This window comes from Plectropomus leopardus, chromosome 15 (genome assembly GCF_026936395.1).
Source record: "Plectropomus leopardus strain MGB_pleo_1.0 chromosome 15, ASM2693639v1, whole genome shotgun sequence".
NCBI lineage: Eukaryota > Metazoa > Chordata > Actinopteri > Perciformes > Serranidae > Plectropomus > Plectropomus leopardus.
Genome location: NC_142190.1, coordinates 19,824,057 through 20,048,384, shown reverse-complemented (window position 1 = coordinate 20,048,384; position 224,328 = coordinate 19,824,057). Strand labels below are relative to the sequence as shown.

The following is a 224,328-nucleotide window of genomic DNA, read 5'->3' as shown; positions in this document are numbered from 1 at the left end:
TATATAAAGCTCACTATAACGACTTGGGGGACTTAAGGATTTTTCTAAAAGTCGAATTATTTGGACCACGTGGAGAGCAACACTGGACAGTCAAGGAGAGATGACTTAAAATCTAGTTAAAGGAACAATAATTTATTTAAAAATAAACACAATAAGAAGGCTAAAATGTCTTTAAATATAAGAAGGGAAGTTCAATTTTTTTTTTTAAAAAAAGGACAAAGTTTAAACAGTCATTTGAAAACAGTCCTAAACAGAAACAAAATGAAAATGTCTTAATTTTGGAAGTTGGTTCTGCTGTCGCTGGCCATCTGGCAGGGCCTCGCCCACCGCTGTGCGTCACTCTGCCACTGTCTCACAGAGGCTCTGTTGAAAAAAACAATGAGAAAATAGTGGCATTAATGCTTCCATCACAGAACCTATGCTACTTATTTTGTTACTAGAACTCCCATAGTGGCCGGTTTGGGTTCTTGCAAGGGCAGAGGTCTTAAGGTCTTAACTCTGCCCATCTTTGTGTTTTGCCTGAGAAGTGGGTGGTGTGATGATGCGTGATGTCCTCGACAACATCTTGTTCATTTAGCAACTTGTTATAAAACACCTTTTTACATGTACAAGGTTTTACATGTAACAGCTTCAAGATCCACAAGTGGAGTGTTTACTGATTTATGTTGTAGAACAAAAAAGTCAATATCCCTGAAGGTTGTGTGACCCTATTTTTTTTTACCAAAAACTAAGGCTGTACCCCATTCAGAATTATACCAGTCAAATTGGATTTGGCTGGTCAATATGAGTAGTCAACGATATGTTTTTTCCATACAAAGTTTTAAAGTCAGTGGGACAATCACTGTGACTGTGGCATTTCAACCATGTTGTAAAGAAGCTAATGGCACTAACATCAAATTGCAGATGCACAACAACTTTTTTGCCAACACTAGATGTCAACAAAAGCCAGAAATTGTATTCTATTAACTTGCTGTGAGATGTAAATTCATCACCTCTTCACCTTATGGTGTGGTCTTTCTCTCCCACCGTGCCGCTGCCTGCATGTCCACAGCAGCAAAGAGTAGCGTGAAAGAGAGCAGTTACTCTGCAGCAAAATCTGGGGACCAAAACGTCCCTAGAAATACACTGCACAGAAAAAAAGACTGCTCAACTTGAAACAAACTTGAGGGTCGCTGACTGATGATTAGAGTCTCAGATTCTCAAGGGTCAGCTCTACCACAAAACCATTCAAAAACCCCACTGAACTTGAGATGAGGGGACCAGATGGCAGCAATGCTAACTAATTTCCGTGTTTTAAGACCCACTCTGCAGCACTCTGACAACTTTTTGAAGGGGAATTGATGTAATATAGTAAGAGTATATTTTTTGCCTTGTATTTAAATATATCATTTTGATAGTGCTATTTTATTGTGTAGTATACGGCATATAGCAGACAGAAGAAGGAAAAATAACGAATGTATTAAATGTTAAAGACTCTACCCTTAATTACAGGTGTGTATCACTTGTATTGTCCACATTGTCTAAAGTTTTTGAATTTGTGAGATGCTGTATGGAACCAGGAGTTTGTTTACATGCATGCTTGCATTACCCTTCAGATTCTTGAGGTTTGGATTTGTTAAGCCCAGGGGAATCCAAACAACATCCTCGAACAAACACCAATGACCACCTGCAGAGCAGCTGAGAAATGAGCACAGCAGAAATAACTCTTCACGTGTTCATTGAATGAAATTAAATGAAGCAGATGAGAATCTTATCTGTTGTGTCACAAAGTAATGTGACCAAAAGACAACCATGGGAGACAAACAGCCACAGTCGGTGTTGCTCACAGACCCGTCTTTGTTTTGAGCCCTATGGGGAAGACCGCAGCTCATCTAATCACAGCTATTTTGTGCCGTAATAACTGCCTGACATCCACAGAGTAGCTATAATGCCAGTCGTGCAGTGCTGATAACTCTGCTTCACCCTCCACTTTATACCTGCATAGTCACTATGAGACAGAGAGGAGTGGATAAAGGAAGAACAAAAGATAGGTAGGTGAAGAAGGAAGTGGAAGCTGACTCAGGTACACAGAGGCTGGAGCTGCCTGCGGTTTAACTCTAAAATTGTGTGTGCCAATAATGTCTAACTATAACTACTGAAAAGGATTGAGACAGTATCACAACAACAGACACTGCAATTATGCCAAGAAGGCAGTCAGGGTGATGATAGTCATAGTCATTGCAAATGCATATAGGCTTGACAATGTCACAGTGACAACTGGATTTTTCTTTTACGATAACATTTTAAAGATTTACTGCCTTCCTGATGCCATATGACTCCCTTACAAATCAGTCTGTCTGAAGAAAGAAAGAAGATGGAAGAAAGAAAAAAAGAAAGACAGAAAGATGTTGTCCTTAAAGAAAACCAAAATCTACAGCCTTACAAGCAGCTCTGTGAGGCTGTATTGTTCATAGTATAAAAACAAAACAAAATTAAGCTGTGCTGAAATAAATTTAGAAATTGGCCAGAGGGTTGTTTCAGAGGGTTTTTGGTGTCCTAGTGTAAAGAGATGTGTGTGTGACAGTATAGTTTCTTATGTGAGGGTCCCTGGTGTAAGGTAGTTATGACATGTTATTATGATGATGCCTAAGATAGATGAATATTTAAAAAGTAAGCATAACTTCAGATTAATAGTAATTAACTAACCTTTTTCAAGGTACTTTCCTAGTTCGATCAACCTTTCAAATTTAACAGTTCATTTAACTGAATAGTATATAGTTTTATAGTTAGTTATAGTTATAGTTTTCTAGTTTATGTAGAATATGCAAATCATTTGGGTATGGATTCATATATATTTGAAATACCCTTTTTGAGGGCATGCATAGTTAATGGTACCACTTCTAATTAAATGCAAGTTCTTCTTTGATCACAGTTGTAGTTAAGAGGCAATAACTTGAATCGCCAATAACAGCCCATTCTTCAGTCAGCACATTGTTGGAGAGTACACTCACACACACCTGTAGCCTACATAGATAGGTTAAAGAGGCAAGATTTTGTAAAAAGCCAGTTAATGTTGACTGAATAGAGCCTCACTGAGACATATTGTACAAACACAAACAGAGAGACACATAAAATGCTAAATAAATCCCACTCACGGGTAAACACAAACAGATAGAGAAGCATCTATACTCAGAGGCAGGTGCACAGAGACAAAATACAAGCACTGAGCATGGATGTTATTCTCCTTCTGTGGCAGACAGATGGCAAAAACGTGAGATGATGACAAATTGTTTTCACAGCAGAGAGGAGGAGGCTTTTAACTATGACGAGTGTGTAACTGTTGTTTCTCTCCTTGTGTATCACCCAACAAACCGCCAACTGCACTCCGCACGGATTCAAAACACAAACACTTGTATCTCAGATTTAGCCTCCAGCAAAAAGGTCTTTCAGAGGGATCTCAGGATAAATCCCTGTGTATATTTACCACTGAGTGTATTAGACAGGTGGGCAGATTAGTGGAGCGCCCGCCTCCTCCTGATCCCCTCGACAACAGTTCGTTGTAGATAAGCTCAGTCTCCTGCTAAGTCTGAGCCAAATCCAACTCAGGTTTAGACTGTTGTTTTTGAGAGGAACATGACCCCGAGTAATAAAGGCAGCTCTTTGAGGATTGGTGACAGTGTACCAGAGCTGTCAGTCACAGAAAAGACTGGGCTAATGAGAGCTGTTCATAACAATGGCAGAAGAAAGTATTTCAACTGTAAACTAGACAAATCCAGCGGTTTGTACAGATAAGTGAAAGTGAAAGTACTCTAGCCGATGATGGTAGATTAGCAATGTGAAAAAGGATATTATAACACTAAAATCTGACAAGTTGATCTCACTTGAAATAATACTGGAAACCAATTGCCTTGAAAAAAAGAGAGTAAATATAGCTATAAATCTTAATGTATGTTTGGAATTACCTTGTTCTTTCTCAGTGTTAAAAGCTTCAGTAAACCAAGTTAGTCTGACTTAACTTGATCATCTCAGAGGATTTTGCCATTTATGTAGTCAGAAGATCTGTGAGTTCTTTTTTCATAAACATATTTAAGAACGTACAAATATGATGGATTAGTATGTAACTGACAAAATACAGATATATAGCGCAGTAAACAATTCACATAGTGGCCAAATGTAGGATCGCAATTTTTAAGTCCATCATGTGATGCCACGTGGCCCAATAATGTTCTTTTCTCATTGACTTACTTTGTGAGAGAGGTGTCTGTAAATTGGTGTATAAATTTTTTTAGCCCTCGTTAAATGACGTTTCATCAGAATTTTTAACACAAGCTGCTTAATTACATATTTTTTTCCTCAAAATAAGGCCAAATAAGGAAAAACATTAAATTTGTACTGTTGATGTCACAGTCTGCTCTACCTCTCTCCTGCTGCTGTGGGATTTTTTCCACTTACTCCACCCAGCCACTCCCCCTCATCAGCCTCATCACCTCCACCTGGTGCTCCCAGCTGCTCTTCATCTCCAGTCAAACCAGTATTTAAGTGTAAACCACTATAGGAAGTGAGATTTTCTTACTTGGGTGACCTTATCCTTTCAGAATAAGACTGTCAGTGTTCTTATCATCGACCTCTCAGTCAAGGATTGATGTGACTGAGGGAGAGTGTAGACGAGCAGGAAGGGGGCATAAAACAGAGGCCTAATGTGGTTATAGTGGGGAAATAATTGCTCACACCTGTTCTGGGAGAGCTGAAGTGAATCGCCCTCTCAGTCAGGGGATGTGAATTGCACACTGGGTGTTGCGTTGCGTCGGTGGCTCCCAACACCAACCTTAGCACCGCAGTCTGAGCTCAAAGTCTGCTGCAGGATCTCTCAGAATAGCTGATGGCACACGGTGCATGTTAATAATCTGTGGGAAACATGGGGAGGTAGTGGAAGCAAAGCAGTGGGATGTTGGAGCGCTGCTATGCTAAGCGTCAGTGTTTATATATGGAGCAGTGGCAACCACCAAGTGTGCCGTGCACACTGCCCTTCAAAGCCAAAAAGCAGCAACTGTTTTGTAGTGACACTGCAAACAGAAATAGATCAAAGTCTATCTTCTTTTCTGACAGCATGCAAGTGGACACAATATACGGGTTAAACTCTAATCATGCCCTTTGACATTTCAAAAACGTATTCTTGCTGATTCCTTTCCGTTAGCGGTTTCTGTACATGTGTTTCATGTGTATTATATGTGCGTGTGTGTGGTCTGAGTAAGACCGCAGCTGCTCAGATGAATACCTGAACAGAACAGAGTCGAGAGGCTTAGAGGATTACAGAGTTGTATTGTCTTTACACAAAATGTAACATTTATGTTTGATCAGCAGACCTTAAAGAGAGGAACCGAGGGACTGTAAAGGTGACCTGGTGGTTCATATTACACAGACCTGCACTGTCGAACAAGTACAGGCAAGTGCTGAAGAGGGAAACACACACACACACACACACACACACACACACACACACACACATTTTACCCTTATGCACTTCTGTTTGATCTTGATACATGTTGGTTTGGGTTGGAATATATGACATGACCAGCAAGTCAAATATTGATACACAAGCACTTATGTTTTATATGACACCAAAGATATGTACTGTTATTATATATATATTTTCAACCTCTAAAGATTTGTGTACATTTTGAACATAGCTACAAAAATCTTAATCCTCTACTACAGTACAACTCAGATAGGCTAAATTTTAAAGCTTTGCATTAGACATTAAGTTTTCATTGAATTGTTGGGGTCTTGTACTTGGATTATTTGTCACACAGGCCATTCTTTACGAAAATGACCACAATGACTGAAAAAAGAGCGAGTCGAGTGCATCAGTAGGCTACATGGGTTTCATGTTCGGATTCATGTAACCTATTAAAGCACCAGCGGTCGGTGAAAGTTAAACACAGTTCTTGTGGGTGATAGAAAGTTCATTCACTATTTATAAGCACAGACAACTGAGTCTTGTCTTGTGTCACTTTAAGTTGTATTTTATACAATTTGTGTAGTTATACTGAAGTCAGTAAAATAACCAATCAATGGGTGTACAAGTATTTTTGTAATGTACACACAACATATACAAAATATTGGTAAAAACAACATAGCTACCTTGATGTTACCCATTGGTTTGTTGCCTATCTGGGTTTTTTGGAGCCATGAGTGGCCATATTTATATATTTATATTTACATTTTTCATTTTATACATTAAACAATTATGTCCTAATCATACACTGACCTTAATTTTGGAAACACAGTCAACAAAAAACACATTCACACCTCACTTTTGTTTTTGTGCAGGCGTGCTTATGCTGTTGTATGTGTGTGTGTGTGTGTGTGTGTGTGTGTGTGTGTGTGTGTGTGTGTGTGTGTGTGTCAGACTCACTACCCTCTCTCCACTCTCCCTTTATGGTGAGGAGATTAGGTAGTTAATCCTGTAGATCTCAGAGAAAAAGCCACTCCTGATGCCACAATGGATTTCACTCAGTCCACCAGAGAGGGGACAGACCTGCTGCCGATACACATCTCGACCTCTGACGGAAACAGGGCCCACACACACACACACACACACACACACACACACACACAGAGGCAGACGCATAAGACAGAGCACTTCACCAAGGACAGGATATTATATTACATATGTATTAGATGCATGCTATAAATAACCCCACAGCCATATTGAACTAATATTATTAAAGTGTCACATCTTTTTTAAACTCCTTATGATAATATTACTATATATATATATATATATATATATATACTGTATGGAATGTATGTAATACTTTATGTAATGTTACTTTTACCTCAAAAAGTCTCTCAGGCTGCTTAACAAAGGCCATTATGGAATTGCTTCCACTATGTCAGACATTCGTCACTCTCCATGACAGCCCATGCCATCCTGGACACTGATTGGATAATTTATTGATTACAGTAAGTCATTACAGAGAGATGAACAGCCTTGTATCCTCGTGATATCCTTTAAGTCAATGATCGCTTCTAGTGGACTAACTGTCATTATGCATAAATGCAAATTTAACTAACCGTTAGTAGCGGTATGTATTAGGGGTGGAAATCACCAAAGGCTCCATGATATTATATTATTACGATATTTAACCCTCTGAAATCTGGAGCAACATAATTTATCTCATGCTGCTTTCAAACACCTTTCACAAGTATTTAAACCTTTGAAACTTGAGCTAATTTGTTTTGAATCTTCTGAAAAATCAGAAAAAAAGACAATGAGTAACTTGGTAAGAAATGTCCAGGAACTGCAAGAAATGAGTGGATTTAAAAATATTTTTTAAAAGCAACGGAAAAATGTCTAGGGAAAAAAAGGTTGGAAAAAACTATATTCATAATCAGATTCATAATAACACACAAAATTATGTTACACAATTTCTTCCCTTCCTAATTGCTTTTTTCCTTTCTTCACAATTGTTGGATTTATTATTGTAATTGGCTACCCAGAAGTTCAATTAGTATTTTCAATAATAGCAATTTATGAAATAAAAATATCTATACTTGGCATCCATGTTACTGCCACACAAAATATCTTGTGATACTAAACTGTATCGATTTTCTTGCCCACCCCAAATAAATCTGACCTTTGACCTTTATTGACATGACAAGTTCTGATGTTAGAAAAGGCTTGATTAAAACTTTTCTACAGCCACAAAACAGACACTAAAGGCTTCATTCCTGTGTGTGGACGAGGTGTAGCATATAAACATGATCAGCAGTCTGTCATGAAATTCTTCTTTTCACAAAAAAATCCCATTGATAATCCACACCTGCTCTCCTTTCTGTCACTATTCAAAAGGAAACCCCCCCTCCATGCTTGTTTCTTAAGAGGTGTGTCCCTCCACCCAAGCTGTACTCTTCCCCCACTCAGGCACCCACTACTTCCAGTACTCTCCTCCCCGTTCAACTCCCCAATCCAGGGACTGCCGCCATGTTCTTAAAGGGGCTTCATAAAGCAGCCCGTTGAAAAACATTAAACCCGGATATACAGTAATGTCGATTTCAAAATAAAACATAAACTTAAAATGGAAAAAAAATAAAGAAACCTCTGAATAAACCTAAAAAAACCTCAATGACAGTCATGGTAATATATTGAGCATTTTGTAGAATACTGCATTTTCAGGTTTTAAATAAAGTATGTCTTTATGTTACGGATTTGTTGGTGCTATATTCAGTTTTGAAAATGTTTTATTATCTATTAATTTTATGCTAGATATCAATCAAAAAGGTTTTGATTACAGTGCCAAAATAATACTATATAAAACTAGAAATAACAATAAAATGCTACTTTTTTTCTTATCATACGTAACAAAGTGTAATCACACCTTCCTTCAAAACCTCTTTAACAAAGTTAACATTCTCATATGCATCCATTTTTGTGTTGTCTTTCGGGTGTTACTTTGTGTTGTTTTTTTTCGGCCTGAATAAAACAATCTAAAATTATTAACAATATTAGAAACTAAATATGGAACTGATCAAATTGTAGGCCTATTAGTTCTCACTTTGCTTGTTACAAACTTCTGCTATGTTAGGACTGAGACCTAAAGGCTATATGACAATAAAACATGTTGATTTGAGATAATGTAACTAATGAGTCTAAAGGCTGAATTGTACTTATTTAAATGTTTTAGGCTGATGAGTCAGATGAATACAACCCCATTTTTGCTAAAATTATTTTCTCTGCTGTATTTCTACCCATTCCTTTCCTCTGCTGTACACATACACATATAAAACTGCATTAAGTCTATGCGTAAAAAGAGATTTTGTCTTTTATGGTTGAGTGCATAAAAGGAAAAAAAATATGATATTTTAAATTTACAGTTAGCATTCCCCTAAAAATACATAGGTCAAAGGATCACCATGCTCTTTATAGCAAAGGTGAAAATGCCACATTATTTATCCTTAAATATCATGTCTATATTGAAGAAACTAAAAGGGATTATGGAGTAAAACTAATAAATACACAAAGAGTTTCTTTCTCTTTTGTACAGCTTTAGTATTATTGAGAGCAAGATAACCAAGGGTATTATTTGCTGTGTAAAAAAGTACACAGGTTAAATGCAAGAAAGTATACAGCGTCCTTTTTTTCCCCTTTGCGTTGGGAATACAGGCTAATCTATACTCATACAGGCTACCTCCTGCTATTTACTCCATATATAATGCCTTACTTTTGCCATTAACTGCTCTGTTTTTTTTTACTGTATATATGGTATCTTAGTGTATTCATTTCACATCAATCCTATGTATGAACTGTGCTACATTTGTATCCATATCCTCACTATTTAAGCAATTCTCTAGGCCAGTAATACTCAACTTACAGCCTGCGGGCCAAATCTGGCCCCTGTGGCTCACCAACCATTTTCTCTTCCACAATGAAAATAAACTGTTCGACACTGGGATTTCTTTAATGCACTTTTAATATAAATATGGTGTAAATATGGTGTCAGAATGCATAAAAAAAGGATAAAACTCTTTTTTCATCAAAAATGTGCCAAGGGAGGAACCTAAATGTCCTTAAATTCTAAAAATGCCCCTTAATACACCATACCTTTTTGGGGCTGTTGCAGCAGGGCTTATTATTAAAATTTTGCAAATGTGTGCAAAAGTGGCCCGTGGGCAGAGAAAGTTGAGTTTTCCTTCTGTAGGCTATATTCTATAAAGATGCTAAACAATATTTCATTGTCCAAGTAACTTTTCTTGTGTAGGTTATTCTGTGCAATGACATTAAATTTGAGGCTAAAATAAAAAAATAAAAAAACAGAAGTCGTGCATGCCAACAGTGACGATTTAAGCTGTTTTAATTAACCCTTCAAATGTCAAGTAAAATTATTTAGGAATTTTCTTGCACACTAAGTATGCATGATTGCTAGCTCTTAAATGAGTGGGGACAAAAAATAATTTGCACCCAGTTTATTAATATTATTTCAGTCCTTAGACCTTTACTCATTCAATAATTTAGCCTAACAGCAGCTTCACCATATGAGCTCTGGTTTAATATTATTGTTGGGAAATGCTGCTGGTGTCCTTTGATGGGAACATTGTTAATAAAGTTAAAGTACAATTAAACTTAGTTATAATAAACATTGGGAGTTTGTTGGTTGTTATTTAGGGCTGCAACTAATGCTTATGTATAGCTACTGTAGGCTATATTCTATAAAGATGCTAAACAATATTTCATTGTCCAAGTAACTTTTCTTGTGTAGGCTATTCTGTGCAATGACATTAAATTTGAGGCTAAAATAAAAAAAAAAATTAAAAAAAACAGAAGTCGTGCATGCCAACAGTGAAGATTTAAGCTGTTTTAATTAACCCTTCAAATGTCAAGTAAAATTATTTAGGAATTTTCTTGCACACTAAGTATGCATGATTGCTAGCTCTTAAATGAGTGGGGACAAAAAATAATTTGCACCCAGTATATTAATATTATTTCAGTCCTTAGACCTTTACTCATTCAATAATTTAGCCTAACAGCAGCTTCACCATATGAGCTCTGGTTTAATATTATTGTTGGGAAATGCTGCTGGTGTCCTTTGATGGGAACATTGTTAATAAAGTTAAAGTACAATTAAACTTAGTTATAATAAACATTGGGAGTTTGTTGGTTGTTATTTAGGGCTGCAACTAATGCTTATGTATAGCTACTGTAGGCTATATTCTATAAAGATGCTAAACAATATTTCATTGTCCAAGTAACTTTTCTTGTGTAGGCTATTCTGTGCAATGACATTAAATTTGAGGCTAAAATAAAAAAAAATAAAAAAACAGAAGTCGTGCATGCCAACAGTGAAGATTTAAGCTGTTTTATTTGGAAAAACTCAACCGGAAGTCCCGCGTCCGTTTCCGTTAGCAGCTTGGCGTCGTTCTCAGAGGTAGGGTGACAGCTGAACGGGTCGCAAAGGTAAAGCAGCGCAGTCTGCAACATTAACAACAATCCTCACAAATTCCCGCTGTAAAGCGAGGGACGGACAAATTTCACCGTTTTTGTACCAGCGCGCGGAAGTGTGTGAGTTTATCGCAGGACGGTAACCTTGCGGATATTTTTTGTTCTTTTTCAACAACAGAGAAAAAGGTCCGTGTCCGGATGTGCCAGCAGTATTGGGTTTTTCGCATGGCGTAGGCACCTTTTCTAAAGCAGGATATTCTTGATGTTTGGAGGGTCGGAGGAGGCCCTCGGGTCGACAGCTTATCCCGCTAACATTAACTACACCTCGAAATTTCCCAGTTTGTGTGGAAAATGATCAACGAAATGATTGTGCAATAGAGAGGAAGAAGCGTCGTAACACGTCTCGTCTACCTCAGTGTTGTGACTGTGGAGAGAGAAAAGTCACCGGGGAAATACATCGTTGTTTCCTGCTTTTAACCCCAAACTACGACGTGTGTTTGAGCCCTGACAGGGGGGACGAAAAGAGGGGATATTAGTGTCCTTGTGTTGTGTGAGTGAGTGTGAACCCCCTCCGAGGACCGGGAAAACCTTCACCATGACGGGCAGCACCCCAGCGGACATGGTGAGAGAATTTACAGCTTTTCACACTTAACCATTCACATCCATTCATTTCCGCAAGGTTTTCCGCACGAAAAGACCAAATGAGAGCAGCTTTTGAGCGTCAAAGAGTGCTGGTGTCATTAGTTTGATTTGAGGACATCACTGTGTAGTTCCTGTTTGGTATTTCAGTTATGAACTCCAGGCAACACTCTCCTACCAGAGTTGGGTTTGTGGATCTGCAGTACACCTTGGAGAGAAAACTGCATGTTTTACTTAATTCTCATCAGCAGTGGTGGATGAAGTATCTTAAAGCCATACTTGAGTAAAAGTGCAGATATCATGCCAGATGATGACTTTGGTAGAAGTTAAAGTCACCAATAACAATAAAGTATTTGATATTTACTTTAGGTAAGAATCAGAAGTAATTTTATGCTATTAAATGTACTCAAGTATTGAAAGTCACAGTCATCCAGACTGTGGAGCCACTGCTACTCCAATTTGTTTGTGGGAGCAGTTGCGTGAATTTGGTATTTGTCATATAAACTTGCGTAATGTAGTGTTGTGTATTTCCTGTTTTTTTCTTTAATTGTGTTTTGTACATAGACTATTGTCTGCTTTTATGTAGTACATTATGTACCTTTTTCTGTGTCCTTAATAAAGTTATTGCTATCATAATTATTAAGGGTCCACAGATTATCGGCCTGGACGATTATTTGGGCCGATATTTGACATTTTGCCGATTATCTGTATTGGCATTTTGTTTCTATGATCGCTGATAGCACTGAGACATTTTTACTTTGTAAAAACTCAGGGAGCTATTTTTATTTATTCATTTTTAATTTAAATTTTCACTTGACCTAACAAAAAAAGAAGTTGCTGGGAACTTGCTGTATATGATGTTGAGCATTTCAGTTTGATTTAACATTTTCTAAAGGCATTTAAATAAAGTTTTGTGTTGGAGTTTGTTATGTCCCAAATTCTAAGTATTGATGGATAGATTTTTGTTTTTATTATAAACAACATTAGCTGGTTCTGATTTTTGAAATGTAAGAATATGCCACTTCTCTCTGTTTTATATAGCGATTACATGGGATACGTTTGAGTTTTTGACAAAATGTATTTATGTATTTCAGATTCTTTATTGATTAAATCTAAGAAATTGGAAACACAACATACAGTTTGGTCAGTAATGAATACAGTTGCAGTCTTGATGCTCACTGTGACAGATCCCATGACTCAAGCAAGTTTGAAAAGCCCAGTTATTTATTTTCATATTGTATGGAAGTGAATGGAAGACAAGGAAAAGCAGACATCATACATCCGTATTTCTAAAGGAACGCATACGTTGAATTTTTATTTTAGTTAGGTGTGTTTGTATTGGAGTCAAACAGGGATTTCCAGTTTGGTCATATGGGCATGTCATCCAAAACTTCCTCTCAAATCAATCCGCCAAGCTCTTAATCATATCTGTTTTCTTTGTATATTTTATGTTAGACATTTTGCTGCATCTCAGATAGTATAGCTGTTTAATGGAAAGGTGGCTGCTTGTCTGGAGTGCACGACGACTGGTAATTGCATCGCTGCAACAACCCCATCATGTCACACCAACTGATGTAGTGGTGCTTTAGGAGGCTAAACTGTAACCTTAAGTCTGTGGCCATCATCAGGTGCCTTTATCAGCTTATCCCCACCCTCACAAGACACTATCCTCTTATGACTTATTTTACACTTGCTTACTGACTGTGTGTGTGTTACGAACTCTCATCAAAAAGATTTATGTCAGCATCTCGTGGGTAAGCCATCCCACATATTAAAAGGCGTATAAAATGCGTTTAGTTGGGCTCACCCAGTCTTAGACATGATATTTCCTCTCTGTCTGGCAGGTTTATGCCTATCATCTTTGCTGCTTGTGCGTAGTGGCTTTAAGAATACTTCCAGGTCTATGTATAGACAGGATAAACCACGTAATGTGTGCCTCCACGCAGAGATCAGCTAACCCAGCTGTGCCTCCTGCGTCCAAGTTCAGCTGATCCCCTGAACAGCAGGTCCATTATGTTGTTGGGATAATACTATGAGGAAGTAAGAGGTGAGCGGGCCTCTGTGTATATGTCCAGTCAAAGCTAAAGCATCTAAGTATAGCACATCGCAAGGAATTTCCATGGATTATGGACATAATCATGAGCCAAATCTGTCCACTGCTAACCCTTATTTATGGTAGCTAAATCTAAATAACGTTCATAGAAGGTCTTACGTTATGTCACCATCTGTGTGGATGTGTGAGGCTTCATATGAACTTCAATCACAGTGTTATGGGTCAGTTTACAGTCCTAATAGTGTTTTTCCAGCTAGAGAACTTTGGTTCAAGCCTCCAGCCTCCCTGCTGAAGTGTCCTTAAGCAACACACTGAATCCCCGCCAGCTGGTTTATGGCTCAGCCTGATTTGTACTGTGATAATTTCCCCGTGGGGGAAGTATCACATTATTATCGCATCATTTATCGCCAGTGCCGGGCATAAAGTTCAACGGTGAAATAATGATATTTTTCCAACTGCCAGCTCTCAAGCATTGTTTTAAAATGGATTTTATTCCTGTCAGAGATGCTGTCGTCACACTCACGTTATTAACATGCCTGCAGCAGAAACATAAAGGTCAAATTCTGCACATAAGCGAGACGTTTCAGTGAAAATCTTAAGAGCGATTGCTTCCTTTTGCTATTTAGCTCAATCTATACATCAAACTAGCTGCTTGTGTTCTCCAAGGAAATGTTTGCATTTATCGCATCCTGTGTGGCTGAAATCAGCAGCAGATGCCCTCTTCGTTCTCCTCCCAACTCTCTCTCCGTCTGGGGAAGGAGCAAGTGTATGCACACACTCTTATAAAGGCTGTGTAGAGTGGGAGGGAGAGTAGGAGGAGAGGAGATTGCCGGTGCCAAACATTGTGGGTGAATGAATCTGAGAGGAAGAATAGGAGAAGAAATAGTCATGCCTCTTGAGAATGAAGGATGGGATTTTTTTCCCCGTCTTGGAAAGGAGAAAGGGAGGAGGGGTGGAGGGATAGGAAGAGTGAAGGATGGGGAGGGGAGCAAATTACCGTCGCTCCAGGCAAAACCTCAGAAGTGCTGACAAGGCTGAAATGATCCCCATGGCAACAGCGGGACGCTTGAATCGGAGGTCTGCCCGTGTGAGAATGTGGAGGGATTGTGTCGGGGTGCACTGCAGGTATGTGTGTGTTTGTTACCACGAATAGACAACAGAGAGAGCAGTACAGAAGCAGGAGATGAATAAAGAACCTCAGCTCAGATAAGATACGCTGAATAAATACACTCCACAAAAAAATCTGACAATCCCACGGAGCAGAGTGAGTTTCAAACACAGCTTTTGATATGTCCCAGCACGGCAGACAAGATAGAGAGATACAGGTACACACACACACACACACACAAGGGAAAATACAAAACGGTAACACTTTACTGTGAGAGCAGTTCAGAAATTAGCCCGTTTCCAGACCTTTAAATCTATGTCCATGTATCGGAGTATTTAAAAACATTATTTAATTGAAAAGCAACTTTTTTTAAGCATAGAAATTAAATAAATAAAGAAATAAAATGGCTCCAGCATCTCAAATGTAAATAATTGCAGATAATAGTTTTTAATAGACTGACTATTTTGTGGTTACAGACTGTTGGTCAGATGAAACAAGTCATTTGTCTATATCCTGATTGACTTTGGGAACTTGTGATGGACTTTGTAAACCGTTCCATTAGTTTCAGGTATTTTCTAAAATCAAAATTCATTTTTAATAATTCTTACACAGCAATTTTCTTCATTGTTTTAAGTTTCAGTAACAAGAACTGTCTTTGTTCTTCAAACTGATGTATAAAACATTAATAAATCATTTGTTATCCATTAATGAAGCCAAAGGCGGAAGTGGTAACAAGATGACTGCGTGGTCACTCCTCGTGGTCGGATGTACTTGCTGAAGGCGTGCAGGCACACATCCCGATCCCGATATGAGATGAAGAAATAAACACTGCAAAAACACTTAAACATTCATACACACTCAGTGGGTAGTATTCAAACACCCTGTCATTTGTGCAGTGGTGAGTATGTGTTAATTTGTGTTGGAGGTGGCAGTAACAGCCCTTGTGCTCACCCAGACCAGGAGGTACGATAGAGCGTATTAACCCTTCAAATGTCAAGTAAAATTATTTAGGAATTTTCTTGCACACTAAGTATGCATGATTGCTAACTCTTAAATGAGTGGGGACAAAAAATCATTTGCACCCAGTTTATTAATATTATTTCAGTCCTTAGACCTTTACTCATTCAATAATTTAGCCTAACAGCAGCTTCACCATATGAGCTCTGGTTTAATATTTTTTGTTGGGAAATGCTGCTGGTGTCCTTTGATGGGAACATTGTTAATAAAGTTAGTACAATTAAACTTAGTTATAATAAACATTGGGAGTTTGTTGGTTGTTATTTAGGGCTGCAACTAATGCTTATGTTGATTATCGATGATTATGTTCTCGATTATTATTTAGTCTGTAAAATGTCAGAAAATGGTTTAAAAAATTGCCTGTCACAAATTCCTAAAGCCCAAGGAGGTGTGTTAAGGCCCAGACACACCAAACTGACATCAGAGAGCAAGCAGCGACAAAATCACCCTGCTGCGTTGCCTCATGTTGCCTGTGTGTTGGCCAAAAAGACTACAACTGATGGCCAACCAGCACGTACGTAGGTTCTGTGTCTGCGTGAAAGAAAATACCCCTCTATACCAGCTGAGGATGGACGTTTGTCATCGACTTTCAAAAAGGGAAACAGGAAGACTGTCTTTATGCTAAATAGCCAATTAGCACATTACCACAACAAAATCCAGTGTTGAAGAACAAATGATATTTACCGTGGGCTACTCAACAATAACACAAACCATCAGGAAACATTTCTACTAAAGAGCTCAATGGCTAAAGAAAAACAGTCTAGCCAAATATAATAAGTGTGTTTCATTCTCACTCCCTCTTAATTTTAGCTGTTTGTTGGCATTACTGCAGTCCGTTTCTCTTCTTGTGCGCTGAGCTGAACTGCCAATCTGAGTGATTTTATTCACTGATGGGCTTCGCAGTAGCCAACGCTGATTCAACGTGCTGAATCAGTGGAAATAAAGCCAAGGAGGGCCCATGATGGGGGACACTTGGTAGCAACTAAAGTGACGGACGCTCACGAACAGTCTAACTTTGATCATTAGCCGACCGTTGGCTTGGTGTGTCAGGGCCTTTGAATCACTTGTTTTGTCCAGCAAGTAGTCCAACCCTCGATATTCATTTTACTATTATAAAAGACCAAAACTCAGCAAGATTCATGTATACGAATCTATATCTAATGATGTTACTTTATTTATGTATTTATTTATCAGTCGCTGTATGAAGATACAAACAAAGTACACAAGAACACAAGTAAACATGTACCATGTATTAAAACACCAAAAATGGCTTCTTCAGACTGAAGTCAAAATTTATTGTGAAACATGGAATCATACAAACAATCAATATTGAGCTTTGGACATGTCGTGAATGCAGCCTGATGTAAATACACCAGAAGATTAGCATTGTAAAACTCATATTGTTTGCCAAAGAGAGTTTAAATGGAAAGGGAGGTCACACTAAATCCTTGGAACTTTAGCCTGTTGAAGTTGTTTTATTCTGAAATATTGCGGTTTTTAATACTGTATACATATTTTCTTTATTTTCTGGTTGTATTTTAGCAAAAAGACCACTGAGAAATATATCTGTATGATCATTATAACGTAGCTATCCAGAAGAGTGGATTTTGTACATTACTTTATCGGTATATGTCTAAAAGTTAGTAACTAGATAGTGTTACTTTCTGTGTGGCTAATTATAATGTTGATGCTTTGAAAGCTGTCTACAGTTTTTTCCGGGATTGTTAAAAAGTTCCCTTTTTGGCACACTCAGATACACACACACACACACACAAAGGAGTCAAAGGTTAGGGTCGGAGGTCAGTGGTGTGTCGGATGAAAGAACGATGGGGTGGGGAATCCTTGTTGCTGAAAACATCGCTCCCTGTCCCCTTCCCACTCGAGCTTGGCTCAGCACTGACACTGAGAAGCTAGAGACGGGGAAAGGTCCGCAGGCGGTTTTCAGCCTCGGGCAGAGAGAGCTGCTGACAGGGCTTTGATTGACACATTCAGAGGGAGAAATAACACTATTGAATCCTGGCAGTTGGATGAAGCATGTCGGTGAATATGTGTGTGCTTGCCGATGCCATGTGTTGCAAGCCTGAGTCACAGATCAGGATTACATCATCCCGCCTGGGTGCAGGCGCTGATATATCGACTCTGACATTGTCACATGCAGGCCTTGGAGCGCCACAGAAAGTTCTGACAGCAGCTCTGAAGGTGCAGGAGTTGTGCTCGATTCATATTCATTTCAAGGATTTCAGGAAATTGATGACACAGAGTTCAAACACTGACAGATGTGCATGCAGGAGCTTAGTATTTAGTTATTAATGGTTTTACTTTGCACTGAGTCGGTAAACAATAACAGAGGAATTAGTTGTTATATTTTGATTAGCTGTAAGACTGTGCTCTGTCTCCCTAAGAAGGATTGCAAAGCGTTTTGTTATTGTTTCGACAGTAGCTGGTATTAGCAAAGCTTTTGTCAGTGTGTATGTCCAGCAGTCCTCTGCAACTGTGTAGAATTAATTCAACTGTATTGATATATGTCTGCAACACCAACAGGAAGTCCTATTGAGAACCTCTCATCCATTGATTGCTTATGTAACTGTTGATTTGCTCATGTTTGTATGTGTATTTTTCAGTGTGGCATGTGTCTGTGCATGTGCTTCCTGTGCGATGTCCTCTATGAATAATGATTCCTACTGTACCTGTCAACACCCTGTCATGTCTTTTTCAGCTGATCAGTTATTCATAATATTCTCTATAACTGCATGTTTCCTCTATGGGAGTCATATTGCTCTTGGTGGTTAAAAATATCCGGAATATCAAATTTTTAGGCGGCAATAACTATTACCCTTTTTGTAGATTGACAGCTATGAGATTTTGGATTTTCATACTTGCAGGTGCTGTGTCTTTTACTGATCAGTTGGGTTCTTTTAGAACAATTTTTTCTTGATGTTTAAACAGATACCTAAATTTAGTCGACTAGTCTAAAAGAACGGAAAAACAATCGGAAAACAGTAAAAATGTAGCATAGTAATACATTTAAACATTATCTGAGAAGTACTGCCATTTGAAATGCTTGATCACATTTTTCAATAATAAATTGCAAGTCAAATGCCACTGAAATGTGTTGCACTTTACACATTATCCTGTAAAACATTAAACAAAAAATAACAAATAACATTTCTTGAAAACAATATTCTTTAAGAAAATCTTAAGAAAAGTGCAGGAATATTCAATGGCATTTTCAATGGGTGAACACAGTATAATATACAAATAATTATATTGTTAGTTTCTATTTTTATACATGTTGAAATACCTCAGGTACCTGCTGCAATGAACTGAGTCAGACAAAAATATACCCATTTACTACTCTTGCTCAGATTAAATGGTTACTAGTTTTGTATTAAACTAAAAAGATCTTGTTCATAGGGAGGAATAGTTAACTTTTTTCACCGTTTTTAACAAAACTCCATCTAGAAAAACCTAGTGGGGGAGTGCGTGCCCTCACCCGAGAAGGATAGATGGAGAGTAATCACAGCGGCTGTGGGATTTCTTCATCTGAATTTGGGCCTTCCATAGAAAGCATGAGGCCCCTGCCTCCAGCAGATCCCTTTAATGCAATTATAGAGGGCCACTCTCCACTGTGGCAGATGCCTGCTACCATTTCGTTGTGGTGGATGTTGCAACATATGGCAAAAGTATTGATGGTGGCATATTCGCTGCCTCTACATTTAGAAGAGCTCTTCACTGCAAAGGAGGTCTTGACTTCCCAGAGGACGCAGCTCTTCTTGGTGCCCAACATCGAGGGCCAATGCTTTGTCATGTCTTTGGCGCTAATGAGGCATTTCCCCTGCAATGCCTCATGACGTGACTGTACCCTAGGCAGAACCTAGACGGGGAAGCTGGTCTACTACTGGCTGTCAAGGGCAAGGGGAGTGTTGAAGAGCACTTTCGGGGTTCTGGCAACTCATTTCATAGCATTTATTTTGCTATTACAACAGTGCAACTGTAAACTGAGTTATTATCATTGAGAAAACACAGAAAAAGTAATAAGCAGCCAAGAGAACGAAAACAAAACAACCGCAATTAACATGAATGAGGTACAAAATATTAATACATGCAACAGTATTTTTTAATAAACTGAAATTCATTAACTGTGAATCAGATAACAGAGAAAGGTTCCAAAAATACTCAGTGTGTGGAACATTTAAGAGGGAATGAATAGCTGTGTGTGTGTGTGTGAGTGTGAGTGCACGCGTGCATTACTCTACTTCATATCTTCGTACCTCATGCAGAGACAACCTCCTATAAGTCCCCAAAAGGCTCAGAAAGTAAAGCTCATCATCATTTTGGGGCTTTTCCAAAGTAGACATAGCTTCTCTCTGGAACTGGACATCCAGTTAAGGCAAAGGTAGAGGGGACAGTAGGGACAGGGGTGAGAGGAGTCACAGATTGACTACTGCCTGCTCATTTGGTGCCTCGCTCCCACTCTTACCCCTTTGTAAGGATTATACAAGGTTTTACTAAGTTGCACACTAACATTACTTTAACCCTTTGAAACCTAAGCAGATCGGTTTGATTTCTCTCAACTTACTTATCAAGACATGGCTCAAAAAGTAGCAGGAAATAACTTAATAAATAAAAAGTAAAACAAACAAACAAGAAAATGACCTAAAAATTCATATTTATTTGATATATTTTATTAATTTTTTTTCTGTAACATAATTTAAAATATTACATTATTATAATTATAGTTTTGTGTTTTTTTTTTCTATTTTTTGGATAATTTTCTAATAACCCCCTTATTTTTAAAAACATTTTTTAGGTAATTGTCATGTCACATACAGTTTCTTGCAATTTGTGGGACATTTCTTGCCAAGTCGTGTTGTTTTCCCATATTTTAGAAAGAAATCTAACTCATCTGTTCAGGTTTTGAAGGGTTAAGCACTTACATCTTAACCAGGCCCAAACCGAGGTTAATAAGCAACCAGAGAGTTACAGGAAATAAAACCGAAATACAAATAAAACCACGCTAGCCCTAGCTGGGTAGAATACTGCTAATGGAGACAAGACGTTTTGAGACATGAGTTTTTACTTGGTTGGATTTAAGGTCTGGACCGACTTACTTGTTTGGGGCATGTTTGAAGTTGTTGGCTTTTCTTTCACAAAGCACTTCAAGAAACTAAGAGCAAGCCTGAAGCACCACTTCCTCTCACTGCCTACCTCTCAAATCAACTTTTTATATGAACTTGTCCTGCAAGTACTTCCACTTCTTTCTGCAGTCCACATCTGAGTAAAAACAAGACAGTAACAACCTATCATGCATGCAGGTGATAACAACATAAAACAGCATAGCCTACTAATGTTGTCCATGGGAAGGATTGTAAAGGTCTGGGTGGCCCTGCACTAAAAATAAACAATCAGCTTCTCCTCCACTGCCAACTGTCATGGCTACATAAGAGTCTGGACAGACATGGATGTGAACTGCATCTTGACTGGGTGGTAGAGGCCTACAACCACAAGTGGGAATTCTTCGTGTGTATATTGTCTGTGGGGCAAACGTAAAGCTCAGGGTAGCCTTGTGTGGTAACCTGGGTTATCGGATGCATGTCTGTTAATATGGATGTCTGCTTTTGATAACTCATTTAAAACTGGAGTTAAGAGGTTTTTGCTTGCTTTAATGCTCATGATAATTTAAGCTAGAGACACATTGCACAAAGCAAATTTAAATCACCACCAAGATGAAGTCTTCAGGATGAAGCCAGCTCTTAGATTTCACTCACCAGGCTTGAAAGCGAGACCCTATCTCCTTTGTTGTCAGTTTGTATTTCGGATCAGCCCAGCTAGAAGACTGAATAGTTCTGTGAGTAACCCAGAGGGTTTCTAAGAAAAAAAGTTGGTGTGTGCGTGTTGGGATAAGGGCTTATTCTGCTGGAAAATCCACCTCTTTTCAGCAGTCAGTGTTGGCAGGTATGGCTTTGCTCAGGCTGAGGAATGTGTTCAACTACTTCACCGTCTTGGGGGCTCCCGGGGTCTTGGTTCAAGAGGAAACTTTTGGTGTATTGATTCCGGTCCTGATCTCTCTTGACAGTGAATAGGCACTTGTATGCTGCATGTCTTCATGTCCTTGAATATGAACATCACAGAGGAAGTGATAGCAATGTAATTTACACCAAATTAGCAGTGCTAATTACTGATTCCTCAGCACTGAGCTCTTGCAAAAACAGCTCTGTACATGCTGGACACCTCAGGACAGAAGTAAAATAAGGACAGTCTTTAGTTTTATGCCAAGTGTTACAGAGTCAAAGCATGACATAAATCAGTGGGTGTAAGTATGAGTAATAAGCGAGCACTCAGATGGCGCCAAGACGACAAAGTCCTAACAAGAATCTGTGAGCCTGCAGCCACTTTCGAAGTATGTGTGTTTTTGTTTTGTTCATGCCTGCACACATTTGCATAGAGGAAAACAACTAAAGCACAACCTGTTCTTCCTGCTAAGTGTGACCTGTTTGCTGTTGGGTAACACCCACTCCAGTTCACTTTTGCAGCAGAGAACAGTACAAACTAGAGGTGCATCCAGAGGCAATTATTTGCACGTAATAGTGATGTTACTCTGTGCCACTGGTTCCTTATATCTCTCAGTTAAGTCTGACAAGCCACAAGAGACCCAGTGAAATTCTCCACCTTTTTATTTATTTGTTAAAATTGTATTTATTCAAATAATTGTTAATATAATTATTAAATCAAAATGCAAATTTCTTTTTGTTTGAAAAAAAAAAAAAAACTCAAAAAGTTCCATTGCCCCTTTTGGTGTTTTACTGAATCTTAAAGCAATACTTTGCTGATTTCTAACCAGTTTTCTATCACAACTGTAAGGATAGTATGTGGTAAACTTCCTTCCATCTAACCAGTACCTAGATCTCCCTTCTCCCCCTATGTGGAAATATCACTGAATGATGCAAAACGTGTCATCCGGCGATGTTTCGCTTGCTCTCGTGACTGTTGCTTGAGCAGGCTGTACTTCTGCATTTTTGTATTGCCCACCACCTCTTTAGACACAAAGATTATAGAAGTAGATCAAGAAATAAACCTGTCCCTCTCTCTTTCTTTCTCGAAACTCAGACCAAACTCTGTCCAGACTGTAAAATCACATAGAGCTGATCAAATATAATCCAAGATTCTGTTGCTGCACTGCGTACTTGCAGTACGAGTACGAGTTTGTGAACTGGATGTAGGCATCATACTGTTTCCTGCACAGGGTGAAAATGCTGAGATCAGGCGGTAAAATTAAGCAGCACTCATCAAAAATAAACCATGATTCTGTTTCTGTGTTGCCTATTTCCTCGCCTCAGATGTTTTCAGAAACATGTTTTAGCTTAACGTTTAACTGAAATATGTGATCCTCTGTTACCACCTGGCCGCCATTGTGTCAAAGGGGCGAGTTGGAGTACATCGCCGGCCAGTGGGAGTGTTTACTGGTCTGGTGCAGTGCATTCTGGTAGTTGTAGGTTTTCTACTCTGGAGCAAACGTGAATGCCATAGCCTTTTTCCTTTGTTTTCTTTTATGTAGCACCAATCTACATCTATTTACATCTTTCTACTACATTGACAGGGTAGTTTTATTAAAAGACCATCCTCCCAGCAGTGAAATACATCTTTAAGTTTAAAAAAACGAGAAAAACAACAATGTTTTGGTTAGAATTAATGAGGTAGTGCCTGCTGGTACTAAATGAGATTCATAGGATGCTGTAGGCTGGTTGAATTGCGAAACTAAAAGGAGGAAGAGAAACTGGTATTAAGGACTGGTCAAGAGTTACATGCAAAGCTGAAATGAGCAGCCATACATAAACTAATGTTGCTGAAATATATAAAGATCTTATTTTCCAAAGCAGTAAACAGTGGTGAAAAACATGTGGCTCATTTGTATAATTTCTAATATCAACTGATTTAGTTGTGTGAAGCGGCATGTTAGTCTCATTAAATATTCTACTCAGACAATTTTTGGCCAATCAGTAATGTGAACTAATGTGACTCATTAATGGAGACTGGGAGTTGGGTAGCTGTTAGATAATAAGTTACTTATGGATATTCTTCACAAATGACGTGCTCGATCAATGTTCTTAGTGCACATACTTTATTGATTTCAGTTTTAAAGCAGGCATTAATTGCACTGACAAACTGGGAGATCTTGATACAGTCTTTTGATTTAACGTCCTTGTCATTCCAGTAAAGTCAAAGTAGAGGGGACTCTCCATAAGCTGTAATTTTCCTACATATTATTTAAATAGATGTAAAACAAAAGCTCTCAGGTAAGAAAAAAAACTGCATTTCCCTGCAAGTCTAAATGTTGAGTAGAAAGAGAGTATGGTGTGTGTGTGTGTGTGTGTGTGTGTGTGTGTAGGAGAAATAAGGGATGGGAGGGGTAGTGTTTGACTGGCTCAATAAAAGGAGCCTTTCAGCTGCACTGGAAACAATTTCCAGCTGAGGGGACATTTATATTAAAGCTTCGCCTTTGCCAGCACAGACCGTTCGTGCGTGTGCGTCAGAGCAGCAAGCTAGCAAGAATCAACTGTCCCTCTTCCTGATGCATTTTGGGACAGGCTGACATCTCTAAATCAGTGTTTAAATCTGTCCCGATATTCAAACGTCCTGTGCCAGCGCAGTCAGACAGACAATTCGTACTGAGGGAATTAGAGGGGCAGTGTTGAGACTCTTCAGGTCCCAGACAGGGCAGACATTAGCCACGGAGCAGTCATCCAGAGGTCAAGCCTCATTGACTGGATGTTCCAGCAGGATCAGCTGGCCTCCGGTCCCCACACATATGCCTTTAACCCATTGTGGGCTTCAATTAGAGAATAACTTTTGCATGTTTTTAAAATGAAAATGGTCCGACAGGCTTTTGTACTCAGCACTGCAGCATATTTGACTGTCAACTTGTTATTGCCTTCATAATCAGTTGATTTGATTTTTTTTTTTGGTTCATGGATTGTTTAGTTTGTTACATGCTAGAAAATATTAAAAGTAGAGCAGGGATCTTGTCTGATTAACAGTCAAAAAACCCAAAAATATTCAAATTTGTGTGATATAAAATAAACAGAAGGCAGGTTATAATGACATTTTAAGAGATGGAGCATGAAAATGTTTGCTTGATAGATGTGTTAGTTGTGTTAGCTCATAACTCATACCACCAGTGTATTAGACTATATTTATATTTTTAACTGTTTAACTGACACTGTTAATCGTTAAAAATCTTCATCAGTAGAAGTTATTATTCTAATCTCTATTAGTATTTAGAGCCGTCCACTGTGCCAAAATGATGGACAAAACCTGATTCCTCAGAAAAAAACGTCTATAGTACCAAGCACTAACCAAACTAGAGGCTTAATCCTCAGCTGAGAATGTGAGCCAGCATCATTATTGAAGCTTTCAGGGGTTTGCCCCTATGTGAAAAAATTGTATAAGCACCATAACCTGCTATTTTTTTTTGTATTGTGAACCCAAACCCTTTTATTTTTCACTTTAAATAATTTTCTACCACTCCTGAGTAAACACTTCTTCTGGTGTACGCTTGAACGAAACTTACAAAGACAAACTGCATCGTATTTGTTGCACAGCAGATAGTGTTTCCGATCCGTGTGCTGAGAGATTGTCAAGTTCACGTGGAACAGGAAGTAACAGTGCATTGTTTGTGCCTGTGGTGATGTCAGAAGAAACAATAGGAGATGGAAACTTTTTTTTAACATCTTTTCTGATTTTAAGATATTCACACAGACACACATACAGAGATGTATGTCGGTGGGAAATAGAGTAGAGTTAAAGATAGAGACAGGAAGGAGTGTGTGTGTGTGTGTGTGTGTGTGTGTGTGTGTGTGTGTGTGTGTGTGTGTGAATGAGAAAAAAAAGCGAGCATGGAGAGAGGGTATATTTGGCCTTCATGCTGTCTTGCACAAATTTGTCATTGCATGTTGGATGCTATGGAGCACTCTGACTATGAATATCTCTAATGATCCCAGCAGGGCTTGTGTGTATGTGTGTGTTTCATGTGTGTATGTTTCATAAGTGTGTGTGTTGTCTGAATGAGCTAGCAGTAATGAAGCATTGGACCTTGGACTAGAATGATTGAGGGCTTTTCATCTACTATTTTTCTCAGTTTCTCCTAATGAAGAAGGATCAGTTTATCCTGAGGGAAGCAGCAGAACGTTGACTCACACAGAGGACATCACATATTGACCTTTTGTTTAGTTTAATTGCACATTTTTGTGAAGTGGTTTCTCTTTGCCGATGACCATTTGGCTAAACATACGGTTACCAGCGAAACGGCAGCACTCACTGACTCTTAAATCCTTAATCTAGACTAGTAGGTTTGAAGCCTGGGATGTTTGTGCGTGAGAACGGCTGGCACGTTTTAGCTAAGGTTAGCTGACTCCCATTTAGCTGGACACAGAATAGCTCAGTCAGCTGATCTTGGTACAGTTACGGTTCATAGTGCAGTGTGGTTGAAGGCTCAGAAGTGGCAGGTAAAGTAATCCTGTTTAATTTTTAATCTAAATGTCACAGTGTTGAATAAACAGGGCTATATCTGTGAGGCCAAAGTGTGCTTCGTAAAGTGTTCTTAACCTCTATGCCACCTCTGCATTGTGAACTCAGGTGGATATATTTGGGGTAAATTATTTCTTACACACAACATCCCCTAAACAGCACCCCTTGGTCGATTATGTCATCTGTATTCATATTTTTTTCTGCCTTTGGGTGGAACAATGTTTGTCAAAGATCTTGATTGGGTCCCCAGCCACCACCACCCCCCCCCAACCACCTCCTCCTCGCTGCTCTGTTCCTTCCTGTTTTTGCTTGTAAGTGTTTGCCTCCACCGTCTCCCCACTGACGCTGCCTTTTTCCTGTTATGCACAACACAAACAAAGCCGGTGGCTCAGATCTCAAACCAGACAACAATGTAAAAGACAACAAGGAAACCCATCCAGACACCCGTCTAACATACTGCAAACACAGACAAGTTTTTTCTGTCGTGATAATTTATTCAGTTAATTTCACTTCAATTTTTACGTCACTGTGAATGAAGAACCAGGGTTTCCAGTGTGCTTGTTAGTGGACTCTCTGCAGAATTAACCAATTATTGAGGCTGGATTTTGTTTCAACAGACACATAGTATTGTGTAAGAGTAGGTAGATTAGGTTATACCTAAAACAGCTTCACCCATATTACCTGAAAAATAACCTTGGTATTAATTATACACCTTTTAGAATTGTATGGTATTGTGTCTCTGTCTAAGTGCCACCCCTTTTCGATCTGTGCTCCAGCAAGCTTGAAACACGGTGCTGCTTTCAGACTCCTTTCACAAGTATTTTAACCTTTGAAATCTGAGCAGATTGGTGCGATTTTTTTTTTTTTTTTTCAAAAACACAGGACAAAAGGCAGTTTGCAACATGGTATGAAATTTTCCTCATCTTGCCGTCAATTAGTACATTTTAGCATTATTCAAAAAAAAAAAAGAAAAATGAAAATGTCTATAGGGGAAAAAAGAAAATAGCGAGGCAAAAATATCTATTCAGAATGATCCTTATTACATATTTAAAGTTATGTTACAGAATTATTCTAACTTTCTAAGCACTTTTTCCAAGTATTGTTTGCCCTGTGTTTTTTAACATTCTTTTTCTTTTATATTGTTTGTTATGTTTTGAACAACTTTAAGGTAATTTTCTCGTACCCTTCACTTATTTCCACTGATTTTTTTTGGATCATTTCTTCTTTCATCGCTTATTGCTGTCTTCCCATGTTTTTGAAAGAGGGTTAAAGGGTTAAAAATTTTAAAAAGAAAAACAAAAACAAAAAAAACAAAAAAAACAAAAAGGATGGTCAAAAAAGATGGTCAAAAGATGTGGCTGCAGACTTTCTCTTCACGGACACAGTACACTGTCGTGTTTCTTCATGTCTTACTTCACTAATGTCAGAAACGCTGGCTAGCGTATATCTGCATCAAGAGGAGCTTAATCTCAGCTCAAAAACATTATTTCTGTGGTAACGTTAAAGAAATTTAGAAGAAACACAGGTACTGGAGAATGGTTTCTGACAAATTTTTAAGATGACAACCTCAGTTCACGTTGTTTTGCCTTGCTCACAACACTTAACATAGCGATTACATCCTCCCGTCATATAGTGCAGTCCTTGCCTGACTCCCAGAAACTCTCTCATAAACACTGCGGCACTCACTAAACGGAACGGGCATCACCAAATTTGTTTTTGTTAAGTTTGTCCGTCCTAGCAACAGTAACTATGGGGGTGAGATTCAGGATGGGTTAATGTTGTGTGCTTTAAATTGTGTGTGCTGCATAGCTCTACAATACATTTAATACGCTTTATGGTTACTATTACACATTTTATAAATGGTTTTGATTGCATCATTTAAACCTGCATCTATTCTTGTCACTGTGTGCTACATTCCTGAATAGGCATAGAAAATACAATGAGTGTGTGTGTGTGTGGGGGGGGTAATACCCCTGGTTGTGTCCGTCCAGTGCCATCTGGTGAATTCCAGCACAGAGGGCATTTTAGCTTGCCAGCAGTCTCTATCTGTGTGCCTCTCTCTTCTTCTCTGAACCCCCTCCCTCACACACACCCACATGTAGACACACATTTCCTCTGCTGCTACACACACACAGCATCACGTGAGTTGTGACTGCAGGGCAGTACTCTTTTCTGAGGGAGAAAAAGAAAATGCAGCTTTGTGGATGTAACTGCTGTCTCCCAGCCGTTTCCTCTCTCTCGCTCTCTCTCACATGTTACGTCAGTTTCTCCTTTAAACGTCTGCTAAGCCTTTATAGTATCTGTGGAAAGGCACAAAGACAGTAGTAGAATGGACTGAGTTTTGGATGTGCAGCGATGTGCTTTGCTTTGTCAATTGTGTGAAAACCATCTACAAAAACAACTCAGGATTTGAGATACAGAAGTGGATTTACCTGCCAACCATTCACTTTGAAATAATAGACTTTGTCTTTAAAGATTTTCTTAACTCACAAATCACCGTCATTTCAGACTGAAAAGACAACACGGCATTTTCACCTGCCAGCAGCAGTATTCTTTTCAGGATCGTGATAGATGATAGATGGTAGTGAATATTTTACTGGTATGTTGGCTTGAGCTACATTTATATGTCCCCATCCAAATCCTAACCTGCAAATATCTGCATAGTCAAAGAGGAAAGCCAACACATAAATCGTGAAGTACAGCAAAACACGTCAAACAATGAAAAATGCCCATCGTAATTCTCCAGAGTACAAGCTGACATCTCCAGATTGCTCATTTTGTCTGATCAGTAGTCCAGATCCCAAAGGAATTCAATCATTGCAAAATGATATAAAGCAAAGTAAGCAAAAAAATGTCACATTTTAGAAGCTGAAACTAGTGAGTGATCTGCATTTTTTTCTAAGTTAAAGGCTAAACTGATTAATCAATCAAAATAATCTGTCAGCTGACTGATACTGACTAATCATTTCAGCATTTCTGCATTTTGTCACAGGAGTTGTTTTTTATTTTTTAAGGGCCAGCTGTGAGTCTGAAATGCTTAAAATCAATTCATATGTTTAAAAAAAAATCATTATTCTAAACCTTAATTTTGAATGCACGCATGAAAACAGGGAAAAGTGCTTGGAAAGGACAACCTTAAAGGTTACAAATCAAGTTAATCCTGACTGCAGGGCATCAGCTACACACCGCTGGGGGGGACCACCTAGGAAAGAGGGTGGGGTGGGGGGGTGGGTGTGTAGAGACAGAGGACGGAGGAAGGGGGGAGACGGGGGAAGGCAGAGGTCACCACGGTGTATGTAGTTCTTGTGGGAGGGGGAGAACAGCGTGGGGATGCTTTACTTGACTCCAGGGCTTTCACGTGGGGGTGGGGTTCAGGAAAATATGAGGGAGGAAGTCACGTTGGTGAGACACCCTGTGATGGAAGTGAGGGAGAGGAGGAGGAGGAGGAGGGGGGAGCAGACAGGGCTGCTGCAGAGCAAATGGTAAGACGAAGGAGGTAAAGGACAGGAGGTCCTTTCATCACAGCCTTCATCAGGGATCATCAACCCTCTGTGTGGTCCCTTCACACCAGCAGCACGCCGACACATGGCATGTTGGCCTTTGGGTTTGAGTCTCCGCTGGTGGCTGTTGTTTTCATGGTGCCTGAACAGACAAGACGCAGACGAGCAAGCTGGACAAATTAATCTACTTTGCCAAACAGAAATGCACAGCAATGAAGGCAAAACAAAATCCATGGCTAATTCAAAATAACAATAATCCGGTTGTATTTAAAAGCTTCCAGTTCAACAGTATTTTATTGTATTTTTCTCATTTTGCTTGAAACACAGAAAGAAGTTGCTACAGTGGCCTGAAAAGCTGCAAAGCTGAATACTTTACATGTAAATTAAAGCAAAAATGAAAGTCAAATTGACAACTTTTGTTAAATCAAGACTTTGATTTCTATATGATAATGTTCAAAACAGTTTCTAACGTGGTTTTGCATATACATTTACGCCAAAATAAGTTATCATCGACCTTTCTTTTGCTTAACTGATGTTTCCTGAAGGAGTTTATTTTTTCTTTCTGCTTCCCGGCCAACAGATGGTTGTGCCATTTGCCACATAGACCTGACGTCACTATTCAGTGTGCTTATAAGAGAAAGATACATTTTTCATAAACGGGACATCATGTAACTCTGCAGCAACTAACTGAAAGCAAGTCTGGAGATCAACAAGTGTGAGAATTGGGCTTTAATGTCAAAAGAAAGTGAGTTTGGACAACATGCTAAAAAAGTAGTGGTGCGCATTAGATTATTTGTATATATTTGGGGTAATGGAGCCAGAAGTGTCTGATAGGCCCTGTGCGATATGCTGCAGAGCCCAGCACAGGCAGCATGAAGGAGATCAAACTTCAGTGGAGGTGGGAGGACAGAAGAGTGGTGCACGTTGTGTTTGCTGACAAGAAAGTTCAAGGGTTTTCTGGGGTGAGTAGATGAGACATGGCAAAGTTAGTATCTGAAAAAAAAACAGTGGCAAAATGACAACGTTTTGGATTTGAAGCCAACAAAAGAGTCCTAACTGAGAGCGACACAGTTTTGAGCTGAAGTTTTGTTCAACGTGCTGTTTTTATTTTTTCCTGCCGCTCGCTATGAGGGTGCTGCTATGGACGAAAAGACTTCAGTTAAAATGAGGAATTACTTACAGCGTGCCTTATTATTTTACTGCAAAAACCTAAATGAAGTGGTAGCTGGCTGAAGGGAGAACACCTAAGGAGGTGAAGGTTTTTGGTAAATGACCGTCGCTAATAACAACCTACTTGTTGCTGGCTATATTGCATGTCATTTCCAGTAAATATCGCAATACAAAACATGTTTTTTTCTGTTTAAAAAGTAACATTGTAAGTTTTGTAAGGTCAGTGTCCGTCTTTGAAGTGGTGGTTACATCTCCAGTATGAGGTTTGTTTACATGAGTCAGTGTGGATGGAGAGCTTCGATGTTACACAATGCAACATGTTAATCGGACGCTTGTTTGCTAATGGGACACCATGTCCTAATGTTTCACTTGGGAGTGGCTGCTGAGTCAAGTGCATACAATTTGATGTATTGGTTCAGTCTGGTGTTTGGCAAACTGGTTTGAAACTGTGTACTTTTCCAAAAGCCTTACACAATATTGTTCATATATGGGGATGACAGTGTGCATTGTCACATTCACAGTGTTGTTTTGGTTGGTCACTTGAAAAGTGAAAGAGATAACTGTGTAAAGAATGAAAAAAGAGACAGAAGTTTGATCCCAGCTTTCTCTAATCACTGCGTGAAATGGGTGTGAATGTGGGAGTGTATTTGTTGAAATGTTTCAAATCTTTGATGTTAGGAAAGGTGTGTGACCTTCTATAGAGCCCCAAACGTCTTGTGAAACGTTTCACAATAGGTGTTGCTTTCCTTTGCTTTCACACTGTTTGTATCTGGGGAAGCAGGGTGATGTTATCAGCTGGGTTTGGAGCTCCATTTTGGCAAACATCTGCAATCCTTATCAGCCCCGTAGCTGCTTTTTCTCACAAACCTTCATATCACTACCTGTATAACATTGTCAACCAATGATGGCAACCACAGATACATCTTTATGCCCCATTCTCTAGCTCATCTTTTGCCTCGTGTTCGGGAGAAAGGGACAGACGGTCGAGACGCTGACCGAAGGGTGAGAGGAGAATTGATTGAAGCGTAGAAGAGCAATTTCACGTCTCGGGCCACAGCATCAAAAGCAGAGCCTCAGCAGCCACCTCCAGTGGGTATTTTGAGCGTGCACGCAGAATGTTTGTGTGTCCATGAGCAAATGCGTGTTAGTGTAAAACACCAAATAGTTAGTGGATGACCGAAGGAACTAAGTGGATTTCACCTTCACGCTTCCTTTTTTCGCCGTCTCTCTCTGACCTTGTTTTCTCTTTGAGTTCCCTCTCTCATTTCCTCCCTTGGTCCCACGGGCTCGCCTCCAAAAGTGTCAGCGTTTCCTCCGTCCCTCTATAGCATCGGACCTTGTCATCACTATCACGGCGCCTGTACAGCATCAACACTTTGGAGGTGATGTGCGATCCGGGACTCTGCTAATCTCCATTGTCTTTTTCTGTCCTCCAGCTGTTAAATCTCTGTTGGTCACAGTTTTTTTCTTTTGTTTTCATGTTTCTGTGTCCCTGCCTGTTTTATATTTCCTTTCTCTCTCACTGATATTTATTGGAGTTTTGTTCTCCCTGATGAGATGAAGACAGTGCAGTTTCCCCTGGCTAAGGTCAAAATTTGGGATGGGGCTCAGTGGAAATATTCGAGTGAAACTGTCATCTTTTTCTGCTACGTGACAGTCTTTTCTCACTTTACAGCGTTTCCATTTTCCCCTCGCTTTCTTTGGTCATTTGTAAATCGTCTTTACTTTATGTCTTCTTGACTCTGTGAAGATGTGGAAACGTTTAAGATGTTCGTCCTGCAGACAAAGGGAAGAGTCAAGCTGGCATATGTTTGTGTGAGTCTTGGTGAATAGTGGCTGGTGCTATGTGACCTTGTGTCCGCGGTTTTTAGACCATACGGTACCTTCAACTTCTGTGCAGTAGCGACATCGATGTGTTTTTAATCCTTACATCTAATTTGCAACATGTGCTCACTGTAAAGAAAAGCAGTAGGCAGATGTCTAGAGCTGCAACAATGATCGCAATAACCGATTTGTTGATGGACAGAAAGAAATCATTTGTTTTGATAATGATGATTAATCATTAAAGTCATTTTTCATTCAAAAACAGCAGAAAATACTGTTTTCAGCCTCTCAAATATGGAGTCTCTGTTTTATATTATATTATTTGAATATCTTTGGGTTTTGCACTGACCAAACAAGACATTCAAAGACATCATCTTGGATTTTAAAACACTGACATGGACATTTTCTACAATTTTCTGACATTTTAAAAACCAGTAATATGGAGGAGGGGGTGATAAGGTATATCAGGTATATAAGTAAACCTGAGATAGATGGGGTTTTTTTTTTGTTGTTGCTGTTTTTTGGACATATGGGACCAGCTGAAACAAGTTGATAATTCAATGTTAACATGTCATCACATTTAGGTTTATATTTCAGATTTGTAGCCATAAAGTCAACAGCTTTGTTGTCATTTGCACAGAGATAAAATACAATGAAACTGCTAGTTTGCTGTCCTCTCTGATCACAGTCATGCTTAAGAATGAAACACAGGAGCACATTAAAAAGAAACAAATAATGTTAAGACAAATAGCGAGTTTAGATGCATATACAAATATAAATATAAATATAAATATAAATAAATAAATAATAATAAAAATAATAATATAAAAATTATGAAAGAAACTACAAAGTGTGGAAGTGTGGTCACTGATAACCCACTAGGTGTCAGAGATTGTATCGTGGACTCTGTTTTGTTTTTCTGCAGATACAAACATGGCAGTGAGCTCATGCATCACTTAGTTTGTTTGTGTTAAAAGCTGAGCAGCAAAATGAGGAAATTGTTGAGCCGAAGACCTTTGTGACCTCAAATGTCAGAAAAATGAGACTAATCAGATGTTCATCTCTTAAAAGTGAAGCCTGTCTAGTCTGGCCTGAAACAGTAATGACATTGTGTTTTTAACATTTCATGAATGAATCCATTGACACAGTTTGTGATACTAAAATTTTACGTGTGAACGAATAGTTTGATAATTTTGAAATGCAGTTTTCTATTGGTTACTGTCTTGCAGAAACTTAAGGGGGAAGAAGTTTGTCTCTCTATATTCTCCTGGTAGATCTTAAGTTTGTGTTGTTGACAGCCAATAAATTTGCTTTGTGTAAATATTTAGCCCGGCATAAACCTTTAATAACTTGTCACCAGGCTAGCTAACACTGCAGCATGCGATGCATCAGCTCCTGCATCATCGTCACACCTTCCACACATATTCGTCCCATCAGTGTGCGGTGTGCCAGGAGGCAATGTACAGTCCTTTACTTCAGTTTTGGCTCACATTCGGCATGTTAATTCATTTGACCCCGGGGTGTCGAACAGCCATTTTAAAATGTGAAGAAGCAAGACGTAGAGTTGAGGGAGAGACAGGAGGCAGCCATGCAAAGTAAACCTGCGTCAACCTCTTTGTGACAGCTCTGATCACAGAGAGGAAGCGATAGGAGGAATGTGTGATCAAAGGCACCTACCTGGCACCTGTCAGGAGAGAGGAATGCAGCCCTGGGTGTGTGTGTGTGTGTGTGTGTGTGTGTGTGTGTGTGTGTGTGTGCGAGTTTAGCGAGGCAAGTTTTCAGAGAAGACACCAAGACGGGAGATGACAGCATGAAAGGAGGCTCTCCCTGTTTCTGGTGAGAGGAGAAGCAGCTGATGGATTAAAGGGTTATCTGTTTGTAAACGGGGCAAAGAAGGGAGTGATGAAGAGAGAGGACGGCGAGCGGAGAGCTGTCGGGTACAGTGCCGGCTGGAGCGCAGGAAACTGCCTATCATGCTGGTGACAGGAAGGAGAGGGAGGGGAGAGAGGAGCAGAGTGGTTTCATGGTTGTGATGAGAACGTCAGCATATCAAAGGACGGGTCTTTTTGAATGGCAGTACAAAAGGACGAGGGCTTGGAGAGAGATATGAGGTATGATGGGGCAACTAAGTAATGAGACATGTGAGTGATAGTAGTGAGAGCAACTAAAGGGAAAAAGGAGATTTATCGCTCATTTTCTCCTGGATCCAAAGCCCAGAGATATCACTGCAGCGGTGGGATAATGATGTTCGTAGCTGCAAGCCCAGCTCTGCGAGGGTCAGAGTTAAAGGCTGAAAAAGAAGACATTAAAATACCAAAATCCTCAACGTGAAATAATGAGTTTTCCCTAGCTTAGTTTATGTATTTTTTGTCTTTGCAGAGGAGCTGTAAGTGGAGGGTTTCTTTGCTTTGTACAATTAAACTGCCACCAGATGTTTGATGCTATAACGAAGGAAAGAAACCTTAATTTTACAACACTAGTAGAACCTTAATGCAGCCATTAGCGCCTCTGCCATAGGAAGTTAGCATGAGGCACCAGAAAGTGCATCTGATAAAGGTCTGTGGTGTTGGCTCTTACAGTGTCTCTCTCAGGAGATCCTCTCTTTAATGATTCATGGCTGTAATAGAGTCCAACAGGAAGAAGGCCTGTGTTTTATGTCCAGTGAACAAGCAGCTCACTTTATACACAACCAGGGACACAGGAAAGGTGGGTATCAATCCCAGGCCAGAGGGGTCACGTGTGGCTTCAGAAGTAAAGAGTTCATATTTTTCCTTTTACCTGTTAGGCTTTTTATCAGTCCAGATTGATTTGGTGTGAGTTGTAGAGTGTTGGAGATACTGGCAAGTACACGTGCTGCATCACCGCACAGAAAGAGGCATGCATCTACTGCTAACTTACCTTACACCACTGAGCAAGCTAATGTTACAGCTCTTCAACTGTTTTGGTGCTTTGAGCACCACAAACTGAGTGCTATCTACTTCCATTATGTTGGAGGACCGACATCTCTATGGCTGATATCTCCAACACTCAGCAACTTACACCAAAGCCATCTAGATGGATAAATAGCAGTGCAGGTAACAGAAAATGTGAATTTTTGTCCTTTATTGTCCCTTTAACTGCCTAAAAGTTACAAGTTTAATGTTATGTTTTTGATTTACATACATTAAACCTGTAAGGACATTTTTTTTTTACCATGTGTGAACAGATCATTGACTCTTCATCACCTTTTAGTCTTGTTAGGTTAGGTAACAGTTGCTTTTTTTACGCATCCAGCAGCAGTTACAGATCAGCATTATCATGCATCTGGTCTGTCTTTTAGCTTTGTTTTTGGACTCCCAGGTAGTTTATAGAAAACTTCAAATGAAAATAATTATGGAAACAAGCACTGTAAAAATAGCAGCTCTAAGAAAGCCCCCTCACGCTCATAGTGTATTAAATAATGCCATTGCCACTGTTGATGAAAGTAATATTACAAGTTATACTATGTTAGAGTCCACTAGAGTGCTTAAATATGATGCTAAGGTCCGTATTGTACTGTTGTGAGTATTCAGGCATGACGGCAATGCCTGAGTGAATGCAGAAACAACACATTTCAAGGGTTATTTGCATTTTCTACAACAGAAACAAACACACGGTATCCTCTTTGCTGTTTAAGAAAAAGACCATTGTTTGCTTTTTAAACACATGATGAAACTTAATCAAAATCAAATTAAAGATTTCACGCTTTAGCCACGTAGCTGCAGCATCAGTGTGTGAAATTACGACGTGTATAAATCTTAAAAGATGTACACGTTAAAGTAAACAGCTTTCTGAAATATTATCTGTGAAAGAGCTAATAGAAGATATAAAAATCTATATAGTTTGAGATAATAATGCAACTCAGACATTTTTACTGCTGTTCATGCTAAGCGGTCATGTGTTCTGCTAAAACGGGAAGTCTCTGAATGCTTTGCTGAGCAATGCACTGTAGTGTGAACCCCATTTGCCTTAAAGCAATAATCAGAGCAATGACCAACTAAAAATACACACATGGTGTAAGAGACTGTGAGAAAACTCCTGCTAACTTTTCCTGGAAGTACAAAAGTACGACATGAGTTATCAGGTCGTCCAATGTCATTCTGACCTTTTGATTGACATGGTTTTTGGTGGTGGAATCCGTGAAATCTGTTGAATTTAATTTCACGTAGCAAGATAAGAACAATTTGCTTCGGCTGAAATGGTTGTTAAATTATCTCTGGGCTGATGTTGCTACAGGCTTAGATGAATGGACTTGAGTTGATTTAAAAGATAAAAGAAAAGCACACTAAGTTCAGTGTATGCATCACATTTGACCTCCAACTTTTGAGTCTGAAATGACATCAGAGTAACATACTGTTCTACCTGACAAATGAAATGCACCTTTTTTTGAGTAAACCCTACTGTTAAAAGTGTTTCTCTTTATTGCCAGCTGGTACTAAAGTACTGCAGCTGATGTTTGGTCTCAACTGCTCTGAAGCACGACCAGAAAATCTTATCCACCACGAATGTGCATATGATTTTAGATATACAAGACCAGCTTGAGTTGTTTCATCTTGCCTTGCATTATTATTTTCATTTCATGAGTGCTGTTTACATAGCGTACATGCATAAAGACAGAAAAACAAGACATAACAGCACAGATGACTAACTAGCTCCCTGGTTATCACAAGTGTTGGCATGGCAACCAGCAGAGCATGACTGTAGGCATAATCGGCTGTGATTGTTGCAATAAATCTTGACCAGGCAGGTTCCCTCGCTGGAGCTTTCTTTTTGTCTTCAGAACAGGAGCTTTTCTTCCTCTTTGTCCAGCACCTGTAAGAAAGATTCTCACTCTGCTTCTTTCTGTCAGTTTGTTTCACTCTGCATGTGGTAGATATGCACCATATATGGGAATACATCACTTTCTGTCTTTCTTTATTTTACAGTGTATGTATTTGTTAAATATTCTTTGTCCAACCTTTGCTCTCTGTTTATGTCATGGAACAGAGACCTAATGTTTTGCATATGGTGCGTGTTGTGTAATACAAGCAGTTGGTTAAGCAGGTCAAAACAAACCATGACACACTAGTCATTATAGATAAGTGCCCTGTAGAGATGTTAAAGTTAATAATAAACAAACTTTAGTTGGGTCAAGGTCCTGCTGTTTATTTCTAGATCTTTACTGCAGTCAAAAGATGAGCTGTACCTCTTACCGGAATACAGTGACGCAGATGTTTGTGCTATGCACGTATAGTCATGTGCCTTGATGTCAAAGCTATATTCAGATACAAACTCAAACTACAAACTCATCCTAAATTTGCTTTAAAGGTCCAGTGTGTAGGATTTAGGGGGATCTAGTGGCAGAAATGTTGTTTTCATTAGTTCACCCAAAAGTAAGAATCATGGTTTCGATACCTCAGAATGATCCATTTATATCTATAGGGACATTTATGTTTTTGTCTTTGCCACTCTAGTTCTACATGCTTGGCACACTGCAGAAGTTTCAGTGGGGTGCGATCCGCAACCTTCCTGCTATATGCCTCTCGCTGCCACATGCGGCTTGCCACATGCAAAAGCATTCCCCCAAAAGCTTAAGTGTTTTTAAAAGCAACTTCTGCCGCCCTAGTCTGCAGCTGTGATGCCAGGCAGGTGCTCCGGTGAACACTGACGGAAGTATGAACAAGCCTGTAGCTGCATAACTGTAGAAAGACAACTGAAATAACCGAAATTACCAAAAATTTCTACATATTTGGACTATTTGCCGTCTTCTAAAATTTGTTGGAAATGTTATTCAAGGCCCAATTATACATGTGGTTGTCCTTTCAAGTTGCTAGTGCCATAATTCCAGGTATTTTGACACCAACATTATCAGCTTCTCCATCTTGTCTTCTTTCTGCTCTGTGATGTTTGATCATCCAAACCCAGGCGACAACCGCCAGAAGGTCAAAGTGCAGAGCAAAAATCGTGGGCACCAACCGCCTCATTCAGAATTACTTCTTCTCTTCCACCTTCCCCTCATTTAAATGACCGTAGGTGGCGAGTTACCGCACAGCAGTGTGGAAGCCGCGCAGCTGTCTTCAAACTTGGCCTTCATACCTGTAAAGTTTTGTGACTGTGACACAGTTGTGATTTTGGTGCATTGACAAAAATCTGTCCATAGGCAGACATACCTGGGAAAGTGCTCAAAACTGTTTCTGTCTTAGTTTCTGGACCACTTTTTGTCATTATGACACACTCCCAGACTGTGGAGGTGAAAACAATACCAGCCATCAGGCTGGAAAATAGATGGCATGCAAGATAAGTCCATACTATGGTATGTCAACATGCAAAGAAATTACATTCTGTTCAAAAGCATGGACAGCTTAACCTAAGTGTCATAAATTTCTCTCATCTGAAATAAGACAAATATGTTTCTTTGTCTTTCTGAAGTTCTGTCAAAGTTGCCTTGTAACTTCAAAGCTTCACTGCTTTTATTTTGAAAATTCTCCATTTGCATTTAATGTGATGTGTTTCTGCCAGCAGGTAGCCTCAGCGGGTGTGTTTATCTGCAGTTAATATTGTGTTGGGTCTTGAAATAAATATTAAAGAACACATTGTGAGGAGGGGAAAAAAAACAAGTTTGAAAAAGTACCAAAAACTGCAGTAATGCACTATTCACAATACTGTTAGACACAACTCACAGACACTCTGAGATTACAAATCCTCGCCTCAGGCTTTTTTTTCTCATATCACACTATCGTCAGACTGCCATTACATAACTGCTTTTTCTGTGTGTGTATGTGTGCATACAAATGAAGAAACTCACATAAAGGAAAATAACACTATTTATAATATTGTATTAAATATGTCGAAGTAAAACTGAGGCTATTTGACATATCAAAAGAGTTTATTTTCCTGTGAGCTCGCTAGCTATTCTAACATCTGAGGAAGTGAAGCTGCAGTCAGCCTGCTGTTCTATCACATACAGTGATTTTCTAAAAACACCCTTTTCAGTGCGTTTTTAATTAAAGAAAACAATGTCTCCAAGATAGAATATGAGTGCTAATGGGGGCTAATAATTGCCATAGCTCTTTATGTGTTTTCAAAATTACTCAGAGCTTGCAAAGCTGTTTTATTTACTCTCTTTTGGCTAATTAAAAAAACAAGGCGCCTGTCTTTCCAGCTTTGTCTTTGTTTTCTGTAGGTTTGTTCACAGTTTGTCCAACAAGCCGCAACATAACCTTTTATGCTTCCTGTTTTGTAGCTTTTAATATTCATTTAAATTTGCTAAAAGTTCTGCTAGGAAGAAAAGCATCTTCAAGTACTTATCAATAAAATCAGCGACTGATTTGTACTCTCAAAGTGCTGCGTGGCTACGTTCTTGAGCTTACAGTCAAATTTTCTCCAGAATTAATGGGCAAGTTAAAGCAGGCTGGCTGCAGGATCCAGCTGGCTTGTTTTAAAACAGACCCCAGTCAGACTAATCACCCACCTCTTCTCCTAAAATCATTCATACAGTTAGGAATCCACACTGACAGCAGCGGCTAACCTTACTGCTCATATAAAGCTGCTCTAATATATTCCCACAGGAAGGCTTCCCACTCTATAATTTGTTGACTGCTGCAGAGGGTCTAAAGAGCAGCAATACTCTTTAATGCACTTATAAACACACACACACACACGCACGTACATAAACACACACGCACACACATACGCCTTGCCATGAGAAAGAGTTGAGAGTGGTACTCGGGGAGGAATAATTATAGATGGCATTGAATTTCCTGCTCTCTACCGTGTGCAAACAGTGTTTAGCCAAGAGGCTTTGCTTACTTCACATGTTTACACCATGGCACTACTTGGCAGCAGGGTCACATTGTTGTAGCGTGTCTGAATGTCTGCAGTGGAGGCTTGACAAGCGGGGAGCTGTGTCACCACTTTCATGCACAAGTAGACTGTTTCTTTATTTTATATCTTTCCAGAAGTGGACAGGAATGGAAGCCGCTGCACCAGGATGCCTCAGCATTACAAACACTTTCACATAGTCACAGTAGGAGAGAGATTCACTGTCCTCCAGTTCTCGTCAAGCTTTGCAAACTAGGAAGCTCTCACACAGCTGATTTGTGGCATCATGAGCTCGGAGTGAGCCTTGTGCAAGCTAGGACGTGCTGTTTGTATGCATGAGTAACTGACTGCCTGCAGATATGTGTATGCATAAATGCATGAAACACTGCTCTCCCCCATACCTGGAGCTGTTGTATTTGTTCCAGAGAATAGATGGTAATTGAATATAGTTCCCTGAGCTGGCTGTGAAACCTCATTATCAGCCCCCGTGCAAAAGAGAGTCCAGGGAGAAGGCACGAGGACCCTCAGGGAGAGGGGGGAGGGGGAGGGAAAAGAGCAAGGGAGAGTTAAGACCTTAATTCAGGTAATATCTGAAAAAGGGTAAGTTGAGGAAAAGTTGATGACATAAGTTCACCTGTAGAGATACACAAAGGTGATAAATGGAAGGAAAAAAAACAACATAATGTGTTCCCTGGTGTGGTGCTGCCCCACCAGAACAGCCACAGCGTTCGGCACTGATCCTGCAAAACTCTGAACCCAACTTGAGGTTTTGATGCTGGTGGACAGCGCTGTTTGTTGATTTAAGGGCTGTACCCGACACAGAATTATGTCAGTTGAATGGGATTTGGCTTTTCGATATGAATATTCAGTGTTTCATTTTGTTTTCTATACAAAATTTTTGAGTTTGAACGGGCTTTGTGGACTCTTGTGTGACAGTGGTGTTCAAGTAATATAGTTAACAAGCTAACAGCGCTAATGACGGATTGGACATGTGCAGCAACATCTTTTGCTAACACTAGAAATCAAACAAAAGCCAGAGACTGTGCTGTTTTTAAGGTGCTGTGAGCTGCAAATTCACAACTTCTAAGCAGAAGGTCTCTCCTCCTCTGTGCTGCTGCCTGCATATCCGCAACCCTCTGTACCAGAGAAAAGCGTGAAAGTAAAGAGCGCTCACGAGTGACTGCTCGACTTGAAGCATTCTCAGTCGACTGAGGGTCTCCAAATGCTGATTCAAATCTCCGACTTTCAGGGGGAAGCCCTCGGTGATTTGCATAATTTTAATGCTCCTCAAACCATTCAGTGACCTTCGTACCTTGTACGAGATCATCTGCATCTATTATGTATCTTTCTATGTAGGTTTTTGTTTTGATCTGTCACATGTCTCCAGGAAGAACAACAACAGTGAGCTGCAAAAATAGAGAAGAGGATTGGATAGAAGGAGAGAAACAAATACAACTGAAAGTTGTGCAGGTTGATGATAAGAGATGATTTTATGCTCTTTAATTGAAGCCAGCTTAGTGCCGCCTGTTATTCTGTCCTTGTACATTCCTCCACTGTACGCCGTGCAGAGCGAGAGATTGACAGAGTGGGGGAGAGAGACGGAGTGAAACAGACAGAGAGAGGGCTGGAGGGGGGATGCAGTGATTGCTGCAAGGAGAGGAAGACAATATGATGTGACACTGTAGGAAATGGGCAGGAGGAGGAGGGGTGGAGGGGGGCAGAGTTATCTTGTAGGTGTTATCAGGTTAAGCCACCCACCACTGGCTGTCGCCATGGTGACACCATGGTAACGGCCAGGTGTTAAACCAGGATGGAGCAAGACCTTGCTCACATGAAGGAGCTTCCTCTGTGTGTTTCCTCCTCATTATTTCTGTCTTCATAAGTCTCGTTCATAGTCAATCTAAGGTGTTGTTTGTCTTGAGGGTGTATTTATTTGTAAAGAATTATCATAATTTACATATCCCATGCAGCATTTTGCAAATTCCCTCTTGATGATCTTTATCTCATCTGTAAAGTTGAAACTATTTCTTGTGAATAACAACAGGAAACTGCTACCTATCTTTTTTCAGTTTTTAAAAATGCAACACAAGAAGGGCGCACGTGTTTGCATACAATGTGGTTCAATTAGGGATGGAAATTACCGAAGGTTTCATAATATGATACTGTCACAGTACTTTACAAGGTTTTTTCAGGCTTTGAAAAAAGTTATGGAACTTGTAAAAATCATTGACAGTTTTGGAAAAATCATGGTATTTTGTTGTGTGTAATGACTTTGTGACAGTAATCTTCAGTGGACAACCTTCCACTTAATATAACAAAACTGCAAATTTATTTTCCCTAGCTGTCAACTTCAAAATAGCTCTAATATGCATCGATGCACGACGTTTTGTTTACCACTTATCACGTATGTTTCTCCGTTGTCTCCCCCAGTTTGAGTCTGATTTGTTTTGAAAAATGCCAGGACCAAAGAACAAGAAAAGAAAAACATTGTTAATGATCCTTTAAAAATCATGGAGAGATTTTTTAATTTTGTCCATGAAAATGTGAGGGATTTTAGTCAAGGTACAATATCATATCCGATTTTAAACAATTTTGCGTTAACATATATTGCAGTATATTTTAACTGTCAATCATGTCCCAAAAGGAAAACTTTTCCAACATTTGTTTTATCTAATAGATTAAAGTTTTAAAGATCAAGTTGCTCACGTCAGTCATTTCTATTGCAGTAAGATGTACCTGAAAAAGCAGTTGATTTTATTATTTTAGTAGGCTACCAAAATTTTTATCTGTATATCGAGTAGTTGTGATTTGTAGAACAAAAAATTTATATTTGCCATCCATGCATCTATACAATATTACCACACAAAATATTGCAATACTATGCTGTATACACACAACCCTACACCTTATTTTATGGCCAAGGTTATTCTGCATATATATATATATATATATATATATATATAATAAAACCTTGAAGCTCAAAACTAAGTTCATGTAATCTCTTAGGAGCAGCTTTACTTAAGTATTTGAATGTTTGCTGCTGGGTCGATGTTGAGGTCAGATGTGACTTTTTTCTGATCATTGCTGTATATTTGTTGTGTATGTATAAGTATGTGAGTGTATATGTCTCTCTATGGCTCTTTCATTCTTAAATCTGTAAGCTGATTTAATAACCTGCTTAAAGAGATCTCTGTTTCAATCCGTCGGTGTTAGCTCTGTTACATCACTGCAGCCAGCTCTGTGTGCGAGTATGTGTGTGTATACGTATGCACGTGTGCGTGTGTGTGCGTGTGTGTGTGTGTCACTCAGTGGAGGGGTTTTGTGGGGCGGGTGGGGGGAATAGAGGGCTCACAGACGCTCAGCACATGTAAGCACACTAACAATGACAAACACGTGCTTGTGCCATGCGCACACTGAAGGCCAGACACACAAATATAGAAAGCAAAGTCAAACACACACCATAGACCTTTGCTCTGGCTCTTAAGGGCGCAATGTACCACAGCCAAACACACACCATGCCAGTTAAGAGATAACCTCTAATTTGCACTTTAATGACAGGCAACGGGTGTGCAAATTAATGGTTTTAAATGAAAAATAACACACACTGTGTTCACTTCTATATTTGGGTGATTTAAGGTGAGAAATTCACAAAGAGATGAGGCGCTTAGCAACAAATATTGGGCCTCTCGTGTTAAATGGGATTATTTTAAGCAGCAGTCGAATATACATAATAAATGTATCTCTCTGTTTCTATTATTTGTTGGCATTATGGATGTCAGATTTGGTTATTTTAGCTTTGATAGTCAGACACCCGTTAACTGGTAATTGCCTGCTTCATTTTAAAGGGAAAAAAGGTATTAAGTACAAGAGTTGCTTTCCTTTTAGTTTTGACTCAGTGAACTTTAACGCCAAATTTTAAAGGGCTGTCTATTTAGAGGTAGCCAGAGTTCACTGTAATCTAAATGTCTTGCCTTTTATTTTACTTTCTGATGGCTTTGCTGACAGACAGCCAGCTAGCCGCTTTAACATGCTTCATTTTCAGTTGCAACCCTCCTTCAACGTTGTTAACCATGTAAGCACCATTAACCACGCTATCTGGTGCTAACTTTGCATAAAAGTTAATGATGCAAAAGGGGTTTTGTGGCTCAAAATGAAGCCCCTTGCTCACCTACTGTGTTTCTGCACTAGCACCATCCTGCCATCATGGGTTGAGACAGCACCACTAACAGTAAACGGTTAACCATTGATATCCCTGGTTGGCATGTTTAAAATGACATTTTAGACAATAAGCGCAACACAGCGAGTGATGGCAGAGAGGGAAATTTTGGATGTCACAATTGGAACAATTTAGACAGAGTCAGATGGTGCTCATCTGTCATTCACAGTATTTATGAAAATAACAAAATAATTGCAAAAAAACACATGAAGAATGAATAAAATAGGGACTGTGCTATGAGCGACATTGATGCAGTTCAACTTTTCACAGTATGCAGCCAATGTTAAGTTCTAAGCTCAAGAGTTAACAGTCCTTACTGTTGTTGTGTCTCTGGTTACAGGCATTTTATATGAGGTTTTATGTTGTTTGAGGTTTTGAGTTTTCTGTGCAAAAAAGCAGTAAAAAGTAGAATTGCAAACCATTCTGACAGATATACATTTCTGTTTTGGTACACTAATATGCAAGAATTGTTTTATCTGGAGGGAGTTTGACAGTATAACAGCCTGTGTGTTTTTTGTTCTCTGTATTTTTTCTGTTATTCAATATGTGCTCTTATCAGTTTCAGTGCAAATAAATCTGTGTATAATGGTAGAAGTATTATTACTTTAATTAATAGAATACTCTGTACTCATATTTGTATATTTCCAGTGGTCTTAAGAACACCAAGTTCGGTTCCTACCTTCAAAATCATACAGTAGACCCCATAATGACAATACTCCACCTGCTCTAGAGGTGCTATTCAGTAGCTGACACGAAAGGGAACTTACACACTGTGAACAAGAGTGCCACACTATTAGTCATTTGTTATTATTAATATACTTGGCTGTCACCACTGACTAGTGGGATAAGCTATCAGGGGCAGGTTGCACATTTTAACAGCCTTTTGTTTTCCAGCTAATTGTTTGTGTTTTGTGGGCTGTTTCACACCGAGAGCTGGCTGTGTTGAAGTTAAAAGACACAGTCTCATTCATAAATAATAGCAATCTAAATTTGCCTTGTGTCTGCAAGCAAGGGCGGGTTTAATAGTGTACTCCAGGAATTCAACCTTAAAATGCAAAAACATAGCATAAGCAATGAAAATGTGAATGGAAAATGCTGTTGGCGTATAAAAGGAGAAAAGCAGATAGTTGACAGGATGTGCACAAAGCCTCTAATTGTCAGTTAAATGAGTAAATTTCTATCATAAGTATTGAAATAGAAACAGGATATATTCACACTATTATGAATATTATTATTATACATTGGATTTTATGGAACACAATAAGACGAGACGTCTGGTTTGTGAATGGTTAAAGTGAGAAGGTGACAAACTGCTAGAGGTGACAAAATTGTGAACCACAGATAAAAACAGAGAGTTAGAGAGATGAGAGATACAGGAAGTTGAAGAGACAGATGGGAGTTAATCCTGCGGAAGGACGGTCCTCAGGGTCCTCACGTCCTTCTCCTGTTTCCTATTAAAGTGCTTCCCTTGAACCTGCGAGCTTCCTGATTTGACTGCGTTTAATGTGACATATGGGACAGCTGCTTATGTTGTCCAGTAATGTTTCTCACACACTGTTCTCACATACCTGTGTTTTTATTTTTTATCTGTGTTGCAGATAAACCTGCGGCTTATTTTAGTCAGCGGAAAGACAAAAGAGTTCCTGTTCTCCCCCAACGACTCGGCAGCGGACATCGCCAAACACGTCTATGACAACTGGCCGATGGGTGAGTGGCTATCCCTGTTATTTCTTAATGTTCAGACAAAACATATAGTCCTACTTTTGGGCACCATTAATTTCAAATGCCGTCACACATCCACAATTGGGGCTTGGGGTTATAGAGAAAATTAAATATCACAATATTTTTGACTAAATTCCTTGATATCGATATTGCAACAATATTGTAGGGTTGTCTATTGGTGCTTTCAGAAAATATTTACGCAGATTTTTGATAAATAATCATCAGTAATGTGAATATAATGACTATGTCGGTAAAGACAAACAAAACAGCTAGATAGTCTGTCAAGTTCAGAAAATTAGATCACTTTACTGTAATGCAGCCTTCAAAAACAGGAAGAGACAACATTTACAATATCGTGATATTCAAAATCTAAAACATTCAGCTGTCCAGTCTCATTTAATAATTAGGGGTGTAAATCAGAATCAGAAATACTTTATTGATCTCCAGGGGGAAATTGTGGTTCATTACAGTGGCTCTGTAATTTTAGAAAGTAGAAATAAGTAGGTATACAAGGTATGTAAAAGTATAAAATATAAAATAGAAATACAGCAATAATAAAAACAATGAATGTGCTGCTTGTGTAAACTGCAACCAGTGTCTAAAGTTAGAAAAGAACATATGTGTTTGATGCAACAAATCACAGTTTTAATCGTGATACAATATATTGATTCTTTGGAAAACAATATGATATTTGCTGATATCACAAAGTCTGCCACGCTACTGTTTCTTTTTGACTTTATTCAGAACCCTGCGATCGGTATAAGACGATATCAGTAAATATCCTTTATTATCTTTTTCTTGGCTGCTTCCCATTATCTGCCTGACGCTAGCACACAGACTGATGACACTCACGTGCCATGGAGATTTCAAAATAGACGTATCTTAAAAATGAAGTTCTGTATCTACCGGTATGTTTTCACTTTGCATCAATAATACTGGATTGTTGATCGCTGAAACTATGTGTCATTATATCAAAGTACTGTTACACCTCTAATCACGATATCCATATATATTATCATATTGCCTGGCCCAATCAAAAAATCTGTTGTCAAACTATTTGGATTTTCCAAAGCTGCTTCAACTGATTTCTGATCGGACTTTGGTATGTGGAGTTCAGGTTAACGTACTGGGGCATTTGCTATTTTCCTACATCCCTGCACATAAATACAGTAGACCCATGTTGTGTTATTTTGTAATACATCACACTGCATAAGCACAGCTGCGGAGTGTTTGCACAAGCTATAATTGCTACCATTTTAGCTGCTAATGCAGTTGGAAACCAGACAATCAGACTTATCTTGACTGTACTTTCTAAAACAAAGATAAAGGCAGCTGAGGAGCCACACTGCATCAGAGAGCTGAGATCACATTCAAACCCGCTGCTAATTACTTACATGTAGGTCTATACAGCAGTGTAGGAACATGCCAATCTTTGGTGTAGGGTAATTAGAGCGCACTCCTCCTTTCAGCCTGATTATCATTGCATACAGGAATGTGGATTCGCAGTGTAGCCTCCTCCTTTCTGTAATACACCCACTCCCTCACTGCTGCTACACCAGTGTTAGAATTCACTGCTGAACTTGCACCACCTTCAGATCTGAGCACCTTTTCCCAGGGTGCTGCGAGTGTAGTCCATTTTTTGGAGGAGCCTAAAGTGCATGAAAAACTATCATTTTTACTGTAGATTCTCCTGCACTTTCCCTTTCAGTCCTGTCAGTTTTTGGAATTGTTCCTCCTAGTCAACAGATCTGAACCCCGTGAGACCCAGAGCAGGCACTCAGCACCAACACCCTTCGCTTAGCCGGAGACAAACATCTGGTGGCCAGACGCTGCTGCTGTGCAACTCCCCCTGCTGTTTTCTCTCTCATTTAATGCCTTCACTTTTGTCTGCAGCTCTTCCCAAGCCACACCTCGTGTTCCTCTTTTGCTTTCCTGCTTTCTCACATTCTGCAGTGCGTCCCACAAAGCCCACATATTATACACGCTGCATATAATGATCTAAAATAAAGGCTCTAACTGTCTTAAAATATCTACAGTGCGGTTGCTGGTGGTCTTCTTCTTTCACCATGCGATGACTCATTTCTTTTCACTACACTGTTTACAGTATTTTATACTGTAAGAGAGGGCTAAATGGTCGTTTAAAGGGATAGTTCACCCTAAGATTATATATACACACCGTTTCTCTTACCTCTAGTGCTATTTATCAGTCTAGATTGTTTTGGTGTGAGTCAACGAATGTTGGAGATATTGGCCGAAGAGATGTCTGCCTTTTCTACAATATAATGGAAGTAGATGGCACTCGGTTTGTGGTGCTCAAAGTGCCAAAAAATACATTTGAAAAACTCAGCAACAATGTCTGTTTCTTTCCAGAAATCATGACCTGGTTATTCAAGATAATCCACAGACCTTAGTGTCAGCAGTTTCAAGTAGAAACTACTTTATTTCTACTGAGCTACACCCGCCAACTGTATCGCCATGCAGAAGGAGGTGTGCATTTATTCATGGTTGAGAGGCTCAAGCTCAAGACAGGGTGAGATGTAAAAATTAATGGCATCTTTCTTGGCTGAGCTGTAACATTAGCTAACTCAGTGGTGCTCAGTGAGCTAGAGGTAGATGCACACTTCCTTCTGCATGGCGGTGATATGTTTGGTGGGCTGGTTTGAAACTTCCTACATGAAACCGCGCACAATGAGGTCTGTGGATTATCTTGAGTGACCTGGTCATGATTTCCAGAAAGAGACACTGGCATTGAGTTTTTTGAAATCCTATCTGCTCTTCTGAATTTATTCAGAGCCCCTCAACAATTAAATTCCTTCTGTTCTTTTCTAAGCTGTTAAACCAGAGTTTAGGAACCCCCGTTAACAACGTTCACTGAGAAACTGACTGTCATTGTGGTTTTTAAAGCATTTTCAACCTCAGGTAGTACTTTAAAGGTCGTGAAACATCATTATCACACTGATGTGTTCTCAGTTTATAGATTGTATCATAATAATGATTGTGTTTTATGAAAAAAACAGTAAAATAATATGATTAAGACAAAAGAATACAACTTTCAAAGACAATGAGGAAGAAAACAAAGAAGAGATGAGCAAGGTTAAATATGTAAAGCTTGTTTTTCTCCATGTCAGATTTTCTCTTCAACTGTCTTCTATCTGCCTCTGCTCCGTTTTTTCTTACAGACTGGGAGGAAGAGCAGGTCAGCAGTCCTAACATCCTGAGGCTGATCTACCAGGGCCGGTTTCTACACGGCAACGTAACACTAGGAGGTGAGAAAACACAGAAAGTACACCCCCCCTCCAAAAAAAAATCCTTACATGCTCATAGACGTGCGCATAAAATCACAGCAGTGTGTTGCTGGAAAGTTCTTTGCTGTTCTCATCTCTTTCCTGAGCCGCAGAACAGAGGTACCTCAGTGCTCTGGACAAGCCTGCTTTGACGGAGAGAGGGAGGAGAGGAAATACGGAAAAAAAGGAGAAAGAGACTGGTCAGGAAAGGGGCAAGACTGGTGTTAGAGTAGACCTCAAGCAGCACAAAGAAGAGACAGGAAGGGAGGGGGCAGGGGGGCGTGAAAATGAAAAGTGGAGAGTAAAAGAGTATAGCAGCCCACTTCACTTTCCCCTGGCTTTTAGGCTTTTTACTCCACTTAACCCAATTTAGATATGACTAGTATTTTGTGTGGTTAGTGGGCTTATGGCTGCCCCTAACCCTTTTACACGCATCCCATCACTGCCATCTATCTGATAATTCCCCTATCGTTGGTTTAACGTGTTTGCACGCTGACACAGAGGAGTCGAGTCAAAATTCCCAGTTTTGAAATACAAATACAGACATGGCACACATGTATAAAAGAACGCAAACATAATATTGATTGGGAGTTTTAGCAGTTATACAAACTACAACTAAGACATTAACTACATCTCAGCATGTAATTTAAGGTGTTTTTATAATGTTGCACCTTTCGTATTTTTTTCTTCAAATATCACAGTAGTATTGGTGTTACACAAATCATATGATATATGAGTGGAATGCATTTTACTTTTCTTCCTGGCAGCCATTGATTGCCTTCAATTTTGCTATAAAAGTTACCTGCTTGATAGCTTTAGATAGAGACTACAGTGAAAATCATACTCATAATATTATTTTTGTGGTGTAACGGAGTTGAAAGTAGGACATGGCGAGATGTTTGAAATAAGATATTGTGTCATCCCAAGTGCCATCACAAAGTGACTGATGAGTTGTAAACCACAAACAGACAGTGACATGAACTGATTTTAAAATTCCCACTCATTAAATTCACCTCAGCAATGCCTTTTGATTATTTACACTGACACATACACACAGCCCGTCCCCACTCCCAGCACATCATATACCGCCGCTTTGTCAGTGATCTCTGCGCCTGATACCAACACTCTGAGGCAGCTTTAGCGACAGTCTGATACGCATCACATGGCAGCAGTTGTTGACGCAGCTGCAAACAACCCAACTCATCAAATACCATCGCTTTGTCAATGGATGTCAACATCAGAAATGGGTGCACAGAGGAACCCTTCATGTTGGTACAACACTCACCAGACTCACCAGACAGTGACACTTTGAAACGCCAACAGCAGCAACCGTAGTAAAAAAAACCTCTAAAAGGCCATATAGGGAAGTCCTTGGAGGAGCCCTCGGTTCATTTCCTGAAACCAGTCAATTGAGTTATTGTAATAACAGCACAGTGTGCTTGTATGTGTGGCATGGTTTGATAGTGATGCCTGTCACGTGATGTTACAATCACTTAATAAGCAAAGCCATGGTGTTTTTTTCTAACCCTAACCACAGATTTTTGTTGCCTAAACTTAAAAAAAAAAAAAAAAAAAAAAAGAAAACAATTAAATGTACAGTGCATGTTGTAAGTTCATGGTGAAAAGGGCTGTATGCATGAAACAAACAGAACGTGTGTATTTTCTGTAAAAACAGAAGTGTACTTTGGAAAGCCACTGTGCATGTAACATCCAAAACAGATGCAGGAGGGTGCACAGCACGTCATATTTTGACATGTGACAAAACAGCGGCATGTGACAAGTTGGGATGAAAACACATTGATTAGCACATTTAAACACTATGACAACAAAAGAGAAAACAAAAAACAAATGAAAAAGAATCTTCATTTGTTTTCTGTGGGTGGTTTTATGGGGATGTGGATATTTCAAATCAATTTGAAGTTTAACATTTTCTTGAGAGTGTGTCATACAGTGTGGGTCTCGCACTGCCCTAGTCCTGGTCTTCTCTAAGCCTTGATATACTCTAGTCTCAGTCATGACTTTTTTCTCAGTTTAGGTGGTTTTGACTACAGAATTGCTTTTGGGAACAGACAATCATATCCTGTGAAAAAACCTGACTCAGTTCAGATATTTGGTTCATGTAAAGGATTACTTTCTTGGCCGTTTCAGGCCGCTTTTGTAGGAGATTATTAGATTATTATGACCTCACAGTCATATATGAGACCTTCAGCCATAGACAATTATTTTTTCAGCAGCTCACATCTTTCCAGTGTAGCATAATTTGTACTCTGCAGTTTCAGAAAGCTGTTTAGGATGATACTGATGGTGAAGGACTTTGCAAAGACATACATGCTGTAGCTCACTGAATAACCTTTGCATCCTCTCTCCCTCTCTCTGTCTCTCACTTCTCCCCCGCCAGCTCTCAAACTGCCCTTGGGGAAGACCACAGTGATGCATTTAGTTGCCAGAGAGACTTTGCCTGAGCCAAATTCCCAAGGTAACCAGCCCCTCTTTCCTTTCAGTCGGCCTTTTCACACGCTGAACAACTTTTAAACGTTCTGCTCCCAGCCATTATTTATCGCCACACATGGCTTCTGTTTTAGGAACAGCCACTGGTGCAAATAATTGGCTCCTTTGAGTGTATCCCCAAGACACAACACAATGTGTAGAATATACAGCTGATATAAATCATATTAGGGGACAGGTCTCTTTTTGTGACTGCATAATAGAAAGTGATTGTGTGTAGAGACAGGGGCTGATTTTAACCTAATAGAGTTAAATAGAGTTCAGAGGGACATCTAGGGTTGCACAAAGCACTCTATTGACTTTCCTCAGTTTGCTTTGCATTCTGGGCAAAATAAAGGTAAAGTAAGATAAAATAAATAATGACCTCAGTTGACAAAGCTTTTAATTCTTAGATGTCTAGAGATTCAGTGGTAGACTTTTTAGCGTTCAGTCTTTGCTTTTATGAAACTGTCTAAGTTATACCAGTCTAACAGCAGGAGGAAGTGGACGTGTTGCCTCGAGCACCGGTGAGACATGACATGCTCTCCAGGAAGCGTCACAGATCAACGAGTCTGATAAAATGCTGCAATGCAGTTTCCGATAACATGAGAGAGGATTTTCCAGCTGTTTTATTTATTATCTATCTACAGTATTACCTATTTTACTTTTTATTGTAGGGTTGCCCCTGAAAGTCAAAGATTGTAATCGTCAGTTGAAAAACCTTCAGTGGAGCGCATGTTTTTAAGTGTGTGTTTTTTTTCTGTCAGTCATTTAGCAGTGTACTTTCGGGGATGTTTCGGTCCCGTGATTTTAAGGTTCAAGGATCAAAGTTTCTTTAGTAGTACCCAAGGGTAGATCTATTGTTCATACAGGAAAGTCAGTAATCCAAAACAAGACATCACAACAACACAGACTGAGACAAAATACAGAAAAACATAAAATGTGATAATAAAGAAATGAATGAATTAACAATAATAATAAATACATTAAAAAATAATGTAATCCACAGTAGTATTAATGTATAAGGGCTCCTATGAATGTCATGACAAAGTGCCTTTATATACACACACACTCACTCCAAAGTTTAAAGTGCAAAGTGGGTCATCTTGTGATTTAGCTGCAGAGTGAGCGTTCCTCACTCTCATGCTGTTCTATGCCAAAGACAGCTGCAGACACAGACCCACAGTGAGTCTGAGTGAGACAGAAACAGGTACCTGGAGGAAGAGAGGCGCTGCCCCATCAGGCTCTGAGATAAAGATATCTTTTGCCTTCTGCCTTTAAGTGGTGAATTTACAGCTCACAGCAACTTAATAGGAAGTAGAGCAGATCCTCCACTATCAGAAGATTGGGAGTTTGGTCCCTGGCTCCAGCAGTCTGCACATCGAAAAATCCCCCAATTGCCATTTTCAATTTACCTGTCTTACCTGTTACTTGTCTCTGGCTTTTGTTTGCTTACCAGTTTTGGCAAAATGTTGCACATCTCCCATCCATTGTTTGCATAGCTAGCACACACTAGCTCAGAGGACTAACTTGACATGTTTACTATACAATGTGAACGTCACTGTCACCCTAAATGTCTCTCTGAACCCTGTTCAGACTATCAAACTTGTTGTGCAAAAAAAAAAAACAACAAATAGTTGAGTATTGGTACTAAACAGCCAAATCTGATTTAACTGATACAATTCTGATATAAGTCGGGTACAATCATGTTTCATTACAACAATTGCAAAGGAAACAGTAGAAATATAACGTTCAGCGGTGTTACAAAGTAATCTACTGGGAATGTGTGCTTGTATTAACCGGCCAACGAAGCACCTTGTTGGAGGATGACCTTGTCTGACTGTGTTTGTCTTGATGATGATGTTTCTGTGTTCTCAGGTCAGAGGAATAGAGAGAAGACCGGGGAGAGTAACTGCTGTGTCATTCTGTAAATACACACCACCGCCGCCGGCCCTCCATCCTTCTCATCCGTTCTCGCCCTCAACATCCTGAACCTAATGAGCTTGTCCCCTGTCCTGGAGCCTGTCCACAATGCGGATATGCATACAGACACACACACACACACACACACACACACACACACACACACACACACACACACACACACACACTTCTACCCCCCTCCCACACACACACACACACACACTCACACACACACACACACACATATAGAAAGACAGCAGGCTCAGGCTGATTCAGGACGCAGAGCTGGGAGCAGGAAATTGATTAATGATAGAGTTGATTCCTTTGTTGTACTTGATTTGTTGTCATAACTGAAAATTAGTGGAAGGAACTGGATCTGCATGTGTTTTTGTTTTCTTAATGCACACCTTTTTAAGCCTTCTGCCACAAACGCACACAAACACACACACACTCACACATACACACACACACTCACACATACACACACAACAAAAACACACAACAAAAACACACACCTTGTCTCGCCATCCTCAGCCGGTCTGTCTAAAGTCCATTTCTAACTCATCTTAGATGGTTGTCATAGTAATGGGGTGCCCAAGTTCGTGTGTGTGGCCTTGTTTTCTCATACAGACTGCTGAGACTTTTAACCACTAACAACTCGCCAACATGCCAACACACATACGCATGCGCACACACACACACACACACACACACACACACACACACACACACACACACACAATGACATCCTGTCTACACATACAACCATATGTGCTTGTGTGATCTCCCTCGGTGCAGCAGACGAAGCTTAGATGTGCCTGATCAGAGAACTCAAACCAGGACACACACACACACACACACACACACACACACACACACACACACACACACACACACACACACACACACACACACACACACACACACACACACACACACACACACACACCTGTGTCCTTTTTACTGCCCTTCTCTGCGTGTGCCCTTAAAGGTCACAAGAGAGAAAATATTCCTTTTTGTCTGCCGAGCGCTGTAGAGACAGAACACGTCCTACATCTTTCAGTTGTCATTTTCTTAGCCAAACAAAGCCTAACAAACAAACAAATAGACAAACAACCAGTGTTGGTGGTGTTGCTTTGGTTATTTGTTTGTCCATGACATTTGTGACTGTGTTTTGACAGTCCGTGCATTTTACTGACCGACCAGTGTTGTGATTATTAAAAACGTCATGTCAGTTTTCTTCCTTCCCTGATGCACCATCCTTCTCTCACAGAGGAAAGGCTCCTTTTTTTAACAGTGTTATGAAGGATCTCTCCCACAAATTGCTGTCCAAGCAGGGAAATTAACGCGGAATAAAAATGTTCCTTATTTGTCTTAATTCGCCTCTTACTCTCCTTAATTCTCTCTCTGCATTAATAAGTCCATTTTGCACAACTGAAGCATGTGCTCCTTCATCAGATTATTAATAAAAATGTATAAAAAGTTCTATTGTTTTATTTTATATTTTTCCAATGGAAGTAATGTTCCAGACTAAGGTAACGTGTAGAATATATTTAATATGAATCTTATATAGAACATGATGACTCTAGATCTTGTTGATATACAGTATATTGGTGTTTAGTCTACGATTGTGTATATGGTTAGCTTCTAGCCAGTTCACAGTCACTCGCTGACAATGTCTTGTGCTTAACAGCAGCAAAACCTCCCTAATCATTGACAGACTGTATTTTTATTTTCTTTCTTCTGTGCTCTTTTATTATGTTTTTTTTCATTTGTTTATAATTTAATGTAATCCTTTTTTTCTTTGTGGTTTTTTGCTTTAAGGAATCGCTTTGTAACAGCACTAGGTCTTAAAAAAAATGTTGTTTATATTGATCAGGGTTCAAATCTGTACAGAGATAAACATTTTCAAACCAATTGTAAATAGCACTAATGCTCCCTCTCCCCCTTCAAACTTCAAAATGGAATACATCTGTAAACTAAATAAAGGTTATTGAAGTGCAAATGCCTTTTGTCGTGACTTAAATTGTAAAGTTCTCGAGTATCACCTGATTTTGACAGCCTGCTGTTGACCGTCACCTGACAGTAAACAACAATTTCAGCGGACGCATAAAGTCGTTTTAGCTGACTAAACAAATGTTCAACTCACTGATGACAACATGGAAGTGTTTGTGAAGTATTTCTGCTGAAATCGTTTTTATAGTCTGCTGGGAAACAGCCTGAGTCAGGAAAAAGGGAGTTTAAAATTAGGATGATTTAACTTTATACTCCTAGAATGACTTACAAACACGCGGAAATCTGACAGCAAAACTGCTGTAAAACTGGAATAGTTCAACACTGACAGCGATTGATGGCCATGTTTTGCAACATAACAGGAAAGAGGAATGTATCACTTACATGAATACTTCACCCACAAAGTCACTGTGTTCATCACTTAATCTTGCTGTTACCTTGAACTTGTGAAGGGAACTTGTGAAGAAAACTTTGTTTTCTTGCATGCCTCCATGGAAAATGGCAAACATTGATGTACTGATGGATTGGGGAGCATGTTTAACAACAGCAAAACGACATCAAAACATCTGTTAAACTCAACCACAACTCATGCAGTATAATCCAAGTCTCATTTATACATTCGTTTGTTCATGGATGTGTGTGGAGCAACCATGTTTTTACAGACATGGATGTAAACTTTAAGTGCAACGTGACTGAACAGTGTAAAAATATCCCTTCAAATTTTACCTAAGTAAAAGTAATGTGTAAAATGGACTAAAAGTATAAAAAGATAAGTACTCACTATGCAAAATGTACCATTTTGGAAGTGGTACATCATACATACATGGTGAAGGCCTATCCGAAAAAATAAACTCTTTAAACCATGATCAACCAAACTCAGTGCCTGGCGACGCTGCAAAAAGTACCTTCCAAAAATGACTGATTTAGTCACATTATAAATGCTGACTTGTCAGCAAGAAAACATGCGGACATCACACACCCTCTAAATTTCTCAAATTAGCCCAACGATGTTAAATTATCCATTATTTTACAAAAAGAAGTATATGAGAAAAACTTATTTCCTGCTCCATTAATCATCTCACAACCCTACCACTGAACAAAATTATCACATGTTAAGATTTATTTGTGAAATAACTCTAGTGTCAGATGTATAGTGGTGCAAAAAAATGTAATGGAGTAGAAGCTTAAAGTAGCATGGAATAAAAACACTTAAGTAAGGAACAGGCAACTCAAAAGTGTTCCTGAGTAGCACTTGAGTGAATGTGAATGTGAATTTTTAGATTCCAGCTCTGTGTGTAGGAATGTAAATCTTGGGAGTTAACAGCCACCAGACTCTTACCTGATAAAGACTGTTCATTAGTACTTGCAATGCCAGTGTTAAGTCAGCTCATAGCTGAAATTGTTACTTTGCAGTTAAGACAAATCTCATCAGCAAACAACTCGCATGAGGGACAGTCAGCTGTGAACTGTTAAGGACAATGCTTTTCCAAAGAGGAACACTTCCTGCTCGCTCAACTTTCAATAAAGATGAGACTGATAAAGTCTTAATGCGTCATTTTTCTGTAACAACCATGTGATGTTGTTAAGTCACTTGTCCAGTTTGTACAACTGTCAGTAGGCCAAAGTGCAGCAGGAAGAACAGAGAGGAACATATTGTACAGTTCAGCCTGCCTTCCTGAGAGTACTTTTTCAGATGTGTCAAGCCTCACTTGACACGTACACATACACGTATTTTGATGATGACACATTGAGCAAACAAGAGATGTTACATTACTGTGGGGACAATTAAATTGAATAAGTAAAAAATCAAATTCTTGGGATATCACTGCGTTTTGTGACATGGCAGGTATAGTTTGAGGTTAACTCTGATTTATTAAAAACAGTTTTTTAATATTTTTTTTTAAGCATAAGTTGGTGACTGGACTTATGTTGCCTCCTGTGTAGGTTTTTCCTCTCTTCCTCCCTGTTTTCATCCCTCCCTCGTCTCCTCCTCGCAGTCAAGCTGTGTCCGGGCAGTGACATGAATACAAGTATTCTTCTGTTATTCACACACACACACACTCACACACACACACACACACACACACACACACACACACACACACACACACACACACACACTTACAGTAGTACCACTCAGAGCGGCACATTCTGTTTGTGTGACATTAAGCCGCTCGGTATTGCTGCGGCTGCCCGGCCTCTGAACAATACACTACTCTCTTTATACAGACAAATGATTGTTTCAAAGGCACTCTGCTAGAGTAAACATTTTGCACCATCTTTAAATATGTGATGTTAACAACAGCGGCATTTGAGTATATGGCTAGACTGTAAACATTAATAAAACAGGTCAGACAGGGTCAGCCTGTACAGGGAGATCCCTTCTTTAAAGCTACAGTCACACCTTCATTACTGATGTCTGAATGGATTATATGGGCAGAAATATCACTATGGTGCAGTATTCACCAAACATAAGCCAAACAGCATGGCAAGATATGCTGCTTGTCTTTGCTCAGCGAGGTAAAGTTTGAGGATGTCACCATCTTGTGGCCAAATTGCTGTACAGCAACTTTAATAACCACTGGTGCTATGAACACACAGTAGAGGGCGCTTTGAATGAAATCTACCACCATTATGTTGCAGTCAAAGACTGAATACATACAGTCTATGGTTACAGTAGGTGGGTTTCTGTTGAGGTGAAAGTAATCACCTTATTATCTACATTTTAAACTACAAAGTGTTGCAGTTATTGTTACATAGTTGTTATGTTGTTACATTTCTTGTTTTTTTTTTCCAAGCATATTGATCATTCGCCCTTTTGCACATTTCATTGCGTTTATTATAACTTTGAAATAAAGCTATGATGCCATTTGTGTCCTTCTGTGTAATATTTAAAGTATTTTATAAGTTCCTGTTTAATATTTAATAGATCTTATGTTTGCAATAATTGTAACTGCAGATCACTTCACATCTCATTTAATTACGGTGGTCCTTTTTTTCATGTCATGTCATGTTCCTATGTTCATGACAACCATTACTTAGAACGTGACAGCCACTTCTGCATCATATATATATATACGTATATATATATATATATATATATATATACGTATATATATATCAGCTAACATATTCCATGCTTCTCCTGCTCCCCCCTGTTTGTTTGTTTGTTTATTCACAGAGTTGATCGAAATATAAAAACAAACATGATTTAAGTAGAATTAGACATGTGAAATGGGACACCCTGATAAATATTCAAAGCTTGTAAATAGGGGCCCAGACATTAAAAAAACATGCGAGTTAGCAAATGTCAATTTCATTATGGCTAACACTGATTTGAACAAAGTTGAGACCAACATTTGCAAGAAAAAAAGTATTTTGTGTGCATATAAAAATTTCAAATCTTAAACCCAATCAGGAAAAAAGGAGGAGCAATGAACTTTCAAGCTTTTGCTTTGTTTGTTTTGTTTTATATTTTGCACTTCCTTTTTAAAATAGGCCGCTCTGCTGCAAGTGGACTGGTCCACGTTTGCGATTGGTCACATGCTACAAACCCCGCCCCCTCACCTACGTGAACGCGCTCGTGAATTGATTGAGAACACCTGCTGATATCCGGATATACCGAGTTGATATTCGTCGTAGGACCGCTAAACGTGATTCCGGTTGTGGCTTAGACAAGACAGTCAAGGAAAATACATTCAGGGTATGTTGAACTTGTTTTGTAGTACAGGACAGTCCCCTAATTTAATTTATTAAGATACATAGGCTACAAAACCTGTAGTGCACCAACGTACCAAAGCTGGAGTTAATCCACGTTGGTAGCATGGAGACTTCAAAGACTGTTAAAAACCCAGCCTCAGGTGTGTAGCTTTCAGTTTTTGGAGAAAAAAAAGGTTATTTCACAGCTTCATTTTCACTGACTTGAAACGGTCGGTCCATTAAACAGTTAGTCAATTCATAAATAATAATGGTCGACTATTTTAATGACAAACAAAGTATTAAATGTATTTTCAAGCTAAAATGCGAAACTAAAACTAGTTTTAGCTACTCAGTTATGAAGATGTCTGCTGTGGTGTTTCTGTGTTGGTCTGGTTTTTGACAATATAAAATGTAAACAGTGTGACAAAGACACAGGAAACAGTGACAAACTTTTATACGATTGATTATACCTGTGCCTTTCATGTAATGACAAAATGCCCCGGGAAAGGTCCCTAACTACACGGTAACACATACAAAAAATACATGTAGTTTTTAAAGAAACCCCTCATGTTATGTTGCCATTTGTTAAGTCTTTCTCTTGTTTGGATGCTTGCCTTTAAAAGGCCAAGTGTGTAAGATTTAGGGAGGTTTAGTGGCGTCCAGTGGTGAGGTTTGCAGATTGCAGCCAGCTGAAACTTCTCCAGGTTAGAATTTCTTCAGTGTTCATTGTTCAGAAGGTTTTTACGAGGAGATGAATTATACGCAGAGGTCTCTTCCTCTCCAAAACAAATGGAGCTGGTGATTTAAACACATTGGATAAAGAAGTTTCCTGCTATGGATCAATGTTTCTCATATGTTGTTTGGCACGTCAGTCAGGCGAATCACCACACTCATGCTATTTTTAGTGGAGACAAATAATCTGCAGTTGTCTCTTCCTCTCAGATTCGGTGATTTAGCAGTTTCAGTTACAATTCATTGCACACTGGACGCTGTTTGGCATGTTGTCCAACACTTGCTAATGTGTGCTCCCCTTTTTCCTCTGATAACTTTTGAGATCCAGATGTTTAAGAGTTTTTTTTTATCAGGAGCTGAAGTCTCCCAACGTGGTTATTTAAACTGGTAAAAACACTGAATAAAGCATTTTCATGTTGCATATATATAATTGATTCTGCGACACCCCTCCGTTACAGGTAGGCTTCTTGCTATGGTGGCCGATGTTAAAAACTTGAAAACTCAGATGACCTTACCTAGAGGTGGGGTCATTTGAGTCAGGTGATTATACATTAAAGAAAAACAAGTTATTATTTTATATTTAATTTCTGCAAATATATCCTCCTGAATCCTACACATGGACAGAAAATGTATCAATTTTCATTTATAAGGTGACTCATATCATTTGTTATGTGTGTGTTTGCTAACACATCAGCCATAACTGAAAAGCTGGTGATTTACGGTTGAGTCTGCCAGTTTTTTCTGATATATTTTTTCTCCCTTGTGGCCAAAATTTTGCTCACCTTTAATCATTTATGGCAGTTTTTAACAGCAGGGTGCTGACTCACCATAAACTGTTTAATTGTTTAGGCCTGTGTGTGTGTCTGACCGGCACAATGAAGACGCTAAAGGCCAAGCTGTGGTGTCACTCAAGGTGAGTTGTAATTTCCAGTATTATTAATTTATGATGTGTATTGTAGTTATATAACACAAACAGGGAATTTAATACTAAAACTGTAGCATTGGATTATATTGCCTTAAGCTGTCTGGATTTGGTCCTCCACTTCTTACAGTGCGATCAGGCTGGGGAGTCTGAAGGACCTGAATGGAAAAGTGGATCGATAACTGACCAACAACCACCCTGAGGTGTATATCAGCGGTGAGTACAAATAAAGATATACTTAAAGAAGTATTTCACTGTTGGAAAGATGGTCTTTCCATAAAAGAGGGCTGTCTGTCTATGCAGTAGGAGGACGTAAATACTTTTGAAATTTATGCTGCACGACATAAGCAAAATATTCCTCAGTTGCAACATTTCTTGCATCTTGGTTGCCATATTGGTTTTGAGAGATTTGTGTTGCATTTGCGATGGCTAGCCAGTGGGCAGCAGTGTATGGCATGACACACTAGAGTCTACTGTAGTGGCATAACTGCATCAAACTATAGTATGTTCACTATTTGTGAAAGGATAAGCTTCCATCAGTTTTGGTTTTGCCCTTATTCTGAAAGAGACAATATTCCTACCAAGCTATTTATATGGCTAATGAAAATGAATATTCCACCAACAATCTCGTTTACAGGCAGCTGTGCATACTCTGATTAACATGCCCTTACATGTTGTTTATTATGTCAAATATGGAAAATTGGAGCGGCTGGTACTTCTTGTCATTTTGCTTCTTTGCATCAAATTAGGATTTTCTAATAGTTCCCTGCTGGGTTGCACACTTGCTGGGCCATGTGAGCTCAGCCTCCCTCTTTCATTCCTTCAACTGTCTTCTTGAGAACTTCTCATTTGTGCTCATCCAGAAACCTGTTGATATATATATACACATACTGTATATATATAGTCTTAAGTAATGTGTAAAAGCAGGTATTTTGCCTCCTCTGGCCAGAAATTAGGCTTTCCTGCATGGATTTCTACCCCACAGCCTTGCAAACGTTTTGCATGTTGGTTTTTGTACAGTGTATCCATGACAGCACACAGAGCTGACAGTAAGCGGTCGGTAGGCCGTGTGTCAGAAACCTCAGTAAAGACCCCAAGTAAGACACAAATTCTGAATTGGCTGTATGCATGTCCAAATAATTCGCCTGAAACTCGAATAACACCAGCATATCCCACATGTCTTAATCAGAAAATGCAAAATTCAGAAAACGGCCTAATTTGGAATATTTAAATGGAATATGCTGTTTATATGACCTGTATCAAATTCAGTATATTGTCATATTAAGAATAATAGAGGAACGTTGGTGTGCATGTCAACGTAGCCAGTGTCACACGTTACTGCCCTTCAGAGGTTACAATCCCTTGCAAAAAAGGACACATGCTGCCATGTCATGGCAAATGAAAGAAATACAGTTCAATCATAAGACAGAAATGCCAGTCAGAACACATAATGTAAGGGAAATTTCTGTGATGATACTTCTGTGTTTCTTATGTGAAAAACAAAAGTACTTGAACAACAATAAGCTGCACCACATGTGTGATAAATATTTGTGTCTCTGTCTGTATTGGGGGCAGAACCCTCCCAGGATCAATTAGTCAGTAGCTCATAACATGTTTAACCACGACTGTTGTCCTCTGGGAAACAGCCTGCTTTGAGGAGAAAAACAGTTCATGTCTCTCCTGACAGTATCATTGTAATGGATTCCCCCGGGTCGCCCTGCAGGAGGGCCGACAGACCCGTTTGTAATGGAGGAAAGTCAAGTTTACTTCATCACCCATGATGATTGTTTTAGAGTCTCTTTTCTTGTGAAAGTATTCATGCAGTCCAGGAAATGCAATGTGCTTAAAAACCTAATACCAATACTACTTTCACAGCACTGTTTCTTCTACTGTTACAACTACTACTATCACCAATACTTAACTGCTGTATCTCAACTGCAACTATTACAACAAGGGAACTACTTCTACTAGTATTATTGGTATGATTTCAACTTATACTACAAAACCATTACAACCGTTACTACAACTACAGCCGACATACCGCTAAAACTAAACTCACTACTGGACATATTACTACTCATTATGGTTCATCTTTAGCTAGTGACAATACTATACTAATACAGTGATGAAAACGGGCATTACTGCGAATTTATATTCTACACAAGTGCAGAGTAAGGTGCTAAATGGATTGAATGACAGAAAATCAATCATTTGCATTGCATTTCTAAAATTAAAATGCCCACCATTTGCATCTCATACTAAATTAATCACTTATTTTCTGGTATCTTGTAGACAAACAGCCAATTGATTTGTTGAGCAAATTAACTGAAAAATAAATTGAAAAAAGATCATTAGTTGCAGCCCTACTCTATATATTGGTGGTTGATTTCCTCAAGAGGCTAATTTGTGAGCTTTTTTTTTTGCACAGCGCAGAATAGTGTAATGAACTGCTCCCCGCAGGCCTGAGGCAGTGGATGCATCCTGACATTTCCCCCTTTTCAGAGGAGATCTCTCTCTCTCTCTCTCTCTCTGGGAGATTCTAAACACCTGTAATATACCCAAGGAGCTAATTTCATTAATTTGGTGACAACACCTGTAATAGTAAATCCCTATAGATAATACTCATATTATAGATGGAGTCAAGATGTCTCATGGCCCTGGAGCTTCAATAGTCTCTTAAGTAGTTTTTGATATTGTTTAAGGCACAGCACACTGAGCCAAATGACATTTAAGGGAGTTATAATTGTATCAATCCCAGGAATTTACGATGCATTTTCTCCAAACACAGAGTGCAGTTTTATTGCATATAAATATATTGTTTCATTTTTGCAGGTTTCATTTGAAATATTTAAAGGATTAATGGTCAAAGGATCAATGTTGCAATGCGAGTACTTCCTCTGGAGTTTGGCCTTTGATTTATTTATCTATCAAAATAAATATGCAACTGAAAGTGTGTTGTTTTCGGAGAATATTAGAATGAAATAGAATATTATGGCAGATGTTATTTGCATCCCGGTATCAGTAGCTAGCAATTCTGTTTACACCTTGGTGCAAATACAAGGTATAAGGTAGATTTTTTTTGAAGATAATTAAAAAATGAAATTAAAATTTGTCCTTGATACTGCTACATTTTTTGGAGTTGAGGGAGAAGTTTAGGTTTCTCACAGCCTGGGGAACGAAGCTCTTCTGTATCTTTTTCAGATTGTGGCCGGGGTGGCTGCTGTCTTTCAGTGTCCTTTGGGCTTTGCAGACACCTCTCTTCACCGAGGTCACTGATGCGCTGTAGACAGGTACCAGTGATTTTCAGGGCAGTTTTAATTACCCGCTGTAGAGCCTTTCTGTCCTGGGCCGTGCACGAACCATGCCAGTTTGTGATGTTTCCAGTTAGTTTGCTTTCTATTGCTCCTCTGTAGAAGTTAACCAGGATCTTGCTCCAGAATTTATATGATAATGTGGCCTTTCAAATAGCCACATCTGTCCCTCCCATTCTTGTGAACACGATACATCAAGAAGTCCTTGAGGGAGGTTACTCAAATTTGGCTTAAATGTCCACTTGGACTAAAGAATTGACTGATTAAAATTTGGTGGTTGAAGGTCAAAGGTCAGTGTGACATCACACAACATGTTGGCTGCAACCTAAGAGTTCATTAGTAATTATGACTACATTTAACATAAATGTCTTATAGGACATAATGATGATGTGTTGACATTTTATATCCAAAAGGTCAAAGGTTCTGGCTGTTGTTAAATGCCATAACACAGGAACAGAGGGTGAGATAGTTGGTCAGACACTGCACTGTTTTCACTAATCTTGAGTTTGCATCTTGAAACTGTGCTGATTGTGTAGATCTTCGGTGCTGCTGGGTCGAAGATGTGTCTGAGGCATTCATGTTTTAGAATTTGTATCTTTTTTGCAGCAACATTTGAGGCATTGCCTAATGTCATGGCTACATACGGGTCTGGACAGACATGGATGTAAACTCTAAGTGCAACTTGAGTGGTTCGTGGAGGCATGTAACTGCAACATGGTATTCCAGTTCTGTCATATGTAAAGGGCATCAGTCTACCTACTTGATACTTGCTAAATGTGAAGCTAGAGTATAGTATAGCCAAAGCACTGGAAGTGCTAATTTGGCACTGTCTCAATGTAACAAAACAAACAACAACAACAATAACAACAAACAACAAAAAACAACAACAACACTACCAGCACCTTAAAGCTTACAAGTTAATGTTCTGTCATGCTTGTTTAATCCATACAAAAACCTAAATGTAGACACATTAAAAAATGAATGGTCTTGGTGGATGTTACATTTGAGGCTTTTTTGTTGTTCATCAAAAATACTTTTTTGTGTTTGTGAAATGTAGAGGATGATGAGAACTGTGATTCCTATGCAAGTTTATATGAATCTCTCCTTTACATGTTGTATACAACCCCAGGTCATGGACCGAATATGGCTGTGTTGTGAAAACTGGGCAATAGAATAAGTATACATTTTTTCAGTTATTCTAAATAAGTGTTTGCTCCATTGGTGGAGATTAAATGCAGCGATAGCTGTCCTATTATGATTAGTTTTGGAACGCATATAATACTGGTGGTTTTGGAGTCCTCCATGAGAAAATTTTGAGCATCAAACATTTAATTTCGTGCACTCTGGTGAATTTTTCTGCTCAAATTTTTGTCTTTTATGCATCAACATAGATGTTTTTATTTGGTAGTGGACAAATAGATTTTTTAAATATTGATTGGGACTTATCCCTTGTGCCCCCCCCATAATCTACTCCCATGCAAACAACTACTTAGGTCAACCAAACACACATTTATTCTATTGTTGTTAAAGTTATTGAGGTCATGGAACATTTGTAGCCTCATGAAGTAATGTAATTGTTGCTGTCTTACAATTTACCCAACATAACCTCCTCCCTTGACTGTCCCCTGCAGTTTGGGACAAAGTGTTTACCTAACTGTTCTGGATGTGTCATCATCCCGCAAGAGCAGCGTCAACAACTCATTAACAGCTTCATTAAGCTGAGCTGTTCCAGCTTTCAACAAGGGAGTAAAGAACAGTCCAGTTGTGAACTTTTTACTCATGAGGACTGCAAGAATCAGGCAATCATAATGGAAGTTTTTCCCATCTGACTTTATAGACATCTGTTAATTATGTAAAAAGCAGCATGGTTAGAAACATGAACAGGCCGTTTCCTGCTGGCACTGAATTATGCTTGTACTTGAAAAAGTAGGTTCTGAGCAGGATCTTATTCATTTGATTGGTCCATTATTACAAGTGAGGGAACATCAAATGTTTGTGAATCAATAGTTGGCTCCCATTTTTATCATAATGGTTCAACATAGCATCCCCATGGCTCCAGACACCACCAAAATGCCTGTTAATCATGCATGAACAGGATCTTGAAATACCTGAACTTTTCGTAATTACTGTGGTCCATTTCTGAGTGTCATGACGTAAACCAGACTGCTCCACACTTTGTGTTTGAGGTAGCAGGCAGACAAAGCTGGCAGGAACTTGTGCAAAGAGATGAAATCTGTCCTCAACATCCTCTTCTCCTAGATTGTGCCTTCAGATTCTGTCTAGCTTTTGAATAGTAGCGTCACATGTCTTTCGTTTATGTCACCACAGTAACATGTAACCCATCAGTGACTGCTTATACTCTTCGATTTACTTAGTGTTGAGTGATGATGGTAAGATCTGCTGCGTTTCATCACTGAATATGACACTATTCCGTCTAGTCGCTGTGTTGAAGCTGTTTCTTGTTTGGTTTAGGGTTATAGAAGATGAGCGGTGAGCAGTGCTGTTTGTGATGGAAATTGCTTTGCTATATGTGTTACTAGAGCTGTATGATATGGCGACATGTATTGTCTGACCATAAAAAATGTCTATCGTTTCATATTATGCTATATCATTTATTTCATTTATGCCATCTTACAATGCTTTGCATTCGTCCACATTGCCGAGGGGGTGTTCACACAACGCACAGCACCAAATTAAAAATATATGGAGGAGGTGTAAAGTGCTACCAAACGTTGGAATACTCAAAATGAGGAGGAGCTCATACCCAAGAGATGGGCTACCTCTGTCCTTTGGACGGGGTTTGGGAATGAAAGGTCAAACACAGAACAAGGGGTGGGTGAATATACCAATTTACTTGATATATCGCTGCTTGTTCCATGTGCATAAATGCATAAAATACCTTTATTGCAAACATCAAGTATAAATTGTCTTGTTTTTTTTACCACTGGCATGAGAATTGCTTCGGCATTTCATTTTTCCCTCTCTGCCTCTCATAGACATACACACAACGTAGGGTTTTTGCAGAGCTCCAGACGGTTACTATTTAGTCACATTTTGCTACCATGGAACACTACTATGACCTGCAAATACTATTATTATATGAACTGGAGAGCTTTTGGTTTGTTTCCAGCTCACAATACTTTACTTTATTTAACATTCTAACTATAATATAATCATGATATTATTTTAAATTACCCAGTAACTGAAAAGAATGAAACAAATGAGCCTCTCTTCAACTTATTTCGTATTTTCTTTACAGTCAACAATCTGTACCAACATTGAAAACTCAAGTAGCACAAACTGACCAATCACAGTTCTTGTGGTCTCCAAACCCCGACGTGTAGTTTAAGGCTTAGTCACACTAAACTGACATCAAAGAACTAGTGGTGATGAAGACTGACTGTTGTGTCCTCTCATGTTGCTTGTGTCTTGGCCAAAAAGTTGCGCCTGAACACGTTGCAAAGACTTCAGCTGATGCGCCTGTGCAAAAGAAAACAAGTCTGCAAATCAGCAGGTGTCAGTAGTCAGCATTCATCAGTAAAAAAAAAGGTAATGGGAAGACTGACAGGATGGATTCTTGATGCAGGTTAGCCAGTTTCTGCACAACGGTTTCGGCTAAAGAGCTCAATGTTAAAAAAAAAAAAACGTACTTAATATAACAAGTTTGTTTTGATTTCACGCCCTCTGACTTTAGCCGTTTTTTTACTTTCTGTTCTTGTGTACCAGGTTGAACTGCCCATCAGTAATTTTATTCACCAACAGGCGTGCGTCGCTGTAGAGTTTGCATGTTCCCCACGTATCAGCATGGTTTTTCTCCAGGTTCTTCAGCTTCCTCCCACAGTCCAGAGACATGCAGTTTAGGTAAATTGGTGACTTTACATTGGCCGTTGGTGTGAATGGTTGTCTGTCATTGTCTGTATACGTGTCAGCCTTGTGATAGTCTGGCGACTTGTCCAGGGTGTACTCACCTCTTGCCAAGGGTCAGCTGGGATAGGCTCCAGCCCACCAGCAACCCTCAAGAGGATAAGCAGTTATGGCTAAAAAAATGAATGACAATAAAAAGGTTTAATGTGTTGAATTTAGGGGCATCTGTTGGCAGAAGTAGTATGTATGCTCATAACCATGTTTTCATTGGTTTATAATAGGGCTGCCCCTTAAAAGTCAGAGATTCAAATCATCAGCTGGCAACCCCTCAGTCAACTGAGATTGCTTCAAGTAAAGCGGTCTTTTGTTTGTTGTCTTGGCTAGTCAGTGTGCTTTGCAGTGTACTTCTAGGGACATTTTGGTCCCTAGATTTTGCTGTGTAGTAGCACTTTTGACTTTCATGCTGCGCTTTGGCACAGGCTGCATTGGACACTCAGGCATCTGCCCGAAGGAAGAGAGCCTTTACACTATAAGGCTCCGGGATAATATTGTTTTCTCTCTTCTGCTTAGAAGTGGTGAATTTACAGCTCACAGCAATTTAATAAAATACTGTCTTCTGCTTTTGTTTGATATCTGGCGTCAGCAAAAAAAATTGCACATTTTTGACACGCCGTTAGTGCAGTTAGCTTGTTTACTACATTATGTGAATGTCACAGGCACACTGAATATCCTGCAGAGCCTGTTTAAACTCAAAAGGTATATATGGAAAAAAAGAACTGTCAAATATTTGTATTGAACAGCGAAATCTGATTCGACAGGCATCATTCTTAGTTAGGTACAGCCCTAAGTTTATAATCATCTGAAATGAAGAATTATTGTGTTTTCATTATCTCACAGATACATTTTCGGTCAGACAACATGTTAGATCCTCAAAAACACAAGCGTGTCACTACTTAATTTAGAGCCTTTTTCTTTCCCTTTAGCTTATTGTGTTTTGCTATCATTGTAGCCTAAGGCATTCAAAGTTAAGTCACTGAAAGACAAAAAAACTACATAAAAACACAGTAAATGCTCCATATAGAAAGCTGCACCTGAGAGTCCTACAAATAGATTTCATAATTTCAGTAAATTATTTTGATTGAAAATGTTTTTGATTATGACTTACAGTAGACTCAAAGGATCAGACATTGACTTAAAGAGGAGGACTGTGGAACAGTCAAATCTTGTGACATGTTAACCACCAGAGAGATAGCAGGACGGGAAGAGCTCACCTCCCTCTATATACTAGAATACAGTGCTGACCTGCAGCACTGATTGCTGCAGTACAGACTGTGCTTTAGACAGTATGAGTTTAGCAAGAATCTTAAAATGGACTTTTTAAACTCACCTCTCGGGAAAAACATCACTTTTGTACGTCCTGCATATTTTGTAATACGTGGTTTTTCTGGCATCCCTGATGTCAAGTATTACTATGTCTTTCTCTTTTTTGTTTATATTGTTTCAGTGCTGGGAAACACAGCTGTAATGGCTGTAATATACTTGGATCATAATCTGAGAACTCCAAAATATGTTGCAGTTCTTAATTTAGCATTTGTGGACCTGTTTGGTAGCTCTGCTCTGGTGCCGAAGCTTCTTGACATCTTTCTGTTTAACCATCCCCACATCCCATACAACGACTGCTTGACGTACTTTTTTTTCTGCTACACCTGCCTCTCAATGCAGGCTCTTAATCTGGTTGCTCTGTCCTATGACAGACTGATAGCTATCATCTTCCCTCTGCACTATCATGTGAAGGTGACCCACAGGTCCATGTTGTCTTTGATCGCCTCTTTCTGGGTCTTTATTATAATTGCTGTACTCACAGCCGTTGGCCTTCTTACAAGACTTTCCTTGTGTAAATCTGTGGTTATTAACAGCTATTTCTGTGACCACGGCCAGATATATCGATTGGCCTGCAATGATTATTTCCCCAACTATGTCATTGGTGTTTTGTTAATATTTCTTATTATTTGGCTTCCACTGACATTCATCGTGTTTAGTTATTCATATATTGGCTATGCATTGTCTAAAGTGGCCACAGCTCAGGAGAGACTCAAGGCCTTTAAAACGTGCACAGCTCATCTTTCATTGGTGGCACTCTTTTTCATACCTTTATTAATCACATTTACCATTGGTTCCAAAATACATCCAAATGCCAGGATCATTAACCTGTCTCTGACCTCTGTCTTTCCTCCCATGTTGAACCCAATTATTTATGTTCTGCAGACACAAGAAATCAAAGAATCTTTAAAAAAAGGCATATTAAAAATCAGAAGGAAATCGAAAGTTACAGTGAAGAAAGCGGTCATAAAATGACCTGTTGCGCATAGTTTGTACCTTGAGTTTAGGTCATTATGTACATTATAGTACAAGTTTTTAGAATAAAATGAATGAATTATGCAATAGCTATTGCAAATACTACTTTGTTTTTAACATATCAACAAATACATTAACATAAAAAATTATCTGGAATGTATTACACAAAAATTACTTCATAATAATTGAGCTCAAAATAAACTAGTCTACAGTATAACATGTATAACACTTCTACAATAAGAGTAGTTTTCCGACAATTTGTTTAATATGTGTTTATATGCTTGTGTAGATAATCTGTTTTTTTGTGATCAGAGTTCGTGTCTCCATGTCTTGATGGAGTCTGTATATTAGGAAATGTTTGTTTTCATTTTCATCTTTTGATATGAAATCAAAAGAAGAAGCTGCTTTTTATTTCTAAAATGTATCGTTAGTTGTTATTAGTATTATTGTACTTTTCTACTTCTTATGGTTGTGCATAACTTGTTTTTTAAAAGGAACAAGACCAGTCTTGTTTTCTTGCTGGCTTCTCTGAATTAATCTACTGTGTTTTCTAACTCAATTCTGTCTCACATTCAACCTTTCTAGACATTCATCAAGATACCAACTTAACTTGACATGACAAAGTATTTAGGGATACACTGATTGTGAAATGCTGGGCTGATACTGATGTTTAAAAATACCAATTTGGCTGATAGCCGATATTCGATATCTGATTCTGTTGTTTTTATATTGATGTTTATTTTACTTTTGTTGTTATTTAATTCCCCTTTTGTGCTAGGGGAACAATAAATATGCAATATGAAGAAATAAACTGTTTCAAAGCAAGTTAGCTCCTCATTATGCTTCCTTTGAATGAGCACAAATTCAATCATACAGATTCATGAAACAACCTCTAATGTAAACTTTTTTCACATGAAAAACTGGTTTTAATTTCGCTTTAGGGGTTAAAAACTGTCAGTGGACACCTACCAAGTAGTTCTGATGAAACTGTCTGTTGGCTGTTCTAAATAAAAGTGCTGGCTACATAATAGTGTCAGACTGTATCTAATATGAGTAAGGGACCGGTCAAAGCCTCTGACACTGAAAGTTGTCTCTCTGTGCCTCATGCTCTGAACACCACAGGAAAGAGACTGTAACACATGCTGCAGGTGCTACGCTGCCCCTCTGAGCTCATGCAATCATTTCACATCCCATTTGTCATTCAGCTTGCTACTTTAAGCTACAGCAAACAGTAATGTTACAACATGGCACGCTGTTTATTTGTGAAAGTCGTCATATCCATTTGGGGACAGTGACATGGCTGTGACATTATATTTGCTGTTTGCCACTGTCCCTGCAGGAAAAACACTCAGTATGTTTACATGGACAGTTTAGTTGAGCTACGGTTATAGCTTCATTAGGCCATTTAATTGGACCCCTGTCCTTTTCCCAGCACACAACCACCGGGGGAGAATGGATTTATTGATGGAAGTATGTCCAACTCTGCCACGGATGGTCGTGATATGCCCCGTTAGCTTGTTGCTATATAAACCTATATTATTTACACAGTCTATGATATAGCCAGAATCACAATCACAATCTTTATTTACAATAATGTCGGTAGAAAACTGCTGTGTCACGTACATATAACCAAACAGCGTAGAGAAAACGCTGCCTTAATTGATTAGTTTTAAGCCACCAAAAACCCCAATATCACTTTTAATTGTAGCCCTACGCTTTATTGAGAATATTTTCAAGGCCTTACCTGTTTTGCAGCAACCCTCCCCCCCTCATAAATAACAGTCCCTATCCGTAACCACCGAGGGAGGTCAGTCGAGGTGAAGTCTGACTGCAGTTTTACTTGATGGAATAGCTCAACTTCAAATCAAATTATTGAGGTGCGTTAGTCTGACTTTGAGAAATTAGATTTAGTCCGATTTCTGTTGCACTAACACGTTTATATGTATTTTTACAGTCCATTTTTAGTTGGATTAACACAGTAATTCAACTTTCCTAACATCATCCAAATGTACTCACTGACAGGTTGCTACAAAACACCTTCGTTTGGAGTTTAGAAAGCAGGCAACGCAACAATGACTCTGTAAAACACAACTTTTGTTGTTGGTCTCAAACAGTGGCCTTCAGCTTGGCAGACGTGTTGTGACAAATCATTTACCATCCTCTCCATGCCCTGATGAGAAAGTGCACATAAGCTTTTTCATTTTAGAACATTGATATAGTGCATATGAAACGTGCAAAGGTGACAAATTTATGTTTTGCAGAAATGTGCAATGCCAACATTTACATCAGGCGACTGTGCTGGTATCTAGATATGTAATAATGATTAGCTTGGATGAAAAAGGGTTTGTCTGATTCTTAGAGGATTACATACAATAGACACAGGGGATCGGACACTGACCTTATTTAACACGAAGTCAGAGGAGAACCGATTAGTCGCTCCTGTCAGAACGGTTAAAGCTCAGCGGAGCTTCAGCATCACAAAGAGAACAACACAACACAGCACTGACACACTGAAGACAACATTTATTAACATCAACCAATGCACTGTGGACAGGAAAAGCTTGAGTTTTACAATGAACTTATTTAACTCAGCTGTCGGGAAAAACATCACTTTTGTGCATCCTGCATATTTTGTAATACGTGGTTTTTCTGGCCTCCCAAATATCAAGTATTACTATGTCTTTCTCTTTTTTGTTTATATTGTTTCAGTGCTGGGAAACACAGCTGTAATGGCTGTAATATACTTGGATCATAATCTGAGAACTCCAAAATATATAGTTGTTTTTAATTTAGCATTTGTGGACCTGTTTGGTAGCTCTGCTCTGGTGCCGAAGCTTCTTGACATCTTTCTGTTTAACCATCCCCACATCCCATACAACGACTGCTTGACGTACTTTTTTTTCTGCTACACCTGCCTCTCAATGAATGCTCTTAATCTGGTTGCGCTGTCCTATGACAGACTGATAGCTATCATCTTCCCTCTGCACTATCATGTGAAGGTGACCCACAGGTCCATGTTGTCTTTGATTGCCTCTTTCTGGGTCTTTATTATTACTGTTATTCTTATTGCAGTTGGCCTTCTTACGAGACTTTCCTTCTGTAAATCTGTGATTATTAACAGCTATTTCTGTGACCATGGCCAGATATATCGACTGGCCTGCAATGACTATACACCCAGCTTTGTCATCAGTGTTTTGTTACCAGCTCTTATTATTTGGTTTCCTCTGATATTCATTATGTTTAGTTACATATATATTACCTTTGCATTGTCTAAAGTGGCCAAAGCTCAGGAGAGACTCAAGGCCTTTAAAACGTGCACAGCTCATCTTTCATTGGTGGCAATCTATTTCCTCCCAGTATTAATCACATTTACCTTAATGGAAAAAATACATCCAAATGCCAGGATCATTAACCTGTCTCTGACCTCTGTCTTTCCCCCCATGTTGAACCCAATCATTTATGTTCTGCAGACACAAGAAATAAAACAATCTGTGAAAAGGTTGTTAAAGCTCAGAGTGCAAACCAAAATTATAATAACCAGAGTTAACATAATGTGATGATGATGTTTTAGGTTTTCTCTTTTTGGCTTTATTTCCATCACTGTAAAACAGGAGTTATAAATGCTAGATTTATCTATATGTCTGAAAATTATGCATTTTTAATCCAATAACATTTTGTTTCAGTAAAATTGTTTTTGAAGATGACATAATACAAAAAAGTAACTGTAACACATACTTCTTTTACAGTGTATGAGCTGTCTTACAATAATAATAATGCAACTGATAATGTTTCTTACTTGTTCTGCAAAGTGCTTAGTATTGGGCATGCTGGTTCCAGCATGAGGAGATTTAAAAAAATATATAAAATATAAATGTCTCAAAGAAATGATTGCATTATTCTTTTTTTGTTATGTTGACAATTTATGAAAAAAGGCAGGGGTATAAAATTGTTATCAGATGTGAATATTGGTGTAAAATCAAAACCTTCGCATATATTATTGCTTTTTAAAAGATCAGTTCTTTAGGAAACAAGTCATTGTAATCAAACAGTTAATATCCCTACACAGTAGTAATAGACTGCATACAGTAGTACAGTATACTGTACTACACATGGAACGCAACCTTTCTTCTATTTTATTTTATTTTACACATTTTCATATATTTTGATAAAGAAGTTAAAACCAAAAAAGAAGGTTAACCCTGCATTTCTAAAATTAACCATTTTATTATGAACAAATGTGATGTTTCTTAGCATGACAATGCAGCTTTCTAACTACACCTAGAAAATAACTTTGCATTCATTTTGTGACGTGGAATACAAGAATTGCTGGCAGTCTGTACATTTACGGTCACGAAGAAGAAGATATGTTATCTTAATAACAGACATACTTTTTTGTAGACTAGAGTATTTCTTCACTACACATGGTGCAACTGCGACTGTTTCACAACATGTTAAAACTGTAAACATTAATGGCCATACACAAGCTATTTGGTCATGGATCGGTGGGGGATGGGGGGGTTGGGTAATTAGGAAGCACCTCTGTGGGTTGTTTTCATAGGGACACACGACCTGGGTGTTATATGGTTTGGAGAACTTTTTTTTTTTGCCACTTGGGGGTTGTGAACACAACAGTGAAAGTTAATATGGTAAACTTGTAGCAAACAGTTGCTTTTTTTTTTTTTTACTCATTCAGCAGTTACAGGGCAAGATGATCAAATATTTTGAGTCTGGTCATCTGACAAATATTTGTTCGATATTCACTCTCTTTTAGCCCTGTTTTTGTTGTCTACCATCTCCTGAGACGCTCTGGCTCTTTTTCTGCCAGATGCTTCACTGTGATCTCCAGCTGGTTGTTAACTATATGCTGTTTTGTGTCATCCATTTCAAATGAAAACAAAAACAATGTTATGAGAGCATTGAGAGTGAACACCAATGATAAAGTTGTGGCGAGGGGAGCTACAGATTCACGAGATGATCCTCTGTAGGTTTATTACTATGAGGGACCCTGTTTCACATTGTCAGTGATGCATTATAATCACTGATTATAGTCACTTTAAACAGAAAACTAATTGAAATGTCATTCGCTGAAATACTATTTTAAAAAACAAATTGTCTTTTAGTAGCTGCTCTTTAGATTTGCAGATGGGAAACTGGAGTCAGTAAGATGGCTTGAAGTGGGTTTGTCTGATGATTACAGGATTACATACAATTTACTCTGGGGAACAGACACTGACCTTATTTACCAGAAATGCTAAGGAGGACTGCTTCTCGTAACAGCCGCTCCTGTCAAAACACTTAAAGCTTGACAAAGCTCTGTCACCAGAAAGAGAGAGGGAGTTAATCTCCACGTGAATACAACAGCACAGTGCAGATTCCGAGGCAAAGAAGAGGACAATTATTGGCATAAATCCTTGCGTTGTGGACAGTTTTTAATGGAGTTATTCAACTCAGCTCTCGAGAAAAACATCACTTTTGTGCATCCCGCATATTTTATAATAAGAGGTTTATCTAACATACCAATAATGAAACATTACTGTGTCTTTCTCTGCTTTGTTTATATTGTTTCAGTTCTGGGAAACACAGCTGTAATGGCTGTAATATACTTGGATCATAATCTGAGAACTCCAAAATATGTTGCAGTTTTAAATTTAGCATTTGTGGACCTGTTTGGTAGCTCTGCTCTGGTGCCGAAGCTTCTTGACATCTTTCTGTTTAACCATCCCTACATCCCATACAACGACTGCTTGACATTCCTTTTTTTCTGCTACACCTGCCTTTCGATGCAGTCATTTAATCTGGTTGCTCTGTCGTATGACAGACTGATAGCTATCATCTTCCCTCTGCACTATCATGTGAAGGTGACCCACAGGTCCATGTTGTCTTTGATCGCCTCTTTCTGGGTCTTTATTATAATTGCTGTACTCATAGCAGTTGGCCTTCTTACGAGACTTTCCTTCTGTAAATCTGTGGTTATTAACAGCTATTTCTGTGACCACGGCCAGATATACCGACTTGCGTGCAATGACCATTTCCCCAATTATGTCGTCAGTTGTTTGTACCCTGCTCTTATTTTTTGGCTTCCACTTGCTTTTATCTTGTTAAGTTACCTATATATTGGATGTACATTGTCTAAAGTGGCCACAGTTCAGGAGACACTCAAAGCCTTTAAAACTTGCATAGCTCATCTCTCTTTGGTGGCAATCTATTTTATTCCACTGTTAATCACATTTACCCTGATGGAAAATATACATCCAAATGCCAGGATCATAAACCTGTCTGTTACCTCCATCTTTCCTCCCACGTTGAACCCAATTATTTATGTTCTGCAGACACAAGAAATCAAAGAATCTGTGAAAAAGTTGTTAAAATTCAAAAGGAAATCCAAAATAACAGTAAAGAAAATAATCATGAAGTGACCACTTGTGTATGCTATGCAGCATCAGTTTTGGTGTTTTCTCTGAAATGGCCATTGTAAATGGTAGAATTATCATTTCTAACATGATGCAAATGTTTTTAGGTGTGAATTGAATGATACTTGTCTAATCGTAACAAATCTGTGAGTGAAGTAGATATTATGTAACATATATTAAAATCAATTTTTAAAAATCACCCCAGAGTAATGGCTACAAACGCCTCTTACAGTGAATTAAGGTAAGACTGGAGTTTCTGCCTGTGTTATGAGAGCTGCATTCAAGAAGAAAGCAACTGAAAATGTTTTCAAAGGAATGTTAAAATACAGCAAACAATATTTTATATATACATTTAGAAAATATATATTATTTTTATAATTTTTTATTAACATATATATTAAATAAATATATATACGTTTTCAAAAGTAAAACTAGAAGAAAGATGAAAGGATATATAATAATGATAATGATTTTTGTCCGTATGTGCTGATAAGCGAAATGTCCGATGTGTTATTTGATTTTTTTTTTCAGCTTCTGAAAGGAGTTAATAATAGCTGTCTACACTGAAATTACACCACAAATTACTCTACAAAGTAATTTTAACTTGCAAGCATAAAGCCTGGAGCAAAAGACACAGCTTAAAAAGAGATGTATGTCTTACCTTCTTGAAATTAAAAATTGAGCAAACAAGTTATTTTGATCAAACAGTTTGTGTCTCTGCCCGTTACCTTGTTGGAGTATCCAGTCTACTGTGTATCTTGACATTTATTTTCTGTTCATCTTCATATCTTTGGTAAAAACTAAAGAAACATATAAATAGCTTGAGTTTTGTGTTTCTGAAATCAATGATAGCTTGGTTATTGTTACAAATGTTATGTTCTTTCTATGTTATCATAAACAAGACTAAAGGGCTGTACACAATAAAAACAAAACACAATAAATTAAACAATATCTTTAACAATGGGAGTATTCACACTGATGAACATGAGAGTCTCTCTGTAATGTTATTCGCCATGTTGAATAAGAAGCCCTGTAAATTCTGGTGGATTGTGATAAGTGATACCAAAATCACTTGCCACTGTTGTCCTTTGAGTGATTGTTGGGAATTGGTGTTTAAATGTATTAAATGGCTATCACATTTATATAAAATATATTAGAGTAGGTTAAAATAAAAAATAGGATCTCATAAAATACACCAAACTATCAGTTTGGAACAATGATTAATAATGAAAATCATAATGATAAGCAAAATACTGTATCAATAGTAAAGATTTAGATAATTTGGAGTTCTGGTAGCAGGGGTTGACAGCATTCACTATTGTGCAACATTAAATGGACATCATGTGTTTATAAAAATGTATTTAAATCCAGCAAAATCAAAAACCTGAATGTAACCGTAATACAATGTACTATAAACTAAATAAACATAACTTATGTCTCATAGGATATAATGATGACGTTCTGACATTTTAGATCCAAGAGGTCAAAGGTCAAATGTGACATCATAATGTTCTGCAAAAACACTTTTCTTGCTGTCACTCAATGTCATTAGTCAGGAACAGGAGGGGAGATATTTGGTCAGATACTATGTTGGTGACACTGATATTGAATGCCCACCTTAAAACTGTGCTGACTGTATAGATCTTTCTCTGTGTTGCCGAGGGGTGTGTGTGTGTGTGTGTGTGTGTGTGTGTGTGTGTGTGTGTGTGTGTGTGTGTGTGTGTGTGTGTGTGTGTGTGTGTGTGTGTGTGCGCGTGTATGTGTGTGTGTGTGTGTGTGTCTGTGTGTGTGTGTGTGTGTGTGTGTGTCTTGTGTACAAAGGCATATAACTATGTGGCAGTATTTCTACTTGTGGAATTTTCATCTTGCACTGATTTTTTCATTTTTCTGTTTATAATTTATGACAAAAGTTTGTCCTCCTGGTTCTCAGCGATGTCAGGAGAATGTCAGCACTAATAAGCTTTGTAATATGGCCTCACACAAAGTTTTTGCTCAAGTTGAAGGCTGTCATTTCACGCAGACATGTATTTGCGTCACCCGAGGCAAATGTGCATTTTTATTTAGTCTGAACACATTGTTAGTCAAGTTAAATGTCACTCCTTTGCATCTGTGACATTGGAATTTTATTACTCATCATGTCTTATCTTTGGTTGTAGGTAATGATCAGGTAATTGTCGTTGGTAATTGCATCTGATGACATAAACTGTGAGACAGGTACACACTGATTGGCTGTGACACACTGATGTGACACAGTCTCCTGCATTTCTACTGTCTCTCGGTGAAAGGAGCAGGATATTAATATCAGGTGTCTCATTTCAGTATACTGTGCACTTAATGTTGTCTGAGGTGAGTTTGGTAACAAAAAAGCCTATTAAACAACTGTGCCATCCTTTATTATATACTCTGTTATTTTCTCTTTGTACATCTAGGCAAACAGATTCTCGTAATGACCCATGAAGAGAGACCTGCTACCATATTTAATTCAACATTTGTTCGTCCTGCAAAGTTCTATATCAGTGGGTTTACCAACATCCCTCATGTGAAGTATTTCTATGTTTTTATGTGTTTCGTCTACATCATGACTGTTCTTGGGAATAGCCTCCTTCTCTCACTTATTTACCTGGTCAAGACTCTTCGTACTCCTAAATACATGATTGTGTTTAACCTGGCATTGACAGATTTGTGTGGGAGCACGGCTCTTATCCCAAAACTCTTGGACACATTTTTGTTTGACAGGAGATACATTGTTTATGAGGCATGCTTAAGTTATATGTTCTTTGTTTTATTCTTTGCAAGTTTGCAGTCATGGACGCTTGTCACGATGGCATTTGACAGATTTATAGCAATTTGCTTTCCTCTAAGGTATCATAGTATTGTGACTAAATCAGCTATTGCTGCAATGCTGCTGTTTGCGTGGGCCTTTTTATTGGCTCTAGTATCATTTACTGTTGGACTTATTGATCGCCTCTCCTTCTGTAGATCTTTGGTGGTAAAGAGTTTTTTCTGTGATCATTTCCCAGTATTTGGCCTTGCCTGTAATGACACGTCTTTAAATAACATAATGGCATATGTTGCTTTCATTGTAGCCATCTGTATTCCTCTTGTTTTAATCGCATTGACATATGTTTGCATTTCCATAGCACTGAGCAGGATTGCATCAGGAGAGGAACGACTCAAAGCATCTAAAACCTGTACTTCTCACCTGATTCTTGTTGCTATTTTTTATCTACCACTTGTGGGCACCAACATAGCATCAGTAGCCACCTCCATCCACCCTAATACAAGGATTATAAACTCCACTTTGACACACACCATACCAGCTTTGCTCAATCCTGTTATATACTCTTTAAAGACAGAAGAAGTGCTGAACTCCATCAAGAAGCTTTGTAGAAGAAGTATGATTAGTCTCACAGCCAACAAATAATGAGTTCTTTAATCACTGTTTTGACACAATTATGAGTCTTATAATCACACAATTGTTATAATATGTTTTCACCACTGACCTCTTACATAAAAGCACTCTCATTTTCTTTTAAAAAATACTTATGTGGTGTCTTATCACTCACTCTACTTTGCTATAAAATGGTGACATTATATATTACTACAGTAGCAATACTGTTTTTACATCTGTGTTTACATCTCTTTCATAAATTTGGATATTACACATCATTTCTTAATGTGGTAGAAGGTTGGAGCTTTCTTACATAGTCTTTTGGTTAGTTTACACATGTGAGTATCCAAGTTTTGAGTCTGATCTTGATTTTGATCAGAGTTACATTGATTAGATGATTATTTGACAAGACAATTGACAGAATAAATAATCGACAACTACTTTGATGATCAATAATTGTTTAAAAATACCAAATATTATCTGGTTCCAGTCTCCCAATTGTAAGGATGCTTTTCCTTGTCATTTATGATAAACTGAATATTTTAAATAAAACATTTTAAATACTGAATAAGACATTGATTTTGAATACATTTCCAGGGGCTGCTTTGTGCATTTTCTACTGTTGACTGATATTTTATAAACAAAAAATGTAATGGGTTAATGGCAAAAATGATCAGCAGATTAGTCAATAATGAAAGTAATTGTTAGTTATATGATTCTGAAACCAAGATGTGTTGTGTACATATACATTACAAAACCAGGATACTCCACTGAGATATAAATGTGCATGTTGTTGCACTCTAATGTAGCTCTGCTAATTTTTTATATTTTATTTTATTTTATTTTTTACATTTTTTTTGGATAATATTTAATTCTCAATTTTACATACTGGTCACCCAGATAAAGATTCAATAAGACACAGGCTAAGGATAAAACATTGGGAAGTTAACAGTTCTGGCAGGCTCACACTATCTAGTAACTTGTACTTGTACTTTACTGTATTATTGGATTACATTTGAAATATATGAACCCAAACACAGGGTCCCCACAGTCATGTAAACCTTGAAAAATCATGGTATTTCACAATCACATTTTCCAGGCCTGAAAAGTCATGGAATTAGTCCAGATCATTGAAAAGTCATGGAATTGTTTGTGTAAAGTAATTGTTGCTATAATCTCCTGTGGACCTTCCACGTAATTTAACATAATTCCATATACATTTTCTGTAGCTGCCCATGTAATATAGCTCTAATAGAGTACCCCAATTATGAGTCCTAAACTCCAAAAATCTGTCAGCCCTTTAGCACCTCCTGTTCCCTTATCTCAAAGTCAGTCGGTTTTTGAATGTCTTTTGGTTGTATACCTTAAATAAGGTCTGTGGTTAACACAAACTTAAGAAACTTTCATGTTTTCTTCTAAAACATAAAATACGGCAGTGAATACCCCACTCTTGAGCTTTGAATCTTTTATGTGTCTTATAAAAGATGGTTGCTAACAAGTGGCTCAATGAAACTACAGAACATCATCGGCGCACATGGCTTTCCAGCCTCAATGCGATGGCGATTCGACCCTAGTGTAATGTGTTATGAGTTGGGTTTTTTTTTAACTTTGGCAACTGCATTTAGGCTTTAAATATCCCAAATGTAGTGTTAATTTGTGAAGATTACCTTGCGGAACAAAACATGCACGTATCATTATGTTTGTTTACCAAAGAGCTTATTTTTTGCCATAATCAAAAATCCAGTGTAAAAATCCCATCGGCTTTTGATTTAGGAATCAGGGCGACATTTAGCATCCAGGTTGGCCTACGGAAAAATGTCATCCCTGGGGCACTCTTTGTATTGATGATTGACAACGTTTTGTTTATCATCGCTTTCATTTTGTCATTTTCTCCGTGGCTTCATCTTTGCCTTCCTGTATGCCAGCCAGCTGAAATCAGGTCTGAATAGAGTTTGAATCTGTTACGTTTAAAAATGCCTTTCAAGTGGGGCAGTAAAAAAAATCTTTATTTTGGGTCTTTAAAAAGTCATGGAAAAATTTGAAAATTATGCCCATGAAAATGTGTGGGAACCCTGCAAACAGAGTCAAGATGTCCCGTTGTGTCAAAGGGTCTACTGTGTCACAATGTTAGCATTAGCAGCTATAGCTAACAGTTAAGTCAGGGGTGGCCAAACTACGGCCTGAAGCCCAACTGTGGCTTCCTGCCCGTGGCAAACTTTTAAAAAGAAACTAGAGTAATGCTTGAGCATATTTCTGATAAATTGCACTGTGTGTACAATGCACAGTTTAAACATAATGTTACTGTCATCTTAACCTAGCACTACTAGCCCGTCCTGCCACTTAACTTCGTGACTTGAAAACAAGATGTTGCTCCCTAACGCAGTGGTAGAGCTGAAAAGATGGAAGTTAAAGAAATACTTTTTTATAATAAGTGGGCACAACAAACCACTGTAATGTCAAATGTTAAACTGTTTTGGAGTGTTGCATAGAAAATACATTTTCTATTTTAAATGCACATTTCTGGTCTAGAAACACTGATTTTTCTCATCATGTAACTAGATAAAAACTGCATTTACCATTGTTTACAGTAGCTTTTGACTTACATTTTTCTGTATGGCCACCCCTGCATCAAGGTCTTGGTCTCCTACTAATACATTTTCGGGTAATACTGTAAATGCTAATGAGCTAAACGTAAGTAGTGTTTTGTATCAAAACAGCTGTAGAGCAGCATATAATGCCACATCTATATCCTGTGTCGTGAAAAAGATGAAATACCTTAGCCTTTATATTTAATCGTTTCCTTTAAACCACTACTTATGCTGTATGGTTCTGTCATTTGGTGTAATTGTATCCTATCTCTACATTTGCGTCACGGATTAAACTATGATTTGATCATTAAGTATCCTGGTGACAAAAGTTAATTGAGCTGATTGTATCAGGACATCAGTGACATAAACTGTGAGACAGGTACACACTGATTGGCTATGTGACACAACCTCCTGCATTTCTACTGTCTCTCGGTGAAAGGAGTGGGATATTAATATCAGGTGTCTCAGAGTGCAGCTCATTTCAGTGCGCAACACACTTAATGTTGTCTGAGGTGAGTCTGGTAACAAAAACCCTGTTAAACAACTGTGCCAGCTTTCATTATATACTCGTTATATATGTGTTATTTTCTCTTTGTACATCTAGGCAAACAGATTCTCGTAATGACCCATGAAGAGAGACCTGCTACCATATTTAATTCAACATTTGTTCGTCCTGCAAAGTTCTATATCAGTGGGTTTACCAACATCCCTCATGTGAAGTATTTCTATGTTTTTATGTGTTTCGTCTACATCATGACTGTTCTTGGGAATAGCCTCCTTCTCTCACTTATTTACCTGGTCAAGACTCTTCGTACTCCTAAATACATGATTGTGTTTAACCTGGCATTGACAGATTTGTGTGGGAGCACGGCTCTTATCCCAAAACTCTTGGACACATTTTTGTTTGACAGGAGATACATTGTTTATGAGGCATGCTTAAGTTATATGTTCTTTGTTTTATTCTTTGCAAGTTTGCAGTCATGGACGCTTGTCACGATGGCATTTGACAGATTTATAGCAATTTGCTTTCCTCTAAGGTATCATAGTATTGTGACTAAATCAGCTATTGCTGCAATGCTGCTGTTTGCGTGGGCCTTTTTATTGGCTCTAGTATCATTTACTGTTGGACTTATTGATCGCCTCTCCTTCTGTAGATCTTTGGTGGTAAAGAGTTTTTTCTGTGATCATTTCCCAGTATTTGGCCTTGCCTGTAATGACACGTCTTTAAATAACATAATGGCATATGTTGCTTTCATTGTAGCCATCTGTATTCCTCTTGTTTTAATCGCATTGACATATGTTTGCATTTCCATAGCACTGAGCAGGATTGCATCAGGAGAGGAACGACTCAAAGCATCTAAAACCTGTACTTCTCACCTGATTCTTGTTGCTATTTTTATCTACCACTAGGGCACCAACATAGCATCAGTAGCCACCTCCATCCACCCTAATACAAGGATTATAAACTCCACTTTGACACACACCATACCAGCTTTGCTCAATCCTGTTATATACTCTTTAAAGACAGAAGAAGTGCTGAACTCCATCAAGAAGCTTTGTAGAAGAAGTATGATTAGTCTCACAGCCAACAAATAATGAGTTCTTTAATCACTGTTTTGACACAATTATGAGTCTTATAATCACACAATTGTTATAATATGTTTTCACCACTGACCTCTTACATAAAAGCACTCTCATTTTCTTTTAAAAAATACTTATGTGGTGTCTTATCACTCACTCTACTTTGCTATAAAATGGTGACATTATATATTACTACAGTAGCAATACTGTTTTTACATCTGTGTTTACATCTCTTTCATAAATTTGGATATTACACATCATTTCTTAATGTGGTAGAAGGTTGGAGCTTTCTTACATAGTCTTTTGGTTAGTTTACACATGTGAGTATCCAAGTTTTGAGTCTGATCTTGATTTTGATCAGAGTTACATTGATTAGATGATTATTTGACAAGACAATTGACAGAATAAATAATCGACAACTACTTTGATGATCAATAATTGTTTAAAAATACCAAATATTATCTGGTTCCAGTCTCCCAATTGTAAGGATGCTTTTCCTTGTCATTTATGATAAACTGAATATTTTAAATAAAACATTTTAAATACTGAATAAGACATTGATTTTGAATACATTTCCAGGGGCTGCTTTGTGCATTTTCTACTGTTGACTGATATTTTATAAACAAAAAATGTAATGGGTTAATGGCAAAAATGATCAGCAGATTAGTCAATAATGAAAGTAATTGTTAGTTATATGATTCTGAAACCAAGATGTGTTGTGTACATATACATTACAAAACCAGGATACTCCACTGAGATATAAATGTGCATGTTGTTGCACTCTAATGTAGCTCTGCTAATTTTTTATATTTTATTTTATTTTATTTTTTACATTTTTTTTGGATAATATTTAATTCTCAATTTTACATACTGGTCACCCAGATAAAGATTCAATAAGACACAGGCTAAGGATAAAACATTGGGAAGTTAACAGTTCTGGCAGGCTCACACTATCTAGTAACTTGTACTTGTACTTTACTGTATTATTGGATTACATTTGAAATATATGAACCCAAACACAGGGTCCCCACAGTCATGTAAACCTTGAAAAAATCATGGTATTTCACAATCACATTTTCCAGGCCTGAAAAAGTCATGGAATTAGTCCAGATCATTGAAAAGTCATGGAATTGTTTGTGTAAAGTAATTGTTGCTATAATCTCCTGTGGACCTTCCACGTAATTTAACATAATTCCATATACATTTTCTGTAGCTGCCCATGTAATATAGCTCTAATAGAGTACCCCAATTATGAGTCCTAAACTCCAAAAATCTGTCAGCCCTTTAGCACCTCCTGTTCCCTTATCTCAAAGTCAGTCGGTTTTTTGAATGTCTTTTTGGTTGTATACCTTAAATAAGGTCTGTGGTTAACACAAACTTAAGAAACTTTCATGTTTTCTTCTAAAACATAAAATACGGCAGTGAATACCCCACTCTTGAGCTTTGAATCTTTTATGTGTCTTATAAAAGATGGTTGCTAACAAGTGGCTCAATGAAACTACAGAACATCATCGGCACATGGCTTTCCAGCCTCAATGCGATGGCGATTCAATTCAGTGTAATGTGTTATGAGTTGGGTTTTTTTTTAACTTTGGCAACTGCATTTAGGCTTTAAATATCCCAAATGTAGTGTTAATTTGTGAAGATTACCTTGCGGAACAAAACATGCACGTATCATTATGTTTGTTTACCAAAGAGCTTATTTTTTGCCATAATCAAAAATCCAGTGTAAAAATCCCATCGGCTTTTTGACGAGGGAATCAGGGCGACATTTAGCATCCAGGTTGGCCTACGGAAAAATGTCATCCCTGGGGCACTCTTTGTATTGATGATTGACAACGTTTTGTTTATCATCGCTTTCATTTTGTCATTTTCTCCGTGGCTTCATCTTTGCCTTCCTGTATGCCAGCCAGCTGAAATCAGGTCTGAATAGAGTTTGAATCTGTTACGTTTAAAAATGCCTTTCAAGTGGGGCAGTAAAAAAAATCTTTATTTTGGGTCTTTAAAAAGTCATGGAAAAATTTGAAAATTATGCCCATGAAAATGTGTGGGAACCCTGCAAACAGAGTCAAGATGTCCCGTTGTGTCAAAGGGTCTACTGTGTCACAATGTTAGCATTAGCAGCTATAGCTAACAGTTAAGTCAGGGGTGGCCAAACTACGGCCTGAAGCCCAACTGTGGCTTCCTGCCCGTGGCAAACTTTTAAAAAGAAACTAGAGTAATGCTTGAGCATATTTCTGATAAATTGCACTGTGTGTACAATGCACAGTTTAAACATAATGTTACTGTCATCTTAACCTAGCACTACTAGCCCGTCCTGCCACTTAACTTCGTGACTTGAAAACAAGATGTTGCTCCCTAACGCAGTGGTGGAGCTGAAAAGATGGAAGTTAAAGAAATACTTTTTTATAATAAGTGGGCACAACAAACCACTGTAATGTCAAATGTTAAACTGTTTTGGAGTGTTGCATAGAAAATACATTTTCTATTTTAAATGCACATTTCTGGTCTAGAAACACTGATTTTTCTCATCATGTAACTAGATAAAAACTGCATTTACCATTGTTTACAGTAGCTTTTGACTTACATTTTTCTGTATGGCCACCCCTGCATCAAGGTCTTGGTCTCCTACTAATACATTTTCGGGTAATACTGTAAATGCTAATGAGCTAAACGTAAGTAGTGTTTTGTATCAAAACAGCTGTAGAGCAGCATATAATGCCACATCTATATCCTGTGTCGTGAAAAAGATGAAATACCTTAGCCTTTATATTTAATCGTTTCCTTTAAACCACTACTTATGCTGTATGGTTCTGTCATTTGGTGTAATTGTATCCTATCTCTACATTTGCGTCACGGATTAAACTATGATTTGATCATTAAGTATCCTGGTGACAAAAGTTAATTGAGCTGATTGTATCAGGACATCAGTGACATAAACTGTGAGACAGGTACACACTGATTGGCTATGTGACACAACCTCCTGCATTTCTACTGTCTCTCGGTGAAAGGAGTGGGATATTAATATCAGGTGTCTCAGAGTGCAGCTCATTTCAGTGCGCAACACACTTAATGTTGTCTGAGGTGAGTCTGGTAACAAAAACCCTGTTAAACAACTGTGCCAGCTTTCATTATATACTCGTTATATATGTGTTATTTTCTCTTTGTACATCTAGGCAAACAGATTCTCGTAATGACCCATGAAGAGAGACCTGCTACCATATTTAATTCAACATTTGTTCGTCCTGCAAAGTTCTATATCAGTGGGTTTACCAACATCCCTCATGTGAAGTATTTCTATGTTTTTATGTGTTTCGTCTACATCATGACTGTTCTTGGGAATAGCCTCCTTCTCTCACTTATTTACCTGGTCAAGACTCTTCGTACTCCTAAATACATGATTGTGTTTAACCTGGCATTGACAGATTTGTGTGGGAGCACGGCTCTTATCCCAAAACTCTTGGACACATTTTTGTTTGACAGGAGATACATTGTTTATGAGGCATGCTTAAGTTATATGTTCTTTGTTTTATTCTTTGCAAGTTTGCAGTCATGGACGCTTGTCACGATGGCATTTGACAGATTTATAGCAATTTGCTTTCCTCTAAGGTATCATAGTATTGTGACTAAATCAGCTATTGCTGCAATGCTGCTGTTTGCGTGGGCCTTTTTATTGGCTCTAGTATCATTTACTGTTGGACTTATTGATCGCCTCTCCTTCTGTAGATCTTTGGTGGTAAAGAGTTTTTTCTGTGATCATAACCCAGTATATCGCCTGGCTTGTAATGACACGTCTTTAAATAACATAATGGCATATGTTGCTTTCATTGTAGCCATCTGTATTCCTCTTGTTTTAATCGCATTGACATATGTTTGCATTTCCATAGCACTGAGCAGGATTGCATTAGGAGAGGAACGACTCAAAGCATCTAAAACCTGTACTTCTCACCTGATTCTTGTTGCTATTTTTTATCTACCACTTGTGGGCACCAACATAGCATCAGTAGCCACCTCCATCCACCCTAATACAAGGATTATAAACTCCACTTTGACACACACCATACCAGCTTTGCTCAATCCTGTTATATACTCTTTAAAGACAGAAGAAGTGCTGAACTCCATCAAGAAGCTTTGCAGAACAAGTATGGTCAATCTCACAGCCAACAAATAATGAACTCTATGACTGCTATAATGACACATTAACGAGTTCATAATAGCATAATTGTTTTTGTATATTTGTAGCAATGATACGTTTTATAAGCAATATAATTTTACCTTTAGAGATGGTTATGTGGTATCTTGTCACTTACTGCACTCTCCCTTAAAATGGTTTCATTATTATTACTGTAGCATAATGATCTCCTACCCAAAGTGAAATGAGGAAATTCAGTCTGTTATGAATTGTTTTGGTTATAAATTCCTCAACATAACATTTTTTTGATACAAAGATTCAGTGCATGCTTCTCTTTACATCTATTTAATATTTTGGAAATTACACATAATTTCATAATGTGTTTGGAGGTTGGAGCTCTCATTCAGAGCCTTTTGGTTAGTTTACATATACATTTGAATCCAGGTTTTGAGTGTTATCTTAATTTAGATCAGAGTTACAATTATTCATTGATTATTTAACTGATAGATTAACAGAAAAATAATCTGCAACGATTTTGATAATTGGTTGTTTCAGTTATTTTTTAAGCAAAAATGCAAAATACTATCTCATTCCAGCTTCTTACCTGTGATGATTTAATGCTTGTCATTGTCATGTACATATTAATCTGAATATATTTTGGTTTTGCATTGTTGGTTGAATAAAACAACATATCTGAATGCATCTCCTTGGGCTGCTTTGTGCATCTGACATTTTATAAACAAAAAAAGTTAATGGAGAAAATAATTGGGGGATTAATCAATAATGAAAATAAGTGTTATAGTATATCCAAGTCTGCTCTTTGTTTTTATCATGCAGAAAAGTACCGGACAGTACTAATTGCATTTATGCTCTCTGCCCCAATGCTTCGACAGAAATTGGGAAAAGGGCTTTTGGGTATTTTGCACCCTCAGCCTGGAATTTGTCGCAGAATGACTAGAAAACTCACGGAGCTTTTTGATGTCTTTATATCTGAAATGAAGGAGTTAGAAGCAGATTCTATAGAATGTTGTTGTTGTAGCCTGCCTGGTTTTACAAATGACCCCCGGAGCATGACCTTGACTGATAGATAGGTCCCTTTTAATGCTGATATTAGAGCTTGTTAATTGTATTTTGTCTCCCTTTGTGTCTCTGTCTGCAAGTTTGTGTTTTCACTGCTGACTGTCTTGGCCATGTCTCCCTTGAAAAAGAGATTCTTAATCTCAATGGGACCAACCTGTGCAACATATAACTGGGATACTCCCCTAAGATAATTGTGTGTATCTCAATGTGCTCATCTAGTTTAATAAAATATTCAATTTTGTCAGTATTTAATATTATCAATATTAAACTACATGCTGGTCGGACCAAACTTCCCCCTCAGTTATCCAGAAAAATAAACAGCAACATGTTAAGTATCTTTGAGGTCACATTGACTTAAGTACTATTTATAAAAGCTTGGCAAATTCCAAATACTATCAATTCTGTGCTTATTTTATCATTAAATACTGACCACTGAATTTAAAATTTTCAAGCTGAAACAAGGTTAGGAGTCTACAGCCACACTACCTGTGGTGAGACTGTACTTGTGTGCTGCAGTAACTTGAGCTAAATGCTATATGCTGATATTAGGCAGGTATGCCATGTTCACCATCTTTGTTTAGAACACAAAACACAAAGTCCAACTGAGTCTGAAGAGACTCACATTACTTTTGCAGGTTTTTGGTCATAAAACCAAATACTTGATAATTTAAGTATTGTCCCGATGATGGCACTAGACGAAAGGTTAAGTGATCACCAAACAGTTAATCTTGAGGGGAACATGAATGTGTACCAGACTAATGCAAATACAACTGACAGAAATATTTCATTACAAACCTATTATGTCAGGAGATTGCTCCATAGGATTCATCCTCAGGAGATCCCGAATGAGTAGGTGAGCATCTCATCCAGACAAATCCTTAAAACGGCATGCAGCGATGGAAATATAACTGTGTATTCAGGATACGTCTGAGGCAAAGATTGCAAGTTGTCTATGTTGCATTGCCAATACCTCTAACTAAGATGTTTGACATGCTTGGGCTGCCAGTTTTTCACAAAATGAATTTAAGACAAATTTGATCTCACACATAGTTAATTTATATTAACTTGAATGTGACCCATATAACCAACAATTTTACATCACTTCAGTTCTGGGGGATACAATAGGTCAAACTGTTAGTGAGTTGTAAGTGAGCCCTTTGTTAGATCATGAGGCAAACTAATACAAATGATTTGTTCTGCTTAGACTGTATTTTTTCCCATATTTAAATGAAATTTAAAATTTCAATTCCAAACTGATGGCCTATGTTAAACATGCTTAACCATAGACTTGCTAAACATGAGCATGTTGGCATGTCACCGTGAGCATGTAAGCATGCTGAATTATCATTTTCATTTGCATTTATGCTAATTGAAAAATGACTGTGGCAGATGAGCACTTTCATGTTGTTCAATGTCGGTTTGGCACTTTGCATTGTGCTCTCTTGCTAGTGTCCAACATGGTGAAGTTTGAATACTTCAGTCATGGTATGTATTTTCCACTGTTGAAGGAATTTCTGTAATTCAGAAGGTCCCTCGGAGACGGTAGCACTGTGTTATGATTTTGATGATTTCCATTTAATAAACACCTCACAGAAATGCACAGGGATGAGTAGACACATTCACCTTGCTTGTTGCCTTATACAACTGAGGTACCAAGGTTTGAGTTAGGCAGATAAATAGAGTATCTTTAAAACTTTATCCTGGAGACAGTAGTTAACTGAGGTGATTGCATCAGCACATTCATGACATAAACTATTAGACAGTTTAACACTGAATAATCATATGACACATCCTCCTGTAGTTCCACTGTTCCAGGGTGAAAGTGATGAAATATAAATATCAGGTCTCTCGCAGTACAGCTCACTTCGGTGCACTGCACACTTGATGTTGTCTGACTTGAGTTTGGTCACTGATCAATCAACTGCGTCAACCAACATTATATATTCTTAATTTTCTGTTTGCTACTTCCTTTTATTAAATCAAATCATTATTATAAGTAATCATTTCTTGCACTGCACTTTAAATTTTATTCATGCATTTTTTTATTCTAGTTTGTTTTTATTTCCTGTTCTATTGGCTCTTTAGTGACTGTTTCTTTTGCACTTTGTATGCGAAGCACTTTGAATTGCCCTTTTGCTAAAAAGAAAACTAGAAATACGCTTGATTTTTTTCCTTGTACATCTAAGGAAACAGACACTCGTAATGACGGCAGAAGAGGAGAGAGCTGCTACCATATTTAATTCAACATTTGTTCGTCCTGCAAAGTTCTATATTAGTGGGTTTAATAACATCCCTCATGTGAAGTATTTCTATGTTTTTATGTGTTTCGTCTACATCATGACTGTTCTTGGGAATAGCCTCCTTCTCTCACTTATTTACGTGGTCAAGACTCTTCATACTCCTAAATACATGATTGTGTTTAACCTGGCTTTGACAGATTTGTGTGGGAGCACGGCTCTTATCCCAAAACTGTTGGACACATTTTTGTTTGACAGGAGATACATTGTTTATGAGGCATGCTTAAGTTATATGTTCTTTGTTTTATTCTTTGCAAGTTTGCAGTCATGGACGCTTGTCACGATGGCATTTGACAGATTTATGGCAATTTGCTTTCCTCTAAGGTATCATAGTATTGTGACTAAATCAGCTATTGCTGCAATGCTGCTGTTTGCGTGGGCCTTTTTATTTAGTTTTTTGTTATTCATTGTTAAGCTTATTGATCGTCTCTCCTTCTGTGGATCTTTGATCGTAAAGAGCTTTTTCTGTGATCATGGACCAGTATATCATCTGGCCTGTAATGACACATCTTTAAACCTCATACTCTCAGTTACCGCTATCACTATTATCATCTGTATTCCTCTTGTTTTAATAGCATTGACATATGTTTGCATTTCCATAGCACTGAGCAGGATTGCATCAGGAGAGGAACGACTCAAAGCATTTAAAACGTGCACTTCTCATCTGATTCTTGTGGCTCTTTTCTATCTACCACTTGTGGGTACCAACGTAGCTTCACTGGCCTCCTCCATCCATCCCAATGCGAGGATCATAAACTCCTCTTTGACACACACCATACCAGGTTTGCTCAATCCTATAATATACTCTTTAAAGAGTATATTGTGCTGAACTCTATTAAGAAGCTTAGCAAAAGATATAGGATCAACTACATAACCTCATCAAAAAAGGTGAACTCTTTAATGACCCATTAAGGGTGTTACAAAAGACAATTGTGTGTTTTCATTAAGTTGATACAATTATATTCATTCATCCTTAGACAATAATCTTATGTACAAAATAAAATCAGGGATTTCCAAATATAGTGAATTGCTGTGACTGCAGGCTTTTTTTTTTTTTAAATAATTATTTCTGGGAAAAATACCAAACCATCTGCAGCTCTGTTCTGAACAAACTTTATTGTCATTGTCTTAAAGAGCAGGTACAACAGTGACCTCCTCTGTCTATCTCTGAGAGTGTCTCCAACAACAGTAGCTATTTGTTTTTGTATTTTACAGCACTTCAGCAAATATATGTTGATATAAAAATATAATGTAATAGATAGAAGTTTAACTCTTTGAAACCTAAGCAATTTGGCCTGATTTCGATCAAAAGTATGCGAAGGAGACAATGAGCAATGAAAGAAAAAATATTGCCCAAAAGTTGGCAAGAAATTAGTTAAATAAATACCAGAAAATTACTTGAAAAACAACAAAACAAAACGAAAATGAAAAACAAAAAACAGGTAAAAAGTGCTTAAAAATTAATAATTATTCTGTAATGTAATTTTAAATATGTAATTATGATAATACGAAATACAGTTTTTCCATAAATGTATAAAAATCTACACTTTTTAATAAACCCATTCTATCTCCTGTCTTTCTATATTGTTAATTACTGCTCTGCTTTAGTTTCCCTGCATAGGACTGTCTTTTTATTTTCTTTTAATTCTTCAGCTTATATACTTGATATGTCCGGTCTTTGGTGGGAGCAGTCACACTGCACTCTTATTTTACAATCACTTACATTAAAATCCATGTAGAGCATTAGAAAAATTGGTCAGCTTACATCCATTTTGTGCAGAGATATTGCAAAGTTCAAGCTTGGTGAAATACAGTTTGACAAGGTTTAGATGTAATGAGCCTCAACAAAAAGAGGCAAATAAGACTCACAAAGACTGAAAATGAATTGAGGAGTGTACATAATTGGGAGGCTTGCACCATCTAGTGTTTTGCTTTTGTATTTCACTGGATTAGTGGATTACATTTGAAATACGTAAACCAAAAAGAAACACGATGGCTCACCAAGTCACGGTGTCTGCTATGTTACTGTTTTATTGTTAGCAGCTATAGATAACTGTAAGGTTTCAGTCTCTTGCAAATATATTAAATTGGATGACATCTGTAATAGCTAATGAGCTAAGCATCGGCCATTTCTATTAAAATTAGAATGACATATTTTGTCACCTTTTTATCTGGCGTTGAGATCAAGATGATTTGGATTCAATACATTGTGAGGCAGATGAAAATAAACCAGAAGTGATGTATTCGCGTGGCCAAAGTAATGAAGAACTAACATTTTCTCCCGTCTTATTTACAATTTCATTTCTGCCTTTCAACAAAAGGTGATCACACACCAGTGAAATCTCAAAGGTTTTAGGGCATATGATGGTTTCAACAGTAGGGTGAATGAGAATGTGAGATTTACTTATATAAAGGATTTAGTTAATGCCAACATTGGGGAGGACACATATGAAACGGAGGTTTTGGGGAGCTTCAGCTAGAAAATCTGGGCATCAAACACTTAATCTCCTGAATTCTGGTGTTTTTTATCAACCAATTTGTGCATTTTGTGCATCAAATTATGGTGCAGGTGTCTTTACTTTGGTCAAAATAAAAGTCCAATGCTACTTTCAGTTTTTCGGGGGGGATGGGGGAGGGGGCAAATGCACATGTTCTTAATATTGACAGGGACGTTTCCCATGTGTCCCTAAAAATCTACATCCATAGATGGAGGATGTGATTTAACACCCAAGACTAAAATCAGAGAATCCAGTTTGATCCATTATCTCCTTTCAGCATGAGGTTGATGTTTTTAAATTGTGAGGTCAAAGAAACTTTAGGGATAAGTGCTATAAATGATACAAACATGCAGATCTACAGAAATGAAAACATGGCAAATGAGATGACATGTACAAGAAAGAATGTACTCTTGAACTGAGCACAAGAAACAAGTAATAACCTAATGCAGTTTATGGAGCAACAATAGTAGACCATGTGATGCTGTCACAGATTAATACCTGAGTGTCATGCATGGTACAGCTTTGCACTGTACACATAAACCCACTAGAGGGCAGGCACTCATCATATTATCATTCTGTAGTCCTCCTTTAGCGCCATTCAGTGGTGAGTAGAAAAATAAATCAAAACCATCCACAGATATCACTCGTTAATTTGGACACATGAAACTCATAGGGGGCATTTTGCTTATTTAGATGTATATAAATGTACTTGTACACCAGATCGATGGATGCAATACAATTCTATTGCATAGTGTTCCTTGAAGATGCATTTAATGTTAAACAGGCCATGGGAAGCCAAAACAAAAATGTTTGTAATGAGTGCAGTTTGTGTAGCCGTCACCAGAGAATGTTAATGACCTTGTCTTTAACAAACAAACCCTTGGTCTAATTAATCTCAGTTGCATGCATTAAGGAAAAAAATGATTAAAAGTGGAGGAAAATAACTGAAACTGTACAATACTGTTTTTAAGAAGCTATGACATCATTTAAAGAACTCGTACTTTTCCAAGGGTAGTAGGAGAAGAGCCGTCAGTCTGGGTCTTGGACTTCGTACTTTCCTTCCTTTCTTCTTATACTTACTAACTAATATTCAGCGTTTAAACTCAAGGCATTTGTCATTTGTTACCATCAGCATTGTTGTTGGCCTTGTAAGGCTCCCTTTGTATATGTGACTGGAACTTGAAAGCTATAGTGTTAAATATGTTTAATTTCATTTAATTTCTCAGCGGCCCTATCTGGGATATCTAGCTTCACTTAAATATAAGGGGATAAGTGGATAAATGCATTGTCCATCTTTATATACAGTCTATGAACTCAACAGTGAACTCATCAGAATTTGGTTTTAAGACAACAAGGTCACTGTGACCTTGCGTCAGTCATATTCTTGTGGACACAAGGACTCAAGAAGGCCTTGAGGGAGTTTTCTCAAATTTGCCACAAATGTTCTCCTGGCTTTAAGTATGAACTTATTAGAATTTGGTGGTCAAAGGTCAAGGTCACTGTGACCTTACAAAACATGTTTTTAGCCAAAACTCAAGCATTAATTAGCTAGTTATGACACAATTTTACACAAATGTCTACTAATGATGAAGTGACATTTTGTATCGACAAGGTGAAAGGTCAACTTCGCTTCTACATCATGATGTTCTACAAAAACACTTTTCTGGTCATTACTCAATGTCATAACTCAGGAACACAAGGGTAGACATTTAGTCAGATACTGAATTGGTGACACTGATCTTGGGTGCCGAACTTAAAACTGTGCTGATGCATGGATCTTCTGTGCTGCTGGGGGAAAGATTTGAAACCTCCATCTTTTCACACACGTGGATATAAACTGTAAATGCAACAGGTTTACGGTGGCCTGCAACTGTGAGCATTTAGTTTAAGTGTTTTATATTGTGTGCAAGAGAGCCAAGGACAGTTGTAAATAGGGCTGGGTATTATTTTAAAAAACTGTGATACTGAACAACAGTAGGCTTAAAGTGATGTTGATACCAATAGTTGCCCACTTCATCTGATACCACTAATGTGAATGGTGTGGCGTGTGCTTTAGTTGTACTTTTGCACATTTTGGTGGCATCTTGGCAAACTGCCTGCTCGATCAAATACACCGGTTGCGCTCCACTTCACTACATGAGTTGATCGTTGATATGAGTTGTAGCTGCTGCTGCAGGAGTGTAACTCTGAGCTGCGGAAAGTTGGGAGAGTCCTCACACAGTGACGGGGCTAACTTTTAGCATCACATGGCTAATGTTAGCTAATGGCTGTTAATTTGTTTAACAATATAGTCAAGCTATTTTGATTTGGTGGTGAGTTTTGGTGGTCGGTTTATTGGGACCGTTAATCTTAGATGTTGGGTGTCAGCCACTGCTACTGTGTTAGCATGTGTAACTGATCAGATGTTGAACTGACCGTTCGCCAGGGGAAGAGTGGCTCTGTCGAGATGGTCTGGGATAAGACTTCGTTTTAGGATTGAAAGCTGTTAATTGTTTGACTGGAGACATTTCGATACTAATTGGTACCAGGTTATTTTGGTTAATACCTTTAAAGGGTATTGAGTACCAGTGAGTGAATCTCACCTTCATCAGCATGGTCTTTTTTTAAAATTGAAATTGAATTTGCCCTCCTAAAATCAAATGAGTCCCCCAATTTTCTGCTTTTATTGGTCTGAAAAGCAGAATTGCTTTCAATTTTCAACTTGAACTGTACTTTGTATTCAAATATTGACGTTAAGACTGCCAGATATGGAAAGAAAAGAATAAGGAGAAACTCAAAGCCTCATTTTTATCTCATGAGCAGTCTTTGAATGTCTGAATCTGGATCTTAAATGTGTGCTATTCATGATGTTCAGTCATGCACTCCTTCATGGCATAGTGTTAATAGCCCTAGCCTCTTTTAAACAAAATGTTATTAACCCTTTGAAACCTAGTTCGACATCACTTTTCTTGTGCTGTATTCAGAAGCCTTTCACAAGTATTTAAACCTTCAAAGCAAAATTAGTAGATTTAGAAAATTATTTTTTTTAAAAAAGCTAGGGAAACATTTTATGAAAACTATTTTAATAATTGTCTTTTTTTTGTTTTTTATACTTTCCTTTTTTGTAATTTTCTTGTACTTATTTTGGGTCATTTCTTCTGAAGCTGCTTATTGCCTCTTTCCATGATGCTGAAGGAAATCAACCCAGATAGCCCAGGTTTAACATGCCAATTCAATAAAGGCACACATTAGATTCACTGGATTCCCCAAACACCAGAGCTAAAATTAATGCGGCAAAGCAACTTAAATGTGACAATTCTAAACTATTCTTTAAACAAATATAAAGCACACAGGGATGTAAAGTTCACACATTTAATGCAGAAAATCTTCAAATGAGGTCATGGATACTTGTAAAGCATTTTATAGTCAGGCATTTCTGTTCCAAAACAATTCAAAAGCACTTAAGAAAACAGAAAGGTTTAAGATAATTTACTGAAGTTTAAAACTACAATGTTGGTATATATAAACACATTCACTTTTCATGAGTCAAACGACATTACTGAGCTGTTGCATTAGCTTCAAAATTAAGTTTTGAGAATAAATAGTGACAATCATATCTTTTTGCAATGTCACTTTTTTCACAGCTTCATCTTAGAAAGTTCACAAAATATATCATGTATTAAAACACGTGCAGACAAAGAATAATAAGGATATTCAATGTCTAAAAAGTTATAGGCTATGTTTAGAGGGGAAAGGGACATTTTTAAAACATTTTTTTCAACATTTGTGAAATACAGCTACAGTAGATGTTAAATAAAGGTGATTAAGTCAAAGTGTCCAATTATACTTTTATTAAGTTTAAGGCCCTGAGTGATCAATTGACTACAGCCAAAAAGAGGAGTGTGTATAAACATATTTCACATAATGCAACTATAATAAAATCACATATGCAGTGCTGTAGCATGTTCAGCTCTTTGCTCACCGCACAAATATATTGGCCCTAAGTTACTGTTGTGTTTTATTAACCTTCAAAGGGTCAGTTTGTTGCTTGCAAAATGTATTTTTTCTTACCAGTGTCAGGGCTCTGATTTTGATCTCTTTAGTCTTCAAAGAACAATAGGATTGACACAGGGTGGGATGCAAGAGGCCAGCGACAGGCTCAGCACACGCTGGTTTGCCTCAATGACTCGCAGATAAAACCCAATGGTAAAAATGGTAATGAGAGGAATGTAAAATACAGCAACAAGGATGATATGCTCAACACAAGTGGCCAAAGCCTTTACCCGACTGTCTAAAGATTTCATTCTGAGCACGGTAACCAGGATGCTGAAATAAGACATAAGAATAAAGGCAAAGGGTCCTACTAGGACCAAAACAGTGAAAAAAGAGGCCGTAGCCCACTGCATTGTGTTGTCATTACAGGCCAGTCTAAATGTAGGTGCATAGTCACAGAAATAGCTGAACACAATGACAGAATTGCAAAATGACAGTCGAGTCATTATACTTGTTGAAAATATTGTTATTCCCAGAGCAAAAGACCAAGTCACACCAACAATGCAAGACATGCTCCGTGGTGTGTTGATTGAGTTCTGACGCAAAGGGAAACATATTGCAATTAACCGGTCATAAGCAAGTATAGCGAGTGCTAATGACTCCAGAGTTACAAAGGCATAGTAGAAAAACATTTGCCCCAAACACAAGTTGAATGGAATAAAATTGTCCTTAACGAGGAATATCTTAATCATGCTGGGAATGATGCATGAACTTAGGACTACATCAATTACTGCGAGGTTGACCACAGCCAGAAATTTTGGAGTGTGTAAACTGTGATTAAAGGCAATAACATAGATAACCAAACTGTTGAACATCACTGTAACTGCATAAACAAATGCTAGAAAGATGAAGTAGATGCTGATGAAGGGATATATCTGAAATCCGACAATATAAAAGCCTGGAGGATGAATGATGACAGAGTCGTTTAAAACAGTCCTGAGAAAAGACATAGTTGAACTCCACAGTTGGAGGACAGCCTCTGCCTGTAAGATCTTCAGTCTAAAGAAAAGGGAAATCATAACAAATTGTACAAAGATATGGAAAAGGCTACAAATCACATTTAAACATAGCACCACATAACACATTCACATTAAGTCTAAGCATGTACATGTTAAAAATCTGTAAATGCGGTTCTTCTTCCTTGATCGTTTAGCAGCAGTTCTCTCTGATGCTGCAGCCAACAACAGTAAGAGAGATGACTGCATGTGTACAGTCGAAGATATATTTTCCTCATCGATCTCTAGAGATAGTTTCGATATGTTGCTGAGGACAACATTTAGCATTACCCTATTCACAACACTAATTAGCTCCATAAAGAAAACAAACACCTAATTATTGTTTTGCGTGATAGTTTTTAGTAAGTTTGAGCATCTTTTAATATTCCCTTTTAAACACATGCACACACAGAAGCTGAACAAAATGACATAGTTACTGAGAAGATTTATGGATTATGATGTTACAGTAACACTGCACTAATACTAAAATTTTAACTGTCTTCATACAAACTGCATAAATCAGAGTCCAGTCAAATTGCACCGTTGTGCCACCCTGATTGCAATGACCTCAGTGACCTCTAGTGAACGCAGACTGAATCTATCATCCATAGTGCAACCGCTGATGGGTTTAAAGACTGTTTACTGGTAGAAAACTCAGAGGAGGCAGGTAATTGTATCAAATCATTACTGAATAAATATGTCCCTGACTTACAGATAATGTACATAAATGTAAGAACTCCTGTAAAAACTACAGAACATTTTGAGAACTGTGTTTGTCCAAAGTAAATAAACAAACTTGTAATGACTTTCTCTGTTGCATAATGTCCCAGAGGATGCAGTTATCTTTTAATTACCTTTGCAGTAACAAACAAACATTTTACTGTTTAAACTTGAGACTAATTAACCTCCCATGAACCTATTTACAATTTCAGTGATTAAAACTTGACCTGTCATTGAAAGCAAACTTAAAACCTATAATGGGCTGCGAAGAAAATCAGGTTTGACTCTGCAATCCACCAGCTGTCCTCTGTTCAGCATGTTAAATTAGGTGACGAGTTAAAGTTCAACATGCTCTTTTATTGCCTATATATACTTTTTGATGTACAAAAGTTTGTAGGTTTTTTCAAAGAGTTTGAATCACTGATTCTCATTCAGTTTTAACTCGTTACCATTGTTGTGATGTCGTCTGGGCTCTGTGAGGAGCCTTGATTTGAATGTTTTTACATATAACATGTTTACTGAAATGAAAACACTTACTGCTCTTTACTAGCTTATGATTGTTGTGAAGCTTTGATTTCTTTCATTGTTGCTCAAAGATATACCCAAAGTGCTTTTAAAAATATAAGATTTTACATTTCAGTCATGGGGAGGTTTTATTTATTCAGATTTGTTGCTAAGATAATATTTTTTAGTGGCCGTTGGTGTTATAGATTATTTAAAACATCCATGTGGCTTCTGAGCCATACAGTGTACATGACACATATGGAGCACTTTCACTAAATTTTTTTTGTTACTGTAAAGTACTCAGTAGACGCCTCACTCAAAAATATGACTTATTTGTGTCCACCTTAAATCATAAAACTAACTGATATTCCTCTAAGACCTGTTATCTGTTTTTTATTGAAGTATTTTAAAGTCTGATTTGTATATTAAATATTTTTAACTGACACAAATAAGCTACATAATAACACGAGGCGTGTAAATATATGTAGATATCCGTGTACTACATTTGAGTTTATTTTATTTCTTCTTATTTTGAAATTAAAAGAACAAAAAAACAAAAAAGTACCAGATCATTCTAGGTGTGTTGAGGCAGATAAATATTTGTGTTTTTATGACAGTTACACAGGTCAAACGGTGCAATTTTTTTAATCACAAATATAACATTTAAACATTTGTCCCTTTGGGATTCCTTAAATGATTTCTTTCAACAATACAGCAGTGATATGCACTTAACAGGAAATTATTTTTTCCCCAGTGCTCTCCCAGTGCAAACTATATAATAAAGACACTTTTTCCAAATGAACTCAGATATGTTTGTACTTCCACTTATTGTTACTTATCAGTCAGCATATAAACCGGAACAAACTGTCTGCCATAAGCTTCTACTGGCTGATGAGTCACATTTATCAGTTGATCTCTCCTTGATGCATTTAAAAGTCCCAAGTCAGGATTTTTTTGCTTATACTTTATTTTCATTAACAAGGAGTACATGAGGTAGAGTCTTTCCAGCTAACGCATGTCCTCAACACAACCCAGCTTTTATGTGTGTGTGTGTGTGTGTGTCTGTGTCTGTGAGGGTGTTGTGAGCTCAGCTGGGCGCAGACTCAGTGGAGGCCTGCTGCCGCTGTTTCATCAGCTGTTCTTTCCGGGCCATTTGGAAATTCATCATGCAGTCTTTGAAAGTTTGGACCTGGCTCTGGCACACACGCCAGTCCTGGTGTTCAGCCATGCACTCCTGCACTGCATAGTGTAGCTCGGCACAGCCGGTGCGAGATATCATCTGTTCTACAGGGTCATCCTCATCGTTGTCTTTGCGGCTGCGGTCATGGGGGGAAGGGGACGTCATTTTGCGATGATGCACAGTGCTGACTCAGTGGGTCTGCTGAGGACAACACATGATGTCATTAATAAACAGGTGATAATACAGTTTTTAAGGTGGTAAGAAACACAAAATCATCCCAGCTGTTCCTTCAGGATGCCTTTGCAGTGAAATGTTTCTCTAGATGTCCACATGTAAAATCTATAGTAATTTAACTCACTTTCTTTAAGAAAGAATTTATTTATATGCTTCATAAGGCACAGCTCTTTTTTTTATCAGTAAAGTTGTTACACTATGGTATTGATCATAGTTTCTCCTCTTGCATGAGTTTTTACGATTGGTTGTGTGTGTTGTAAATCTACTCATAAGCCACTTTGTTTCTATATATAACAAAATACTTTTGTTACGTATTGTTGTTTTTAATCAACAATTACATCACTTATGCAATATAACGTGCCTTTATGCACCAGCAGTGGGGAAATGCATCTGCATTTCCTTGAGGATTGGACTGCATTGTTAATGTGTATACGTTTTTGAGATACTTTTTTTGGTATTTCCACTTTAAACAACTCTACACTTTCACTCCACTGCACTGACTGACAGTCTCTTTGACAATGAAGATTTAACAAACATATAACCTTATAAAATATGATGAAATGTGAACAGTAAAGCCGCAGCTTCTTGCTATATTAAAATGTTTACATACTAATGCTAAATAGACCAATACATGTGCAAAACACAAGATCGGCTGCTACACTGAGGAAAGTTACAATCAATGTCGAGTAAAGCCTCTATTTCATTACTTTAAAATGTAATAAGAAGTGATAAACTGGAATGTAATACGAGTGTTATGTAGGCTTAACGCTTATGGATTTGGTAAAGTGTTAGTAGCCTATGTCATAAAAAGGTCTTTTTGCACCTGTCTTTTCTCCCAGTGTCCTTCACTTGTTTTGTGCCTGCATCAACTAATAAGTCATACAAAGTCACAGTGTAGTATTTCACCGAAAAAGTTATTTAGAAGTCATAGTGCGGGGACATATTTTTCATAGTGTGTGAGCTCGACAACCTCCTGATCTACGATTTATTTATATTTTGTGTTTCAAAATGCCCCAAAGTGACCAGTGTCACTGTTACGTTTGAAAAAAATCTCCTGATGGGCCTGAAGCTGGACGGTAACACTTCTGTGCTTTTATTTGAGTGCGGAACTAGTTCTTGTTTGTTGTTCTGCTGTTTTTACTTAAGTGCAGGAAAATTGAGATTATCGATCTGAGTTCCAGCAACAAAAATGCTCTGAAGGGTCAAACTACCGCGATCATTAAGCAGCACAAACATTACAGCGTCCACCTCTTAACGTTACCTAAGGTGACACACGTTAGCTAACATATTTACACAGCTCTCATTTGTGCTTACCTGTGTGTTTTCTTTAGGCGTATCTGTCCGCCGATACACTGAAGTTATGTTTTCATAACCTGCAGGACTGTGGTCTGCAACCATGGACGTACGCAGTGTAGGCGGACACATTTGAACAGAGGACAGAAATGTAACCGTAAAATAGCTCCGTCAGTGAATACATCAGTTCCGCCGACAGCCTCACAGCGACAGCATGTGTGAATACCTGGTCTACTTTTAACATCTTGTTCAAAACCAGTGCACAGTACAATTTTAATCAGCGCAAACCTTAAAATAGCATAAATTATTTGAAAAAACTACCCCCCCCCCACACACACACACACACTTTTTTGAGAGAAATCAAGCCAATTTGCTCACGTTTCAGAGGTTTGAATGCATGCGAAGGGCATCTCAATGCAGCACAAGAAAACTCTTTTCAATACAGCTTTGAAAGGGTTAAAAGAGAACACCGCCTAAATCAGTTATTCCAGTAGGCTATAATGTTTCCACGGCCTTGGAAAGTTCAACCAGTATTTGTGAAAATGAGCTTCTCTCTCTCAAAGCCAGAAACCAGCGAAGTTAGTCTTAAAGCTGCGTTGATACAGGGTATAAAATCTGGAGCTGCTCCATAGACAATGGATGTGAGCCTGATTTTGTGGACCCACTGAATGTTTTTCTTTTTTTTTTTCTTAAATTACAAAATTAGCTTTATTCTATAGTGTTCTCAGATAAAAAATAGATAATATACACATACACTCAGAGCATTCCCCTGGGTGGGCTCAGTCGTCTTTCCCAATGACTATAAAAAAAAATGAGTTTAAGCACTCTAGGTTTGGATAGATTTTGGAGACTTGTTCATGGTTACTAATATTTTTGGACTGTCTTAAACCGTGGAAATAACTAGTATGAATTTTGAACATGGGTGTAGTTCCTCATTTAAAAACACTAGAGGGCTGTCCACTTCAACATGTCTTTGTTCATGTCCCCTTGTTTATTGACAGCTGAATGTGTTGTATGATGTTATACATTGCACACCTGTATATACCTGTATATTTTGCCTGTAGTTTATGTAGCCTGTAGGATACATGTGCTTGCTAAATTGTTGTTTGGTATTCAAAGTGGGCCAACTCATGAAAATAATTATAAAGTCTATTTTAAAGTGTTAGAAACATTTTGAAACAAATTATCAAACAAGACATATTGTCTCAAATCATAGGAGGACCAGATTGCTAGATAAAATGACTAATGAATCTTATCTCTCTATCTCTGCTTAGAAGTGAGCTATTGATTCATAAATGTTAAGGAAAAAGTTGTCTCTCTAGTCCTAACTATTTTTCGTTTGAATGTAGGCAAAAGTGTCATCTCAATACAGCAAACTGAGCCATTAAAATGAGAACTTATTTTCATACACATAGTGGATTTTCACAAATGCAGGAAATCATCCAAAGGAAAAAAGGACAAACAAAAAACATTGCAGTTGTAGGCATATTTATTTTTATTTCTACATTTTGACCATTTGAATAAAATGAAATGACTCCAATCGAACAGAAGTTTGACACATATGATGTTTTTAATTTACCGATACCTTACTTAAAAGATTTTGTTGAATCTCTCGTGTTTTAAAATTAGCATTGACTTAATATTCAACAAAGACAATGATCTTTACCCAACTTAAGTGCTTTGAGGTTAAACATAAACAGGTTAAATCGTTTTCCTGTGTTGAAGAGAAAAAAATGTACACTTTTTAGGAGTCAGGGCAGCATGGTGACATCAGATAGGAGGACACGAGGAATCACAGACAGGTGCCAGTGAAATCATTGGAAAAACATTGATAAGACATCAGCTGCTCCGAAAGTGGCCCATATGAAGCATTGATCTGACCCATCAGTTAAACATTCACTCAGATAAAACATCACTGAAGAGTTCAAGCAGCATTAAACTTGGAAATTAAATTTACAAATGTGGTTAAATTTGTCGTCAAAAGCAACATCTTAAAAGGTATCCATAATATTTGAAAACAAATTACACATTTTAAACACAAACTTGCAGACATTGTTAAAAAAGCATGCCTTTATATATGGGAATCATTTCAAAACTCATGCAAAAACTCTTTTCTCCAACAATGTCGGTTCAAAACCATTGTCAGTGGGGTGTGAGGGGGTTGGGATCAGGACAAGGTAAGGGGAAACAGACTTTCACACAACACCAGTACAGTGGCAAATTACAAATCACATCATGTTGAAGGTCTTATCCTGTTCGAATAAAAAACTGGACACAAAATTAGAAAGAGCCCAGTGTATTACCCTTTGACCCACTACCTGAATTTATGCAACATTTTATTAACCCTCCAAGGTTTGCTCTTATGTTGGTCTGCAGCAATTTTAGTTTTCTTTACCAGTGTCAGGCCTCTGGTTTTAATCTCTTTAGTTTTCAAAGAATAAACAATAGGATTAACACAGGGTGGGATGCAAGAGGCCAGCGACAGGCTCAGCACACGTTGGTCTGGGTCAATGAAATGCAGATTAAACCCAACAGTAAAAATGGTAATGAGAGGAATGTAAAATACAGCAACAAGGATGATATGCTCAACACAAGTGGCCAAAGCCTTTACCCGACTGTCTAAAGATTTCATCCTGAATACAGTCACCAGGATGCTGACATAAGACACAAGAATAAAAAGAAACGGTCCCACAAGAAGGAAGACAGTGAGAAATGAGGCCACAGACCACTGCAGTGTGTTATCATTACAGGCCAGTCTAAATGTAGGTGCATAGTCACAGAAATAACTGAACACTCTGACAGAATTGCAAAAAGACAGTCGAGTCATTATGCCTACTGCAAACCCAATGACTCCCACAGAAAAACACCAAGTCACACCGACAATCCAAGACATGCTCCGCAGTGTGTTGACTGAGTTCTGATGCAAAGGGAAACATATTGCAATCAGCCTGTCATAGGCAAGTATAGCGAGTGCGTATGACTCCAACGTCCCAAAAGCGTAGTAGAAAAACATTTGTACCAAACACAAGTTGAATGGAATAAAATTCTGCTTAAAAAGGAATATTTTTATCATGCTGGGAATTAAACATGTGTTCAGGACTACATCAACTACTGCGAGGTTGACCACAGCCAGAAATTTTGGAGTGTGTAAACGGTGATTAAAGGTAATTACGTAGATAACCAAACTGTTGAACATCACAGTAACTGCATAAACAAATGCTAGAAAGATGAAGTAGATGTTGATGTAAGGAAATGTCTTGAATCCGATGACGTAGAAGCCGGGAGGATGAATGATGACAGAGTCGTTTAAAACAGTCCTGAGAAAAGACATAGTTGAACTCCACAGTCTGCGTGTTGGAGAACAGTCTCTGCCTAAAAGATCTCCAGTCAAAATAACCGAGAAATTACATCATTTAATACATCAGAGTTAGTTATCAAGTTATCAGTAAAAGGCACAATTGTTATACCATTCCAATAACACACAATCAAATTAAGCAGTACTTGTAAAATACATTCCCAGTAAGTTGAATCACACATTGATGTGCTACAAGTCAATAAAGGAAGCTTATGTGATGTCTGGTGAAGAATAATTTAGCACTAACTTATGACGCTGACTCTAAAAGCAGCATGCGGATGGCTGCACGTCTGACTTGTGGACAGTGACGTACTGTACGTATATACTCTCCTGACTGAACTCCAGGGATCAATCAGGTGACACTGACAGACTCATTATGCTATAACCTGTCAATGAGGACAATTTGATCCTTGGAGAGTTTAGCTATGGGTTATTTATTTTTGATTAAACTTGTACTACATTAAAAACAAACATTTAATTTTTTACTTGACTGATGAATTAACAATACATGGAAGCCTCGTAAAATAAAAATCAAACAATAAAATAAAAGAAAGGGAAAGAAAAGATGATAGGTCAAGGATAAAGACATGAAAGCGTGAAATAATTATGCTATGCTCACTACAGTGTCTAGTTTGGCTGCTGATGGTCTTAACCACTGGTTCCCAACCTTAGGGCCGTGACCTCCAAAAGGGGAAGACAAATGGGTTGTGTGTCTGTCTCAGTTTTGAGGGGTGTAAGAAAACTTTTTTTAACTTAAAGAAATATAGATATAAAGTAGGCCAATATCTCAGCATTTGTAAAGTTTAGATTATTATTCAATGTATAAAGCTTAAAATCTAACAGGATATGGGCATGATGAAGACCTGAACACAGTTATATTCACAGAGCCTTCACTCTCCTAAACAGCCATGCCCTGCATTAGAAAAGTACAACACTTAATTTGGAAAAAAAAGGCCTATGAGTATGAGTATAAATGTTTATTAAACATAAAAAACAATGCATATGAATAATCATTTTAAAAACGTCCTAAAATTATCTGCAAAACTTCTCTCTGATGCAATATTGACAAGAATTAATCTGCGCAGAATTCATCCTAATTGCTTATTTTACAAAACCCTCCTGCAGTTCACTATCTGGGTTATTTGTACAGTTTATCAGTTGTACTGTACTGGTTTTTTTATCCATTATATATAATATAATAAATATTGATGAAATATGTCAGTCAGGGGTCGTCAGTGATAGAAAAGAGGCTCCGTAAAGAAAAAGGCTGGGAAACACTGATCGAAACCTTTATGTGATCTTAGAAGATATTTAAGGTGTTATTATCAAAATTGTAGTCATACATTTTATAATATTAATTTGCATTTATTATGATGGGTAGGCAATAGTATAGAAAATCACATGCATGTTTGAAATGACCCAATTGTTCCCGTGTTCCACAAATCTGTAAAACAATTTATTAAATTAATCAAAATTTGCTCAAGTACATAAATTTGAATTTTGTAAAATGATGGTCTCATAACATTGTCACAATACACCTGCATGAAATATTGGTCGACAAACATATTGAATTATCACCTTTTTATACCTTCAGTGTCTCACTGTCACAGATTAGAAGAGGCCGACTCTTATTTTTAATTTTTGTTTTCCTGAGGCAGTCCTGTGATCAGAAACCTGAAGTCCAGTCAACTTGTTTATCTTAAGTGTTGCATAAATTAGTGCTCAGTGAGTGTTTTCTCCAATAGACACAGAGACCTCCACGATCTCTTGTGGACATACAGCAGAGTTTAATATCTGTGAGCTGAGGACCATCCACAGTGTGATCACTGGTTAATTTGAACAGTTTGTTTTCACCATGGTTGTACAAAATGAGAAAACGGTAACAAACACATTTAATGACATGTTCCTGTAGGATGCATTGTCATTAAACGTGCCGTGGTGAGCCAAAACATTATAGCTGTAATGAGCCCAGTTTGTGTTGCCACCACCAGAGAATTTTGGCTAATGACCTCAACTATAACAAACAAACCTTTTACTGTATAAACATCAGACTAATTAATCTCAGTTGAACCTTTAGGGAATAAAACAAGTACATTTAATGTTTGTGTGAAGCTGTCTTTTCACTCAGCTAACACTTGCTTTTAATGGGCCACAAGGGAAACACCACGTCTTTCCAAGTAGTGTCCCCTTGACTAACTTTTGCTTAATTAAATAAACTTTACGCCACTAGTTTTTCTTTGTTTTATAAATCGTAGGCCTCCTAAAGGACTCACTAACATTAACTTGCTTTCACATTTTAAACTAAGTTTGCCAGTAGAAAATGTACATCAATTGTATGCTTTTAAGCCAGTCTCGTGACTCTAGAACTCAGAGGAAAGGTTAAAATCACACAAATCATTTCATTAGATGTTTCAGTTGTAATTATTTTATTTAGTTCGTCATGGGGCCCATTTGAGTAATTGACAGAATCATTAAAAGCTGCTGAAGATGTGAATACATTCAGCTCAACCCCCAAAATTCAAAATGTCCGACTTCCAGGTGGGCAGAGCGAAGGAAACCCACTGAGTAATAGTTCTGAAATGATGAGGGCAATGTGCCTTCCAAATTTTATGAGTATCAGAGCAACATTGTTCCAACTAAGGCCTTCCACCCTATAGGGGGTGATATGAAGCAATACAGTCACTATATTTTCTTGCAATATGGACAGGGTTTAATGTGTGTAGCAAGTTTTACAAGCTTTTGATTATATATGATCCAGTTTAACAATTTTTAGTTCAAGTGCAAGACACAAGGAGGTGAGGCGACTGGAGTTGGAATAAATAATAAATTATTGCAGGGTAAAAGGGTTTGAATGTCAGCTGGGGCAGAGCTGGGCAGGTGGAATGACTGGCTGGTTGTGTGCAGAGAGTCCAACTAGCGGGAAGCAGAAATGAGCAGGTCCGGGGGGGACAATATGCAACTGAGTGGCAAAACACCACTAACAAAGTGCCTGTAGTAAAACATAGATATCAGCAAGTCAGACGTATATCTTAATACGTCATCTGGCGAAGGAGAGAAATAGTTAGCTTAAACCTTGACAGTGCAGTGCCTCGACAGTGTGTCTGTTCACAGTACACTAAGTCCCCCAGTTTTACAAATATCATATAGTTACATTTCAATACAAGCAAGTATATTTTATGTCTAATTAAGTCAGCAATATGTATTTTTTATTTTATCCACCTGTTTAAAGTGAAAGTAAACATAATGGCATAATATCTAATATAGATGAATATTAAGAAAAAAAACATTAAATAATGAGGATGGGCCCTTTTTGTCATAACAGAGTTAAAATCATCCACAGATTGCTTTATTGTGGTCTTGTTTTCATTCTGTGGACCAGTGTCAGGGCTCTGGTTTTAATCTCTTTAGTTTTCAAGGAATACACAATAGGATTGATGCAGGGTGGGATGCAAGAGGACAGCGACAGGCTCAGCACACGCTGGTCTGGGTCAATGGCTCGCACATAAAGCCCTATGAAGAAAATGATGATTATAGGAATATAAAATACAGCAACAAGGACCAGGTGCTCAATGCAAGTGGCAAGAGTTTTGATCCTACTAGTCACTGATTTCATCCTGAACACAGTGACCAGGATGCTGATATAAGACAGACAAATAAAAGCAAAGGGGGTCATCAGATTAAACATACTAGAATGTGAAGCTACTAACCACTGCAGTGTGTTGTCATTACAGGCGAGTCTAAACACAGGTGCATAGTCACAGAAATAGCTGAACACTCTGACTGATTTGCAAAAAGACAGTCGAGTCATGATCACTGTGCAATATGTTATTAGTCCCAGAATGTAACCCCAAGTCAGGCCTATAATACAAGTCATAATGAGTGGTGTGTTGAGTAAGTTTTGATGCAGAGGGAAACATATTGCAATCAGTCTGTCATAAGCAAGCACAGCAAGTGCATATGACTCCAAAGTCCCAAAAGTGTAGTAGACAAACATTTGTACCAAACACAAGTTGAATGAAATGAAATTGTCCTTGAAGACAAATGTCTTGATCATGCTGGGAATAGTGCTTGTGTTTAACATTATATCAATTACTGCAAGGTTGACAACAGCCAGAAATTTTGGAGTGTGTAAGCGGTGGTCACTGACAATTATATAGATCAGTAAAATATTAAACACCACTGTAACCACATAGACAAATGCAAGAAAGATTATGTAGACACGGATGTTAGGAAATGTCTCAAATCCGATGATATAGAAGCCTGGAGGATGAATGATGACAGAGTCATTTTTAACAGTCTTAAGAGAAGACATAGCTGAACTTCACAGGCTGTGTGCTAGAGTACGTTGTGTAAGGCCACGGTGTTTAAAGCTCTCTGATCTAAAAAAAAGAGGGGAAAAAAATGCATCTTATTACTTATATTTCCAGTCACATTTTACACATGAACATACATACAGTTTTGGCTCACCTCTTCTGTGGATGGTGGTTTCACACAATGCTGACTCCAACAATAGCCATTGTATGTCAGCATGTCTGACCTGTGCACAGTGGAGTTATACCCTCTTCATTGATCTCCAGAGATACGATGCAGTCATCTAATTAAGGATTATATGGATCAACAATACAATAATGAGCAATGTCCTTTCACTGAAATTTATCCCTGGAGTCTGGTGTGTTGTCTTCCAAATCTTGTTACAACAAAAGAAAACAAAACAAAACATTAATCTTAATTTGAGGAACAGAAAAACATGCAGGTTATAATTAATAACACTTAAAGCTAGTGAAGGCAATCTGGAGAAGGCAAAAAAGGCAGAATTTGAGAATCCTCTTTGCTCCTGCAGCTCCCACCTCTTCCCTCTCTGTCCCAAGTCAGTTTCACCAGCTGATAGTATTAGCTCAGGAGACAGACCTGTTTTTGGTGACTGTATTGGCTTGAATTTGGTCAGTGCCATCTGCCCAGCGCTGGGTGTCACAGCTGGCTGGTGGCCAGCAGCAGCACCAGGTCTAACTTGTGTAAATGCATCAACAGAGAGTGTGCTGATTCAGTAGGAACACTGTTCTGTCCACTTCCCCGTAACTGGGGTTTGCAGAACAAGGTTTAAAAGAAGAGAGGTCATGGTCTCAAAATACGTCATGTCATTAGGATGCACATGCACAGTGACACTTGGTCTGCAGTTGCTGAAAGTTCTCAAAGGGTGGTGCATTATGATAGAACATTAAAGTCCATAATAAAAGACCTTTTAAAAAAATTCTTTATGGAAATGCTCTGTTGTATCATCATTAAGTTGAGTGTACCATAAATATGTGTTGGGCCAAGCACACCTAACGCTGCTAAAAATAGTGCCTGCTAAAAAAGAGCACCTGAGCAGACATCATCCCTTTATTTCTAGCACTATCTGCTGTAAACCTGCAACATTGCAGCTTCGGGTTCATTGCATGTGTGTCACACCGTAAGCTCTCATCAGGTCAGAGAACATGTCCGAGCCGTTTAATGTTCAAAAGAATTCAAGACCACAGTGTAATCTGTATAATGTAAAAAAAAGTCTTCATTTGACTTAAAGTGAGTAAATAACAAAAGAAGTCTAAAGCATCTTCCTCTCTGGAGGGTCGTCTAACATTACGTAATAACTACAGACAAACAGATTTTCTGCTGCATCTGACACCTCAGAGTCTTTCTAATGAACCCAGATTGAGATTTCATCATTTGAGAATACAGGGTAATGACCTTTCTTGTTACAAACAAACCTTTACTTATTTAATGAGGCCTAATTCATCTCACCTGCATCTGTTAGCAGGTCTTGCATTTGTTGGGAAATAGTTGGGAAATTGGGGCCCATGTGCATTGCTAGCTTCTCCCCAAGAGAACCTCTTCTGAAATGACAAGTTAAGTTTCTTTCGACTACAATAACACATCATTTGATTTTGTAGAGGCTTAATGTGGGAGTCAGGCTTTAGTCATAGTCCACCACTGCAAACATGACTCCCTCGTTTCTCTAGCTGCATTTACACTGCCTGTTCAAGGTGGGAATAAAACGCCAATAGGCTGCCTCGCTGTTCTGTATGTAACGTCCGATCACGGAAAGGGGGGACAGAGTGGCCTTGCCTCTGAGCCAAGATAGGAGGTAGTAATGGTGCCAAAATGAGCTCTGAGTAAAACATACAGCCGGAAAGATGTCACCATGGGCGGCAGGGGTGTGATGCTTTGACAAAGTGTTTGTGTGCAACCGACTGCGGAGAATTTAAAAAGCAGCTTTTAGCATAGTGACTAATTCAAAGAAGAAGAACAGTGGTCATAATGTCTGTAAACTAGGAAAACAATGAGATTCAGGAGCTCCTTATTCCCTAAGCAGAGGGCAGGATCAGCCGCCATATAACTGAGAGGTTTAATGATTGTGATTGACATGTTATGCCTTTGTTATTGTTTAAACAGCAGCCTCTGTCTTTATTCCCCACCCCGACCTGCAATGCTACCCTTGTCACTTTTTCACCCTTGATAAGTTTCCGCCCTAAGAATGGCAAACCTTCTCTGCAGGATTCTTTGCCATTGAATCAGGCCTTTGCCAAAGGGATGTGCACATGCATTTGCAAATTTAGAACAGCCAATAGAAACGCTTTCGCTCTGTAATGACCTGTGATGAGCCAAAGTCTCCCATCATAGATTTCTTTCAGACCACTTGAATTACAATATGATTAAAGATTTTATGGATTTTTTTTGCCCAATGTAGCCAAATATCAACTGTCTATCTCAGCATTAATAATACTGAAACCCAGCCATTCCCTGGATTTCAGAGTAGTTGTGACCCTTCTGTTTTCATCTAATGTTTCCCACTTGTTACAACTCCTCTTATGCCAACCGCTCAGCTCATGTACATCACTGTGCTTCAGCAGAGAAACGGACTGATAGATGAGACCTGGTCAAAAAACTCTTGACCACTCAGGTCTTACAAGTGTCCTAATGTAAGTCAGAGACAGTGCTTGTCTAGACAATAGATAAAGAAACGTAGATACTGTATTTTCTGCTGCTCTAAGCTCGCTGCGATATGTTGTTGTAATGTTTCTGAAATGTAGTGGAAGTATGAAGTTGAATCAAATAAAGTTGCATGGGATTTAAAGTAACGGAAAATGCAAATACTCAAGTAAAGTGCCAGTACCTCAAAATGTTACTAAAGTATTTTACTTGAATAAATGTACTTTATCACACACATCACTGGATGTTTCGTATTCAAAAGTCGGAGCCTGCATGTCTCATTGATGTGGGTATTCAAAAGATGACTGTTTTATTGTAGGGCTGATTAGATTGCCTCCAGTAATTGAAATTGATTAAACAAGTAAACACTGTCATGTTCACATTCAGACGTTTGTAACAAAACAGATTTCATGGAAATCGGTTCAGAATTAAGGGAGTTAGAGGTGATTTTGTAGTAAAATCTGCATCTCTCAATACACATGTATTTGTGTACTAGTGGATCTTAACCCCCTTAATATGGCGCCTGCCTGACACATCGAACAGGGAACACGGTATCTACTTTCTATATCAATGCTTTAAACCTCGTGTCTGTCATGGCAGACTTCACATGACTGACTTTACAGCTTTGCAAGTACCTCAGGTCAGTTTTATTATGGATAAAATGTGAATCACAATATTATTAAGTTAAAGTGCTTCAGTATGATTGTTTTAGGAAACACATACAATTAGAGTCAGAGCAACCAATTACACAAATATCATACATTACATTCTAATACAACCAGGTACATTTTATGTCCAAGGAAGTCACCAGTATTTTATTCACTTTTTGATAATAATGAAAGTTTACATAATGGCAGGACATCAAATTAAATATATATTAAGAAAAAAAAAATAAATAATGAGCGATAACAACTGTGAAAAAAGTATACTTATATGCACATCGCTAAGGTGCAAGGCTATCAAAAACCAACTTTGATGAGGAAAAAAAGGGAAACAAAGACTTGTAAAATGAGCCCTTTTTTGGTATACACACACACACTGTTTACTAAGACTGTTAAAATCATCCACTGATTACTTTAGTGTGGTCTTGTTTTCATTCTGTGGACCAGTGTCAGGGCTCTGGTTTTAATCTCTTTAGTTTTCAAAGAATAAACAATAGGATTGATGCAGGGTGGGATGCAAGAGGACAGCGACAGGCTCAGCACACGCTGGTCTGGGTCAATGGCTCGCACATAAAGCCCTATGAAGAAAATGATGAATATAGGAATATAAAATACAGCAACAAGGACCAGGTGCTCAATGCAAGTGGCAAGAGTTTTGTTCCTACTAGTTACTGATTTCATCCTGAACACAGTGACCAAGATGCTGATATAAGACAGACAAATAAAAGCAAAGGGGGTCATCAGATTAAACACACTAGAATATGAAGCTACTGACCACTGCAGTGTGTTGTCATTACAGGAGAGTCTAAACACAGGTGCATAGTCACAGAAATAGCTAAACACTCTGACTGATTTGCAAAAAGACAGTCGCGTCATGATTACCGTGCAATATGTTATTAGTCCCAGAGTGTAAGACCAAGTCAGGCCTATAATACAAGTCATAATGAGTGGTGTGTTGAGTAAGTTCTGTCGCAGAGGGAAACATATTGCAATCAGTCTGTCATAAGCAAGCACAGCAAGCGCATATGACTCCAAAGTCACAAAAGTGTAGTAGACAAACATTTGTACCAAACACAAGTTGAATGAAATGAAATTGTTCTTAAAGATGAATGTCTTGATCATGCTGGGAATAGTGCTTGTGTTTAACATTATATCAATTACTGCAAGGTTGACAACAGCCAGAAATTTTGGAGTGTGTAAGCGGTGGTCACTGACAATTATATAGATCAGTAAAATATTAAACACCACTGTAACCACATAGACAAATGCAAGAAAGATTATGTAGACACGGATGTAAGGAAATGTCTGAAATCCGATGATATAGAAGCCTGGAGGATGAATGATGACAGAGTCATTTTTAACAGTCTTAAGAGAAGACATAGCTGAACTTCACAGGCTGTGTGCTAGAGTACGTCGTCTAAGGCCACGGTGTTTAAAGCTCTCTGATCTAAAAAAAAAATAGAGGGGAAAAAAGGCATCTTTTTGCTTATATTTCCAGCCACATTTCCCACATGAACATACATACAGTTTTGGCTCACCTCTTCTGTGGATGGTGGTTTCACACAATGTGACTACACACAATGCTGACTCCAACAATAGCCATTGTATGTCAGCATGTCTGACCTGTGCACAGTGGAGTTATACCCTCTTCATTGATCTCCAGAGATACGATGCAGTCGTCTAATTAAAGATTATATGGATCAACAATACAATAATGAGCAATGTCCTTTCACTGAAATTTATCCGTGTAGTGTAGTTAGTTGTCTTGTAACTCTTGTTGCAACAAACAAAACATGAATCTTAATTTGAGGAACAGAAAAACATGCAGGTTATAATTAATGACATTTAAGGCTAGTGAAGGCAGAAATATGGAGAGGGCAAAAAAAGGCAGCATTTGAGAATCCACTTTGCTCCTGCAGCTCCCACCTCTTCCCTCTCTGTCCCAAGTCAGTCTCACCAGCTGATAGTATTAGCTCAGGAGACAGACCTATTTTTGGTGACTGTATTGGCTTGAATTTGGTCAGTGCAATCTGCCCAGCGCTGGGTGTCACAGCTGGCTGGTGGTCAGCAGCAGCACCAGGTCTAACTTGTGTAAATGCATCAACAGAGAGTGTGCTGATTCAGTGGGAACACTGTTCTGTCCACTTCCCCGTAACTGGGGTTTGCAGAACAAGGTTTAAAAGAAGAGAGGTCATGGTCTCAAAATACGTCATGTCATTAGGATGCACATGCACAGTGACACTTGGTCTGCAGTTGCTGAAAGTTCTCAAAGGGTGGTGCATTATGATAGAACATTAAAGTCCATAATAAAAGACCTTTGAAAAAAAATCTTTATGGAAATGCTCTGTTGTATCATCATTAAATTGAGTGTACCATAAATATGTGTTGGGCCAAGCACACCTAAGGCTGCTAAAAATAGTGCCTGCTAAAAAAGATCACCCGAGCAGACATCATCCCTTTATTTCTAGCACTATCTGCTGTAAACCTGAAACATTGCAGCTTCGGGTGCATTGCATGTGTGTCACACCGTAAGCTCTCATCGGGTCAGAGAACATGTCCGAGCCGTTTTGAACAGCCATGGGTTTTAGCGTACTGGATTCAGGTTGTTGCAGCCACTGATTGGGTATCTGTTTTCAGAGCTGCTACCTGCTCTCCCTCCAGCAAAGTGGTCTTTAGTGGCAGGGAATTTGGCAAATGAAACACCTGCTCTGTTTCTAATCAGATAGTTACCAGGATGCTGAAAAAAGACAGACAAATAAAACTAAAGTGGGTCATCAGATTAAACATGCTACTATGTGAAGCAACAAATCTACTAAGGAGGCTATAACGGATGCATTGAATCTCCTTTTCTTAATATAAGGAGAGTTCAAACAGCTCTTATCGTGGCAGCCGCTCAGATACTTTTGGGTCATTTCACTCAGTTAGGAACCTTCCTAAGCAGAAAGGACTATCCAGCCACAGCCTTATTCTGGTGATTGACTCGCAAACATACCTCAGCCTTCCCATTAGTCATCACTCACCAACATTGTGATTTCTGTTGAGATATTTCATTTAATGTTCAAGACCACAGTGTAATCTGTATAAGGTAAAAAAAAAGTCTTTATATGACTTAAAGTGAGTAAATAACAAAAGAAGTCTAAATCATCTTCCTCTCTGGAGGGTCGTCTAACATTACATAATAACTACAGACAAACAGATTTTCTGCTGCATCTGACACCTCAGAGTCTTTCTAATGAACCCAGTGTTAGATTTCATCATCTGAGAATACAGGGTAATGACCTTTCTTGTTACAAACAAACCTTTACTTATTTAATGAGGCCTAATTCATCTCACCTGCATCTGTTAGCAGGTCTTGCATTTGTTGGGAAATAGTTGGGAAATTGGGGCCCATGTGCATTGCTAGCTTCTCCCCAAGAGAACCTCTTCTGAAATAACAAGTTAAGTTTCTTCAGACTACAATAACACATCATTTGATTTTGTAGAGGCTTAATGTGGGAGTCAGGCTTTAGTCACAGTCCACCACTGCAAACACGACCCCCTTGTTTCTCTAGCTGCATTTACACTGCCTGTTCAAGGTGGGAATAAAACGCCAATAGGCTGCCTCGCTGTTCTGTATATAACGTCCGATCACGGAAAGGGGGGACAGAGTGGCCTTGCCTCTGAGCCAAGATAGGAGGTAGTAATGGTGCCAAAATGAGCTCTGTGTAAAACATACAGCCGGAAAGATGTCACCATGGGCGGCAGGGGTGTGATGCTTTGACAAAGTGTTTGTGTGCAACCGACTGCGGAGAATTTAAAAAGCAGCTTTTAGCATAGTGACTAATTCAAAGAAGAAGAACAGTGGTCATAATGTCTGTAAACTAGGAAAACAATGAGATTCAGGAGCTCCTTATTCCCTAAGCAGAGGGCAGGATCAGCCGCCATATAACTGAGAGGTTTAATGATTGTGATTGACATGTTATTCCTTTGTTGTTGTTCAAACAGCAGCCTCTGTCTTTATTCCCCACCCCGACCTGCAATGCTACCCTTGTCACTTTTTCACCCTTGATAAGTTTCCGCCCTAAGAATGGCAAACCTTCTCTGCAGGATTCTTTGCCATTGAATCAGGCCTTTGCCAAAGGGATGTGCACATGCATTTGCATATTTAAAACAACCAATAGAAACGCTTTTGCTCTGTAATGACCTGTGATGAGCCAAAGTCTCCCATCATAGATTTCTTTCAGACCACTTGAATTACAATATGATTAAAGATTTTATGGATTTTTTTTGCCCAATGTAGCCAAATATCAACTGTCTATCTCAGCATTAATAATACTGAAACCCAGCCATTCCCTGGATTTCAGAGTAGTTGTGACCCTTCTGTTTTCATCTAATGTTTCCCACTTGTTACAACTCCTCTTATGCCAACCGCTCAGCTCATGTACATCACTGTGCTTCAGCAGAGAAACGGACTGATAGATGAGACCTGGTCAAAAAACTCTTGACCACTCAGGTCTTACAAGTGTCCTAATGTAAATCAGAGACAGTGCTTGTCTAGACAATAGATAAAGAAACGTAGATACTGTATTTTCTGCTGCTCTAAGCTCGCTGCGATACATTGTTGTAATGTTTCTGAAATGTAGTGGAAGTATGAAGTTGAATCAAATAAAGTTGTATGGGATTTAAAGTAACGGAAAATGCAAATACTCAAGTAAAGTGCCAGTACCTCAAAATGTTACTAAAGTATTTTACTTGAATAAATTTACTTTGTCACACTCCATCACTGGATGTTGCGTATTCAAAAGTCGGAGCCTGCATGTCTCATTGATGTGGGTATTCAAAAGATGACTGTTTTATCGTAGGGCTGATTAGATTGCCTCCAGTAATTGAAATTGATTAAACAAGTAAACACTGTCATGTTCACATTCAGACGTTTGTAACAAAACAGATTTCATGGAAATCGGTTCAGAATTAAGGGAGTTAGAGGTGATTTTGTAGTAAAATCTGCATCTCTCAATACACATGTATTTGTGTACTAGTGGATCTTAACCCCCTTAATATGGTGCCTGCCAGACATACATCGAACGGGGAACACAGTATCTACTTTCTATATCGATGCTTTAGACCTCGTGTCTGTCATGGCAGACTTCACATGACTGACTTTACAGCTTTGCAAGTACCTCAGGTCAGTTTTATTATGGATAAAATGTGAATCACAATATTATGAAGTTAAGGTGCTTCAGTGTGATTGTTTTAGGAAACACATACAGTTAGAGTATTCATGAAAAGACTTATAAAATGATCCCTTTTTTGTTTTACACACACACACACACACACACACACACACACACACACACACACACACACACACACCGTTTACTAAGACTGTTAAATCTGTCCACAGATTACTTTAGTGTGGTCTTGTTTTCATTCTGTGGACCAGTGTCAGCGCTCTGGTTTTAATCTCTTTAGTTTTCAAAGAATAAACAATAGGATTGATGCAGGGTGGGATACAAGAGGACAGCGACAGGCTCAGCACACGCTGGTCTGGGTCAATGGCTCGCACATAAAGCCCTATGAAGAAAATGATGATTATCGGAATATAAAATACAGCAACAAGGACCAGGTGCTCAATGCAAGTGGCGAGAGCTTTGATCCTACTAGTTACTGATTTCATCCTGAACACAGTGACCAAGATGCTGATATAAGACAGACAAATAAAAGCAAAGGGGGTCATCAAATTAAACATACCAGAATATGAAGCTACTAACCACTGCAGTGTGTTGTCATTACAGGCGAGTCTAAACACAGGTGCATAGTCACAGAAATAGCTGAACACTCTGACTGATTTGCAAAAAGACAGTCGAGTCATGATCCCCACACCATATGCAACTAGTCCCACAAGGTAAAACCACGTCAGACCTATAATACAAGTCATAATGAGTGGTGTGTTGAGTAAGTTCTGTCGCAGAGGGAAACATATTGCAATCAGTCTGTCATAAGCAAGCACAGCAAGTGCGTATGACTCCAAAGTCACAAAAGTGTAGTAGACAAACATTTGTACCAAACACAAGTTGAATGAAATGAAATTGTCCTTGAAGACAAATGTCTTGATCATGCTGGGAATAGTGCTTGTGTTTAACACTATATCAATTACTGCAAGGTTGACAACAGCCAGAAATTTTGGAGTGTGTAAGCGGTGGTCACTGACAATTATATAGATCAGTAAAATATTAAACACCACTGTAACCACATAGACAAATGCAAGAAAGATTGATGTAAGGAACACGGATGACACGGATGTAAGGAAATGTCTGAAATCCGATGATATAGAAGCCTGGAGGATGAATGATGACAGAGTCATTTTTAACAGTCTTAAGAGAAGACATAGCTGAACTCCACAGGCTGTGTGCTAGAGTACGTCGTCTAAGGCCACGGTGTTTAAAGCTCTCTGATCTAAAAAAAAAGAGGGGAAAAAAGGCATCTTTTTGCTTATATTTCCAGCCACATTTCCCACATGAACATACATACAGTTTTGGCTCACCTCTTCTGTGGATGGTGGTTTCACACAATGTGACTACACACAATGCTGACTCCAACAATAGCCATTGTATGTCAGCATGCATGACCTGTGCACAGTGGAGTTATACCCTCTTCATTGATCTCCAGAGATACGATGCAGTCATCTAATTAAGGATTATATGTGTATGAGCAATGTCCTTTCACTGAAATTAATCCCTGTAGTGTAGTTAGTTGTCTTGTCACTCTTGTTGCAACAAACAAAACATTAATCTTAATTTGAGGGACAGAAAAACATGCAGGTTATAATTAATGACACTTAAAGTTAGTGAAGGCAGAAATATGGAGAGGGCAAAAAAAGGCAGCATTTGAAAATCCACTTTGCTCCTGCAGCTCCCACCTCTTCCCTCTCTGTCCCAACTCAGTCTCACCAGCTGATAGTATTAGCTCAGGAGACAGACCTGTTTTTGGTGACTGTATTGGCTTGAATTTGGTCAGTGCCATCTGCCCAGCGCTGGGTGTCACAGCTGGCTGGTGGTCAGCAGCAGCACCAGGTCTAACTTGTGTAAATGCATCATCAGAGAGTGTGCTGATTCAGTGGGAAGTCTGTTCTGTCCACTTCCCCGTAACTGGAGTTTGACTAAGATGGTTTAAAAGAAGAGTTGGTCTGCAGTTGCTGAAAGGCTCAATCATTGCTGCATTATCATAGAACATTGAAGTCCACCCCAGTTAATGATAGTTGCCGCATTCTGCGAATATATTAAACTTGTCAAGCATATGACTAACAATCTAATACTCTAATCTTCCAAAGTGATGAATACGTCAACATTCTTTAATACCAAACGTGACTTACGCCAATAGACCAAATAGCTCACACCACAACAATGTCACATCAATGCCTGATGATAAAATTTGCTGTTGTTAGCTAGTCAGCAAGCTAACATCATTGTTTACACTTTCAGATTATTACAGTATTAACCCAATTTACAAAGTGATGGCTTAACCAACAAAAGGAAAGTATGGTGGCCCTAGAGGTCAAAAAACAACATCTCAGAAAACACCACAACAAAAAGCAACAATTTACAAAACAAAACTTTTCCAAAAGCACAACAGCACTTAAACAAACAAAACATTTCCCCAAACACTACATTTCAATAAACAAAACAACAATTCACAAAACAAAACATTAAAGAAAACACTTACATGTCCTAAAACACCACCTTTCAAAAAACAAAAAAAAATCACAAAACACTTTTCACAAAACAAAACTCCTCCAAAAGTGCCACAAAACTAAAAAACTACAAAACTCATTTCACAAAACAAAAACATTTCCAAAAGAGCGACAACACTTCACAAAACAAAACATTTTAGAAAAGACTAACATTTCCTAAAACATCACAACATTTCAACAAACAAAACAAAAATTTAAAAAAAAAAAACATTTAATGAGACTTACACCTTTATTTATTCCCAAACAGTGTTGCCAACTAGGTGACTTTCTTGCTAGATTTAGCAACTTTATTTATAAACCTACTGGCTGGGCCTGGGTAGTCGCAGAGTGAGCAGTGGGTAGGATGCCCTGTTGTACTGCTTTCCTTCTGAAATTAGCGTGTGCATGCAGGTTTTCCAAATGCGGGTAAATAAATATAGGTGATCGACTGCTTTCCCTCTGCAAACATACCACTGGACCGCATGAGTCTGGGTTCTGTCTGTGTGTGTGGGAGGGGGTTGTTTTTTTGGTGTGTCCGTGCGACGTCATAGACAGGCCAGAAAACAGGTAAATAGTAGACAGCAGCAGAAAGAACGGAGGTCTTTGAAAACTTTTTAGTGGTTTCTTCTCTTTAGTAATCTTTTTCTTATTCAGTCTCTCTTTCAAACTTGATACAGATGTATTTGGATCTTTGTTTTAGTGCTACTTAGGAGGAGATGGACAGTAATCAGTGATGGCGCATCATTGCATCTTACCTGTTAAGGAGCTGAAATTACCACGTCCACGTGTTGTATTCCCATCAATGGTGATTGGAGCTGGATGCAATAAAAACCCGTGTCTATTACAAAGTCATTTGACCCGGGTGTGAATGACGATCATATCCACTCTCATTGTATAAAAAGCTGGATGTTAGCAGATGTTAATGGGTTATTTGTGCAGTGGGTTTTAGTATCCTTATGATTAAGCCTTCATTGAGAATTGTCTGTTATCCATCTTAAGCTCCCAGTTTGGACAGGCAGACAAGAGAGCCAGCAAGATTGGGTTGGTTCCCAAAGTCGCAAAGTAACACAAACAACTACATGATCGAGGCACAGCGGACAGCCAGAGGCTTATTGTGCTCTTTGGAGTGAAATCACTGTCTGTCAATGGAGTCTAATGGCTCTAAGGAGTGCATAACACAACTGTGACAATTCCCCATTGTAAAGGGCTGTCTGACAGCAAGGTGAAGCACTTAAAATATTCTAAATATAGTATTTACTTAAAGGTATATTGAATTTTTTACGGTGATTTTTTTTTCACGGCTAAAATACATTTTGCTGCTGCCCACGTCCACAGTCAGCAGACTTCAACAGAGACACTTTTACCTCATAGCTCTCATGCCATTCAATTGTTTTGCTGAGGATTTTTCTTTTGATTAAAATTCACCAATATTGTAAAATGCGTCCATTTCTGTCATAGTATAATTTAGAACATTTTGACCCACCACCAGTCCCTCCCCCTTTCACATGTAGCATCTACATACCCTTGGATGTGGCACTGTGGACTTTTGTGAGATTTTTTAAGGACTTTCAAGAGTGGGGCTTGGCAAGAAAAATAGGGGGCTCCATGATAATGTATAAATTTATCAAATTCCGTGCTCCATATTGCTATTTTCCTAGCTATTGTAACGTTGGTCATATTCCATGGAGATGGACTGTACTGCACCCAGTGGTCTCTCCACCTCACTCCTGCCTGTGAGACTCCTGAGCTGAGAGCAGAGCAGACAGCAGCTTTGGTGATGCACCTTCAGGTGTCAGCCACTCTCTTCATGGAAAAAGTAGTCCTACAGGCCGAGAGCGAAATGGAAACACATGGTAGCAGCTATGCACACTGCAGACTGCCGCACAGCAGTTTCACTTTGGAAATATATACATTTTCAATTTATGATTTACTCTTGACTTGTAAGAGGCAGCAAAATTCTGCAAGGCATGCAGTCCACCGAAAAGCAAACAGAAGAGGAAATACTGATGTTTGTCACAGACTAGTGCATCCAATCAGCAGCAAGGAATGATTGTCCAATAGTATCTACATTTTCTGGTTTGAGTCTCTCCAAAGGTTGTTTTGTTTTGTGAAATGCTGTAGTGTTTTGTGAAATATTGTGTTTTGTGCAATGATGTTGTGTTTTGGGAAATCGTATAATGTTTTTGGAAATCTTGAAGTTTTTGCCGAAATGTTGCTTTGCTTTATCAAATGTTTTGTTTTTTGAAATATTGTTGTGTTTTGGGAAAATTTGTTCTATTTTATGTTTTGACGTTTTAACGTTATTGGAAAAAATACTACTGTATATTTGTAGAATATTTTTTAATGTTTACAGCAGCAGTTGACCTCTTGCACTACATAGGCAGCACAGCGACCACTGAGGGTGAGAAATTGTCCAAAGTACCACACTCAACTTTTTGACCATTATGAGTGCACCATTCAGGTAGCTACTAATATTGCTGCGCTTCTTTGTGTAAACACACTTTTGCACTCAAAATATAAAGTGTTAGTACAGAAGTATGCAATTTGAGACACAAAATTGTGATTGGAGACTCTCGCTAACATTAGATAAATGTTATCCTGAACCCACAGTCATGAGCCTTTTGCTGCGGTTGGCAGACGGCTAAACTCTTCGCAATATTTTCTCTCCATCTCTGAAACACATTGCCGATATTAATAAGTGTTTTGTTTCGTTTATTGTGAAACTCTCTTTTTGATGAATCCATCTTTCTTTTTTGGGTCGCTTTGCATTGTGGTTTTTGTCACCAGTGCTGGAATACAGAGTGGCAACCTGGTAACCTTTTGATGAAAATCAACATTTTTATCCAAATAAGGTAATTTGTATGTTGATCCAATGAGTTTTTGAGATATAGCGAGATGGGGGGACTCCGTACACTGTGAGGCAGAATGCAACGTATGACCATGATTTGCAGTTCTTTAATTGACCCCCGCTGTCCAACGCAGTTTTGCATTAATGTGTATGCTGCTTTTTCTTCCTGTAGATGTTTAAGGTTGTGCTCATCTTAACTCCTTTTTTCTGTTGAGGAGTTGAATTTACAGCAATGCATCAGATCGTATAAAATCATCATTTGTTTGTAGCGTGGATGTCCAGTGAGAACCAAGTATCTCTAAAAAGTCAGAAAAACATCCCTGTTTTCAGCTTTGTGACGTTGCATTTTCCAGCTGATACAAGAGGGTTTTAAATGAGTTTATTTTCTCAACATATAAAAGAGCACTTCTCGTTCAGTGTATCACAAACATTTGACACACCCAGAGATACAAGGTTTTAACCGGAGAGGGAATGGGTGGAAACTGTCATTTCAAACGAAAGTACAACTGTCACACAAATGAATTGCAGTAAAAAAGTACAATGTATACGTCTGTGGTGTAGTGAAGTGAAAGAAAAAACAAGCAGCCAGTTAAATATGAAAGTAATTTAACCTCAAATTGGTGCTGAAGTACAGTCCTTGTACAAATGTACTTAGTTACATTTTACCAGTGAAAACACAGCCCACTATCTTCTCTGTCTTCATTAGCCTCTACTTACTTTAGATATTCACATGTGTGTACATCATGGCAGGATATCAAATAAATGTAAATATTAAGACAAAAACATAAGACATAATGAGAGATCAGTAAAATGACACTAAAAATGTGTGGAAACTTTGTTGTGTTTTTTTTTATGCTGATGACCCAGGCAAAACAATCCCTGCTACCTGTTTGTGTGTGTGTGTGTGTGTGTGTGTGTGTGGTGTGTGGTGTGACAAAAGAGGCGTATTGCACAAATCTGTTACTGTGGAACACACTCACACACACTGTTTACTAAGACTGTTAAATCTGTCCACAGATTACTTTAGTGTGGTCTTGTTTTCATTCTGTGGACCAGTGTCAGGGCTCTGGTTTTAATCTCTTTAGTTTTCAAAGAATAAACAATAGGATTGATGCAGGGTGGGATGCAAGAGGACAGCGACAGGCTCAGCACACGCTGGTCTGGGTCAATGGCTCGTACAAAAAGCCCTATGAAGAAAATGATGATTATAGGAATATAAAATACAGCAACAAGGACCAGGTGCTCAATGCAAGTGGCGAGAGCTTTGATCCTACTAGTTACTGATTTCATCCTGAACACAGTGACCAGGATGCTGATATAAGACAGACAAATAAAAGCAAAGGGGGTCATCAGATTAAACATACCACCATGTGAAGCTACTAACCACTGCAGTGTGTTGTCATTACAGGCGAGTCTAAACACAGGTGCATAGTCACAGAAATAGCTGAACACTCTGACTGATTTGCAAAAAGACAGTCGAGTCATGATCACTGTGCCATATGCGTCTAGTCCCACAAGGTAAACCCAAGTCAGGCCTATAATACAAGACATGATGAGTGGTGTGTTGAGTAAGTTTTGATGCAGAGGGAAACATATTGCAATCAGTCTGTCATAAGCAAGAACAGCAAGTGCCCATGACTCCAAAGTCACAAAAGTGTAGTAGGCAAACATTTGTAACAGACAAAGATTGAATGGAACAAAGTTGTCCTGAAAGACGAATGTCTTGATCATGCTGGGAATAGTGCTTGTGTTTAACATTATATCAATTACTGCAAGGTTGACAACAGCCAGAAATTTTGGAGTGTGTAAGCGGTGGTCACAAAAAATGATATAGATCAGTAAAGTATTAAACACGATTGTAACCATATAGACAAATGCGAGAAAGATGATGTAGACACGGATGTACGGAAACGTCTGAAATGCGATGATATAGAAGCCTGAAGGATGAATGATGACAGAGTCATTTCTAACCGCACTGACAGAAGACATAGCTGAACTCAGTAAAGCTGTCTGATCTGAAAAAGACGTGAAAATGAATTTTATTGCTTATCTTTCCAGTCACATTCTTCAAATGGATGTATATACATTTGTGCATTTGTCCATGAAACCATAATTTTGGACCCTGACTGATAAATATAACATAGGGAATAATACAGTTTACTTTGGCTCACCTGTTCTGTTGATAATGGTTTTACACAGTGTGATTCCACATGATGCTGACTCCAACAGTAGCCAGTGAATGTCAGCATGTCTGACCTGTGCACAGTGGAGTTATACCCTCCTCAGTGATCTCCAGAGGTAACACACAGTCATCTAATTAAGAATAATATGGATCAACAATACAGTAATGAGCAATGTCCTCTTACTGAAATTACTGAAAGTAATGTGTTGTCTTCCAACTCTTCTTGCAACAAAACAAGACAAACTTATCTGAAGAACTTGAAAACATGGAGGTTATGATAAATAATACTTAAAACTTGGGAAACCAGAATCCTGAAAAGATGTAACTGCATCAACATAGAGTTTGTTGACTTGACCGTGAGTCGGGGCTGTCAGTTATAATCAAAATCTGGGTGAAAAAGTCCAAAGAGGCAATGTTTTTTATCACTATGAAGTTTATTTCTTTGAACTTAATTTGACAAATATCCAGATGGGCTGGTCCCTGATAGGGTGGTCCTGGGCTGGCCGCTGATGGGCTGGTTCCTGATAGGGTGGTCCTGGGCTGGCCGCTGATGGGCTGGTCCTGGGCTGGCCATCAGTTGTACCGGCAGTGCGATCTTGTGGCTGGATTCTGATTGTCTGCGGGAATATGAACGGAGACAATTGTCAGTGCTTGAAATGTGACAATGTTGCAACTTTGCAGACACACACATGTATACAAACAAAAAGAAAGCACTCACTCACACATGCATGCACGCACACGCACACGCACGCGCACACACACACACACACACACACACACACACACACACACACACACACACACACACACACACACTTATTGTGCTCTTTGGAGTGAAATCTTTGTCTGTCAATGGAGTCTAATGGCTCTAAGGAGTGCATAACACAACTGTGACAAGGCAGCAAAATTCTGCAAGGCATGCAGTCTACCGAAAAGCAAACAGAAGAGGAAATACTGATGTTTGTCACAGACTAGTGCATCCAATCAGCAGCAAGGAATGATTGTCCAATAGTATCTACATTTTCTGGTTTGAGTCTCTCCAAAGGTTGTTTTGTTTTGTGAAATGCTGTAGTGTTTTGTGCAATGATGTTGTGTTTTGGGAAATCGTATAATGTTTTTGGAAATCTTGAAGTTTTTGCCGAAATGTTGCTTTGTTTATCAAATGTTTTGTTTTTTGAAATATTGTTGGGTTTTGGGAAAATTTGTTCTATTTTATGTTTTGACGTTTTAACGTTATTGGAAAAAATACTACTGTATATTTGTAGAATATTTTTTAATGTTTACAGCAGCAGTTGACCTCTTGCACTACATAGGCAGCACAGCGACCACTGAGGGTGAGAAATTGTCCAAAGTTCCACACTCAACTTTTTGACCATTATGAGTGCACCATTCAGGTAGCTACTAATTGCTGCGCTTCTTTGTGTAAACACACTTTTGCACTCAAAATATAAAGTGTTAGTACAGAAGTATGCAATTTGAGACACAAAATTGTGATTGGAGACTCTCGCTAACATTAGATAAATGTTATCCTGAACCCACAGTCATGAGCCTTTTGCTGCGGTTGGCAGACGGCTAAACTCTTCGCAATACTTTCTCTCCATCTCTGAAACACATTGCCGATATTAATAAGTGTTTTGTTTCGTTTATTGTGAAACTCTCTTTTTGATGAATCCATCTTTCTTTTTTGGGTCGCTTTGCATTGTGGTTTTTGTCGCCAGTGCTGGAATACAGAGTGGCAACCTGGTAACCTTTTGATGAAAATCAACATTTTTATCCAAATAAGGTAATTTGTATGTTGATCCAATGAGTTTTTGAGATATAGCGAGATGGGGGGACTCCGTACACTGTGAGGCAGAATGCAACGTATGACCATGATTTGCAGTTCTTTAATTGACCCCCGCTGTCCAACGCAGTTTTGCATTAATGTGTATGCTGCTTTTTCTTCCTGTAGATGTTTAAGGTTGTGCTCATCTTAACTCCTTTTTTCTGTTGAGGAGTTGAATTTACAGCAATGCATCAGATCGTATAAAATCATCATTTGTTTGTAGCGTGGATGTCCAGTGAGAACCAAGTATCTCTAAAAAGTCAGAAAAACATCCCTGTTTTCAGCTTTGTGACGTTGCATTTTCCAGCTGATACAAGAGGGTTTTAAATGAGTTTATTTTCTCAACATATAAAAGAGCACTTCTCGTTCAGTGTATCACAAACATTTGACACACCCAGAGATACAAGGTTTTAACCGGAGAGGGAATGGGTGGAAACTGTCATTTCAAACGAAAGTACAACTGTCACACAAATGAATTGCAGTAAAAAAGTACAGTGTATACGTCTGTGGTGTAGTGAAGTGGAAGAAAAAAAAAGCAGCCAGTTAAATATGAAAGTAATTTAACCTCAAATTGGTACTGAAGTACAGTCCTTGTACAAATGTACTTAGTTACATTTTACCAGTGAAAACACAGCCCACTATCTTCTCTGTCTTCATTAGCCTCTACTTACTTTAGATATTCACATGTGTGTACACCATGGCAGGATATCAAATAAATGTAAATATTAAGACAAAAACATAAGACATAATGAGAGATCAGTAAAATGATACTAAAAATGTGCGGAAACTTTGTTGTGTTTTTTTTTATGCTGATGACCCAGGCAAAACAATCCCTGCTACCTGTGTGTGTGTGTGTGTGTGTGTGTGTGTGTGTGTGTGTGTGTCTGTGTGGTGTGTGGTGTGACAAAAGAGGCGTATTGCACAAATCTGTTACTGTGGAACACACACACACACACTGTTTACTAAGACTGTTAAATCTGTCCACAGATTACTTTAGTGTGGTCTTGTTTTCATTCTGTGGACCAGTGTCAGGGCTCTGGTTTTAATCTCTTTAGTTTTCAAAGAATAAACAATAGGATTGATGCAGGGTGGGATGCAAGAGGACAGCGACAGGCTCAGCACACGCTGGTCTGGGTCAATGGCTCGTACAAAAAGCCCCATGAAGAAAATGATGATTATAGGAATATAAAATACAGCAACAAGGACCAGGTGCTCAATGCAAGTGGCGAGAGCTTTGATCCTACTAGTTACTGATTTCATCCTGAACACAGTGACCAGGATGCTGATATAAGACAGACAAATAAAAGCAAAGGGGGTCATCAGATTAAACATACCACCATATGAACCTACTAACCACTGCAGTGTGTTGTCATTACAGGCGAGTCTAAACACAGGTGCATAGTCACAGAAATAGCTGAACACTCTGACTGATTTGCAAAAAGACAGTCGAGTCATGATCACTGTGCCATATGCGTCTAGTCCCACAGTGTAAACCCAAGTCAGGCCTATAATACAAGACATGATGAGTGGTGTGTTGAGTAAGTTTTGATGCAGAGGGAAACATATTGCAGTCAATCTGTCATAAGCAAGAACAGCGAGTGCCCATGACTCCAAAGTCACAAAAGTGTAGTAGGCAAACATTTGTAACAGACAAAGATTGAATGGAACAAAGTTGTCCTTAAAGACAAATGTCTTGATCATGCTGGGAATAGTGCTTGTGTTTAACATTATATCAATTACTGCAAGGTTGACAACAGCCAGAAATTTTGGAGTGTGTAAGCGGTGGTCACAAGAAATGATATAGATCAGTAAAGTATTAAACACGATTGTAACCATATAGACAAATGCGAGAAAGATGATGTAGACACGGATGTACGGAAACGTCTGAAATGCGATGATATAGAAGCCTGAAGGATGAATGATGACAGAGTCATTTCTAACCGCACTGACAGAAGACATAGCTGAACTCAGTAAAGCTGTCTGATCTGAAAAAGACGTGAAAATGAATTTTATAGCTTATCTTTCCAGTCACATTCTTCAAATGGATGTATATACATTTGTGCATTTGTCCATGAAACCATAATTTTGGACCCTGACTGATAAATATAACATAGGGAATAATACAGTTTACTTTGGCTCACCTGTTCTGTTGATAATGGTTTTACACAGTGTGATTCCACATGATGCTGACTCCAACAGTAGCCAGTGAATGTCAGCATGTCTGACCTGTGCACAGTGGAGTTATACCCTCCTCAGTGATCTCCAGAGGTAACACACAGTCATCTAATTAAGAATAATATGGATCAACAATACAGTAATGAGCAATGTCCTCTTACTGAAATTACTGAAAGTAATGTGTTGTCTTCCAACTCTTCTTGCAACAAAACAAGACAAACTTATCTGAAGAACTTGAAAACATGGAGGTTATGATAAATAATACTGAAAACTTGGGAAACCAGAATCCTGAAAAGATGTAACTGCATCAACATAGAGTTTGTTGACTTGACCGTGAGTCGGGGCTGTCAGTTATAATCAAAATCTGGGTGAAAAGTCCAAAGAAGCAATGTTTTTATCACTATGAAGTTTATTTCTTTGAACTTAATTTGACAAATGTCCAGATGGGCTGGTCCCTGATAGGGTGGTCCTGGGCTGGCCGCCGATGGGCTGGTTCTTGATAGGGTGGTCCTGGGCTGGCCGCTGATGGGCTGGTCCTGGGCTGGCCGCTGATGGGCTGGTCCTGGGCTGGCCATCAGTTGTACCGGCAGTGCGATCTTGTGGCTGGATTCTGGTTGTCTGCGGGAATATGACCGGAGACAATTGTCAGTGCTTGAAATGTGACAATGTTGCAACTTTGCAGACACACACATGTATACAAACAAAAAGAAAGCACTCACACACACACACACACACACACACACACACTTATTGTGCTCTTTGGAGTGAAATCTTTGTCTGTCAATGGAGTCTAATGGCTCTAAGGAGTGCATAACACAACTGTGACAAGGCAGCAAAATTCTGCAAGGCATGCAGTCTACCGAAAAGCAAACAGAAGAGGAAATACTGATGTTTGTCACAGACTAGTGCATCCAATCAGCAGCAAGGAATGATTGTCCAATAGTATCTACATTTTCTGGTTTGAGTCTCTCCAAAGGTTGTTTTGTTTTGTGAAATGCTGTAGTGTTTTGTGAAATATTGTGTTTTGTGCAATGATGTTGTGTTTTGGGAAATCGTATAATGTTTTTGGAAATCTTAAAGTTTTTGCCGAAATGTTGCTTTGTTTATCAAATGTTTTGTTTTTTGAAATATTGTTGGGTTTTGGGAAAATTTGTTCTATTTTATGTTTTGACGTTTTAACGTTATTGGAAAAAATACTACTGTATATTTGTAGAATATTTTTTAATGTTTACAGCAGCAGTTGACCTCTTGCACTACATAGGCAGCACAGCGACCACTGAGGGTGAGAAATTGTCCAAAGTACCACACTCAACTTTTTGACCATTATGAGTGCACCATTCAGGTAGCTACTAATTGCTGCGCTTCTTTGTATAAACACACTTTTGCACTCAAAATATAAAGTGTTAGTACAGAAGTATGCAATTTGAGACACAAAATTGTGATTGGAGACTCTCGCTAACATTAGATAAATGTTATCCTGAACCCACAGTCATGAGCCTTTTGCTGCGGTTGGCAGACGGCTAAACTCTTCGCAATACTTTCTCTCCATCTCTGAAACACATTGCCGATATTAATAAGTGTTTTGTTTCGTTTATTGTGAAACTCTCTTTTTGATGAATCCATCTTTCTTTTTTGGGTCGCTTTGCATTGTGGTTTTTGTCACCAGTGCTGGAATACAGAGTGGCAACCTGGTAACCTTTTGATGAAAATCAACATTTTTATCCAAATAAGGTAATTTGTATGTTGATCCAATGAGTTTTTGAGATATAGCGAGATGGGGGGACTCTGCACACTGTGAGGCAGAATGCAACGTATGACCATGATTTGCAGTTCTTTAATTGACCCCCGCTGTCCAACGCAGTTTTGCATTAATGTGTATGCTGCTTTTTCTTCCTGTAGATGTTTAAGGTTGTGCTCATCTTAACTCCTTTTTTCTGTTGAGGAGTTGAATTTACAGCAATGCATCAGATCGTATAAAATCATCATTTGTTTGTAGCGTGGATGTCCAGTGAGAACCAAGTATCTCTAAAAAGTCAGAAAAACATCCCTGTTTTCAGCTTTGTGACGTTGCATTTTCCAGCTGATACAAGAGGGTTTTAAATGAGTTTATTTTCTCAACATATAAAAGAGCACTTCTCGTTCAATGTATCACAAACATTTGACACACCCAGAGATACAAGGTTTTAACCGGAGAGGGAATGGGTGGAAACTGTCATTTCAAACGAAAGTACAACTGTCACACAAATGAATTGCAGTAAAAAGTACAGTGTATACGTCTGTGGTGTAGTGAAGTGGAAGAAAAAACAAGCAGCCAGTTAAATATGAAAGTAATTTAACCTCAAATTGGTGCTGAAGTACAGTCCTTGTACAAATGTACTTAGTTACATTTTACCAGTGAAAACACAGCCCACTATCTTCTCTGTCTTCATTAGCCACCCCTCAACCTACCCTTGTCACTTATTCAACCCGGTGAGTTTGCACCCCTAGGAATGCAAACGTCCAACCCGTTACAACCTGTTTTATGCCCACCGCTGAGCTCATGTACGTCTCTGTGGTTCTGCTTAGACACTGACTTGTCAAAACCTTCTTGACCACTCAGGTCTCACAGTTGTCCTAATGTAAAGCAGAGAGGGTGCTTGTCTAGACCTTATATCTGTCATGGAAGACTTTACATGACTGACTTTACAGCTTTGCAAGTACCTCAGGACAGTTTTATTATGGATAAAATGTGAATTACAATAATATAAAGTCAAAGTGCTTCCATATGATTGTTTTAGGAAACATGTACAGTTAGAGTCAGAGCAACCAATAACACAAATGTTATACAGTTACATTCAAATACAAGCAAGTATATTTTATCTCCAAATGAATCAGCAGTAATTGATCTACTTTAGATATTTACATGTGTGTACATCATGGCAGGATATCAAAATAAATGTAAATATTAAGACAAAAACATAAAAACATAAGACATAATGAGAGATCAGTAAAATGACACTAAAAATGTGTGGAAACTTTGTTGTGTTTTATTTTTATGCTGATGAACCAGGCAAAACAATCCCTGCTACCTGTGTGTGTGTGTGTGTGTGTGTGTGTGTGTGTGTGGTGTGACAGTCGTATTGCACAAATCTGTTACTGTGGAACACACACACACACACACACACACTGTTTACTCAGACTGTTAAAATCATCCACAGATTACTTTAGTGTGGTCTTGTTTTCATCCTGTAGACCAGTGTCAGGGCTCTGGTTTTAATCTCTTTAGTTTTCAAAGAATATACAGTAGGATTGATGCAGGGTGGGATGCAAGAGGACAGCGACAGGCTCAGCACACGCTGGTCTGGGTCAATGGCTCGCACAAAAAGCCCCATGAAGAAAATGATGATTATCGGAATATAAAATACAGCAACAAGGACCAGGTGCTCAATGCAAGTGGCGAGAGTTTTGTTCCTACTAGTTACTGATTTCATCCTGAACACAGTGACCAGGATGCCGATATAAGACAGACAAATAAAAGCAAAGGGGGTCATCAGATTAAACATACTAGAATGTGAAGCTACTAACCACTGCAGTGTGTTGTCATTACAGGCGAGTCTAAACACAGGTGCATAGTCACAGAAATAGCTGAACACTCTGACTGATTTGCAAAAAGACAGTCGAGTCATGATCACTGTGCCATATGCGTCTAGTCCCACAAGGTAAACCCAAGTCAGGCCTATAATACAAGTCATAATGAGTGGTGTGTTGAGTAAGTTTTGATGCAGAGGGAAACATATTGCAATCAGTCTGTCATAAGCAAGAACAGCGAGTGCCCATGACTCCAAAGTCATAAAAGTGTAGTAGGCAAACATTTGTAACAGACAAAGATTGAATGGAACAAAGTTGTCCTTAAAGACGAATGTCTTGATCATGCTGGGAATAGTGCTTGTGTTTAACATTATATCAATTACTGCAAGGTTGACAACAGCCAGAAATTTTGGAGTGTGTAAGCGGTGGTCACAAGAAATGATATAGATCAGTAAAGTATTAAACACGATTGTAACCATATAGACAAATGCGAGAAAGATGATGTAGACACGGATGTACGGAAACGTCTGAAATGCGATGATATAGAAGCCTGAAGGATGAATGATGACAGAGTCATTTCTAACCGCACTGACAGAAGACATAGCTGAACTCAGTAAAGCTGTCTGATCTGAAAAAGACGTGAAAATGAATTTTATTGCTTATCTTTCCAGTCACATTCTTCAAATGGATGTATATACATTTGTGCATTTGTCCATGAAACCATAATTTTGGACCCTGACTGATGAATATAACATAGGGAATAATACAGTTTACTTTGGCTCACCTGTTCTGTTGATAATGGTTTTACACAGTGTGACTCCACATGATGCTGACTCCAACAGTAGCCAGTGAATGTCAGCATGTCTGACCTGTGCACAGTGGAGTTATACCCTCCTCAGTGATCTCCAGAGGTAACACACAGTCATCTAATTAAGAATAATATGGATCAACAATACAGTAATGAGCAATGTCCTCTTACTGAAATTACTGAAAGTAATGTGTTGTCTTCCAACTCTTCTTGCAACAAAACAAGACAAACTTATCTGAAGAACTTGAAAACATGGAGGTTATGATAAATAATACTTAAAACTTGGGAAACCAGAATCCTGAAAAGATGTAACTGCATCAACAGAGAGTTTGTTGACTTGACCGTGAGTCGGGGCTGTCAGTTATAATCAAAATCTGGGTGAAAAAGTCCAAAGAAGCAATGTTTTTTATCACTATGAAGTTTATTTCTTTGAACTTAATTTGACAAATGTCCAGATGGGCTGGTCCCTGATAGGGTGGTCCTGGGCTGGCCGCCGATGGGCTGGTTCTTGATAGGGTGATCCTGTGCCTGGCCGCCGATGGGCTGGTTCTTGATAGGGTGGTCCTGGGCTGGCCGCTGATGGGCTGGTCCTGGGCTGGCCATCAGTTGTACCGGCAGTGCGATCTTGTGGCTGGATTCTGATTGTTCATGGAATATGAACGGAGACAATTGTCAGTGCTTGAAATGTGACAATGTTGCAACTTTGCAGACACACACATGTATACAAACAAAAAGAAAGCACTCACACACACACACACACACACACACACACACACACATTTATTGTGCTCTTTGGAGTGAAATCTTTGTCTGTCAATGGAGTCTAATGGCTCTAAGGAGTGCATAACACAACCGTGACAAGGCAGCAAAATTCTGCAAGGCATGCAGTCTACCGAAAAGCAAACAGAAGAGGAAATACTGATGTTTGTCACAGACTAGTGCATCCAATCAGCAGCAAGGAATGATTGTCCAGTAGTATCTACATTTTCTGGTTTGAGTCTCTCCAAAGGTTGTTTTGTTTTGTGAAATGCTGTAGTGTTTTGTGAAATATTGTGTTTTGTGCAATGATGTTGTGTTTTGGGAAATCGTATAATGTTTTTGGAAATCTTAAAGTTTTTGCCGAAATGTTGCTTTGTTTTATCAAATGTTTTGTTTTTTGAAATATTGTTGGGTTTTGGGAAAATTTGTTCTATTTTATGTTTTGACGTTTTAACATTATTGGAAAAAATACTACTGTATATTTGTAGAATATTTTTTAATGTTTACAGCAGCAGTTGACCTCTTGCACTACATAGGCAGCACAGCGACCACTGAGGGTGAGAAATTGTCCAAAGTACCACACTCAACTTTTTGACCATTATGAGTGCACCATTCAGGTAGCTACTAATATTGCTGCGCTTCTTTGTGTAAACACACTTTTGCACTCAAAATATAAAGTGTTAGTACAGCAGTATGCAATTTGAGACATAAAAATGTGATTGGAGACTCTCGCTAACATTAGATAAATGTTATCCTGAACCCACAGTTATGAGCCTTTTGCTGCGGTTGGCAGGCGGCTAAACTCTTCGTAATACTTTCTCTCCATCTCTGAAACACACTGCCGATATTAATAAGTGTTTTGTTTCGTTTATTGTGAAACTCTCTTTTGATGAATCCATCTTTCTTTTTTGGGTCGCTTTGCATTGTGGTTTTTGTCACCAGTGCTGGAATACAAAGTGGCAACCTGGTAACCTTTTGATGAAAATCAACATTTTTACCCAAATAAGGTAATTTGTATGTTGATCCAATGAGTTTTTGAGATATAGCGAGATGGGGGGACTCCGCACACTGTGAGGCAGAATGCAACGTATGACCATGATTTGCAGTTCTTTAATTGACCCCCGCTGTCCAACGCAGTTTTGCATTAATGTGTATGCTGCTTTTTCTTCCTGTAGATGTTTAAGGTTGTGCTCATCTTAACTCCTTTTTTCTGTTGAGGAGTTTAATTTACAGCAATGCATCAGATCGTATAAAATCATCATTTGTTTGTAGCGTGGATGTCCAGTGAGAACCAAGTATCTCTAAAAAGTCAGAAAAACATCCCTGTTTTCAGCTTTGTGACGTTGCATTTTGCAGCTGATACAAGAGGATTTTAAATGAGTTTATTTTCTCAACATATAAAAGAGCACTTCTCGTTCAGTGTATCACAAACATTTGACACACCCAGAGATACAAGGTTTTAACCGGAGAGGGAATGGGTGGAAACTGTCATTTCAAACGAAAGTACAATTGTCACACAAATGAATTGCAGTAAAAAGTACAGTGTATACGTCTGTGGTGTAGTGAAGTGGAAGAAAAACAAGCAGCCAGTTAAATATGAAAGTAATTTAACCTCAAATTGGTGCTGAAGTACAGTCCTTGTGCAAATGTACTTAGTTACATTTTACCAGTGAAAACACAGCCCACTATCTTCTCTGTCTTCATTAGCCACCCTCAACCTACCCTTGTCACTTATTCAACCCGGTGAGTTTGCACCCTAGGAATGCAAACGTCCAACCCGTTACAACCTGTTTTATGCCCACCGCTGAGCTCATGTACGTCTCTGTGGTTCTGCTTAGACACTGACTTGTCAAAACCTTCTTGACCACTCAGGTCTCACAGTTGTCCTAATGTAAAGCAGAGAGGGTGCTTGTCTAGACCTTATATCTGTCATGGAAGACTTTACATGACTGACTTTACAGCTTTGCAAGTACCTCAGGACAGTTTTATTATGGATAAAATGTGAATTACAATACTATAAAGTCAAAGTGCTTCCATATGATTGTTTTCGGAAACACGTTCAGTTAGAGTCAGAGCAACCAATAACACAAATGTTATACAGTTACATTCAAATACAAGCAAGTATATTTTATCTCCAAATGAATCAGCAGTAATTGATCTACTTTAGATATTTACATGTGTGTACATCATGGCAGGATATCAAAATAAATATTAAGACAAAAACATAAGACATAATGAGAGATCAGTAAAATGATACTAAAAATGTGTGGAAACTTTGTTGTGTTTTATTTTTATGCTGATGAACCAGGCAAAACAATCCCTGTTACCTGTGTGTGTGTGTGTGTGTGTGTGTGTGTGCGTGTGTGCGTGTGTGTGTGCGTGTGTGTGTGGTGTGTGGTGTGACAAAAGAGGCGTATTGCACAAATCTGTTACTGTGGAACACACTCACACACACTGTTTACTAAGACTGTTAAATCTGTCCACATATTACTTTAGTGTGGTCTTGTTTTCATTCTGTGGACCAGTGTCAGGGCTCTGGTTTTAATCTCTTTAGTTTTCAAAGAATAAACAATAGGATTGATGCAGGGTGGGATGCAAGAGGACAGCGACAGGCTCAGCACACGCTGGTCTGGGTCAATGGCTCGCACATAAAGCCCTACAAAGAAAATGATGATTATAGAAATATAAAATACAGCAACAAGGACCAGGTGCTCAGTGCAAGTGGCGAGAGCTTTGATCCTACTAGTCACTGATTTCATCCTGAACACAGTGACCAGGATGCTGATATAAGACAGACAAATAAAAGCAAAGGGGGTCATCAGATTAAACATACCACCATTTGAAGCTGCTAACCACTGCAGTGTGTTGTCATTACAGGCGAGTCTAAACACAGGTGCATAGTCACAGAAATAGCTGAACACTCTGACTGATTTGCAAAAAGACAGTCGAGTCATGATCACTGTGCCATATGCGTCTAGTCCCACAGTGTAAACCTAATTCAGACCTATAATACAAGACATGATGAGTGGTGTGTTGAGTAAGTTTTGATGCAGAGGGAAACATATTGCAATCAATCTGTCATAAGCAAGCAAGCACAGCAAGTGCATATGACTCCAAAGTCATAAAAGTGTAGTAGACAAACATTTGCAACAGACAAAGATTGAATGGAACAAAGTTGTCCTGAAAGACAAATGTCTTGATCATGCTGGGAATAGTGCTTGTGTTTAACATTATATCAATTACTGCAAGGTTGACAACAGCCAGAAATTTTGGAGTGTGTAAGCGGTGGTCACAAGAAATGATATAGATCAGTAAAGTATTAAACACGATTGTAACCATATAGACAAATGCGAGAAAGATGATGTAGACACGGATGTACGGAAACGTCTGAAATGCGATGATATAGAAGCCTGAAGGATGAATGATGACAGAGTCATTTCTAACCGCACTGACAGAAGACATAGCTGAACTCAGTAAAGCTGTCTGATCTGAAAAAGACGTGAAAATGAATTTTATAGCTTATCTTTCCAGTCACATTCTTCAAATGGATGTATATACATTTGTGCATTTGTCCATGAAACCATAATTTTGGCCCCTGACTGATGAATATAACATAGGGAATAATACAGTTTACTTTGGCTCACCTGTTCTGTTGATAATGGTTTTACACAGTGTGATTCCACATGATGCTGACTCCAACAGTAGCCAGTGAATGTCAGCATGTCTGACCTGTGCACAGTGGAGTTATACCCTCCTCAGTGATCTCCAGAGGTAACACACAGTCATCTAATTAAGAATAATATGGATCAACAATACAGTAATAAGCAATGTCCTCTTACTGAAATTACTGAAAGTAATGTGTTGTCTTCCAACTCTTCTTGCAACAAAACAAGACAAACTTATCTGAAGAACTTGAAAACATGGAGGTTATGATAAATAATACTTAAAACTTGGGAAACCAGAATCCTGAAAAGATGTAACTGCATCAACAGAGAGTTTGTTGACTTGACCGTGAGTCAGGGCTGTCAGTTATAATCAAAATCTGGGTGAAAAAGTCCAAAGAAGCAATGTTTTTTATCACTATGAAGTTTATTTCTTTGAACTTAATTTGACAAATTCCCAGATGGGCTGGTCCCTGATAGGGTGGTCCTGGGCCTGGCCGCTGATGGGCTGGTCCCTGATAGGGTGGTCCTGGGCTGGCCGCTGATGGGCTGGTCCTGGGGCTGGCCATCAGTTGTACCGGCAGTGCGATCTTGTGGCTGGATTCTGATTGGCTCGTTTTGGAGCTGGCTCATGGTAATTCTCATACTCATCTTCAAACTCACAGTGTGACTCTTAATTGAAAGAAATGGGATCCTCATATTCCGAAAACTCTTCCTCCTCATCATCTTCCAAAGCTTTCCTCTCTCCTAAAATAATTTCCAAGGCCCTCTGAGCAGGGAATATTTTCGCTGTCTTAATTGATTATGATAAGGAGCCATTAAGGCTATACAATTCATATGTTATGTACCACCCCAATTTGCAGCTGGGTTAGAGTTTGAATAAATATAAAATGATTCCGGCAAGACAGAGGGTGGAGTCTGCGGGAATGTGAACGGAGACAATTGTCAGTGCTTGAAATGTGACAATGTTGCAACTTTGCAGACACACACACGTATACAAACAAAAAGAAAGCACTCACTCACACATGCACGCACGCACGCACGCACGCACGCACGCACGCACGCACGCACGCACGCACGCACGCACGCACGCACGCACGCACGCACACACACACACACACACACACACACACACACACACACACACACACATCCACATCCACACATCCGAACATCCACACTAGCACCAGGCCCAGATAGGAGGAGGACAGTGAAGGTACACAGAACCCACAGTTTCCAGACTTTTATTACCCTCAGGTTAAGTGGATCCAGACACCACATATGGAATATAAATGTGTAGGTGCCTTCACAGTGTGAAGTCATTAAGAATGTATTCTTTTATTCTTTTAGCTCTTTTATATGTTCTTCACAGATAAAGAGCCAAGACCAATGAGAATCAAAAAAAGTATTAATTGCATCATCATTTTTCTTTTGGTAAATATTCAAAATGGCTCTCACAGACCCGAACACCACCAAAAACATCACTTGGATTAAAATGTCCCCTGGCATCCTGGAAAATATAGTGATTGTTATATATTTTTTTTTTTGTTTATTTTAAAGATTTTTTTCGGGGGTACTTTTGTCTTTCATTGATAGGACAGTTGTTTAGTGTGTGGGGGGGGGGGCAACATGCAGCAAAGGGCTGAAGCTGGAATCAAACCTGCGGCAGCTGCAGTGAGGACACAGCCTTTGTACATGGGCCCCTGCTCTATTCACTGGGCCACCAGGCGCCCTGATTATGATTTTCTTAGGATGTTTATTGTCACTGGTTATAGAATTACAATCATATGAAATATTTTCACTTAAAGGCTCCATTGAAGAAAATGATGAGTAGTTAATGTTTAAACTTTTAGAGCATTATATAAGAATGTGATAAATATATAAAAATTAGTAAAAATGCTTAAAAACTAAAACAGCTTAAAAACCAGCACGCATCTGAGTAAACACCTTTCACATTCAGTTGGGCTCAGGCTGTGGATGGAATGTGTCAAAATAGTTGATTTCCCAGAAATTGGCCGATGTGGTGTGTCGGTTAAAATGTTGCCGCCACAAGGAATTGTGGGATAGAATTCTCTCTTTTCCATTGGTAAGGGATGGACCAGAATATCCTATGCTAAAGGAGATTATAAAGGGTGCGTTGAAGCTCCTTTTCTTCATACCAGGAGAGTTCAAACAGCTCTTATCATGGCAGCTGCTCTTACTACAGACTTTCTGGTCATTTCACTCAGTTAGGAACTTTCCTAAGCAAAAAGGACAATTCAACCGTAGCCTTATTCTGGTGATTGACTTGGAAACACATTTCAGCCTTCCTATTAGTCATCACACACCAACATTACCAGATTTCTCTTGACATATTTGATCTATTGTTAAAAAAAATCTTTGTATGACTTAAAGTAAGTGAAAAACAAGAAAAGTCTAAATCATCTTCCTCTCTGGAGGGATGTCTAACATTACATAATAACTACAGACAAACAGATTTTTCTGCTGCATCTCACACCTCAGAGTCTTTCTAATGAACCCAGATTGAGATTTCATCATTTGAGAATACAGGGTAATGACCTTTCTTGTTACAAACAAACCTTTAACTGTTTAAAGAGGCCTAATTAATCTCACCTGCATCTGTTAGCAGGTCTTGCATTTGGTGGGAAATAGTTGAGGAATTGGGGCCCATGTGTATTGTTAGCCTTTCCCCAAGAGTACCTCCTCTGAAATAACAAGTTAGGTTTCTTTAGACTATAGAGTAACACACCATTTGATCTTTAAGAGGCTAGAATGAGGCTTTAGTTACAGTCCATCACTGCAAACACAACCCCCTCGTTTCTCTAGCTGCATTTACACTGCCAAAGCTGGACAAGCGGGAATATCATGCCATTATGTTGCCTTGCTATTCTGTGTATAATGTCGAAAATAGGTCTGTGTAAAATGTGAAGCCAGAAGGATATCACCATAGGTGGCATGGATGTGGTGCTCTAACGACTTTTTTATGTGTGTAAGCCATTAAGAGAGTGACAGTTAATTTTGTCGTAAAAAATCTGCATCTCTCAATACACATGTATTAGTTTACAAGCAGATCTTGACCTCCACAATATGGCAGACTTTACTGCTTTGCAAGTACCTCAGGACAATTTTATTATGGATAAAATGTGAATTACAATTTTATAAAGTCAAAGTGTTTCAATATGATTGTTTTAGGAAACACATACAGCTAGAGTCAGAGCAACCAATTACACAAAAAATTATACTCTTACATTCCAATACAACCAAGTCCTTTTGGTCCAAATAAGTCAGCAGTATTTTATTTAGTTTTTGATATTCACGAGTGTACATCATGTCAGGATTTAAAAAAAAAATTAAGGAAAAAATGTAAACAATGAGAGATGAGTAAGATCATACTACAAATGTGTGGAAACTTTATGAACCAGACAAATCCATCTGGGCTTCTCTGTTTCACAATGACAGATTTGTGCAAGTAACCCCCATTTTGTCACACACACTCGCACATGCGCGCACACACACACACACACACACACACACACAGAAAGAAACACACCATTTACTGAGACTGTTAAAACCGTCCACTGATTACTTTAGTGTGGTCTTGTTTTCATTCTGTGGACCAGTGTCAGGGCTCTGGTTTTAATCTCTTTAGTTTTCAAAGAATAAACAATAGGATTGATGCAGGGTGGGATGCAAGAGGACAGCGACAGGCTCAGCACACGCTGGTCTGGGTCAATGGCTCGTACAAAAAGCCCCATGAAGAAAATGATGATTATAGGAATATAAAATACAGCAACAAGGACCAGGTGCTCAATGCAAGTGGCGAGAGCTTTGATCCTACTAGTTACTGATTTCATCCTGAACACAGTGACCAGGATGCTGATATAAGACAGACAAATAAAAGCAAAGGGGGTCATCAGATTAAACATACCACCATATGAACCTACTAACCACTGCAGTGTGTTGTCATTACAGGCGAGTCTAAACACAGGTGCATAGTCACAGAAATAGCTGAACACTCTGACTGATTTGCAAAAAGACAGTCGAGTCATGATCACTGTGCCATATGCGTCGAGTCCCACAATGTAAACCCAAGTCAGGCCTATAATACAAGACATGATGAGTGGTGTGTTGAGTAAGTTTTGACGCAGAGGGAAACATATTGCAATCAATCTGTCATAAGCAAGAACAGCAAGTGCCCATGACTCCAAAGTCACAAAAGTGTAGTAGGCAAACATTTGTAACAGACAAAGATTGAATGGAACAAAGTTGTCCTTAAAGACGAATGTCTTGATCATGCTGGGAATAGTGCTTGTGTTTAACATTATATCAATTACTGCAAGGTTGACAACAGCCAGAAATTTTGGAGTGTGTAAGCGGTGGTCACAAGAAATGATATAGATCAGTAAAGTATTAAACACGATTGTAACCATATAGACAAATGCGAGAAAGATGATGTAGACACTGATATAAGGAAACGTCTGAAATGCGATGATATAGAAGCCTGAAGGATGAATGATGACAGAGTCATTTCTAACCGCACTGACAGAAGACATAGCTGAACTCAGTAAAGCTGTCTGATCTGAAAAAGACGTGAAAATGAATTTTATTGCTTATCTTTCCAGTCACATTCTTCAAATGGATGTATATACATTTGTGCATTTGTCCATGAAACCATAATTTTGGACCCTGACTGATAAATATAACATAGGGAATAATACAGTTTACTTTGGCTCACCTGTTCTGTTGATAATGGTTTTACACAGTGTGATTCCACATGATGCTGACTCCAACAGTAGCCAGTGAATGTCAGCATGTCTGACCTGTGCACAGTGGAGTTATACCCTCCTCAGTGATCTCCAGAGGTAACACACAGTCATCTAATTAAGAATATTATGGATCAACAATACAGTAATGAGCAATGTCCTCTTACTGAAATTACTGAAAGTAATGTGTTGTCTTCCAACTCTTCTTGCAACAAAACAAGACAAACTTATCTGAAGAACTTGAAAACATGGATGTATGATAAATAATACTTAAAACTTGGGAAACCAGAATCCTGAAAAGATGTAACTGCATCAACAGAGAGTTTGTTGACTTGACCGTGAGTCAGGGCTGTCAGTTATAATCAAAATCTGGGTGAAAAAGTCCAAAGAAGCAATGTTTTTTATCACTATGAAGTTTATTTCTTTGAACTTAATTTGACAAATTCCCAGATGGGCTGGTCCCTGATAGGGTGGTCCTGGGCTGGCCACTGATGGGCTGGTTCCTGATAGGGTGGTCCTGGGCTGGCCATCAGTTGTACCGGCAGTGCGATCTTGTGACTGGATTCTGATTGTCTGCGGGAATATGAACTGAGACAATTGTCAGTGCTTGAAATGTGACAATGTTGCAACTTTGCAGACACACACGTATACAAACAAAAAGAAAGCACTCACTCACACATGCATGTGCGCGTGTGCGCACGCACACACACACACACACACACACACACACACACACACTTATTGTGCTCTTTGGAGTGAAATCTCTGTCTGTCAATGGAGTCTAATGGCTCCACGTCGATGACGATCTCAACGCTGATAGGCTGTCGTGGCGCGTCTTCACGCGACGCCGCCACAAAAGTTCAATTAGTTCAACTCGAGCGTTGGACGCGAGGCGAATTTCGCGTCCAGCGCGCCGCGTAATCGCGTCCATCGCATCGCCCAGCAAAATGACGCGTCAAATCGCGTCTTTGCATTGACTTTGTATGTAATCTTGAGGCACGATCATTTTTCATCGCGTTTGGTGGGTACACGCCGTAAGGAGTGCATAACACAACTGTGACAAGGCAGCAAAATTCTGCAAGGCATGCAGTCCACCGAAAAGCAAACAGAAGAAGAAATACTGATGTTTGTCACAGACTAGTGCATCCAATCAGCAGCAAGGAATGATTGTCCAATAGTATCTACATTTTCTGGTTTGAGTCTCTCCAAAGGTTGTTTTGTTTTGTGAAATGCTGTAGAGTTTTGTGAAATATTGTGTTTTGTGCAAAGATGTTGTGTTTTGGGAAATCGTATAATGTTTTTGGAAATCTCAAAGTTTTTGCCGAAATGTTGCTTTGTTTTATCAAATGTTTTGTTTTTTGAAATATTGTTGGGTTTTGGGAATATTTGTTCTATTTTATGTTTTGACGTTTTAACGTTATTGGAAAAATTACAACCGTATATTTGTAGAATATTTTTTAATGTTTACAGCAGCAGTTGACCTCTTGCACTACATAGGCAGCACAGCGACCACTGAGGGTGAGAAATTGTCCAAAGTGCCACACTCAACTTTTTGACCATTATGAGTGCACCATTCTGGTAGCTACTAATATTGCTGCGCTTCTTTGTGTAAACACACTTTTGCACTCAAAATATAAAGTGTTAGTACAGAATTATGCAATTTGAGGCACAAAAATGTGATTGGAGACTCTCGCTAACATTAGATAAATGTTATCCTGAACCCACAGTCATGAGCCTTTTGCTGCAGTTGGTAGACGGCTAAACTCTTCGCAATATTTTCTCTCCATCTCTGAAACACATTGCCGATATTAATAAGTGTTTTGTTTCGTTTATTGTGAAACTCTCTTTTTGATGAATCCATCTTTCTTTTTTGGGTCGCTTTGCATTGTGGTTTTTGTCACCAGTGCTGGAATACAGAGTGGCAACCTGGTAACCTTTTGATGAAAATCAACATTTTTATCCAAATAAGGTAATTTGTATGTTGATCCAATGAGTTTTTGAGATATAGCGAGATGGGGGGACTCCGCACACTGTGAGGCAGAATGCAACGTATGACCATGATTTGCAGTTCTTTAATTGACCCCCGCTGTCCAACGCAGTTTTGCATTAATGTGTATGCTGCTTTTTCTTCCTGTAGATGTTTAAGGTTGTGCTCATCTTAACTCCTTTTTTCTGTTGAGGAGTTTAATTTACAGCAATGCATCAGATCGTATAAAATCATCATTTGTTTGTAGCGTGGATGTCCAGTGAGAACCAAGTATCTCTAAAAAGTCAGAAAAACATCCCTGTTTTCAGCTTTGTGACGTTGCATTTTGCAGCTGATACAAGAGGGTTTTAAATGAGTTTATTTTCTCAACATATAAAAGAGCACTTCTCGTTCAGTGTATCACAAACATTTGACACACCCAGAGATACAAGGTTTTAACCGGAGAGGGAATGGGTGGAAACTGTCATTTCAAACGAAAGTACAACTGTCACACAAATGAATTGCAGTAAAAAAGTACAGTGTATACGTCTGTGGTGTAGTGAAGTGGAAGAAAAAACAAGCAGCCAGTTAAATATGAAAGTAATTTAACCTCAAATTGGTGCTGAAGTACAGTCCTTGTACAAATGTACTTAGTTACATTTTACCAGTGAAAACACAGCCCACTATCTTCTCTGTCTTCATTAGCCACCCCTCAACCTACCCTTGTCACTTATTCAACCCGGTGAGTTTGCACCCCTAGGAATGCAAACGTCCAACCCGTTACAACCTGTTTTATGCCCACCGCTGAGCTCATGTACGTCTCTGTGGTTCTGCTCAGACACTGACTTGTCAAAACCTTCTTGACCACTCAGGTCTCACAGTTGTCCTAATGTAAAGCAGAGAGGGTGCTTGTCTAGACCTTATATCTGTCATGGAAGACTTTACATGACTGACTTTACAGCTTTGCAAGTACCTCAGGACAGTTTTATTATGGATAAAATGTGAATTACAATAATATAAAGTCAAAGTGCTTCCATATGATTGTTTTAGGAAACATGTACAGTTAGAGTCAGAGCAACCAATAACACAAATGTTATACAGTTACATTCAAATACAAGCAAGTATATTTTATCTCCAAATGAATCAGCAGTAATTTATCTACTTTAGATATTCACATGTGTGTACATCATGGCAGGATATCAAAATAAATGTAAATATTAAGACAAAAACATAAAAACATAAGACATAATGAGAGATCAGTAAAATGATACTAAAAATGTGTGGAAACTTTGTTGTGTTTTTTTTTTATGCTGATGAACCAGGCAAAACAATCCCTGCTACCTGTGTGTGTGTGTGTGTGTGTGTGTGTGTGTGCACTCGCGCATATATATAACAGGGAACATACTCATCGTTACACAGTCACCAACAGGGAACGGCAAAACTAACAGGGGACATTTTTTAAGTCCCCACTTGGACATGCTCTAAATCATCATAAAATCATGTGTTATGGCCTCTGGTGAAATTTTTCAGATTTTGCCAAGAGGGGACCAAAGTGTGTGTGAGTGTTTATATCCATATTCAGAGCTCTCCCTCCTGGTTGGAGCTGGTATTTGAACGACCCATTCACACACGTCGCTTTTAACACTCCTCTCCCCAGCAGCCTTTCAGACTGCAGATGGGCCGTTAAACAGGCTTTAGTAATGTTAATGTGGGTGACATGAAGGCCACAGAATGTAATGTATCAAATATGATACAAATAGCATGATAGGGTTAATAAAGACACCAGTCTCCTGAAAAGTGATTTGTTATTAGTCTTTGCATTAAAATTCAAGGCTTGGCTTTAGGTGATTTCATAAGTTTTAAGCTCTATACTGTATTAAAATAAAGGGCTACCCAGAAGGCAGGAGAGAAATCAGTATTTTAGAGCCTTAAAAAAAGCAAGAAAACTATAATCCAAGCAGAATAAACCTTTACATAAAATGATCAGCAGTAAGATTTTTTCTTTTTAGGTTTAATTATGTAAAATGATGTAACATCAGACCTTGACTAGACCTTTAAAGTTGTTCAGTCCCTGACGATACTGACCTGACCAGTTTTCACGAGCACTGAATGTCAATCAGTTTTTCAATATACTTCAATATACACTCTCAGTCTGTACGCATAGAAATGTAATTTGTTTGTGGGTGCACATTATAGAAAACATGTCCAAACATAGGATAATGCAACATGAGTCCACTGTTGGCTGGTACATAATGACAATTAGTTCCCTCTTGGATAGCATGGAGGACGTTCACACTCCACCATGTAAAGAATAAATAAAATGAGATAGATAAGACTTACACAAAAAGAATCTCACCTAAATAATTCAAAAATTATTCCTCAACTATGATTACAATGACTGTGATTATTATAATTATAACTAATATTTTATAACAAACTATAAAGGCTCAGTTTTAGTGGATGGCTTAACCATCTAGCTTGACACTGTTTTACAATACGGCTTCCCCAGAGGGCAAGGAAATATTTTTAAATCTAAAGAAAGGAGAAATAACAATAACAACAATAATAATAATAATAATAATAATAATAATAATAAGGGTAGGAAGAAAATGTGGAGAGAAAATACCAGCAAGATCTTTACTAATTTTAATGAATTGCTTAAATTAGTTTATTATCAGAATTTAACTTAACCTTGAGATTAGCTCAATCCTCCAAAACTCCCTTTGAGTTTTTAGATGCACTAGAAGCACTAGATTTCTGTCAATCTTACAATGTACATATGTATTTTATTTGCTGATCTACTCTACAGGCAAAAGAGGTCCACACTTGTGTAGTATAAAGCAACAGGGGTCCACAGTTGGCTGGTACATAATGACACAAGTTACTTGTAAATATATCTAAACTAAATCATGTAATTTTTTTTTTGCTTCTAAAAGGATCTGTAAGTATGTATTTTTGTAACTGAATATAAAGGCTCAGCCGTTGTGGATGTCTTTACCATTTTATAGCTTGACACTGTGTTTAAAAAGGGAGCTACCCCAGTCCATTCTCATTGTTAACTTTTCAAATACATTCCCTCTGTCAGTGCTTTTGGCATACCTGCATCAATCTGGATCATGGCAGGATGATGTGAGATGAGAACATAGCCGGACAGAGCCAGCGGCATTGTTATTATACGTCAGTAGACAGCCAGACAGCACGAGGCACATCTGCATACATCTTGCGTGGCTAGCATCACTTGAGAATATGGATGGACGTACTCAAAACTTCCATTTAACAGTTTTTACAAGCAAAAAAAATGCCATGCAAGTTTTAGGTTTTATTTTTGAGGATTTAAAGTTTTTTTTCTATTGGGAAAAGAATATTAAAACAAAATGTTATTTTTTTTTTAAAAAGGAATAAAGTTTCATCATCATTGAATGATGCCTTTTCAGAGCCAATATTTGCATAAAATGAAGCAAATAATTTAAAAATAGCTTTGCTGGTCCAAAGTCTTCTTTGTAAAACATCAGAGCCACTCAGAAATACTTAGAGGGCAACTGAGGAACTGAGTGGATTAGTTGGGCAGACATACAGTGAAAATCAGATTTTAACCGGTTTAAATAGTTAAGAATTCTGTATAGTTGCAGTGATTTGACAAAATTGCAGGGTCTCCCAGAATTCACAGGAATCAGCTGAATTTGGCATTTATTGTTATGGTTGAAATCCAATGTATGTGTGCCCATCTATAGGAATCCATTTTATTTGTCGCTCCACATTACAGAAAAGAGGTCCACACTTGAGTTGTATAAAGTGACATGAGTCCACTGTTGGCTGGTATATAATGACACAAGTTCCATCTTAGATATATAGTATAGAGTGACATTCCCATTTCAACATGGATAAATGACAAAGAATAGGAAAAAAAGAAGTTAGATGCATTATTGTTCAAAGAAAATAATCTTACAAAAATGTAATAATAAAATTATTTATTTTTTAGGAAATTGGAGATAGAAATATCATTTTAGTTTTTTCAGACATTGCTTTTTGAATCGTGCACCTGAATAAGTTTTTGAGTTGCTGTTTAAGAGTGTGCTCCTTTTTACCTTGTGTTGAAAACACATTGACAACCCATCATGATATAAAATGACTAGAGCAATCTTTAATGGTATTTATAATATGGGAGGTTTTGTGAGCAATCATTTTGTCTCAGTTACAGGGATAAGTCAGTTAGAGGAATGATTAACCTCTGAAACCCTCTGTTCAACTGCTGAGATGAACTATTTCAAATTCTATAGGTTTTTGGCTGTACTTTTGGCTGTACTTTAACTTTAAATTCTAAAAGGAAAGTCAGTCCACACTTTGTCCCCTCTTGGCCTGTACAAAATGACACTTCTTGTTTTGTTTTGTTTTGTTTTGTTTTATATTTTCTCCAATGTTTTAAATTAATCTTAAATCTGCATTAGACAGACAAAATTGTATATACACATTACTAGATCTCAAGAAAACCAAAACAACTACAACTACTAAAACAACTAAAGAAATATAAAACAGCCAACAATACAAAACTGCAGAACTAGGATCAAAATAGGATTCACTTTCAAGTAAAATAAAAAATAACGCTGAGAGATTTGGATTGGATTGTCTGCTGGGTACGACCTTTAAAGTCTTCTGTTGTAGGAGAGGAACTGAGAGTTTTTAAATGGGTGTACTGGCATGCAAAATTACCAGCACATTTATGGATTGTGTCTTTAACAGAGGCTGACTACTCATTTTGTATTGGATTAAATGATTTGCCATCTCTCTGTGTGCATGCTGCAGTGACCAGAGGGACTTATTATTATTCAACACAGTTTTGGTTTATATGAAGAATTTCAAATTCCTTAAAGGGTTTTTAGTTTATGATGTAAGCATTAAACAATCCTCCACATTGACTGAGTGGAGTGTCCAGCACCCATGTGCCTTTAAGGTTGCCTCTGAGAAATGAGTGACTTGGAGAGGGTGAGGGGTCAGCGTGTGCAGCTCTGTGCCAGGCCTTGATTCTCTGCAGTGTGGGGGTTGGTTTCTTTGTTGTTGACGATGGTCAATAGGCCATTCCACATTAAGCTTCAGAGATGCTAATTTATATTAGCTAGAATGTTACATCCAACTCTGACTGCCTGAGACATGGGTCTGTCCCCTGTCCTGGGTTAAGCAAGTGGCACACAGTGCTTATTTTAGCTGGTACAACATCTCTGGATTATTGGGAAGAACATCCTAAAAGTTTACAGATTGGGCATATAATTCTCCACTCAAATTCCCACTAGCTTGAATACTGATACAAAAGTAGTACTTTTTTACTGGATAGTTAAATATTTGAACATATTTAATCACCTAATAATTACATGAATTTCATGGCAAACCATTGTGATGTTACATAGTTTATTGTGCCAAGTTAACATTTAATTGTTCTAATCATAATAAAAGGTTTGGTTTCAACTATAGGAGTAAAACAAAACTAAAGAGTAAGAGTGATCGTCTGATCATCATGTTAAACATATTCAGGAAACAGAAATAAAATGTCAGAATGCAACATTGAGCCAAAGAAAAACATGGTGGATTATTGTAGTTTTGTAACATAGGTTTTGTTATTGATCTGTAATGTTGAATTTATGTAGTCCATTTTTCACCTCCTGAACCCTTTTCATTTGAGCTGCAGTGATATAAATTTAAAAGGTTTGGTCATAAATCAGTTTGAACTTATATATGAAAATAAATAGTTTTCTAACCTATAAAACATTTAATGGGGGCAAACGTGTATGCATGCTTAACACAGCGCTGAGAAACAAAGCATTTTTTAAGTGACTGTAAGATTTAAAACAGCAAATGCAACTTTAAAATGGCCTCCCAAATAATATGTCAAGATCCACTACATGGTATTTTTTAACAGTTTAACAATATACCATCAGTAGTGTATCAGTGTATCAGTGTACCATCAGTAGTTGCAATTTATTTATTAGTTATCAAGTAGTATTGACAAAAGTGAAATTAACAGTCTGTTAACAGCCAGCTTAGGAAAGATGACACTGACATGTAAAATTATCAGCACATTTATGGAGCGAAATGCATCCCTAAAGGAGGTTAAATGTTCATTTGTTTGTGAAAAAATTGTTGTTCATCTCTCTAAGATGTTAAACATTTGATTCAGTGGTGCTCTGCATTATTAAGTAAGCAATCACATGGTGTTATAGATATATTGTTAGATTTATGAGCCTTCAGTTGATGAAGCTGACAAAATATGTAATTTCCTCTACACTGAAGAGGTGGAGTGACCAGCACCCATATGATTCTCAGATCCTAACTTTGAATGTTGAACAGTGGAGACTGCTGCCACTGAGAAGTGAGTGACCTGCAGTGAGTGAGGGGTTTGACTCTGTGCAAGTCAGTCTGTGAAAATCTGTCAGGCCTTGATTCCCTGCAGTGCGGGGGATGGTTTCTTCTAGCTGACGATGGTCGTTAGCACATGACACATTGAGCTAAGGGGTTGCTAACTTCTCATATCCAAGATGCTGTATCTGATTTAGACTGACTGAAACGTGGCTTATTCCCCCATCCTGGGTTTAACAAGTAGCACACACTGCTTATCTTGGTTAGTACAACATCCCTGGATTATTGGGAAGAACACCCTGAAATTGTACGGAGTAGGCATACAATTCTCCACTTTAATTCCCATTTTAAATACTGGGGTTTTTTTTTCAAAACTTGTACTATTATGGATATTTAAGAAGTTGAACATATTCAGTTACCTAATGATTACATCTGTTATTTCATGACATACCATTTTGATGTTGCACAGGTTATTGCCTCAAGTTTACATTTCATTATTCTAATTATAATAAAAGGTTCTGTTTTAACTAAAGAGGTAAAACAATACTACAGAATTAGATACTCTGTAAAGCATCTACAAACATTATTTAGATAGTTAAAATGTTGTCAATGGTTATTGATTGTATGGAGTAAAACTAATTTGGCCCTTTTAAATGTTTTATAGGTGAGCTACATAAAGAGTACATGTTTGTGTCCTGATTGTGTGATTATCATTTTAAACACATATATGAACAGAAAGTCAATGTTGACATGCAACTTTGAGCCAAAGATAAATGTAGTGGGTTATTGTTGTTTTGCAACTTTTGTAACCTATTAAAAATTTAATGAAGGGCAAACATGTATGTATACCTTACAAAGTGCTTAGAAAGACATTATTTATTAAGTGACTCAAAAGATTTAAATAGCAACTGCAACTTTATAATGGTCTTCCAAATAGTATTTCAAGATCTGCTACATGGTATTTGTTAACAGTTTAACAGTTTATTACCATTAGCAGTTGCAACTTTATAGAAACCATCCAAACAATGTTTATAAACAGTTTTCAAACCAACTATTAATAGTTAACAAAGTGTTATAAATATTTGGTCTATCTATCCAAGAGATATTTATATTGTATAATTTACTTTTTGTTTTTACAAAGGTTTACAAATTAGTTGGAAACCATTAATACTTAGTTTATGTATTTATACAAGACTGTATAAGTCTTGGTATTTGACTAATAAAATAACAATCTATAACATTACTTATAATGGGTAAAGTTAATTAGTTATCATTTCTTCATTGGTTATCAAGGAGTATTGACAAAAGTATAATTAACAGTCAGTTAACAAATTATTAATGATGCCTATAATACAGTATTGCCAGCTTCAGAAAGATGATACCGACACGTAAAATTACCACATTTATGGAGTAAGATGCATCCCTAAAAGAGGCTGAGTATTCATATGTGTGAAAAAAAATGTTATTCATCTCTGTATGATCTATGTACATTTGATTCAATGGCTTTGTGCATTCTTTAGAAAGCAATCTGTCTTTATTACATTCACACACAGTTTTATAGATATATTTTTATATTTACTTGGCCTTCAGTTGATGAAGTGGACAAAAATATGTAATTTCTTCTACACTGAAGAGGTGGAGTGACCAGCACCCATATGATTCTCAGATCCTAACTTTGAGTGTTGAACAGTGGAGACTGCTGCCACTGAGAAGTGAGTGACCTGCAGTGGGTGAGGGTTTGATTCTCTGCAAGTCAGCCTGTGAAAATCTGTCAGGCCTTGATTCCCTGCAGTGCGGGGATGGTTTCTTCTAGCTGACGATGGTCGTTATGGTCGTGAGGACATTACACATTGGGCTTCAGGGTTGCTTACTTCTCATATCCTAGATGTTGTATCTGACTGAAACATGGCTTTTCCTCTTTCCTGTGTTAAACAAGTGGATGTTGGGTAAGATAATGTTAAACTGTAAAGAGTAGAAATACAAGCAGAATTCCACATTTGTCGTCAATTGCACAATTGACTACAAGCTATTCAAAAAGGAGTTAAACATGTTTTTCACATGAAGAAACATCTGCTGGGAAGTGACATAATAACCACATGTATGTAATATCACTGAAATAATTGAAAGGTAATTATTTATTAAGTGGCCCTCTAAAGCAGTAGGGCATCTTGGCTCTCAGTGGCTCTGTTTGTCTGAATTTTTAACGCAATGGCCATCAGAAACACATTAACATTAGTTAAACTTTAAGTGCTAAAGAGTTGTTTCAGTTGACAACACTGGAATGTAAAGACCTGTAAAGCTGAGTGTCAATGTAAACTTATTTTAGCAATCTCACATGCCTTCATGCACACTCTCTGTGCCGCAGTGACAATGCTGTATACCAGCCCTGTATTTGCCAACTAATTTACAACTCTATGTGTTACCAACTATAGTTATCAAAAACAACCAAAAATAGATATAACAATAATAAAAACTTAGTTCTGGGTTGCACAAACCTCTTTGAATGGGGTCAACAGAAGATAACTAGTGAAGGCCCATTCATAGATGTGTATCCTGCTGTGATGGTTTTGAGATGAGGTGTTGGTGGCTCATCACCATTTCAATGCCCATCAAAAACACTAACATACCAGTTAAACTTTAAGTGCTAAAGAAAGGTTTTAGTTCACAATACTGGAATTTAAAGTCCTGTAAAGCTGAGTGTCATTGTGAACTTATCGTATTATTATATTATTTATTATGTGCCTTTCACTTCATGCACACTCTTTGTGCACTGTGACAATGCTGCATGCCAGTGTGTGTAGTATATGTTATAGACTGTAGTCATTAAAAAACAAACATCTTTGAATGGGGTCTAGATTAGATAATGCTAAAATACACTTACAAACACAGGTGTTTCATCCATCACTAAAAAACTATTCATTTTGAACACAATGGAACACATTACAAAACAAGATATTTGGTGTTCAAATCCATTACCTATCATAATAGCATGAAAAGGAGCCTTGAGAAATACATAAAAGAGACAAGGCTAAAACCAAAATGAATGGCCATGACCTTTGACCCATAAAGCTGCACTGCATTAAATACCAACATGACTGAAGGATATCACAAAATGAGCTCGGGGACACTAAAACCACTGACAGTGGACACAGTTTATCACTGTATCTATAAATGCAAATTAAGACTTAACTATGCAAAGTGAAAGCCAGATATCAGCAAAATCCAGAAACACTGCCAACTTCCCCGGACCTGAGCTCATCTGTCACGTCACAGTGAATATTAAGACAAGTTATAATTGTGTTCACATTATAGCCTTTATTTTAAAAAGCTACAATGGCAACATTTCTGGTGCCAATTTACTAAACAATGAGAAGCTTTACTGAATAGATACATTTTTGTATTAGATATTTTTCTCTTTACAAAATGCACCTTTCTATTTCTTTTTCATTAATCTATGGTGGAGTGTGAATATCACTCTGTCCTATCCAAAAGGGAACTTGTGTCATTATGTACCAGCCAACTTGGGACCACCGCCGCTTTATTCTATATGTGTGGCCCTTTTTTCTGTAATGTTGATCAACAAAGAAAATGCATTCTTATGCATATAAATTGAAAGCACGCACATACATTGTAAAAGAGATCCTGTGCTTGTAATAACTCTTAATGGGAATTTCCAGTAAAAGTCTGATAATAAATCTATTTTTATGATTAATCAGCAAATACTGTTGCTGACCTTTATATCGTTTTGGTCCTTTCTGGGAAACCCTTCATTGTAAAGGTGAACATCTAAAGTAGGAATTCCAGTATGTTTTTCCATGGCCAAGGGATCAGCCAGTATGTGTGATATCTCTGATCTAGACACTAGAGAAAGAAGTCTCAGACTTGTAATGTCATGAAGTATAAAGTCTGGAGCTGCTCCTTCTGCTCATCGAGAGCCTAATTTTGGGGACCAACAGAATGTTTGTTATCCCTTAAACCCAAATGAACTTTATTATATTGGTGTTGTCAGTTCTGTAACAGAAAATGTTCCCATATACTTATAACATTGTTCTGGCTGTTCTCAGTGTCATCTAGAAAATCTTTCACAATTTCATATCAATGGAGCAACTCTACACTTTATATCACATGACATCACAAGCACTCCAGTTTTTGGATATGGGAGCGAGTTGCCCATGTTTACTAATGTTTTTAGACTGCCTTAGATCATAGAAATAATATGTATGTATTTTAGAAATGGGCATAATTTCCCATTAATACAGTATCAAGCCATAAAAAGGTTAAGCCAGCCACTAAAGTTGAGCCTTTATATTCTGTTATACAAACATACTAACAAATCATATTTGAAGAAGAAATGTAACATTATTCAGATTAGATTTTTTTTCACAAGTATTATTAAATATGTTTGTATGTGCTTTACATGGTTGAGTGTGAATGTCACTCCGTGCTATCTAAGAAGGAACTTGTGACATTATGTACCAGCCAACAGTGGACTCATGTCATTATATCCTACTCAAGGGTGGACCTTCTTCTGTAATGTGCACCAACAAACAAGTTGCATTTCTTTAAGTACAGACTGAGAACACAAGTATATTGAAAACTTGATTGACATTCACTACTTGTGAAAACTGGTCAGGTAAGTATTTTGGAAATTGAACAATTTTAAAGGTCAAGTCAAAGTTTGATGTTACATAATTTTAATTTAAAACTCCTTTTTAGTTTTCTTACAAAAGGAAATGGAGTGTTGACATTTTTTTTTTCTTTTTAGAGTGCAAAGTTCAAAGAGTACAAACAGAAGTCGACTTATGAAGGCCCATTCATAGATGTGTATCCTGTTGTGATGGTTTTGAGACGAGTTGTTGGTGGCTCATCACCATTTCAATGCCCATCAAAAACACTAACATACCAGTTAAACTTTAAGTGCTAAAGAAAAGTTTCAGTTTACAATACTGGAATGTAAAGTCCTGTAAAGCTGAGTGTCATTGTGAACTTATCGTAACATTTATTATGTGCCTTTCACTTCACGCACACTCTCTGTGCACTGTGACAATGCTGCATGCCAGTGTGTGTAGTATGTGTTACAGACTGTAGTCATTAAAAAACAAACATCTTTGAATGGGGTCTAGATTAGATAATGCTAAAATACACTAACAAACACAGGTGTTTCATCCATCACTGAAAAACTATTGTGAACACAAAGGAATACATTACAAAACAAGATATTTGCTGTTCAAATCCATTAACTATCTGCCATAATAGCATGAAAGATTTAGAGAACCTTGAGAAATCTCTGCATAAAAGGGACAAGGCTAAAAACCAAAAATGAATGGCCATGACCTTTGACCCATAAAGCTGCACTGCATTAAATACCAACATGATATCACAAAATGAGCTTGGGGACACTGAAAACCACTGACAGTGAACACAGTTCATCACTGCATCTATAAATGCAATTTAAGACTCTACTATGCTAAGTGAAAGCCAGATTCAACAAAATCCAGAAACGCCACTGACTTCTCTGGACCTGAGCTCATCTGTCATGTCACAGTTTGATTTCTTTCTTTTGGAAGCAAACAGCTTTTTAAGGATTAGTCACAGACTTGTGTTAAATCATTTTATAGTGATTAACTAATTAAAATAAATATATTATTTATTAAAATAAGTAATTATATTGCTGATCATTTTATGTATAATGTTACTCGTTTATAGATTTATTTTTCTGAATTTTTGGTGATACATTGGTAGTTACAATTGGTCTGGTCTAAATATATATATATATATATATATATATATATATATATATATATATATATATATATATATATATATACATATATAAAACACATACAACAATAAAGTTATTCACAGTAAAAAGTAAGATAAAACTGAATTCACAGGATTATGGGAGCCTTCTTTAAAAGATATACTTTGCTTTGGCAAGTATTATTTCTGTAATATTTATTATCACAAAAAATGTTGATATATTGCAAGCAATAAAGTTTACATACCCATTTTTAAAGATACAAATGAAGTTTTAGTGAAAAAGAAGCACTCTATAGGTGAGAGAACCAGGATAAACCAGTTTGACTGCAGTATATGGATGTCCCCCCTTTGATAGGCAGACGTCGCTCAAGGCTTCAGGTCCCCTCTTGGCAATTTCTTTAAAAAATTGTAAAAATCACATTTGCAGTAATATTGTGAAAGAAGACCTCAAAAGTAAATTTTCAATTCTAGTTTTGTATTTTTAAAATGACTGCTAATAAAGGTTCCCTCTTGGATAGTACACTTAGATAGTCCCCTATTATTCATGTTCGCATGTATGTGTGTGTGTGTGTGTGCGTTTGAGTGTGAAGTCAGTGATCCCCAGGAGGCGCAGCGGTTCTCTAGCAGCCGTCCCACTGCTGTCACATGACAAAGAGGGGAATTAATGAGAGGGAGAAAACCTTAAGGAGGTCTTAAATGCTCTTACATGCACAGGTTCAAATAAGTAAATCTTCAAAAATGACTGTCAGTAGTTTCTATTTCAGTGTTTGGTCTGATCAGAGGAGTAAAATGCAACTGTGATTCCACAACATTCTGCCAAAAGTCAAAATGTCAGGTCGCTTTCCTTCTACTCCACTGCCTTCAGCTCCAGGCCCCCCAGGCTGAGTGTGTGTGAGTGTGCGTGAGTGAACAAGGTTGTCAGACTTCCTTTATCCGGCTTGTTGGGGATTCACACCAGAAATGATACAGCATAAAGTTTTCAAGAGGTGAAAACTAAGCAAGTTACAACAACCCACATCAGGAAATCTTTACTCAGTTAATGCTTTAAGCAGCTTAATAAGTCAAACAGAGGCTGCTATCTAGCATTCCTTCTATGATTTCACAGGCTTGTTTTGGGGATTGTTGCACTCTAAAATGCCTGATTTCACAGCAGTTTTTCTAGAAAACTGTGATGCATCTTGTGATTTTTTTAAGGGATGTTTTCTTGTAGTGAAACTGAGGGGCCAAGCACGTTCCACCACAATGCAAAGCAGTTTAACCCCGCTTTCATGCAGAATATCAGGGTCAGAATGTGAATATGTGAGCAATTTTTTTTTTATCTGATATCCAAATCCTTTTTGTATGTTTTACTATGCTGAATTTTGGGATAAAAAAATACATTTATTTGAATTTTTGGTGCAAAATCTGGTAAAAAAAAATCAAGGAATTCTAAAGGGAAATACACCAAAACAATGATATTTTTCAGGTTGACTCACTTACAGTATGTATATAAGACTTTGACAAGGCTTTTCAGATATGTAGAGCAGGCAGAGATCTGCCAAGTGTACATCTATTTATTATTATTTCACCTATATTTACTGTATAAACTATAACTGGCTCGTTTTCATGCCAGCAGCTGTTGGACCAGCAGCCTATTCAATTTATATGAATAAAATAAAATGTTATTTTATTAGATGGGGACAATGCAAATTAGCATAGTTCTTATACAACTGATGTGCTGCACATAGATTTTGAAGGTTAAGGCTAATTTTTAAATCTCTGGGGGGTTCAAATCCTCTGCAAAAAACTAAGCATCAAACAACTTACTGTCTTCTGGTGAAATTTGATGCTCAAAATAGTGTGTTTTTTGCATAAATTTAAGCTTTAAATTTGTTAATATTTGACAAAATTGGAGGTGACAATGCTGCACACGTTCTTTATACTGAAGGGGACTGAATTCCCCCTGAAATCTACACCTACGCCTGTGAATAACTTGAGACGGCTTTGCTGCAGGCACCTGAGGCTGACTTGACACTCTGAACATTTGGGGTGTCCTGCAGCTCAGTAACACAGCATATCACCGAAAGTCAGACAACAGCTACCAAATCTATTGTGCAAAATCAGTTTTTCTCCAATGAACATAACTTACTGAATTCACATTCCTGTGCTGTCATAACAGCAAACTGTGAAAAATTCAAAACTTGACCTAATGAGAATAAAATTCTCAGCATTTCAGGGTCAACCTTGGCCTTACAAAAGCACAGTGGCAAAAAATTCTGTAAGAACATGTTGCTTCCCGCTTCATTCAGGCTCTCCAACAACAGAGTTTCTAGAAGACGCAGACAAATCAGCTCATTTAAAACTTTCAGGGCACATCCAAATGTCAAAAACTTCTTTGGGCGCTGTTCCAGTCAGCACACAAAAGATCCAACAGAGAGACAGATGGAGAACTGATGAGTCAAGCTCATCTTTATTTATCTTTAAAGTCTTTCAGGAAATTTTCTTCAGGATAACACACATTTCGAGGTACATTATAAACTAGGATCGGTATGTCTGAGTGCCCTGTCTCGCCATGCCATGTGAGCAGGGCTGCACAGCAGACGGTCCTTTAGCCCGAGGCCTGTTGGCATGAACAAACACCAGCTTGTTGTATTTCCCTTCCACACAGCAGAGCAGGACTTTATGTCCCCAGAAAATGTCATGTTCAAAAACATAAAAATGGTTTCAATAGAGAAATGTTGATTTCCTTAATAAATGAAGGACAAATCCTTTACCAAGACAGCCAGTGTTTTGATTGAAGTGCAATGAATTAAATTTCTAATAAGCAAAATCAGAATATCAAGACAGCAAAAGATTAAAAAAACAAACTATTGTGCTCCTCCTACTCCACGCTCTACCAGCAGCTGTCTGTGTAATAAAGCCTTCAAGTATCTCAACTTATCAAATTATCCCAGTTCCAAAAGTGCTCATAAACTACCATTTCAAACAGTCATAATGCCTGTTTGACATCAGTTAAAACACTTTGTGAAAGGCTGCAAGAGAAACGGAAACAGTCATGATGTCATAGGTCTGTTGCACTGTTGAGCATGTTAACTTCATAAAGAGTTTTACAAAGACTTTTATAGGTTTTGCACTAAACAGTGGTGGAAGTGTTCTGATCTTTAAGTAAAAGTGGCAACACAGCACAAAAACTCAAAATCTTGGGGCAAAATGTGGCACTTAGGGCCTTCACTAGTGTGTGCAATGCAGCTGGCTTTTCACAAACTGAAATGTAAACCCATCTGCATCAATGTAGACAACTAAAGCAAGTGGCGTAGTTTAATGAGCACAAAAGTCCACTTAGGGTTAGTGGGATGGGAGGTGAGTGGGTCCAACAAGAACAGAACTTTGACTCAGGACACCGATGTCCAAAACCATTTGTGCCACTCAAAACTGGTGTGTTTTTGGTGTCATACCACTGACCTTTCTCTAACTGGATAAGAAAGACATTACGATTGCGCCGCTGCCTGGCCATGTCTAAATTACTGTAGCTTTTATTCAGTTTCCTGCATTAAAGCTGCCAGGGACGCTCTGTGCGTCTCACGACACATACAATAAACCACCAGGGAAATAAGACTTACAATGCACTTGGTAGAGAAAACAGCTAAATAATAAGAGCAACAGATGTTTGATAGTAAAATCATTCAAACCAGCATCTGTGTGTGTGTCACCGTTGTGGGCTCATGGTTTGGGTAATGCGTCCACGTAGATTTGTTTCTGAACACGAGTCCTCTTCAGCTGCCTTTAAGCTCATTTGTTTGGAATGAGTCAAGCATCCGCAGATGAAAGACATCTGTTTATCTTGGCTCTGTGCGCAAAGTATATGGTATTACAGGTCTTGCAGGATTTTGTTGCGGCATTTCATTTATGAGTTTAACTTCTGCCTGACTGGCTGACTAAAAAGTTTCTCCAAGGACGACGCTGAGGCACAGCTGAGTCAAGTGATTAATGCTACAGACTTGAATTGATTTTTGAAAGCAGAAACAACCAAATATCTAATTTGTCTCTCCATTACAGCTGAGTATCTTGTTTATCTTGGCTGAGTGCACATGTCCCACTAAATACACAGTTACTGCTCAACGTTTCACAATCAAACAAATTTCATTCATCTGATCAATAAACATTTCCAGACACAGAACCACCAGAAAACCAGCAGCTTCAAATCTCTGTTACTGTTTATCTGACACACCCTGCTCCCCCATTTTACCAAATACTTAATGATATTTTGTTGAATTTCATATTTGGCATGAAAGCTGTGAGCTAAAAAGTATCATTCAGCACTATCACTGTATGTATAAACCACCAAAACTTAATGAATTATTCAGCCTAACTAGGGGTGTAAATCACTGGTTTCATCATGATGCGATATTATATCAATACTTTGGAGAATGATACAATATTTGCAGATATCACAAAGTCTGCGTCAAAAAACAATATGTGACGATATTGTACGCTTTTTTAACACAGTCAGTTATGGGTTATTCTTTGCTTTTGGCCAGAAAAGATAAAAACAACCTATACATAATTGGAAATAATTAAAACCGTTTCATCCTGTTTGAGCACACTTTCTGGAAAAAATGTTTTTCATTTAAATTCAAACTAAGGCTATCTGATTTCAAGATAAACTTCTCCCAACATCCTCAAAACATGGATTAATAACAAGATCTTTTCACAAAAGTATAAAACTCAGCTCAACAATAACTGTCAAGGTCATGTTTCCCCCACATATACCACATGCTAAAGTTATTAGCATAAGCCTATAGCATTTTACATTGCACATATTAGGTTAGCGGCTAGCGGACTTTTCCTCTACTCATAACTAAACCAATTTAAATTTTTTAAATTATATTTCTCTTACTCACCGCTGGTTTGAGCCTTGCGTCTCTCAACAGAACAGCATGGATGAATTTCAGCCTGCTTGCACGTTTTTTTCAGTCAAACATTGTTGAAACAGAGCAGCTAATGTTAGCAAGGAGTTAGCGTCGTGCTTTCTCAGTACAGCTTTTGTGTACACGTGACATGTTCTCTGACAGTTCCTCCGAAAACAAAAAATTTTCACAGTGATGATTTATTCCTGAGTAAAAAGCGTTATCTACAATGTCTTTCTTCTGGCTGCTCACCATCATCTGCCTGACCCCGTGTGACGGTGACACCAAATTTCAAAATAAAGTCACGTGTGAAAGAGGATGATATGGATCGATGTTTTCACTTTGCATCGCTGATATGTGATCGTGGCTCATTAATCGCTACATTACGATGGATCATTACATCCTTAAGCCTAACATGTAAAAATTGAGCACAACAGTTGTAAATATGTGTAAAATGAATGTGCTTGTTGCTTTCTATGTTGGGTTTTCTACTTTTAGTAAATAAATGAAATATTTAGTGGATTTGGTCTCAAATTAGGAAGGTGTCGCAATACATATAAAACAAACACAGCCACACAGACTTTCTTGGAAAGCCATGTACTTTGGTTTTAACATCCAACCATTCACCGGCATCAACATCTCTGGCATGATTTACAGTACTCTAGACACCATAAAGTTGGCGAAGAAAATTTTACATTTCACAAGCTTAAGAACTTGACATTAGGCTACACCTAAAAAAACAAAAAATAAATAAATTACTGCAAATGCTTTCTAACTCAGTTTCATGTGAAGTTTTCCTTCTGAATATATAACAGAATATTATTTCAAAGATGGACACCATGTATAATTTCCTGTAAATAAATACTGCAGCATCAACACCATATGTTAAAGCAGCAACAATCAGGATTTTTTCAGGGGGAGCACAGCATGGACCAATTCCTGAAACAGATATCTGCCTCTTAAGCTGCTGAATGCTCCACTATGTTCACCAGCCTATCGCTAACTGTGTCTGTCTGCTATTTGGTGCTGAGCAGGTAGCAAACACCGGGTTTATCACTGTTAAACAGCTTCCCCTGTGCAGCTGGTAACATGGTTGATGAAAGTGAAATAAAACAGCAAAGTGACTGTTAAACCAAAGCAATAAGCTGAAGAAGACTATAAATATAATTATTGATCCTTTCATGTGCACATCTGTTTAAATGCCACAGCTGGTAAAGGTGGGTCTAATTTAAACTGCAGCTTAATCCATAAAAATATGGAATAATTTATTAGTTGACTATATTTTTGTCATAGTACAGTAACAGAGTAAATATGTCAGTTTGTTTTTTATTGGGGGTGCACATCCCCCTATAAATTTAGATATTTAGAACATATGTATTTCACCCCCCAACAATAACACTGAAGTAAAAGAGGACCTTTATTTTGATAAAATTAAACACACTGACATCATAAATTGATGCAGATTTGTATTTTTGTGCATGTGAAATAGTTAATGTCCTGGGACGCAAGACAAAATTCAGATTTTTTGCTGATAAAGTGAAATCCAATCAAATAAAGTTAATTAAAATAAAAAAAATAAGTAAAGCAAAAATTGGTGTATAAAAATCTACCAGAATGCAGGAAATTAAAGTAATATTATGCATATTTTAGTTTATTGTTGAGTCTCATATCAAGGTTGTCAAATACTGAAACATTTGGTTGATGGTCGGACCAAAGCACCAACCCAAAATTGCAGCTTCTGACGACTTTGCAGTAAAACGCAGTAATCCACTAAAAGATGCATAATGTTACTTTAAGTGTTTGACGCTCAAAATGTTTCAGTTCAGCAGCAACAGTGGCAGGTGGACAAAAAAGTTAATTTCCTACCCTGTTACATATGAGGTGTCTCAAAAGATCAGTGGTACTATATGCACCTAACCGCTGCAACACAAACACTTTCTACATTGATTTCTAACAGGCAGTAACAAAGGAAACAATGCATCATTGTGCACACTTTAGTGGTTTATAAAAAAAAAAACATTAAAAATCAACAAATCTTTAGACAAAATTGAAAAAAAACTTTTCTCTTCATGGATTATAAATAGTATTGATGTAAAATACTCCTAAAAAGCCAAGTGTGAGACAGAGGCTTCCCAACGTCTTTGTCATTCGACACGTGACACAAGCAACAATGCGACGCATCCCATCTTTAAAACGTAAAAAAAATAAAGTATGGAAACATTTTTCATTTGTCAGGACTGCAGGTTTCTTTTTTTTGGATTCCCTCCAAAAAAACACAAAGAAGGCAACATATTGATGCACTAACTCACTTGTCAACACACTTGAGGTGACGAGATAAATGCGGCAAATCGGGAAAGGCACAGAAAACCAACACTCTACCTTTAAAGAAATGCACTCTGAAGGAGGTGTCTGAGCTCTTCTCCTCATCCTCATCATCTCCGGTCCTCCCCTGCGCCGGCGATCGCCTCCTTTTCCAGCGCATCACTATCTATCTATCTATCTATCTATCTATCTATCTATCTATCTATCTATCACTTTGTTAATTTGACTTCACACTCTCCTATAGTCATCTCTCTGTCCACTTGTCCGTCCTCTTGCTTTACTCCCTTGGTCTCCTCCTCCTTGCTCCTCATGTCTCTCTCTCTTCCCCACTCTCTCTCTCTCCTCGTCCTCACCCTTTCTCTCCCCCACCCTCCTCTCACTGCCCCACTCTCTCTCACGAGGTCTCTTTCTAGCAACAGAACTTGCAACAGTGACAGTTCACATGATAACCAAACCCATGCATGTGTGTGTGTGTGTGTGTGTGTGTGTGTGTGTGCACTCGCGCATATATATAACAGGGAACATACTCATCGTTACACAGTCACCAACAGGGAACGGCAAAACTAACAGGGGACATTTTTTAAGTCCCCACTTGGACATGCTCTAAATCATCATAAAATCATGTGTTATGGCCTCTGGTGAAATTTTTCAGATTTTGCCAAGAGGGGACCAAAGTGTGTGAGAGTGTTTATATCCATATTCAGAGCTCTCCCTCCTGGTTGGAGCAGGTATTTGAACGACCCATTCACACACGTCGCTTTTAACACTCCTCTCCCCAGCAGCCTTTCAGACTGCAGATGGGCCGTTAAACAGGCTTTAGTAATGTTAATGTGGGTGACATGAAGGCCACAGAATGTAATGTATCAAATATGATACAAATAGCATGATAGGGTTAATAAAGACACCAGTCTCCTGAAACGTGATTTGTTATTAGTCTTTGCATTAAAATTCAAGGCTTGGCTTTAGGTGATTTCATAAGTTTTAAGCTCTATACTGTATTAAAATAAAGGGCTACCCAGAAGGCAGGAGAGAAATCAGTATTTTAGAGCCTTAAAAAAAGCAAGAAAACTATAATCCAAGCAGAATAAACCTTTACATAAAATGATCAGCAGTAAGATTTTTTCTTCTTAGGTTTAATTATGTAAAATGATGTAACATCAGACCTTGACTAGACCTTTAAAGTTGTTCAGTCCCTGACGATACTGACCTGACCAGTTTTCACGAGCACTGAATGTCAATCAGTTTTTCAATATACTTCAATATACACTCTCAGTCTGTACTCATAGAAATGTAATTTGTTTGTGGGTGCACATTATAGAAAACATGTCCAAACATAGGATAATGCAACATGAGTCCACTGTTGGCTGGTACATAATGACAATTAGTTCCCTCTTGGATAGCATGGAGTGACGTTCACACTCCACCATGTAAAGAATAAATAAAATGAGATAGATAAGACTTACACAAAAAGAATCTCACCTAAATAATTCAAAAAATATTCCTCAACTATGATTACAATGACTGTGATTATTATAATTATAACTAATATTTTATAACAAACTATAAAGGCTCAGTTTTAGTGGATGGCTTAACCATCTAGCTTGACACTGTTTTACAATACGGCTTCCCCAGAGGGCAAGGAAATATTTTAAAATCTAAAGAAAGGAGAAATAACAATAACAACAACAACAACAACAATAATAATAATAATAATAATAATAATGGTAGGAAGAAAATGTGGAGAGAAAATACCAGCAAGATCTTTACTAATTTTAATGAAGTGCTTAAATTAGTTTATTATCAGAATTTAACTTAACCTTGAGATTAGCTCAATCCTCCAAAACTCCCTTTGAGTTTTTAGATGCACTAGAAGCACTAGATTTCCGTCAATCTTACAATGTACATATGTTTTGTTTCTCTATAATCACAGGAATGCATTTTATTTGCTGATCTACTCTACAGGCAAAAGAGGTCCACACTTGTGTAGTATAAAGCAACAGGGGTCCACAGTTGGCTGGTACATAATGACACAAGTTACTTGTAAATATATCTAAACTAAATCATGTAATTTTTTTTTGCTTCTAAAAGGATCTGTAAGTATGTATTTTTGTAACTGAATATAAAGGCTCAGCCGTTGTGGACGTCTTTACCATTTTATAGCTTGACACTGTGTTTAAAAAGGGGGCTACCCCAGTCCATTCTCATTGTTAACTTTTCAAATACATTCCCTCTGTCAGTGCTTTTGGCATACCTGCATCAATCTGGATCATGGCAGGATGATGTGAGATGAGAACATAGCCGGACAGAGCCAGCGGCATTGTTATTATACGTCAGTAGACAGCCAGACAGCACGAGGCACATCTGCATACATCTTGCGTGGCTAGCATCACTTGAGAATATGGATGGACGTACTCAAAACTTCCATTTAACAGTTTTTACAAGCAAAAAAATGCCATGCAAGTTTTAGGTTTTATTTTTGAGGATTTAAAGTTTTTTTTTTCTATTGGGAAAAGAATATTAAAACAAAAATGTTATTATTTTTTTTAATAAAAGGAATAAAGTTTCATCATCATTGAATGATGCCTTTTCAGAGCCAATATTTGCATAAAATGAAGCAAATAATTTAAAAATAGCTTTGCTGGTCCAAAGTCTTCTTTGTAAAACATCAGAGCCAGTCAGAAATACTTAGAGGGCAACTGAGGAACTGAGTGGATTAGTTGTGGGCAGACGTACAGTGAAAATCAGATTTTAACCGGTTTAAATAGTTAAGAATTCTGTATAGTTGCAGTGATTTGACAAAATTGCAGGGTCTCCCAGAATTCACAGGAATCAGCTGAATTTGGCATTTATTGTTATGGTTGCAATCCAATGTATGTGTGCCGAACTATAGGAATCCATTTTATTTGTCGCTCCACATTACAGAAAAGAGGTCCACACTTGAGTTGTATAAAGTGACATGAGTCCACTGTTGGCTGGTATATAATGACACAAGTTCCATCTTAGATATATAGTATAGAGTGACATTCCCATTTCAACATGGATAAATGACAAAGAATAGGAAAAAAAGAAGTTAGATGCATTATTGTTCAAAGAAAATAATCTTACAAAAATGTAATAATAAAATTATTTATTTTTTTAGGAAATTGGAGATAGAAATATCATTTTAGTTTTTTCGTACATTGCTTTTTGAATCGTGCACCTGAATAAGTTTTTGAGTTGCTGTTTAAGAGTGTGCTCCTTTTTACCTTGTGTTGAAAACACATTGACAACCCATCATGATATAAATGACTAGAGCAATCTTTAATGGTATTTATAATATGGGAGGTTTTGTGAGCAATCAGTTTGTCTCAGTTACAGGGATAAGTCAGTTAGAGGAATGATTAACCTCTGAAACCCTCTGTTCAACTGCTGAGATGAACTATTTCAAATTCTATAGGTTTTTGGCTGTACTTTTGGCTGTACTTTAACTTTAAATTCTAAAAAAGGAAAGTCAGTCCACACTTTGTCCCCTCTTGGCCTGTACAAAATGACACTTCTTGTTTTGTTTTGTTTTGTTTTGTTTTATATTTTCTCCAATGTTTTAAATTAATCTTAAATCTGCATTAGACAGACAAAATTGTATATACACATTACTAGATCTCAAGAAAACCAAAACAACTACAACTACTAAAACAACTAAAGAAATACAAAACAGCCAACAATACAAAAACTGCAGAACTAGAATCAAAATAGGATTCACTTTCAAGTAAAATAAAAAAATAACGCTGAGAGATTTGGATTGGATTGTCTGCTGTGTACGACCTTTAAAGTCTTCTGTTGTAGGAGAGGGAACTGAGAGTTTTTAAATGGGTGTACTGGCATGCAAAATTACCAGCACATTTATGGATTGTGTCTTTAACAGAGGCTGACTACTCATTTTGTATTGGATTAAATGATTTGCCATCTCTCTGTGTGCATGCTGCAGTGACCAGAGGGACTTATTATTATTCAACACAGTTTTGGTTTATATGAAGAATTTCAAATTCCTTAAAGGGTTTTAGTTTATGATGTAAGCATTAAACAATCCTCCACATTGACTGAGTGGAGTGTCCAGCACCCATGTGCCTTTAAGGTTGCCTCTGAGAAATGAGTGACTTGGAGAGGGTGAGGGGTCAGCGTGTGCAGCTCTGTGCCAGGCCTTGATTCTCTGCAGTGTGGGGTTGGTTTCTTTGTTGTTGACGATGGTCAATAGGCCATTCCACATTAAGCTTCAGAGATGCTAATTTATATTAGCTAGAATGTTACATCCAACTCTGACTGCCTGAGACATGGGTCTGTCCCCTGTCCTGGGTTAAGCAAGTGGCACACAGTGCTTATTTTAGCTGGTACAACATCTCTGGATTATTGGGAAGAACATCCTAAAAGTTTACAGATTGGGCATATAATTCTCCACTCAAATTCCCACTAGCTTGAATACTGATACAAAAGTTGTACTTTTTTTTACTGGATAGTTAAATATTTGAACATATTTAATCACCTAATAATTACATGAATTTCATGGCAAACCATTGTGATGTTACATAGTTTATTGTGCCAAGTTAACGTGTAATTGTTCTAATCATAATAAAAGGTTTGGTTTTAACTATAGGAGTAAAACAAAACTAAAGAGTAAGAGTGATCGTCTGACCATCATGTTAAACATATTCAGGAAACAGAAATAAAATGTCAGAATGCAACATTGAGCCAAAGAAAAAACATGGTGGATTATTGTAGTTTTGTAACATAGGTTTTGTTATTGATCTGTAATGTTGAATTTATGTAGTCCATTTTTCACATCCTGAACCCTTTTCATTTGAGCTGCAGTGATATAAATTTAAAAGGTTTGGTCATAAATCAGTTTGAACTTATATATGAAAATAAATAGTTTTCTAACCTATAAAACATTTAATGGGGGCAAACGTGTATGCATGCTTAACACAGCGCTGAGAAACAAAGCATTTTTTAAGTGACTGTAAGATTTAAAACAGCAAATGCAACTTTAAAATGGCCTCCCAAAGAATATGTCAAGATCCACTACATGGTTATTTTTAAGTGTTTAACAATATACCATCAGTAGTGTATCAGTGTATCAGCGTACCATCAGTAGTTGCAATTTATTTATTAGTTATCAAGTAGTATTGACAAAAGTGAAATTAACAGTCTGTTAACAGCCAGCTTAGGAAAGATGACACTGACATGTAAAATTACCAGCACATTTATGGAGCGAAATGCATCCCTAAAGGAGGTTAAATATTCATTTGTTTGTGAAAAAATTGTTGTTCATCTCTCTAAGATGTTAAACATTTGATTCAGTGGCGCTCTGCATTATTAAGTAAGCAATCACATGGTGTTATAGATATATTGTTAGATTTATGAGCCTTCAGTTGATGAAGCTGACAAAAATATGTAATTTCCTCTACACTGAAGAGGTGGAGTGACCAGCACCCATATGATTCTCAGATCCTAACTTTGAATGTTGAACAGTGGAGACTGCTGCCACTGAGAAGTGAGTGACCTGCAGTGAGTGAGGGGTTTGACTCTGTGCAAGTCAGCCTGTGAAAATCAGTCAGGCCTTGATTCCCTGCAGTGCGGGGGATGGTTTCTTCTAGCTGACGATGGTCGTTAGCACATGACACATTGAGCTAAGGGGTTGCTAACTTCTCATATCCAAGATGCTGTATCTGATTTAGACTGACTGAAACGTGGCTTATTCCCCCATCCTGGGTTTAACAAGTAGCACCCACTGCTTATCTTGGTTAGTACAACATCCCTGGATTATTGGGAAGAACACCCTGAAATTGTACGGCGTAGGCATACAATTCTCCACTTTAATACCCATTTTAAATGCTGTTTTTTTTTTCAAAACTTGTACTATTATGGATATTTAAGTAGTTGAACATATTCAGTTACCTAATGATTACATCTGTTATTTCATGACATACCATTTTGATGTTGCACAGGTTATTGCCTCAAGTTTACATTTCATTATTCTAATTATAATAAAAGGTTCTGTTTTAACTAAAGAGGTAAAACAATACTACAGAATTAGATACTCTGTAAAGCATCTACAAACATTATTTAGATAGTTAAAATGTTGTCAATGGTTATTGATTGTATGGAGTAAAACTAATTTGGCCCTTTTAAATGTTTTATAGGTGAGCTACATAAAGAGTACATATTTGTGTCCTGATTGTGTGATTATCATTTTAAACACATATATGAACAGAAAGTCAATGTTGACATGCAACTTTGAGCCAAAGATAAATGTAGTGGGTTATTGTTGTTTTGCAACTTTTGTAACCTATTAAAAATTTAATGAAGGGCAAACGTGTATGTATACTTTACAAAGTGCTTAGAAAGACATTATTTATTAAGTGACTCAAAAGATTTAAATAGCAACTGCAACTTTATAATGGTCTTCCAAATAGTATTTCAAGATCTGCTACATGGTATTTGTTAACAGTTTAACAGTTTATTACCATTAGCAGTTGCAACTTTATAGAAACCATCCAAACAATGTTTATAAACAGTTTTCAAGCCAACTATTAATAGTTAACAAAGTGTTATAAATATTTGGTCTATATATCCAAGAGATATTTATATTGTATAATTTACTTTTTTTGTTTTTACAAAGGTTTACAAATTAGTTGGAAACCATTAATACTTAGTTTATGAATTATACAAGACTGTATAAGTCTTGGTATTTGACTAATAAAATAACAATCTATAACATTACTTATAATGGGTAAAGTTAATTAGTTATCATTTCTTCATTGGTTATCAAGGAGTATTGACAAAAGTATAATTAACAGTCAGTTAACAAATTATTAATGATGCCTATAATACAGTATTGCCAGCTTCAGAAAGATGATACCGACACGTAAAATTACCACATTTATGGAGTAAGATGCATCCCTAAAAGAGGCCGAGTATTCATATGTGTGAAAAAAAATGTTATTCTTTTTGTATGATCTATGTACATTTGATTCAGTGGCTTTGTGCATTCTTTAGAAAGCAATTTGTCTTTATTACATTCACACACAGTTTTATAGATATATTTTTATATTTACTTGGCCTTCAGTTGATGAAGTGGACAAAAATATGTAATTTCTTCTACACTGAAGAGGTGGAGTGACCAGCACCCATATGATTCTCAGATCCTAACTTTGAGTGTTGAACAGTGGAGACTGCTGCCACTGAGAAGTGAGTGACCTGCAGTGGGTGAGGGGTTTGATTCTCTGCAAGTCAGCCTGTGAAAATCTGTCAGGCGTTGATTCTCTGCAGTGCGGGGGATGGTTTCTTCTAGCTGACGATGGTCGTTATGGTCGTGAGGACATTACACATTGGGCTTCAGGGTTGCTTACTTCTCATATCCTAGATGTTGTATCTGACTGAAACATGGCTTTTTTCTCTGTCCTGTGTTAAACAAGTGGATGTTGGGTAAGATAATGTTAAACTGTAAAGAGTAGAAATACAAGCAGAATTCCACATTTGTCGTCAATTGCACAATTGACTACAATCTATTCAAAAAAAAGGAGTTAAACATGTTTTTCACATGAAGAAACATCTGCTGGGAAGTGACATAATAACCACATGTATGTAATATCACTGAAATAATTGAAAGGTAATTATTTATTAAGTGGCCCTCTAAAGCAGTAGGGCATCTTGGCTCTCAGTGGCTCTGTTTGTCTGAATTTTTAATGCAATGGCCATCAGAAACACATTAACATTAGTTAAACTTTAAGTGCTAAAGAGTTGTTTCAGTTGACAACACTGGAATGTAAAGAGTTGTAAAGCTGAGTGTCAATGTAAACTTATTTTAGCAATCTCACATGCCTTCATGCACACTCTCTGTGCCGCAGTGACAATGCTGTATACCAGCCCTGTATTTGCCAACTAATTTACAACTCTATGTGTTACCAACTATAGTTATCAAAAACAACCAAAAAATAGATATAACAATAATAAAAACTTAGTTCTGGGTTGCACAAACCTCTTTGAATGGGGTCAACAGAAGACAACTAGTGAAGGCCCATTCATAGATGTGTATCCTGCTGTGATGGTTTTGAGATGAGGTGTTGGTGGCTCATCACCATTTCAATGCCCATCAAAAACACTAACATACCAGTTAAACTTTAAGTGCTAAAGAAAGGTTTTAGTTTAGTTAGTTTTAGTTAGTTTTAGTTTTTTAGTTTTAGTATTATTATATTATTTATTATGTGCCTTTCACTTCATGCACACTCTTTGTGCACTGTGACAATGCTGCATGCCAGTGTGTGTAGTATATGTTATAGACTGTAGTCATTAAAAAACAAACATCTTTGAATGGGGTCTAGATTAGATAATGCTAAAATACACTTACAAACACAGGTGTTTCATCCATCACTAAAAAACTATTCATTTTGAACACAATGGAACACATTACAAAACAAGATATTTGGTGTTCAAATCCATGAACTATCATAATAGCATGAAAAGATTCAGAGAACCTTGAGAAATACATAAAAGAGACAAGGCTAAAAACCAAAAATGAATGGCCATGACCTTTGACCCATAAAGCTGCACTGCATTAAATACCAACATGACTGAAGGATATCACAAAATGAGCTCGGGGACACTAAAACCACTGACAGTGGACACAGTTTATCACTGTATCTATAAATGCAAATTAAGACTTAACTATGCAAAGTGAAAGCCAGATATCAACAAAATCCAGAAACACTGCCAACTTCCCCGGACCTGAGCTCATCTGTCACGTCACAGTGAATATTAAGACAAGTTATAATTGTGTTCACAGTATGGCCTTTATTTTAAAAAGCTACAATGGCAACATTTCTGGTGCCAATTTACTAAACAATGAGAAGCTTTACTGAATAGATACATTTTTGTATTAGATATTTTTCTCTTTACAAAATGCACCTTTCTATTAATCTATGGTGGAGTGTGAATATCACTCTGTCCTATCCAAAAGGGAACTTGTGTCATTATGTACCAGCCAACTTGGGACCACCGTCGCTTTATTCTATATGTGTGGCCCTTTTTTCTGTAATGTTGATCAACAAAGAAAATGCATTCTTATGCATATAAATTGAAAGCACGCACATACATTGTAAAAGAGATCCTGTGTTTGTAATAACTCTTAATGGGAATTTCCAGTAAAAGTCTGATAATAAATCTATTTTATGATTAATCAGCAAATACTGTTGCTGACTTTTATATCGTTTTGGTCCTTTCTGGGAAACCCTTCATTGTAAAGGTGAACATCTAAAGTAGGAATTCCAGTATGTTTTTTCCATGGCCAAGGGATCAGCCAGTATGTGTGATATCTCTGATCTAGACACTAGAGAAAGAAGTCTCAGACTTGTAATGTCATGAAGTATAAAGTCTGGAGCTGCTCCTTCTGCTCATCGAGAGCCTAATTTTGGGGACCAACAGAATGTTTGTTATCCCTTAAACCCAAATGAACTTTATTATATTGGTGTTGTCAGTTCTGTAACAGAAAATGTTCCCATATACTTATAACATTGTTCTGGCTGTTCTCAGTGTCATCTAGAAAATCTTTCACAATTTCATATCAATGGAGCAACTCTACACTTTATATCACATGACATCACAAGCACTCCAGTTTTTGGATATGGGAGCGAGTTGCCCATGTTTACTAATGTTTTTAGACTGCCTTAGATCATAGAAATAATATGTATGTATTTTAGAAATGGGCATAATTTCCCATTAATACAGTATCAAGCCATAAAATGGTTAAGCCAGCTACTAAAGTTGAGCCTTTATATTCTGTTACACAAACATACTAACAAATCATATTTGAAGAAGAAATGTAACATTATTCAGATGAGATTTTTTCACAAGTATTATTAAATATGTTTGTATGTGCTTTACATGGTTGAGTGTGAACGTCACTCCGTGCTATCTAAGAAGGAACTTGTGACATTATGTACCAGCCAACAGTGGACTCATGTCATTATATCCTACTCAAGGGTGGACCTTCTTCTGTAATGTGCACCAACAAACAAGTTGCATTTCTTTAAGTACAGACTGAGAACACAAGTATATTGAAAACTTGATTGACATTCACTACTTGTGAAAACTGGTCAGGTAAGTATTTTGGAAATTGAACAATTTTAAAGGTCAAGTCAAAGTTTGATGTTACATAATTTTAATTTAAAACTCCTTTTTAGTTTTCTTACAAAAGGAAATGGAGTGTGGACATTTTTTTTCTTTTTAGAGTGCAAAGTTCAAAGAGTACAAACAGAAGTCGACTTATGAAGGCCCATTCATAGATGTGTATCCTGTTGTGATGGTTTTGAGATGAGTAGTTGGTGGCTCATCACCATTTCAATGCCCATCAAAAACACTAACATACCAGTTAAACTTTAAGTGCTAAAGAAAAGTTTCAGTTTACAATACTGGAATGTAAAGTCCTGTAAAGCTGAGTGTCATTGTGAACTTATCGTAACATTTATTATGTGCCTTTCACTTTACGCACACTCTCTGTGCACTGTGACAATGCTGCATGCCAGTGTGTGTAGTATGTGTTACAGACTGTAGTCATTAAAAAACAAACATCTTTGAATGGGGTCTAGATTAGATAATGCTAAAATACACTAACAAACACAGGTGTTTCATCCATCACTGAAAAACTATGTGAACACAAAGGAATACATTACAAAACAAGATATTTGCTGTTCAAATCCATTAACTATCTGCCATAATAGCATGAAAAGATTTAGAGAACCTTGAGAAATCTCTGCATAAAAGGGACAAGGCTAAAAACCAAAAATGAATGGCCATGACCTTTGACCCATAAAGCTGCACTGCATTAAATACCAACATGATATCACAAAATGAGCTTGGGGACACTGAAAACCACTGACAGTGAACACAGTTCATCACTGCATCTATAAATGCAAGTTAAGACTCTACTATGCTAAGTGAAAGCCAGATTCAACAAAATCCAGAAACACCACTGACTTCTCTGGACCTGAGCTCATCTGTCATGTCAGTTTGATTTCTTTCTTTTGGAAGCAAACAGCTTTTAAGGTCTAGTCACAGACTTGTGTTAAATCATTTTATAGTGATTAATTAATTAAAATAAATATATTATTTATTAAAATAAGTAATTATATTGCTGATCATTTTATGTATAATGTTACTCGTTAATAGATTTATTTTCTGAATTTTTGGTGATACATTGGTAGTTACAATTGGTCTGGTCTAAATATACATATATATATATATATATATATATATATATAAAGACAACAATAAAGTTATTAACAGTAAATACTAAGTAAGATAAAACTGAATTCACAGGATTATGGGAGCCTTCTTTAAAAGATATACTTTGCTTTGGCAAGTATTATTTCTGTAATATTTATTATCACAAAAAATGTTGATATATTGCAAGCAATAAAGTTTACATACCCATTTTTAAAGATACAAATGAAGTTTTAGTGAAAAAGAAGCACTCTATAGGTGAGAGAACCAGGATAAACCAGTTTGACTGCAGTATATGGATGTCCCCCCTTTGATAGGCAGACGTCGCTCAAGGCTTCAGGTCCCCTCTTGGCAATTTCTTTAAAAAATTGTAAAAATCACATTTGCAGTAATATTGTGAAAGAAGACCTCAAAAGTAAATTTTCAATTCTAGTTTTGTATTTTTAAAATGACTGCTAATAAAGGTTCCCTCTTGGATAGTACACTTAGATAGTCCCCTATTATTCATGTTCGCATGTATGTGTGTGTGTGTGTGTGTGTGTGGTGTGACAGTCGTATTGCACAAATCTGTTACTGTGGAACACACACACACACACACACTGTTTACTAAGACTGTTAAATCTGTCCACAGATTGCTTTAGTGTGGTCTTGTTTTCATCCTGTAGACCAGTGTCAGGGCTCTGGTTTTAATCTCTTTAGTTTTCAAAGAATATACAGTAGGATTGATGCAGGGTGGGATGCAAGAGGACAGCGACAGGCTCAGCACACGCTGGTCTGGGTCAATGGCTCGCACAAAAAGCCCCATGAAGAAAATGATGATTATCGGAATATAAAATACAGCAACAAGGACCAGGTGCTCAATGCAAGTGGCGAGAGTTTTGTTCCTACTAGTTACTGATTTCATCCTGAACACAGTGACCAAGATGCCGATATAAGACAGACAAATAAAAGCAAAGGGGGTCATCAGATTAAACATACTAGAATGTGAAGCTACTAACCACTGCAGTGTGTTGTCATTACAGGCGAGTCTAAACACAGGTGCATAGTCACAGAAATAGCTGAACACTCTGACTGATTTGCAAAAAGACAGTCGAGTCATGATCACTGTGCCATATGCATCTAGTCCCACAGTGTAAACCCAAGTCAGGCCTATAATACAAGTCATAATGAGTGGTGTGTTGAGTAAGTTTTGATGGAGAGGTAAACATATTGCAATCAATCTGTCATAAGCAAGAACAGCGAGTGCCCATGACTCCAAAGTCATAAAAGTGTAGTAGACAAACATTTGTAACAGACAAAGATTGAATGGAACAAAGTTGTCCTTAAAGACGAATGTCTTGATCATGCTGGGAATAGTGCTTGTGTTTAACATTATATCAATTACTGCAAGGTTGACAACAGCCAGAAATTTTGGAGTGTGTAAGCGGTGGTCACAAGAAATGATATAGATCAGTAAAGTATTAAACACGATTGTAACCATATAGACAAATGCGAGAAAGATGATGTAGACACGGATGTACGGAAACGTCTGAAATGCGATGATATAGAAGCCTGAAGGATGAATGATGACAGAGTCATTTCTAACCGCACTGACAGAAGACATAGCTGAACTCAGTAAAGCTGTCTGATCTGAAAAAGACGTGAAAATGAATTTTATAGCTTATCTTTCCAGTCACATTCTTCAAATGGATGTATATACATTTGTGCATTTGTCCATGAAACCATAATTTTGGACCCTGACTGATGAATATAACATAGGGAATAATACAGTTTACTTTGGCTCACCTGTTCTGTTGATAATGGTTTTACACAGTGTGACTCCACATGATGCTGACTCCAACAGTAGCCAGTGAATGTCAGCATGTCTGACCTGTGCACAGTGGAGTTATACCCTCCTCAGTGATCTCCAGAGGTAACACACAGTCATCTAATTAAGAATAATATGGATCAACAATACAGTAATGAGCAATGTCCTCTTACTGAAATTACTGAAAGTAATGTGTTGTCTTCCAACTCTTCTTGCAACAAAACAAGACAAACTTATCTGAAGAACTTGAAAACATGGAGGTTATGATAAATAATACTTAAAACTTGGGAAACCAGAATCCTGAAAAGATGTAACTGCATCAACAGAGAGTTTGTTGACTTGACCGTGAGTCGGGGCTGTCAGTTATAATCAAAATCTGGGTGAAAAAGTCCAAAGAAGCAATGTTTTTTATCACTATGAAGTTTATTTCTTTGAACTTAATTTGACAAATGTCCAGATGGGCTGGTCCCTGATAGGGTGGTCCTGGGCTGGCCGCCGATGGGCTGGTTCTTGATAGGGTGATCCTGTGCCTGGCCGCCGATGGGCTGGTTCTTGATAGGGTGATCCTGTGCCTGGCCGCTGATGGGCTGGTCCTGGGCTGGCCATCAGTTGTACCGGCAGTGCGATCTTGTGGCTGGATTCTGATTGTCTGCGGGAATATGAACGGAGACAATTGTCAGTGCTTGAAATGTGACAATGTTGCAACTTTGCAGACACACACATGTATACAAACAAAAAGAAAGCACTCACACACAGACACACACACACACACACACACATTTATTGTGCTCTTTGGAGTGAAATCTTTGTCTGTCAATGGAGTCTAATGGCTCTAAGGAGTGCATAACACAACCGTGACAAGGCAGCAAAATTCTGCAAGGCATGCAGTCTACCGAAAAGCAAACAGAAGAGGAAATACTGATGTTTGTCACAGACTAGTGCATCCAATCAGCAGCAAGGAATGATTGTCCAATAGTATCTACATTTTCTGGTTTGAGTCTCTCCAAAGGTTGTTTTGTTTTGTGAAATGCTGTAGTGTTTTGTGAAATATTGTGTTTTGTGCAATGATGTTGTGTTTTGGGAAATCGTATAATGTTTTTGGAAATCTTAAAGTTTTTGCCGAAATGTTGCTTTGTTTTATCAAATGTTTTGTTTTTTGAAATATTGTTGGGTTTTGGGAAAATTTGTTCTATTTTATGTTTTGACGTTTTAACATTATTGGAAAAAATACTACTGTATATTTGTAGAATATTTTTTAATGTTTACAGCAGCAGTTGACCTCTTGCACTACATAGGCAGCACAGCGACCACTGAGGGTGAGAAATTGTCCAAAGTACCACACTCAACTTTTTGACCATTATGAGTGCACCATTCAGGTAGCTACTAATATTGCTGCGCTTCTTTGTGTAAACACACTTTTGCACTCAAAATATAAAGTGTTAGTACAGCAGTATGCAATTTGAGACATAAAAATGTGATTGGAGACTCTCGCTAACATTAGATAAATGTTATCCTGAACCCACAGTTATGAGCCTTTTGCTGCGGTTGGCAGACGGCTAAACTCTTCGCAATACTTTCTCTCCATCTCTGAAACACATTGCCGATATTAATAAGTGTTTTGTTTCGTTTATTGTGAAACTCTCTTTTTGATGAATCCATCTTTCTTTTTTGGGTCGCTTTGCATTGTGGTTTTTGTCACCAGTGCTGGAATACAAAGTGGCAACCTGGTAACCTTTTGATGAAAATCAACATTTTTACCCAAATAAGGTAATTTGTATGTTGATCCAATGAGTTTTTGAGATATAGCGAGATGGGGGGACTCCGCACACTGTGAGGCAGAATGCAACGTATGACCATGATTTGCAGTTCTTTAATTGACCCCCGCTGTCCAACGCAGTTTTGCATTAATGTGTATGCTGCTTTTTCTTCCTGTAGATGTTTAAGGTTGTGCTCATCTTAACTCCTTTTTTCTGTTGAGGAGTTTAATTTACAGCAATGCATCAGATCGTATAAAATCATCATTTGTTTGTAGCGTGGATGTCCAGTGAGAACCAAGTATCTCTAAAAAGTCAGAAAAACATCCCTGTTTTCAGCTTTGTGACGTTGCATTTTGCAGCTGATACAAGAGGATTTTAAATGAGTTTATTTTCTCAACATATAAAAGAGCACTTCTCGTTCAGTGTATCACAAACATTTGACACACCCAGAGATACAAGGTTTTAACCGGAGAGGGAATGGGTGGAAACTGTCATTTCAAACGAAAGTACAACTGTCACACAAATGAATTGCAGTAAAAAAGTACAGTGTATACGTCTGTGGTGTAGTGAAGTGGAAGAAAAAACAAGCAGCCAGTTAAATATGAAAGTAATTTAACCTCAAATTGGTGCTGAAGTACAGTCCTTGTGCAAATGTACTTAGTTACATTTTACCAGTGAAAACACAGCCCACTATCTTCTCTGTCTTCATTAGCCACCCCTCAACCTACCCTTGTCACTTATTCAACCCGGTGAGTTTGCACCCCTAGGAATGCAAACGTCCAACCCGTTACAACCTGTTTTATGCCCACCGCTGAGCTCATGTACGTCTCTGTGGTTCTGCTTAGACACTGACTTGTCAAAACCTTCTTGACCACTCAGGTCTCACAGTTGTCCTAATGTAAAGCAGAGAGGTGCTTGTCTAGACCTTATATCTGTCATGGAAGACTTTACATGACTGACTTTACAGCTTTGCAAGTACCTCAGGACAGTTTTATTATGGATAAAATGTGAATTACAATACTATAAAGTCAAAGTGCTTCCATATGATTGTTTTCGGAAACACGTTCAGTTAGAGTCAGAGCAACCAATAACACAAATGTTATACAGTTACATTCAAATACAAGCAAGTATATTTTATCTCCAAATGAATCAGCAGTAATTGATCTACTTTAGATATTTACATGTGTGTACATCATGGCAGGATATCAAAATAAATATTAAGACAAAAACATAAGACATAATGAGAGATCAGTAAAATGATACTAAAAATGTGTGGAAACTTTGTTGTGTTTTATTTTTATGCTGATGAACCAGGCAAAACAATCCCTGTTACCTGTGTGTGTGTGTGTGTGTGTGTGTGTGCGTGTGTGCGTGCGTGTATGTGCGTGTGTGCGTGTGTGTGTGGTGTGACAAAAGAGGCGTATTGCACAAATCTGTTACTGTGGAACACACTCACACACACTGTTTACTAAGACTGTTAAATCTGTCCACATATTACTTTAGTGTGGTCTTGTTTTCATTCTGTGGACCAGTGTCAGGGCTCTGGTTTTAATCTCTTTAGTTTTCAAAGAATAAACAATAGGATTGATGCAGGGTGGGATGCAAGAGGACAGCGACAGGCTCAGCACACGCTGGTCTGGGTCAATGGCTCGCACATAAAGCCCTACAAAGAAAATGATGATTATAGAAATATAAAATACAGCAACAAGGACCAGGTGCTCAGTGCAAGTGGCGAGAGCTTTGATCCTACTAGTCACTGATTTCATCCTGAACACAGTGACCAGGATGCTGATATAAGACAGACAAATAAAAGCAAAGGGGGTCATCAGATTAAACATACCACCATTTGAAGCTGCTAACCACTGCAGTGTGTTGTCATTACAGGCGAGTCTAAACACAGGTGCATAGTCACAGAAATAGCTGAACACTCTGACTGATTTGCAAAAAGACAGTCGAGTCATGATCACTGTGCCATATGCGTCTAGTCCCACAGTGTAAACCTAATTCAGACCTATAATACAAGACATGATGAGTGGTGTGTTGAGTAAGTTTTGATGCAGAGGGAAACATATTGCAATCAATCTGTCATAAGCAAGCACAGCAAGTGCATATGACTCCAAAGTCATAAAAGTGTAGTAGACAAACATTTGCAACAGACAAAGATTGAATGGAACAAAGTTGTCCTGAAAGACAAATGTCTTGATCATGCTGGGAATAGTGCTTGTGTTTAACATTATATCAATTACTGCAAGGTTGACAACAGCCAGAAATTTTGGAGTGTGTAAGCGGTGGTCACAAGAAATGATATAGATCAGTAAAGTATTAAACACGATTGTAACCATATAGACAAATGCGAGAAAGATGATGTAGACACGGATGTACGGAAACGTCTGAAATGCGATGATATAGAAGCCTGAAGGATGAATGATGACAGAGTCATTTCTAACCGCACTGACAGAAGACATAGCTGAACTCAGTAAAGCTGTCTGATCTGAAAAAGACGTGAAAATGAATTTTATAGCTTATCTTTCCAGTCACATTCTTCAAATGGATGTATATACATTTGTGCATTTGTCCATGAAACCATAATTTTGGCCCCTGACTGATGAATATAACATAGGGAATAATACAGTTTACTTTGGCTCACCTGTTCTGTTGATAATGGTTTTACACAGTGTGATTCCACATGATGCTGACTCCAACAGTAGCCAGTGAATGTCAGCATGTCTGACCTGTGCACAGTGGAGTTATACCCTCCTCAGTGATCTCCAGAGGTAACACACAGTCATCTAATTAAGAATAATATGGATCAACAATACAGTAATGAGCAATGTCCTCTTACTGAAATTACTGAAAGTAATGTGTTGTCTTCCAACTCTTCTTGCAACAAAACAAGACAAACTTATCTGAAGAACTTGAAAACATGGAGGTTATGATAAATAATACTTAAAACTTGGGAAACCAGAATCCTGAAAAGATGTAACTGCATCAACAGAGAGTTTGTTGACTTGACCGTGAGTCAGGGCTGTCAGTTATAATCAAAATCTGGGTGAAAAAGTCCAAAGAAGCAATGTTTTTTATCACTATGAAGTTTATTTCTTTGAACTTAATTTGACAAATTCCCAGATGGGCTGGTCCCTGATAGGGTGGTCCTGGGCTGGCCGCCGATGGGCTGGTTCCTGATAGGGTGGTACTGGGCTGGCCGCTGATGGGCTGGTCCTGGGCTGGCCATCAGTTGTTGTACCGGCAGTGCGATCTTGTGGCTGGATTCTGATTGGCTCGTTTTGGAGCTGGCTCATGGTAATTCTCATACTCATCTTCAAACTCACAGTGTGACTCTTAATTGAAAGAAATGGGATCCTCATATTCCGAAAACTCTTCCTCCTCATCATCTTCCAGAGCTCTCCTCTCTCCTAAAATAATTTCCAAGGCCCTCTGAGCAGGGAATATTTTCGCTGTCTTAATTGATTGTGATAAGGAGCCATTAAGGCTATACAATTCATATGTTATGTACCACCCCAATTTGCAGCTGGGTTAGAGTTTGAATAAATATAAAATGATTCCGGCAAGACAGAGGGTGGAGTCTGCGGGAATGTGAACAGAGACAATTGTCAGTGCTTGAAATGTGACAATGTTGCAACTTTGCAGACACACACGTATACAAACAAAAAGAAAGCACGGACGCACGCACGCACGCACGCACGCTGTACTACACACACACACACACACACACACACACACACACACACACACACACACACACACACACACACACACACACACACACACGCACGCACACACACACACACACACACTAGCACCAGGCCCAGATAGGAGGAGGACAGTGAAGGTACACAGAACCCACAGTTTCCAGACTTTTATTACCCTCAGGTTAAGTGGATCCAGACACCACATATGGAATATAAATGTGTAGGTGCGTTCACAGTGTGAAGTCATCAAAAAACATCACTTGGATTAAAATGTCCCCTGGATATAATATAGTGATTGTTATTTTTTTTTTTTTTGTTTATTTTAAAGATTTTTTTCGGGGGGTGCTTTTGTCTTTCATTGATAGGACAGTTGTTTAGTGTGAAAGGGGGGGAGAGAGAGGGGGCAACATGCAGCAAAGGGCTGAAGCTGGAATCAAACCTGCGGCAGCTGCAGTGAGGACACAGCCTCTGTACATGGGCCCCTGCTCTATTCACTGGGCCACCAGGCGCCCTGATTTTGATTTTCTTAGGATGTTTATTGTCACTGGTTATAGAATTACAATCATATGAAATATTTTCACTTAAAGGCTCCATTGAAGAAAATGATGAATAGTTAATGTTTAAACTTTTAAAGCATAATATAAGAATGTGATAAATATATAAAAATGACTAAAAATGTGTTTTTTAAAAACATATACTTTCAGGGCAAAGATCTGATTATAAGCTTGTGTATACAACAGCTTAAAAACCAGCACGCATCTGAGTAAACACCTTTCACATTCAGTTGGGCTCAGGCTGTGGATGGAATGTGTCAAAATAGTTGATTTCCCAGAAATTGGCCGATGTGGTGTGTCGGTTAAAATGTTGCCGCCACAAGGAATTGTGGGATAGAATTCTCTCTTTTCCATTGGTAAGGGATGGACCAGAATATCCTATGCTAAAGGAGATTATAAAGGGTGCGTTGAAGCTCCTTTTCTTCATACCAGGAGAGTTCAAACAGCTCTTATCATGGCAGCTGCTCTTACTACAGACTTTCTGGTCATTTCACTCAGTTAGGAACTTTCCTAAGCAAAAAGGACAATTCAACCGTAGCCTTATTCTGGTGATTGACTTGGAAACACACTTCAGCCTTCCTATTAGTCATCACACACCAACATTACCAGATTTCTCTTGAAATATTTGATCTATTGTTAAAAAAAAATCTTTGTATGACTTAAAGTGAGTGAAAAACAAGAAAAGTCTAAAGCATCTTCCTCTCTGGAGGGATGTCTAACATTACATAATAACTACAGACAAACAGATTTTTCTGCTGCATCTCACACCTCAGAGTCTTTCTAATGAACCCAGATTGAGATTTCATCATTTGAGAATACAGGGTAATGACCTTTCTTGTTACAAACAAACCTTTAACTGTTTAAAGAGGCCTAATTAATCTGACCTGCATCTGTTAGCAGGTCTTGCATTTGGTGGGAAATAGTTTAGGAATTGGGGCCCATGTGTATTGCTAGCCTTTCCCCAAGAGTACCTCCTCTGAAATAACAAGTTAGGTTTCTTTAGACTATAGAGTAACACACCATTTGATCTTTAAGAGGCTAGAATGAGGCTTTAGTTACAGTCCATCACTGCAAACACAACCCCCTCGTTTCTCTAGGTGCATTTACACTGCCAAAGCTGGACAAGCGGGAATATCATGCCATTATGTTGCCTTGCTATTCTGTATATAATGTCCGAAAATAGGTCTGTGTAAAATGTGAAGCCAGAAGGACAGCACCATAGGTGGCATGGATGTGGTGCTCTAACGACTTTTTTATGTGTGTAAGCCATTAAGAGAGTTACAGTTAATTTTGTCGTAAAAAATCTGCATCTCTCAATACACATGTATTAGTTTACAAGCAGATCTTGACCTCCACAATATGGCAGACTTTACTGCTTTGCAAGTACCTCAGGACAATTTTATTATGGATAAAATGTGAATTACAATTTTATAAAGTCAAAGTGTTTCAATATGATTGTTTTAGGAAACACATACAGTTAGAGTCAGAGCAACCAATTACACAAAAAATTATACTCTTACATTCCCATACAACCAAGTCCTTTTGGTCCAAATAAGTCAGCAGTATTTTATTTAGTTTTTGATATTCACGAGTGTACATCATGTCAGGATTTTAAAAAAAAATTAAGGAAAAAAATGTAAATAATGAGAGATGAGTAAGATCATACTACAAATGTGTGGAAACTTTATGAACCAGACAAAACCATCGGGGCTTCTCTGTTTCACAATGACAGATTTGTGCAAGGAGCCCTTTTTTGTCACACACACTCGCACATGCGCACACACAAACACACACACGCACACACACACACACACAGAAAGAAACACACCATTTACTGAGACTGTTAAAATTATCCACAGATTACTTTAGTGTGGTCTTGTTTTCATTCTGTGGACCAGTGTCAGCGCTCTGGTTTTAATCTCTTTAGTTTTCAAAGAATAAACAATAGGATTGATGCAGGGTGGGATGCAAGAGGACAGCGACAGGCTCAGCACACGCTGGTCTGGGTCAATGGCTCGCACATAAAGCCCTATGAAGAAAATGATGATTATAGGAATATAAAATATAGCAACAAGGACCAGGTGCTCAATGCAAGTGGCGAGAGTTTTGATCCTACTAGTTACTGATTTCATCCTGAACACAGTGACCAGGATGCTGATATAAGACAGACAAATAAAAGCAAAGGGGGTCATCAGATTAAACATACCACCATATGAACCTACTAACCACTGCAGTGTGTTGTCATTACAGGCGAGTCTAAACACAGGTGCATAGTCACAGAAATAGCTGAACACTCTGACTGATTTGCAAAAAGACAGTCGTGTCATGATCCCCACACCATATGCAACTAGTCCAACAATGTAAACCCAATTTAGGCTTATAATACAAGACATGATGAGTGGTGTGTTGAGTAAGTTTTGACGCAGAGGGAAACATATTGCAATCAATCTGTCATAAGCAAGAACAGCAAGTGCCCATGACTCCAAAGTCACAAAAGTGTAGTAGGCAAACATTTGTAACAGACAAAGATTGAATGGAACAAAGTTGTCCTTAAAGACAAATGTCTTGATCATGCTGGGAATAGTGCTTGTGTTTAACATTATATCAATTACTGCAAGGTTGACAACAGCCAGAAATTTTGGAGTGTGTAAGCGGTGGTCACAAAAAATGATATAGATCAATAAAGTGTTAAACACTAGTGAAACCACATAGACAAATGCAAGAAAGATGATGTAGACACGGATGTAAGGAAACGTCTGAAATGCGATGATATAGAAGCCTGGAGGATGAATGATGACAGAGTCATTTAATACAGTCTTGAGAGAAGACATAGCCAACCATTACAGACTGCGTGTTACAGTGTTTCAAAGCACACTGATCTGAAAAAGAGGGGAAAAAAATGCATATTATTGCTGATCATTCCAGACATATTCTTCAAATTACTGTACATACACTTGTTCATTTAGCAATGAAACCATTAATTTTTCACCCTGAGTGATGAATACAACACAGGACAAAATGCAGTGTACTTTTGGCTCACCTGTTCTGCGATTGGTCGTTTTACACAATGTGATTTCACATGATGCTGACTCCAACGGTAGCCATTATATGTCAGCATGTCTGACCTGTGCACAGTGGAGTTATACCCTTTTCATTGATCTCCAGAGATATGATGCAGTCATCTAGTTAAGAATAATATGGATCAACAATACAATAATGAGCAGCGCCATTTCACTGAATCCCCTTGACTATAGTGTGTTGTCTTCTAACTCATCTTGCAGCAAGACAAAACAAATTTGTCTGAAAAGCAGAAAAAAAACATGCAGGTTGTAATTGGTAACACTTAAAGCAGGCTTGGCAGAAATATGGAAAAGGCAGAATTTGAGAATCCACTTTGCTGCTGCAGCTCCCACCATTTCCATCTCTGTCCTAAGTCACTCCCACCAGGTCATAATATTAACTTTGGAGACAGACCTGTTTTTAGTATCTGTATTGGCTTGAATTTGGTCAGTGCAAACTGCCCAGCGCTGGGTGTCACAGCTGGCTGGTAGCCAGCAGCAGCACCAGGTCTAACTTGTGTAAATGCATCAACAGAAAGTTTGCTGATCTGTTGGAGAGCCAGGGCTGACCGCTGCCCCTAGGCTGGGCATTGGGCTGGCTGGATTCAGAATTTCATTGACTGGGGATCCGTCTCCAGAGCTGCTGCCTGTTCTCCCCCCAGCAAAGTGGTCTTTTGTGGTGTACTTCTGTGAGTAAACTTATATGCAGCGCAGTGCACACATTTTTACAGACCAGTGTTGTCTCAAATTAAACACAACTCTTGTTCACTTATCAGAAATAAGGATGATAAGATCGGGCAGGTTTTCTTCTCCTCCTCAATGAATTACAACTGGTTGGAGCATTTTCACCAACATTTGACAATTGTCACTTGCCAAAATATAAGCTTGCTATATCTGCTTGTTTGTTCACTTGTATTATTCTGGATTTATTAATTTATTTTATTTAAAATTACGGTGCTGTTATGGCACATTATGAATGTCCGTGGCTGATACTGACTGGTTGTATCACTCGCTGATGATAGCGGCCACATTTTGCAAATACATACAACTCCAGCATCTGACCGCACATCTAATACTAAGACACTCTACAGTGAAGATTTTTTGTCTTTTTTCAGTCAACATCATTGGACAACTGCAATGTGCCACTCCTCCTGTCATCGCAAATCTACTCATCATAGGCTGTAAGATGCGTCACTCCCATCATTGTGTCATCTAGTCGTAGTAATGGGAAACAAACTTTTATCCACCAAGAACCCCTGCCTCATCCATGGGTATCCTAAAGACCAGCAGTCACTAGAATAAAATTTTGGCATTAAACATTTCTGCATTTCTACATTTCAATTGGATTGCAAGGACGCTTCGGCCTTACCCATCAGCCATTACACACCAAAATTATCATTACAGATTTCTATAGATATATTTAGTTTAACCTTAGTAAGTACTGAAGACCACAGTGTAATCTGTAGAATGTAAAAAAAATCTTTATATGACTTAAAGTGAGTGAAAAACAAAAGTACACTATAAGAGTCATCCTCTCTGTGGGTTCGTTTACCATCCAACATTACATAATGACTCCAGAAAACTTCCTGCTGCATCCTCAGAGTCTTTTTAATGAACCAGTTCTAACATTCTGTCATCCGAGAATACAGGATAATGACCTTTGTTGTAACAAACAAACCTTTTACTGTTTAAATGTGTCCTAATTAATCTCACCTGCATCCATTAGCAGGTCTTTCAGTCTCACATTTGGTGGGAAATGGATGGAAAATTTGGGCACCTGTGTATTGCCAGTTTTTTCCCCAAGAGTACCTCTTATAAAATGACAAACTAAGTTTCCTTAGACTACACAGTAAGACTTCTTTTTTTTTGTAAAGGCTTGATTAAATCTTGGAACCCAATAGATTGCGCAACTACGTGATCAACAAATGATCAAAGCTGTCTTTGGTCTATCACATTCAACCATGACTATTAAAAATACAATACTAATCGACTGACCATACACTGTTTAGTAATGGAGAACTTACAATTTCATGACACATTTCCATAAACCTCCACACTTTGTATAAACTTGGAGTGTATGAAGTGAGAAGTGACTTAACAACAAAGTGTAACAATCCCAATGAATAGCATTTCCCAAAGGGGCTTTTATCACCAAATAGGACACAGTGACCCCAAGACAAAATTATTCTCTGCTGCATCTCTTTGACTCCTGGGAGCCCTGCTAATGAGCCCTATTTGTGATGTCATTACCAAAGGATGCTGGTTAATGACCCTGCCTGTAACAAACAAACCTTTTACTGTTAAGCCTAATTAATCTCATCTGCATCCATTAGAAGGTTTTGCACTCTCGCAATTAAAACTGGAGTGTAATGGGAACGGGTGTACACTGATATTAATGAGTCATTAGTGTTGTTGAGAAGCTCAAGTTTAAACCCTCTAATTGACTAATAGTCACCTCCTCTCTGAGGGGCCCCTACACACCATGGGCGCTCTTCCAGAAGTCGCCTTTGTAAGTGTGATAAAGGTGCCATTAAACTTGTGCTCAGTTTCTTGCTGCGTTGGCATTGGACACAAACAACGTACTTCAGCACAAAGGATATTATTCATTGGAGAATGAACAGAAATCTCACAAGACATTTAGAACTTACTTGTGTGAAACAGCAGAAGTTTCAGAGCGCTTCTAATAAGCCTGAAAAAATAGAAGGCTACTGTTTTGGTAAATAATAATAGCGATGATAATAATTATAACAATGATTGATGATGATGGTGATAATCATAATAATGATAATAATACATTTTATTACTAGGCATCTTTCGAAGCACCCAAGGACACCTACATGTTAACAGTCAAAAACAAGGAGCAGTGCATCCAGAGATGATAAAGTCAAATGTTAATATACAATAATAAGTTAATATTATAACTTGAAAAAAACAGTGTAATAAAAAATAGGTTTATATATATATATATACAGTATATATTCCCTTTTCCCTATTTTAATAATACCTTCCTATCCTTTTCATTATTCATTGTAATACCTTTTACCTTATTACATTTTTTTTATCTTATATGTTTTTGCCATGCCTGATCTTTTTCAACTGTTTTTGTTTTAACTGAAGCACAGTTAATGCCTGTTGTATGAAATGTGCCATTTAAATACATTTGACGTAGCATTAATGATAAGATATAAATCCCTTATGATTGATCGGCTCAATGCGATGTTTACGTCTGAAACCTTAAAAATATGATAATATGATGTCTCCATACTTTCCATAAGCATTCAAATTCTTATAGTGTAATAAATTCATGGAAAGGTTTTGTCCAAGTTCACCACAAAGTTTTAAAAATTAACATTTTGACAGCCAATCATGAAAAAGTGAGGTGTGTCAAAGCATTAAGAGTTAGAGAAGGCCCAAGAGCCCAGCATAATCCATTAAAACAGAGCAGATAAGAGCTGATAAGTGCAGTTTACAAACTGCAAAGGCTTACTATCAGAGGTTAAGTCAGTTAAACACAATACCATCTTAGAGAATCAGGACTGGCTTTTTACTTACTGCTAAAATAGACGTTTTGGGTCACAGTAAACTGTGGACAGTTTTTCATATGCTTGGTCAAATTAAGGTAAGAATCTATGCTAAACTGCAGATTTAATATAACTTCATTTTTATAAGGCTAAAACATAAAGTTGTTTATATTATGAGGGTTTAAAGTAAGGATGGCTTATTGTGAGGGTGTTTGAAATCAAGTAATTTTCCTCAAAATGTAATGTCTCTTTAAAATATTTGCACTCCCTCTTTCCCACTTCCATTTTTAATGAAAGAGGGAAGAGATTAATTAGGCCAAAGGTTCAACAGTAGATGGTTTGTTTACAGGCAAGGTCATTAAGCATCATTCTCAAGAGATGCCCTCACGACTGGGACTCATTAGAGCAGCTCTTTGAGGCATGATCCATTTGTCTTGGGTCATCATGTCCTTTTTGATTACAAAATGAATGTAAGTTGTAAATTCCAAGGGGAATGTCATGAAAGTGTAAGACGAGACTATGGCGGTACATCTAAAATAAAATCAATAAATAACGATATAATCAATGTCTTCTGGGTTCCCTGCTCTGCAACTGTATGCCCAATTCAATCCCTTTTTGACTAGCACACTGACCTTGACTTACTTGTTATGCATAAAACTCATGACAAACTCTATCCTGATGAGTTGCACCAATTGTAAACTTATGAGCCTCAGCTGGGCTTTGATTTTTGTAGGTTATTGGGTAAAAATAGATGTCTTGACTATGAGCTCCTGATAAGACAAGACTTAGAAAACCCTCCTTGAATTGATGCAGTCAGAGACAAGAGCTCCATCAATGGATTTAGAGTTTCAGCACCCCAGTTAGTGACTGACAAAGTAGGTTTTGTAGGGGTTTAGAAAAGAGAGAATAGTCAAATTGTCAAAATATATAATTTCACCCCAAATTTAATAAAAATGTTAAAGGCAAATAACATTTTAACAAACTTTTCCCACTGTTAACTAGCAGTGCCTGTGATTTATGGCTGCGCCTAAACTGCCTCATCTACATTTCTTTAATCCTGACGTTGATTTATGACTCTTTTCACTCCAAGGTAATGGATATAAAATGAGCACTTGTGTTCTCAGTGTAGAGAGCCTGTCACAAATTGATGTGTGAAATTTAAAATATTAACTTTCTCTGGGGACATGACAGCCAGCGCAGATGGCCCTGAGTTGTGGGCACTCTTTACATGCTAATCCACAACAGCTCTTCTAAAAGCAACACTTGCAGTACTGACTTTAGGGTGTTTTTTATGGTGTTGCGACAACTGTTCTTTGCTCCTTTTTTTCTTTTTTCTTTTGATTGATGTAATGAACGTTTTCAACTTTTAGACCGAAGGAACAAAATGACATTGATTAAAAACATGATAGATCATATGTAATTTTATTGATATCAGAATCCTGTAAATACATGCCACTAACAGCCATATACAAGCAATATCTGAAAGGGCCATGGTAAAGGGCTGGATAAAGTATAAATGAGGTGGAGAAATTACCTGTTTTACAATCATTTTACAATTTATATTGTCATGTCAACCAACCCTTGTTAAATACTATTAACAAGGGTTAGGTGATTTGCAATTTGTCCACTATACCTGGATAACTGAAGACATGGGTTGTCCACAACACAATTGTTTAGTTAACTTGAGCGTTACAGAAAAGATTTGCAGCACCAAGAAGTGACTTGTTCTTCAACTTAACAACTATTACCCAAAGCTTCACATCTATCACCCAAAAGTGAGATTTAGGGATGCTGCAGCAAAATACAGTATTGATGATAATCATAGTACATTTAACAAAGATACAGAACACAGAAAAAATGAAAATAAATATGAATTTACCAATAGCTTGTTTTTTCTTCCAAATTTCTATAAATACTGCATTCATATTTTTTGTCCACGATGTGAAAATCCCATACTGTGCTTTCCCATCTGAGATGTCTATAAATGTATTTTCCTTTGTAATCAACACTTTTTTATGGCTGACATAGTATGATATATCACTTCCTGATGCTGTCTTTATCATCAAACAGGTGCCTTCGGTGAACACAGCTCTCTCTTTTTAACATGTTAAACTTTTCTAATGAGACAAATTTCTGATGTCATCATGAGAGCATGCTAGTTTATAATCTTTCCTGTAACAAACAGATTTTACTGTTCACACTTCAGCCTAAGTAATCTCATTTGCCACTATTACAAAGCACTGAACTCACAATTCAATCTCCTGATTAACACAATTTCTCAAATAATGAGTAATGTTTCTGTTGAGCCATAAGCGCAGATATGTTTATACTGTAACAATAGTAGTACAGGTGTGAGTTAATACAAGGTAACTTTTGTTTTATCAGCCTGGAACAATCCTCTTTCCTCCCCTTCTGCTTAAAAAAACTGGATCCTCAGTAAATGTGAATACATAGTTCAATATTTTGTGCAGAGGAGAATGTAAATGCTTCTGTAATTAATCTTACTTTCAATAATAACCAAACATGTTTGACCCACCAGTTCACATCATTGTCACTGGACAGAGTCACTTTTAGAGTGACCTTAATTGAAAATAGACATAAAATTAGTTGTTTTCATCAGCAGCATCATATCACAGCCATAAAAATTATCTCTATATTCACTGCACTGCATGTACTGAGTAATCCTTCAGAATACAAGAGAGCCACATATTTTCGATCAACTAAGTTTCCATTGAAATTCAGATGTGGGAGTGCTTAATTCTCTCATTACTGGAAGGAAAAAATATTTAATTATTGCCGCACTACAGAGACTGACAGACAGATGCTGCCAGACATACTGTAGTATCTTTTTGTTACATTTCATTATATATCTATTGCCTTCATATACTTCAAAGTTAGTAGTGAGACCACACATTTTGCTTTCCTTGAGATATGATAGTGCTTAAATTCTGAGATTGGAGTCAGACACTTTTTTTTTTTGTATATTTCAGGCAACATAAAAACTGGGATTATTAGACAGATTGTGAACAAGGCAGTTCAAGGTATGAATTTAGATTAAATGCAACGTTGAGTTTGCTGTGCACTCACCTGAACAAGGAAATTCAAACACGACAGTTTACTTTATTGAGCTGCATTGTAGCCTAATGCCCACACGGGGGCAGTAGTGTACAGATTAAAGGCAAAGGACAAAAAGGTTGCAGAAAGTTAATGTGTACTCTGATGCACACTGAATGACATTAACTGCAGCCCAGAGAACATAATGTTCCAGCTGACCGCATTATAATTAGCAATGTTATGTGAGTGTTGTAAAAACATGAAAATGAGACTTTACAGGACTTTATTTCGGATCAACTTTCAGACAAAAATGTAAATGTGTGATGACAAGAATGTTGAAAGTATTGTTCTGTAATGCCCTGTGGTTGCAGGTTTAAAATCTGGTTGTACAAGTTGGTTTGAGACTGATGGGAAAGAGCTCTCTGAAAGCTCAGAAAGTGACGGACAGGTTGTCAGAGCAGATGCTGTTTTCTCTGAGGTAACACACCAGTGTTATGACCCCTCAGAGGATCAGCAGCTTCTTTCCATCGAAGGACAGCATGAAATATTTAAACTGCTGAGTCTGCATTTTTTCATAGCCATTTGAATGAAAAGCAGCCCATCACATGCTCCTTCTGCTCAAACAGGCTTGCTGGCAGCTAATTAGCAGACCTCCAGTATATGGAGGTGTGATTGATGGGAATGGGATTTAATGAGCAACAAACATCTAGTAATTAGGCTGAATAATTGTCATAAGGCATTTTAATGCTTTATTATCATTTTTTAGAATTGCTTAGGTGATTAAAAAATAATGTTTTGGAATACATTTGTGTGTTACTGTAATTAAAGCCACAGTGGTGTGCTTATGTTAAATGTGCCACAGAAAACGAGGCCATGATTTACAATCTGAGTAAGAAATGCAGAACTGTTTTTCTGATACATAGAGAGTATAATTTTGTTTGTTTGGAGACACAAGCATATGAATGCTGTTTGTACTTCTCACAGAATGCAGATCTGTAAGCAGCTTCATGGCATTTTTCTTTGTGTTTGTACCATCAAACTGAAACACAGAAAGTTATTCTGTGACTAAAATTTGCAGCTGAGGATGGCTTAATAAATCCACAACAACTGTACACCTCACATATCTAATCATTCATTAAGATATTGGAGTAATTTCTAGTAATATTTTCCATTTGTCCTTGAGAGGACAGCCCAGCCAGTAAAAGCTTAATTAATACAGGCATTAAACATGCAGCTGCTGATTATTCAGTATTCAGTCCATCAACAGCAAGTTGTAAAAGCTCCTGTGTATAAGGATTTTTTTCTTGTTGTTTTTTTTTTTTTTTCTTTTTTGAATGAAATGACAGTGCCATAAGGTCATAGGCAAGCTTCTGTCCCATGCATCAGAAAAATACCCATGATTATCTTCAGAGGGACATTTTTTTCATTTGCATTTCAAGGAATTATATTCAGTTCAGTTTTATTTATATAACCTATTATCACAAATCACAGTTTGCCTCAGAAGGGTTTGCGGCATAACAAAATAATACTGCAGATCATGTAAAAAGAGGGAAAAAGGAGGAGAACTATTCCAGAATTATAAAAATTAATAAAGTCAAGACATAAAAGAAAAAAAAAAGAAGGAAAAAAATCAAGCCACATTAATGTCAGTTTTTGGGATATAAATTTTTGTTAACTGATACATAGAAGTCAAAGGATACATAACACCAATAGGACACGACAACCAGTACCATAAAGAAATATACATACACACACACGCACATATGAGTGTGTGCCCATACACCTATATTCACACACTCAGTCTTTGTATACTCATGTACAAAAAGAAAGTCATCATTCATACACTCAATATTATATTGTGGTAATAAACACATCTGACAGGAGGGTCTTTGGAAATACTATGTGTTGTATTCCTCAACCATATTTAAACATCCTTTTTTCAAAGATATGAACTTGATTTCTAATGCTCACTATTATTTTATTTTCAGTTCCATATTTAAAAGAGTCTTCAATTTGGAGTTAAATAAGTTATTATCTTCAAACTGTTTCTTGTAATTGGTTCAATATTTCCCTAATCTAATCTAATTTGACTAGAAACAAGTTTGAATCTTTCTTCTTGTTCTCTTCTGGTATTTTTCTAAGTAGTAGGACTAGAGGATGTTTATTTAGAGAATTATTTAAAATACTAGATAGGTAATGAATAATAATCTTCCATGTATATTATTTGAAATAGTTTGAGTTAGTTGTTTCAAATATAATTTAGCTAATTTGTTCCCAATCAGCTGGTGGAGAGTTAATTTTCTCATTTCTTTTACAGTTCTTGATTCTTATTTTGATAACTGCCATGGATTATGGATTATATCCCCTGCATCAGCGTAACCCTTTCAGTCATTCCATTAACCTGGCATGTGAGGGATATACTTCTTAACCGAATCATCAAATCCAAAATGAGCACCTGTGCCCTCGCTAGAAGAACTTGATCGAAACTAACGTGTGAAATCAGAGGAATTAATGTTTGTCCTGCAGTGAGGAATCAAGGTCAGATCTCTCTCCCCTTGTATCTCTCTCATAAGCTCATTCTACACGTTGACTATTTCTGCTTAGAAACTGACGGGCAAGTCAGCAGGTTTAATTAGTGTATAGATCTGAAACACCTGTGCAGTTTGTTAAGACAGAATCTGTTCTCTTGGTCAAAGGCCAATCGACTAGCCAACTGTGTTTATCCTCAGTCCAGGATGAATCAAAACCCAGGTCAGGACTGCAGTCGTCCTCTTTAAAACCTCATGTGGTCTTGATCAAACCCCACATGACCTATAAGCTTAGAGGCCAGTCTGAAGTTCACTTTACACCTGAGTTCATTGGTTCCCATGGTTTGTAATTACAATGCAGAGTAGCCAGGAAATGGGAGTGTGAACTGGGATTGATGCTTTATTTCATAATTATCTGTACTGTCTGTACAATAATTTTATGACTTTCTACTAATCCAGTCTTACTGCATATGAGCTTTGGATATGTGAAGTAAGTCAACAAAATAAAATCATGACATGCCAAATGTATACCATCCCCAGAGGGTGAATTTATCCTCAAATAGGACATGGTGACCCCGGACAAAAGGATTCACTTCTGCCTCTTTGACTCCTGGGAGTCTCTTTAATGAGTTTCATTTATGATGGCATGGCCACTGAATGCTGATTAATGACTATGCCTGTAACAAACAAACATTTTAGTGTTTAAATTTAAGCCTAATTAATCTCATATGAACCTTTTAGGAGTTTCAAGCCTGCACTCTAGCAATTAAAAGTGGAAGGGAATCTGTGGGGGTGTACGCTAATAATGAGCCATTAATGTTAGTGTTAAAAGCTGAGTTGCGATTAAAGTTTAGCGTGTAGGATTTAGAGAGATATATTGGCAGAACATTAAGATAATATAATTAGTAAGTTTTCATTTGTGTATAATTACTTGAAAATAGAAATTGTTGTTTTGTTACCAAAGAATTAGCCTTTTTTACCTACAAAGGGAGCGGGTCCCTTGTTCATGGAGTTGCCATGTTGCAACGCCATGTTTCTACAGTAGCTCAGAATGGACAAACCAAACACTGGCTCTAGATAGGGCCATGTGTTTTCATGTTAGCCCCTAGTTAACAGCCCCTCTGCAATGAGCAGTGTTGGTAAAACACAGATGTCTTAAGGTAAAATTGCTTTATTCTGTGTGTTAACCAGTTTAAAGCACCACACTAAAGTAATGTGAGCACATTAAGATATCAGAGAAGAAGGGTGAGCTCACACTCGCAGGTGCTGAGCGAGCGGCCCATCTGGAGCATGCTTGATAGTGTAAGAGAGACACTGATTTGTAAAATAAAACTGCTTTTTTTAGTGGTCGTTTTAGAGAGGATGACCTCCTGAACCTCCTGATCAATGAACATTGAAGGAATTCTAAATGGGAGAAGTTTTAGCTGTCCTAATCTACAATCCTTGCTGCTAGATGCCACCAAATCCCCCTAAATCTTACACACTTCAAAATAAACATGGTAATGGTCAGCTGTTCTCTGACACATAAACAGAGCTTTGTTTTAGTGAGTGATGGTTTTAAAAGCCCCCATTGACTTCCTCTTGGCTTTTCATTTTTGGGTTATGCCTGTCATTATCTTAAATTCAAATCCTTCAAATTTCTGTGAGCTCAACCTCTCAAAGGCAGAGAGAGAATGCAAAAATGACAAACATTTGAGGATGCATTGTGAACTCTCATTATTGCCTCTTACAACTAAATTACGAGTGTAAGTGGTGCTGTGAACGGTTTGAAATTCCTCTATATTGATGGCAACATTGTATCTAAGTTTTACCTCACACTGAGCAATTTGTTTCTAATGAACAAAATATTAATTTTCTAAAAAATTATGTGTTTAAAGAACTTTTCCTGACTAAAATGCAGTCTAAAATGAGCAAAGATGATATTTATATCAGGAAATATCTAATCATAGAATAAGTAAATAATACTAAGAATCTAAACATATACGTGTATGTGTATATAGGATGGATGGATGGATGCCAACTTCTTTTTTTTTTACTCAACAGTTTTCAATTCTTTAGAGCTGTGCACCGATACATCAGCCCCACTCATTTATTGGTCAATATCAGCCTATTATGGATATATCAGTATTAATGTATGTGTAGGCCAATCAGTAACAAGAAATTGCAGCCAAACAAGGTTTGAGGTAATTGACCAAATCTGTCACCATTATAGATACCATTTATTTAAATATATAATCTTTATATAATCAGGGGAAAACAACTGAGAGCAAAGCTCTCGTTTGCAATGGTGCTCTGCAGATACACAATTAATTATGTTTTACAACCAAAAGCACAAAATCAACACTCTTATACAAAATAAATACAACACAAACACAAGATAAAAGTAAAACAAGAACACTTCACAGGGACAAAACGGACACATTAACAGGAACAGGAGCATTTATTCTATAAAGCATCGCTTAAGTGAAACTTAAATTGTTGCTGGATCAGATACATGTCCAGTTGAGGAGAGTCCTGAAACTTATTCCACCTGTGTCATGTGATCGGTGGATGCCAATTTTTTCCAGAAATGTATTCACATATAAAATGTCCAAGGTAATGCAATCTTATGAACGAGTATAGTATCCCATATCTTTAAGACTTACAAATATGTAGTTTGGCCACCAGAGAGTACTTACAGGTTAATTTTTCAAGTGTAAAAAGTCTTGCTTAGTATGTATCTTGGTTACAGTTAGTTTGGAAAGAAGACATATATTTGATCTGAATGAGGACTGTTCATGAAAAAAAATCTGCCACTATATTATTACCAATGTTAATATCAGTATCGGCTTAAACATTGGGTTCGACCAGAGACACATTTATGTCAGTGTCCAAAAAGTATTTCCAGCACTAACTGTAAAAAAAAGCAACACTATGAAAGATTTGCACATATAAAAATAACCCATCTGCAATGTCTTACTTTTGAAATTGGTTTTAATCATTCTCACTGATGAGTTGATCAAGGGAACTCTCACTCTGTAAGTGCTTCATACTGTAACACAGGAGAAGTAAAAAGCAATGTCAGACAGTGCAGTCTTTGTACATCATGAGGTGACCCTTTTTTCATTCCTAGCATCCACATAACAGCTGCTGTGTCATTCTGTGTGTGAATATGTGCCAACACTAATGCCAAACATCAAGAACCTTCTGATTGCTGTGTGCTGTGTGTTGAATCGGTGTGTTTTAATGTTGAGTAAGAGAGGAAAAATAGAAAATCACATTTACTTTCAGATGAAGACATTAGCACATGGTGTCCATCTAACTGAGAAGTGATTTCAAACTTTCTCAGCTTGAATTATGTAAAATGTTGCTGATAAAATAGTACTCTGAAACAAGAACCTCCTATGATTGGACATCATAAGAAGTTGAACTTCAGCAGTATCAAAACCAGACAGATTAGACGCTCCACCTCCTCCTGCCTACAGCAACACTTCTGCTTCTTCTCTCCTACAATGCAAAATCGCTTCCCTTATCTTCAGAAGGCAGCCCACACACATCCAGCGATCAATAAGCAGTAATCACCAGACTGCAAACTGGCAGTCTCTTCTCCATATGTCACATCATGAACTTCTCACATTCAGCTAGTGATGCGTACTATTCAATCAGTGGTTGATGGGCTGTGAGACATCATGGTGAAAGTGTTCCCATGGAAGAACGATAGGGGCCATTTAAAAAGTGGCCTGAAGTTCAGATGCTCAGACATGATTGAATTCTCTGATAGCAGCAGCTGTTCGACAATAACGATAATATTTGCACATTCATTTTAGAAATCTCCCCCAGTTCGCAGTTGGTCTTTGGCCCCCCAGACATTCACATATAGAGCAGACGATGACTCATCGCTTTGCATAAGGCAAGGACATTTGGTGCCTGGGCTAAAGAACTCTAATGAATCTTTTCTCTACTCCCCTTTTTCTTTATCTGTCTTTTTCAGTTCTTCCTTTTTGCTGGGCTCAGCTTAAACCCTGTCCCTGCGTCCTTTACAAAGTCACTCAACTGGATAAAGTCATTTACCTGGATGAAGGGGAGCAAGGGAGGGGTATTGACAGTCGGAGGGAGGGTGGGCCATGTAACGCAGAGAGAAAATCTTTGGCAAACACTGTATTTGTGAGGAGAATGTCGCAAAATGGAAGAGGAACAAAGAAATGGAGCAATGACAATTGACGTGCCCGAGAGTGCAAAGCTAAAGCCTGAATACTTTGAAAAAAACAAATTCAGTATTGTCTTTTGAACCGACAACAGAACACTGTGTTGTCTCTACCTCTTTTTTTATGTCCCAGAATCCCAAAAGATAGAAAAAAGATGGTTGAAGAGATAGATACCACACAAGAGAAAGAGAGTGAATATGGCAGCAAAGGAGCACAGAAAAGATAATTATATATCAGTTACATATAGTAGTTTAGATTTAATTGAAAATAAAGTGCAAAGTTTAAGAGACGCTGTAATCTTTGACTTAAGTTGTGATAAACAGGCTGGCAAAGACGAAAGTGTGTGTTTGATGTGTGTCTGTGTTTCTAGATATTTAGAGCAGGTATTTCAAGCTGTAAAGTACATTACTATTCAACCAATCACTCGCTGAAATCAGTCATTTAAAAAAAAGCACAGAAGTTATGATCATCTTGTTTTATTTTTTCTCTATGTGTTTGAGAAAAACATTTATCATCTCCATGTTTAAAGTTTTTAGCTTAGTTCATCTATTTGATGGCAGTACTCAGTGGCGTCATTGGGACTGGCCATCTGAGGCTTCAGCCCCAAATGCCTTATAATTAACACCAGATCTAAATGTGGAAAGCTATATTCTAAAATAATAATAATAATAATAATAATAATAATAATAATAATAATAATAATAATAATAATAATCATTTGGTTCATAATTGTACTTGAATAAATGTATGTAGTTACATTCCACAACTGTAAACATGAATTCATAGGCTGCATTAGACTATTTTTCTAACACTAATCAATATATTTTTTAATGATAGCAGTCGAAAAGTATTTTGTTTCTACTCAAGAAAAATTACTGACAACCACTAATACTTCTAACATTACAATTCATAGATAATCTGAAAAGTAAAAATATGTTTTACAGTTATATAAGGTGCTAGAATGCATTAAAAGCATCAAAGTAGAGCTTATTTATCAGATAAATAAATAACAAAAAATAATTTCAGAGGAGGATCCCCATGGACCACCTTATAGAAGTCTGGGACAAGCCTCCAAATTACATATTAAGATATTTTTTCCTAAAAAAAAATCCCTTCATACCTTGAAGCAGCTTAGATGTACCTTTACACCTTTGCCTCATTAAATATGCAAGCATCTGTTATTGTGCAAATTGGCCCCATCCCCATTCCCTGGCCTGCAGCTCGGGCATACCATCTCACCTTTACTGTGCTCATCAAACACACAAATCTCAGCTTATAATGTGGTGCTGATGTTTGATAAACTTTGTCCTTGTTTAAGTGAAAGTTGCAAATATCTGATACACTTGGCTTCTCCTTTGACACTTGGCATTGCAGTTTCAAGGCGGAAATGTTCAGCCATGGTGTTGATTGCTTATTGTAGAATATAAATAAACACCATATGAACATGTTTACAAGATTCAAAAGTTGATTTCCACTGAAGGGGATCTCTAAGAATTATCTAAACAAGTTTTGACAGTCTCATCACAGTATGTGCCACACTTAAGACATTTATAGGCAGCTGCACATCAACACTGGACTTTAAATTAAGCTTAGAGGCCTCGTATTGATTTAAACTAACCATGTGGCTCTCTGGATGTCAACCTTTGGCTTTCAGCTGCTAAGTCAACCTTGGTCTTTAGAGAATGAATCTTAAGGACTTCAGTGATCCTCTGACTTTTCATCTGCCACCATCATCAAGTCAAGCCATTAACATATTTTTCACCCACTGTCTTGTATATTTTATATGACATTTCCACAGTGAAGTTATCTAACTTGTGCCCTCTGCCTTATTCTACTTTATTGTACAAGTGGGTGTTTTAATTGTTGGTTATGTTCCTTTATTCATGGACATCTCTCCCATGTAGCTCTTAAAACACTGTCCTGATACTGTATGGACCTGTTAAAGTTTCTCTGAATCATTATTGAAGATACATTAAGTGTATGATGTCAGAATGAGTCATTTGACATACTTTATGCCGCCTTCCCAATGGTTAGGCCCGTCTTGTCAGCCTCTGTATACAACATGACAGTGTAGCATGCACTGTCATGTCAGCTGACACAACAAGTGACAGTGTCTCACATTTTATGTCATCATTATATAAAGGCTTCTCCTAACACTGTTGACCTAGGGAAATACCCAAGAGTGGACAAACTGAAAGTATAAACAATAATCAATACCAGCAAAAAATTATCTATTTATCTACCCAACGTCTACGGGGTGCAGGAGGTGCTGTGCTCAGTCTGGGAGAACTCTTTGGTTGTCAGCTTCTGATGTGCTTTCTGATGTGTTTCTGATGTTTTTGGGCGAGGTTTCTGGTATCGTCTTTGCATTTTACTGCCATGGAGGAATATTAGTTGTTTATGAAACAAATAATCTTAATATTAAAAATCCCTGAAGGTTTCCCCAAAAATGCTTGTTTTCACTTTCATCTAGTTTTTGCCTAACATGCATCTGTTGGACTTTACACAGGTATCAGCACTTAAATGAATATGCCTACACATATACAAATATTCCTTTACTTCTGCTGTTTTACAGCTTTTCATGCCTGACCCTTGGTTCTAAAATCCCTGAGATCGTAACCTTTAGTTAAAAGGGTTTATGAGATCCGGGCTGCAGCAGATATTCTGACTTCACAGGTCGATTGTGATTCTCCACGGTTTATTCGTCACACTGCTGATGAGATTAATGCTGTCATGCCTTTCTGTTATATCTCTCCTTGCAGCCCTCTGCCAGCCTTGGACTCGTTGGTGCTTTAAAAAGAAACTGATGAGATAGTCGAGACCTTTTCTGCCGCTGACGATGTGACATCTTACTGCAGTTCAGAGGTACTCTTTCACACAATGAAGATGCAGATGCACTTACTCACACCTGCTTCCGGCAAATTCACAGAAAAATTGCGCAAAACAGGGAAACACTTCCTGTATTTATTGTCAGGCACAGAGCTGTGTGAGGTCAACATTTCCTGACAGTGACGATAAAAAGTACTGACGTAAAGAACACTGCTAACTCGCCATTTTTATTTGACCTTTTATTAAAGTTTTGGTTGATTTTCTATGCCTACACCAATCACATGCATGGTTACACTCTGTCTCTTCTTCTTTTGCCCCTTTACTGATAAATCGGCCCAGTTTTAAATGATACATGTGTTATTTTTGGAAATCAAAGGCTGTTTGGAAAGAAAGGTTGGTAACTTAAACCATGTTCTTGATAACAAAACATGACAGTTTACTCCAGCATCGCCTGCTTGTACAAACATGGCACATACCAGCTTACTTGCCTCTTCTGTCCTGCCTCCTTCTCTATCACTTTTCTCTCTCACCTTTTGCACTATGCACTCCCTCAGTAGATTAGAAACAGGAATACCTCGTTCTCCCTGCGGGGTTTCCTGAATGTAGGCCATTACTCTGCAATAATTTGCAAGGGTCGCAGTTTTCAGTTACATTACATTGATTCGCCATTTCAGCTTTTCAAATAAAAAATTCTACATACCTTCACTGTATATTTGTCACTTGGTTAATAAGATAAATAATACTAGGTTAGTCTGACAAGCTGCTGTAGACTGCGTAACATGATGCATGAAAAGCATTCTTCTCTTGAAGAGATACAGTATGTACAATAGTGCTCAGAAGTGTACATTTTCAATTGTGCAAGATGAACACTGGTATAGTCATTTAACTGTTTGGCTCTGTGTGCATATCCCAGTGTGAGGGAGATACACGTGCAGTTCATTGGCCAGCTGCTGAAAATGATGAAACTGATAGTAAAAAGTATTGATTTAGATTGCAACAGCACACTGCCAGGGAATCTCCCCTGTCTTGTTGCCCTCACAGTCACTTCACAGCACTGGCCTGGTGTGTCAGTAGGTCAAACAGCCACGTTGGCGAGTCTCGGGTCTGAGTCCTGCTCGTAACGGTAATGGTAGACCTCCATCTGGTCTCTGCACGCCTCTCTGATGTTGTTGAGCCACCGTTTGATGCCACCCCGGTTGAGATAGAGCACCATTAGAAACACCACCCCGATCAGAGCCAGCACTATACCGAGGAACACGTATGAAACCGCCTCAAGGTTCTCGTTCATACAATCCACGTCCTCTTGCCGGAGCTTCTCCACGGGAACCCCCCTCTTGGCCTCCGGCTCGCTGCACAAGAGACGCCCTGCATCCGGGCACTGGGATGAGTTCTTCAACCAGTAGTAAAACGCCTCCAGTTCACAGTTGCACCGAAACGGGTTTAAAGACAAGTAGACGCGTATGTGCCTTTGCTGGTACAAAATGGTTACATCCTCTCCCCCTATGCTCTCTATTGAGTTATTTATCAGCACTAACACGTGCAGATTATACATATCTAATCTCATCAGGGGGATAGATTTAAGCATGTTTCCCGCCAACTCCAGTCTGTGGAGGTTGCGCAAACTTTGTGCGCTGAGCGCTTGTGAGAGCTGCTCCGTGGCCGCAGGCAAAATGGAGTGATTTAGGAAAAGAGAGCGCAGCTCCGGTAACCCGTGGAAAGCCCTGGCTGAGATAGACTCCAGCTGGTTGTGGCTCAGATCCAGCAAATGCAACCGGGGGAGTCCCAGGAAGGCGTACGGTTCAATAACCTGTATCCTGTTATAGGACAGCGAGAGTGTCGTCATTCCCAACTCCGTCCCGTTGCTCATGAACGCACCACGCTGCAAAGTTGAAATGTTTCTCCCCTTAAGAATCAAGGAGGACGTCCACTCCGGTATGTCTCCCGGTACCTCGGCGTCCTCCCCTTCACGACAGGTCACTGTCCCCGAGTCTCTGGCACAAATGCAGGACGACGGGCAGGCGTCGTCCATCCTGACAGGCGAAAACAACAAACACGCTACTGCTGCGTAATACAAACACCACTGGTTCCAAATAGAAAAAAGACACTTTGTATTGTCGGCACAGTACAATATCCACGACTTCTCCCTCATTTTAGCCTCAAAGCAGCTGTGAGCCGATGTATCTTGCAAAGAAGGTGACCGACTACAATCCTCTCAGGCATGTAAAGTCGAATCAGTCTAACATCGGTTACTTTGAACCATCAGAACAGAAAAAACGCCTTTTCCACAGTCAACCGGTCATCTCGGTGCGCAGTGTCTCTGTGCGGAGAAAAGATTACTTTTCTTTGGGATATATACGCATCGGGGCAGCGACAACAGCCGAGTGTCGGTGCGTGGAAAGCTTCTGATCAGCGCTCCCTTGGTCGTATTTTTGACGCCTGTCACTGAGAGAGAGAGAGAGAGAGAGAGAGAGAGAGAGAGAGAGAGAGGCACATGGCAACACAATCCCAAATCGTCTTAAATTTATAGTTAGGCTCTCATTGTTGAAATAAGAGAGACAGTTTAATACAGACATACATCAAAGTTACTGAGAGTAAAATATTTCAATGCTCGCATGATGTTGTATTAAGATTTACTCTTTTGAGTTATTGTGGAGTATTCTCCCATTGGAAAAACCAATAAACCCAATCCTCCCAGTTAGAACGACAGATGAGTTCATCTATCATGACTTACTTGGTTGCAAGATAATTTAACTCCAAGAGAGTTTGTAATTTCCTTTCGACATCACGCTTCAGTCATTATGGTCTTCATTTACGGCATTCCCTGTTTATTGCAAATCAGTTCCTGTAATTATGAGCTTGATTAATCAGAGCCTTTGTCTGTAATTTCTGACTGATCCCCTTTAAAAAAAAAAAGAAAGAAAGAAAGCTGGCCTTCGGATGGTTGGTCACACTCTCCACGTCTACAGCATAAAGTTGTCAAACAAATCAATAAGCTTGAATACACAGGCCGCTTCCAACTCCTGAGATTTGCATGGGCATGTGGTGGAGGATTGACATGAGACTTGTCTGTCATGTTGTCTCTGCTCATGACCAAGTCCTGGAAATAATCAGGATGAAGTAAATTGCACTAATTAAGCAAAAATGTAATTTCAGGCTTTGATAAGAAGGTGCCATGGCATAGTATATCATGACAGTTCAACACATCTTTTAACTTAAGTGATGAAAGTAATGAAAGCATTTTTTGTCTATTACTCCACCAACCAGCATAATTAAAGACACATGAATAAGCCAGAAGCATGTATAATGTAATTGTGCAGAAACATATTTTAGTAGTCAGCAAAAAGCAAAGAAAGAAATAATGAGACAGAGTCAGAGGTTCAGCACCATGGACAGCTCCCCAGAGTACTACTGTACTTGTGGTGTTGTGTGTTCAAAAGGAAACATTAGGAAAGAAGTAGCCAAACAAATTGAAAGATAAAAGGAAGCAAAGAAGAAAGGAGTTTTTTGTCTTCTTTTTAACTGACAAGAAACACAACATAAGCTGAGAAAGAAAAAGAAATACATGATGAGACAGGAGAAAAGAAAGGTTCAACACCACGGATAGCTCCAAGTGCCAGAACCGTGCAGTTAATTCAGAGCACAGAATGAATGAAAGTAAAGAAATAAAGAAGTGGATGAGGAAAGTCTGTTAAAGACAAAAACAGAGAGATGCAAGACCTTAGATACCACAGCATAATGATGCACTACTGGAAATAGCTGATTAAAGAAAGAACGAGGCTAAATGCTGCTTCACAGCATCCATTCCTCTCTGTCTTGTATGGTATTATTTTCAATAGACATCTGTAGAAAATAACTTTCAGGATGACCTGACCATAAAGGCCTATTAACAAACCAAGTTCAAATCAAACCATTTGGGGTTTACTTAATTGGAGCAGATGCAGAGCAACAGTAAGCTGTCATTAGTCACTGAACATCGTTAATGACATCTAGTCACAGTCACAATGAGCACAACTGTAGGACTGTTCTTCTTTGTTACTCATCCTCTCTCTCTCTCGCTTTCTCTCTCTGTGTGTGTGTGTGTGTGTGTGTTTAGTGAATTAGAGCACACACCTAGACAAAGAGCATCAGACCATGCGTGTGTGTATGTTCTGTCCTGATAAAGCAAAAGGTGTATCTGCAATCTGCCATGAATTTAAGTGCTAATCTTTTTCAGTTTTTTACAGGCTTATGAGGATATTTCTCTGGACTACAGAAATACAAACTGTGCAGTGTGTTTTATGATAAATCTTATGCTCCTTTGTGCTTAATTTTTAACATACACAAATTTGAATATGCCAGGTCATCCCCCGGAAGTTTTATTGATAGATCACATTATTTTAGCGCAGTCTCTGGAAAATGTAAATAGCAAGAAAAGTTTATGTACCGTATATCATCATAAACAATTACCTAGCGATCAGCCAACCACACTTTAAGATGCTGTCTTTTTATTTTTCATTTTTCAGTAGTTCCTTTTAGTCTGTCATTTGACTTTTTTGGCAATATTCAAAGTGAAAGATTTCTGACTTTGTGCAATTTACTTTATTAATTTTATTAAAACCAAGATATATAGTGTATAATAGTTACTGATTAATAATAAGAAAATGCTTTTAAACATCATTTGAATTTATACATTGCTTGCAGTGTATTATTTCATTGATTTAGAGCCATATAGCTATATATTCAGCCTTTTTTCTCATCTCACAGGGCTGAAAGTATGTCGACACCCCAAAATTACACCCATATATATGTTTGCTTAAAATCTATCTCTAACATTATGGGCATTAATGTACCTTTGTAACAGCCTCCACTCTTCTGGCTGGCTGTCCTCAAGATTTTGGAATCTGGCTGTAGGGATTTATGGCCATTAAGCCACAGCAGCACTAGGGGAGTAAGGGAGCGGATGTTGGGCAATAATCTCTTTAGGTCTCAATTCATCCCAAAGTTGTTTGATAAGGCTGAGGTCAATCTGCTTCACACCAAACTGTAAAACACTTTCTTTATGGATCTGGGTTTGTGCATTTTCATGGCGAAACATGAACAGACCTTGCTAAACTGCTCTTACTACAGTTGAAACACACTGTTGTATAAACTACCAGTGTATGTTATGACACTGACATTTGCCAGTGAAACTAAGAGACCAAAACCATTAAAACAACCATTGACCAAAAGTACACACATTTACTGTATGTGGACAAGAACATTGGTAACACTTTATAATAACTGTCATTAATACAAAAGTAAATTGATAGTTGATTTATCTATAGTGAGCGGTTATTTAACTGATAATAATGTTTGTAATGTAATGTTTTTACAAAGTACTTGTATTCATTTTTTAAAAATATTTCAATATATCTAGAAAATATTTATTTATTGTAGCAGTTTAACAAGGTATTAAAATAATCAGTTGCAACTCCATAATGCCATCTAAATAATGTTTGTAGACAATTAGTAACCATTAACAAAGCGTTACAAATCTATCTATGTAATTTTTACTTTACAATAAAATTATTATTAAATTATTACATCTATTATTATAGATGTTTTATGAACATTTCTTAAAAGTTTATAAATAATTTGGTCATCATTAACAAATGCTTGATATAGTAGCCTATTTAAAAAGTAAGGACAATGACAACAATAACAATAATAGCATTACCTATAATTAGTTAAATGATTATTTATTCATTTTCTGTTACTGTTAAGTTTAATTAACTATCAATTTACCATTTTTTTTTAACAATGGTTAATGTCAAGTGTTAGGAGAATATCCACATACTTTTGGCACAATAGTGAATATACAGTGTAGTGGAGCACAGTATCACAACTGACTCAATGACTTATATCATAAAGGAAAAGACACAGATATCAGAGTGATATCGATCTTCTAATCTAACTCTCAGCAAGAAAGCAAATAAGCATATTACTCAAAATGACAAACTATTCATTTAAAGGACAAAAGAAACCTTTGGAGGTATTTAGTGTTTGTATTTAACAAGGCCCATGGCACTGGGTAGTGTTGAGCTGATTGCAGTTTGCTGCTCAAGAGCACTAAATCTGGAATGGAAGGACAGAAACGGCTATGGTGGGGATGTAAATATAGACACTGTGAGAGGGAGAGAATGAGAAACAGAGAGGAAACAAGACAGAAAGAGATAGAGAATGATGGAGAATGGCGTTACTGCTGGTGTTGCTGATAAGCTCAGAGGGCCATATTATTGTCAGGTTGCTTTGCCTATAACAGCATATGGGATAGTATTTCTTCCCCAAAACAAACAAACAAGGACATCTGCTCAGTCCTTCTCTTCTCCTCTCAGGACCTTTTCTCCTGCTCCACAAGTGTCCACTCTATCTGCCGGTGCAGAAAGCTGATTTAGTGGTGGCTGCTATTCGCAGGCTGTTGCTGGGATATTGTTATGGTGCCCTCCTCGTGGCCTTCAACTTGACACTGAACCTTGTAATTGATTTACTCAAGGCTGCCCATCCCTATCTCCTGACTACAGTGTATATATACATGTGTGTCTGTTTGTGTGTGTGTGCGTGTGTAAACTTGTGGGTGGGTGGCTACTGGCAGCCTTTGCAGTTGAGTTTTCCTCATATCCTCTGGTGTGTCGTTATCTCTCAGTATGTGGAATTATATGTCTGCTGCAAATTCCACTCTCACATTTTGATTTCCTTCTTCATCCTTCCTGTATCACTCATCATTCATTAACCTTGTTTTAATGGCTGACCTATCTGCCTTCGTCCTCCATCCAGCTGGTATATGACTGACACATGCAGGACTTCCTCATCATTGAATATGACCTTATATGACCAAAGTAAAGGGCAAAAGCATACTTAGCAGCATTTAAAGACTGCAGAGTCTTTAAAGCTTTAGGGTGTCACAATGCACAAAATAGTTGGTACAGAAGCTTAGATCTCACTGCACCATGGTCGTCTCACTGGCAGGTTGTACATTATTTCACAGAAAGAATATTATGTGACAATCCAGTCAGCAGAATTTTTTTTTGCCATTGTACATTTCTGCAAACCAAGCATTTGTTATATTTGTACCAGGTTCTGTTCGATTGTTGACTGGAGATTGTCAGGGGCAATAATCAAAACTTCAGTTTTATCTGCATTTAACTGCAGAAAATTATTTTCCATCCAGCTCCTAATGGCAATTAACCAGTTTTCCAATATGGACAGTTTGTGGACCTTATTAGGTTTAAATGAAAAATACAGCTGGATGTCATCAGTGTACATATGATAAGAGATGCTGCTGAATTCACTGATTATCTGTCCAAGAGGCAACATGTACAGAGATAATAAAGTGGGCCCCAAAACCGATCCCTGGTGGACCCCACATAATATAGTAGAGTCTGAAATTCACCTACAAAGACTGACATGGTTCTGTCTGAAAGATAGTAGGAGAAGCACTCTAATGCCATCCCAGAAATGCCTTCCAGGTGCCTTAGCCTATGGATTAAAATTTGGTGGTCAACAGTATCAAATGCTGCACTGAGATCTAATAAAACGAGAACTGAACAATAACCACCATCTGTAGCCATTAAAATGCCAGTTGACACTGAGTTGTTTTAGTAGAATTTAGTTTGCGGAAACCAGATTGAAATTTATTAAACACCCTGTGGTGCTGCAGTGTTTGGATGAGTTGTTTTTCAACAACTTTATTAAGATTTTAAAAAGAAATGGGAGTTTGGATATTGGCCAATGATTGTCAGGCAGGGAAGGATCCTGGGATGGTATCTTCAACAAAAGTTGAAAATAGCCTGCTTAAATTATCTTGGGACACATCCTGATTAAAGAGAGTGGTTAAGAATAATTAATAATTAATTATAGTTAAAAACCCTTAAAAACAAAGACACTGATAAGATATCTAAACTGCTTGAGGAGGGTTTTACTTTTCCTAGCAAGGCTGCAATATCACCTATAGACACAAGACAGAAGATGCATAGAATGAATGGGTTGGAGAGACCATAAATGAGAGGACTGGATAAGGGTTAGGTGTTTGCCCTGATGTTGACAACCTTGTCTATGAAATGACTGAGAAACCTATTGCAGTTACTGTTAGAGAAGATTGGTAAATTAGCGGTGCTGGGAGAGACAATATCATAATAGACAGTACTTATGGTGTGCAGTTTTGGTTGTGACTGTTTAAGAGATTTAAGGCAGTTTTGTAGTTTTCCAGCTTCCCCCGCATTCATGCTGCATTTGGAAGCCCTCACTAAAAGCATGACCTTTAAATAACAGATTGGTCTCTTTAACTACTAAGTCAAAATGCTTCCTCTCCCACACTTTTACAATTTTACATCTTTAACAGATTCTGCCCTTCTTACCTTTGACAGATTAGCAACGTTCATTTAAGTTTTGCATGAAAAGGTCTTGATGCTGAGGGACCATATACCTTCAATAAAAGTCAAAATGTATTTCCCTCTCTGCAGAGACTTAAAGACATAACACTGTTAGCTGTGAAAGTGACTCCAGGAGCTTTCATATGTGCAGGATCATTACTGGCTTGAGGCACACACATTTATACCGCTGCTGACCGTTAGATGGGTGCCAGGGGACGTACTGTGGTACACCAGGGTGCTCATGGCTAACAGTAGTTTCATCTCAAATCCTTTCTTAATCTTTTTCCTTGCACTGTGTGTATGTTTGATAGTGTGGGGTGAGACGTTGAAGGACTTTCTAGCACCAATGCGATTTAAACACACAGACACACACACACACACACACACACACACACACACACACACACACACACACACACACACACACACACACACACACACACACACACACAGAGGGTCTAACACTTTCTATCTGACCCAACATAAAACTCTTCAGAGAGGAGTGTTGGTGTGTTGTGCTCATACTCAAATGGAGATCAGGGTTCATCTATCTCCCCTCCAGACAAACTGCTGCAAAGCACCTCAGAGTTGAAAACACCAATAAAGATAGTAATACCCCCCACCTCAACCCTTTCTACTTCTGTCTCGCTCTCTTTCGTCCAAAGTGCTGTGTGTACTTTGTTTGTCTGGTCCACCTGTCTCTCAAACTGTCTATCTGCAGCCCTGCTCCTTAAACAGTACTCCACCACCAGATGAATAAGACATGAGGGGATGAGGGAGGAGAGGATGGAGGTGAGGGAGAAGTGAAGAAGTGCAGTGGAGTCCAGGTGGAGCCCTGTAGAGATGAGGGTGTAAATGGATCTTGAGGAGCTGGTGTCACCTGTCCGGGGACCATTAATTAGTCATTTAGACTTGTAATGGAGTGAGCCGTAGCCAGACAGACACAACCTGCCAAACAAAGCCGAGTCACTCAATCAGAGGAGTTAGCCGTAGCTGCTGATCACTCGGTGTGAGTGGAAAACTATAGAGTGATCAGAGTAATCACTGAGCCCATGTCATAACATTACATCCTGTATAATTAAAGTGGAATATTTCCTCTTTGATGGATCCTGAGATTTTCAGAGACACGTAAAGGATTATATGTAGAATGATCTATGTAATGAGAGTAATGAAAATTTATAATAAGAATTTCATTTGAATGGTATATTTATAGTGTGTGGTTAAATGAAATGCAAAACTAAGATATATGATGCTATTGAAACAACAGCATGACTGCTTTAGGACAGGACATAAAATATTCAACAGACATCTCAAAAATATAAGATCCTCAGCAGTCAGACAAAACAAAATAAGAAGAAAAAAGATACAAGAGTTTAAAAAAAAATCTAGTGGTAACATGACAGAGCTGTATATACAGTATGTTCATAACTTTTTCTTTTTTCATCATATATTGCCAGAGCTGGGACAATGTCATTGTGTTGCAAATCAGAAGTGTGTGTTAAGTCTTTACACTCAAGTCCTAAGTCAAGCCCTAGGGCAATAGTGACAAGTTCCTCGTCAAATCCCAAGTCCTAAACAAGTCATAATGTGTTCTTCAACAAATTTATTACCACACATTATTACCATCATCATGGATGTTTTTTAAAAGTATGTGTTTGTTAAAAGTTTGTTAAAAACCTCCTAAATGTTAAGCTGACATTAGTTAAGTATTAGCTTTAACTCTGTTAACATTCGTCTCGACCTACTGTTCTTTGTGCATTTGTACTTCAAATGTCAAAGTTGTTGCATTTTCAACCCACATGTTTTGCGTGCTGCAATTTGTTTTTTCTTGATCCGTGCATAGTTTTTGTATGTGAACAAAATTATATTTGGTATCATTTCCACCTTGGGCTCAATTACGTACATTAGTTCTTTGTAGTTCTCTCCTGCAAGTTGACTGGATGCTGTCGGATTGGTTCAAAAAAAGTCGATCTAGGGAACTGAGTATCGACTTGCTGGGAATTAATAGCGTTATTAGTTGATATAGGAAATTAATTGATTTGTGGCACATTATAATTACATACTTTTTAATTTTTTGGATTGGAAGAAGGTATCAAATTTTTGTTTTTCAGCCAAAATGAAGTCACAAAGATCAAGTCGAGTTGTAAGTCTGTTTTGATTTTGTGAAATCAAGACTCATGTCATCAAATTTGTTACCCAGTCATGAGTCATGTGACTCCCTTCTGTATATTGCAGTGTTAGGTAATATAAAAATAATGTTTTGAATAATATAATAATAGATATAATATTCCATTAACCATCTTTCTTGCCTGCATATAATGAAAAGTTAATATCCCATTTCAAGGTTGCAGATGAAGGATGTTTTCAAAATTCATAGTGACAGTGGTACATAAATTGATAGTTTTTCACATCGTCCATAACTGGAATGCACATCACACAGTGGTAATTCACAGCCTTCAAACTCTCTAGATTTGGAGTCTGAATGTTATACGATCTGGAAATCAATAGTTCAGGGAAGAGGTGAAGATCACATTCACACATTTTGCTCTCTAAATAGATATGAGGCTCTTTGAATTCATTACGTAAGAAGGTAATTCACCTTCACCTACACAAGTCATGAATTCATTGATTAAAATCCAATAGTATTACACAGGCTTTTGAACAGTGTCTCAAAATGGATATATGTAGTCAAGGAACATACAATTAATTCATAATTGACTGTTGCATGATAATGAGAACAATTTGTGAGGAAAACAAGAGTTCTTCAGGTTTATTCTGGCATTGTCTTGGTCCCAAAGCGTTTTTGTTGTTCGTCTTCTACCTCTTAACTTCCACATCTTTGTTTATTCATCTTGTTTATTTGGTCATAAAGTCAACCTTTTAGGATCAGAGGACTTGAATATGAATAAATATGATCAGGGAATCAGGGGTGATATGAGATTATAGGCATGTAAACAGATATTCATGACTTTATATGTATTTTTAACCTCCCAAAGTCCAAATGGCTTTCCACAGTTAGTATTACAAAATAATACCTCATCCAGTAGCCGCGTGGATTAGTTTACCTGTCCTCCACAGACCTTGCCCATAATAACATCAAGTTTCTAACGATCACGTAACAAACAAATGATATGGATACTTGGCTTGCAATGTCTCTATTTAGATTGAATTACAAAACGGTTGATATCTGATGTTCAGGTGACCGCTGTTTGTCCTTCTGGCTGTCATTGACCAACGACACTGAGGGCCCCATAGCAGTTAAGACACTCCTGCTGAAGGGTGAAGTGTATCAGTGACACCTTGGAAAGTGAACCAACTGCCTGAGTCAGGGCAAGACAGTGGCTGGCCGCCAGTCCTGTTAGAAGGGGTTAATCAGTTGCAGTGGTGGATGATCCTGTTTCAGTACCACTATACGGATATAATGTTTTGGAAAAAGGGGAATCGTTTCCATTTGTCTATTAGATAATTGCACTATAAATACTGTACCATGTTTTCTTTGTTGCTGTGGTGTAAACTGTGGTCAGTCACACGTTCGGGCTTAATAACACGGTGGGCCCATGTCACCAAAAAATAGCTTTGTACAATATCTTTGGTCACAAACTGTTAGGTTTATTTTTGCTTTGTTTGTTTTGTTTTGTTTAAGTGACTGGGGTCAGAATTAGCATTGTTTAGAGGCAGGGTGAGGATCTGGGTTTGGTTTAATTTAGGAGTTTGAGTTTCCAGAGTCAGCAGAGGTCATCAGATAATGTGTTGAAACTTTGTTTACTTAATCGTTGGGTACCAGCACTAGGCTATCCAAATATAGTAAAATTTATTAAAGGAGCACCATGTAGGCTTTACTGGCATCCAGCTGTGAGGACTGCAGATTGCAAACAGCTGAAACTTCTCCCTTGTGCCAAGCTTGAACTTTTGGTTCAGATTCAGATACAGATTCAGAAAGTGTTATTGTCTGTTGTGACAGACAGTCATCTTAGACGTGGCTCAACATACAGTGCAAAACAAACTCGGACAATAAACATACAGTATGTGTTCCTAAAAAAGAAACAGAATAAAGACCTAATACAATAATTTAGACATAATAGAAATAACAATATATTACTGAGTGTTCAGTGTTTGTTGTTCAGGAGTTTTTTGTTAAAAGTCGAATTATTTGCAGAGGTCTCTCCACATCTAAAACAAATGGACCATGTGAGTCAAACCTGTAAAAACACTGAATAAAGCAGTTTCATGTTAAAAAACGTGTGTTTTTCGGACGCTGCTTGTTGCAGAGGGATTGCTTCCTACAGTGGCTGAAAAAGCGAATGGTCCTATCTAGAGCCAGTGTTTGGTTTGTCCAGTCTTGCCACATGCCAATCTTTGTAGATGAGGACCTGCTCCCAATTTAGATATAAATATTCAGTCTGAGGTAACTAAAAACTACACACCTACACACTAGACCTTAAAATAAAAAGGAAAACTAAAGGACTCAAACAAGAGTTTTAAAGCGGAGTCACACATGTGCATCTATATGCTGATTGTGGCCTCACCTGCCTGACTTCACTCCCTCAACATCTTTCAGTAAACCTTGGTGCTGTCAGGACGTCCCGAAGGGGCAAAATAAGAGACCATATTTATGTTTGGCAGGGCAAGGCAATCAGAGTAGTACCCTCCATCCATCAGCGACTAGACTGCTCATCACTTCTACCCACAGTCAGAGTGAAGTTTGCAGGGCAAACTGCAGCTGCTCTGCTCTACATCCAGAGCAGCAGGACACCGTAGAGACGGACGGCCAGCGACCAGAGTCTAGTGCTCTCGCCTGTCTTTTACTTAATAATTAATGTATTTGTAGCTGCTGAGAGATGTGTGGTGTGAAATCTTCATGTCTGTGTGGTCAAAGGAGAATATCAGTAAAAGCTGGTAGCCACATTTACTCGAGTACTGCATTTAAGAACAATTTGGGGAATTTGGTCATCTACTTATTAGTATTTCCACTTTTTATTACTTCTGCTGAGCTTTAACATTAGCTAGCTCAGTGGGGACTGAATCAACCCCAAAAGCTGTGTTCACACTCAAGCAGCCCAGAAACAGTGTGCCTTGCTACATTATTGTTGAGTTGCTGTTGAAGTGTTGCTCAAGGGTTACATCGTCACGGGGTGTGCGTGTCTGCTACTTGCTACACAGCACCTCAACTGACTGAAAATTTGTAACTGGTCAACAATATGTCTGTACTTCCGATCAGTGTCTGAACCCCATTTTAACAACTCATGATGCCACATCATTGCTTCTCTGTGTGCACCACAAAGCCAACATAGCGTCAGCTAACTAAGCTGGATAACACAGCACCACAGTTAAAACAAACTGCATGATAGGGAAAGGCTTCACCGTGTCATAAGAGAGCTGAAAAAAGTTGAGGTCAGCCCAACTTTAGTTTGTAGTACATCACGACTGTCAGCAACGACATGTTGGTTGTCAGTTTGTACTGTCATTTCACCAGCTTCCATTGAAAATGACTTGTAGTCTGCTGTGGTTGTTCACTGGTTGTGTGAATGTGGCAAAAAGTGTAAACTATCCAAAATTTCAGACAAAAATGAATAAGTAAATAAAATAAATAAATAATAGTGAGAAGTCCAGAGCATGATTACCAAATTTTTTGGCTGTTTTTTTTTTTCCTGCACCATAAAACATCCCCCAGATTTATCTGGTGGTCCTTTTGAGGGTGACTTATCCCTGCTTTGGTAACTACTGGACTATACCTTACTGTAGCTGAAGTTTCCATAAACATGACACAAAATGCTCTGTGGCTGATCCGCGCTCTTTTGTAGAGAGTGAGACTGAAATTTCCTCACAGAGAGTAATAAAGAATCACATTTATTACAGTGAGGGATAACTGATGAAGCAGAAGCATGAGCAGTCATAGGGGAAAATGTCTATATCATCCATCCGCGTTTCACCATGGTGCTGAAAATACTCGTGCCATTATGTCTGAGAACAGAGCGGGACATTTGCAGGGAAAAGGAGGCATGGATAGATGGACAAGGAGGAGGAAGAGATTATCTTCCATTTATTATGGTGGAGCTTATTAAAAAGGGGAGGTCATTATTTTTATCTGGAGAGTACAAAGAGAGGGGCCTATTCTTAGCTTTTACCCCTGTGGCTGGTCGACAAGATAGATCTATGGTTTTATGTGAGCCTGTTTTAGAACCCTGCCTGACTCCACCAAACCACAGCTTCATCAAACACACAATATCTCCTTCTTATATTATCATTGGTTTGTCAGATGAATATACTTTTATGGCAGTTATGAAAAAAGAAAGAGTTGCAGTTTTTCAGTTAACATATTTAGTGCCCCAGGCAGCAGAAGAGAATGCTGACGCCACAGAATATAAACTAAGTAAATAAATAAGTTTCCCAGAGGGTGAATTTTCCCCTCAATATTTTTGTTTGCTCTTTTTTTTTTCTTTTTTGATGTTTGAAGTGTGTCACCTGGGTTATTGTTTCCTGGAGTGGGATGAATAATGTCAGCAGTTTTCAGCTTTCATATCCGGGAACATCATAACAAGAGAGCAGACGCTAGTCAGGAGATGGGAGAAAGCATTCCTCCAGAGGGTTTGTTAACCGCTTCTCTTCGCATTGTGGAAGATAATGTGGTGACGATGATACTAAAATTACACTATATAAAAACAGCACTCATGTAAATAAAAGCTTATGAAGGAGTTGATTTAAGAACCAGCTGGTATAATGTTACCCTTAGAGGAATACTTCACCCACAAAAGATCTATTTGTACATTAGTTAGTCATGCCGTGTAACCTTGAATTCATGTGGGAAACTTTATTTTTTTGCATGTCTCCACAGAAACATATATTATACACACATATGGATTTGTTTATTGATTGGGGACCAGGTTTAACAGCAGCAAAACCATATGAAATCCTCTGTTTAAGATCTCTCACAAACCTTACTATTCAAAACTGAAATGAAAGTTAAACTTATCTGTGCTTTTGTCAGACTCCAGTACTGAGGGTTTTTAGCAAAAATGCATGTGTTTGGGAAGTACTGAGCATACGCCTGGATAAATGAGACGTGGATTGAATTGCACAAGTTGTGTTAAATTGTTAAACATGGCCCCCAGTCAGTCAATATGAATGTATTCTGAATCGCGTACTTTTCCTTTTTTACTGTAAGGAGGTACTGCAGCTGCCTTAACAAAGTATGTACTGTTGCATGCAGTATGTACACAATTGGGACATGCCACTTCTTCATAAAACTCTACTTTGACTCTGTAGCTCATATATCCTTTACAACAGAGAATAAGAACGAAAGAACGAAAAGAATAAGAAAAAAAAAGCCATTAGGTGAGCTTGAGAGAGACAGAGCTCGACCTGGTGAGCTCTGCTGTTTTTACTTTGCAATTTATGTAGTTTTAAGTTATAACTGCATCCATTGTAAATTCTAACATTTTATATTAACAACAGTAAAACTAGCCTACATATGCATTTCTTTGTCAGAATTATTGTCTTTTTTTGTTGTTGTTGTTGGTAATCTTTATGATTATTTTGCTCACTATAACCATTCAGTTTTCAGTACGTTTAATATGCTGTCATCTCTCATTGCGGCATCAGCTGTCAACACGCTGTCATCCATTTGCAGCTCAGTCAATGTGACGTATCTTGCACTACACAGAGGATTGTGGGCAAGAATAGTCAAAATAAAAACATGCTGGCTTGCATGCTTTAAAATCCAATCAGATGTAGTAGAACATCCTAGTATTTTTTGGCAAACTGAATTTGACATACTGTATATTTGGACATACTAAATCTTTCTCTGGCATTCTAAATAGTATAGTAGTATGGATATTGGAACGCAGAGTGTGTTGCCGTTTTCTGTGGAGACATGAGAAAAACAAAGTTTTCTTCATGAATGCAAGAAAAGTCAAGGGATTACCAAAGTCAGTAGAATTTAACCTCTGTGGATCATGAATACTTGCACAAAATTTCATCGTGATCCATCCAGCAGTTGTTGAGATAATTCCAGCTGGGACAAAAGTGGTGGACCAGCTCTGACTGACAAAGCAACATCGCCATCCCAGGTTCAGGAGGCCAGCATGTCAACAACATGCACAAGATTATTGGCTGTTCAAGCCTTAACCTTGTACGGTTCGGGCTGCTTAGTCATAGATTCGTGTGACCGTGCAAGGTGAACAGACAGTTATAGGAGAGTGATTGCCGATGGGTGTGTCGGTCCAGCTGACCCTCACCTTGTCCAATAATGTCCACACCTCTTATGCACACGTGCCAAATTTAGCAAGCCCCTCTCTCTGCAGCTGAAATTACAGCAGCCCTCAAACACATAGATCCTGATTCTCATTTGACCCACAAGCCCTCTCTCTTTCTTTCTTTCTAATAATGAATTGGTTGTTGAAATTGTACCCTGAAAAAAACTAATGAAAGTTTCTATTTTTGGAACAACTCAAATCGAGACCAATTAAGTCTTTCTCAAGTGTTTTATAGACATTGCTGAACTTACACATTGAGTGACTAATATTCACTGTCAACCATGTCCATAACAGTGGGCAATAACCTTGCCTGTGTGAGAGATTGATGGGAATTTTATCTTTACATGAGCACCAGCCACATTACCATCGTCTGCATCATGTATCAGATGGCCTCTGCTGTGGAGAGAGGGGCTGAAAGACCGAGTATCGAGGAGACTTGTCTAAAGAAACAAATCCACTTTAAGGCAGATGCAGACATCGGAGAGCTTGAGGGGGTCGGGGCTCTCACAGAGGACGTTAGGGGCTCATGTAACAGTTAGGATGAGAGGAAGGCAAGGGGGGATATTTTGTCCAATAAAGGTGAACATGAGACCCTCCAAAGGGGTCTGCATGGGAGAATTTAAAGTGCAGATTGATGGATAAGTGATGAAAGGGAGGTCAATGAGATTAACTGTTTAAGTACATAAAACTATGTTATGGTCACTATTAGCAACCCACAAACTATTAAACCTGTAAAATATGAAAAGCTTAAAGATAAACAGTTTCAGTTGTAGTATTGGATCATATGCTGGTTTGGTCTCTGAGTTTGTGCTCCAGTGGCATGATTTAAAGTAATTGTCATCAGTTCTTCTATCAGTCAGATAAAGATAAGTTAGAAACGGAAACTAAACGGAAAGCAAAGGTACATTCAACAAATTTTACACATCTAGATCAGTTTACTGGTCTACAGTTGACTAGTTGTATAATGTCTCCTGAGAGAAGCTCTGTCAAGCCTGAGCAAATAACGATGTCATCGGGGTTATCACAGCTACAAAGTTTTGCTGAAAAAACCTGTTAGGAACATTTGAAAGATGTGGGCGTTTACCACAGAGGCAGGGTCTAATTGATGAAAAAAAAAAAAAAAATAGCTATGCGCTGCATGGTGGGAGTTGTAGGATCCAGAGTTAGGGACTAAAAGTCATAATATCTGTTACAGTTATTCTGGCTATTCTTCACTAAGTCTGCCACTTTGGCCCAAATTGAAATGTCTCAACAGCTATTGGATGGTTTGACCTAAACCTTGGAAAGGACTTTCATGGTCCCCAGATGGTGAATCTTACTGACTTTGGTGATCCTCTGACTCCAGCCCCACCGGCAGGGTGATGTTTGTGGCTCAGAAACCCCTTTTCCACTAGCATGTAACAGGTTACATTCCTGATTCACAAACCTTATTTTAAACCTTATGGAAGATTCGTTTTGGTTTTTTTTTCCAGCTGGAACAGAAAAATGACATCATCAGTGGGCGTGTCATGTTTTATACGTTGGAAAAAGAGAATGCAGTCTTGCAGGCAATAGTTTTCTGTCTTCTTATCATTAATAGTGGGTTCATGATTGTTCATGATTGAAAAATAAATGTCTGTACTAACAAGTTCATGGTTTGGTTTTCTTTACAATGAAGAGCAACTGGGATGTCTGTACACTCCAAGTCTTGTCAGAATTAGTCTCTTGTGAGTTCCCAATTTTCATGGTAATGCAATACCAAATTGCATTTTTTTCTCTTCAAATATTGAGTTATTTTAGAAATTTTGACATTGTGATTCACTAGTTTGTAATTGTTACATTTTTAATGATACCAAGTAGTAATTCCATATGTCATTTATTATTATCAATGAAAAACATTAGGCTTATTCACTGTGAAGGTATCTTTCATCAGCAGTTTGTTTTCAGGTTGGGATGGAAGCAGCTGGTGATGATTCTGAGGATTTTACTGTTGGGAGCTGCTGGTAAATGTGTGTCAGGTGAAGACTTCCCAGTCAGTGTGTTGCTCCTTTCTTTCATTTTACTGTTAGCCACACCTCCAGACTGAAGGTCAGAGTTCATTGTTATGGTTACTAGCTGTGTGTATAATTCATGAAGGGTCGGTTGTAATGTTGATGACCAGCGGCTTACACGAGACGGGATGAGTCAAGCCAACTCAGCTGTTAGTAACTCTGTCGGTCTGTGTTACAGATATTGACGCAGGCCTTGTTACAGAATACACACACGACAGCTTTTTGTTCGTGGTCTGGCCAATTTTGATTGCATTATGTATAGCAAGACATCCGATAAGGCCGAGATCTCAGCCACTGGAAATGGCCTCAAATGGCACTGGACAGTCAAATAAGGAACGTGTGATCTGATACTGCAGCAGTAAGCAGCAGGCTTACTCATGCTGGCTGTGCTGCTCTTTCTCAGGCTCATCATCCCTCCTTTCTTCACAATATTTAGTTTGCTTGTATTTTTCCTTTTGAACATGAGCTCATATTTTCTCCCTGAGCTCCTAAGAGATACAGACGCTTACAAAAAAGGAAACAAACAAACAAACACACAGAAATAACCCAGTAGACATGAACGTGCAGTTTGTATAATTTCAGTGCAAAGACAAACATGACATGTGGAACCTGAGTTGACTGATGATAAACTTAAAAAAAGAAAATACTGATGAAATGTACCATTATTCATATCAAAATAGTCATATTCATCAGTGTGTATATAGGGGGATATTACCAGATGTAAACATTCAAATAGTGTAGATTTATTATCTCAAGGATTAATCTGACAACTATCACTAGCTCTACATTAGAGGATGTTAAGCTACATTAACGAAC

General features: G+C 38.0%; 20 protein-coding genes, 1 long non-coding RNA gene and 2 pseudogenes across 25 annotated transcripts; 7 read left to right on the top strand and 16 right to left on the bottom strand.

The window, feature by feature from the left end:
* Nucleotides 1-10,889: 10,889 nt before the first annotated feature.
* ubl3a (ubiquitin-like 3a) lies at nt 10,890-54,388 on the top strand. Its single transcript, XM_042499178.2, has 5 exons — nt 10,890-11,540; nt 46,386-46,494; nt 49,689-49,775; nt 52,192-52,269; nt 54,156-54,388. The coding sequence occupies exons 1-5, from the start codon at nt 11,514-11,516 to the stop codon at nt 54,206-54,208; spliced, it is 354 nt and encodes a 117-aa protein (XP_042355112.1). The 5' UTR covers nt 10,890-11,513; the 3' UTR covers nt 54,209-54,388.
* Nucleotides 54,315-55,026, bottom strand: LOC148187288 (uncharacterized). The gene is made up of 2 exons (XR_015778860.1): nt 54,436-55,026; nt 54,315-54,398 (listed from the first exon to the last, which is right to left on the bottom strand). It is a non-coding gene; the product is annotated as an uncharacterized LOC148187288 (long non-coding RNA).
* Nucleotides 55,027-59,799: 4,773 nt separating this feature from the next.
* Nucleotides 59,800-190,005, top strand: LOC121952446 (olfactory receptor 5K4-like). Of its 4 annotated transcripts, none has more exons than XR_015778990.1 (4): nt 59,800-59,916; nt 61,494-61,557; nt 61,697-61,782; nt 189,843-190,005. XR_015778990.1 is itself a non-coding variant. In XM_088088842.1 (4 exons), the coding sequence occupies exon 4, from the start codon at nt 79,953-79,955 to the stop codon at nt 80,928-80,930; it is 978 nt and encodes a 325-aa protein (XP_087944968.1). In that variant the 5' UTR covers nt 59,800-59,916; nt 61,494-61,557; nt 61,697-61,782; nt 79,936-79,952. The 4 variants fall into 4 exon arrangements, 2 of the variants coding, with proteins under 2 accessions (XP_087944968.1, XP_087944969.1); XR_015778989.1 differs by lacking the exon at nt 189,843-190,005 and adding an exon at nt 71,682-71,863; XM_088088842.1 differs by lacking the exon at nt 189,843-190,005 and adding an exon at nt 79,936-80,930.
* Nucleotides 70,110-71,096, top strand: LOC121952762 (olfactory receptor 6C4-like). The gene has a single exon (XM_088088434.1). It carries the CDS (start codon nt 70,110-70,112, stop codon nt 71,094-71,096), a length of 987 nt encoding a protein of 328 aa, XP_087944560.1.
* Nucleotides 73,670-74,653, top strand: LOC121952761 (olfactory receptor 6C4-like). Its single transcript, XM_088088433.1, has one exon. The coding sequence runs from the start codon at nt 73,670-73,672 to the stop codon at nt 74,651-74,653; it is 984 nt and encodes a 327-aa protein (XP_087944559.1).
* LOC121952760 (olfactory receptor 1-like) lies at nt 76,529-77,512 on the top strand. The gene has a single exon (XM_042499587.2). The coding sequence runs from the start codon at nt 76,529-76,531 to the stop codon at nt 77,510-77,512; it is 984 nt and encodes a 327-aa protein (XP_042355521.2).
* On the top strand, nt 84,107-85,081 carry LOC148187287 (olfactory receptor 8G17-like). The gene is given in 1 exon segment (XM_088088447.1): nt 84,107-85,081. A coding segment is annotated over 1 exon segment (975 nt).
* LOC121952795 (olfactory receptor 5K4-like) lies at nt 88,260-89,628 on the top strand. The gene has a single exon (XM_088088422.1). The coding sequence runs from the start codon at nt 88,260-88,262 to the stop codon at nt 89,235-89,237; it is 978 nt and encodes a 325-aa protein (XP_087944548.1). The 3' UTR covers nt 89,238-89,628.
* LOC121952957 (olfactory receptor 1M1-like) lies at nt 98,490-101,674 on the bottom strand (annotated as a pseudogene).
* coa4 (cytochrome c oxidase assembly factor 4 homolog) lies at nt 102,057-104,196 on the bottom strand. Of its 2 annotated transcripts, none has more exons than XM_042499865.2 (2): nt 104,053-104,196; nt 102,057-102,702 (listed from the first exon to the last, which is right to left on the bottom strand). In XM_042499865.2, exon 2 carries the CDS (start codon nt 102,667-102,669, stop codon nt 102,412-102,414), a length of 258 nt encoding a protein of 85 aa, XP_042355799.2. In that variant the 5' UTR covers nt 102,670-102,702; nt 104,053-104,196; the 3' UTR covers nt 102,057-102,411. The 2 variants fall into 2 exon arrangements, with proteins under 2 accessions (XP_042355799.2, XP_042355798.2); XM_042499864.2 differs by having other exon boundaries at nt 102,065-102,705; nt 104,053-104,192.
* On the bottom strand, nt 106,346-107,362 carry LOC121952975 (olfactory receptor 1M1-like). The gene has a single exon (XM_042499866.2). It carries the CDS (start codon nt 107,360-107,362, stop codon nt 106,346-106,348), a length of 1,017 nt encoding a protein of 338 aa, XP_042355800.2.
* Nucleotides 110,733-111,698, bottom strand: LOC148187286 (olfactory receptor 1L4-like). Its single transcript, XM_088088885.1, has one exon. The coding sequence runs from the start codon at nt 111,696-111,698 to the stop codon at nt 110,733-110,735; it is 966 nt and encodes a 321-aa protein (XP_087945011.1).
* Nucleotides 115,429-116,394, bottom strand: LOC148187285 (olfactory receptor 1L4-like). The gene has a single exon (XM_088088884.1). It carries the CDS (start codon nt 116,392-116,394, stop codon nt 115,429-115,431), a length of 966 nt encoding a protein of 321 aa, XP_087945010.1.
* On the bottom strand, nt 120,404-121,382 carry LOC121939353 (olfactory receptor 1L4-like). The gene is given in 2 exon segments (XM_042482389.2): nt 120,404-121,267; nt 121,269-121,382. Coding segments are annotated over 2 exon segments (978 nt in total).
* On the bottom strand, nt 126,594-127,559 carry LOC148187284 (olfactory receptor 1M1-like). The gene has a single exon (XM_088088882.1). It carries the CDS (start codon nt 127,557-127,559, stop codon nt 126,594-126,596), a length of 966 nt encoding a protein of 321 aa, XP_087945008.1.
* On the bottom strand, nt 130,571-131,536 carry LOC148187283 (olfactory receptor 1M1-like). Its single transcript, XM_088088881.1, has one exon. It carries the CDS (start codon nt 131,534-131,536, stop codon nt 130,571-130,573), a length of 966 nt encoding a protein of 321 aa, XP_087945007.1.
* On the bottom strand, nt 134,956-135,921 carry LOC148187282 (olfactory receptor 1M1-like). Its single transcript, XM_088088880.1, has one exon. It carries the CDS (start codon nt 135,919-135,921, stop codon nt 134,956-134,958), a length of 966 nt encoding a protein of 321 aa, XP_087945006.1.
* On the bottom strand, nt 139,379-140,348 carry LOC148187281 (olfactory receptor 1L4-like; annotated as a pseudogene).
* LOC148187280 (olfactory receptor 1M1-like) lies at nt 144,136-145,101 on the bottom strand. Its single transcript, XM_088088878.1, has one exon. It carries the CDS (start codon nt 145,099-145,101, stop codon nt 144,136-144,138), a length of 966 nt encoding a protein of 321 aa, XP_087945004.1.
* On the bottom strand, nt 178,478-179,443 carry LOC148187279 (olfactory receptor 1M1-like). Its single transcript, XM_088088877.1, has one exon. It carries the CDS (start codon nt 179,441-179,443, stop codon nt 178,478-178,480), a length of 966 nt encoding a protein of 321 aa, XP_087945003.1.
* Nucleotides 182,904-183,869, bottom strand: LOC121965743 (olfactory receptor 1L4-like). Its single transcript, XM_042515868.2, is given in 1 exon segment — nt 182,904-183,869. A coding segment is annotated over 1 exon segment (966 nt).
* On the bottom strand, nt 187,534-188,499 carry LOC121952758 (olfactory receptor 2AT4-like). Its single transcript, XM_042499585.2, has one exon. It carries the CDS (start codon nt 188,497-188,499, stop codon nt 187,534-187,536), a length of 966 nt encoding a protein of 321 aa, XP_042355519.2.
* A 14,776-nt stretch (nt 190,006-204,781) lies between the features above and the next one.
* tpbgl (trophoblast glycoprotein like) lies at nt 204,782-207,230 on the bottom strand. Its single transcript, XM_042498685.2, has one exon. It carries the CDS (start codon nt 206,990-206,992, stop codon nt 205,919-205,921), a length of 1,074 nt encoding a protein of 357 aa, XP_042354619.1. The 5' UTR covers nt 206,993-207,230; the 3' UTR covers nt 204,782-205,918.
* Nucleotides 207,231-224,328: the final 17,098 nt, after the last annotated feature.

Coding starts and splice junctions, on each gene's coding strand:
- coa4 (XM_042499865.2), bottom strand. CDS start 102,669: ATGACGTCCCCTTCCCCCCATGACCGCAGCCGCAAAGACAACGATGAG.
- LOC121952761 (XM_088088433.1), top strand. CDS start 73,670: ATGAACTTATTTAACTCAGCTGTCGGGAAAAACATCACTTTTGTGCAT.
- ubl3a (XM_042499178.2), top strand. CDS start 11,514: ATGACGGGCAGCACCCCAGCGGACATG. Junction 11,541..46,385: donor GCAGCACCCCAGCGGACATG/GTGAGAGAATTT, acceptor TCTGTGTTGCAG/ATAAACCTGCGGCTTATTTT. Junction 46,495..49,688: donor CTATGACAACTGGCCGATGG/GTGAGTGGCTAT, acceptor TTTTTCTTACAG/ACTGGGAGGAAGAGCAGGTC.
- LOC148187279 (XM_088088877.1), bottom strand. CDS start 179,443: ATGTCTTCTGTCAGTGCGGTTAGAAATGACTCTGTCATCATTCATCCT.
- LOC121952795 (XM_088088422.1), top strand. CDS start 88,260: ATGACCCATGAAGAGAGACCTGCTACCATATTTAATTCAACATTTGTT.
- LOC121952975 (XM_042499866.2), bottom strand. CDS start 107,362: ATGTCTTTTCTCAGGACTGTTTTAAACGACTCTGTCATCATTCATCCT.
- LOC148187280 (XM_088088878.1), bottom strand. CDS start 145,101: ATGTCTTCTGTCAGTGCGGTTAGAAATGACTCTGTCATCATTCATCCT.
- LOC148187282 (XM_088088880.1), bottom strand. CDS start 135,921: ATGTCTTCTGTCAGTGCGGTTAGAAATGACTCTGTCATCATTCATCCT.
- LOC148187285 (XM_088088884.1), bottom strand. CDS start 116,394: ATGTCTTCTCTTAAGACTGTTAAAAATGACTCTGTCATCATTCATCCT.
- LOC148187286 (XM_088088885.1), bottom strand. CDS start 111,698: ATGTCTTCTCTTAAGACTGTTAAAAATGACTCTGTCATCATTCATCCT.
- LOC148187283 (XM_088088881.1), bottom strand. CDS start 131,536: ATGTCTTCTGTCAGTGCGGTTAGAAATGACTCTGTCATCATTCATCCT.
- LOC148187284 (XM_088088882.1), bottom strand. CDS start 127,559: ATGTCTTCTGTCAGTGCGGTTAGAAATGACTCTGTCATCATTCATCCT.
- LOC121952762 (XM_088088434.1), top strand. CDS start 70,110: ATGGACTTTTTAAACTCACCTCTCGGGAAAAACATCACTTTTGTACGT.
- LOC121952760 (XM_042499587.2), top strand. CDS start 76,529: ATGGAGTTATTCAACTCAGCTCTCGAGAAAAACATCACTTTTGTGCAT.
- LOC121952446 (XM_088088842.1), top strand. CDS start 79,953: ATGACCCATGAAGAGAGACCTGCTACCATATTTAATTCAACATTTGTT.
- tpbgl (XM_042498685.2), bottom strand. CDS start 206,992: ATGAGGGAGAAGTCGTGGATATTGTACTGTGCCGACAATACAAAGTGT.
- LOC121952758 (XM_042499585.2), bottom strand. CDS start 188,499: ATGTCTTCTCTCAAGACTGTATTAAATGACTCTGTCATCATTCATCCT.